General features: G+C 43.6%; 4 protein-coding genes across 8 annotated transcripts; all 4 read left to right on the top strand.

Annotated features, from left to right (window-relative positions):
- Positions 1 to 20,940: 20,940 nt before the first annotated feature.
- On the top strand, positions 20,941 to 134,300 carry plcb1l (phospholipase C beta 1-like). Of its 3 annotated transcripts, XM_030405813.1 has the most exons (34): positions 20,943 to 21,332; positions 26,018 to 26,095; positions 53,808 to 53,876; positions 83,591 to 83,731; positions 84,249 to 84,328; positions 86,690 to 86,743; positions 89,134 to 89,209; positions 91,031 to 91,131; positions 91,870 to 92,036; positions 97,506 to 97,652; positions 98,912 to 99,069; positions 101,918 to 102,000; positions 102,252 to 102,336; positions 106,082 to 106,256; positions 107,764 to 107,850; positions 108,278 to 108,348; positions 108,625 to 108,721; positions 108,939 to 109,023; positions 109,626 to 109,750; positions 109,967 to 110,121; positions 110,231 to 110,395; positions 111,125 to 111,224; positions 111,396 to 111,500; positions 111,618 to 111,733; positions 114,153 to 114,291; positions 114,758 to 114,811; positions 115,387 to 115,606; positions 116,388 to 116,556; positions 118,232 to 118,308; positions 118,409 to 118,498; positions 118,639 to 118,696; positions 118,927 to 119,013; positions 120,178 to 120,202; positions 132,057 to 134,300. In XM_030405813.1, exons 1-34 carry the CDS (start codon positions 21,234 to 21,236, stop codon positions 132,152 to 132,154), a joined length of 3,636 nt encoding a protein of 1,211 aa, XP_030261673.1. In that variant the 5' UTR covers positions 20,943 to 21,233; the 3' UTR covers positions 132,155 to 134,300. The 3 variants fall into 3 exon arrangements, 2 of the variants coding, with proteins under 2 accessions (XP_030261673.1, XP_030261672.1); XM_030405812.1 differs by lacking the exon at positions 120,178 to 120,202 and having other exon boundaries at positions 20,944 to 21,332; XR_003982468.1 differs by lacking the exons at positions 118,409 to 118,498; positions 118,639 to 118,696; positions 118,927 to 119,013; positions 120,178 to 120,202; positions 132,057 to 134,300 and having other exon boundaries at positions 20,941 to 21,332; positions 115,387 to 115,596.
- Positions 134,301 to 137,547: 3,247 nt separating this feature from the next.
- plcb4b (phospholipase C, beta 4b) lies at positions 137,548 to 204,271 on the top strand. Of its 3 annotated transcripts, XM_030404612.1 has the most exons (40): positions 137,549 to 138,057; positions 141,642 to 141,687; positions 153,907 to 153,973; positions 171,096 to 171,193; positions 177,019 to 177,099; positions 178,188 to 178,247; positions 181,084 to 181,227; positions 183,968 to 184,047; positions 184,178 to 184,231; positions 184,324 to 184,405; positions 185,012 to 185,112; positions 185,621 to 185,678; positions 186,561 to 186,669; positions 187,412 to 187,622; positions 187,789 to 187,882; positions 188,062 to 188,141; positions 188,241 to 188,325; positions 188,435 to 188,525; positions 188,643 to 188,753; positions 188,913 to 189,061; positions 189,812 to 189,907; positions 190,066 to 190,210; positions 190,339 to 190,423; positions 191,334 to 191,458; positions 192,345 to 192,396; positions 193,001 to 193,103; positions 193,383 to 193,547; positions 195,225 to 195,429; positions 196,400 to 196,488; positions 196,637 to 196,793; positions 196,879 to 196,928; positions 197,194 to 197,259; positions 197,758 to 197,873; positions 198,003 to 198,078; positions 198,182 to 198,357; positions 198,612 to 198,713; positions 198,819 to 198,876; positions 199,385 to 199,471; positions 200,143 to 200,179; positions 201,395 to 204,271. In XM_030404612.1, exons 4-40 carry the CDS (start codon positions 171,110 to 171,112, stop codon positions 201,469 to 201,471), a joined length of 3,741 nt encoding a protein of 1,246 aa, XP_030260472.1. In that variant the 5' UTR covers positions 137,549 to 138,057; positions 141,642 to 141,687; positions 153,907 to 153,973; positions 171,096 to 171,109; the 3' UTR covers positions 201,472 to 204,271. The 3 variants fall into 3 exon arrangements, with proteins under 3 accessions (XP_030260474.1, XP_030260472.1, XP_030260475.1); XM_030404614.1 differs by lacking the exon at positions 153,907 to 153,973 and having other exon boundaries at positions 137,548 to 138,057; XM_030404615.1 differs by lacking the exon at positions 200,143 to 200,179 and having other exon boundaries at positions 137,551 to 138,057.
- Positions 204,272 to 204,412: 141 nt separating this feature from the next.
- On the top strand, positions 204,413 to 207,558 carry LOC115573716 (uncharacterized). Its single transcript, XM_030404616.1, has one exon. It carries the CDS (start codon positions 205,430 to 205,432, stop codon positions 206,927 to 206,929), a length of 1,500 nt encoding a protein of 499 aa, XP_030260476.1. The 5' UTR covers positions 204,413 to 205,429; the 3' UTR covers positions 206,930 to 207,558.
- Positions 207,559 to 207,957: 399 nt separating this feature from the next.
- lamp5 (lysosomal associated membrane protein family member 5) lies at positions 207,958 to 214,495 on the top strand. The gene is made up of 6 exons (XM_030404617.1): positions 207,958 to 208,625; positions 209,216 to 209,394; positions 209,947 to 210,078; positions 210,488 to 210,584; positions 211,111 to 211,299; positions 213,305 to 214,495. The coding sequence occupies exons 1-6, from the start codon at positions 208,565 to 208,567 to the stop codon at positions 213,478 to 213,480; spliced, it is 834 nt and encodes a 277-aa protein (XP_030260477.1). The 5' UTR covers positions 207,958 to 208,564; the 3' UTR covers positions 213,481 to 214,495.
- The last annotated feature ends 801 nt before the right edge of the window (positions 214,496 to 215,296 follow it).

The raw sequence follows: 215,296 nt of genomic DNA, 5'->3' as shown, positions 1-215,296 counted from the left end.
AGCTATGGGGAGAGCTGCTGTATTTTTCACTGTGCAGTCAGAACAGCCAGGCCAGCTCTCTCATTCAGAAGCTGGCATATCGTCTCCTGAAAACGTGCTTACTCTCATAATGCGAGACAAGGAAATGAGGACAATGATTAAACAAAAGGTTCAGGGGTCTGAGATTAGTGTCAGTAAGTGTAGATGACTTAGCCTGAAAGAATGTAACCATATCGAGTAGTTTCTTTTCTGCACGGTTCTTCCTTGATATTTAAACGCGTCCCAGCGGCAGTGTGAGCGAGCAAAATCAAAGTAGTATTCCTCGTTCCTCACACATCTTTGACATTTCCCAGTGGAGCACGCAAAGTAAACAAAAGGCAAGAAATGAGCGTTTTCTGATCTCCCAATTCATCTTGGCTGCTGCCTTGTCATTGCACGCTGCGCTTTTTATATCCATACCGCAACCAGACGTGTGTGTGTGAGGGCTGGTTCTTTTCCGAAACACACTTTATAACATATGCATGACATACGAGATGTCAGCTGCAGACTTACTTAAACACCTCTGTTATGATGGCTATCTCACATCCGACAGTGATTTATCCGTGATTATTTGGCCTCTTATGTGTTTGGGGCAGGGGACGAGGAAAAGAGCGCTCGTTCGGTTTGTGCACGGATCATCGAGGAACACTGGGCCTCTTGTCAGTGTGTCGAATTTTACCCCAGAATGAAACATTATGTTTTTCTAACCTGGTTAAGTAATCACATTACCTAAGACTCCATAAAGTGGAACAAACAGTAGCATATAACCCTGACTTTGTTTTATGTGCGGTGAGTGACAGATTGGCTTTCATCAAAGAGGCAACCGAAGAAGTTATATAGTCATTTTGCTATGCTAAGAATACTAAATTGATCCTCATATGTAGAACATCTGGTGAAAAGCAATTTCCACCCAAGTGTTTTAGTATTTCCTCCTAATTAATTTCACATGTACATGACAAGAGTGGGCGGCCTCCCAGAACCCAGGCAACAAAAGCCAGCTTTGTTTCACCTTTAGAAAATTCATCTACGGTTGCCGGTTAAGAACTCGCTGCCGCTTTGACGCTTGAAATCAATTCTTAAAGCGGCATTTTTGGAGAGAAAAAAATGCATCTCGCGCCTCAGTGGCGTACGGGGCTAAAGGTTTACATTCATGGTGACTTGTGGATCGGGCGGCGCATGTCAGGCACAGTTGCGTGAAACAGGCGAAGACGAGAGAGAGAGAGCAGGCACAGAGCCTGAAGAAGAGTGAGTGAGAAGTAAGTACTAAGCCACCAATCCAAGCCATAATGAAGGAGTGTGTGTTAAAAATGTAGAGTATTAGAGGCAGTTTTTGGATCCGTGGATGAAATTCTTGAAGCTGCCTGTCTTGACTCAGAGCACCTTAAAGTAACAACTGTGTCAAAGTGGTTGACAGAAAGAAGAAATCCCCCTTAAAAAAAATTGCTTTTCAATTGATCTTCCAGGTTTGAACCGGCTTTACAAGCAGCGCTGCCAAATATAACAGCATTTCTTGGGTGACGATCTCGAGGTAGATCAAGTAGTAGTATATCATGAACATAAACGACTGTCTGAGCGACAGGCGTCTCGGCCTGTGAAGGTGATTCTGTGAGACACAACACTTCTTGTTATTACTTGTCCGCATGACAAGTCAAAAGAGCTCCTTGAACATCGGTGTCGACGGATGAAAAGTTGGCTTGATCAGATTAATCATTAAAGTGAGAGATACGAGCATACCGCAGCATTGTTTTTGACACCATCTCGATGCAGCTCAATCTGAGATGTCTGTTTGGATAGGGCGTCTGGGACCACCTGGATGAATCCAACTTTTGTTTGTCAAAACCGCACATCTCTCACCTGAAAGGTCTCGTCTTTACAGCGGGGTTCCCCCCCCTAGAGAGTCAGCGAGTCTGCTTTTCATCTACCCGAGCTCTTCATCTTGAGAGGGAGATGTGATGCATGGCTACAGAAGAAATAACTGTCCAGAGGTTGCTCGCGGAGGTCTTGTCTGTACATAGGCAGAACAAGAATGGGCGGTATTTACCCACACAGATGCAGAGGTGAGATACAAGCAGGTGTTTACAGGAATGTTTGAAGTTAAAGGGAGATGGTGTGTTGCGATTAGAGCCCTGAGTGAGTCGGACACTGTAGGTGTTTTCTGCTTACAAGAGACCTCATCCCTCCTTATCTTTTCATTTCTTCTTCCCATCTGCTATGTGTTTTGATAGCTAAGCTTGACTTTCAACTCAATTTCGCACCGGGGGAAGCATGACATATTGCCATTCCGGACGTATTCCTACTATTTCATACGACCGGTGACAACAGAATAGCCGCTGTTTGCCTCCCGGGCAAGAATCCATCACACTAACCTCTCGATTCCTTGCTGTGTTTCTGTTCGCGGGATAAAGAGTTCAAGGATTTCTATTGTTCCGTAAGATCGCTATTACCTCCACTGTTTGCGGAGTTCAGCTGCTGCACCCAAGCGCTGCGCCGGCCGCAGTGAAGAAGCCCTCCTTTCTATTGCAGCTTCAAAGCATTTTTCCCTGGGCGGCAGAGTTACAGGTTCTTTGTGGCATGGGTTATTTGTCAGAGGGTTTGGAGAGTGACTTGTTTCGCTCTGTTCTCTGAAAAAAAAAAAAAAAAAGGCCCGTGCGTGAGTGCTTGAGCAGTCTAAAGTTACAGCCATGAGCCCCAGTATTACAACCCGATGACTGACAGGAAAAATGGGGTGAGCTCTTTCGCTGGGCTCTAACAAAAACACCAATAAGAAGGAGAGGGAAACAACAGATTAGACTACTGATCTCAATCTGCTCTCCTTTGGTTATTGGGAAATAATAGCTCTGAAAAGGAAGTCATTTAAAAGGGCCTTTAATCAATTCCCCTTTGACGAGCAAGCGGCATGAAAGGCTTGAGCGAAAGGGAGAGCGTGCTTCTATAGCCTGAACGCTTCGGTGTGGGGGGAAGTACGGGAGAGATGGGCTCTAATTTGCGTGCTCATGGTGTCCAGGCATCTCCAAAGCATTCGATCACCACCACAGCAGGCCTTGATGCCATGTGTGAGTGCAAATGCTTCCAAGGCTCCCTGGTGGTAAAATCACATTGCCAAAATGACCACCAACTCTAAATGAAACACTACCCCCTTTTTAAAAGGTCCCATTCAAAACCCAGTGGTTTTTTTTTTTAAAAGGCGCATAAGGTAGCAATTTCCCTCAAATATGGCGTAGCCCAATAACTGTTGAAGTAACTGACACCACGTCAGGGCGAACGAGAGAATTTTTTTTTTTTTTTCACAATATGCGTGGAGGCATTAGCTAGATCTAAGAGAGTTAAAAAATGGTGGTAAGGAATGCTGTAATTGTAAGAGTTGCACGGAGCTACATTCTTGCCATCACTGTAATTCTTCACCTCTTCTTGTTTTATAGAGTAGAAAGGTCCGTGTACAGAGTGAGCACTTTGTTCATTCCAAAGCATGCACAAATCTGTTTTAAGTTCAAGGGAGGAGGAACCCTTTAATTTAAACCCTAAAAATGAAGTCATTCATTCCCCGCTAAACTGCTCTGTGACCCATAAGGTTAGGTAAACAAGTGTCCCTTGCATTACTGTCAAAAAAGACCCAGCCCCTCGCTCTGCCGTGATGTAAACTCCCACTATCCTGTTTTAGTTGAATGAGGAGAAACTTGAGGGATTGGCAAGAAAGGACGAAGACATTTATTCATGTGGGCTTTTTTTTTTTGGATGACAGAGGGAGGGAAAGTCGGTACCTGAGGCTGTTCTCAGGAAGGTGTCCTACAAGGAAAAACGTTGTCTTCTTCCAAAGCAGAAAACCGAGGGAAGGGAGGACAGGCCACAATGCGCAGAGCCCAGCAGGCCTGCTCAGATCTATTACCAGCTCCAGCTCCAGCATGGGCTGGAATGTGAGGAATCCTACTGGGCTGGGGTTCTAGTGCAGGGGTCCAAACCTCACACTCATTTTCCCTTCACTTTTTAGTATTGTATTTGGATAGGTGATTGTAATGCAGCACGAACTATTACCATGGAGCGATAGTTCTGGGGATGGCTGCAGACCCGAGTTGAGATATTAGTTGTACAAGAAACCTGCACTGAAACTTCCTGAATATTGTATTTTAATATGTATTTTAAAGATTAAATAAAGAGACAAAGCAGCTGTTTATTTAAAAAAAAAAAAAAAAGAGAGAGAGAGAGAAAAAAAAGTGAATGAACAGCAGCAGCTTTGGCATGACGAAGAATTCTACTCTGGATATCGCTAATGTGACACTAATTGCTTCTTAGCCTGTCAGTAGACAAGAGAGAGAAGAGACAGAAAGACAGAGGATGAGAGAAAAGAGGGAGAGAGAGTACCGGGTGCTGACTGAGGGCAGTAATGACTGCCAATGGAATGCCTATACCCATAATCCTCTCTGTCACCGCTGACAGATCCTCTTGACCTCTGAACTCCTGATGTAAGGAAGGGAAAAAAAGGAAGTCACAACTTAATAAAATTACCCGGTGGTTAGCGCCTGTTTCGGTGCGGCAGTTGTCGGCTGTTTACGTAGGTAGAAATGCGTCCGCGCGTCTCAATATTCAATCTGAGGAGCTGCGACGTAGAGTTGAACCATCTGCTGTTCTGGATATGCCCTTTGATTGTTGCTCTGCGCATGTGTGCACTCCCAACACGTTAGGTCAAAGGGCAAGACATTTGTGACAAAACCGGTGAGTGTGAACACGGAGATACCCGGAGGTGCCATATCACATATTCTAGCACTTTGAATCCAGATATTTCAGATAGCCATTTCTTCTCTGACACTGGCACCGCAGTGCTTTCCTGTGGTTTGCCTGCCAAATCACTCACACATTACACAAGTATCTGACAGTGTGTGTGTGTGTGTGTGTGTTTGTGTTTGTGTGTGTGTGTCGGAGGCACACTGCGATCTATATTTCAGCAGGCGGGCTCGGTCTGAAGACGTGGGCCAAAGCTGTCAAAAGTTTGTCATCGATTCTCTCTGCCTTGTCATCAGTCTTATCTGATCGCACTGTGCTTCTCGCTCCATGCTCTCCTCCCTCGTGGCTAATGCAAACACAGAATCCCTGTGCTCAGGAAATTCTAGGGAGGGCCTACAGAGGGCCTCTTAAACAATTTGCGGGTTTCTGCGTAGTAGATGTGTGAATATATATATATGTTCCCCGTGCTCTGCATACCAAGTTATAGTTATTTAATGTGATATAGAGCTGAAGGGATTGATTATTTTCATTGTTGATTAATCTGTAGGTTGTTTTCCCGATGTTTGGAGAGATGTTTGGTCTATAAATTGTTATAAATTGTTCGTAAAAATGTGCTTCCCAGAGACCAAGTCTGTCTCAAATGTTTCAAACCCAAAAATATTCTGTTTGTTGTCATAGAGGAGTGAAGAAACCAAAGAAAAACCCCTCACATTTGAGAAGCTGAAATCAGAGAATGGTGACTGAATAAATCCTTGCAGCTCTAAATCTATTAAAACATTTGTTATGCAGCAGAATGGCTCCCACAGTAACATATTAGAAGTTTTTTTATTACTTCACTATGCCCTTATATATATATGCCCTATCAAATGTGCAAAAAGCATAATGAATGTTAATCAAACAAGATTAAATGTGGCTTTTGTCGATCTATAAAAACTTGGAAACTTTGTAGTTTGTCTACAAGAGAGACAAACTTGATAAACTGAATCATAGTCAAACAGACCGACTTGGCTACATTAATACACTGAAATTACATTAACACACACAACACAAAGTGGTTTTTCTTGTGCTGAATGTAAAATTTATATTATTATGTTCCTCCTCCTCTCCTTCTTACTGATGACTGATGATGATATTCTTACAGTTAATAGTTGCAGCTCTTTCGTGATTTCATGCAATCTTGGTCATTTTAAAAATGTAACTTGAACAGAAACAGAAATATGTCATCTCATGTCAGAATATATACATATGCTGCATTACATCACCTGTTTATTGATCCATATAGTTTTGACGAGCAACAAGTCTAGCCACTCTTTATATTACATGTACTGTACTAATAATATAGCTTCACATTCTTCTTCTACACGTTTGACACTCGGTAGCATTCCTCTGCCAAGTGACCGAGGTGAGATATAACCCCCTTTTTCTTCTTTATCCTGTAAACTCTGCAGCAGAGCAGCAACAGCTCCCATCTGCTCTCCTGTAACAGTTTGCTTGCAGGCTTACAGTATTACACTCACACTGCGTGCATTTATTTATGAAGCCTTTATCATTCTTTTATGTCCATCCTACAGATCATACGTGACTATAGGATGTGCACGGTTCTGTGTGTAAGCGTGTCATCATCATGTTTCTGCTCCTACTCTCTTCCTCCTCCTGAGTCTGCTGCACTGACAATTCGTTTGACAAACATGCAATCACCGTAGTTACAGACAGCCCCTTTAGTTAGGGTAGAGCTCAGTGTGAATTATGGTCGAGATGGAAACCTTTGAATTATGGGTAAGCTCTGAAGTGCCTCTTGTCCAGGGAAAGAAGAAGAGGAGGAGGAGGAGGAGGAGGAGGAGGAGGAGGGATCTTTACAGACTTGCGCCACAGAAGAGTGCTGACAGAGGCCTGGCCCGGCAAACTGCAGCAGAACCAGAACAACAAGAGGCTAACCCAAACACGGACCAGCAGAACCGGAGAAAACCCAGCCTGGGCAGGGTCAGACGGTGCATCTTACCGCGGACACAGTGAAGGAGGTTGACGGCGCGTAACCTCTCGCCAGTCGATCCGCCATTTGCTCAAGCCAGCTCTGCGAACACACGCTTGGAAAACAGCATTGCCGGCATTCCTGCCTAATTGTACATTTGTCCTCTTTCAAAGGGAAGAAGTGTTAGGCCAGTTACAAAGAATCTTGGGATAGGGCGATAGGGCCAGCATCCGTCCCTAGCCTCCTGAGGGCTATTTAAAGGTACAGTAGGCTGTATTTTCCGCCGCACAGTGAGGCACCCACCCTTCCGCCTGGCTCCATATTGGAACCAGATGCTGCTGGATGCGAGGCCCCACTAATTTAAGTGGACAGGGCAGATGGAAGCGACTCGCCCTGCATGCATACCACCCCCTGTTGGCTTTCATGTGATGAAAAATCTCTGCAGTATGGCGGGGGAGGTCCACTCGGTGAAACACACATGCACTACACACACACACACACACACACACACACACATTGATACAGCATGAACACACATTGACGGACGCACACGCTCTTTTTCTTTCAGTAACTGTACACAACCACAGAGACACAGAATCATAGCAACAAAACACACACACGCATGCACTCTGGAAGATACGCTGGGACTTTTTCAGAGAAAAGGGGATTATACGCTGTGAAATAGCAGAGTAATCCCGGAAATAATTCTGATGAAACTGAGCTCCTTACAAACGTCTATTGACAAAAATACAGTCTGTGTCATAATCGAAAGCACAGAGATACATTTTCCTAGATTTGATAAATATAGAATTCATGTAAAAAAACAAAAACAAACAAAACAATATCTGCACACTGCTGGCAAAGTTTTGACAGTCCCTGAAAATATGTGATATTGCTGCTGGCACCGCACTTCTTGTTTGGCAGCTTCCTCCGTGAAATTTATATTAAATTTCTTTCAAAAGCTGACCAGGTCCAGAAAATTTGGGGCTAGCCTCAATAGAAAAACACCACCCACTAACTTACTTATTTCTCTTTCTTGTTTATACTCCAAACATTCAGCAAGTGCCGCAGCCTCCTCTCTCAGCCGTGTGTTCTGCTGAATTAGAGTTAGAGGAGAAGGACTAAAGCCCTGTCAGAGAAAACGCTCATCACCTGGTGGGAAGACACTGATGCGATGCTAAGCCTGCAACCCTATCCCGTCATAAATTACAACAGCACCTAGCAACCGTAAGAACTATTGTATCGTCCCTCGGCATGTGCATCCACATTTGTGTGTGTGTGTGTGTGCATGTGGCGTGAGTACATGCGTATACGTACGTGTATGTCTGCATAAGAAATAGCCCTCCATAGTGTGTCCTTTGTCTGCCGAGGTGACAGGTAATTGAGTCAAAGAGGATGGAGGAATTATGGCTGGGAAGCAATTTGAAACGTTGCAAGGCTTTAGAGCCAAACCCTCACTGGTGGTTAATTGCTGTGTGACACAGACGCATGCAGCCCTTTTGCTGCGTGAAAGGAAAAATGTAGTGCTTTTAAAAAAACAAAAAAAAACAAATACGACATAGAAATCCTCAAATCTTTTTCGTTAACATGAATAGTTTACACAAGAATAGTTTATCTGGTTTACTCTCTTGTAAAGATAGGTACACTTTTTGATTCTCCCTGCTCTTTTCTGTCATATATGACCGGGAATAAACATGGCATATGCATTTAGGTGACCAATAAACAAAGTTCCTCAGTTCTGACAGCCGCTTGCACACACCCATTGTCTCGTCCCTCGGGATCATCTGGTGAATGTACACTAACTGCGAAGAGAAAACTTGCAGATTGGACAGGAAATTTCCTCTTTGATAGCGCGTGTTTGTTTAGCTGGACTCGGTTGACCTGTGTTGACCTGTCTCCTCAAGCTCTGCGGTCCGCAGCCAGAGCCCTGCCTTGCACCCACAGCCATCCAGCAACAAAACAGCATTTACTACGCTGCTTTATAACCCACGAAACGAAAGCATATAACAAATGTCTGTTTATCGCATGGATCGATTTTCAGGGCTAAAAGAGGGCTTGGTTGCTCTGACTTCAGGGTAAGTGATTATACAGTATCTCCTCAAGTGCTCTTCAATCAGTGCTATACTTGAAGTTGATCTCCTTGTAATTCATCTATTTTTGGTGAGTAGTATGACTAAGTTTTGTCAGAAGATGGGGCAAAACTCGTCAGAAAGTGGAAAATACATCAGAGTAACGTGTTACAGCTGTCTCGGTCTTGCTGATCTTGGCTCTCTTGAGTTTCTTGGCCATTGCTTGACCTTCAGGGCATTTTGATTTTTTTTTGACAACTCCGTTCAGTGCATGTTACATAAACATGTGTTGGGAATCCCCGCTCCAGGTGTACAGTAAATACGCCTATTCTGTGTGGAATTACGTGTGATTATGCGAAAACAGGATTCCTGCCCGAGCCCAACGCTGAGAAAATTAAGAAGGTGACTCATTCAGAATTTAATGTGCTGTGGCTGCCGAATCCCCGTGTTGAGGATAAGGGCACATTTTGATCCAAGAAATCCGAGCACGGCGACGGCACACACACGCAGGCACACACACACATACATGCATTAAGGAACACACACAAACACAGAGGGGTTAAGGGGTTGCTTTGTTATCATGGAGGTGCCCTGTGGCCGTGATTAAGCGTTGTTTTCACTATCCCCCTGGTGTCCTAAAGCTTAGCTAGATGTCACAGCTATGGCAGGAATGCTCGAGCAGAGAGGCCAAGAAGGGGTCACAGCTAGGATGTAAACATCAACATTTTCTTTCTTGAAAGGATTTAGGCCCACTTGAAGGGAAAAAAGCTCCACCACAGCACACAGCCTGATCCCTAACGCCACACCTGGCCTTAGGCACAGACCTATGACCAGCTTACCTCCACCTAATCCTCCATTTAAAACCATTTGTGGGGCGCAAGACTGACCTAAGATCAGCATCTTAGTGCGGCCTAGGCTTAGTCAGCACCGGGTTGTCGCAGCGTGTAGGGATTGGAAGAAGGGCTTTAGCTCCAGATCGCTATCAGAGCAGACAGGAGTTTTACGCCCTCTCTGGAACTGTGCCATAGCGGGCCGTGCACAATAGACCCTTTGTGCGTCGCCTGATTGGCAGATCTACTCATAACAAACACGCTAAATGGTAAAGTCACAGTGGGAGGCGCAGGGGTCTGATAAATCCTGGTTTTCATTTAGACACAATGATGCCTTTTGCTTTGTCTCAAGATGACAGTTGTTAAAGGACAATTGGCCAGTGTGTAGCTTAAAATTGATTTGGGGGATGCCATACAGGCGAGCTGCGACTCTGAAAACAATAAATGGCTGAAGAGACATAAAACATGTTTCTCTCCGTTTTATTTCCCTCCGGAAGAGAGCCCACTTCTCTCTTCCAGCTGTCCGTACATGGTTTGAATTAGCCCCTCCGTCTCCCCAGAGGATGAGCTGTAATGATGCAAATTTAGGGCCCTTCTGACAAGACCTTGACACCTGATATGTTGGTCAACTCCCCGTTCCATGTTGGCCTTACCAAATCCATAAATATTGAGTCCACAGGGACGGGTGTAAAGAAAAGAAACAAAGAAAGACAGATTGGGTTAAATAGCCGGACTGAGTTGTGTTGCAGTGTTACAGATCTGCAGCCCCATCTACTGTTGCGCCAGACAATAGGAGCAAAAGATGCCCAGAGGCACAGATGTCTGGGCTGAGTCTGTCTCTTAACCAAAGAAATACCCAGCTGCGCGGGAAGTGGTCAAAGGGAATGGCAATCGATTTTGGCCAGACATTTTCTGACTTGTTTGTCATGTGTTGTTATTGTTCGGAGCTGCGCCGTAAAAACTCGATTCCAGTAGCTGCGTCTCTCTTTCTGTTTCTCCCTCATTTTTCTCAGTCTCTCCCTCAAACATGTGACCGTGGTTATGCTAACACAGCATGGGATGTGAACCATTTTTAGGCTGCGGCCACAACCGTGGCATCTGCAGCCCTTCCACCCGGCCTCATCTGGAAGTTGCAAAATCTGGACCCGTGTGGCGGATGGACATATTTAAGTAAATATTAAGAAAAGCAGGAGTTTTGTTTGCAAACCAAACGTCTGATATTTCGTGGCAACTTCAGTCGAGTGTGTATTTAGTTTCCTCTTCGCTCGCAAGCGCAATTATATAAATAAAACAACACCGTGACAGCTGCTACCATGCAGACACCCTCACGCCTGACAGAGCGGCTGCCCTACGAACGAAAAAACCCCAAACATTACTCATTACTCGTATCTGCATCGGCGTAAACTGCGCAATTACTAGTATTTGTCAGCCGTTTTTAAGTGGCTGCGTTGTCCTGCTCTGATCATTCTGACACGCGGGTAATGAGTTCTTTCTGACAGAGTGAAACTGGCCCAGCTGCGGCTCTGCAGGTGAATGATGTCTCCTACTTCCTGGCTGTGAAAGGGCTCTGTGTGGTCCAAGTTTCTTTACATCATACCAAAAGGTGCACGCATCGGGGGGACCTGTCATCCGTGTTGCCATTTGATATTCAAGAATACTTAGTTGATTGTTGACATTACCAACTGACCTTTTTTTAGTTTTTAGTAGTGTGCGTGTGCGTGTGTGTGTGTGTGTGTGGCTGCGTGTTTAAAAGTGTGTGTGTAAGGCTTCTGTAGAGGTGTATAGTATCCACAGCTGTGAGGTAACTGCGCCCATAATCTGTCTCACCAGAACTGTGTAACCTGAGTTAGAGTGAGGTTAAGGGTCAGTTATTGAACTTGAATTACACTGGGAGAGGCCTCCCCCCCCCCCCCCCCCCCCCCCGGCCCCTCACCACCCCTCTCAGCCACCCTGTGGGGTTTGTTTGTTTTCTCTCCCAGTCTCTCCCAGAGCTTACCCAGTCCTCTGTAATGAGTATTTAATACACACCCTCAGACATGTTTACACTGCATGTAACAGCGCTGGCCGTGTGATCTTGCAACACACTCAGACATGTGTGTCAAAGTATACGCTTGTGCATGTGTGTGTATGTATACATGCATGCATGCGTGTTCCCTTTCATTCCGACTCCCACCCTCTATTTTCCTCATTTCTGAAGTCTTTAGCCTGAGGGGAAGAACACCTGCCAGTTTTTTTTTTTTTTTCCCTCTTCAATCTCAGATAAGACAATAGAAGTAGTGGAGGTGTTTGGTTACACACGGCGAGGAATGAGACATATTAAAGCCTCCGCTGTCTCGCCCACAAGGTCGCTGCAACTCTCCAGGTGTGAATAATGTCAAAAAAAAACACATTTTTGTGTCAGCGGAGTCAGGCCGGGGAGCAAAAGAGACTTCAGCGTTATGCTTTAAACTCATAATTTGACCTGAACCACAGGCCCCGGGCCCCCTCTGCAAGCTGTTAAGTTTTTAACATATCGTTTTTCACTGCACATGTTCCGTGTTATGCTAGTTACCAGGAATTTGGATTGAATGGACAATGAAGTTCCTGAACCTTGAGAGAAGGATTATTCTTAATCGCAAGCAGAGGACAGCCACCAGGGAAAACGTAAAAGTTATGCCACAGCACTCTCTGTTGGTGAGCGCGATGCACTGTCCCATTAGGGATCCTTGGAAGTCCCAGCATGGCTTTGGTCTTTTTATAGGCAAGAAACCACATCCCTGGTGTCTTTGAAGAGCTCGTATTCACTAAGTAGTAGTTAGGCCTGCCAGTACTTACTCACTATTTTATAAGTATGAGTGGTAGAGGAACTCTTTGAACTGAACCCATTTAGAATCCCAAGGCTGATGGTTTCATAATACAGAAGTAAATAGACTATAGTCACATAATTAGCAGGGATGCCCATGAATTACTGTTGAGGGTTTTCCCTTGCACAGGTGGATAATGATCACAGGATTTAATGACTGACCCTGCAGTTTCGTGCTTTAAGTTGATTTTTTTGCACACCTTCACACCTGGCTATAAACACACATCAGAATTCTTATTGTGACACACACACACACATACGCTGTCCAATTAATTATCAGAGGGAATTTTTTTTTTTTACACTGAGCCGTGCTGAAGTCGGGTCTTTAAAACCACATCAAGAGCACACAGGAAAGAATTATATTCTGCCCGTAAAATCTTCAATTATAGGCCAATTATAACCACATAAGTGTGATTTGAGCGGTGTCCAGGATTATAGAATAGGAGGCTGCCACGTTAGACACTTCACAAGGTTCATACGAGAATGGGCAACATTTTTTATGTCTAAACTTCATGATTGCACTTCAATATTGTGTGTCTTTGATACATTTAAATAAGGAATAATAAACTAATGTAATGTTATAGATTAAGTTAGCACTTCATTGATCCAGGCGGAAATTCACAAGCTACCCAGCACGTGAATGAAGAAGTTAAACCACCTTTACCAACTACTTTTATGTGATGCACATGTTAATGAAGCCGTAATATTATTTCTACTAACTGATACTTTATTCTAAAATTAAGTACAAGATGTGTAAACTTCTCCCAGCTCTGCCCTTGACTTATTCCTTCACAGATTTGTGTTGATTAAAAAGGAGATGTGTGAGTATGTGTGTGTGTTTTGACAGACTTCTTTCCAGTTTCCTTTCTGATCTTTGAATTTAACTATTAAGCTTTGAAAAAGTAAAGATTCATAGGCTCCATCCAGTGTTTGTGCGATGACATGTATTTAAAGAAATGCGACCGCCTCTCTCCAGACGGTCCTGTACTGAGCTCCAGGTCTCTGCTGTTTTCATAATGGAAGTGATCGGCAGCAGCTCAAGTGATGCAGAAAGATAAGAGGAGGAGAGAAAGAGATCATTGTTAGCTGGATGAATGATCTCTGGATTACGAAATAATGAATATAATATGCATAAAGATAAGCTTTAATTATTAGATTAGTGATAACATATAGCTGAACAGGATTATCTTGTGTAGAAGTTAATTTTTAATTCAAGTCAGAAGCTCTTACTCGTGTTTTTAATTCACAGCAAACAGTCGTAGCTCAGGTGACGAAGAGAGATAAGAAAAATACATTAAATAGATAAAGAAAATAAAAGGTTAGTAATATGAATAACTCAGTATGCAGCTAGTTTAAACAATATTTTAGGTCACTTTCTCAACAAATCACAAGCTCACGCTCACCTTCTTCGTCCACAGTGAACAGCTGTGGTGGTGGAGAGAGCGATAAATAGTGGTTGGTAAGACGGACAAATATTTGAATTACTAAATTAATAATACAAGAAGACAATTGATTTGTCACAGGGATGATATGAGGTCCTCTGTTCTGACTAACTGTTACCTTGTTGGGGAGTGTGGGAATGAATGCTAAACCAGCAAATCAGCTGACACGACAGGGCTTTTAACGAGGTGCTTTATAATCTGTCTCCTTTATCAGAATCTTTACAGTTTTAAGACTTTTATTCCCCGATCTGATAATGTGCCAACATATTAGTGAGTGTGTTTCCTCGGGGTGTCCTCGCCGGTTAATCTTTTCACACCTACTCCTGTCTTCATTCCTTATTTTCAGACTCTCTCGTGGAGTTGAGGCATGAAACGCTGATTTCTTTGTCTGCAGCAGAAGACTCAGCAGGTACCGCAGTGTCAACATGCGAAAACTAGCTGCCTTCCTTTCCTTTCTTTTCCATTTGCCAACCTACCAACTGCAGCCCAAGTGATTTGCAAAATTGCGTCTTCGTAATCAAACATTCTGACATTTCCACTCAGTTTTTTTAGGTTTGCATTTAAAACATGCGCAAAAGGAACTGAAAGGAAATGTGAGTTTGGTTGTTTGTGTCGAAAGTGCAATTATAGGAAGCGTGAAGAAGTGAAGTGCTGGCGTCATGCTGATGTTTTGGATGCCAAAAGTGGAGGACAAACTTAAATACATTTTGATTTGGCTCGCCAGAAGTCTCTAGAGGAAGAAAACGATTTATGCTGTTTTATTTTTTGTCAGGGAAAATTGCTTTTTAAATCTGTATCATCCATAATAACAATATTTCACAATCTTAGCACAGCAGGCAGAGTGACTGTCAAGGTTTAATTGTAGCCCACAACAGATAAACCAAACAGGCGAAAGCGCATTTGCGTTTTTTTGTGTTTTAAGCTGCCACTGCAGAAGAGAGGGTGTTTCATTGGTTGCAGTGTGCAGTCACACCACTAGATGCCACTAAATCCTACTTACTGGACCGTTAGTAAAAAAAAAAAAGTTGGAGACCCCTGTTTGAGATCGTTATCAGGCACCGAACTTCCTGTTTCTTCTGAAGTATCTTATTAACTCCTACAAGAGCGAGTTTACATTAAAATTATGCATAAAATTGTAATGTATATTTAAAATCTTAGCAAAACTGAGAAACACGACAACAGTCTGTGTTTGAGCTCAACTGAGGTCAAAACTGAGAGAGGAGAAACCTTTTTTGTTTTTTATAACATGTTCATACCTGTGGCACCACCCTCAGGCCAAACAAAGAATCACAATGTTTTTCATTAACTTCCATCCTTCTGACATTTATTGTGAGTAATGAACATTACATCCTCCATCCTTTTGTTTGTCTTTCAATCTATAATGATGCTGAAATTGTTTTATTTCACAAAACTGTTAACTGTTGAAATAAACAAATGAGCATAATCAACCTTCTGAATGATAAATCATATCTACAGAAGGTATTAATGCATTAAATGTCTACATTTCCTGTCAGCCTTGACTTCATGTACTGTAGACCGCTGTGAAAACAAATGGTATCACAGGTTGCACTGGCAGGGGAGATCCAGAAGATGCTGCTCATGTATTGGCTTTGTGGTTGGTTGGTGCTGTTTGGGTTCATTGAGAGGACAATGCAGGCATCAACTTAAACAGACCCTTTGCCTTTCCCAGAGGCTTTGTTTATATATTCATATACTGTAGTCCTCAATGTCAAATCGCACAGGTCTTATTCTAAAACAATTGCATTTTAAAATCATCAAAGGGATTTGACCGTGTGGTTGATAACGGAGAAATGTGTGTCATATCCTGTCAGACCCAGACAGCTCATTGGGAAACAACAGTTTATTGTTCTCACAGTGAGCTGTGCCAACATCTGAATTTAGGGAGAAATGATCCTCATTTGAGCCACTAATGTTAATAATGGTTAGTTAGTTTAAACTTGAATATAGCTCAGACTATTTCTTAAACAGACATCTGTCCAAACTTGGTTTTATATAAATGTATACCCCGTAAACATCCACCCTGCCTCGGCATCTTGAGCTGAATGACAGAAGTAAAAATGAACACAGTTAATTTGCTGGCTGAACGTGCAGCTTCAGAGAGATCTTGAGTTAATATTGATAATGAAAGCTCCAGCAGGCAGTCATTTGAGAACACCTGTTCCTCATCTTGTGCACGTAGAAACACCGACACGCTGCTGCACTGCTGTTCGTTCTCTCTTGTCGCTGCATATGAAGCAAATCACCCGTCTCACCTCCTCACCAGTACCAGTTTAAAAGGGCCCGTTCATGGAGAGTGTGTTCTGCAACCTTAACTGGTCGACGGTCAGGATCAAGGTCAGCGAAGCATGCTTGGATATTCAGCGTGCGGATGACAACGCCGCTGACCTCAAACTAATCTTGAATGCTACACAGCCTTCGGATCTTGTCTGGAATACAAAAAAGCTCATCAGCAAGTAGTCGGCCGACCGGTGACGCTTCCTCCCATAAAAGTGGATGTTATCAATTTTGAACATGAGGATCACGCTTTTGGCTTGGCTATCTTTTCTCATGCAGAAATACATTCAGAGATCTGAGCTCCATCATCATTTGCCGTCATCTGGAAGCGGTGCAGTTTTCACTAAATTACTGTGAGATATTTTAAGTATTCATGAAAGCTATCTCAGCTGTGACAATATAGCACCAGCCTGGCAGCCCACCACATCTGTCTGTGATCATCTCTGAGGGGAAACCTCTGCATATCAGATAGATGAGGGCGGGAGCGTCCCTGATATATGGTGCTCAATAAAAACTGACATTGTGAGGACCCATCAATCTCCAGGTCCTGTCTTATAGGGATACCCAACGTCAAATTCTAGTTTTAATAACTTTAACACAGCAGTTTTACATTATAAGCCATTTAAAAAAAAACTACCAACATTTGGATTTTGATCGGCATGGATGGAAACATTTCATCCGAGTAGACACGCTAATTTTTGCCCCTTTTCCAGCACCGTGATGGCTATTTATGCACCGGACATTGGTGGGTAAATAGCCAGGAAAAAGTAATTGTTTTAACAGTCTGTGGGGACAATGTGAGTCATCCGGTTGGTGTTGAGTTTAAAGCCAAGAAAAAGATCTTAAAAAGTTAACCAACCTAAGCCGCCATGCTGCTTTCTTCTGTTCCCTGTTCTCCGGCACATACATGACGTCAAAGGAGCCACACCAGAAAAAAAAAGAAAAAAAGATTCAAATTTGGTGTTAAAATGATTCATGTCTAAAGGACATATCGAATCGCATAATAAATTGTTGTGCATAAATGTACAATCAATAAATATAAATGTCTCCCTATAATAATGATTTATAAATGGCTGACTACAGCATGTGCATTTGTGACAAGTTGCCCCATTACTGGGTAAGTTGTCAGAGTATATTTCTCAACTAATAATAAGATGTACATGCGTTATTTGCAGTTAAAAGTCTGATTTATTTCGACAGATGTTCTGAATGCCAGGGCTCTATCAGCGTCAGTGCATGAAAAAAAAGAGGAGCCCGTGACTGTGAATAAATGAGCACATAATGAATAAACTCATAGTCTTCTGTGGGTGAGAAAGATTGATCAGTCTGTGCAGACCAAACACAGTCTTACTGGAAAAACAAGTGTAGATAAATAGCATATTACAGAAAGCAGCTCTGATTGAAAAACCAAATAACGCACCAAACTGACGAGCTCAGTCGAGGTTACACTTTGTCACTGACAGAGGCTGCGTAACCTAATCAGAGTCATCGGCGAAGATACAGTGCTGACACAAATAAACTGTGACCCCTGCGGGACAAGCATCAATTCCCCAAATTGTTGCACTGATTATTACTTTGCATGTTGTCTTTTGTGACGATTTGGCCTGAAAGCATCGAGACATCCTTCCCCGGAATGACATGTGTTCTATTTCTAGCTATAAGACGGGCTAGATTTAGTGTAGAACTTTGGTTCATGTATCAAAACAAACCTTTTCTCTCCTTATTATACTCCTATATTCTGTCAGTTTTAAAGGAGCTTTTCTGTCGGAAATGAAATAAATCTCTAGCTTTCTGTACTCGTCCTCTTCCAGGCGACAAATAGTAGCTCCAAAAGATGAGAGCGGTCCTCCCTCCCCTGTCTAGGCTACTGCCGTCCAAGAACATCGTAAACCATAAATTATGACGTGTGTGTGTGTGTGTGTGTGTGTTGCTTTTGGTCTCCTAACAGAGGCGCATTCTGCTTATTGATTAAATGCCTTCTTAAATCTAATCTCCGCCTCGAATCGTCCTGACGCTTCACTGATTGCATTTTCTGTGGCGGCTTCCACATTTTATTCATTTCAACAAAAAAAAAAAAAAGGGGGGGGAGGAAAGAAAACACTCCGGCGCAGTCGGATGAATTCATTTGAAAAGCGCAGTGTGCGTCTGAATGAAGGTGTTGGGAAAGTGCTTTCATACACTGACAATCCAATTATATCTCCTTACTGTGGTGCCTTTTGTCTTTCATGCGAGATAGCTGTGTCTGATTTTGGAGTTAGTTGGAACCTCAAGGCTGATACGAAGACGGATGACGGATACCGAAGTCTGAGGCTTTAGGGATAACAATGAGTCAGTGGCGGTATAAAAACATTTGTGTCTCCACATTAGTATGAGATTATTCAGTGGTTCTTGCTTGAATAACTTCCTCTACTTTTGAAATTTGACTCATCAGAAAATATTTTCTTTTAACGCGAAGGCTGATTTATTTTTTTCTTCCTCCCATGCCTTTGTATCTTTCCTCTCTCTCTCTCTCTCTCTTTATTCTCACTCCCATGTAATCCCTCTCTCACTCTCCAGAGCTGTCACCCAACTATGACTCTATTCAGGGCCTGGTCCCCAAACTGTCACTGTTAATCAATCATTAATGACAGGAGGCAAAACTCAAACAAACTGCTATTACAACTGACATGAAAAGTGCCAGTCAGACTTTGACAGCTTTGACTAGTTTGACATGTGTGACGGTCAGCGCCGGCCAGTGACTGACCACAAAGAGCCGCAGAGGGAAAACTGCTTCGAGGACTCTGAACAGTCTGGAGTCCCTTTTTTTGGCAGTGGCAGAAAATAAACAGTGTGGGTTGTACAAAGCCCAGAGGGACGCTATGTTTTATTTAATAAGAAAGTTGAATTCCAAAAAAAAAGTCCTGAAGGCGATGACACACTCTTGACTCACAGAACTTTGAGGAAGTTTAGTCATGAAGAAGTAAAGAAGGCCCACAGCCACGTGTGGGCACTGAGATGGAAATCATTGTCCATTCTGGCTGATGGGTGACGACTGATTTCTCAAATTAAAGATGCACCTGTTACCCTCCATACAATTCTGAATATAATAGAACTAATTTGCCTTCCAAATGAGATGAGTCTACCTCAACATAGTGCCAAGATCTCAGTCAGGATTGAATAGATAACAAGGTTGTGTTTGCAACGTCTTTATTTTCAATTTGTACGCCCTTCATGATTACCTAAAACATTTCAAAGCCACTTGGGAACACCAGTTGAAGAATACAATTCGGGTGGGCAACATATTAAAGGGCATCTCCACCAACTTTGTCTCTCCCCGCAAGGATGCACCTAGCTAAGAACAGCGGGGAGTAAAAAAGGCGCTATCTGCGGTTCTACTGTAGAGATTTTGATTGTTTGTTCTTGAACTGTCCAACAGTGTTATCGGCTTGTAATGCTAGACCAGCGGACTGTTTTTCAAAACCTTGCGCCTAGATTACCCACAATGCAAATTAGCCACTGACTGAAACCACTGGAGGCAATTTATCAGATCACATGCAGCTTCCTCTGGAGCCACATAAGGCTTTATATTTCCTTTTTCACATATGCGGTAGCACACCCCGAGACCTGTAAACACACCTGTGTAAAATTGGTGGAGTTACACTTAAAATCACTTAAAATCAAATCGAGTCTGCTGCTGTACTAACGCACCCTTTGGATTACGACTGACCATTCATGCCTCCTGCCACACATCTGATCTGTGCCATCACTTAAGGCTGCTGTCACTCCCGAACCCCCAGAAGAGCGCCAGGGTCTTGGCAGCCAGTTTTCCTAGTGGCCAAACTGTGTAATTACAACATCACGCGTTGCTCTAGCAAAGCTCCTTTATTTTTCTACTTTTTTACATCGTGAAAGAAATGGCTGTAAAACAGGGGATACATTTTCTTTTAGGCATCAAAACCCCAATAAAATAATTTGTTTTTACTGTCATATTTTGAGCTTAATACAGTATTGATTGAATAATATGGATGCGGTATTATCTCATTTAATCTATATTTAAATCAGTTAGTTTGCCAGCTCGGTGGGTGGAAGTGTCTAGTGCACACGCTCTCTGGGTGACTCAGCTGGTCACTCCCCACTCCCTCCTGGGCTACGCCAAGTGCCTTCCAGCGGGGAGTGACGATGTTATGGCTGAGGAGCAAAAATATAAAATGTTTTACTTGTTCTGCATTCACATGATAATCCATTCCATGTGAGCCGACTGAGTGAAATCCCCTTATATGATTCTAATTATTAGTTTTTGACTAAAAGCCGCCAATGTCTAAAGATTTTTAGTCTTAAAAATATCTGAATCACCCCCACGATCTCAACACACGGCTCTTTAGGCTTGTGGTCTGCTGCACACAAAGGGAAAAACATGATGAGATATGTGTGCATGTCACAATTTAGACTTCAGGGTAGCATTTTTAGATTTTCCAATAACAACCCCCGAGCGCAAAATTATATTGTTCAGCTCGCAAAGGAGAAAAACATTACCTTTTTGCAGAATGCATAAATAATAATTTCCCAAACCTGCAATGAAGGAAACGTCACTGTAGCGCACATGCACCTGCTCTGAATGTATCATCGCTCCAAAGTTTGTCACTCCCTTAATGCCGCCATAGTGGCTCGGACGCACGGCGGCGCTAGATCACTGTTATCGATCCTGTCCCTGCATCGACTCGTCCAATATGAAACCAGACTGCAACTCATTCAACACCCCCCCCTTTCTCTCTCTCTCTCTCTCTCTGTCTCTCTCTCCCCCTGTCTTCGCTTTTAGCTGCATGTCTTTCGCTCAGTCAGTCAGCCAGTTGTTAGTGGCCCCGGTCCGCTGCGCCTGCGTCCGCCTTCCACAGCTCTCCAAAGCCGAGACGCGCCACCGCCGCCGTCAGTGCGGGCATGACATACTGGCAGCAGTAGTGGGGCTTCCGTCAGCCTGCTTTTAAGCAGATTACAAGAAGGAGCGGACGAGAAAATAAAGAGAGTGAAGTGACTCATTTCTGCCGCTGCCGTGCGTCGAGAAGAGTACATGAGTCAATGGCAGGGGCACAGCCTGGAGTTCATGCGCTGCAGCTCAAGCCGGTGTCCGTCCCCGAGAGCCTGAGAAAGGGCAACAAATTTATGAAATGGGATGATGTAAGTAACGGCTTGAGAGACCTGCTGTGAATCTTCTGTATTTAATTTTTTTTTTTTTTTTTCTTTTCCCACCGGCTGGATGATTTCTGCACGCTTTGTTTGCATGCATGCACCAGTAGGTTGGCATTACACAATCTTTAGGTTTCTAATGCAACAGTAGCCCCTGGATGTAATTGTCAGTGGTGGAGAGCAGCTGGCTGCATATGTCTGGGTTAATGCTATGAAGAAATGTAGCAGCTATATATACGTGTGTGTGTGTGTGTGTGTGTGTGTGTATCGACATGTGCTTTGTTTACATTCCCCAATTTAGTGTGTGTCCGTGCGCAGCGGCTGGCAGCTCCCGTGTGAGAGCACTGCTCATTAAATCAAAGTAAACATTTGAATAAAGCTCGCCCCTCCCCCTAAACTGCAAAGCTTTGTTTATTTATTTATTGATTGATTGATTTACTTATTTATTATCAATTAACTACAGTTAATTGGCGTATCGGGTTCCTCCAGGGTCACCAGCAGGATGGAGCTGAATAACGATTTTGCGTTTTTTTTTAATTTATTTATTTGCTTGTTTTGTGATCATCCGTGTCAGGCTATAGTGAATTGACCTTGATTAAAATTGATCGCATGCTGCTGTGAAAACATAACAGTAGTAGCCTTTTTTTTTTTCTTTTTTTTTTTTAAAAACAGGCTGCTATGGCGCACTGCACCTCCCCACAAACAGCAAATCAACACAGAGAGAGAGAGAGAGAGACCGTAAAGCTGTTGCATTTAAAATTGACTCTCAACTGAGTGACCTTATTTAACTTAACGGGTTATTTTCATCTCCTGTGCCGTCACCATGGGCTCTGTCTGTCTTCTGAGAGGGACTTTCTCTGCTGTTTGTTTCAACACCTCTCTTTCCGCAGCCCGCCTCATTTGAATAACTGCACGCACGCCTCTGGTTTTCTCCAAACGTTTTATTGTGTGAGCATTTGGATATGAGCGCAGTCATGATTACTTTCATCCAGGGAAAATGGGGTTTCTCTTCCCCCCCCGGGACGCCTGTCTGAAAGTGTTGACAGAGGAAGAACTGGAATCTGATTAAAGGCGCAATATGTAGAAACAAAGAATAGAAAGAAACAAACTCTCTCCGGCGTCATGACTGAATAAACTGGCTGATCTTAAAGGACGACACAGTTTCATGCTGTTTTACTTTATATTCGGCGGACCCTGCCACCTTTCAAGCTCCTAGCCTTATTTTCCTCCGAGAACAGCTTGTTTATCCGGTTGTGGAATAGATGAATATGTCCTAGTTTGTATTATTACCTCATTAATATTGTAAACCTCTCCAAAACTACACAGTGCCCCTTTTTAAGATCACATTTTATGTAAATCGTATATAAGCAGAGGCTCTAAACTGAACTCTTATGCCAGTTTTATATAAGTGACATTTTAGAAAAAAAAAAAACACCCGTCACAGGCACACTGTGAATTCATGGTGTTCGCTGTGCTCAGGTGATTCAAGCACAGCACAGATGGCATCGGCGGCTGATGGTTATGAGAGTGTGAATATGGTCACTGCAGATGGCACGGAGGAAATTATGCACCCTTGCAGACCCGCCGCTCTGTCAATCATCAATCTCGCGCTTGAATAAGAGAGCTCTGACTGTTTCCTTGGCTAGTTATTACTAATGAGCACTCGCCCCCTCCAGCTCTCCGGCTGGTATGTTGTGAGAGGGGGCAGTGCGAGGTCTGTTTCCCCTAACAGCCGTGTTTGTGTACTGTAGTTTGTACATGTGGGCCTTTCTCCAGAAACCGAATGCCCGCCAGGCCTTTCCTGTGAAAACACACACCCTGGACACGCTGACGTACGGCCAGATACTTTCTCTGTTTCGTTTCCCGTGCACTCCTTCCTTCCTCTTTCCTCTCCGTATCATATCACGGCGCAGAGAGATAGTCAAGGGATTGTCCTGGACTCCGCTCTCATCGACACCGATTTGAATGCATACGAGCAGACGGGATTTGGTCTCGCTGCCGAACATTCGGTGCAGACGAGAAAACGTGTAAAGTCGTGTTTACTGTGTAGGGATGCTGTATGAGCGGCAGCCAAGAGGTTTCTGGAGCAGACGGTCTGAAGTGGTTGAAAAGAAGCGCAGAGCACATCAGCACACCGCGCGCTCGGCGGTTGACTGTTAGAAAAAGAATAGAATAGCAGTCCGAAAAAACCTCTCGAAATGTTTGTAAAAATCCTCCAAAGTCCCAGACCTCCTCTGCACAGACGAGCACACGCACACCTTTCTACTTTTGTTGCAGGCAAGCGACTCCTGTACTGGCTCATGAACAAATGCATTTTCTTGGTTTAAAACGTTGCGTGGGTTGTGTCATTCTTCATCAGTCGGTTCAAATGGCACATTCAGCACCCGGGAGGTCTCATGATGCCGCTTTCTGTTAATAAAGTGGAGGATAGGCAAGCGTCCAAAGCCTCCAGGAAAGTGACCCTCCGTCTTAAAGATCACTGACGGCGATTGGCACGGTATGAAATATGTGAAAGATGATGCCGTATCCTTGTAAACAGATTTTTTTATATACTTGCGCTTGTATCGGGCCCTTTCGGTGCGGTGTATGCTGAATAAGATATTATCAGGGTCCACAGGGAGGCTGGAATCCCTTAAAAGTAGTTGAATATGTCATTAGCATACAGAACAGTAAAATGCCCCCCCCCCCCCCCGGTAATAGCTCATGGTACAAACTCCTCACAAAAGAAAATGGCAACTTCTCCTGCCTGAGATCTGTTCCCTCGGGGTGTTTGCACTATCGCGAGTCAGTCACTAATCTCGTCTTAATTTGGCAAAAAGCAGGTCGTGCCGCCTGATGTCCTCCCTGCAAATAGTCAAATGACAATAAAAAGCATAAGCAGTAGCACTCAGAGAATCTCTGAGCTCTAATCCACGACGTCGTACTGTAAGTACTTATGTTTTTCGAAAAAGTGCCAGACCCAGGAGGAAATCTTCGCTAAGAGTCCATAATGGCTTAATGTGTTTGTAGTGGTGGCCGCGGAGAGTGCGGACATTAAGGAAGACGCTGGTGAAAATGACTGCTCTCACATCATTAGGCAGATCCAAACTGCTCCCAAGCCACCAATCTTTCTTTCTTTCTTTCTTTCTTTCTTTCTTTCTTTCTTTTTGACTCATCTTATTGGCGACACAATCAGCTTCCTGTCGAGTGATTCATCCAGACCACTTATCCTTTTCAAGTATCAAGTTTTCGAGGGGGCTAACTGATGTCTTTGTGGAGGGCGAGAAAGAGATATTAATATTAAAACAACTAAATTGGAGGAATTGGATTGCGGATTGTAACTTGAGTGGAGATCAGAGATACGGGGCTGCAGTTGGTACGAGATGATATATCCAAGCATGAGGCTTTTATCCTGCCCGCGGGCTGTAACTCCTGTGTGCGTGCATGGGTGTGTGTGTGTGTGTGTGTTTATACTGCATGCATTCGTTGGTATGAGCTGCGTCTTTTGTCATTCAATCAAGCCTGCACAGATTGTGCAATCATGTGTGCAAAACCCAAACGATTCCTCTAGTGTCCCTGATAGATTTCATGGGAATGGTGGGTTGCCATAGCAAAGGTTACTATTGCGAATGCTTCTGATGTGACATCGAACGAATCGGCCGCTTACTTCCCGCTCACCTCCCTTTTCTCCGTCTTTCTCTTTCCGTCTGTCTTTTCAATTTCTCTTCGGGGGTTCATGAAGGGCAGGATCTCAGTATTGGTTTCTAATGGAGCAGGTGGGCCAGGTTCCATAAACTGTGATTGTCTTTTTTTTTTTTAAGACGGTGTGAAATGATTTCAGAGAGCAAGCTACCCACGTCTCCCCTCAGACTCCTCCGCCACCCTTTCATGACACCCCATACTGGAAGTCACACAGGGTCGCGCTCAAATATGACAGGCGTGCAGCAGATGCAGACCATTAGCTCGGCCTCCCACTGCAGTGATAGGGACATCATTAGAAGCCTCGCGAAGACACTTTGAAGATTTTCTTGCTCCGCGCAGCAAACGCGGTTTCCATCTCTCTGATCTCGCAGCCACGGCTGATTGAGGAGGACAATATGCTACTGTTCGGCTCAACCACGGCCACTGTGGACACAAAGCAAAGGCTCTTTCTTTTTATAGAAGCATCCAATAATATCTGCCGTTGCCATGTATGCCTCAGGGTCAAACTATGTGTGTCTGTGCGAGTGTGTGTGTGTGTGTGTGTGTGTGTGTGTGTGTGTGCGAGGCTCGGAGCCGTCTGTATGTGGGAACTGTGGGAAAGCATTTGTCTGTTACACGAGGGGGGGGGGGGGGGAAATGAAAACATCAGCTGTGAATCAAACGTGCAGTCATCTCAAATACACACGCCAGGCTGCTTGGTCATTTGTGGTGATGCCAGTTCACGGTGGGGAAAGTACCCTAGAAGGAAAGGATTGTGCGCACGCTCACGACACAAACAGCACTTTTAATGTCATTTCGGATTCCGGCATGCATGCATGTATTACAAAAACTGGGCTTTGATCCCGAGAAATGAATTAATTGGTTTTTCCCAGAGCAAATTGTGCCGTACACACAGAAGCACGCACTGGTGTAAGTACACAGACTCAGACGGGGATACGCAGGCGTAAGCAGACACACATTGACTCCAGATGTCTTTTTGTTCTGTTTCCCTCCAGGATTCTACCACTGTGACCCCGGTGACTCTGACAGTCGATCCCAAAGGTTACTTCCTGTACTGGACCGACCAGAACAAGGTGAGTTACCGCATACAAACTCAGCTGCTTTAGTGGCAGGAAGCCTTCAAAGCCTGTACTTGGAAAAAGCTCATCTGAAACTCTGATTGCTGTCCTAACCTTTTAATTCTTAGGATACAAAATTAAATACAAACCAGGTAGCCCAATTTTTAAAGCTTATTGAGCAGCACGACACCACGCAGCGGTTTATACTCCTTTGAGCCCATCACATTAGTAGTAATCCATCCCAGTTTTGAATTGTGAACAACAAATTAGCACAATGATATGAGGAAGAGGACACACGCTGTTCCATCCGGACGGCGTGCTTAGACATACGGCATTTGATTGTCCAACGCGGCGCATTAGCGTATAGTTTGCATTGTACTCTCGTAAAAGTGTCTGCGTATTTCCCCCGGACCCCTATTGTGCTCCTGATGTGCTAATGCAGTAGTCTCATTGGAACAAATGAGGAAGCATTATCTTTCCCGCAGTGCCGTCGTCGGGCTGAATGCTCTTAGTGAATCGGGAAGGAAGTAGAACCACATCGGCGTCAATCAACAGCACCGATGACTGTCTGCGTCCTCGGTGTCCACGGTGAAAGTGAAAAAGGCCTGTTTTTCTCGTTTTGACCGGCGTGAATCCGAGCAGCAGAAAATGGAGCATCAACCGGGTGTGCATCTGTAGACACAGTTAACAAAATTGGAACGGGGTCTTTGTGTTTACAAGCTTCATACAGTTTAATCTTGCATCACAATGCGGGCCGTCTGTCGGAGAATTGATTTCTGTTATATTTGTATTGCGTCGCTACGGTATGGTACAGCGCTCCAGGCGTATAAAACACTGATATATTACCGCTGCACAGGTATCATTTGTCCACACATTTCACAGACAGTTGCTTGAAGCTATCCAACTTCATCATGTAAGTGTATGAGCCAGTACTCATTACCATCGCAGAGTTTCACCATTATAATGCCGCGGTGATGTTAGCTGTCGTAATCATCATAACACACCAGTGATTTTTAATGAAGGACCAGAGGCTCTGTGGGGAGTTGGACATTTCCTCAAATGTCCGATCTTTGTTTTGCTGTTTCTGAGTTTGACATGTTTTCAGATGTTTTGCATTGCAGCTAACATTCTGGCAAACCACTGATACGTTCACATTTGTACCTGTCACATGCTACACACCAGGGGTTACAAGCCGGAAAGGTGCAAAGGCAGTCGAGACGGTGTGCATTCGTAAATGTTACACCACTGGATATTTTTATGGCGACCTCACGGCGATTTCCAGCTGCGTTAGCGGTGACAAAACTGGGTGGTTTTACCCAGACCAAGGGACATCACCAGCCTGTTTATGGTAGCCAAAGCAGGTATTTCAAGCCAAAACATGATATCTCCCAAACCCTAAGCAGGTGTATATTTGTGCCTAAACCTAACCAGATCATAAGCACAGCCTTGTCACAATATAAGGTAGAAAGTTGCAACAATTGCCTTATAATTAGCTTGTCAGAGTCAGAATTATAGTTATTGCCAAGTCGGTTTTCACATAGGAGAATTGCCGGTCTTTTCACATACAGCCAAATATGAGAAATCTATAAAAAAAGATTTTAAAAAAATACTTCAAGTCAATTATGATAACAATCAAGAAACAGAGTGTACAAGATATGTTATTTAGATGAGATTGTCTACGTGTCATCGGTGGACGTGCCCACTGACACATCTCTCTGTTGTGATCTCAGTAGCACACCAGGGAGCCAGATTCTGAATTAAGCCGGTGAAAGAGCAGTGCTGGAAAAAAGAGTCCGAAATCTGAACTGCTGCACCTGCAGTGCTTAACCTGACACCTGTGAGAATATTCCATAGTGCATTGTGCTGTTGTCCTCCTCCCCAGTTATGGCGAAGACTTTCATAACAACCTGGAACAAGGTTGTGAAATTAAGAGTCTAGATGCTATCAGAGTCACTAACCTTGTCGAGCATGTGACTTCGTCTCAAGCTAACCTTGAAAGTATGTACATAATTTACAGAGCCTGATGCTGTTTGGTGAAGTTGTTGTTTGCCTTTTTTTTTTGCTTTTGTGCCCACAGCTTCAGTGAAAGTCAGCCCGTCTAGCGCCTCTATCCGTTAAAATCCAATCCAACTCGAAACAGCTCGACGGGCGTAATGTGTTCCTGTTCTATTTGTGGTGTACAACTGTATCAGCAAAGGCAGTCGGAGGTAGACTAATTAATAGCTGCCATTGATTTTATGTTTGCCTAGATGAGGGTATTTCACTGCAGCCATAGCAGAGCACGGACAGGAGTGCTGACCGAGACTTTACCTCTGTGCACACACCTCGATACACACACACAAGTGCACGTACAGGCTCATTTAGTAGCGTACCGCCACTTCTGTTCGGTAAGAGAGACAGAGATTATGCTGGCAACCTGCTGCAAATTAATACACTCTTTGTGTGGAAAGAGGAGATGTAGAGTTCTACTGAACAATCAATGAGATGAGAGACGGACGGACAGTAAAAAAACAGAGAACCACCTCTAGTGTCTGTCTGGCTCGTGTGTGTGTGTGGAAAGGTGTATGTCTGTGGTCAGCGGTAACAACCGCCGAGTGTGATTCACCAGTAAGAGAATTGAGAGAGGCTCTCTGGCATCAATTCGTCATTATTTCCTGCCTTTGTCGTGAGGCGAGGATTTTGAATGATGAGACCGTTGTGCGCGTGTGTGTGTTTACGTGTGTGGGTGTCTGCTCTGTCTCTCTGCATTGAGAGCAGTCCCGCCGCACACATAATAACTCAGACTGATACCGAGCACTGCCCGGACGAAACTCTATTAGGGCATGAAAAGACCGGCACCCACCGTATTCCTCCTCAGCGCCGCTGTCAACACAGATGTGTGTTCGCACGTGTTTATAAAGATGTCTTGTGTCATGTGCACATCTGTTCGCCAGATCCAATTTAAACATGCCACGATGCCGTGTCCAGTTGTTATGTGCGTTTGCGAGAGACTCGGCCTGGTGGCCTGCAGAGTAAAAGCATTCCTCAGATTCTTCAGGAGCGCAGCAGAACTGTACCGCGTGTGCCCACTGCGCTCACTTTCAAACACACATCGTCACTGGTGAATACAGTTTTTTTTTTACTATTTACTGGTGGCCTTGACTCACTTTTAACAGCACAGAAGACTAATTTTATCTTCGAGGAGTTTTTCCTCCAAGTATATTCAATAAATAGCCTAGATTTTTCGTAAAAATGACTTACTGGCTCTGTTGAATACCATTTTGAGGCTATTTAACGTGTGTCAGAGTTCTTTCGGCTTTGCTTTAAAAATCAAAAAAGGACTTTCAGCTCGGCAACCAATAAATTGTGCATTATGTTTGTTTTTTTTCTGTCTTTTCCTTCGGCGTCTTTTGTAGGTTCTTGTGTACGTAAAAGATCTTGAAAGTTAAAAAGGTCAAAGTCCGCATCAACAGAAGCTCCTCTCTCCCACAGAAAACACTGCTCCTGAACGCCACATCAGTAGTCCCGCCTTTAAGTCTGTAACTTTATGACATTGCACGACGTCACCATGTCACACAGTCGCACAATTAATGCCAAGCGGCTAGTTTGGCACGCAAGTGTAGATTTAGCAAAGCTGCTCTGTTGTTGTTAGCGGTGCTGGCTCAGGCACGTGTGAGCTGACCAATCAGAGCAGACTGGGTATGAGGAAGCAGGGGCCTTAAAGAGGACAGGAGGAGGGGGAGTACGGTGCTGCAGCGTGAGAAAACTGAACTTAAGGATGTAAACATATTCTAGTAGTAACCCACAAAAAAATTATGAGCCTAAAAATGAGCATGTCTCCTTTAAAATGAAGAGCCAAGCTGAAGACTTGACTTCATTCACTTGCGATGTGCAAATCAGTGACTTTGTATACAGTTTATTGGCGAGTGTGAGCGAGGCGCTGGGACGAAGAGCGATATGAAGGACATTTCTGTTAATCCTGAGGTTTGGCTTGTCGATCCAGTCATGAGTTCTTCTTCTGGATTTGGGCCATGTTTTAAGCTCATCAAGCCGGAGTTAAGTTTTGACAGCAGCAAAAAGTCAATGTCAGCTCTGTTTAGGCCTGATGTTTCTTCACCTCCTCTTTAAAGTTGGCCTTTTAGTTGATGACTCAAGACCCATGGATTCCCCTCGTTTAATCTTGATGACTTTGCTTCAGTCACGGTTAGTTTTTTTCTGATAATACGGCCTCAACTTCAATAAGATAGTATTCCGTGGAAGAGCTTTAATAAGATACTTTTATTGATTCGCGATCGAGCCTGTCGGGGTCATCGAGGGGACTTAACAACCGCGGCGGTTCATGAGACGAGCTGAGACGCCAAGGATCCAGAGATAAACTTAATTAGATTTTTTTTTTTCACTTCCCTCCTCCTTCCACAGCTGGATGCTTGCCAAAACAGGAGTTTGAACAATACCACTCTTGTCGAAGGTTGTTAGTATGTTTTGATATAGTCGAAAGGCGTCGCACAATCTCTCCTCTTTCTTTCTTTTTCCTCGTTGGACAGACGCAGATGCGAACTGCGATACGAGCGCCGTGTCCAGTTCTGCGCGTTGCTGTGTTTTTAAACAGGCAGCTGATATGTAAACTCCTGCACTCATAAATCTTCCGTGTTTGTATGTGTTTGGTTCAGAGTCCATTTGGCCGGCTTGTGTTTTTTTTTTTTTTTCTGTCTCCACGAGCTCCGTCTCCTTCACCTTGAGAGACCCGCTGTTTTGAATACACACGTAAACACGCATTAAGACACAATGCGCACTTTCGCGTGCGGAGAAAAAGGATCTCACAACAGCAGTGATAGCGCTGGTAAAACAGAAGCCAGCGTAAATAAATGCCACCTTATGCTAACATATTACCGTCCCGCAATACATAAACAGCTGTCTCAGAAATGATGTCGGAGGAAAGCGCCGCACCTCTCAGGTCTATCACTGTGAGTCAGCGAAAGTTAGTCACACATTTCCATCAGCCATGAAATAACACCTCTCTGGTGTTTGTAAAGCGTACAGGTGAGGTGCTTTCCCTTGGGAGGAAAAGTACACACAGGTATGAGAAATTTGAATACATGGATAGGTTCCTTGTTGAGAGCTTTGAAATAACAGACGAGACGATATGAACATTTCTTGGCGTGTTAGTCCCGGCCAAAATGATTGCGATGATTCACAGTATTATTCCGATGAAGAACAAACAAAAACAAGCTGAAAACTCTTCAAACTCTTGCCTTTTATTGCACCACAGATAGGACACACATCTTTCTTTTCTGAATATCCTTTTAAGAGGAAAACAATCTAACAATCCTAGATAATGCGATCACACTGTCCCCTAAACAGTCATGGGTCGACGCTTAATTTTCCCGTGACAACAAGGTAATTTTATTCGTTTTCTCTGTTTCTCCTTTTCAAGTTATTTATGGGTTGTTTTCCGGCGATAACGAGATCATTTAGCTTGCGATCTGGAGAAAACATGCTCTGTTTGAGGTAACGATATAAATGAATCCATTATCACAAGAAAACAAACGATTGTTCCCTCTTATTCCTCAAAGCGTGATGTTTGTTAGATCAGCGTGCATACACGGCATCTTAACAAGTGCAGCAACTGATTTGAGCCGAAAATGTCAGATTACCATCGTTAATAGCAAAGAATAATTAAAAGTTAACTTGGTTTGCTTTGAAACTCCCGAACCCATCACACAGAGCAGTGTGTATGTAATGGTCCACTCTAATCTTAACCTTAACAAGTCATCTCATGATAGTGATAAAGTACACCAAGTTTGTTTTCTCAAGATTGCAAGAAAATTATCTTGTTTTCCAGGATAATTGATGATCTACTTGTTATATTGAAATAACATGTTCCACCCATGACCGTTTAGGGCTTCCCCCAGATTAACCCTCTGCATAAATAAAGAAAAATAAATGGTTTGAAGCCCATTTCCCTGTACTTCTTTACGCTGAAATCCACAGTATTTTACTTCACTTCCCTTGGTGAGGCCAAGGTGACATGTTTACCCTCGTGGCAATTCAAAATAAATCACAAAGTCAATATAGAACGATACTTTAATGAGCCAGAATCACGATTATACTGATAGTGGATTTATCACCCTAATCCACTGACCTTAAAATGGGGAAAATCATAGCTTTTGTTAAAAGAAGATAGATAATTTCCAACAATTTTGAAATCATTTTTCTATCAAAATGTTATTTTTCCACAGACAATCTATAAATTAAAGCATCTATAATGACAGTTTGATCTCCTACTCACTAAGATTTATCTCAGAAACGAGGAAATAGGAAATAAAAGGGAAGAAATCAACACCAGTGTGTCTCTTAGTTACCGTGGCGTTACTCAACATTTCCACCCGACACCACGGTCGACTGCTTTACATACGACAGAAAGCGGCGCCGTGGTTCGACCCAGCTCATTTGAGTGTGCACGTCATGCTCCGAGTAACTACATGCATGAACACACCTAACTCAACACACACACTGTTACATGTGTGGGCAACATTCCTGCAATGTCTAATCAGGAACAGGTGCTCCTGTGGCAGGTTAAAAATAATTTATGCTCCTGTTGGTCGAGGCTGCTCTCAGTGGGAGGAGCCACCGAACACTGCGAGGTGGACTGACTCAGGCAAATTAACAGCCTTTTTGGTTTAGTTGCCATGCGACAGCACACACCTTGGAAATGTCACATTCTCTCTCAGCCCCCGCTCATATTCTGGAGAATGTTGCCGCTTTGAAACTGATATCATTGTTTCCCCGTGTGTGAGTGCGAGCGAGCGAGTGTGTGTGTGTGTGTGTGTTTTCTCCTGAGCAGACTGGTTATAACAAAAGGTTAAATACATTCTCTCAGGAGATTTATGTTTCAGCAGCGTGCCAATTTCAGGACATTCACTGGACAAGCCCTCAGCATATGGCAGTGAATGATGTTCAGAGGTGAAAGGCAGTTCACCCCGGGCCAAAACCAGACTCGCGTTGTTGGCAGCTGGTGTGTGTGGGACCTTTTCTGAATGAGGCTCGAAACTGACCTAATCCAGAGCATGAGTAAGGCTGTTTTGGGTTCATGTTAAACCCAATACACACTCGATGCTTCGAACACAAACACACACCCTCCTCCCTCCGTCATAGCGGAGTTCACACGTCTGTTTCCCCCCAACGCAGCAATTTTCTGTGATTACCAAGGGCCGCTGCTCCTCCACCTCCGTCAGCGCTACGTGGTGGTGAGAGACGAGGCATAAATCTGCAGCCAATCTACTGAAAGTGAATTGTGACCTCTGCCAAGTTATAGCCTGGCACACAGAGGCTCTATTTCATCCGGACCGGTGCTGAGAGAAACAGACAGAGGAGGGGGAGAACAAGGGGAAGATGATGATGATGATGATGATGATGATCGCGGCGAAGAAAATTATTTATTTCATGTCCTCTTTGTTAGCCGTGGAATGGTATTAGTTCATTTACATAATGAGTAACTGTCACGCCACATTAGCATTTTTGGTGACATAATTTCATCCGACATTTCATTTTGATTGGTTTTTTCAGAGACGAGACCGTCGCCGATGTGAAATTGCCGCAGCATTGTTCAAAATAGCCGGCCGTGCTTCCAAACCACCCAACATGCGTGGCTTCACAATAATGATGGATATGCAAAATGTGTTATAAAAAAATCCATGAAAAGGCAGAGCTTGCGACTCTCTTTTTTCTGATTTTAATGCATAGCATTACAACAGCGGATGTTATATTTCATTACGTGTGCGGTTCATCTTTTGTCGCTCTTCCTTCTCTACAAACTGTCGAGCCCTTCAGTCAGCTGTTCTCCTCATTATGCCTTTACATTGTTGAATATCTATTAGACCGTTTTACCACGATTTAGCTGCTCCCCAGTGAGACACTACCTTTGTCAAGCATGCTTTTAAACAAGAACTGACAGTGCAGTATTGAATCCAGAACATCGGATTGTGTATCAGATTGCCTGAGTTTCAAAAGGAAGTTGTCAAAGTTGTTTTTTTCTTTTTACAGATGTATAGTTTCAGAGCTGCAGCTAACAGATGATCCGGTCAAGATCTGTGCTGCAGCCAAATAAACTGACAAAGTCTTGTAGCTTTACAGATCCGCCTTTGCAGCTGTCATGTTGCATCAACATGAAAGACTAAATTTAGGTCACATACTTTGTTTCCACTGCATGGTGGTTGTTTACTGTACCTGGTACCTGCTGCTTTATAGGTGTAACCTTGGTGGAGATTCCGAGCGAGCTGAGTGAAGTGGAAACACTGCAGACCACTGATCTGACTTGACCACTTCTGCGGCGTAGACATCCGGCACGCTGACCACCATTTTTCTATTCACTCGTCGCAGATTTTAAAAAATGGCCGCCCATAAAACCATGCTGACAAAGCAGCAACGCACAAAGTGCAGACGTTCCTCTGTTTGGCTGCCATTAAAAGGAAAAGATATCCCTCATTGTTCCTGTTAGTTTATGCTGAGTTGAAGGCAGCTTTACCGGACATCAGCTGTAACGATCAGCTGAGGTTCGCTTGCTTACATTTAAGGTAGTTATCCGTAGTTAGCTAGCATCTGAACATCGCTAAGCTTGCTGAAAGATTGAACCAAGTGACTAACGTAGCTAGCACTAGCACGTTGTTTGTCATTTTGTCAGATAAATGACCTGTACTGTAACCAACCTGTCACGCCAGTTGAAATTTCCAGTGTGTGTCATGAAGCAGACATCAATACTTTCACAAGAAAAAATGCAAATTAATAATAACAGATGCCCTATTCGCTGCACTGGTCTCTCAAATAACCACATCCAGGTTCTTTTTTTTAATGTTCTGCAAACTCTGTGCTTCTTTTCCACCTGAAATCTTTCCACTGAGGGTGAAATTGCTCAGATAAGGTGTTCAGACAGTCCCATTACCTTCAGCCGCCCAGAGAGAGTTAGGCTGTGCAATCAACACCGAATTGCTTCAGTGAAAGGTCACGGCAGGGTTATTGATATCGCCCATAGATGCCGCTGAACTGAATTTTTATAGATGTTATATATTGGTTTTCAGGAGCTGAACAAAAAATGCTGTCACTGTTGTCACTGCAACACTAAAATATTATGACATTTAATCCAGCCACTCCATGACATTTTATTCGGGAACGGCATGTTCCCCGACAACGACATGTGAAGCAAGGATAACTTAAAGTCTTACGGTTTTTATTGGGTGACATGAACGGCCTGGCTCCGAGCGCGCAGCCTAAAATGTAAACTGCTGACCCGTCTGCAGAACGGCAACGTAGAAAAACTTTGCCCCTAAGAGAGAATCGCTCTTTATCTGAGCTGAGAGTCAAAAGGTGTTGAAAAAAAAAAAAAGAAAAGCGGTAAAAGAAGGAAAGCGTTGCCAAACTCTTTTGGATTAGGAGTCCCTCGGTGACTTCACGCGGCTTTGTTTGCGCTTGAGTTAGCCCTGTTTTCCACTTTGAATTCTGATTAGGACTCCTTTTCCACTGCGCTGTGCTGGTTCACAGGCAGACAAATACGAGCTCAAGCAGGCGAGCACATAACACAGAGGAGGAGGAGGAGGAGGAGGAGGAGGAGGAGGAGGAGGAGGGACATGGTTCTGTTCATTTCCTCTCCTGAACGACCGGAGTCCGCTCACAAAACATGGAGCCACAGATCCGGAAAGAGGGGCTTTTTTGTCCGTTTAGAGCCCTCTGGCTGATTGAAGGCTTCGCTGGTGCCAAAACTGTTCAGTGTGAATCTCGGCGCCTCTGCCCGAGCCTGCCAGGGTAACGGAGGCGACTTTAGGGATGGCAGCAGCTCTGACTGGCCAGCTCAGGCACCCTGGATTCAAGTGATAAGCTTAATCAATCACACGGCTTATAGATAATGTTGATGATGTAGCAGCAGCGGCAGAAGAAGGATAACAGTTACGGCCCGCAGTCAGGAATAACATCAGCTGGACAAAAAGCAACAGGGACCGCGCAGAAGTAATGAAATCCTGTGCAATAACCCTGCAATAACTACTTCCTTCGCAACACTGCGTTAAGATGGTGCTGATTTTGCGTCAGAGCTCATCGCACAAGACATTTCTCTTATTTTATCCAGTTTCTCTGGTTTTGCTCTTTCAGTGTCGCAACCAACGCCTCTAAACTAAATGCTGACTTTGATCGCTGAGAGTGACGTTTATAGGATAACGCCGGTGTAATTTTACTGCTCTCTTATCACCGTTATTATCTGCACATGAAGAGTAAGCCTGCTCTTGAAGCTACAGCTTGTCTGGTCTCCCTGCATGTGCACATTACCTGCTGTACCAGAGGTCAGAGACCTGTTGTTCTCTTCATTGTTAAAAAAAAAACAACAATAGCGACATCAATATTTCCTGGTTTTAAAAGGTTGTATTACAGTAAAGTGATGTCTTTTTCTGAACTTCCTGTTATATGACTTGTCTTTACTCACTTTGTCCTTAAATTCACATTACTGATGATTATTTATCAAATGTCTTATTGTGTTAATACTTCATCAAAGTGCCAATACTCATCCTTAAAATACTATAACAATAGCATTATCAAGGTATTTCAAAAGTATTGTAATGTGTGATTTTAGCCGCCTGGTCTGAGCATTTACGAAGGATTTTAGAGGAAATATTGCGATAGGCCTCCGGTCCTGATCTGATATGACTCACGGGTAAGATAATATATTAAAGTTTTAATCATGTTACATTTTTCTTCGCATTCGCCGACTTCCTTCCTTCTCTGACTCATCATCTGATGTTTCCGAGCAACTGAAACACACCCTTACCTTGACTACAATTAATGATTACTCTGGCTTTGAACGTTCAGTGTTTAAAAAATTTGGGCATAGCAAAAAATGTAACAAAAAAGGTTATTTTTAGACATTTTAATGTGGAAATGTTTCATGTTAATGTCCAACAGCCTGTAAACTTGCACAAAATGTACGTGAATCTCAAAATTCAAGCTTCATTTTGGCACATTCTGATGGTTTCTTGTGTTGTTACTGTGACTGAAGGAATTATTGGAGTAATTCATCATGCAGTAGATCTGAAGTTTGTAGTAGTCGTAGATGATGTAATGACTTTTGAATAACAAAACATGTCCTGTTAAATACTCACTGCGAGGCTAAGTGCTTCCTGTACAGTGTGACTTGCTGCCAACAGACAACAGCTCATATTTGCCCAATCAAGGGTTCTCTGTCCAACTGGCTGTTTAAAAATATGACAGCAGAGTGAAGAGGATGATTAAGCTTCTCGTCGTCTCGTGGGTCCAGGTATTTATAACATTCATGCCGGCCTATTTCCGGGGCTGCTTATTCAGAAATCTCTATTATGTCTCGATCGCTTTCATCTGACACGGTTCACACAGAACGCAGTCGGCGTCGGGCGCTCGGTGTTTTGTGCGACGGTAAGGGGTTGCACGCAGTCACGGGATTGAGAAAAAAAGCAAGAGCGGCGGAGGGAGCGCAGACTTACCTTGGATGAGGATGACTCAAATAATTACGCCGCCTTTTCTCTTGAGCCGCCTTGTTCCATTCACATGAACACTGTCAAAAGAAAAGAAAAAAAAACCCCTCTCTTCTTTCAAGCGCAAAAAATGCGAGGATGTCTGTCAAAGAAAGAGCCCTAATGAAATTTTGATGTGAGGCACTGAGATGTATGGTTAACAGCGATGGCGGTAAATTGACTTTTATCTGTGCTCAGTAGACTGCTGTCAGCTAAAAGGTCTGCTTTCCATCTCCTTGTTTATGTTCATTTCTGTCTCCGTCAACGGCCGTACTTCTGTCTGTCTTGGTGCACTCTGTCATCACCGCCATTGGACATGCTGATTACCTCTTCATTATTGCGAAGAGTTCATATATTGGTTTCGGTGTTATGATAAGAGGCGGGGCTCTAAGTGTAACCCCTATTTCACACTGGTTAATTTTCTTTCTTGATGGAATTTCTGCATTTTAATATTTACAGCTGCTGTTAAAACATTTACCAAATTAAGAAGGGATCTCTGTCTGCATGTATTCATGTCTGTCCTACATTTTTTCTCAACAACTGTTCATCCACTTGACATCAAGCTTGGAGGGGGGGGGGTGTATTGCTGAGGACACAAAGAAAGGCAGTCCGAACGCTTTAGGTCGTTATTTAAACCCTCGACACTCAGACGATGTGGGTGCTGACAATAGCATAGAAGACTTCAGCTAATTTTGGCGGATCTCAGGGCTTCCGGAGACTTACACCGGATAATCTGTGGCTCAGGGGTAGAGCCTGTGTGTTGTTTTCTGAAGGTCGTCGGTTCGATTCCCCTAGTTTGCATGTCGAAGTGTCCTTGGGCAAAATATTAAACCCCAAATCTGCTCCTGAGCTGCTGGTCGCACCGCCATCAGTGGATAAATGTATGTATGTATTACTCTAAGCGTCTACTAAACGCACGATAATATAAAATGTACAGATTCATTTTCGTAAAAGAAAATCATTTTACTTCAGTTGTTACGGCGACGGCTGCTTTCCCCATTTTACCATCCACTTGGGGGTGAGTAGATAATTACTGAATTTTCACTTTCGGCCGAACTTATCCTTTGATAGCTAATCTTTTCCAGCTCCCGCCAGATTGTTTTTGTCATTTTCTGATGCTGCATGCAACAAAAGACACTAAAATATTCATACATTCCTTACACTTAGTTAGACTATTCTCCATGGCAACTGCGCGCAACTTGATCACAGGCGGTTGATAAGCGGAACCAAACGTGAACCTCGAACATTTTAACCTTTAGCATGAAATGTCAGAAATAAGGCTCTGTGGCTTACAGGCCCCCGGGCACGCCGCTTTTTTTGCTCGAGTGTGGAGTTGTCAGTCTGACATAGTCCATGATTTGAATAGATTTAAATGTGCAGCGGAGGCCGGGCTGCTGTTGTAGCTGTCAGTTAGATATTTGCATGGCAGCGACAGAACGGAGCTGTTGGTTGAGCTCTGCATCACAACACAGCTGAATCAGTCAGTGTCAGCTTGTTTATGCTTGTTTTTCTCCCCCTCAGCACCGGTCTGGCAGTGCCACCAAGCTGAACCAGTAAAGGGCTGCATGCATGCAGGCAAAAAAAATCACGTCCGATTAAGACCAACCACTGTGACCGTTCAGTTCTTCAGTACCTTATACCGGGTGCGCATGAACTACCAAATGACACCAGCGTTTGTATTCTTCTGACCACATTTGTCTGAATGACTGCGCTCAACGGCCGAGCCAAAAGTCTGACGTCATAGAGAGGGAGAAGATGCAGTGAATTACACAAATGGGTGCCGAAGCACAAAACTTTTGGACCGATTCTCCTAGAGGACTTCATGCAATCATTTTAATTTTGATTTTGGTTCAAAATCTGTTTTTGTCTGCCCCTGTTATGTCTCTATATGTATTTCTAATTGTCGATACTGTCACGGTTAAACAAAAAGGGACTCAAACGCAAGACACACAGGCTAAAAAAAAACAAAGTCCAAACTCAAACAACACAAAATCCAAATGTCGAAATGTAAGAAACACACAGGTAGGCAGGAACTCGAGGTACACAGAAGACACCCAGTACTGTCTTTTTACTTTAGAGTTGCACTTACCTGCTGGAAAATGTAGATTAACCTAACTCACTACCTACCACTGCACAGGAGCACATATATACTACTTACCTTTATGTCACTCTTGAACAAGAAAGAGATCATTTGTCTAAAAATCGGTCTAAAATTTGATTGATTTAAATGATCTGTAGGCACCCTGTGATAAAACAAAAAAAATTGTGCCATTGTGAATGATTTTGCCTGACCCACTCATGCGTTTCTTAATCAGATGATGGTCGGTCATCGACTGCTCTGGTGACTGCCAATAAAATGTGTAGATCAGTGGAGAGCGGTGGATTGTATGTCGCCATGAAATGACCTGACATTTTGATCATGCTGGGGGGGGGTCAGAAATCAGAGGTTACCGTCGGTCGCTCTGGTCCACAGATCCCTGTTAACTGTTTCTCAGGGGAAGACAGAGTGCAGTTATCACGGGTCAGACGGGATTAATTTGATCTCTCCGTCATCGATTTGCTCTATTAGTTTTAATTACGCCGAATCGATTACAGTAGCGAATTTATCGCGCAGACATTTAAACACCCATGCTTCAAGTAAACTGACATTTAGAATTTGTGAGGGCTGCGTTATTTTATGAGTCAACCGGTGCGCGGAGAGACAGGCCGCGACTCTCTCCTTCTCGTTTCTTCTGCCGTTCCCTTCCATCCACTTCAAACGCTTTCTAACCCAGCCCAGTTGCCATGACAATCCAATCCATGCAGCTTGTTTTCTGATGCTGCAAAGTACTCAAAAAACCCCCCTGCTGCTGTTATTTGACTGCCATCGCTGTACCAAGCCAGGTGGCTGCTTTCCTCAGGGAGCCCTTTCAAATAAAGGCATTCAGCCAACAGACTTTGAAGTCCCACTGTAGACGAGCTCTCAATAAGAGAACACTCTTCCTTCCTGTTTCATCCCGGGCTTTGACGAGGGGAAGCTTAGAGGGAGCGCAACCTCCTCGTGTTTGGTTTGTTGTGCTGCAGAAAAAGGAGGGGGGAAAAAAACGACTGTAACTTGTAATCCTCAGTCCAGCCCCGTCCCCTCCCACCAAATCAAAATGTGCCACAGAGTTTTAGGTTGCCAGATTTGAGGGGATAAAATGAAATGTTGGAATTGTGTGACCAAACGGCATCGCTGAAAGCTTCGGCTCATTCTCAATAGCGGGTTTTTAAAGACAAGAAGAGATACGCAACTTCACACCGATGGGTAAGTTCGGTTTTTACAGTTCAGCTCACTTACTTTAACTGACTATTAACTGGTAGAAAATCAGGCGAAGAGAGAATTACCCAAACTCCACGTAGAAAGGAAGATATTTATAACCCAGGAACTTCATGCTTAATGAAACAGTCCTAAAGGCTTAGCTACACCGCTGCCCCTCGATTCAATAATCAATCGTTTAAACACAGGAGACGGTATTATGCTACCAGTCCCACTGAAACTCTCATAACACTTTCTATTTCTACTCCACTGCAGTACACATTAACATTTTAAATGCAGGACTTTTTACTTTGTGGTATCAGTACTTATGCTTAAGTAAATGATCTGTACACCTCCTCCACCACTGCTCAGTGCTCCCTGTTTGATTCTTACTTTACTCTTCTAAGTGCTGTATCGTAGGCAACTGGACTCGTTTCAGTTTCTTGAAGACGTTTCTCCTCTCGTCCAAGAGGCTTCTTCGCTTCTAATTAACCGGAGGGGAGTTGCAGGCTTGTAAACTCTGCGTGGGAGTGTCCTCGCGGAGTCGTTCAGAGAGGTCCAGAGTCGTTAGGGCCACTCGTGGGTCGTTGACCCAACCGGCCTTCGTGTGAGTTGATAAAACTAGATGAGCCCAGGTGTGAATTGCCGTTAAGCTGTCTTGGGAGGGAACTCAGCACTGCATTGTAGTTGGGTGATGAGTAATGTCGTAGGCCTCCTCCTCCAGTTAGTTAGAACTGAAGAAGCCTGAAACGCGTCCAGTTGGCTGCGATACAGCTGGATGACTGAGAATTGTCGTGAACATCTTGCTTTACTACTTTTATCTGATCACGGTTAAACAAACTCAGCAAGATGAAAGAGGACTTCGTGAGAGTTCGTGCAGTTTGATTCAAAGGCTTAAAAGTGAGAGAATACACCTCTCTTTTGTCAAACAGTTTGGCTTCTCCTTCATTTCTGGCTCTCTAATCTTCGACTGTCATGCGCGGGTCAGAAGTTCAACCAGTCATGAAGCTCTCTCATTCTGTTTTTCTCTCCTCTTTTCATCTACGTCGTCGCTGAGAACTGAAGGATGAGAACCGAAATTAAAAGAATATTGAAGTCAGAGTCGCGCGTCTTCAATTATTCCTCTCTTTTCTCCTCTGAGGAACGTCGCAAAATCCACGAAAGGCACAAAGTTAGCTTTGATGGCAAATCCGCCGATCATTCTTTTTGTTATTTAAGAGTGCGAGCACAAAGCGCTTCCGCTCTTTCATGTCAACACTGGCAACAATTGCTATTTTTCATCTTCGCGGTGGGGTAGGCTGATGTTAAAAGTTAAAGAAAACATCCTGTTAGCAAGTCATTAACAGACAACACAAAGGAGCAGAATATTACATCGAGAAACAGCCATGAAACACTCTGAATAGAGGGGCGATTAACTAAAAGCACTCGCTCCTTTTCTGCTCTTCAAAGTGAGAGAAAACAGAACGTTAAGATCTCAAAGTAAAAAGCGCACAAATGCACCGAGTTTGACAGACCTCCAGGCGATCAAGCGTTATCAAGACGCTTTGCTTTCGTCATGCTGCATTCTTGCCAAATACAGGAAATATAGAACATTTTATCAGTGTGTAGATTGTCGAGCAGTCAACAAGATTATCGGTTTCCTGTTCAGGAATGCAGAAAGAGACTTCAAGTGGCCCGCTAGTATCGCAGACGCTAATGAGGAAACCACATGACAGGCTTCTTAAAGCGTCCATTTCTTTTCTTTTTTTTTTTTTGTCTCACATCATGCTTATTCACTCTCATAACACTGCACACAAGCACTCTGCATTAATTTATTAGCCCAGTTAATATATAAAGAGCCATCATTTGTCTTTTCCTCCCCCCCCCCCTCCCCCCACTCTCTTCCTCTTTTTTCCCCCTTTGCCTCTCTAATGTTTCAAGCTAGGTTTTTTTTTGTTCTCCATATTCACTGAAAGCCCTCGATAAATTTTGTTTAATTTCATTTTGCTGGAGGAATCAGGGCAGTGGATGGCTCACACTCAAGTCCCATTTGCTAATAAGGCAATTACAGGCATTTTTGCTTTCCAATAATTTCCAGCGCTTCCTGCACATAAACCAATGACCAATTGCTCAGAAGAGGGTTTTAACTTCATTTCAAAGAGACAGATGTAGAGTGGTCAATGGGACAGATAATCACAGAGACCAAAGAGTACTTTTTTTTCTTTTTTTTTCCCGTAGACTGGCGTTGTTAATCATTTACAAGCCTGTTAGGAAGGGCTGCATATCTTGTGTTCACTCTCAGAAACCCCAACTTACACTTGCCTTGTATTCAGACTGGCTCTCTCGGACCGACTCTGTCTTATTGATTGCTTTGATACGGACTAATCGTGATAAATAAATTAGATCTGATGCTTCAGAGCCATGTAATTCCCACCGGTGAGGGGTTTCTGGGTTTTCATGCCACCCTGCTGCTTTTTCGTTTTAAGTTGAATTCCTTTGTACTGTTGCAGTTATCTGGCTGCAACAGTACAAAGGGACTCATTTCGGCCTTAATTGTGGATTAGTAACATCTCCACATAGACGCATGTACAAACTGAGGAAGAGATTTAAAAGAAACCTTTTCAAAAACCAAATATAGTGCAAGAAATTACATTCGTCACCACAGAGGGAACTCCATTTTGAGCCACGACCTTCTTCGAGAGACTCTGTAAATGCTTTACTGGGCCATTTTGTCTACCGAGGCAGCATTTTACATTGCAGACACGACCCGTCACCCCAATGTTTTTTTTTTTTAACTGCTAAATAATGCTTTTTCTGCCAAGCAATCACTTTGTCGTCCATCCCCCCCGAATTTCCCTCCGACGCCCCTCGTCCTCTCCCTGTTCCATTTCCGCTCCAGCAACTAAGTGTGTCACAAATGTGGGTCAGCCGCCTTTCTTTCCCCAACTAAAGTCAATTCAATTTGGTGGAATGATAAGAAGGCATCACATTTAAACTGCTTGGAGGTGCTCTGGGGCAAGTCAAGAAGCGCGGCAGGCTGCAATACTTAAAATCTCAGCTCCTCTCCGAGAGCCTTCCTCGAGAGAGTTTCACGACGAGGAACAACACCAATCGCCCATTAGAGGAGAGAAGGAGGGGGACATGGAGAATTAGTTTCATCGGTACATTAGCAGACGAGTCGAAGTGAGAGCGAAGGTGAAACCTTTCACACTGGTTTTCCCCGCCGGCTCATTACGCTCTCCCGATGCTCGTGTTGTCTTTGCATCTGTATCAAACACATCTACGACCTGCCAACATACAACACACAGATTTTAAAAAGAGAATAAGAAGTCATTTGTCTTCTGATTGGATTGTGAGAAGAGCCTGACAGATACATTGGCATGACTGATAGACTAATTCTCTGGCTGATTTATGTGTTTTCTTCTCGACGCGATGCCGCCGTCGCTGAGGTGGAACAGCTGATCTGAATGCAGTTTGACTGACAGCGGAAGCAGAGACGTTGGTGTTGACCAGTTGGCAGCTCTCTCGTCTGAGCCCGCGCTAATGCGAAAGTTATCACGTCGCGACGGGCGAGACGACTTGTGTGAAAGCAATCGTCAGATCGCAGGTGGAACTTGTTAAATGCCTTCGTTCTTCTTGTTTGGGGAGGATGTAATTACAGCCGAGCCTTTTCTTTTTTAAATTTATTTGATAGGGACAACGCATATTAACATGCTGGTACGCTGAACGCGGGAAAAAACACAAGGAGAGAACAGGATCCGGGAACAGAAAACTACCGCAGTGAAACTCAAAGAAGAGAGACAGAGAGAGAGAGAGAGAGAGAAAACACAGATTTAAAGACACTATGGAAGGAAGGGACAGGTGAAACTAATAGAGCAATCAGAAAATGCGGCAAGACAGGAAGTCTGAACCAGAACAAGACACATGAGGATAACAGGAAGCAACTTGAGTAAATTCCCAAACAATGACAAGCAGGTGACAATATACCAAATAGCAATCTACAGTTACAATACACATGAGTACAAAAAAAACACATGATACTGTGAATGCCTTTGTTTGCCTGTCAACCAGTTAAAGATGAAAAACTGTGATCGTGTCATTTGTGACTGGTGGTTTATTAGTTTGTAAGAACTCAGCCGTGTGTTCGCAGGCTGAACCGCCTTTAGCAGATCTTTCTAGATGATACGACTGAGTTTGCATCGCGTCTCAGGTTGTCCACGACTTCTCCCACATTTCTTCTGGAAAAGCTGGTTAAAATGAAGTCCTTTACATACATTTTGAAGGCTTACGAGTAGGATGAGTTGTGGCCAGGGTTAGTCTAGACTAACTGGGGTTCATCATGATGTGTTGGTAAGAGCGTGTGGTATCTGTGGTGTGTGGTGATCAAGAAGCCGCAGTACAGAAATGTTAAAGATAATTAGTATCTCATTTACAAGCAGTGTTACATCACACATTTGATTGTTTTTAGTTTCCTCTCCCTCAGCCTCCCTTCACTGTATTCACTGTTTACTTGCACTGCTCCAGTTAGAGACAGTGCTGTGTGGAAGGAGAAGGAAGCACAACCAGAGAGTGTTTAAAGAAGGATCTTGGAAGGAGAAGAGATGCAGACACAGAGAGAGAGAGAGGGAGAGACAGAGAGCTTTGCCTGCAGAAAGAAAAGTGAAAAACGCATTTCTCTTCGCCGACCGCTTTGTCCTGACTTCAAAGAGCCCCACGGATTGCACTTAGGAGGTGTCCAAATGAGGTGATGTGAAAGATGAGAGCCAGCGCTGCGCTGTATCTGCCACTGGCAGTGATTCTCAAAGGACTTCAGTGGAGAGCACACACACAGGCGCGCTGATCACTTGCAGCCTATAGACTTCAATGCGGAGAAATGTTTGAATGTACCTTTCGGCCGCTGCTCCAATGCCGAGAATTCAATTTGTATTATAACGTGCAGAGACACGGTGAGTTGAGGAAGAATGGAGGGATATTTTCACACAGAGACCCGGAGGAAACAGTATTTTTTTTTTTTTATATAATCGAATGAAAACAGTATTTGACATTGAAAAGTTGCGTGTGTGTTTGTGTGTATGCACTCCAGTGTGCGTTTGCGTCACGTCTGGCCTTTTAATTGCTTTCATTCATCCTTTTGTGGGGATTTTACGCTTTTGTGCGAGTGTTTATTCTTTGCTGCGTGCGTGCAAGTGTGTGTCGCTCGCAGCAGGCCTCTGAAGGGGATCTCAGATGTTCCACTGTTGCAGATAATAGCCGTCCATGGCGTGCCTGGAGGGAGCCACGCAGATAGAGGAGCAGATTTAAATGGTTTGGAGAAGCGAGGGTGGGAGAAGATGGAGACAGGAATGGGGGGGGGTTGGTTTTGCGTGTGTGTGCTGGTGGGGGATCAGACCAGACGAGATGTGAACCGTCATCCATCGACACGAGAGCTGCTGTCAAGAAGACAGAGGGAGGGAGCGAGGATGAGGAGGAGGAAGGGAGGGAGGGAGGGAGGGAGGCACATATCCAGGGAGAGGATAGGTGAGACGCGTGAGACGGAGAGGCGCATGTCCAAGACAAGACGGACAAGAGGGGACAGAGCTAGCGAGGGAAGGAGGAGGAAGGGGGGAGCGAGAGAATCCGGCCAGAAGCGTAACAAAGACGGAGTGAGAGAGAACAACAGAGGATGATGGACAGATGAGGGAAGCAGCTCTGCTTTCTCTGTCATCCCACTCAGTTCTGCTATCTATCAGAGAGGAGTACACTCCCTCCAGTATCCCTCACTGCACTCCATCCGTCACTGTGCCAGCGAGCCTGTGTGTGTGTGTGTGTGTGTGTGTGTTTGCACGTGTGTGTCCGGGCTTTGATTGGTCTAGCACGCCCTGAGGAATATGGCGACCGGCGTGAGCCAAAGAGCCGGTCATCACATCATCACTCAGTCCTTCAGTGTTTATAATGACTGAGCACAGCAGACGCTGCAGATTGATGATAGGAGAGGAGTTGGAGTTTCTGCCTATGGAAGTGTGTTTATGAGTGTGTGTGTGTGTGTGTGTGTGTGTGTGTCACCTGGTGTGTGTGAAAGCAAGAATGTGAGCGCTGATGTATAGAACAAAGCTTCCTGCGGCCTTTATCTCAGCAGCGGTTGTTTTGCGGAGCGTGTCGGCGGCTGATAGCCGCTATCACCCTCAGCCACGGTCCTCCTCGCTCGGCCTCAGTGGGTTTTCTACTCCCTTCACTCCTTCCTTGCCCCCTTTCCTACTTTTTCCCCCCTCACTCCCTCCGACCTTTAATCCCTGCGTCCTCTCTCCGTCTGTCTGACCATAAACTCAAACTGTCACTTATTTACAGCTCAACTCACGTTTTTATGACTTAAGTATACCCGATGCACTATAGCCTCATTCAACCCTCCGGAATAATAACGAGCGTTTAGTGGAATCAGTGCAGCCGTAATATAAATCTTATCATATTTCGAGGCATGCCCGTTGAATAAACTCATCCTGATTCTGAGCTGACGGAATAATTAAATTCCCTTAAGGTGTATAAAAAAAAATAATAATAATCCTACATTCCGTAAGAGGATCCGTCCACAATCTCTCCAGCTTGTTTACACACAATCCTCCCCTGCATTACATTACGTGCTATAGAATCTGAGGAGGTCTGCAGCTGCATTTCAAAAACCAACATTGAGTCAGTGGAAACTTGGCTCAGCAGCCCATGTTGTAATTGGTGTTTAAGAGGATTGAAATGGCAACCCACGACCGATACGATTTTACAGTAAAGCACATGGGACATGACTTGCAGGTTGCAACAGGGGAAGGTATATATATTTAGTGATGTTTATTGGCAGTGAACGAGTTATTAAGGGACCAACGCAGCAGCTATTTACAGTATTAAGCGCACGGAGTGGCGGGCTGCAGACAGATCATGCTGCGCAGTAAAGATGAGAAATGGGAATTGTCTTTGGTGATTAGATCCTATCGTGACGTCGTCGTATTTTAAGGGGGTAATGGAGCCGTGCGTGGTTTATGAAAAATTACACGTGAAGGTTTCGCCGCTCGAGCAGGTTTAAAATCCATTTTTACCGATCTGCGGTCTGCCTTCGTACCACCAGTAGCCATTGAGGAAAAAAATCCACAACGGCGGTGAGGCGGATGCTCTTTCAATTCATTTCATTCACATCGCGAAGAGAAAATATCCTTTGTTGGTCACTTTTGACAGAGCATTGATTTGTCTGGAGATTATATTTCATTTTTTTTTTTCTATGCTGCAGAGAATGACGGGGGAGAGCTGGAGACGTGGAACAGGGTGGATGGATGAGAAAAACAGAGTGAATTAGCTGCTCAGTTTAAATAGGCCCTCAGGCAGCCTCGTGGCAATGCCAGACTCCAATTTGGCTCAAGGCTTTTTGTCGCATGCCGTACCTCATGTCTCTCCCACTTTTGCCGTCACTCTACGCTTTTTTTCTCTGCCTAATAAAGCATTTAATCGATGGAGATGACTTGAAACCTAATGGGGCCGCCTCCGAGTTTTTAGGAAACCACAGTGCGAGGTCTGCACGCATGTACAACATGCCCACAAAGTCATTTTCCTCCCACATACAAGCTTTCTCCTCTTTTGTCTGACTGTCAGCATCTCTCTCTCTCTCTCTCTCCTCAGTCATCCACTTCAGGTGAGGAGGTTTGTGACTTTATCACAGTGGGGCTGTTACAGTCGCTCTATAGGAGCCCAAGAGTGGCGCAGCAGAGTGGATGTGACACTCCAGCGACTTCAAGCACAGCTCTCCAAGCAGCATTTTCGTCCGTAACAGTACATGTTCCCTGGCGGCAGAGTGGCGCTTGAAAGGCCACTTACAGGGACAGGAACAGCAGCTGCGTGGCTTTAGTGCGTTTTGTTCAACATAAGTATTGCCCGGTTGTTAGTCAGCGGAACACGTCCACGCCCAGACGGCCCCGACCCGGACTCAGTGGGCCTTTTTAAAAACACTTGTTCGTTGAGAAAGCAGCAGTCTAATTTGTTGCGCAACACTTTCTTGCATCACATAAAACCCCAAATTTCTCATCTATTTCATCTTTTTTTTACCTCTTTTGCATTCTGAGTTATGCAGAGTTCAAAGAGTCCTGGGATACATATTAGTCCTTTTTAGGTCAATGGGTTAGAGGCCTTTTGACACGTTATACCAGTATAGTCTGCGTGTGCATAGCCTGTCAGGACTCCTTAGTCCTTCTGCAGCTCTGCAAACAGCTCATCTCCAACAGTATTCTAGCCTCCGTGCTTTGTGGAGGAAAAATCATTTGCAGCAGAATTAATGGGGCCTCCTTTTTGTGAGGAATTTATAGGAAATCAGATTTTTTTTTTTTTGCACCCTCGCAGCCTAAAACAACTTGATGCTTTTGCACGTTATCGACTCAAGACTAGCATGTCATCAGTTAAATACGCTTTCATGTGAGTAGACGTGTTGTAATGGAGATGCAAAGTCAACCTGAGTCAAGCTGATATAGTTAATCTTTATGGGAAAGCCACTGTGAACAAACCATGACGTGAAGGGTTGTTGATGAAAAATCACACGATGGAATTTACGATTAAATGCTTGTTATCGGATTAATGCGACACAATAATCCAATAACAAGCATTTGTTGGAAATTGGAAGTGTTCATACTGTATCTGCAAACCACGGATAAACGTGTCGTTTCTTGAGGTTCCGTTTTTTATTTTGTCTCGTGACAGCGCTCTGCTCATGCTCCGGGTAATTTTAGGCACAAAATCCACTTGGTTGGGGTTAAGAAAAGATCACATTGTGGCTGGAAAAAACACGTTTTGATGCAATAAACAGGCTGGAGATGTCTCATGGTTTTGTGAGAATATAGTAAAATGCACTCTCAAACTGTGTCCACTGGCTTGACAACCTTCTAACATAGCTGAAACTGTGATTGTGTCACGATATTTTGCAGAAATGTGGCCTGTGACATGTGCGAAGATGAACACATCCGCGGTTTCCAAGAGCGTCAACTGCCAACATTTTGTCCTGGCGACCGCGCTGATTAATGATCAGTTTCATCTATTTTGTTTAGCTTTTCATTATTCCGAAAAAATAACACTGTTGTACTGCTGGACGTCGCTATTGTTGTCATGATGGAGCGCTGCTTAAAATTCCGTCCTTCACAAATGAAGGCGTGAATGTGCCGGCCCCCGTTCAACAGACAAAAACGGTCCCGTCTCAAACGTCTCCCCCTCGTTCATCGGCCCTGTGCGTATTCACCTCTCCCCTCCCTCCTTCCCCCCCTTCTCCTTCTCGGTTGCTCAGCAGAGGCCCTGAGTCCTGCGGTGTGCACATCCATTTTGAAGCCAGAGGTTGTCAAGTGCGCTCCCGGTAAATGAGCAAGCTAACCTGTGGCTTTCAGTCTCCCCACTTGCACTTATCCTTTTGCTCCATCCCTCCCGCCCATTCCGTGTTTCCTTAACATCCTCTCGCCTTTTCTCTCACCCCCTCCCCCGCGTGTACCACTAAAGCTGCGAAACATTGTTGCTTCAAAGGGCAACAGAACACTATGTTAGGAAAACCATCCAACCTGCCCAGATTCTGCAGAGAACCCCATTGTAGATACTCTGTAATTTATTCAAAGCACATTGTAACTGATGTTTTTTTCCCCGCTTAGCCTCAAGTCAATTTGTATATCACATTTCATAAGCTGGTAAACGCAGTGTTCTTCAGAATTGATATATACAGAGCGCCTGAAGCACGATGCACATTTGACAACAAAATGACTCACGGATCATTGATGAATTTCGCCTGCAAAGTTTCGTGCAAACACCACCAACCTAACTAGCTGCTTTGGAAAAGGAATGGCTTTAATTTAAGGAGGAAGGCAGCGTGTTGCAGATGTCGCATGAACGGCGACAAGACGGCAGAGACACAGACAAACAGAAAACACAGCCCGGGGCCAGCGCATGTTAAGCATGTTCATTAATATCTGTAGTTTCTCTCCTGCTGGCCCTGCTTGCTTCCTGGACGTGCCGTGGGTCTCAATGGGCTCAGGATGGCTGTGCGCTGCTATGATGCACACAACGCCCTGAGAGAGGGAGGGGAAAATGAGAGAGAGAAAGAAAGAGCGAGGGTCAGCGTGGTGAATAAAGAGGGATGGCAGAAATGAAGAGATAAAGAACACGTGTCATAGGGAGATAAAAGAGAGAAGTTATGGCCGGACTGCTAGACAGAAAGAAAGCGCTTTGATTAACAAACTGTGCAGCGTCTGCAATTCTAAATCCAAGTCGATATTAATAAAACGTCACTGACATCAAGTCTTATTTACATCTGCACAACGAGCAAGCCCCCTGCACACAGCAAAAGGATGCTGACGCGGTTGTTAACGGCTACACGTGTAACGTCTGAGTCGCACACTGTTTTAGCGGCTTGTCACCCATGCAGGCAGTAAGCTTTACCTTTAATGAGCCGGCTCTGTAGGTTAACACTTAACCAGTGACTCTGGACCAGCTTAGAGCTGTGTTAACGGTGCAGGGCTAGAGGGCAGAAAAAAGTAGCCCATCACAGGGCTGCTTCCTGGAGCCCCGCTGTTCCACCAGGCCCCCATGCGGAGCTCCATCTCTCTAAAGAGACTTCAAAGTCAGGCATTTGCTGAGCCGATGTAGGCGTTAACCTTTGACTCACAGGCTCTCTCTGTGCAAACAGGGACAGACTAATTGATGCTACGCACTGCAGAAAGGGAATAACTTGTCCTTGCGGATTACCGCCATACAATAGAGTGCTTTAATTTCCGCCTCTTACATGGAGACAGACAGTGACTGTGCATGCACTGTAGCAGAGTGGCAACAATTCTTTAAGACCTATAGTGTCCAGTGGTTTGGATCCAGTGCGGTGGATTTGCTGTCGGGGCAAAGATTGAAAATAACATCCATAATTCTGCTTTCATTAGTGTATAATCGTCTGCAACTAATCCCGTTTTACACCGGAATTACCGCTTATATGCAGGTTCTTTAGACCGAGTAAACCCTCTACAAATAGGCAAATTGACTGCTTTCCCATTTCCCCCTGATGAGTTCATCTTTATGTTTTTTTTATTTTCTGGTGTGTCACATTCTTCATCACAGACGAGCTGGAAAAAACAGGTAACAGTAAAAAGCAGCAGATCAGATAGCTCAGCCGACTACATCCAGAAGACAATACACATTATCATGAATAACAATCTGAACCAGACACTTAATTTTCTCCAGGGTTGATAACAGAAGTTCGGGAGAAGTGAGACGTCTTGCAGCTGGAGCCGACCTAATATACATTTAGGATTAGATGACCTGACAGTTTAAGATTGTAATCGATCGATCTTCTTCATAGGTGATGTAGTCAGCTACTTTACGCATTTCTACCATGGCTTACATATTGTAAACAATGCAACATGAGTTATTGCTATTAGCATAGATGGTGAAGAGGTTGTACCAAAAAAGGTTGTTATTGTATTTCAAAATGTAGGAAAAAAACATTGCAGTTTCAATCATGATCACAATTAGATAGAACGTGATATTATATTTGTCCGCCCCTATATAACCCTATACTAGCATCATATTTAGTAATTAGACTACGAAATAATCTCCGGAGAACTCTAAGGTGGGTATGGATTTGTAGATAAGGGAAGACTGGCCGGGTGCAATTTTCCACAGACCTCATGGCCTTGAGATGGACAGATAGCGGCATTGTGGCTGGAGATTGAGTCAGGCCCCCGCCGGTCCTTGTCTCCCCAGATAATGCTGAGTGGACACACAGTTCACTCTGGTTAATTTTCCACCTCATGTCCTGGCTCCCTCTCAGGAAGATGGAGAGAGCGATAATCCGGACTGATAAAGGCATGTGGTGACTGAAGTAAGGCAGCAGGGGCCCTCTGTACAAAAGCATTCTGTGTGTATTCACCACTAACTGCATTTAAAGGACAATGGGCTTGCGAATAAGTATGAAACATTTAATCGATACGCCGGTGGAAGTATAGTTAGACAGAGGGACGAGTAGATGGGATGCACATCCGTGATGGATACAGTGCCAAGTTCATATGGTTGAAATCTGAAATTGAAATCTAGCGGGAAGGTTTCCATGTGCACATTTCTTCACGACGTCTATACTTTATCTTGAATCCCGTCCAGCGTTATCTCTGCATCACAGTAGCGGGATAAGAAAGGCCGGAGATGGAACAAGATGCTCTGACATGGCTTCCCACGCGGCCGTATCAATAATGAATCACCGGTGGAGCCGACGTTTCCGTCGACTTAACATGCTGTTACAGGGAGCCGTGCTTAACTTTTCTTTCGGTTTGAATCATAATGTTGACATTCATGGTGTTTTCACGGCTGTCTTCATTAGGGTGCCATGTTACATCTCGGTGCCAGTTGGATACCACTCACACAGCTGACTCAAGCCAAGCTGCGGCAGGCAGGACATGGTGTATGAGTGGAGTGTTTCGCATCCAAGGAGTGTTGTTTTCCCCTGCCAGCAGTGACTCCAGTGGTGTGTGTGCTGCAGCCGAGGATCCGCCATGAAACACAATCTACACCCTTTTTTATGGCGTGTCACACCAGACCGGTGTCAGATTTTATTAGAAAATCCTCCAAAAACCTATTTCGAGTGTATGTGCTTGTAAAATGCTAATTTACAGAGGAACACGGGACGCGGGAAGTTCACACGTTTGTTCTAATTTGTGAAAGACACTTCAATGACGCTCGTTAAGGTTGCATCTATCGGCAATGAGTGACTCCCACTTGGCATCCAGTATCGAGGCTAATGCGCGTCGGATGGTCAAACACAAACACACCAGGCCTTCAGTCAGAGGTGGCACGTCTGGATGCGGGAAAGGGTCCCTGAAATGTTTTGCCGTCAATCCCGAACAGCACCCTTGGGCACAGAATGTCTTTGTGTCCGAAACTGACTTTGAAGCCTTTGAATTAGCGCTTGTTTTGACATTGACACTGATTTAGCTTTGCTTTTTCTTGTCTACAGGATACAGACCTTCTGGATATAGCGTACATAAAAGACGCAAGAAATGGAAAGTGCACCAAAACCCCAAAGGTAAGCCCACAATTCAATGATTTAAATTTACTTGCCCAGCCCGTGAGCTTGGATATACATTTAAAAAGACATTCATTTAGATGCCTTAGCCTGTTTTTTTGTCGGTTTTTATATTCGGCATTGAATCATGAACAACAGTCTGAGTATTGTTCTTGATTTTGTCTGTTGAGGCTCTGGAGACACGATGAACAATGTACTGAAAGGACAGAGGAGGGCATTTTTTTTTGGCGATGATATGATTTGTCAGTGTTTATTTTTGCACAGAAACAAAAGTCATGAGTGGGTGTGAGCCCAGCCATGAATCAGACACTGTCTGCATCCTTCCAGCCAAGAACTCTGTTATTACGGACAGGATTAAAATCGTTTCAGGTGGTTGTAATGATAGGCATTAACCTGCAAGATTTGTACTAATGGACATGGGTGTAGTTGTTCGTATGGGAGGCGTAATTCCCTCTTACAGGACATTCAGAACATCATGTTTTTAGTTATTTTAGTTAACTAGAATGCATCAGAAAGGGAACAGTTGAAAGCAGCGATGAAGCAAGTGATACTGTTACACTGGTTAATGTTGGTCAATGAGTGTCTCTTTCAAACTAAACGTTGACTGAACGATGATCGAGCGCTGCCTGAACAGAACTATTTACACGTCACCCTCAAGACGTCAATAAGTTCTCACTCCCAGATCGTCAAATCCTGCAAACTTAAGTTTCAAGCTGCGACGCTCTACCTTCCCATTTAGCGTCAGTCTTTTACATGTGAAGACAAACACAGCATGACACAGAATGGTGTATTGTCTCGTCCTCGCCACGACTGCACTAGAGGGACGCTCCAATAATTGACACTAGAGGGTTACCTGCAGCGTCAGATTCTGAATTGCAGGGCCATCGACCAGGTTGCGTGTCACATCATCGAGCTGAAAAACTGGGAGAAAAAGCAGTGTGTCATGTTTCCATCGCTGCCACTTAGAGCTGAAGCTGATTCGACCGGGGAATGAATGTCAATTTTACCCTTGAAGACAACTGAAGACAAAAGCCAGATGTTAGTGGGTGTTAAGGTTTTTTTTTTTTGTCGAGCATGAAAGCGATATAAGTATGCGACTGTATCAATGTGTGTTCACAACTCATCGTGTAATGTTTGGGCAGCGACGTGACGGCAGAAGCGAGAAAGTGCAGAATCAAATGATCCTCCACGTCGACAAACATGATTGGAATTCAAACCCTCACAGTCGCAGTGCATGGATGATTTCCCAGGAAGGCGAGCAGGTCCGGGGTATCCAAATTGCATTTTCACAGCTAATTAAAATGCTGTTGATTGTGAACGACGAGAGAGGAATTTGCACACACATCCTTCAGTCTGGCACGCCGCAACTGTCGAGAATTTGGCTCAAAACTCAGTTGTCGGAGTTAAATTCCCATTCCCCGAGCAATGAGTGGAGCGGCAACCCCTCTGTTCTTACCCACTTTCTCACTATAATCCCCATATTATGACTCGATTTCATACATCTCTTGGATCCACTCCGTCTCGTGATGAGCTGCTGTTACAGAGCAGCGGCAGCCTCCATCCGTTTGACTCGGTGCAGCAGGGGAGGCGAGTGGGGGTCGCGCACCGCTGCTCCGTCTGGGGAGTGAGTAATGACGGAATGAGCACAACAATAACACTGAGGAGGGTTCATGCATTTCTAAACAGCTAAGAGAGTGATGTCGACCAGGGAGGAGACACGACCACGTGACAGGTAAGATGGTCGAAGCATTGGAAATCCATTACTCGGAGATGGAGCGGTGATGCACCCTGGGCTCTGTAATGGGAGCACCGGTCAGACACAGTGTCTGAAGAGCTGATGAGATGAGGAGAGGAAGGGAGGGAAGAGGAGAGAGAGGAAGGGTGGGAGTGATGAAGAATGTTGGGGAGAGAGGGGAGAAGGAAAAGCAACCGGTGAGGGGGGGAGTATTTTTTTATGTAAGGTCGGCTAAAGGGGAAGGGCGGAAGGACACGGAGATGATGTGAGGTCAGAGGAAGATGTCAAGGCGAGAAGCACAGATCACAACCAGGCAGCGGTTTCTAAAAGTGGACAGCACTTTTCACGGTGCGCTTCTCAAGCATTCCTCCTTCACACTTCTTGAGGATCGTGTCAGAATGGTGGATCAATGTGCTGTTAACCTCATCATGAGAGAGAAGACTTGTTTTCCTTCCAGTCCGACAGAAACGCCCGAAGATGATGGCATTGCTTTTGCAGAACACAAAGTTATGGTTTAGATAAGTGAAGAAATCTGACATTAGTGGGTACTTGTGAGATTCTTATTCATGTTAAGTGCGATTAGTTTTGTGTAGTTTTGGGGAAGTGGTTTTAATCAGGAGACAAAGATTTTCACTGACAGATTTTTTTTAATGCCAAAACAAACAACTAAACTCTCTTCATTTTCATGGCTGAGAAAAATAAAATGACCTTAAAGGAAAACATAATTTTACGCTGTTTCACTCTGCACCCAGCTTCAACTACGGTACCTAGTGCCCCTTTAATTGCTGCGATCAATTTTCAAGCTTAGATGTCAAATATTGGTTCGTAAAAGAAGGGATGTGCTGCTGTCCTTTGTTATTAAAGATAGTAAATGAAGCTTTGTTGGTTTTTGAGCTGTTGATTGATCAAAAGAAGCAATTTGAAGACACTTTGAGCTCTAGAGACGAAACAATTAATCGATTCATCTATGACGGAAAATAATCGTTAATTTCATACCTGGACTAACTACCATACAAGCATCAAGCTCAGATATACACCATACTGACTGTCACAGCAAAGTAACATTTAGAATAGATTCGAATAAATTATTGAAACCAATACCAATCAATACATTCCATCAGATCTCTCTGTCCTGTGGTTGCGTCTAAGTACATGAGAGGGTAAGAGGAAGAGGAAACTGAATCGACAGAAGAGTTCCTTTATCTCCTATCAACATTCGTTCGTCACACTCTTGTTTTTTATTGTCTTGTTGTTGCTGCTGTTGATTTTATATTTATACGCTCTCTGCTCTTTAAAGCTTGTGCCGCTCCTTCTGCTCTCACTCAAGAGCTCCCTGAGCAGCGTTCATTCATTCATGCAAATTGCAGGAAACCGGCACACTTAACCGACAAGACGAGAGATGTTGGACTCGGGCGACATGTCTGTAAAAAGCTTCAGAAGTGCTTTCGATGTGCGACTCAACGAAGAGTACCGCGTCTCAGCCCAATATTGTCAAACCTAGATACAAACATTCTCGACAGACTGGCTCGAAAAATGGGCTCCAGATGGTGAAGGGTGGTTTCTCTTCGCTTTTTGGTCGTTTCGAGCTCTTCTTCCTGCTTCAGTTGTGTTACTTCATATTGTTTTTGAGCAGCATCTGTCGGAGCGTCGTTAAGATTTGTAGCACGCCGCTGTGATCTTGGGCTCGTCTGCCCTAGGTGAACTTGTGTCACCCGGGCCCCCGGGCTCCACGCACTCGGTTGTGAATCATACATTTTCACTGTGGAGACACACACGCAAACAAAACAGGAACACATCCGATCGAGAGGAGCGCTCGCTATCGTTTGTACATCGCGTACCCTTACAACACGATGCCCACACGGGAGCACAAACAACCTTGCCGCCGTGGAGGATAACAAAGCACGACAAAGGCAATGTCCTTTGTTCCTCCGCGCTCAGGATGATGATGATAATTAGCATGTGTCTACCCCATCATCATTCAGACTGATTAGATTGGCCGCTTGTCAGAATGACAAGAGGCAACCTTTTGTTTGACGGGTGGCTCCAGAAATAAATCACACACCCTTGGGTCTGTTGAGCAAAGCACAGCGCTAATAATCAATCCGCTTGATATACTCGCAAATAGCTAGTGGGTTACCCATATTCAACACGGAGAGAACAGAGAGCCGAAGCTCCCAAAAGCATTTTTCTAAATTTAGATTGAAATACTTTTAACACGCTTCTATGGTTACCAAGGTTCAAACTGCTGTGGCAATAAAAATTGGAGTCTTTCATTTTGGCAGCGGCATCAACAAACTCCATCACAAGAAGAGAACATGGATTTTTTTTTTGTTTTGTTTTTGTTGTCTGTGGTTGTGTTTTTATTTTTTCGAACAGCGGCATTTTTATCATCCTCGCGGTCTCGTAGCAAGTAGTTTGTAATTTTATTTTAGAGGCAACTTTTGTTATGTTTGTAGAAAGCAATCAATAAATCAAAGTCTCTGGCAAAAACAAAACAAAGAGGCGTGTGTAGCTCTCGCAGGCTTGTAAGCCCATCCAATCTTTTATTTTATGAAATAATTGAACGGCCTGTCTGCCTTCACACCGCCTGCCCACACACACGTCTTCCACAAAGTTAGACGGATATATTGCCAAAGCTATCAGCGAGCTAGTGGCACGAGAATGGTGCTGAAAGTGCTGCAGAAATGTCCAAATACTAACATGCTAACTTAATAGCATGGGAGTGAGGTAGCTGGATATGGTTAGCGATGACAAAGATGATCTGCACTCACAGTACGCAGCCTCTGATTCGAAGAACGAGCTGCTGCGGCAACGACAGATTCATTTGGTCGCTGATTGGCAGCTGACGTCACAGCGACTTTGGAGGGAGACCTGAAGGGAAGCGGTGGAATTTTATTTTAAGTTTGATACGCTCAAAATTTAGCTTGCTTCTGCTGGTTTCCCAAATATAACAAATCCCAGCTTTAAATATGACAGGAATAATTAACAGACTCTCATCAGGTCTCACAAAAACGTCTTCATCTGCGGAGAGACACGTAGGGAAGATTACTCATTCGAGAGCCGCCTGACATTTCACGGAAATTGGCCTTCCATTGCTATCGGTAGCCAATGTAATACCGCCTTTTATTTATTGGAGCCTATTCCAGTTAGATGAGATGTAGTGCGTATGCATTTATTCATACCTTCTATGCAGTATGGTAAAAAAAAAAAAAAAAATGGAGATTGTAGATAAATCAACCCAGACGACTGAGTCTACACTGACACCAACTCATTTTCCTTTGAATATGTTTATTGTTTTACACGCGTTAAGGCCCCCGGTCAGACCCCGCTGTTCCAAACCACCCATTTATTTCGTCTCTTTATTAAATCAGCAGATTAGCTTGTTCCTGCACAGCATGTTCTCTCTCCGCGGCACCAGCCAAACAGCCAAAGCCGACCACATCTGCGACCCCTTGTGTGCACTTCACCTCGCAACTCACTTTCCACGTGTCTGTGTTCGGATGCTCCTCCTTTCGGCCTCCTTCCGCTCTGCGAGGGGCATGTTGTCAGGACGTCCCTCTGCTTTCTGGAAGCGCTCTGTCTCAATTGTTCTTTTGTAGCAATACTGGCAAGAGGAAAATGTAATCAGCCTCTCACCGTGCTCCTTACTGTAGGTGACTGACGGACAGAGTTACATGCTTTTTCTGTGCGTCTCTTTGACGACTGAGCTGTGTAATTCAGTCTTGTAATATACATTTTTAAAAACGGGAAACCTTAAAGATTCAGTGTTTTTTTTTATATGGTTCCATTTTTAATATGGAGGTAAGACATCAAGTGGAGAGGCTGCTATGCTGCAGGGGGCCAGAATGTGCAGACAGTTGTCTGATATTTCGGATATCCTTATCTTACCCCAGCGTGAGTCCGCCATGTGCTCTGTGTTTACTTTGCTGTGTACATGTGAAACAAGACACGAGGATCATGTAGCTTATCCATCTGTACATGCATGATCAGACAGAGGCACCGCTGACTGACTCTCATATCGTAACACACAGGCAGAGGAGTTATGCTCACCATAGCATTTTTATTTTGGTTGCAGTCTGGAATATGAATATCTGTTGAGGACGTCCTGTTGGGCGTAAAGGAAACACTGACATTTTTCTGACATTATATTGACAACAAATAATTGATAAATTGGTGAAAATATTTCGACAGATTGGTCAGCAATGAAAATAATGGGTAGTTTCAGCCCTGGACCAATTTGGTTTCTGGAGTGTCATCAAAGAGGAGAGTCTACAAAGATCTGGACCGTCTGGACTGATGCAGCCACTGTTATCAGCAGAGAAACACATGGAAATTACTGGAAAACGACCATAATCATGCTGCTACGGTGTGCAGTTAAAATATCAAAAGAATGATGGTGCTAATTTTAAAAGACGGACGGTTTATTCTAGTCACTGTAAATCAACTCAACGCTTCATTTTAAAAAAAATAAGGAAGCAGGTTCCTTTGCTGCTTTATGTTCTCCAGTCCATGTTGACTTTATAGTGAATAAATAAAGTAATAATCGGACTGAGGTCGGCGGCAGAATCAAGGCTTGGATGTTCATTTCCTCCTGGGCTATTTGCTCCTTCAGACTTTTATTGTGAGGCGAGAGGAAGTGGCCGCGAGCTCCGTTACAGTCCGAGCTCACAGAAGAGAGGGCTGCTGCTAAATACAGAGCAGCTTGTGTGTCCCCAGCAGTGTAACAGGATCCGGGAGAGGCCAGCAGGCCATTATCACCACCGCTCTGTCTGGCCAACAAAGTCGGCTAAAGCTCCATCTCCCTCAGCAGTTAGTGCTAAACAGCTCCTCCGAGTACTCAGCAGGCTACTGTGGGCTTTAGATCTGCCCTCGTTCAATGCATATTCAAAGCGGCTGTGTTATGGTTGTGTTTGAGGCAGTGATTACATAGTTAAAAGGGTGAATCATAAAACAGGCGTACAGCAGCGATGTTCCTGGCATTTATTTTTGGGAAATGGCAGAGCAGCACACAACCAAACTTCTTTTTTATTCTAACCAAAATTCGGAGCCAGATCCCGAGTCGAACGTTGTTTGATGCCATAACACTAAACTAAAGCCGACATCAAAAGAAAATGAGCCACCGCAGAAGTGAGGAATGCTGTTTTCTGAGGGCGCTTCGAGGGTCCCCGGGCCCTCGCTGTGGCGGTGTTTATTTCCATCGTCGGTGCAGTCTGGTGCGTATCGATGAAGGCCGGGGTCACAGTGTGTGCTCCAGCCGCAACAATCACAGCCCTTCAGATCTATCGACGTGCGAGCGGGCAAGGCCTTTTGTGTGACCCTGGGCTCAGCCACAAGCACACTCCCCGCATGACAAGATGAATAGCTGTGAAAGGAATGGAAACAGGAGGTAACACGAGTTCACTGACAGTGTGAGGCTGGAATATACACTGTAGTCTCGTTATTAGTGCCGGCACGTGAGTTTAAATTAAAATCTCACCCTAAATACATCATCTATAAACATCTATGATGAGTATTCTGGTGCATCCGACTGCTTGTGCTGTCGGTGGCATATTGTACATTGTGATGCCCGACATTTATAGCCGTCAAAGTACATCTGAGCTGTGTGTGAGCTTATGTAGAGTCATTTTCGGTGATGTATTGACGCATTCATGAGCTTGACGTGTAGACGTAACAACTTAGCATATGCCAGCAGCGTCCCAGAGAGACTTAATTGCGATTCAAACCCCGCGCTCACCTGCCGCTCAGCGACACATTACCCCCCCTGTAGTCAAAGAGAAAAAATAGTTGATCCCCGCTTACAGGCTGACATGCAGGGATCAGTGCTAACCTATGAGATTTACGATAGTCAGATGGATGTTGGCAGCGCGCCGGGCTCTCACTGATGAGGCTGTAGATTAGTGTCGTGGCACTGTGTTGAAAAAGTGGACTCGAGGCCGTTAGTGTTTTTGCAGCGTATTAATGAACTAATCCTTAAGAATGGCAATTGCACAAATGAGCACTGATGGTTTGAGAGATGAGCAGCTTAATGTAAAGGGAGACTTTAGGAGGACAATCAATTATAATGAGTCCCTCTGAAGGCAGTTGTAAGAGAGACAGAGAGAGGGAATGAGTGTGAGGAGTAGAGAGATTGAAGGCATCATGTTTTGATTTTGCACCAGGAGTACGAAGCTGCGAAGGTTCAAGTATACAACACAATGTCGGATACTTGCTGTCCACACTGAAGCCATTTAAATTTGCATTCATTTGCCTCTCAGCTGTGTGCTGGAGTGTCGTACAGTTGTGTTTAAATGAGACACAAAATAGACAACAGAAGGGAGAGACTGTGTGTTTTTCCGACCAGAAACTTCCCACCAGCTGGCACCTTATTTAGAGTTTTGCAGTAAAAGGAGATGGTATTGCGCAAATTGCTTCCAGAAAGGCAAATAGAAAAACACATCTGCAAACTGGAAATCACATTAACAAATGTGAAAACACAACAACAAGGAGATCACAACGGCAAAACATAAAACCACAACCGCAAAGCAGAAAACAAGACGACGTTAACTTAACAAAAAGCAAATGGGACCTTTCCTTCCTATTAAGAATACGGACTGTGCATCTGTCCGATCAGCAACACTTCTTGCAGGTACATCGTGTACCTGCGCAGTGAAATCAAGCTGATTATGCAAGCTGACTTTTGCTCGCGCTGCTGGAAGTTAGGACACTGTGTGAAGCAAAAATGCCAGAGATTCTCTGGTTCTAGCATCTTTTTGTTGTCTTGGTTTTATATCATAACTGAATCCTTTATGGTTTAAAAGTGCTAAATCTATCTACAGATGAATAATTACTAATCACAAATTCATGTCTTTGATTTAACCACCAATTGTTCTTACTTTGGTAGTTAATGCTCCTTTGTTTTTCTTATATGATCCTTTATTGATGGCCATTTTTGCTGCTTTTTCCAAAATACATTAAAATGCAATAAATTAGGACCCATCTGATCAAAAATAATCCAAATACAAACCTGTCTGGACACTGATGCCAGCTCTCCGTGCTTTACAGCACACCGGAGCAAATGATTATTTTCATCATGAAGCAATTAAGTAATCTGCCAGTTTTTACTTAATCAGTTGTTTGTGGTATAATATGATATGGGGCTGCAGATCATGTGCTTCTTCAAAGGAAAGTTTCCACTGAGTTAATGTAATATAATGTAATCAAATCAGTTTAATAGTTTTCCAGAGTCTTGTGAGACTTCAAATGTTTTATCCGACCAACAGCAACAGAGCCGGTCACAGAGTTAGCTATTAGAGACGACTAACAAAAATTACTAGTCTTTACATTTGATAATCAAGAATCAATAGCCGTGTTTATACTGGGCAGCAAGCCGCCCATCTGGCCATCCTTTTTGCGGTTAGGTCTGCGGATTTAGATAGAAGGCGGCAAATTGGGGGTCTGATTTGGTCCACCAATATGATGCCTTGGTGGGCACAGTTATTTCCACCTCCATTGCTATCTAAATCCGATCAATGTGCCGGCAATTGAGTGAGATGGGCGGAGGTGTCGATGACGCGCACTTCCCGGCTGTGGAGTTTTAAAACCAGGAAACAGCTGATCACAGCAGTCAGTCCATCACTTCATCCGCGGACGTCAAGATGAGCAACTGGAAAGCCGCTGAGATCCGGGAGGTGCTAGAGTCTCCTCAGTCTCTGTAGCTGTCTCCGTTGTCCGCTTGTTGTTGTGGCGGCAAGCTACGAACAGTCGCTACTTTCAAATTAAAAGCCCCCCGCTAAGAACCTACTTCTAAACTCCAATGGGGTGCAATGTAAAGCTCTTAATTTGAAGACAAATTCGACCTGATTCACTGTTCACGGCCAACTTCATGCTTCACGTCACATGTTTATATCTACCCCAGTGGCGGCCAAGTGGCGGCTTTTTGGAAAAGAAGTAATACTACACCTCCCTTTTAGAAAGACAAGGCAGCACATTGCAGCCTTTACCTTGCTGCAAATGTGTCACCTTTTCTATCTAAAAGGGGCTAATGAGTCCAGAGAAAGGACTTCAGCTGGTGCTACAACACATTTCATCCTGTTCACAAAAGTACTGAGGCTTTATAACAGAGCCATAGTAGTGGTTAGCAGCTGTTATTTTTTCAATTTCAAAGCGTAAAACACACGATATCAAGACCCTCTGAAAATGTCATGCTGAAAACGAATGTGACACTTTTATGCTTCCTTTCCTAGTGGAAGAATGAGGGAGCTGTGTCAGAATGCCTGTGGGGTGCAGTTGAATAGACCCATACAGCACAATTAATTGAATCACAGAAAAGGGGGCTGGGAGAGAATTGTTTGCGGTAAATGTGAATGAATATAAGTGTGGCTCGTCCTTCCTCACTCCCCAGCGGGCTCTGCTCAGAGACGTTTTAGCGCACGGAGGCATGAAACTGTCTGTCAGTTGACAGCGTCTGGAGAGAGAACTCCCACACACTCCCGTTTTAGACATGGTCCACGCGCACATACACACAGGCGCACACGCCACCGCACTCACGGCACTTGGCGCGGTATGGCGGTCACTGAAATAAACATGACATCACTCTGCCCGAGCTTGTATCGCTCCCTCTTCTTAGTCAGTCTGGCTCTCTCTATCAGACAGTCAATCCAGTCAATATGTCAATGCCAATATGTGAAAAAGAGATTGGATCGCCGATAGTATTGCTCCTCACTCCCGCTCTCATCAAGGGGATTGGCCGGGCGGCAAATGGCGGGTGATTAAAGTGAATAGGTATATGGACTCATTGATTTTCATAAAATAAATTGCAGCGCCGTTTGTCATCCGTCAGAGGCGAGCAATTGATCACCGTCACGCATCGATGCAACAGCAGCAGTCGGGGGGATGAGGAAGGGGCACGGTTAAGAAAACAAAGAAGAGAAAAGGTCAGCATAATGGACCCAGATGGATTTGGGTTTGATTCCTCAGTCAATTACTTAGGTGATCCCTGCACACAGATGAATTCCCCTCGGTTCTGAAGCTGGTCATCTCATTACCGCTGTCGGAGAAATCGAAGGTGGTGTTCGCTCGCTGTTCGGAGTGCCTCAAAAGCTGTCTCCGGTTCCTGGCTAACGTGAGACGGAGCTGCTGGACCAGGATGAACGATGAAAAAGGAATGACTGAATGAATGAACAGATGAAATAGAGACCGTAATGACGAACAGAGCGGCCTGTGTCGGCGCCGAGGGAGAGTTACCCAAGTGGGTCCAGAGATGACTATCTCGGCGAAAAAGGCCAGAAGGAGCACAATGGGGCACCTGTGCAGGTAAAGTTCCCACCTTGTGCAGAACCTCACTTGGAATGTCTCAAAGAAATCTACTCCTCTGTCATGAATTTGTGAAGAATCTTTCTTTTCTTTGTGTTGTTTTAGCTCGGCAATGCAGAAAACAGAGGAGAGAACGGGGGATATATGAGGTTTTGTTTGTTTGCTTCATGGATCAGCCCAAAAGAGATAAGAATCATTTTTCACCCTAAGCTCCACAAACAAGCTGCACCATCCAATAATGCGAGACATTCACAGTCTTGCATTTGTTTCCTCGGCCGTCCCTGTTATTGAATTTAGTTAAGTAAACTCTGTGTGCTGCACATTGTATCAAAGAAAATTCAAACAGAAGACCATTGGTTAGATGCAATCACAAAGTCTCATTAAATTACAAAGCTGTTCAGACGCACAGCAGCAGGAGAGGGAAACAAAAACAAAAGCCAAAAAAAAGGGCAGAACAAATAAATGGACTGAGCACAAGACGCAAAATGACCCAAAGCCATCTGAAACCTGACAAAACAAAATAATGTTTGTGTGCAAAAAAGATAGTTGCACTGACGGAGGTCTGATTTGGACGAATTCTAAGTCATGATTGTTGCAGCCAGTCGTTTGTCCTTAAAGGCAAAAGTATGCAAAAGTCATCAACGCGTAAACAAATGAACTGCTGGACTGTTGGCTCGTGACCCTTTTCTCAAGTCCACCGTGCTGGTGTCAGTCTATTCCTGTGGAACTTGGCACACGTCTCCAAGTCACTTGATGCCTGCAGTGAAATCAGCAGTGACATTTTGTTAACCCCGCAAAGGGTCGTCCCAGTGGAAGTGGAGCTGATCAAATAAGAAGCGGTCGAGGCGAGAACTCTCAGGCTGGAGAGCAGCGTTTTAGTCGCTGAGGAAGAATCGGTGTTCGCACAGACACCCATTTGTCTTTCATTTTACTTCTCACAGGCAGGGCAGGCCAATCCACACTTACAGTCTAGATAGATGGATGTATCCCCCATCCATCCGTTTTAGGTAACTACTTTAAAAATGTTTCCATTACGGTTTGCTAATATTTAATCATTACCTTTAAGTAACTGTTTCAGCTCAAAACCAGAATATCACCATGATAACCGCTAACTGTAGCTGCAAGTAGCTAGTTAGCTCAGTTAGCTGTGTAGCTAGCAATTTGGACTGCAAGTTAGTGTTTACACCGCTAGTACAGGAGTTTGGGACTCCTTTTCGGGCTTGTGTTAGCTGGCTAGCATGCTAAATTCCAATACCAAGACATCATAATGTCACCACTACAATGTATTTACATTCTGTTGATCATTTTAGTCATTATATATATATATTTTATGTTTTCTTATATACAAGTTCTTACATATTGCCCCTCTAAAGATCAGTATTTTGAATATTTATCAATTACTTATAATTACTCACTATTTCAACAGTTTCCGTTAGAGTAAGCTGAGCTACTCCACAAGCTTTCCATGTACCTTATGGTGATTGCAGATGTACCACCAGGGATACAGGAACCCTTGGCTGGTAATCACAGCTGTCAAGTTTAGTGACCATCATTCTTAAAGGTAACTCATTAAGCCTGCCTTGACAGGTGACTTCCTATACAATCAGTGGCTCATAGCCGTCCGACTATCGACTGATCTTGGTCTCCATTTAGCTGTTCTTCCATGCGGGACAATCAGTGTGCCAGTGTCAATATATTGAGCCAGTAGCTCCTTTTCAGCCATCAGGTAGGGATCTTAATGGTTATTTTGCATGCTGAGGTTTTGCTACATTTGGGAGACGGACCGTGCACCTCATTAGGTTTATGTCACAGGTGAGTCATTCGTTTGATATAGGCTCCCAGACTCTAAAATTAGATAGTAATTGGAGGTGAAAAAACATGCAATTAAAAGCCACTGACCGGTGGAGAGTGTTTCAGTTCCCCTCCCACCCACACCGCCTGCGGACGCATAAGTTAACATACACACATACCACACACCGATATCCAGCGCCCACCCTGCAGGTGAGTGTGAAACGTGAGGGGTGATGACCAGTCAGATAGGTCTGTTACCATGGAAACCATAAGGAGCGGAGGACGAACATGGAGCTAACAAGGCAAGAAGGGCTCCCTGACACACGGTAGCTCTCCGTTTGACAGGAGAGCGTAGGAACAATCACATCACCACTAATTAAGCCTCCTCTCATCTAGAAACATTCACACCTCTTCTGTTTCGCTTCTCTTATCATTCTATTTTGGCTGAAAAAGCATACAGCATGTCTCTCCGTCAGTCTTGGGAGTTTGTTTTAACTGCAGTAATTGGAGCAACATTTGCTGAGATCTGTTAGTTGTTCCAGACTTGCGATTTCTCGAAGTGATTGAGGGACAAGAGTAAAAAACAACTTTTTTCTGCTCGGATGAACACTTGATTTTATCTCATTATGTATCAAACTTCACCAAAGTCTATTGGCGGCATCTGCTCTTCAAACCCAGGAAACGTGACGCTTAAGGCTCACCACTCTGTGGTTCATAACTGGGAGATATGAATCTTCTCTGGCACAGCGTCAGAACCAATTTCATGTACATTTCTCTGGAAGATTTTCAAAATAATCTACCTTTTAAAAGTTTTTGAATGAAACCTTTCGTAACTTTAATCTACAACCATAATCTGCCTCACTTTGCTAACGATCACAAAGGCTAATGAAGCAGCACTAATGAAGCACTGTTAATGATCATTGATCATTTAAAACCGTAGATATCTCATTTTGGAAACAGACTGCGATTACATAGTTAAATAAACATCCAGACGAGCCTGCGGGCAGAAGAGAGTTTCTCCTCTTTCCTCTCTAATTTGTTCGGATTTAATTGGGGTGATCAATATCTCCTCCGAGTTTTCCACCATGCCGCTATCATTCATCTATGCACAACAGATATGTGGTGAGCAGATCGTGGAGGACGGATGGGAACTATGTTGATTGCCGCCTCGGTCACATTAGTCAGCTCCTTACACCATTAATCACACAGGTGAAACCGGTGGATGTAGCACACATTGGGGGTGCTTGTGTGATCGTTTTGTTGCTTTTTTATGTATAAATGCATGAGTTTGTTTGTCTGCGCCTATGTGTATTTAAGGGACCGCTCCAATGCCGAGACATAAAGAGACGGCTGACCTTTCTCACCCCCTCCGACAATCTCTTCCAAGCACACAAGCACGCCAAAGACTTAATTGGTTTTCGATAGTAAATCTCAGGAGGGGCGTTTGTAAAGAAAATGCCAGATCCTAAAGCTGCTGCTCCAGAGACCACAGAGCTTTCTTAAACTATTTCCTGTCCATTGGAATAAACCAAATGGAGACGGAAGACACATCCCCTTTTTTTTTCTCTCTCTCAGTTGTTTTTCTCCGTTGAATAATGATCCAAGTTTGGATCCGCCAAGTGTGATTTTTCTTGAATGATTTCGCTCCCTGTGCATTTTTGCCTTTCCACAGGAAGTTGTAGAACATTCGCTGCAGCCATTTGTTTGGCCCGAGAACGTCCCCCGTCATCCATTCTGGACACCACATGGTTTGGTGGCTGACAGACTGCAGGTTCAGTTTCGCAAGCGTAACACTTACCAGAGATGCTGACAACACTCTCTGGAAAAACATGTCAGATTCAAAAAGCATTGCTGCCTCGTGTGAAGATTTAAAATAAAAAGTGAGCTCTATTTCCCTTTTGTTATTCTTACTAACTTCATTACACCTTTGGCTACACTTCATTACCTTTCAAACAGTATCCTTTGTTTAACATCCACCGCTATAGAAGGCGGATCTTTCTATTAACGTCAAGGAAAAATGATTTAGAAATGTGTTCAGATAAAAGCATTCAGCATAAAAACAGGTGGAAGTATTCTAAACCCCCCGCGAAACATAATGTACAGCAATTATTGAAACATTTCTCCGAGCCAAGCTGTGCAACTCAAAGACCATTTCTGCCATGCTGCACAGTAGGAACTATTACTATCTAAAGCAACTGGCAGACATTCAGCTTGGGGAGAATATAATGAGTCTCCGCCAGTGAAGACGGTCATGTCTCTCTCTGCCGTTTGGTCCTGTGTACTGTATATTGATGACATTTCCCTCCAGGACATTCATCCATATGCACTCACACTATTGCGAGGCAGTTGTAATTATTGTCGGCCGACCATGATGACAGTTTTCATATGCACCACTTCGGGGGGGGGGGGGGGGGGGGAGAGCGCGGATGTCTGATTTGATTTGTCGTAAATGTTTTGGCTCGGCGCGGTTGGCTGACAATATTAGATCCGCACTAACTAAGCTCACAAATTGTTATTTTTGTCATGCTTCTACTAACATTATATTGTGAAGAGAGTGTGTGTGTGTGTGTGTACCCAAAGGGTTGATATGAATGTCAGTTGTCAAGTTTCTGGAGTGGATAAGCATGTTGACAAAGACACTGTTTATACCCTTCTAGCTTGTTTCCATAATTTGCTCTGTTTCCAATCCTGAAGCGCGGCCAAGAAACAAAGGCAGCAGACAGTGTCTCAAGTGAAAGCTGAGGGTTTTAATGTTTCTCTCTCTTTATGTCTCACACAGACAAAAAATCCCAACAATTCTAAGCAATGTAAGAAGTCAAAGGTCTCTCAGATAATCAGCTGTTTTTGATTGTCTGTCTTGTTTCTAGCTGGCAGTTTGTCCAGACAAGCCTCCCGGTCTGCCATTAGGAAACCGAGACCATCTAATTAAACCTGGAGGTGCCATAGGTGTCTCTGTTGTTGGGTACAGAACAAGCGTGCGCTGATAATCATCTTTTATCAGCGATCGGTCGCACAGAATCAAAGCCAATCAGATACGGAGGCTCGTTCCGCATTGGAGTGTTGATTTCGCCCATCATGCGTGTCATTAGCGCCGCGGCATCTTGAAATGGGGTGTCCCCAGATCACTGTCAACTCCAACACAGACCATAGGATTAGGTGGCCGTTTGAATATTGTTAAATAATCCAAGAGCTTGTTTAAACATTCAGTAATCCTTTGTTGGCAGATCAGTGGATCACACAGATGCCATACCAAATGGGGCGTTATGCGATGGTGGTAGGCGACTGCTTGGTCGGTGGCTGGCATGGCCTTGCCCGGCAGATGGTCTGGGGATGTCGGGACAGCAGGCTCTCTGTGTGACGGTGTAGCTAATGATGGCAAAAGGCTAAATGATGACTAGAGACGGAGGATAAATCACAATTATCACTGCACGATGCTTACCGAGGATCGTCAAATGTTTGCAGAGGGATTTCGAGGCCCAATTAGGGTTGTTTATGCACGTAATTATGTCGGCCAGTTACTTTTGCTCTCTCTGTGCGCAACAGTGGTATGTGAACTGGTTTGACAGCGTGGCACTAAACAACTGTGTCCTCAGACTTTCTTTTGTGAAGGCCTGATTGACCCAGCATACCGTGCTGTCTGAGGCGTGCAAAATAATGAGCTGTGATTTGAGGAACGTTCTGTTCCAGTCAAGATCCGCAGTGCTGTAGATTTAATGATGGATTTTTTTAGCCTCTGAGACTTATATTAATGGCAGGCCTGTCTCATAAGTGTAACTTTTATTTTGTGTAGAATAGAGTAGAATTTGAGTTCAAGTTTGAGCACTGAGATTCCTGTATTAATTCAAGGCGCATGTATTGCGCATATCCAATCTATCATATTCAATCAAAAATCATCTCCAATCAAGAAAATGCGCTCGACCATTAGCTTGTCGGTTGGTTCCAGTAGCTAGCGAGCTGATGTCATGGGGCAGAGGTGTGCTTTTGAATTGGAAATCACTTCCGAGGACAGTCCAAAGAATATGATTGAGGTCTGATTAACCATTTCTCCCTCTTCCTTTACCTACTGATTGAACAATAGGGGTGAATGATGCACAGGTGGAAGCCAACAGTCCACTGCCGCTCCATATCTCGCTACAGGCCCTGTATTTGCGAAGCCATCCAACTTTTGATTGGAGCCCTTTCTTTTCTTCATTCGAGAATCAAGATTCTTCTTCTATCTTCACTTCCATCCTTCAATTCACAGTTATTATATTTTGTTGTGTAGAGGTGATTAAACCTAATTATCAGACAGTGTAAAAACAAAAATTGCTCATGGCGCGGTGGGTAAAGTTTCCTGTTTCTGTACGTCATCGTATTTTTAGAGGCTGGTACATTTAAGAGTTGTAGGTCATTTACTGTATTATTGTTCAACCTGTGTGCGTCATTCATAGTAACACCAACAATTCAGGAAACAAGCCGTGTCTTTGGGATGAATAAAGCCAGGTCTCCATCAGCAGAAAGACGAAGCACAGCCCCTTCTCTTCAGCTTCACTATTACTTTATACAGCATGTCGACGACTTCTGATGCTACACAGCCCTCCCCCCGCTCCTCCCCCCCTTTAGTCCTGCAGGAATGTCCTCCAATAAACCTGATTGGTTCTGGTCGGAATTATTAAAGATGTCATTGGGGTTGGAATCTGCTTAGTGTCCTCTGTGCAGCGAGGAGCCCAGCATATTGGAGTGTTTTGTCAAGAAGGGAAAGGAAGGGGGGGTATAAGTAAAAGATGGCAAGAATGGAAACAGCTAGAGGGGGGAGGACATATGCTGCCTCCTTACAACAGCAGCGGTGGCAGAGCATCTCCTGCCCGAAGGCTGCACCATGCCAACGGGGACTTGTATAAATTATTTACTCTTGGACCCCGTTGTGGACATTTCCCCTGCGGGGCCTCCCTCCATGGGGCCTCTGGCTCTTGGAGGGCAGGAGCAGGGTGCCAGAGGGAGGAAATGTCCCTCTTTTTAGACACACAAGGCTGATTTTGAATATTGGGTTGGTTTAGATTTTGGGGCACAAATGATTTGGCGTAAGTTCTTATATCTTTGTATGCTGCTAGCTTGCAATGCGATCCCCTCCTGATGTCCTACCTCCACATGGAAGTAAGAGTTCATGAACACTTAGAGAATACAGCAGGTGGAAATTCCGTGTCGAGCTCAGGGATGCATGAAAAATGTGACTATTTCTGCTCCATCTGTTTGTGCACCACCTGGGTTTATTAGTCTTTGCGTAGGTGTGCGTGCATCTGTGCCCTCTTAGATGCCAGCGTGCATGCTACTGTTGCCTCCATGTGTGTTTGTACAGTATGTACCGGTTGCTGTTAGCAGCTTTCAGCATTTTCCCTTCATTTCTTCCAGTCTGCCAAAGTCTGCTAAATTAGAGCCTCTGTACGACTACAGGATAATTACTGTAGTTATGTACCTGCCAGGTTTCCTGTGCCCTGGAGCTGTTTTTAGTGCCACTGAAACATTGTGACTTGATGGACAGCTTGAGCAGAATGGGGTTCATCCACCTCAAACTGATGAGAGTGACTCAGAGAGAGTGGGTGGGAGTAATGACCAGAATACCTGGGGCACGCTGAGATGGAGGAAGTGCGTTTAAGTGGCAGAGAAAAAAAAAAAAATAGCTGTTTGAATAACAAACTTTGTGCAGGTTTTTGCTTTAGTACAATTTCATGATGAAGAAAATGGTGTCACATTGATTTTTACCTTTTACCTTAATCATTTTTACAGTCTTTCACTTCCAGCCTTAACTGAATTTCATTTATTGGGATTAAATGTGTCTTGTTTGCCAGTGAACAATGTCACACTCAAAACCCTTTTGCGAGCCAAATTTTTGACATTTGCCAGCTTTATCTTTGGCAGTTTATCATTTTCTTACATAACTTGCTGCGTGTTAGGTTTTGCTGCTTGTTCTAATGAGAAGTGCTGCGCTGGTGAGTCACAGCGGTTGATTATTTTTCTCCTGCTGGAGTTCATGCGGTGTATCTGAGGTCAGCTCCTTCCTGTCTGTGCCTCTGCCTTCCTGTCTGCCCAATGTGAGCTCAGCCAGCGAGGGGAAGAGGGCACGCCAGGTAGACTACTTCCACCTCATCAAACTTGCCCCTTGCCCCTCTCCGTCTCTCCATCTTCCCTTCCCAATGTTTCACACACAGCGTGAGTCGTCCTGTTGCCTCTTTTTTTCCCTTCTGTTTATTCTCTCACTCCTTCGTACTATCTCACCCTCAGACGCCGACCCGCTCTTGGATGCACGCACGTGTGCAAAGACGCAATTACGCGAACGCATGTAAAATTTACAACCTCATTCGGCTAGTGCATCCAGAGCGTGTGCCCTTGTAACAGATTATTATGCTGGTGACATTCTCAGGAATTGCGGTGCAAAGGAACTCTCTGTCACAGAGATGGGGCTGGTCTCCTCTGGATAATTATCCTTATGTCCTGCCCTCCAAGCTTTTATGCTCCCTCTTAATCCACACTGGCAGTCTGCTTCCCCCGCGGGTCTATTATTCCCTGTTTTACTCAGACATCTGCTCTGGTAGTCTGTTTTTTTGCGATTAATGGCGGTTTAATCGTGTATTCTCTGGTGTCTTGTCCAGGTGTTGGTGTGAGTTATAGTTGGGTTTCTGTGGACGTGCACGTCAAGACTCTAAAAATAATATTCTCCTGGAGGTTCGGTGCAAAACGTTTGTTTTCTTTATAGTTTCCATTTCTTCTACCTGTGTCTTCCACTTCAAATTAAAAGACAATGTTGGATACACCTGGAAGAGTTGGCCAACCAGCAAAATTTACAGAACACAGGGTTAAAACCTGACTGACATCACTCAAAAGAATAATATCTAGGTATGCTGTAATAAAATGTCTAAGAACAACCAGACTTTTGTTATATACTATATATTGTTGGGTAAATAAACTTACATTATGCAAAAATGTTCCCAACAATCTTCAAACCCAAGTTTACTAAAGCACATTTCACATCACCGGTCAGTAAAACTTCCAGGAGAGATTCAGAGATTGATAAAGGAAGTCGGCCAGCGAGACTAAACATAACATGAACAAAACCCTACGTCGAACATTTGTGCCTGAGTCACATCAGATAGATATTCATCCTCAATCATGACTGCTCAATGGTGTGTTCACCTCCAGCGAAGATCATTTTAACTTTGTGTCACGGGATCGTTTGTGTTTTTTGTGCTACTCTAGTTTTTATACCACCCAAACAGACACAATTTGAGGGTGTGTCTGCATTCCAGTCAACTCTGACTGAACTAAGCACTCACCAGAGACTCCAGTTCTCCCCCTTCCTTCTCGCCTCTTCTCTCCGTAACGTTACATTCATGAATTAAAGCACATTTCCCCTCCACATCCGGTCGACGGTCAACATTACAGAGCAGAAACACACATCGAGGTCACCTTCGCGAGTCGCTGCTGCACTCAGGTTGATAAACAGGAGTGAATTTACTGAGCCGTCCTCTTGCCCTCCTTATTTCTCATCCTACATTTATCCTTCTATTCAGCTCTTCGTTATGATGTTTATTGTTCAAAATCTCACAGTCTCATGTGTCTCTAAAGAACAAATGAGTTCTTAAGCGAAATAATTGGCTGTGTTTATCCAACAGGAACACATTGAAAGAACTGTTTGTATCCGTGAACAAACAATTACAAACTGTGGTTTGGAAGCGAGGAGACGCTCTCTGTGTCTCGTTCGCTTATTTAGAACTCAACAGTGGCAGTTTTCCCACCACTAATTTAGTTTTGTTTGCTATTAATATATGTGACTTTGAGATATCAGCACGGGAGGGAATGGCTGTCATGGGGAGGGGTCCAAAGAAAAGATAAAATAAGACTAGGGGAGGTATTTTTTTGTAGAAATAAAATATACGCTTCACCTCCCTCCCCAAAGCAATCATCTCTACGCCGTCTCCAAGTGTCATTTCTCATATGCTTTTCATGTTACCTTGATGCCACAGCAAAGCAGATTTCTCAGCAAGATTGTCCAATTTCCTTTTCGCATTTCTGGAGCATTATTCTCTTCAAAGCCCTGCGGCCATCATGTGCAGTCAATAGAGGTTATTTTCTTGTCTCTTTTCTTTTTTTTTTTTAAGAGGTCATGTTGACCGTACAATGAGAAACATTTGTTGAGCATGTCGGATTATCAGAGATTACTTGACGAAATAAGGAAGTGGTCTTGATCTCGATCCAGCAATTATTAAGCACTGTTATGTTGCTGTAATTGAATAGAGATATTTTCTTGTGGGAGGTGTCAAACACAAAAGCAGACACACTTATTCCGGATGAGGAGATGAGTTACTGAAAGAAATCGCAGTGAATGAAACGTCAGAAGCGGTGAAAACTCCTTTGTGGCCCGTTCTGTGTGACAGTGTCTGTCTGGTGACAGTTAAATCAGATGATTTAGTTATCGAGGGGGAACGCAGTCAGACGCTGTCAAAAATTCCCCGTGTTTCCAATGAAGACTCATTCTTCATAGGAAACTAAATGTGTTTCTTCTCACTGACACAGCAGCCTGAATGAGATGTCGGAGGTTTTTAAATGCGGGGTGGCGGAACTGAATTAGGAGTTTCTGCCATTTTCTGGCCTGGGCTGCAGTCACAGCTGTCAACATCTGTCAGACATCTGCAGTTGTATTCCACTTAAACACTGTGATAGAGTGCAGGTGGCTTTTGTCTTCCTTTCAAAAGTTCAGAATCTGTTCTTATAAGCTGTAGGTGGATGTCTTTGGTGATTTAAGCCGAACAATCTTTGCTCTCAGATTTATAATCAAACCAACTGCTTAGAATTCAAGATCTCGTCAGAAAAATGTTATGTATTATCGTCTTATCTTTGCATTGGAAATAAATGTGACAAAGGCAAATGGCACATTTATGCAAAACGTTGAAACATAACAGCGAGCGGCAGATATATATGTATATTATAATGGCCAGTTGTTCAGAATGGTTACTGCCCCAGGCGTGAAATTCAATAAATTGTTTTAGTTAGTATGCCGAGTGGAATTAAGGGTAGTGCTTTGAAATTGCAAAAGTTTCTGGGCCGATACATCAAACACACCTCATTTTGCGAATTTCGTTCATATACATTTTTCCCTGGAGTGGAGAGTCCAGCTGCCCTGCAGGCAAACTGAAACTCTGACCGAAGTCTTGCTGTGCTGCAGAATGAAGTCTGATCAGCAAGAGGAATTACTGCAATATGTTCTTGCAAGCTACGATTACATTGCTCGTGATAAAATTAGAAATAAGGTCGTTTTTTTAACTGCTCTTTCCACATTCCCTTAAAGTCTGTGATGCTCACTTCCACTGTGCGTCACGGGATGATTACCATCGGGTGTGAATGTTAGCCCACTTCCCCAAGAAATGGAAATGGGTGCCTGTCAGCACAAGTTATTGCTGATGTGCTGGCATTTTAGAAAATGGTGTGATATGCGCTCTCCGTCTCCCCTCTGTCCACCTCTCCGTCTTCTCGTTTCATGTCTCACCGCATCGGGGGTTAATGAAATGCCCCTATCGGAGAGCAAGTACGAGGGATTGTTAAGTTCATGCGAGCTTTCGGCCTCCTCCCACGCCTTTTTTTCTCAACCTGTGCTTCGATGCGTGAGCGGCGTCGACACATCACCGCTGACAACTGTAATGCTGCGGCGAGCTAATGATGATTTGAAGCGGTGCTCTAATCATGTTGTCTAATCCACTTCTTAACCGTTAAACCCTTTAATCAAACACGTGCAATTTAAAGGGAAAAAGGGAAATGATTTCTCTTTGCAGGGTTAATGTTCTCCTCTTGAAATAAATACACTTTACAGTACAGGCTACTCTGCACCCTCGAACTCACACTCTGTGCTTACTGAGGCTTCATTTATGGACAGTAGCCACGACAGCTGAATAACACGCAAGAAAGCCAGAAGGCCTCAACGAAAATAAATAGTATTGTATTAAATTAGCATCGTTTTAGAACCCTTGACCCGTAGCAAATCGGTTTCCTAGTTTTTAGAAGGTCCTTTTTGGCTTGTGATTGCAGGGGTAAACACACACGGTGCCAAATGTGTGCACACTTGGTTCCATACTGTGGTCAGTGATGCATCGCCTGACAGCTGACTGATGAAGCGCTGACCTTTTACTCCGGGCCTTGTGGGCAATTCTCCGCCTCGCGAAACTGTGGTGGTCGGCTTCCACTGACACTTGAGTGCTCCGATGAATTATGGCCATGTGGGAGAATAATAAAACCAAGCAGGGGCACACAGGCGAAGGGGATGCGAGCAGGATGCAGATGCAGCGGGCGTGGGGGGGATGGACGGCTCAGAATCAAAGACTCCCTCGTGATCCCTCTCTGTGATTCCCTCGCACCTTCCGTCTCATCCTTCCCCTGTTCTCATTTACGTTCTTTCATCGCGTGCGGTTGTTTGTGAGGGGGTCTATCCGTAACTTATCCTCACCATGCACTGTGCTGGTGGCTGAGTCTCGCCACAAGCAAGAGAAAATTAGTGAGGCAGTTTCCAAGCTTTAGGAAGTTTAAAATATGTAACTGCAGGGATGTAATGGGAGCAGACAGCTCTCCCATCCGTGTATGAAAGGCTGCTGCTATTGAGGCTGAATCAAACAGGCCGTTTGATCAGCAGAAAGGCTTTAAAGCTGAACTACATAGTGTCCCCCCTGTAGCACTAATGCTCCATACTGTAGTTTCCCACTGTGAGAGTGTAAAGTGTGATTTCTTTTCTCTCTGGAATTAAAGTCTTTAATTTGTATCTCTCTTTGTGTGTGTGTGTGCACATATGTGTCTTTGGAAACAGGGTGAGGGTTTAGCAGCAGAAGTATTTAAATTGTCAAAAGTGTTGCGTGTGCAGAACGTCACATGCAAGTAAACGTAAGTGTGAGAATAGACGAGAGCATCCCTCACCTCCACAATCAGCACATACCTGCGTGTCTGTGTCCGTGCCTGCGTGGACGATCACTGTGGTAATTTCCGGGAAACAGCTTTCGGCTCGATGAGAAGGACGGGGCTCCTTCTTCTAACGCGATCAATGTTTCAGCGCTTTCTGTCTGTGTAAGTTATGATGCAGCTAATGTTTTAAACATGCTCTGCAGATGCGGCGTGACCCTCTTGAATAAATGACTGCATCGCCAGGAGAGGGAAGAAGCCGTCTTTAGGATTAGCTCTGCTGCAGGTGAAACGCTCCGTAGACTCTCATGCTGGCAGAAAAACATCAAAGCAAATAGACGCGCTTCGACGGACCCTTCGCACGACAGCAGGGGGACATACAGGTAATAGACTTAAAGGGAAATTTCACACCAAAATGAGAGTCCATCTAGATTGTTTAAGTTTGAGTTGCAGAGTTTTGGAGATACTGTCCACAGGGACGTCTGCCTTCCCTTGAATTTAATAGTACTGGATGGCACTCGGCCTCTGGAGCTCAAGGTGCCAAAAAAAAAATACATCAGAAAAACTCAAGAGCAGTGTCTTTTCACAGAAATCATGACCTGTGTACTCAGCATAATCCACAGACCTCGACTCCCCAGTGTAATTTCTTTCTCCTGAATCACTGTGTAGAAAGAAGCATCCATCTGCTCATGGATGAGAGGCTCATACTCGTGACTGTGCACAATGTAAACATTAATGGCGTCCTCATCACTTAGTTAGCTAGCCTCTCGCACATGAGTAGACGAAGAGGTTCTTTCTCTGTGCGATGACACATCTACTCCCTCACATGGGTGCGTGTAAACAACAAAAAAACGCGTCTGCACAGTGTCTCTGTGGCAGAATGAGCGCATCCTCCCCAGCTTGATATCCCATAATTTTCTTCCAAAGGCCCGAGGCATTTTTCTGCCGCCCCACCAGCAGCATCGTGCCGCTCTGTTAGTTAACAAGGCTATCCAGCAGCAGGAGGATTGGTGCCCTGCTCCTAACCTGCACTTCTGCTCCGCAGTGTCACAGCTCCATACGTTAAAACTCGCTCCTCTGAATACTGACATTTAAGCCTGGTAACTTTCACTCCTCCCGCTCGTGTGAGGTTATATTTATCCCTACCTGCGGTTCTCTGGGGTCGAGAGGATCGAAAGTTGGGTGTTTTGTTAGATGGAGGGATTAGGAATTCATGAGGCCTGTGTGAAAGTGTGAGGTCAGTAGAGGTAACACACAGCAGACGATGATAATATCTGACTGCATACACCGACTCTCAAATTCCACATGATATAAACCATGTAATATTTAAGATTTGTGTCCAGAAACTCTGAAAATAATCTCCTAAACTCTGCGTTTTTTAAACATCCTTTCGTGTTTTTTTCCCAGGCGCAGACGCTTTAAAAAATGTAGTGTGAACTGCAACAAACTGCACAACCTGGCAGGGTCACCCAAAGTGCACGTCGAAACCAAAATTGGAGTCGCTGTGCTGTGAACTGTGTGTCTGTGTGCGAGTTGGTGCGTTACACAGAAAGAAAAAGGTACCTTTGAAGGAACTATAACATCAATTTGTACACCAGCAGCGCCTTTCTTGAACGAGGCACTGTTCACTTATTAAAGCGGCTATCCATGACACTTAATCAATTATTTCAACCGCCCCAGCATAGTCTTTTTATGGGAAACACTTCATAAAGATATTGAAATATTGCCACTGCTGCTTGTCAACAATGCAAATGAGATGAAGCAACATCTGTTCTGCTTCTTTTTTAAGGTGGATCTTAAAACATCTGGCATCGTAGCAGCCTGTGAAGTGTTGAGTGGCATTTGTGTAGGTAGTCGGTCATCATCTATCATTCATACTGACATTTGCTTTGATCTAGTGTCCCCTGATCTGGTGTGCACATGTGGCCATGTGTGCATTCGCACGTGTGTGTCCTGATTTGTTTCCTACCTGAGCACGGTGTAATTCATGCCTGCTCTCAAGTGGATGTGTGTGCTTAGCCGTGAGAGTCTAGACAGGTGCCGTGCTTCAGGTTTAATGACCTGAGGTGTGGCTGACTTCCCTTTGCCAATCTGAATCCTTTCCCCGGTGCGCAGCAGAGTGTGACACAGTTTGAGTGCATGGCTGGTGACAAGGTAGGGGCCTCGTGACAAACTAATACAGGAAGGGTAAGTCTGTTTATTTCCTCAGGCCGCAGCTCCACCTGAATGCTAAGCGACTGAGAAAAGTTCCCGTGCCGGCACGCTGCGGCCGCTAACATGCAGCTGCGTATGCCTGAATGAACACATGCAAACATGAGCATGGACACACGGATACATGACACACATCGACACGCAGGCGATGTGTGAACAGAAGGTATTCACATCAGAGAGCAGTGAGTGTTTTCTACAGAAGCTCTCTTTGTATTTAGGTGGCTTGTATGGATACAGATGTTGGGCCTTACCGGGTATGCGATCCAGTTCAAGCTAGTCTCATTCGCAGACATCCTTCCTTATTCTCTGACTCTCTCCTGGAAGTTACAGTGATGGGCTACCAGATGAAACGCACCATTACCTTGACAAAAAAAAAAAATCTGGATGGGTTTAAACACTGTTGGAAACATTTGGGAGGAAATAAACAACTCAGCAAAAATATGTAACACATGTCTAGTTGTTTTTAAACATTTCAAATATGTAACCTACTAAAATAACAGATTCTGATGACACCGCTCTGTAACCACAAACATTTTGATCAGTAATTGTGTTGTTTTTTGTTTTATTTCATTACGTTACACTGTTAAATCTAACTAGTACACCTCAGTAGTAGTTGCAGAGCACAATACCATCATTAAACCTCCCATCAACCCGGATCCCAACCAGCCCCCACCCTCGGCTGGTTTGGCTCTAAATCTCCCATCTTCATGGTAACTGGGACCTCCGGCATCCCTCCAGTGGCTCCCACAATGCACCAGCACAAATTACATTTACTCACATGGCTGAGCCCAACCCCTCTCCTCTCCCATTCTTCTCTTTTCATAGCTTTACTTCTCTATCCCTACCCTCCTCCTCCTCCTCCTCCTCTTCCTCCTCCTCCTCCTCCCGTCCGGCAGGGCTCGCCTCCCTGACATCAGTCCGTTTCTCTTTTGCTCCGTCTTTTCCCGACATAACTGCTGACGCCTCCTCCAGCTGATATGATGTGAGCGCCTGCAGCTCGGCTCCGCGCCGACTGTTTACAAAGAGATGAGCTGTGTGTTCAGCTAATGGCTACAAGTAGCATCAAAACAGTATCAAATTGTATTGACGTCCAAGCGCTGTAATGTATGAAATATGCTTCTTACTGTCGTCTCGTCTGTTCTCAGAAGCCTTTCATCTTCGCCGCTCTGCCAAAGCGCCCGCCTCAAAAAAGGGCGCTCGGGCTCAGTGTGTTTTAGCAAATTGAGAGTGGCTTTTTATGGTTTGATTGATGGGGCCGGCGTTGTTCGGAATACATAACTTGGACAGTGATGGATTCGCATTCAAATCAGCTCTTTACGTCCAATTGATTGGTGGTCGAGCCCCGGATCGTGTCACTCTGACCTGCTGAGTGGGAGTCATCTGCTAATCACACTACATTGGAAACGAGTTATTTCTCAGTACAGTTAATTATATATATGTAACTCCTTCTTCTACCCTGGATATTATATTTTTTTCCACACAAAAGCTGAGAATGCTCATGTGAGAGGCAGGCAGACGGGCGGGCTGTCACAGCGGGCAGATTCCACAATGGAGAAAACGCGCTGCCTCAGAAAAACTTGCGGCGCGATAATAACGGGCGCCACTAAGCCACACAATTTGATTTGGGGGTGTGAGGGACGTGTAGAGGACATTTATCAGCGTGACACAGGACACAATGCTCTTTGTTTGATTGGTTAAATTAGTGGGAGCTCATTTGCTTTCACTGCAAAATCCTTTACAGGGCTTTTTTTGTTGTGTTAATTAAGCTGGAGCAACCATTCTGTATGCGGCTTGCGCTTTGGGCCTCAAAGGAGAGAAAAAGATCATTGTTATTCCCGTCTTGCGTCTCAGAAACACTGTAGTTTGTTTTTATACAAGATTTGAACCGAAGATGAGCGGCCTAAATGTATATTTGCTTAAATTGGTTCGGTTTAGTTTTCCTCCGACAGTGAATACAAATCCTCATGAGTTCTTACTTTCTGTGTGAACTGAACGGTTGCCAGCGCCCGATGTTTTGATGACAACGGACTCATGTAACTTAATTCCTTCTCATGAATTTGCAGTATTTGCGTGAAAGCATTTATTAAAAATCCCTCAGTATAAAACAGTATACTCGCTCCTCTGCTCTGCTAAGAAAATCCACTGAGGGGTTTTTTAATGAAACATTTTGCCCTGTGAAGTTATGCGTCCTCACGAGGTGCTGCAGCGCGCCGGCTGCTTTTCTTCGTACCATCTTACACGGTTAAGCTGAAAATGTGATGAGACGGGAGGATGTTCTCTGAACTGAACACAAGCTGGAAAGAAAGGTCTGAAAAGCATTAAGCTTTTAGGAGTTGGAGAGTCGTCGGCAGGTCATTGGTGGTAAATAAGAATTATGAATATGCTGCAGATATTTCGAAGTCTTTTGTGCTTTGCAACAGTAAAAGTCTACATAGTGGACTAGTGAGTTAACCAGTGTCATGCTTTTGATGTCAGTTCAATGCCCCTTAAATGGCTTTACACTTTAAAATGTCTCCTATAATAGCGCCGCTAAACCCAACTTGTTCGCTGCTTTTGGAGCTTGTAATACCAAATCTGCAAGTCACACTGGGATCCCGCAGGGGCTGAAGCGCCTCACCTCGCCGCTCACGCCCCGACCCAAGACAGCTGACCTCTCATTAATCACACAAATCGGCCATCAGGCGCAGCGCAAGCAGAAATGTCTCTCACTTCCTCAACAGAGCAAAAGCATCCCTTGGCTTTTTCCACGGCTGTTTCATGTCATTTGCCTTTTTCACGGATGAAGTCGTTGTTATGGTTTGCTGTGTTTTGAATGCGGGTCATGCTGAACTGTAGCCCGCTGTTGTAAAGGTGTGGTGTTTACAGTGTGTATGCAGCTGGGGTTACAAGCTGGCAGAGGACGAGTAGAAGGCGACATGCACACCACTTGCTCTGCCTTGCTTTTTGCGGGGCAGGGAATCAAGTACCCTGAAAAAAAAATCCTGTTCTAAAGATAAAAAATCAATTCCTGCATTGATTTATTAAAAACAAAGCTGACATTTCTGTCGAGTAAGTGACACGGCGCTTAAATAAAGCCCATAATTGCATGATGGCCCACAGCTGTGTTGGAGGTATGTCCAGTGTTGGGAGGACAGGCCCACCAGAAACAACAGAAAAAAACCAACAAATTGCTCTTAGAAATGCAAACAAACACAGACCAGATGCCCTCCATTTCTGCACATTAAACATCCCCTGACCACATCTGAGTGTACTGGTACTGAGAGGGCTCGAATTTCGAGAAATGTGAGGAACATTGGATTATTCAGTTAGAGAGTTTGAGCCTTTCAGAATGCCGGGGCGTGTCAGTGCCAGATACAACATGCACATTTTCTCTTTCTTCTTCTGTTTTAACTTGTTTTTGTGTTTTTTTTGGATGGGCCTGTCTGTTTTTAAGTATTTTGTAAGAGTGTACTTGAATGGATTCAAAGTTGTAGCACCGAATGGGGCAGTAACATGCTGTGCACTAGAAAAAAATGCTTCCCTTATTTACTGATATTAGAAGGATTACAGATGTTATATGGTGTGACAGTTGTGAGCTGCTGCATTTAGACTACAACACTGTGGACTATCATGCAATTATAAGCGCTGCGTCACTTTATGATTGGTTAGTCTTATGAACACGACTTTTTAATTAATCAATGCAGTCATAATTAGTGTATGCGTGAGCTGATTTTTTGACTTGATGACTTTGATTGTTTGGTGATGAGATTTTTTTTCTCTCTCTCTCTCTCGTCAGGAAGCAAAGCTGCGGGAGCTACTGGATGTCAGCACCCTGGCGGGGAAGATGGAGAACAGGATGCTGACGGTGGTGAGCGGCCCTGACATGGTCAACATCACCTACCTGAACTTCATGGCCTTCCAGGAGGAGACGGCGAAGGTGAGCGTTGATTACTTTGTGTGAAGATGCAACGAGCGGCTGTCCAACGCTTTAACTCCTCAGTCAGTGTTTTAATTGAGGTGTTCCATTCATATCTGTGAGGTCAGTGTTCATGAAAGGATGGAAAGGCGGAAAAAAGAAATAAAAGGCAAAAAAGAAAATCGTTTATTTGTCAAGATCGCAGAAGTGAAAGCTAGAAAGAGCCGTTTGATCTCATGACACACAGGTTAATTACAGTGATGAAAAGGCTGCGCAACAATAACGTGATCAGTATCTCAATTCCCTTTTCTTTCTTTTTCTTGTTGCCGATAAATAGACGCATTTATTCTCCGTCCAGTTATCATGAAAGCAGTGTTCCTCGATATGTGTAAGGTCAGGCAACAGTGTGTCTTCTGAATACAAATGGACCTGACCGTTACCCCCACACGTATGAAGTCGTGTCAACATTTATTACAAACACATGGCGCCGAACTGCACCTGACTCTGTGTGTGCGTGCTTGTTTTTAATTTCCTGCAGGAATGGGCGGAAGAGCTGTTCAAGCTGGCGTCGAACCTCTTGGTACAGAACATGTCCAGAGAAGACTGCCTTGAGAAAGCGTACGTACACACACACACACACACACACACATACACACAAGCAGCACACAGACAAAAAAATGTAAATCCACCAACCCGGAGATAAATATGAAAATCAAGTCTGGCAGGAAACAAAAAATGTCAGTCATCAGAGGCATCGCGTCGGGTGCAAACTGAATTTTACATAAACAGAAACAGGAGGAAAAAGCAAATGAGGCGACTTCTCTTGAAAGAGGATTCAATGCCAAACAAGTGCAACGAGGGGTTTACTTACAAATGAGGCGACAACTCATTTGCAACATGCACATAACTGCGCTGAGTAATGCGATAAACTACTGGGAGACATCGGCATGCGTACACCGGGGTGAATATTAGCTGTACTCTACTTCCAAACACACATAATCAGGAGGTACGGAGTTGCTTTTCACAGCTCCACGAGGCAGCCTGAGGGTCTGAGCTTATAAAGGTCACTTCACCCAGCGTGGATGGAGAGAAAAACCAGGGCAGGAAGGGAAAAGGGAGGATAAATTAAACAGCTGGAAATATGTATCAGATCATGAACCTGACTCTGCGTGGCCTATCTGCCTCTGGGTGCTCGCAAGGCATGCGTGTTCGTGTGCGTACGGCGCTGCACTGGTGACATTATGGCGGACCAGTGTCTGCTTAAAGGGGTCGTGGGGTTTGCTGACCTGAACCAGTTAAAGAGGTCGCTGTTTTGTTCCAGCCTATTACATGAATCATCCCTGGGCCTCATCAATACATCAGGCTTCTGTGTCCGGTAAAAGAGTTTTTACCATCAATCGGCCCTCGCAGCACGTCTGATCCTGTGTAATAACTGTGTCTAACAGCTCGCGGCACCACGTTCCCATTGATCCGAATGGAGCCCACACACTGATCTATGGATCGCCACTGATTTATGTGTGCGGCGGCCGGGGGTGAGGCGAGCTCATGCAGAGCGAGCCTAAATATGAATCTGCCCCATTGTATCGAGAGACTACGCCGGGGCTCGGCTTGGTGACAACTCCCAGCTGTCTGATGTTTATCAGTGAGCAGAAGCCATTATCTCGCACCCCTGAGGAGGCTAATTGACTTATGAGACAATAAAAGTGGCCATCGACCACACGGTACACAGAGCGTTGAACACAATTGAACAGAGCAGGGTTCGCACTCACGCTGGTCGGGCGCAGTGGCAGTTGTTGTGCACCGCTCGGTGACAAATAAGTCGATTTCTCTGTCATACTTGCTTCGTGATGGCCGTCTGCGTGTGGTTAATCCTCGTCGCTTTAGACTGTGATGTATATATTTTCGTGAGCGCAGAAGGGCAGCAACGGGAAACAAAACAGAACCCAGCGTGTCCTCAAACGGCTGCTCGATACAATATGTTCTTTTCAGATCGGCGCTGCAGAGCCGAGGCCACTCCCCACATTATGTTTCCTTTGCGCGCCAGTCATTCGAGATAGAAGGGCTTGTTTTACAATGTGATGACCTGTGATTATGCTGAAAGCTGCGAATTTACCAGGTGTTGCTTTGCATTTCATCCCGTGCCAGGAAAAAAGTAAGTGAGTGGATGCGCAGGAATAAGTAGGCAAAATGGAAAACCGACCTCCTCGCTTCACCAGAGAGGGAGGGCGGAGGCAGACAGAGAAAGAGAAAGTGAAAGAGAAAAGGAAACAGATGTATCTGTTTTCCCCGCACTCGTCTTAATGAATAATACAGGCAGGTGTAAGGCAGACGAGGGCATCAAGAAACACCTAGCCGTCCCCTCCTTCTCTCCTTTTCGACCTTCTGTAGCTCCAGTGACGTCAGCTGTTGTCAACTAGCTCACTACACATTCTCTTCTTTATTAGAGACAAAAAAAAAACAACACCTCAGACAAAACCCAGTCTGGCCCCCCTTAACTATTACAGTCATTGGTGACTTTGCCCGTGGCGGCCGGCTTGCCCTACGAAGTGGACACCGTAATGGATATTAATTATTAGCCAGCAGCCACTTAAAGCCCAGCCTTGTAATGATGGCTCCTGTTGCAGCGGAGCTATTTATAGCCCAGGCTGCGCTGCCTGTGCTGCTGCTGCTGCATGGCCCTGTGCTGCCAATGCAAGTCTTCCAGGGATTAGCCACGACTCAAACCTGCTATTCAAACACAGCCAAATATTCACGGTGTGCTCAGAGACTTCTACACATGCAGTCGATGCTGTGAGACGCTAGTGCGTATTTCACCACACTCGCTCATGGACATACGTTGAATTTGGTACTCTCATATGTACATCAAGCAGATGCGCACACACACACACACACACACACACACACACAATTCAAATTCAAGTCAACCAAACAAGAACTGCATTACGTGTTGTGTAAGGTGTTGTGCTCTGTCCAATGCAGATACACTCGGCTGAAGCTGCAGCTCAACCCTGAGGGGCGAATCCCTGTCAAGAAGTAAGTCTCTCTGACTCACTCATCTCTCCCTCGCCACCCCTCTGCTCTTTTGATCAGCTTCCTCTGCCTTCTCCCCGTTACTCTGAGCATGTATGCGCTTCAGCGAGCGCACATGCTTTGAGTACACACGCGTGCATTTCTTAGCGTGCGCTCCTTCCTCCCGTCTGTCGCCACAACACTCCCTTACACCTTGACACGACTCGAGCTCTGCGGTAAAATGAGCTCAATTAATTCCACCACTGTCCTTTCCTCTGTCTGTAAAGAGCCCACCCTTATTTGTTTGTGAAAGAAATAGCATGTCCTGACCCAGCCCCATTCGTATCTGTCACAGTGTGTGATGTTTGTGAGAATATTCTTCTTTTTTTTTGTGTGAATTACAGTTACAATATCGCCCACCTGGGAGTTTGTCATCTGCTCAGTAAAAAAAAAAAACCTCTCTCTACTGCCATTAGTCAAGTTGAGCTTTGAGGCAGCCGCCGGTGAACTTCTGCGATAACCTCCCTCAGAGCCGCAGAGGAAAACAGTGGGTGTCAATGCAGAGAGGCAGAGAGACACTCCTTGCCGTTTAGGGAATTAACCTCCTAGCTGGGAGGACATGTCAGCTTGACTAATGTCAGCTTGACTCCGCTCTCCCGCGGAGCATACAGTATGCGCTCATGGATGTGCACGGGCATACCTCTGCATGTAATTAAACCAGGCGACGGCCTGCGGGAACAGAGCTAAACAGCCAGCGGCAGCTTTGACGACGCTGGAGTTCATGGCAGTAAATCTCAGTTATTGTCTATTTACACTGGAATAAAAACAGAGGACGGGAGCCCAACCACACACAGAGACTGTGTCACTCTGCACTCAAATAACTGATGAGGCGGGAAAGCAGAGAAAGTCATGTATCTGAGGCTAAAAATAAAAACTAAAAGCTTTGGAATATGTGAACTACGTGACACAAAGCTGAAAGGGATGTTTTTCTTAACTCATGAAAACATTTTGGCAGCGATGTGGACTGGAGTCATTGTGACTTCGAGTCGACTCATGTCACTGTTCTGATGTATTCCAGCTCGACTTCATTCTATAAAAAAGTTGTTTTTATGTGATGACGCATAAAGGGACTTAAACTCGGTGTTGTGACCCTGGTGTTGTTAAAAGATAAATGAACCTTGAGTCTTGACTTCACAGAAAAAAAAATGACCTGCAACTTCACTTGGACATGGAAGTTATAGATTCATAAAGTGACATGACTTGAGATATGATGACTTATGACTTTGTTCATTTTAACATTTCAGTTTTGTTTTTCATTTATTTCTTTAATCTGGCTGTCCGTCTCACTGTTTGAGAGTGAAGGGGAGATTTGTTTTTAGTTTAAGTACATTTATTTAAATCAAGGATTCTAACACATTTTCAATTAATTCCTCAACTGTCCTCGACCTCGTCGTTGCTCTTCATATAAACCAGATACTGTCGATGAGACTGCAGCATCTTGATGTGAGAGAGTCACTTGTAAATCGCCTTAAATACTGAGGATCATTGTTTATATACGCAAGAAAAAACTGCGCTGATTTGTGACCGGTGATGTGTGCAGCAGCAAGTCGCGCTAAGAAATGAAATGATAGCGATGATTATATAGATAATCACGGCAACGATAAAGATAATGATAACGGCGTCGGAAATGATAATGGTCGTTGTGATGGCGGTGAGAATGATAATGATGTTTGTGGTTGTTTCATCTTTATGAAGACTTCCAAACATTATCTCATTATTTATGCACAAACGGTCTTTACCATCTGGAGTTAGACGGTGTGATCAGCAGTGTGTTTCGTATGAAGGTTTTGTATATAAGCAGCGTTCATTAAGTTAAAACGAACGTGCTTTTTACAGCGTGTACACATGTTGAACCTTTCTAGATAGACAGTTTTTGTCCTTTTGCACATTTAAAGCAGTGAGGGTGGACAAAACAGTAGAAAACATCTCTATTATAAAATCTGTGCAGCCTGTAAAATATACAGCCTCCATGAATACAGACTTTATTTCATGGCTTTTTTTTTTTATTAGGGTTGATTAGTTTTAGCTTGCTGTACCATCTCTCTCTCTCTATTGTCCCCTAATCTGCATATATTACATTTTCATTTTTCATCTTGGCGATTTGTTTGTCTCATTTGCGTCTTTCAATCTGCAAGTTTGTTGTTACGTTCCTCTAAACTCCCTCTTCAGTTTCCGTTTCGTCGTTCTATCCTTTTCATCGTTTGCTGCTGCTACAGCAGAACTTTTCGATAAGTACGAACTGAAAGCGGTGATCAATTCTTCAAATCGAAGTGGGGGATCAAGAGTGAAATCGTCTCTGTCTGTGTGGCATTTTCAGGGATTACTCATAAGGGTGTGTTTTTGTGTCCCCGCAGTATCTTCAGGATGTTCTCGTCAGACAGGAAGCGAGTGGAGACGGCCCTGGAAAACTGTAACCTCCCTTCTGGCAGAGTGAGACACCAAAACACTGAAGCTTCCCTCTTTCTTCTGCCATGCTGTCTCCTCATGTCTCCCCCTCTGTCTCTGAACCTGCTGTCCCTTCTTCTCAGCTACTCTTTCTTATCTTCATCTCCGAGCTCTTTCTTCTTCTTCCTCTTCTTCTTCATCCATCCAATCTTCAGTCTGCCCTCTCACCATTCGGCTTGTCCTTTATTCTCCAGAAACGGCAGCTGATTGATGCTTTGCTCATTTGTGTGGAGTCGTATTTTCCGGATGTCTGCATGACTTCCCACTCAGAACTGATTTAGCCTTGGTTGTAATGAAACAAATAGACCCAGTGGGAGCAATAGAGATGACAAAAAAGCTGTTTTATCTTTACCTCTCTTCGGATATCTCTGGAGAGAAGCGGCCCCCTCATGCATTGAGGTGTAAACACTCCCCCCCAAAACACAGCAAACAAGTTCTGCACTCCAGCAGTGGCAAGCAATTTGCATGTAAGGAAGTGGGAAAAAGGGCTATTTAACGCAGCTCTGAACATATGCCGAAACATATGCACACACAGACACGGCGTATAGCAAACGCAGGCAGACACACACACACACACAGAACAAACTATACATAATTAGCACAGGGAGCAGGAGCGGGAGGTAAGAATGTGTTGCCGTTTGAAGGTCTGGTGGGATTTGCTGTTGTTCCAGCACGCAAGTAATTACAGCTAAACGATAGTGCTGTTAATCCCTCAAACACACACACACACTTCACACAAACACACACAAAAGCGCATTCACTACGCAGCTCCCGCAAACCAAGGTCTTCGGAATGAGTCACCGAGTTTTTTCGGCTGGGCTTGACCTGCATCCCCCTCCCTCGTGCATCCTGCCTCATCTTCTTTCCCCCCCCCCCCCTTGCTGTTTGGTTCTGCTCTGTTTCTCGCTGGCACGGTGCTGCTGCCTTCTGCTTGGCGCGCTGTGTCTTTATCAGACCTGTTTGGCTCTGATAGCTCTATAAGGAGCCCTCGTGGCCACGGCTCCTTTTTTTTTTTTTTTTTTTTGTTAAAGTCTTAGGTGCAAATTGCAGGCAGTCATCTTTTGTTAATGATTTCCTCGTGAAATGTATGCTTAGTGTAATCGCTTCCAGAGGGAGATTAGAAGTCGGGATCAGCTATAGAATAATGAGGGGCATGAAAGACGGTGTTGCTCATGGGCACATCGGCACAACTTTTTTCCCTCTTTCCGATTTTCTTGTGCAAAGTATTTTCTGGAGGTACAGGCCTGCTGTATGAGTCACAGGATGGAGTGTCATACGCTGCACAGATTACAAAGCACTTTATGACAGACTGATGACTTGAGGACTATACAGATTAATTGGACTTAGCTTGTGCACATAAACAGATAAAAGATGTGCAGGTATGATTATTTGCTTATCCAACTTAAAAAGTAGGAATCACACTGTGTTGAAGGCATCACCCACAGATCAGAGGCAGACTATATATGATTCGTAATGTAATGTATATATAATTCTGCACCGGTTTAAAACCCACCATAGACATTGCTTTGCACACTGGTTGTATTTTGAGAAGTTTTTCCCTTCTTGCAACAGCTCACAAGTATGAAAGAATCATAGCGGCTTCTCATTTGTTGTTTCACGGCTGATTTAGGATGATAAATCAAAATGTTCTTGCGTGCAAACTCTACATATATGTTGTGAAGTTCAAAAACAACTGATGATAACCTAAAGATGCTTCAGATCTTCCACAGTGTCCACCACCTGCTGCCCCAGGATTTGCACCTACAGTGAGTTTATATGTGACCGTGTTGCTGTTCTCTGCCGCAGAATGACTCCATCCCCCAGGAGGATTTCACTCCGGAGGTCTACAGCATGTTTCTGAGCAACATCTGCACCCGATCTGAGCTGGACCACATCTTCTCCGACGTGTAAGAAACCGTGTTTCCCTCCGTGTGTTTGCCTATCAGGAAGGAATCATCTTTTTCAAACCACACAACAACACAGTAATTCACAGTTTGGAAGAAATGTTGAAACAATGTGAGAGTTTTTTGTTTTTTTTCCCCCCCAGCCATCTGTTGCTCACTTCAGTCAGGCAGCTTGATAATGGCTGCCAACATCGGCTTTGTAGGTTCAAGACACCTGCTTTTTACCCATTAGGGTCGTCATAATCAGATAATTAGTACAGGAATGTGTGTGTAATGGTTGTGACTCCTCGATCCCGGCTGCGTGGCTCCTGCTGCTGCCGCCCGTCGGCCCCCCAGAGGAGCTCAGACCATCAGCCGAGGCAGCGCGGCAGCATGACCGAGGCCACACCAAGTCATAGATCTTAATCACAGTTAAGTGAGATGGCACGAGAGCCAGGAGGATATGGAGATGATAATTCAGCGGAACAGGCTTAGATATGAAAGGCGTTTTAATCAAATCTCGTAATTTACTCAACACAACATTTAATCCTCTGCTCCTTTGCGCTTCTGTTTCTCTCCCTCTCCACATCTCTTTGCCGGCGCTTTAATTACCGCTTCTCCTCCTCCTCCTCCTCCCCTTCAACATCTCCCCCTTTAGTTTTCATTTTCTCATATTTTCACTTTTGAATTCAGCTCTCGTGCCCACATCTCGCTTCGTAACCCCCCCCCCTCGGCTTGTTGTTTCTTCTCCTCTCTCCTCAGGGGGGCTAAGAGTCGTCCATACCTCACGGCGGAGCAGATGACGGAGTTCATTAACAATAAACAGCGAGACCCTCGCCTGAACGAGATACTCTACCCTCCTCTCAAACCAGAGCAGGTCCAGTTGCTGGTGGACAAATATGAACCCAATGCTTCGCTGGCACAGAAAGGTCAGTGGCTCAAATGTCTGCGAGGACAAGCGCCGGGTTCACCGTCCCGCTTTTATGTACGCGTAAACACACACGAGGAACATTCGAGCTTGACAGATGAGCTTTTCATACGTTAAACAAGATGCACAAAATGCAGACGAGCAGACGTGCAGTTTTGGGGGTTTGTTTGGAAAAACCTTGTGGAGACGACAAAAACACTTTAACAGAACTGACCCAGACGTACCCTGCCTGCAGCCCCCACCACCAGTACATTTGGCAGGGCTGTTGTCATGGCATTGCTCAGAAAGTGAGGGGACATGGTGGGGTGCCAAGGAGAGGAATGTTAGTAGTCTGTAAATAACACACACACACACACACACACACACACACAAGTTTCACCCACTCCAAACACTGCCAAGCTTAACGGATATTCCCTGCCATTTTATTTACAAGAATGGGATTACTGAGAAGAATCCCTGAGTGGAGAGCGAGAGAGAGGAAGTGAAAAAGACGGAGCGAGAGAAAAGGTTGCGTGCGTGTGTGTTTGTGCTTGAGGAGAGCTTGAACAAATAGCAAGTGGCAAGTTGACTGCAGCGGAGATCTTATGTGGTGGCTGTTCACACGAAAGCTGCTCTTTAATGAAAATTCGGGAAAAAAAAAACTCCTTTTCGCTTTTACCGGAGGGTTTATTACTCGTGGCTCTCTGTTTGTGTTTTTCCCCTCGTGTGTCACGTTATTCATCAAAAATGCGCTGGAAAAACATGGAACAGTAGAAAGCAGCAGATGGTTCACATCGTCAGGCAACATCCAGAAGACATTGAAACATGTTTTCAAAAAGTCTGAATAACATTCTGAATTGGACACGTCATTTTTTTCTGACGCTCATCACAGAGGTCTCTCTATTGAATTCAGCGCCGACTGAAGGATCTTCAAGCGCTGCTCTAACAGACGTGAATTTAAAAGTATTAGCCAACGTCCTTAACCCCAACACGCTGCGTGGCATCGCGCCTGAAGAGGGGAAGGATATAAGCGCGTCCACCTGGAAGCGCACACGTGTGAAAGTTAATAAACAGGCAGTTTTAGGCGGAGTCGGAGTAGCACGCCATAACTCAATAACAGCCAAGGTGGATGAGTGTAGGAGATCCAACACTCCTGGACGTGTTCAGCTTTCATGTGGTCTGAAGTGTCGGCGGACGCAGAGCTGCCAAAACGTCCCACTTCAGATATCAGCCACCGAGGTCGGGCATGTGCCAATTCAAATATCTCTGCTGGAAAGCGTTTGATACGAGGCTGCCAAAGTGGGTGACTTTCCTTATGTCATGTTCTGTTTAATCTCAGACTATTTTGATGACCTCATAAAAGAATGTTAGAGATACTTCACTCCATGTATAATTGAGTGGGTTACATCATAGGTGTGAATGTTCGCGGGCCACACGTTCCGAGCTTTCTGACACATAGCTTTAAGACACGGAACATCCTGAATCTGGCAAACATCACGGACATGACTCGACCGCGCACAGATGTCTCGGAGCTGGACGGCAACGTCGACGCTGCGCCTCAATTCGTGGCTGGTTAGCTGTATTTTTTGTGGTTTAGGTGTTAGCACAGGGTTAAAACTGCTATATTTGTTGTTATACAAAAGCATTTATTTGTTAGTGAGACAGATTTTACACACAATGAGTGTCTTTTCCAGTTTTTGGTATAATAATTTTCTTGGCCTCCCTCAACCGTGTCTCCTAACTTATTAATGTGATGTCCACTCACACTTTAATGCAGGAGAGAGATGTTGCAGCGGCGACTTAACTCTTTAACTAATCATTTTGTGTTTGCTGCAGCCTCTGATGTCTCACTGCTGCAGAATCCTTCATTTCCACATTGCGATGCATCTTAGAATCAAGTCATTTCCACACCTTGAGTGTATATTTACCCAGTGTCAGTTTATTTCCTTCTTCCTGGCCCAGAAAGCACCAAACACTGTGATAAAGGGCTGCAGTCAGGACCACTCCTACTGTAAATGTTGCTCTTATCTCTGGACCCGAGTTAAAGTCGACGATCTGTGTGGACTAATATTTAAACAAATCAGACTCGCTGATTACATGACACGTCTTCAGTTTCTCAAGCGGCAACAAAGAGGCGATCTTTAGATTTTAAATCTGCATACAGTTGTTTATCAAACACTTTTAAGTCTTAAAGATGTGTACTAAAGAAGTTAAGAGCGTGGGTGAATATATTTAAAAGTATTTTGAGAGGAACATTCGGTCTTCGGGCTGTTATTAAATAGAGAGCCTGTTTTAAAATTAAAAAATGCTAATCTATGGGGCCAGAAGCAGCTGTTTATCTGAAAACGTATTCAGTGTAACATTATTATGCCGATCACATTTGCAGGTTTATTGCTAATCACATTGAACTACATTGACCTCAACTGACTCGAGCGGAGCACGAGTGCCTCGTCAATAAACCCTCCTGAGCAGAGTGCCTTCTGCTTTTTCTCCCAAACGTGGAGCAAAATTAACGATAGGTGCCCAAATAATTCTCTAAACCGCGTTGTGACATCCCCGTTCGACCCCCTTGTGTTTGACTCTGATCACAGCGATGTGCTCGTGGTGTGTTGTGGTGGTTTCAGCCTGTCCCCGGCTCTCTGGAAGCGTGCCCTTCTCCGTCCCAGTGACAGATTTCCCCATGTGAAGTATTTATCTAGCCGGAGGAAGTGTTGCCATCTGCTCTGCAGAGGGGTCCAGAGCGCCGCATGCTACCTTCACACACACACACACACACTTTTTCCTCTCTCAAGGACACTCAGATGTGCACAGAGAAATCAACATTGGTTGGTTTTGTGCATGACAAGCGTGTGCTTTTACCGTAGCTTGCGCTGGAGAAAAGCATCATGTGGATGCGTGTACACAGCCAGTCTGCATAAATGCACCCGCTTTAATTGGAGACAGTGGATAGGTTGCCTCAGGTCCGCCTCAAAATAGCCTGTGTAATCTAGTTACTTTCATTTTCTTCTCTGCTTACTCTCTTTGTCGCACTCTCCCTTCCCTCTGCCTCCAGTGTGTCGTACCTCTCGTTCGTCTCTCCGGTGCTCTGTCATTGTCTTTGACTACTTCAGTCTGCGCTCGCTCAAACGGTCCCACATTGTTTGAATGCAGATGAATAAAATGCTAAATGAAACAAGACACTTGCAGTCTCTTACATCCAGAGTGGGTGGCGGCGTATCATCGCATATTCATCTTCTGTGATTGTAGAGAGGAAGCTCTTTGTCAGATTCAGCCGGTTTGTGTCCACCCTCGTCTCACAGGTTATCATTAAATTGAGAATACATTTACACTGCCATTTCCTCTCAGCTCAACAGAGTCCTTGAGTTCTTTTTTTTTTTTTTTTTTTTTTTTATAGCCTTTTATACTTTCATACTAGAGCTTCCTTTACTTTCTGATCCAACTTCGCCCCTTCAAGCGTCACCTTTTGAATAACACCTGTAGGCTCTCACTCAGGTGCACCTCTAATCCCAGCCATGTTAACACCGTTTCTCCCTGTTTGACCTTACAAATGTCTCGGGAACTGGGGAAACTCTGCGTCTGTGTCTGTGCGAGTGTGATCGGGCGCGGTGGTTAGGACCTCGCCTGGCACGGGGAGGTCCTGGCAGTCAGCGGGGAGTAAGACGCTGAGTGCGACTGGGCTCACATGTCACAGACAGCAGCCATCCTTAATTAGTCCAGCAACTCTGCAGAGGGCGGCACCGCATTAATTAGCATAAAGTGGCCGGAGGGACCTGCTGCACCCGTCGAGCTTGCATCATTTAGCATATTTAGCATAACCTGAAGTGAGTGTGTGTGGGTGTGTGTGTGTGTGTGTGTGTGTGTGGAGGAGGTAGTGAGCGTTATGGTTGTGCCTTGGGCGCTTGTTATGCTTTGTACAAAATTGAATCCATGCAGGTGAGGTGTGTGATGTGTATGGTAATGCGTATGGAGATTTTTAATCTCGTGTCTGGATGACTGGAGATGTGAGCTTTTTCTTCTTCCGCTGCTTATGACTTATTTATTATTCGGGATCTCGGGCACGTTCAGTGAAGACATGAGCTCGGCGATGACAGCTAAAAGGCAAAAGCTTGCCGCAAGTGACCTTGACAAACAATCAAAAACACGGATAGAACGACGTCGATGGCGGGTACGCTTTGGCGGATCCCTATGTGACGTATTAGATCTTATAAGATGGAAGAAAATCACTTGTGCGTCGTAGAATATGTGAGAACACAGGAGATTTTCCATGCGTTCATCCACCTAGACACCTTTAATATTTCTAATGAAGGCTAATCACTGACGGTACACACCCACAGTAGAATAGAAGAAAGCGAAACACTGAGGCTCAGGCTTTAAGGATTAACTACAAAGGCTTTCAGCAAACAGTGAATCAGGATTCTGGTTAAATTAAACTACTAATGTAATCTCAGTGCTATTTAGTGATTATGGACCTTTTTTGTCCTTCTACTGCTGGTTTGAAGACACCTGTGGTATAGTAAACACAGACGTACACTAACAAGGCTGTCATTAGTGATAAAAGGTTTTTTGATTGCAAAATGACTCACAGTTAGTGGGAATGATTATTTGCATAATTTTGCATGCATCACAATTTGGATTTTTACCCCCAAAACATTTTTTTAAATCACGATGATGTGACATTTGTTGGGTCTGCACAAACAAACACATTTTCAAACCGATTACCTAAAAATTACCAATCTGGCCTTTAAGTGGAGTTTTTTCATGTTCTCCCTGTGTGTCTGCGTTGATCCTCGCTTAGTACTTTGGCTTACTCCCACAATCCAAAAACATGCAAAAACCAGTTATCCAAAATGTTTTAACTAGCAGCTTATCCAGGGTGTACCTGGTCGTTGCCCAGTGACAGCTGGGATCAGCTCCAGCCCCCCGTGACCCTGAAAAGGAGAAGATGTTTCAGATGATGGATGGATGGATATCAGCCGGAGTAACTGCTGCTAACTGTAGCTCCTCATAGTTTGTTAGCTAATATAAGAACAGGAGTTTTGGACCGGGACAGGCAGGGGCTAGCTGGTTAGCATGTCTGCTAGTCAAACTGTCATTTCTGCACATTCTGTTGATATTGTCAGTTAATTTTCAATTAAAATTCTTACACACTGCAGCAAAGACTGTAGATAATCTTTAAAAACAGCAGGGCTACGTCGTTCCTAGAAGACACCAGTCAAACAAGAGTAAGTCTACATAGTGAGAATTTGTGGCAGCAGGAAGTATATGGTATCAATTCAAATTCAAATTGTATATAGATTTTAGTCAAAAAATGGGCTCTGTAGTAGAGGAACGACCTTTCAGGCTTCGGCTACAGAGACAACACATGTCATCGGATGAATTCATCATCGGTTTTAATCTTTTCATGGAAGTTTTGAGTGTGCAGGTTTCTGTCAGGACCAATAAAAAAAGGTTTACAATAATGACGGAGAATTTCTGTGTTGTGTTTGTGCAGGTCAGATCTCGGTGGAAGGCTTCGCCAGGTACCTGAACGGAGAAGAGAACAGCATCATCCCACCTGAGAAGCTGGACCAGAGTGAAGACATGACCTTTCCCCTCTCCCACTATTTCATCAACTCCTCACACAACACATACCTCACAGGTACGCACACACACATCGAGGCGGCGCGTCTCTCCTGTCTGTTTTGCTCCCACTCCGCTCGATTTGACTCCTGACTGATAGCACACGGGCATCCTTTCTTCTTTTACACATGACCAGATCACTCGTTCGTTTAGGAATATAATTATGGCTGCACCGCTGAACACAGCCCGGTTTATACCTCGCGGGTCGGTCAATCAAACGCGCCGGTGCATGCGAGGCCCCCTTTGCTGCTGTTACCTCTTCAAGAGGTTATCCAATCAAGTCGTGCCATGAGACTCTATTCATTGATATTCATGAGTTAAATATTTCTTTAGACTGGTAGTCACAGTAACTGGCTCCTGGCAGTGCACAAGCATGGCAGACACAATACAGAGGCCATTTTCTCTTCAGTGGTTATTAGAATTCATCTATTCAAATCTATTCTGGGGGGAACTGGAGAGCATTGAATCTTTCAAGTAGATCACATTTCTCCAGCGATGGGAAAAAAAAAAAAAAAAAGAAGGAATTTCTGTAATAGGCCAAACTCACGGCCTGCGAAATGAAGAAAATGAGAAAAACAAACAACAGGTCCTCGATTCGCTCCTCGTGGACGCTGGTTTTCTTTATGTGTTTTCGGAGTGACACACTGTGATATTGTTACTGGAAACAGAGTGGTGCTACAGCAGAAGCCAATTTATGTTTCACAACTTCACCCAAACGATCCGCACAAGATCATCAGACTGACAGCAGGTCGCAGCGAGTTCTCTCGTCTCGCGTCGATGTGTTCCCATCCTATCGATACGGGAGGAATTAATGCAGCGTTTTACGTAACGCAACACATGAATTCGCTCAGTGCAGACAGTGTTTGGTTTGGTCCACGAGATCAGAATAAGAAAGCAAAAAAAAAGAGTGTGAGGAATAATGAGAACTGGCATGAAAAGAAGGGAAGAAGTGAATGATTCCACCTGAAGTGAGAACACAGATCTGCCTCTCGCTTTGACACAGTTCCCACCGCGTTACGGGCAAAAAGCGTGCTGCTAATGTGAAGAGATAATTGCTTCGCTAATGGTGACAGGGCGATGACATTTGCCTGCTTCAGATAACGACAATTCTATTGTTTTCACCGCATGCTAGCAACTAATGCGGTTAATGAGCTCTCGAAACGTGGGAGGACACGCTTTCATAGGTTTTTTCGTGGCACTTTTGGGATCAACGTAACACTTACATGAAGTGGTGTTTGTTTGTTTGTGTGTGTGTGTGTGTGTGTGTGTTTGCTCCAGCCGGCCAGCTCGCGGGGAACTCCTCCGTCGAGATGTACAAGCAGGTTCTCCTGTCGGGGTGCCGCTGCATCGAACTGGACTGCTGGAAGGGTCGCACCACAGAAGAAGAGCCCGTCATCACTCACGGCTTCACCATGACGACTGAAATCTCTTTCAAGGTAACACAAGGAGAGCGGAGTGACAGGGATGTAGGCTGGGGGGTGCGGATGTGGGGAGGTGGTGGTGGTGGTGGTGGTGGTTGGGGAGTGTATTTTAATGGCTTTGTCTGCAGACACAAAGAGGGGGGTTCTGGGTAAACAGACCTCTCCGACAGATGATGTAATCCACATGTTGTACAGGCGATACACTCACTGCATCAAACAGTGATTGGTATTTGGGCAGGGCCAACACCCGACACGAGCCTGTGTATTAGCTACTGTGTGTTTACAGGCGGCGTATTATTTCCGGGCCTCGTCTTTACTCACAGTTAATTCTATTTTGTAAACATGATATTGAGATTATGCACACTTTAGGGTTACTGGCAGCCACCTATGTGAACATCTGCATCTTCAAACATATGCAGTCATGGAAAAGCTTGTTTCAGGCTCGATAAAATAAAAGCAAATTGAAAGAGAAAGGTCCGGTGTCTTAAATGCATTGAACTTCATTTTCATCTTTTGTTGCTGTAGGTGGTTAATCTCATGTATTGTTTGTAATCCTTAAAATCCCCCCTCTGGTTGCTTTGATGACACTGGTACATTACTCCTCGAGCAGCTAATATGTCACAAATGCAATAAAAGAACAAGTGACATATGTGTTTACAGTGCAGCCTAACAAAGTCAGCTTGTTTTAATAAAGAAGTCAGTCAGTATGATTGCAAACACAAATGAGTTCATGCTGCACACCGAACAGCAGCGCACAGCAAAGTAGCATTTTGTGTAATGTTTCACTAAAAAAGCCACCCGGAGTTTTGTTGTTAAGTGCTTTTAATGTGAAGCAGCGGTAGAAGATGCGGTTTCTTTTGCATTAGCAGTGTCTTAAAGTGTATTCACGCTCCTCAGGTGGCCTCTTATCCGGAGCTTTTAAGTCGTTCTTCCAACTTTTAATTTTTAACACAGACGCCTCAAGTGATTTTGTCCAAGACTTGTACATAACGTTTCCTTAAAGCACTAAAATATTGCTTTGTGCAGAAGCAAAAGCTTGTAAATAACTAATCTGGGTCAATCTGAGCAAAAAATGTATATGCAATACCTCAATTAATAAAAAGCCTAACATTTGCTTTTTGTCTGCCATGTTTCTGCTCAGTTGGCAAGTCTTGTACCAAAATCTTGTATCAGAAATAGAGTTTTAGTTTCATAAAGATTTTAAGGATTATAACTTGAATTATTTTATACAGCAGGGAATAAAACACACAGATGGGAAAACAGTCAGACGCAGAAGATAAAAGTAAGCGGAGGAAACAGCGAGTTGGATAAGAAGGGAAAATGGGAAACACGAAAAGTGGGGCATGCATGCGGCAGATGGCAAATCGTAAGAGACAGGGACACACTGAATGGCCTTAAACTGAAGCGCTAAGGGGCGCTTAATTGAAGTCTCTAAAGATGACAAGACAAAGGGGAAAAAAACACACATTTATTGGAAGAGAAGGGTGTGAAAGGACAGAATAGGTGTCAGGAGAGAGGGAGAGAAAAGAGAGAGGAGGGCCCACTGATTGATAGAGGAAATTTAGATCCAATGAGAGCAACAAAAGAAGTGGAACAAGCTTGATTGAATCAGCTGGAGAGCGAAACACAAAAAGAGAAGAGTCGTGAAAGAGAGGGCTGCAGATGGAGAGGGTTGAGTTACAGATAAAGATTTTTTATAGAAGGAGATGGGAGCAAATGGAAATGAAGGCATTAACGGAGCCGTCGCTCAGTCGTTAATGATGCTGTAATTTGCTCAGGCGGTCGGTGGTTAGAAATCTGATATCAGAAGTTGAGCTTTCATCGCTTGAGCTGAGCGGTGACACCACTTCCTGCCTCAGCTCTGTATGCATATCCACAATATGTGAGCACGTACGCATATACGTTTATATTACACTGTTAATGGGATCTGATACACAGCCGCATAATTCTCCCAGGATCCATAGACTCCATTCACTGAAATGCCATGCGGCCAGACAACATCTTGGAGTCAGAGCAGAGTGTAATTTATTTTTTTCTGCACTACTGAGACACTATCTTTCTGTCTTATCACTCTTGCTTTCTCCTGCGGTTATTGATTTCAACTGGTTCGGGCTTGTTCGCAGGCATTCTAGGGAAATGTAGACAATGTCATGTCACTGTGAAAGGATCCTGGCTGCTATATGAGCCGGAGCTGGTTTTGGAAATGCTTTATTGTCCCAGTGACAACAAATTATCACATAAAACCAACGCCGACTTTCATTGTTAGTCGTCCCCAGTTGTGTGTATTCAACATAATTAGGGCTGCAGCTAATAATTACTCCCATAATAAATCATTTAGGGTGTAACGTGTGAAATAAATGTGAAATAATGCTCATTATAATTTCCCAGGGCCCAAGGTGACGTCTTCAAATTGCTTCTTTTGTCCAACAAACAGTCTAAAACCCAAAGATATATACATGTTGCATATAAGAAACTGGAACCGGAGAATGCTTGAAATGTCAAATGTTTGTTTATATCCATAGCTAGTAACAAAAGTCGGCTATTAAAGGTGCAGTATGTAAGAATTAGGGTTTAAAACATTCAAAAACTAGCAACCGAATGTGGAGAAACAACGGTTTTCATGTTATTTCATAGACATCTATGTGTTGTGTTACAAGGATATCCACTGAAGTTAGCATGTTAGCCACATAGCACCTAGCCACATTCCTCCTGGTGATAAGTTGCCCCTAATTGTTTCAGTGTGACAGGTAGTCAATCCTTACAAACTGCACCTTTTACGTCTTTCAATCGGCAAATCTATTAATCGACTGCTGGTTGCAGCTCCGAACGTGATCGTTTATTCTTTTTCTCGCTGTGTTTTTAGGAGGTGATCGAGGCCATAGCGGAGTGTGCCTTCAAGACCTCGCCCTTCCCCATCATCCTGTCTTTTGAGAACCACGTGGACTCGTAAGCCATTTCAAATCGAGAGTGCAGAGCTCGCAGTCTGACTGTCGACCTTATCGATCAGTGCTCACGTCAATAGGCTCTACCAATCAGTCATGTTGAAAGCTCCCATTGGTAGTTGTGTCCTTCAGTGGCTCAGAGGGGGCGTTCCTAGGAAATAAAACATACATATTCAGTGTTTGATCGATGACAGAGGAAACGTTTACGATGTGTGTGTCTGTGTTTGTTTTTTTGGTGTGTGCGACCACTCCCAGACCGAAGCAGCAGGCTAAGATGGCAGAGTACTGCCGGTCAATATTTGGAGACGCATTACTGACAGAACCTCTGGAGAAATATCTTGTGAGTACATGAAACACACACACACACACACACACACATGCTCACACTCTCTTTGGCTCTCTCACTTTCCAATGCGCGCACACACACAGATTTGTATGACACGGCCTGCAGCGAGGGATTCAGCAGATATTATCACACAGATGAGTGCACCGTGAGGAGTGTCCTTGAACGCTGCTGCCCAGCACGCTGCCCATACAGATGTACATTCAGGAGGCAAAAAAAAGCCAAGACTTAGTGGAGTCAGAATAGATACTCTGTCTTTTGTGCACAGACACTACTATTCCTCTCTATTAATGTCACTTTTTGTTCGCCCTCCATCTGTCTCGGAAACAGCAACTTATCGACGCGCCCTCTCGCGCTTGGCAGGGAAGCGTTGTCGCTGTTTTCCTCTTCCTGTCTCTTCAGGCACGCTCTGAAAATGGCCTCTTCGTTCCAGTTTTTGGTCTCCTTTTTCGATCACAGACACCGAACATACGTACCTGTGGCCACTGAAGTGCCATGGAAGACAACTTTTAATGATTCCTCCCACAAGTCATTGTTCATTCCCCTGCATCACCTCCCTGTTATCACGGGGGGAGACGGCGAGCGACAGCCGTGTAAGATTAAACCGAAGTGTTTTACGCTGTAATCTAAACGCAGCTTTTCTTGGCAGCCCTTTATCTGTCTCTCCTCTGTTGCCATGGCTACCAGTCAAAAGCTTGCTTTGTCTCTTTGTGGCCAAACTCTGTGTTTTTCTTTTTTTCCCCCCAAGGCGTCTTTGTGTGTAATGACGCAGGCAAATGTCGACACTTGTCGCAGCAAACTCTCACGCACCTCTCGTGGTCCCACTGATGAAAAACATGGCCCGTGAACGATCCGGCACACATATGTACTTTAAACACGGCACTTACTCCTTGTGTGTTATTCACCAGGGATGTCTGGTCCCTGTTGGTGTAACACCACAGAGCAGCTCAAGTTCCCAGCAGCTTTCTGACTGGATTTGACATTGAAGTATTATCAGCCTTTTTTTCGAATGGAGTGGCAGAGGGAAGGAGAAGGAGAGAGATATGAGGAGACAGACACCAAGGGAGAAGTTAGAGGGAGAGAGGAAGAGAGGGAGAAAGAGCTGGTAAGGAATCAGATTTCTACCACTGAGCATGTAATAACTGGGAAAGGTGAGTGCAATGACAACCACTCCCCTCTGGCTCGGAGACAGCCGTGTATACAGCGCATCGAATGGGATATCGGCCCCGTCAGTCCATAGGGACAGGGCCAGATAGGCTAATATAGATAGATTGGTTCCAGCTGAGCCTAAGGTGAGAATAAAGAGGATTACAGTGTTCTCAGAAATATAAGCTCCTCTTGCCTCTCCACTCCATGGAAGTGTCATTCATGGTGAATAGGAGAGCTGGTTCCAATGTTTGTTTTCAGTTTTTTTCCCCCCCCCAAATTAAACTGTTAACAGTCTGCTCTGTAACAGAAATAGATAGCTTAAATGACTTTAAAATTGGATTCAACATGTCTTCATGTTTTTTTTATGGCTCTCATCATTGCCCTCATTATGCTGACGAAGGCTGTGCTGCCAAAACGTTTTCATTAAAACTACAGTTAAAAAATTGTCGAGAAATAAAGCATATTTTCTTGCAGTTTTTTTTTTTCTTAAATCTTGTTGAGGCTTAGTTTTTAAGCTGCGGACGGAGCAGAATTGGCGAAGCGAGATGTACTCGCAGGCGGGATTGAGAGTAATGTGGGCAGAAGAGCAAACATAAGCTGTTGGAGCTAGTGTGGCTAGCAGGCTAACAGCAACATCCCACCAAGTCAAGATGATACACCTTCAGTCGCAGGCTCATCGCTCTATCACCTCGCAGAATCCATCCAATATAAACAATACTTACAAAAGGAAAGGTCTATCCTCCTTTTCAAAAAGGGTTTGACAGTGGATAGTCACTCATTGGGCTGCTTTTACCTGTTTAAAGTTTAATAAAGGAAAACACAGAGTTGACCTCAGATCAGTTAAACGCACAGTACATAATTTCTGCCACTAGGGGTCTTTCAATCAAAGCAAAACAAAAGACATGCAGCGTTGGATTATGGGAGTTGCTGTCTTCATTGTTAAACAGCCACTATCGCCAATGAAAATCACAAAATAACATGACTCAGGCAGAAATAAGTTGTATTCCCACTTCTTTCACTCTCTTACACTCTTCCCTGAGTTATAACAGCACAGGTGACCAAATGAAACGCACCCTTACCTCGAATAATTACAGATATCTCTGGGTTTTGACATGGAAATATTCGGATAACATACGTACACAACTCAACATAATATATAACAAAGAGCATTTTCATGACATTGTAATGCAGAAATGTTGAGTATCTCATTATAAAAGTTATTATTTAAAAGTAAAAATCCTGCTTTGAAATTGTGCTTCTGTATAAGTTCAGACTTATTTATAGGAATCATTTTGCACAACAGACTCCTGTGAGCGTTAAAGCAACATTATGTAGAAATTGGCAGACATAAATATTTGTCAAACGTATTGAAGGAACCACATGATTAATGTTGGTCCAGTCGATTTTTGTAATGTCATGGCTTTGTGACGTTATCCTTTTAAATGTGTGCAGCGCTTTTTTTCTTCCCCCTAAACCGACCTAACAGTGACGGAAAACTGGAAAGAAATGAAAAAATGTAACTCAGTGTCGAAAATAATAAGTGAACAGCTTTTTATTTCCCAAAGGGGGGACATAAAAACCTCAGTCATCAGCGTAAGAGACCTGAACACTTCCCATTCAGCCCTGATCGGTCACATTCTGAGGTGAAGTGATGGTCCCGGAGTAACATTAATTATGATGTTCAACATCAGAATCACCAGAGAGAATAAACCTTGAGCTTTCTGTGCTTCCTCTTGTTCTGTTGTGCCCTCGTCTTACTCCCTTATTACAACCGAGAAGAACGAGGTTAGGTAATTTGGCAATAAAAGCTTAATTGAAACCGTCCAGGTAAACTGCTGTTTAATCAGTGCCGTGCTTCTGAGTGCAGTTGCCAGCGCCACATCGCCAATGTAGAGCTGGTGGTGGAACTGTTTGAGTGAAGCCAAGGCCAACAGGACATCTAATCTCATCATTTTATCCCTTCCCAACAATAACAACAGCAGGCAGGTGTAGATGGATGTGTGTGCTGTGGCAGCAAACACGGGAAACGCTGGCTGAGGTTTAGGTGTGTGTTTCCTCTCTGCTGAGAGAAGTCAAGTAAAAATAAGAACGTTTTAAAGTTTGGTTATTTTATAGCGGGTAGGATGTACGCTCCGTGGTAGTATGTGTGTGTGTACTCAACACCACTGCTGACTTTCTCAGTAATACATTATTAATATCCCTAAACACAGTCACCCAAAAGCAGTGTACCCCATAAATAAATCAGAGATCTGCCTACTTTCGGCCGACACCCTTGAGGAGAGGGCGAATGTTTTTTGTCTAACGCTCAGATTCCCCCCAGGAAGCTGATTTTGATGTTGAAAGTGTAAACTTTTGGGCTGTTACATCAACAGAGTTTTCTAACGCTCGGTGCCGATCACTAACAGGATCCACTCAGCCGAACCTTCTGTCTTACATGTTGAGAGGGATGCAAAAAAACAAATGTCTTTCTAAAACTGCCATGAAAAAACAAAAGCTTATTTATCTCCAAAGTGTCCTAATGGAGCAATTTTCCTGTGTCTTCTTTTTTTAATTTCACTTCTCCACGTTCACTTCTTTCCTCCCTCTCGTCCAGCTGGAGGCTGGCGTGCCACTGCCCAGCCCGATGGAGCTGATGGGGAAGATCCTGGTGAAGAACAAGAAGAAACACCACAAGACGGACGGCAGCACCAAGAAGAAGCTGTCGGAGCAGGTTTCCAACACCTACAGCGATTCTTCCAGTGTGTGTGAGCCGTCCTCCCCAAGTGCAGGTACACAGCGCACACACACACACACACACACACACCCACACACACCTTTCATCCTACAGACTGAACCATCGAGTCACACTGGAGCCACTGAGTTATGATGTTTCAGATGTTAAATGTAGCCAAACCGTCTGGGTCCATCTGCAACAAGGAGCCACGACTCTGTGCCGTCCAAGAAACCGAACCACTGGAGCAAAACAGCGCTGTTGTTTATCGTCCATCATTTTCATGGCCCTCTCCATCAGCTGGAGGGATTATTGGCTGTTGCATACTCTCCCTGTCAGACGCACACACCGCTCGTCACTGGGGCGTCTTAAACACCGGCCAGTAGTGGGATTCCGTGCGTTGTGTTGGGTGTGTGCATGTGTCTGTGTGTAGATTACACTGGTGAACTTTTATACATCTGGATTTATGGACTTTTATATTTTCACAGCTGCTCTCGGCTTTCGGTTTTCCCCAATCAGCCGTATATGCTTTAGGTTTGACCGCGCTTGATATGCGTCCTCTATATGTGCGTGTATGTTTTCCCTGTTTTTCTCTCGTTATTGTACATGTGTATGCATTCAGTATATCACCCGGCTGTAAATTGTGACAAACATTATGATCAATTTACGTATAGTTTTCTCCAGTAGCTCGGGGCAAGCGTCACTCTCACCCTGACACACACTGCCCCCTGGTGGGAGAAAATACGTGTTTGACGAGAACAGCCAACAATCATAGAGGCAATCCCTGATTAGTGAGGGGGTGGAGGTTTGGTTTTTGATGCCGGCATAATGAAGTTTGTCCCTCCACAAACAGATAAACAGTTGTTTTTTTTTTAAAGGAAACCAACTTTGTCTACTCATTAAGGCATGGTGAATAAATTAAATCGAAAATGTTGATTGTGTCATGTGTAGCCACATGTCTTTCACAGAAAAAAGAAAGTCTGCAGGGCTTCTCCAGCTTCTGTGTTGTGCCGGAAGCCGGTCATTAGTTTGTGTTAATGTACTCCATTTCTCAACTTAGCTACTCTTACTGCCGCTCTCTGTGTCTTGTCGCAGAGTCCCTCACGACTTGTAACCTACAGAGATGAGGAAGGTCTCATTTTTCACATCATGCTACCATCCGCTCACGTACGGCCAAAAAAAAAAGTGCTTGATAAATGTATACTGCACCCCTTTAACAACATACTATAGCAACACATTGTGGTGTTGTTTTGGGAGTCCTGAGTCTGCAGAGCTGTCAGTCAGACGAGTTCAACAAGCGGCAGTAATTTTAGGTGCTGCCTCTGTGTGGCCTGCAAGACAAACCTCAGGGCAAACAGAGATAACAGGGCAAACTCATCTTGCTGCTACATCTAAGCTTCATGTTTGCGAGCTCAGTCACACATGAAGGCATCCTGGAGAATAAAAGACGCTGCTTTTCACTGACACGTATTGTCTTATCTCACCTGGTTATTGACGGTAGTTTGACCTTGACCTCGTAGGAAGCAGGCCTGTCGCTGATGAGTTTGTTTTTCTTCCACACGCAGGTTCAACCAAAGAGGAGATGGCAGACTCCTCGCAGCCTTCCGAGGGTGCCGAGCTCAGCCTGAGACCGCAGGGCAGAAAGTCTATCGGTGAGTCATACATAGTGCATGACCTCAGATTCTGAGGGAAATCATTAGCAGCGCTCTCATCAGAAGCTGTAGGTCACCTCGACCATTACTCTGCTAAAATTAAGCTCCCCAGCCGGTGTGACCTCAGATTCAGTGGGAAATCTTTAGGAGATAGCTCATTATGTGAGCGCGGAGGATGGGTCAGCTCGACCAAAACAATGTTAAAATTAATTTCCCCGGTCCATAAGCTCTGTGGGTTTGGCTCTGTAAGTGTAAACCTCATTTGTGTCCCTGCTTTTAGATGTAATTGCGGCTACAGATCCTCGATAAATATCTGTTTAAAGGCTTTTAGCTTTCAAACCAGTCCTTGCCTGGAAATGTCAATTAAAATTGATTGAACTTTCATCATCATATCTAACTGTAACCGTATTTGTGACTCATGTTTCAGGCGAGGTGGAGGCAGAAAGTGAGGACGAAGACGACGATGATGACGACTGTAAAAAGGGCTCGATGGATGAGGTGTGTATCTTGCAAGTGACACAGTTCAAACAACAGAAATAATGAAGACTTACAGCTCAATATGCCGTTTGCCTGTCATGCACTGATGCTGCCCCCTAGTGTGCATGTGTGGTAATGCACTTTATTCGTACTCAGACTCTCAAAACTCCTGAACAACAAGGCTTTTGAGATTATTTTGGGCTCGTGAAGCTCTTGAAACAATCTGCTCATTGTTTTCAAGGGATGCAACAGAGCTTTTTTCAAGATATTTGCGTGTGTGTGTGTTTTCATGAACAGGGCACAGCAGGCAGTGAGGCGTTTGCCACGGAAGAAATGTCCAACCTGGTCATCTACATCCAGCCGGTCAAGTTTAACAGCTTCGAAGCCTCTAAAAGTACGTACAGGGTTCACAAGGGTGCTGCAAATCCTTTAAAACACTCTAATGTGGTTGTTTTGAAACTCCTTGAAAATGAGTTCTAATTTAAATGGAAACGTATAACATCATCTCCATATAGAAGAGCTATAAACATGTGTTTACGCAGCAGTGATGTCTTGAGTCAGTCCGGTCCACTGGATCACTGTGATCCAAATATCACCATATGTGCCCACAGAGATCAATCGCAGCTACCAGATGTCGTCCTTCGTGGAGACCAAAGCTTTGGAGCAGCTGACCAAGTGTCCTGTCGAGTTTGTGGAGTATCCTTCTCACTTTTACTGACGCATGTTTGCACTTAATGTGACTCACGGTGTTTCTTTTTCAGTACTTCGCTCGCTTGTCAAGATATCAGCGATGATTATATTATCCAACTGGTGATTGTATTGTCAGTAATTCTCCTTTTGAAGTTAGAGTACATTGAATAGTTGAACAGCCACTTCACTCAGAGTCGTGGTGTTTCCCAGCACTGTTATTCGGACGATAAACAGATCAAGGTCCCTCTTAAATCTAGTAACTTGTGCACTTTATATAACCTTCCTCTGCGGTATTAAATGTTAGAAGTCCCAAAACTTTCTCAAACTGTTCTAAAATCCCGGCTTGTGACTTAAAACGTCCAGGCCGTCATTAGCTTCTGTTAAATCTTCTCCCTAAAACCTTCTTTTGCAGGAAGGCATTCATGAATTCTTTAAATAAGCTTCTTCTGTCTCCTGTTCTTCATCGGTGCAGCTTTTACCCGCTGTTGTTTCTCTATTTTCCTTTTCCGTGAAGCACTTTGTAACTTTGTTGAGAAAAGTTACTGGTGTTGGTCATAACAAGACCGTCTGTACATGATCAGAAAAGATCCTCAACCAGCTCTGCTCAGGTACAACAAACTGCAGCTGAGCCGGATCTATCCGAAAGGTACCCGAGTGGATTCATCCAACTACAACCCTCAGCTCTTCTGGAACGCCGGCTGTCAGCTGGTGGCTCTCAACTTCCAAACCATTGGTGAGGGAGGATAGTGAAACACACACATTCTATCATATTTATTTTAACTTAGCTGTAATTTTGCTTTAATCAACTACAGATGTTAACTTAAGGAATAAATAAACTGATAAATGAAAATCTAAATGATAAGATGTGCATTTTAAAGTGTGTCTGTTTGCGTTCAGTGTTGTCAACTCATTTGAAATAAACTTTTCTTAATCCGTCCTCCCTCCACAGATTTGTCCATGCAGTTGAACCTGGGCATGTATGAGTACAACGGGAAATGTGGCTACAGACTCAAACCAGAGTTCATGAGGCGGCCGGACAAACACTTTGACCCTTTCACTGAGAGCACAGTGGACGGGATCGTCGCCAACACGCTGTCTGTGAAGGTGTGTTTTGGTATTTTTGTGTCTGTGAAGCTCATGTCTCCATCTCGCTCTCTGTGTTTTATCTTTTTTTTTTTTTACTATCTGTCTGGCTCTGCTTCCTTCCTTCCAGATCATCTCAGGCCAGTTCCTGTCAGATAAGAAAGTGGGCACGTACGTGGAGATCGACATGTTCGGCTTGCCGGTCGACACCAAGAGGAAAGCGTTCAAGACCAAGACGTCTCAGGGCAACGCCATCAACCCCGTCTGGGAGGAGGAGGCCATTGTGTTCAAGAAGGTCAGACTGTGGCTTCTGTGCCCGAACACAGTGGCATCATTTGTATTTGAACTCCTTCTTCTCCATCGATTTTAGCAGCAGCGTGTAGATACATAAAAGTAAAAATTGTCTGCGGTTCACTTTAGCTTTTATTACGCCTTTACACAGTGCAGAGAACAAATGAACAGTCAAATAATTTGTAATGGCTGAATGTCATAAAGCCTGAAATGAAAAGAGACCGTTTCAATAAAGTTTACGATCAATTTCACTTCATTTTGAGCCACATTTCTCAGTTGATTGCCCACAGTGTTGTAAAGATTCCCCAAAAGTCATACTTAACTTTTTACTTAACTTTTTTACTTACATTTATCAGCTTCAAAATCATGTTAATGGTTCAGTGTCTTGTAAAAGGGTGTAACTTCAGTGGGAGGGAAAGATCACATCGTTACACTCATGTTTACCTCAAGATACAAGTTTTAACACAACAGTTTTAACAGTGCCAACTTCCACAAAATGTTACTTTAAGATGTTGCTTTGCTGAAAGTGAAAGTCAGGGGATGGAGGAAGTAACTCGTCTTGGTTTTGCAAAAACAGTGAGAATTCACAGGCATTAATATGTCAACTACGCGTACAAAGTGACAGCTAAAAAGCTTTCGTGGAATATAAATATTAAACAGTTTCTGTAATAAGTTGCAGTAATGTGATGCCACTCTGATGTGATAACAAGTGCCTTTAATACATTTTCCTCAGGTTGTCCTGCCCACACTTGCTTCATTAAGGATAGCCGTGTATGAAGACGGAGGGAAGTTCATCGGGCACCGTATCATTCCTGTGTCAGCCATCCGTCCAGGTGAGAGCTCCCATCATCCATCGTTACTTCAAACAACTTCAAATCTGAGGATTAATTCACTTTTCTTTACAATACATCATCAGAAAGCATGAAAACATTAGGTTAATAGGAAAGGGGGCAGTGTCAATGTTTCTAAACTGATGGACCCTCGATCTGACTCTCACCCTGCAGGCTATCACTACATCAGTCTAAGGAACGAGAAGAACCAGGCCCTGACTTTGCCTGCTCTGTTTGTGTACGTAGAAGTAAAGGACTACGTCCCGGACACGTTTGCAGGTAAGTTGCATGTGAACATATTCAAAAAGTCAAACGTTTTCAGCCAGGAAACACTGCAGATTCAGAGACGTGCTCCTGTTACAAAAAGGCTGCTCTGTTTTTCTGCCTCCTCCTCAGACGTCATCGAAGCCTTGTCAAATCCCATCCGATATGTCAACCTGATGGAGCAGAGAGCCAATCAGCTGGCTGCTCTCACTTTGGAGGAGGGAGGAGAGGAGGAGGGCGACAAAGAGGTGTGTGTGTGTGTGTGTGTGTGTGTGTGTGTGTGTGTGCCCTTCTCTCCATCATGTTTGTGTTTATTTGTGGAAAGCTAATCAGTTTCTAATTTAGACGAGTGGTCCCTCAACCAGCTGGCCGTTCTCGTCAGCATCAGGAAGCAAGCGGTTCCCAAATTCAAAACATACGCTACCGAGAATGAGAAGCTGCAGGGAGACTTTCCAAAAAATCTATTAAGATGCAATTTAGAAATAAGCAGCATGAGGAGGTTTTTTTTTTTGTGTGTGTTTCCAAAAAGTAGTTTCAAACACACAGCCGTCTCACAGCACTGTTATAATGAGAGGAGTGATTATGAGCCACGGCTTGAGTCCGGCACAGACGTCAACACCGTTTGTTTTGGCCACTTTTCATTCTGAGTCACTCCATGATAAACCGCACTGCACCTCACAGCTGTAGCAGTGTTGCTGCTGTATTTTATCAAGGCTCTTCCAGCTTCCACCTGCAGGCTCTGATTATAGGTTTCCTCTGGGAGGGGGGGAGGGCTGTCATTGTGACTCGGTGAACTTCCATTCTGCTGTGCTTTAAGGTGTATGCTTGACGAGAGTGAGTTTTATATGCTAGATTTGAATTATTCAACGCTGATCCCCACCACGCACGCATGAAGTCATATGTGAAATGCTGTAACGTGTGGCTGACATGGTTTGTGTTTTAAAAGAAAGTACATATTTAATCAAAAGCCTTAAAATATGGCTGTTGCTACTTCTCCCTCACTAAATATTCCAAAATATATGAATATGTAAAATATTTTTTGAGTTTCTACTTTGGTGTCTGAAGGCATTTGGCAGATTGCTTTAAGGTGTATTACCGCCACCTTCTGGATCAGGGGGTTAAATTTCACAACTTAATGTCATAGAAACAGGCGGTAGAATGACACTCCCACACCGGCACTGTTCAGACCCGGTGTCACCATCTGTCCTGAGTGATCGGATCACAACCGGACAGCTCCAAATACAGGTGTGACCGCCCTCGAGATGCACTGAGGATGCATTTGAGATCCAGTCACTAGGACAACACATTGAACTTGGAATGGCAAAATCCCAGACTCCCTTGTTTTTAAGTGCTGCTACATGAGGAGAAACCTAACAAACTATGTCTATGACGCATTCTTAATCTACGGTGCCTTCTTGTAAATCGGATCACAACAGGTAGCTCAGAATGCATGTCAGGAAGCATTTTATGCCAGGTGTGATTTGACGGTCTAAAAGCTGTCCACGGATGGTAAAACCAAACCTGAACAGCCTCGCTGTCTCGCAACCCTGCCGCTTATCGCCACAGTGGCTGATTTGCAAAACACTTGTTTACAAAAACTCCACTCTAACTCTGTTCCAGGCACCGAACATCTCCTCAAACTACTTTCACATTGAGAGCATATTGACTAAACGACAGACGAACATGAAATACACAAAACCACAATATGATAAGCCAACTGAATTTAAAGTAGAGTTAGCAGTGATCTTAAATTTGCTTCAGTTTGAGCGAAAATATAAATGCCAAGCAGCTCATACTGTTTTAACAAGTCGTGGCAGCTTAAGAGGATGTGACTGTCTGCGTCTCACGCTAATGGGCCATCAACATCACAATAATAGCAGGAGAATGGTAACCTCATAAGTGGTGCATGCGGGGGAAAACAGCAGCATGTAGTCACATTAAATGCACTAAAGTACGGTGAGCCAAAGATTATTGAAGACATAATACATCAGGGAACTGACAGAGCATGATATCTGAGGAGAGACGTGGAAGAAATGTGAGGTGCGAGGCGAGGCAGGACGCAGGGTTATCTGGGGTCGTGAGAAGAAGGGACTGGAAAGAAACGTTGTCCCCGAGGGGCTTCTTTTATCTGATTTGCCAGCTGATACGACTGCCCTCGAGGATGGCCGACGGGGGAGCTGCTTCATGCTGTGACCATGGCAACAGTCGCCAAAAGCGGTAGAGCAGAGAAAGGCAGAGGACAGTGCGGGGAGACGAATGCTTGAAGGAGGGAGAGATCTGGATACTGTGACTAGAGTCGAGATTATTTAAAATTACATTAACATTTCAGAGATAAGAGAGACTCAGCGGAGCCGAAGGGGAAATTAAGATCTGCTGGATCAGGAAAGGGATGTTGAGAGTGGGCTACCAAAGCTATGTCTACAAACTATCATGCAGGACTCAGGTACAACAAGAGAAAACAGATACCGCCACTGCAGAATCGAATAAATCCTTTGTGAACGTGTTTTTTATTTAGGTTTTGGAGGTGAGGTGGGGAAGAAAAGCTTGTGTACAACTCTTTTGCTGCAAATGTGATTAGCTGAAAGTAGTAGTCAGTAGTTAGCGCTGCATTTACAAATGTGTTGAGTTGATTTGTCCAAATGTTGAATCTTTGATGTGATTTGACAGGTGGAGGCAGGAAGTGATGCCCCCTCAGAATCTAAGGTGGACCAGAGGGTCACGCTGCCCGCAGAGAACGGACTGAGCCACACGCCCATCATCGCCCCGAAACCCCCGTCACTGGTCGGCCACCAGCCACAGTCTGCAGGTACTGAACAGACGACCAGCAGCACAGTTTCACTCGTGAAATGTCAGTTCAAGTCCATCGTAAACACACTGAAAGTTTGGTGTTACTTATTATGTTCAAGCATCACACTCACTTCAGGTAATGTTTAACTTTAAGGGTATTTTTAAACATTGAAATTGCTCAGTATGACATAGGCCTTCATTCTTAGATGTAAAAATGCAATGTAGTTTGTCTAAAACTGTTTTTATGTGTTGCTATTAATCATCTGTTATCTTATAGTAGACATCAAATATTTAAATCGTCCTCCAAGATTTTATTGATAATAACTGAAATATATGTTTCCCTGTATCAACAAGGTTTATCTATATCAAAGAAACACGTGGACGCACTTATTTTGCAGTAAATCAGTAAATAGCGTCAAGATATTTTTTATTGATTTGTACAGTTAATCTGCAGTTTAACATGTGAACTTGTCTTTGGTGACCAGGATCATTGAAACCATCAGTGAAGACTGAGGACATCATTCAGAGCGTCCTCACTGGTGAGATTTAGATTTTCTTCATGAACACTCGCTTTTCACTAATGTGCTCATCAAATAAACATCTGGACAGACCGACTTTGGTGGTCTTGTGTCAAGAATATCGAGTAATCTGCCTTTTTAATCAATTTACTTTGTGTATGCATTAATAGTTGATGACATGTTATTGATTTTAAATATGCAGGATGTTTAGACTTTATAATTAAGAGTTTTTACAGCTTTAATGACTTATAAATTGGTATAATGTCATTGAATTATTAATTTGCACATTTTTACCAAATATTTACAAAGTTTTTCTGTAGGAGGACCTTTTAGGTTACAGATTTTAACAGTTAATAAAAGTCATATAAAGTGAGATCTACAGTATGTGTTGTATTTATAGTGCTTATGACATTCTCTAGATATAATGTGACAGTTGTGTTGTTTTGTAATGATTACTCATAGAGTTTGGAAATATGGCTTGAAATAATGTGGGAATGTTTTCAGGCTGTATCGCTACACCCAGTATACATCTCAATGTTTTTTTAAATCTTGCCCTCGCTCACCTGTGTTTACCTTGTCCTCCATCCTCACTTTAGAGTTAGAGGCTCAGACGCTGGAGGAGCTGAAACAACAGAAAGGTTTTGTCCGCGAGCAGAGAAAGCAGTACAAGGAGATGAAGGAGCTGGTCCGGAAACACCACCGCAAGACCAGCGAGCTGATCAAGGAGCACACGGCTCGCGTGTCCGAGCTGCAGAGCCAGCATCAGCGGCGGCGCTCCGCCCTGCAGAAGAGCCACAAACGAGACGGTAAGAAAAGGTAGGTAGCCCTCGTCTTCTCCACTTCAAATGTCCCATCAGTTCTCCTCCTACCCATTAAATCGATCCTTATTGCTCCATCGATTGTCAAAGGGAACCCAACAAAAACACATAGAGAATTGTTGTATATGTGTCTCTTTGTCAATCTGCTGAACTTATCCAACTTAGATCATTGAAAGTCATTCTGGGAAATGAAGCAAATTGCTGTTTGAAGCAATAATGTTTCAGGCAACTTCAGGGAAAGTGAATTCCATAGAATTTAAATTTTACTACACTACATCACAAGGACACAAACAGGCATATATAAACAGGGTGGACGATTTTAATTCCCTCCTACGCTCTCTACATATTCTTCTGTCTTCCATTGTGCTCATTGAAATATCTAAACTAAAATTCCACTGTTTTGTATCATATTGCTCCAAAACAAACACTATAGCGCAGACAGAATAGAAAGGCACCATGTGTAGAATAAGAATTAGTGGATAAGGCTTCCTCCAAGCCTCAGGGATCCTTTCAGGGCCCTCAGGAGTCCATCACACGCTGAAGAATCAGAACTCAGCAAAGATTACAGTCCTCTCAGCCAAGTGTGGACCACAGAGGAGCACAGATAGCACAATTCCACCAAGTTACTTCAAGGTGCAAGACAAGAGGTCGAAATAACTTCAAACTTTAAGATCAAGTGTTTTATTTAAAGAGTGAGGACCACTGTGCTCAAAGAAAGAAAGAGGTGTCTCATTTTGCGGATGTTCCCTTTGTGTGTGTGTGTGTGTCTCTTTCTGCAGTCGGTCCGAACACTCTCTGTCGGCCCTGGACCAGGAGCTGTGTGAGCTGGATCAGGAGAGCAGCCAGAGGCTCGCAGAGCTGAAGGAACAGCAGCAGCAACAGCTCCTCACACTGCGCCAGGAGCAGTACTACAGCGAAAAGTACCAGAAACGAGAACACATCAAGCAGGTGCTCACAAACACACACAGCGAACGCATACATGTTGACGTGAGGGCAGACTGGTTGGCTTGAAACGTGGATCGTAAACAAATCTGTCTTGTAATTTCTGTTTTCACTTCGCTTTCAAGAGCCAGCATGTGAACGGTTTTGTCGTTAACACCCGATTTCCACGTCATCATTCGCTGGAACTGCTGACAAAAGAGAGCAGATGTTCTCTAACGTATTACTCAAAGGTTCGCATCTGAGACAGAGCATAACAAAATAATTTAAGTTTATATTTGCGAGGTGCACTTGAACACATCATGATGGCACACCTTTGCCATATGAAGAAGATTTCACACTTCAAGACGTGCACCTGAATGCACCGTGAAGTCCCTCTGAGTGTGTCAAACTCCAACAATAGAGGAGAGACCTGAACATTTGGATCTGGGCCGACACCGTTTCTGACTCAGATATATTCTTTGAACTACATTAATTGTCGAGGCTGTACGCTAGAGAAAACTAGGCACATTGTGTTTCTGCAATTTAGGAATTTAGGAATGAAAATGCATGAACTCAGCAGTAACAACATAACACACTCTCTACTCACTCTCTACTCTCTCTCTAGCAGTTAGCTCACCAGCAAAACAATTATAGGATTGCTGTAAATGATCCTCAGCTACACTGTGTCAGTGTCACTAACAATGTGCTGATCACTAAGACATTTAATGAAAAATAGAAATCATAAAGTTGATAATGTGTTGAAGCCTGGTTTGTGCTGCGTCCAGATTGAATTGGCGTTGGCGAGTCCAGACTCTCAGAAGCTCTGAGTGTTGAAAAAAAAACCACTTGCATGAGCTTATATAACTCTTTTGCATTTTGTAGTGAAATTGCCTAATGATTGGCAAATGTGTAGGTATGGATATTTTTAGCAGAAACCACGCTGTTTCCCCTAAGGTCCATGAAGTATTTTGTAATTATTGCTCGGTACATGCTGCACATATATGGATGACGGACTTAAAGTTTTAGTTCTCATGTAGATCAGATTTCCCATCACCTCTCTACATCTGTGTGTCTATGTATGGTCACAGGACTTGTGCCGTCATTACAGTGAGCTCTCTTTGAGTGCCTGATTGATTACTGTGTAAAAACGTTCATTAAGTCATTTCCTTGCATGCACATTCTCTGAATATACAGTACGAGTTGGGGCAGTCAGTGTTCCCACACAAACATACATGTAGAAACATACGTAATACAAATAAACACACACTGGATGTAGCAGTCACACGGCCTGCCCTGACTTGTGTTGGACTGGATAAAGCGCTGACTGTCTCCCGTTGTCCCGAAGCTCAGCAACGCTAACACAGACTAATCTTATGAGACAAGTGAATAAGCGAACGCTGCTATAAACTCACCAGGTAGAATATTACATCACTGTGCTGCCTGCGCACGTGTTCTGTCGCACGGTGCGGAAAAATAAATGACTTCTGCTCCAGTACGCCTGCACAGCTGAGGTGTCAGAGAGGTTCAGTCAGGCAAAAGAAAGCCAGCATAATGGCGACTGTGTTTGTCCTCTGCTCCGAATGTTGTTTAATTATGAACAAAATCTCAACGAGTTAGACTGAGAGGATGAAAGATTTAAAGCAGATGTTTCCTGTCTCGGTCACTTCGCCCCTGAACTCTCTCTTTGTGTGTCACTCTCTAGCTGGTGGAGAAGCTGACCACCATCGCAGAGGAGTGCCAGAGCGCTCAGCTCAAAAAGCTCAGAGACATCTGTGAGAAGTAAGACTGTGCTCAGCATACAGCGTTTTACACACACACTCAACAAACACAGAAGGTTCCTGTGTTTTCATCCTCACTATCTCCATCTCACGATCTGTAGGGAGAAGAAGGATATCAAGAAGAAAATGGACAAGAAACGGCAAGAGAAGATCAACGAGGCCAAATCTAAAGACAAGAATGTGACAGAAGAGTGAGTTTCTGTGTTTAAACATTAATAACTAACAGTAAACAGTAGACGTGACGTGTTACAGTTGTGTGACCACTAGATGTCGCTAAATACTAGAGATTTAGCTCTGCTCGGATTGACTGTGGATAAAATTCTCCCCACAGAGAGAAGCTGGAGATCAACAGATCGTTTGTCAACGAGGTGGTGCAGTACATCAAACGGGTGAGAGAGTGCATGACTGTGGAGAGTGTGTAGTCACTAATGATCATCACCAAATCAAATGCAAAAAAAAAAAAAACAGGTTCAAATGATTAAATTTCTTTAAACATCATTCAGATTTGCATGAATTCACTGCTACCTGCACTAGTAAACATTTATGGGTGCAGCATTAATATCGATGACATGCTCAGAGCTCAGAGTATCTGTGTTTGTGTGTGTGTGTGTGTGTGCAGCTGGAAGACGCGCAGAGTAAAAGACACGAGAGACTCCTGGAGAAGCACAAGGACATCCGCCAGCAAATCCTGGATGAAAGGCCGAAGGTAAGACAAGAAGATTTAGGAAAAATGATAAACTCAGATGTGAAGAATTCTCGATTTGTGATCTGTTTGTTGATACTGTACACGCACAGATATTTTCATTGTTTCCGTTACATGCTTAGCATCGCACTGACATGGTCTGCTGCATGGCAGACTTGAAATTCTGGAAAAGAAAGTCTAATCAGAAGAGGAAGATCTTAACTGACTGATTTTGTTTTCTTCACTAAACTAAATAAACAAACTCTCTTCTCTTTCCTGAATAAACAGACAGACCTTAAATAGTGTTTTGGGGACATGTTTATTCAGTTATGGAAGTTTAATGCCTCATTAACCTTGTAAATATGAAAAATGGATTGGATGGTTTGGATTTCTTCTCCCAAACTGCTTAGTGCCCCTTTAAGACCTTTGTTTGGTTTTAAGGGAGAAAATATGTAGATTTTACACAATTCTTGAGTCAATATTTTGCTCTCTACATCACAGATGATTAATAAGCTGAAAACTGAAACATAGCTGCGGGTTAAATGTAAACAGATTTCCTTGAACTAAACTATATCTCTAATTGGACACTAGATGTTCTTGTACAGTGGGAAAACACCAGTTGAAATGCACTCCAAAATAAGAAAAACAAGATATGTCTGGCTTATTAGAAGTTAAGAGTATGTCAATGGAACAAGCAAAAGAAAATGTCTGTCTTGTATGAGGTGTAGTGAGACAGTTTGAATCGATATTAGACAAATATACTTGGTAAGATCTGGAGTTTCTGCAGTGACACCACTGGGGGGCAACCTGGTCCAGGTTTAGTGAGCTGCTGCTCTGATACTCTTGTGAAAAACTGTAAGATGACCTCTTCATAACACCATTTTTGGGTTTTTTTTTTCCACCTGCTGATATGTAAATATGTTGCCTTGGCTTTGAAAACCAATACCTGCAGCATAAACAATGTCACCAAGGAAGAGTAGTTTGGATTTGTAGTAATGATAACTATCAAACCGCCTTGCAGCACAGAGCTCCTTTGCTGCTGTTGTTATTTTGCTTCCTGGAGTCAGAACATCATCCCATCATTCCACTCCTATCATTGCTACATACACATGTTTTTTTTTAGCATGACAGCTTCTTTCTGTATGAGTTGCACACCTCCCAACCTTTTCATTGTGACTGTCATTGTAGGACGATTGTGCCGCTGAAGAGCATGGTAAGACCATCGTTTGCATCCCAGCACTCAGTATTAACACAGCACCAGCGTGGCCGCATTAATATGCAAGCTTTTACACACTCGGGCCGCTGACTGGCAACAAGTGAATGTGCATTGAATCTGTAATAGCTGAGACCTGCTGAGCATTACTACAACGCCGAATGCTGTATGATTTATTGCAAATTTGTTGTGGATTCTTCTGCAGAGAACGACAAATACCGTGCGGGTGTATTACTGTATTGTTAGGTGTAGTCCGCGTAACACGGCAGCATATGAGGGGCAGCAGATTGGCCTGTGTGTGGCGAGATCGCAGCTCAGTTGGAGCGCTCAGATTTAATCCCACGTGTCATCCTTGAGCAAATTCCTTTAAACCAGCCAGTGAAAGAAAGAGCTATCTATAAGGTTTATTAAATCAACTCCATAAGATAATAAAGCATGAATGTACCAGCACTACAGTAACACGCGGTATTGCTTAAGGATCTAGAAGTACTATAGCTGTCTCATACATTTGTAATAAGGAATCTTTTTTAGAGCCTGATCGATGATCGACATCACAAATATATCAATAATAGATCATATATGACGTCTTCTGTGTGTTGATATGAAAACGTATTTATTTTCAAGATTACAATGCTTAAAGCTGCAATATGTAAGAACTCTTCATCTGTCAAAATCCTACTCAAAACAACTCATCACATATCACTAACACACCGCTAAAGTAACAGCTAACCGCTGCTAACTATAACTCTCATCAGCTAGTTAGCTCAGTTAGCCGTCCAGCTAGCAGTCCAGACTGGGAGCCTCAGAGCAACGCAGGAGGGCTGGTATTTTTTCCTCTAGTGTGGTAGCTTTGGACTGGGACAGGCTGGGGCTAGCTGGTTAGCACGCTAACTACAGTAGATTATTATTATATTATTATTTTTGAATGTTTTCAGCGAAAATTCTTGCATATTTCACCTTTTAAAAGATCCTTTGCTCATCGCTAAACCGTAAAATATCCTGTGTACTTATCTTCGTCACAATTGTTTGACGTGTGAATGTCGGCCGGTATATCAGTATTGCGTTTTGAACTCTCTGACATCATATCAGCCTCCAAAATCGAGTATCGGTCTGGTTATAATCCTGGTTATAGCCACGATCATATCACAAATATAGTGTTATGTTGTACAAGTAAATCCACTTAACACAAAGGCAGTAACAGTCTATTTCTCTCGCTACAATTTTTCTCCTCCCTTTCTTTCTTTGACAAGATATTTTAATCTCGTCAAAACAGACGAGATTAATGCAGCACAGACCATATAACAGCACGCTGCCGGCATAATCAAGATTACCCTGCGGGCCTCAGAGGCACTCTGGTGTGAGCGTGTTTTCCTCTCGTCGTCAATAAAAAGAGCACAGTGTACGTTTACCATATCTCACGAGGTACTGTTTTTTTAAAGACAGGCATAAATCAGACGGCTGCATAGCCACCCACGCTCATAGTGACAGCTCCTTGTACCTTTGAAACAACCTGTATCCAGTGTAGGAGGGTGCAGTATAGATATCCACCCCGACGCCTCACGTACAGCAGGTCTGTCGCATCCTCGCTCGTAACTGCAGTACGGAGAAATGAAGAAGTGACAGTGAAATGCTGCTGATGGTCGTCTGCTTGTCATGTGAATCCATCAGGTTATCGAACTGCTTCTAATCCAGTCCTGTGGTGCTCCTCCATTTTTTAATAGCTGTTTGAGCATTCTTGTCGATAACGCCAGAATTACAATGATTTCATAAGCCAGTAATTACTCAATATGAGCTGTACGAAACAGGATCATCAGGGTCTAATTAACATTAAATTAAGATGGTTTTCTCTGATGAGAGAAAGACGCGCTGCTGTTTCCTTTCGCTGATCACTTCTTCACGTCTTCCAATCAGATCTCATCCTGTCAGCAATCATCGTTTCCCCCACGAAATCCCAACTGATTATCCGTCAGCTGACCCCGCTGTCGCAATCACTTCACTAAATCGACATCCGGACAGCGGCAAATTTGATTCGCCCGAGGAAGGCCATTACGTAGTAATCAACCATCTCAGCGATATCTGTTCCAATGCAAAAAAAAACAAAAAAAACAGTCATCTGTATGCAAATTATGCGAGGAGATGTTAGAGGACACAACTCTGGAGACAGCTAACGGAGAATGCCTGCCAGCCCTGCGTATGTTTGTTAAAAGATGCAGGACGCTACCCTCCAATGTTTGGAGTCTTCTGCTGTCTTCTCGTCCCTACAGCTGAATGTTTGAGTTTCGCTGTGTAGAAAGACGTAGACGTGTGCTTTTAAACTCACTGCTCGGAGAAAACAAACAATGTAAAAACCACAAGCTGTCAAATACATTCAAGAAAGACGGCGAACGGGCTGTAATCAGCAGCCGCCTCGGGGTGTCTGTCTTTGTCAATAGTTCATCCTCTAAAGCAACAGAGGCCATGACCGTCCCTACCAGCCTCCGTCAGCGCTGTTTTTTTAATCTTTTATTGTGACAGGTTTTTGGCTGCCCTGATTTCACGTTTCACTTCTTTTGTGCTCCGTGTGACCTCGTCAGGTAGCCGTCCCCGGATGGCCTTTTCTTTTAAAAGCATCCGAAGAGGGTTTATGTAAGCCACGAGCGCCCGGACTTTAAACTGAACGTTAATGATCCCTCACAGGCCGAGGGCAAGCACCGGGTGTATTAGTAACATTTTATAATAACCATCATTAACTTTAGTTCATAACTATTTCACTGTTGCAACTGATGTATATCGTAGTTTGTAAGTGGTCAATACATAATGGGTTGTTCTATTAAATTAAATGGATGAAATGTTTAATAAACCATTTATTAACAGTGAAATAACTGTTAATTAACCGCAATTCTACCATTTGTTAATGACGGCCATTACGAAGCTGTGACCATAAGTTCATCAGTATCATAACCAAGTATTTAATCATCTAATCAATATGAGTCTGGTCACACTTCCCGGTCAGTTCAGTCAATATAGCCTTAGAGATCGAGCCCAGTTCTGTACATAGATGCTTTGTACATCACCGCACTCCCCAAGCAGCATCGACACGGCGGGTACATACGGCCGTGTGAAGTCTATTTCCATCCAGCTCGTTTCTAATAGCATGTGGAACTGTCCTTGAGCAAAACACTGAACCCAAAAACTGCTCCCAATGAGCAGATCATTGACCTCGCATGGCGGCTCGTATCTGTGTGTGTGTGTGTGTGTGTGTGTGTGTGTGTGTTTGAGCGAGTGATGAATATGAAGCATTGTGACGAACTTGTCTCCCCCTCCCCATTAAAGCGCTTTCTGAATGCAGTTCATTCACCAAGGTTAAAAGTGGCTGTATCCGAGGCAGAAGGGGGATATTGTTGAATTCGCTGGAAGGAAACACTTGACTACGATTGAGTCCTTGGACGAATGTAAACAACAACAGGCCGACACATAAACATAGAGAGCGTAAGGACTGAAGGACAGGAAGTGGATGGCTCCAAAGGGGGCTAATGGATGAGGGCGTAAAATAACCAGGGCAGGGCCAATATAAAAATACTTCTGTTGTGTGTGTGTGTTTGGTGTGTGTGTGTGTGTGTGTGTGTATGTGTGTGTGTGTTAGTCTTTATGAATCAGGGAGAGGAAGATACAACATACTTTCTCTCTCATGCAGTTCTGACCCAGTTTCTCCTTTGGGCTCAGAGCTGCCACTAATGGACAGCTATAACTATCCCTGGTTAGGACCCCGAGAGCTGAGCAGCCTGCTACAACGGAAGCTGAGTGTGAGTGTGAGTGTGTGTGCGTATGTGTGTACATGCATGTGATATATCAACCTAAATACTGATGCCGTATCTCTGCTATGCAACTAACAGCTTCATTCCCAAACTATTTGGAGACGAAGGGATGTGAAATGTGAGCGGTGTGGTTGTCTAAGCTTTGACTTCAACCGTCGGAAGTCTGAGCTTGTGATAGCGGGAGGATCACGTAATACATCGATCGGGAAGGTGTGAGGGAAAAAGAGAGACGTGGCGAGGTTTGTCGTCACTCGCAGCGTGTGCGCTCAGGTGTCGCTGTCCTGCTAACGATCCAATCAGAAAGCCCCCCAGGAGTCAGCAGTGGGATGGCGAACGCCACCCTATATCCCGGCATGTCGCTTCTTTTCATCTGCCACCTGGTCACATTGCCATATGTTCGCCTTTAATTATTCACACCGCGTGTTGATTGTGATGATATTTTTATCGATTGTCAAAGCGCATTCCTCCTCTGAGATGTAAAATTTGAGACGACAAGAACTAGCGTTTGCTTTTTCACCAGAATTTGACCTGAGCTGAATGTCCTGACTACTCAGAGTGAGTGAGTTGAATGAGATTAGTGGAAAAAAAAAAGCTTTTGCTTGATTCATAGAGAGGCTGTTCCGAAACAAATTTCTTTGGTCAAGGATTTTTTGTCTCTGTGTAGCTTTGGCTTTAAGCTCTGTACATCCAACCTGCTCATACGGAGTCAGATTTTAAACCAAAATCAACAGACAAGATGGACGTCAAGGAAAAGAATTTTCTAGCTCAGCCTCCCAAAAGATTTTATGATTGGACTACACCAAAGATTTACTATGCCATGTTGTAATTCCTTCCCCTCACACACACCTTGTTTGGCTGTGAAATAGAGTATGAAGGAGTGATATGGCAATATGTTTCACAACAGCGTGCGTTGGTGTATGTGCGAGTGGTGTGAATGTGCATAACGTCGTGGTTGATTCTTAGTTAGATGAAAAAAATGTGACGGTGTCTCCCCACTGCGAGCCTTGAACCATCACACACACACACACACACACGCACACACACACACGTTCGTTCCACAAACAGGAGTCCTGTGCGGTCGTCATGGAAACTCGGGTCCCCCTCCTCTCTCCACACCCTCCCCACCTCTCATATCCTCCTCTACCCTTCATGACTCTCCGCAATCTGTTAATTTGGAACTGAGCACTTGTGACGCAATCCCAGGAACGGCTACTGGAGGTGGAGGAGAGGAGCAGGAGGGTGGGAGGGATGAAGAGAGGGTGAAGCAAACAGGTTGGAGGAGACGCGGAGGTCTGGGGATGAAGAGAGGAGGAGGCCACTCTCTCTCTCTCTCTCTGACGCCGTCTCTCCCTCTCACTGGTTGATGTAGGGGTGGCCACTATGTTCCCTCATCACAGACTTTGATCTGCATCATCTCTGCCTGCCGGGTTTGCATCAATAATGCACTTATGCCGATACACACACACTCACACACACACACACACCCACACATGCGCGCACACACACACACACACACACACAGTACCCACAGGGCACACAGAGACAGTGAGGTAAAATCCATTGTGTGTGTGCGAGAGCGCGCGTACATGTTGCACGCTTGGTTACTCTTCTGCTCTATTATGCTAGCTGCTATTTCAGATCAGTGCACGAGTGTTCATTATGTATGCCCACATGTGCTAATGAAGCTCTCCAGGGTTATGCTCTGTCTAAGGATATGCTCTGTCTACACTCCTCTGGAGAGGGTCCTCTCTATAGAGTGGCTTTGAGGTTTTCCGGCTACGGCAGAAAGCACCTTTTTTTTTATAAGTGGTGGGAACAGCACAGAGACTGTGGCACCTGATTATGTGAGGCAAAGAGAGCAGATAGAAGTGGAAAAAACGTCTGTTTTCCACGCCATTACAGCTGCTCCGAATCGAAGAACGTGTGGCTGAATGTGAAAAGTGTTACAGTACAGTATGGTAGCCGGTACACTTTGGGCAACATATGCCGTGTTTGTTAGGATTTTAAGCACACGCAAAGCATAAACGTAAAATAGTGAAGCAGACTTTCAGTCTATCCAAGTTTTAAAGGATAAGATCAGCTAAGAAGGAAAACTCAGTTATTATCTACTCATCTGATGGAAAGTCGGGAGAAGTTTTGTCGTTCACAAAACATTTCTGGAGCCTCACAGCAAAATGTTGCAAACACTCTCCTCAACAACTCAACTAGTTGCGTTACAGCTGTAGGGTGTAATAGGGGAATATATGTTTTTAAATCTAAATGTTTGCTTTGTTCAGTAGAATTAAAGAGAGGGACTTTTAAAATGTTAACATTGTCAAGCAGCCAGGTTTAAAGCCTGCACTGAGCAACATTTATATATTTATAGTAGATCAAATGACTACGTGGGATGTGAAAGAGGTCACACACTTGTGCTACTCTACGCCGTATCCTTCAGCTCATTTTATTGTTTTTGTGGCCGACACCTTTACAGTTTTGGTTCACACTCATATCAGCCTAGTTTCCAGTCGGCCCCGGCAGGTGTTGTGTGAGAAAAATCCCTTTTAAACCCTCTGTATGCTCCCTGCTCTGCACCAAATGGCAGAGACACAAATTAAAAAAATGAGCCGGTGATCACGGCGGAGCATTTCGCCGCTAAAGAATCGGATATTTCACTCAGGAGGTGATTGAACTCGAAACGGTACAAAAATGAGAGTGCATATTGGAATTAAATTCAACACGCTTGCCAGGAACATGACTCGGAGTGAATACTGATATTGTTCAGTGTGTGTGTGCAGGCTGCTGTTTGCCACGTCAACCTATAAGGTGATAATAAATCCAGAAATGCAGTAAAAAAAAAAAAAACAACCTAGCGGAAATGATGCTAGTTACCACACATCATTTAACAGTGAAGCGCAAAATGTTTAAAAACGCTACCTGTAGCATCTTTTAGTTAGCGTCCAGCGAGCACATTTCACAGCTAACCTTCCCGTTTTGAACCGATCCTTTTAAGGGGAAACACTCGTTACCGTACATGCATGGCAGAGGTATGCAGGAGGGTGTTTTTGAAATTCCTGGACCTGAAGACGGGAATCCAAGAAAAACTACTGCAAAGCAACAGATGATTTATTCGATAGGAGTCAAGAGAGGGCACACACACACACACACACACACACACACACACACACAACACAAACAAAAAGGAGAATGCAGCTTCTCGAGCGCGGTGGCCGTTTCTTCCTCTCTCTCTCTTCATTCCTCCTCTTGTTCCTTCTCCTTCGTTGGGCTGCCGCAGTTCATTTTCATACTTACGACCAATACAGTGGAAAGAATGTAAATGAAGGAATGGCGCTGTCTGTCCGCGCTGCTTCTGCTCTCTCTCTCTCTTCCACACAGACACACACACAAACTTACATGCGTTGCTCGGCGAAGCTTTCCCCCCTTTTTCCTTCAGAAAGCCTGCAGTGCTGACAGGGTGGTGACCCCGTCTCATATCTTGGACATGGGTTCTTTGGTTTCGCCTAATTGGGCTGTGTTTGGATATGCGGTGTTTCTCAAGGTCGCGACACACACCTATACAACCGCGCAGTCTTTGGCTCTGCCTCGCCGGCACATACTTCCCTCACACCTCCCGATCGGGGCCGCACGACGAGGCGCAGCTGACACAGCCGCGCGCTGTAGATGCGGAGCGGTGTGTTGCCGGTCGGAGGCTTCTCCGCGGTGCTGCGGCAGGCGTTATGTCACGGCTCAAAGCAAAGAATTAATTTGGCTCTTCGGAGGCCTTCTCCGCTTCCCTTGATAGCTCCTCAAAATGAGGACAGCTGGTGAAGAAGGTCACTGAGTGCTGTATTTTAAGAAAGGCAGAAATGTGCGTGTGCGTGCGTGCGTGTGGTTTGTTGACAGATGACAGGTCTTCAGAGATGAGAGACAGATTTAAAAGCTGGCTGGATAACTGCTGCTCTTGGTTGGTGTCCAGACGGGAACTGGACCGCACACACATGAATACTGTAAAGATGCAACACGCACAGGAGAAGCACACACAGGCAAAAGTTGCTTTTCGAACTTTTATTTGTCTTGGTTGTTTTGTGTTTTTTCAACCAGAGCTGATGTGATTTTAAAGCATCACAGCCGACCTGATTGCGGTTCGAAATTTCAAGAAAATTTACAAAAACGTGACTCCACCAGTTCCAGGAAGCCCGAGGACTAAGTTTCACTGATGCCTTCGCTCTATTATTTCCTGTCCTCTCATCTCTCCACCGCCAAACTGATAAGATGTCAGATGGAAGCTGGCGATCACAAAGCCACAGATCAGGGAAAGCTCTCAAAAGATTGCGGCCCTAGCTGTCTGCTCTCAAATCCATCCATCTCCCTGTCGTTCCTTCAGATTTTCTCATATCTCAGACTGTCCCCTCGGTGAAGACAAAGTGCTGTCGTCATCGCTCGGCACCAAAAAACTCCAACAGACAGCCGCTGGTGTTCACTCCTGAGCTGTTGATTACACGCAGAGGACACGCGGGCACACGCGCGCAGATAGACACGTGCGCAAGTCTTTTCTGAGAAGCTGCCTGAGATTCCTCTGCCCCCTGCTCCCACCTCCTTCACATGTGCCAGGGTGCCATCAGATGGGAGAGAGATGACAGCTTTAATCAGAGGGTGTTTGTGCCTCAGCAGGCAGGGTAAAGACAGGCTGCTGCACGCACACACACACATGCACAACCACACACACACGCGGCGTGCAGACTGTCCCACCCCTAAGTAGGTCATGCGCAGTGCAGAGCAGGGAAAGAGAGAGAGACTGAGAGCTGTGGTGCATCTTTAGCCATCTGGTTATGATGTGCTGGATGTCCGCTCTGTGAGACCCACCGAGAGGGTGAGAGAGAAGGAAAGAAAGGAAGAGGAGGAAGAGGGGGAGAGAGGGAGAGAAAGAGAGAAGGTGACCTTCTCTGGATGCTGTGCGTGGTGGGGGCTCTGCTGTACCACGCACAACATGAGACAGACACAAGTCAAGAGCTCCTTCACTTCCAACAAAGACAGACAGCGTCAAGTGCAGCAGCTTTTAGTGTTGTCTGGCCTGAGTGAGTCTGATCCTTTCTCGTGTTTGAATTTTTAGGAGCACACGCTTTCAATTTCACAACGTAGTGAAAGTTTCATACTGAGGTTTTGATTCAAAGATTGGAACAAGCGTTAAATACAGGTGGCAAAATGGAAAAAGAACCTGAATTGCAATGGAGATATGTATTCACTAGGCTTTGACATGACACCACTTGACCTTTAGTCTCATAGAAACTAGACATGTCCTAAAGACATAATAGGAAACATTTCCAAATGATGATGTGTAAAAACAACTCGCTCTTTCTTCTATATAAGTAAATTATTTGCATACTTCCACTATCCAAAATGTTTCCAATGATGTTCAAAAACGCTCAAACAGTAACCTAAGCTGTGAAGTGGAGGAATGCTAACGTTAGCTTATAGGTCGTCAAATATGTTGTTCTATCTTGAAATCTGACCCCCGACGTTCCGTCAGATTCACGCTGTTATCGTCATCAGCTGGCGATCAATCGGAAAAGCGATGAAATGACAATTTGTCTCAAAGCATTCTGGCTTCCCACGTTGAGTCTGATATCTGAGGAAAACGGCCGCCTTGTGAAAAAGACTTTGGTGGTCGTTTAACAATGAAAGCAAAAAACTCCCATAATCCCACACTGCTGACATCTTTTGATTTGTTTTGATTGAGGGACCCCAGCTGGCAGAAATGACATACTGTGTGTTTAAGTAGGAGAACTACTACTTTTACTAACAGTGCGGTGTGATACTAACACAGTACTTTTTCAGTGCCGTAGTTTTACGGACATGTTTTCAACCAGTATTTTAAGAAAATATGCCAAACTAATTAAATGATAAGTAAACAAGCCTATGAATCTCAGTGCCACACTGGGATACTTGACATTTTCAACACTCAGCACGTTTCAATTAGAACTCAAAAGCTGTCGAGGTGTGATACCCAGCTCGTACTCATGCGTGATCTAACCTCCGTCTAATTTCCTGCGTAGCGATGCATCAAAGTGCTGCGAAGGCAAGTACTCCGTAACAATCAGGGTTTCTCATTTTGCTGTGCAGTGCTCTCAAATTAAATGGATGTGCCATCTCATGAAGTGAAGTGGGGAGGGCAGAGCGTGGCAGTCCTTGACCTTCATTCCGTCTCCTCTCCTCTGCCCTCGCTCCCTTCTTGAACGTGCTCGTGATTATTTCTCGAAAGGGCTTCTCGTGGGCCAGCTGTGATTTTCATGGCCGACCGTGTTAATTGGAGGCGAGACGTAGATGGATTCGTCCAGGAGAATCCAGCTTTGTGTTCCGAAGCTTTGTCTGTCTGAAGTGTGTATTCGTCTCAAACTTTATGCTGGTGAATAGCATCAATGTTGACCTTGGATTTCGCCGAGTGAGTCCTTAATGATGATTTTTTTTTCGTTAAGTTTTGAGCAAGAAGTTGGGTGACAGTCTGAAGTAGGCCTGTATTCGATTAGCAAAGGCCTCTCAGACAAAATATTGATCCTGGATAAATTGCTCTCAGAACTGGCAGGTATTTTCGATCTCTCATAACGCTGACGTGACTGTATCGAGCTGCGAGACTCTGACACCATTCATCTTAGCAGCTTTTCTTTTAATTACTGCTCTCCCGTGGGATCCGGGCGGGTAGTTAAACAGAGAAATCAGCATTACAGCAATTATTGGCTCACAATGAAATGAATACAATCTTGTCATCTGTAATCATTGGGGGCGTCTATGCCTGGGAGAAAACAGCTTCTCCTTTCTATTTCTCCGTGAGGGGAGGGGTGGATGTGTCGCACTGACTGAGTTACCTATTCAGCGCTAACGTGAGCCTCTGTAGAGCAGAGTTCCTGTGAAATAATCTTTCGATAACAGTCATGTGGGGGGGAAAGCAAGTGCAAAATACTGCCTTTAAAGCTGTTGCAATCAATATTTTGACTGTGAAAAAAGTTGCTCAAAGTGAAGAACCAACAGAGATTTATCATGCGTCACGTGCGTCTTTTAGCCTTGTTTTGGTGATAGGCAACAACAAAAACAACTGTCACCGTCACTGTTCTCATCGGCAAACTCATTCACTCACTCATACGCTACCCATCTAGCATCAAACAGCAAACAGGCGCAGTTAGAGTCAGTTAAAGTTTATGCAAATAAGAGAAACTGGTTGTTCAACTTTCAAATCCGTGTGCCGTTTTAAAGCCTTGATGTGCACCGCAAAGGTCAACTGACAGTGCTTTACATACAGTCCTACGCATCCAGCACCTGAGTGCTTCTAAGCTCTAAAAGTTAAGTGATAGTTAAGAGTCTTGCTCAGGGGAACATCGGCAGTGCTGTGGCTCGTGAAACCGGGGAAAGGATTACTTATTTGGTTTCGCCAACCTATTTAAGATGAATGAAACATTAGCTGTGTGACAATATAGACGCAATCCGCCAAATTCTTTTTTTACTAGGGCTGCAACTATTGAGTATTTTCATCATTGATTAATCTGCCAATTATCTTCACATTGAATCCATTTTTCAAAAAGAAGAAGAAAGAAATGCTCGTCATATTTCCCCAGAGCCATGTGTGATGTCTTCAAATTGCTTCCTTTGTCCAACCAGCAGTTTAAATCCCAGTCCATCAAAAGAAGCAGCACATTGATAACTTTGAGAATCAAGAACCTTGAACCAGCAAGTGTTTGACATTTTTGCTTTATGAATGACTGAAACGATTGATCACTTATCAAAACAGCTGGCAATTGCTTTTTATTAAATAGTGCAATTCTGAAGAAAGGATTGTTGTTTGTTCGTCAAATTCCGCTCTCTGGGTTGGTTCTCAGGTCAAAGCCACCAGCGTTGGTATTTGGCGACTTGGCGATGAAACAAACAACTATCTCTCCCATTGCTTGCTGCAGCTTTCAATCGACTAATCGATTTAATGTCTAATCATGCAGCTCATTGTTAACATCATCAACGTGTAACAGAGATTTAATGATACAGTCGTATATCTGCTCCTCATGTTGGAATTCTTGGCTGATGTGCATTTTCTTCCTCTGCAGCTACAGAGCGATCTGGACCAGGAGTACCAGGACAAGTTTCGGCGGCTTCCCGTGGAGATCCAAGAGTTTGTTCAGGACAGCAGCAAGGCCAAGCTTAGCGACGACGGAGTCCACGGAAACCTCGTCTCCTCCTCGACAACGGAAAAGCTGAACCACAAGGCGTCGCAGTCAGAGGACGACACGGAGGAGGGCTCGTCGGAACGGGTCTACGATACGCCCCTTTAGAGATTTAACCTCGGCGCTTCTTTGCTTCACACTGGGACACTGATTGGTGGATGAGTTTGTGACCACAGATCTAGGATGAGACTGCCCCAACTTTGCTCCTAATTTTAACCAATGGGAGGATTAGATCAAATCTGAGCCTGAATTGGTGAGTAGAGGTCCTCTCTGCTTAGAGTGCAGTCTTGTCTGGAAAAAAAAAAAACAAAAAAAAAAAAAAGTTTCATGTAAATAATGACTTTTTGTGTATTTATATGTTCCCTTTATGTTGTCGTCTCTTTCGGTACGGCCACAGGATGTGTAACGAGGCACTAACTACTTGCAGGAAATAACTTACTTGAACTATTGCACAGAGAGAGTAGTTTCTTTTTATTGTTTTTTTATGATCATGATGTTGACGGTCGTGGTGGTCAAGTGAGGTGTGTGGTGCCAAGGTGTTGAATTCACTGACAGTGGACATTGTCATTTAAGTGGAATCAACTCGTACTGTAAAGAAAACCACTGCATATTCAGCCGTTGAAGCTTCCATCTTTATACGATTTAGACTCACCCTTACGTATTTGCACTGAAGGCTCACGATGTAACTCTTTTACTTTAACCCAGAGGCACTGGTGGCTTGCTGGTTCTTCGATTTTGTTCTCACAGAACTAAGCCTATGTGTTGCTGCTACTTTTGTTTTAAAACCCGTCATATTTTTTTTTTTAACCATTATTCGGTTTGTATGATATTTGGCATGGTAATATTATGCAGTGCTCTGTCATTCTTTCTTTTTCTTTTTTTTTTTTTGACTTTTTAACAAGTTTGCATTGTTTGTGGGCAAATTCTGCCGAGAGAGGAAGTGAAGGGAAAGTGTGTTGTACAGTATCTGCATGTATTTGAACAACTGTAAATGTTACAGTAGCTCTGTAGCAGAGATGTTTATTAAATGTAAATCTATTTTCTCTGAAACATTTAAACTAAACCTGCAAAACGGCGTCGACCCGGCGCGGCTCGACTACGTCGCTGTGGCGCAAGCTGAGCGAGACTAAAACGAGTAACAACACACCCCTTTTTTTCCAACGGCCAGCTTAAGCTAACAGGTCAAACATCGTATTCTTTACCTTTGTTAAAGGAAAACAGTCAAACCAGGATATTCAAACAGAAGAAGAGGATCCTGCTGTAGTTTTATAGAAGTGGCCTTCCTCTGAACTGGTTCACTGCGTACCTACAGTTCCCCAAGTACACCGAGCAGATGCCACAGGATATACATCAACCCACTGGCATTATTCTCAATATTCACCCACAACTGGTAGATTAAAGTGGGGAAACAGTTCAGTGAAACAGACCCCAGGCGCCCAGTTTAAACATTAACATGATCTAATGAATAACTGGACCATTTTCTCTCAAACTGTGCCCATTTGGTCACCATAGAGGAAGTGTTTTTTGACTTCCTCTCTGTCCAGTGCCATTTTAGCTCAACGGGTCATTTGATATCAAATCATGTTTCAGCGGAAAAAAAATAAATAAACGAGTTGAAAGTGAAGGATTACCTGACATGTAAGTACAAACTACTTTTTAAAAAAAAAAGACGATATTGATGTGAGAGTCCTGTGCCTTTGAATAGGTTTGCCTTGTTTGATGTTGAATGTGTGAAATTGCATCATTGTTTAAAAAAAAAAATTGCCATTATATTATATTCTATGAAGCTGTCTGATATTGAATAGGCCGTGTGCACTTTTTAAGTACAGTACCACTACTGAGTAATGCTTGTGATGAGCAGTATTTGACATGTGTCTCATGAGAAATGCGAGACATCCTTCCTTTTTATTTTTCATTTTTGTCTTGAACCACTTTATTTACGCCCCCTCCCTCCCTCCTCCTCCTCCTCCTCCTCCTCCTCATCAACTTACGTGTATGCACTCTGGAAATGTAAATGTATGTATGACCTAAAGGATAAAACATGAAGTTGATAAAAAAAAAAGAAATATATAGTGTAAAGGGAAATTTGCCTGTAATTAAAATAAATGTGGCTATTATTGTACATTGCCGGCGTGGAGTTGTGTGTCTTTTCATTTGATATCGATAGTGTGTGTTGTGTCGTGTTCATTGTCGCATCTCAAACTTCAATGTCTGTGTACGTGATGTGTTTAAGAATTACCGCTGTTCATACATTTACACATTTATTGCCTGTACTTTCTTGGCGTTTCCATCTCCCTCTTGTGTCGTCTCATCATTTATTTATTTTTTTTTTACCCGGTCCTTAATTGCAGGTTGTGTTTATTATGTCTGCCTTCAAATGTGTCACATGTCATCATCTCGTCACGCTTATTATTTTACCCGATATAGAGACTTTAATGACGGTCTTTGTGACACAGCAAAGGCTGATGATAATGGTGTCGAAAGATGCGATAGAGAGGGAGATGTGAGACGATGATTCAATCCCCGGCTTCGGAGAGTGTGTTTGGCAGCATGTGTGGGGCAAGTGGGCACGTATGTACTCTTATGTATGTAGGTGAGTGTGTATGTATGGTATGTCTGTCACATTCTGGGGCGGAGGGGGAAAGCCTTGGTGACCTACTTCCTATCATCTCCTAGGTAACAGTATCTTTGAAATAACCCCTAAGAGGAACATGAATTCGAGCACTTCCGTGGCAGGATAACTCATCAGCAGCTGAAAACGGAGAAGCACAGAAATTACACAGACTTGTGACTTTGTCCGAGTGAGAATATACAGTATGTGCGTGTATCTGTCGGTGGGTGTGTTTGTATCACACCTCCTGTTGCCTTAAAGTCAAATTAATCCCTTTAATTAGGCGCCGGACTGTGTGAACGTGGTGCACAGAATGTCTGCGGCGACTTTTTTTTTTTTTTTCCTTTGAGCGTGACCAGTGATAACACATTTTTAATCTTCAGCACATTTTCCCAAACAAAGCCCGCTGCCTCATTGTGTGAGTGCTGGTGGCGTGTGTGTGTGTGTGTGTGTTGTTTTCTGTGTAAAAGTGTGTGTGTGTGTCCTTGCAGCTTGTGTCCATGTGCTTCAGAGTGTGATTTTTTAAAGCTGTGAGGTGCTGCTGCTGCTGCTGCTGCTGGTGGTGTGTGTATGTGGGACAGCGTGTATGCGTGTGTGTGTGTGTGTGTGTGTGTGTGTGTGTGTTTTCCAGACTACATAAACACTGTGTCCTTCTCAGTCTCAGCTCCTCAGCAGAATCCCAACAGGCAACAGGAGATAAGACAAGCCCGGTCGCCCATAACAACCACCGTGACCATTCAGAGGCCTCCATGCATACCGGCAACTCGGAAGTGAGCTAATTAACCTCGAGTTCAGGACGGAAGGAGGGCGGCTTTTTAATAAGATTCTCTGGGTTATATAAACAGTGACGCCCTTCCAAACTCCCAGGAATATTATCACCCTGCGCCTGTCCATCTGCTGCGGGTATGGGGATGGGGAGGAGGTGTCCTGTAACTGGGCTTTAATGAGGCACACCAGGACGGCAGCAGAGGAGAGGACCACAGGGTGCTGCTCGGAAAAGGTACAGTAAGCACACACATGCACATGCACAGATGGACACATGGAGACACATGAACAGACATGCTGGAGCGCGAGTAGAAAGAGTCTTCACTGACTACATCCAGTCCTCGGCCTTTAATCTAATCCTAGCCCTCTCCACTTGGGCCTTAAATATATAATGTAAATCTCATCTGGTCTTAATCCTAAACCCAAGACATAACTTTAAAGTAATGCCAACGTTTAACCTCAGCACCTTGATCTACTCTCAATCCAAGTCTGATTGTAATTCTAACATCATTCGTAAGACCGTGACCTAAAACCTTAAAATGTCCTCTCCAGAGGGATGAGGAAGAGGTCCACATCTGTTTTGGACTATTTCTGTCTCTGTTCTCTACTGTTACAGCAGGTTTGGTCTACCTTGTATTCTGTGGCAGGAAAGGGGAAGCAGAAATCTCATAATGCTCTAATTCACATTTAAAGGGTCATTCCACTGTTGTTTTCACATCAGTTTAGCCGTCATTGGAGGTACAACTCACTGTGTGAAAACAGCTGTATCATTTCTTGAACGGCTCCAGAGGAACTGTCCTTAATCTGAGCAAATAGCCTTGATGATGTCATGAGGGGTTACTTTGCCCCGATGATGTCATCAGGGTTATTTTAAGTTGGTGTCAGAGACTGAAAATTGTGTTTCAAACTACAGACAGTGAGTTTGAAAAACGCTGGCTTTGACGTGGCAGTGAGGCTGTGTTAAATCACTAATGAGTTGCATTATGGGAATTGTAGGAGCCTCTGTTTTCAATATAAGAAACTTAGTATCACTAAGATTTTGCCAAGTCTGCCGCATGTACTTTTACTATTTTTTAAAATATAGTTTTTTGTCCCCTAACTTTATAGACAAGCAGTACTAAACTGTTGGAACAGCCCTTTAAAGGGTAACTCCACCCATTTCATTTTTTTATTTTGTGTTTTGTGGAGTACTCACTGAATACGTGGTAGTAAAAAGGCTTTTGTTGCTCCAGAGGAAGCTGCATGTAATTGAAGTTGTAATGCTAAGTTGCATTGTGGGTAATGTAGGCGCCAGGTTTTCAATTAAAGAGGCGATATCTCTGGATCTTCTGTAATGATTTTAATAATTTCTTTTCAAATTGTCCATATTAAATCAAACAACGTTACAGGTGTGCAATGATAGACCAGAGGACTGCATTTCAAACCTCGGCGCCTGCATTACCCACAAGGCAACTTAGCGACTGAGTGACATCACTGAGTAGTTTATCAGATATCACGCAGCTTCCTCTGGAGACAAAAAACGCTTTATACTGCTTATTTATACAGTTCTTTCCAAGACCTAACACAGGAGTTATCCTTTAGTAGGGCCGCTTTTCATTCCACTACAGCTCCCCAAAGACCAGTCATCCCATTTTACAGGCACTTATATTTAATGTGTCCATCCTGGCAGAGAAAACACACACACACACACACACACACACACACACACAAAATGAACTTAATCCATTATAACTGACTTCATTTGAATTCATCGTCACATAATTCAGTTTATGAATTAAAAACTGACTTATACATATATATAAAAAAAAAAGAGAAAGTCCTCTTTAATATGACTAATATCACATGGAGTGAGGAGATTGAAAGAAATGACACAGAGAGTGTTGAACTCACTGCTGAGGTGTGAGTCACACACACACACACACACACACACGCACGCGCGCCGTAGCCTCTGAATGAAAAACAGCAGTGGCCTCACAAAGGGAGGAGGGGGCGGCGGTGTTTGTCTGTACCAACGCATGGAGGCTACAGTAGTCAGCTGTTGAGAGGAGCAGGGAGGAGCTGGATGTGGATCTGCTGGATGACTCACTCCGTCACACACACTCATTCACTCGCCGGGCGCACACTCTCCTTGGCGCACGCGCGCCGACGCACACTCTCGGGCACGCGCAGGCACGTTTGCGAGGGAGAGGAGGGGAGGGGAGGGGGCGCGCGCTGGCTGTGCCGAGGAGGAGAGGGGTTCCTCGTCGAAGGCGCATCAGGGCCGTTCATTCTCCACTGGAGGGCGAGTGGTACAAGAGCACCGGGACGCTCAGTGACACGGAGCAGACAGTCGGAGGGAGAAGGGATAGAGAAGCAGCAGCAGCGGCGGCGGCGGCGGCTGGAAGACACAGACGGACAGAGACAGAGAGACAGAGAGAGAAAACCTCCGACCCCGGACCCTGCAGAGCATCTTTTCTTTCCGCCGTTGGATTAAAAACCCGCCCCGACCTGCTCCAGCACCGAGATCACGTAAGAAAACAAAAAACACATTCTAACGTCTCTCATAGCCGCTAACGGTCACTACCAGGAGTTAACCGTTAACGGCTGCTCCGCTCAACGCATGCTACCCTGTGTTGCATTCACTGGCTGCTGTTCTGAGACAGGACCCTCCATTTAAAAAAAAAAAAAAAAAAAACTCCCATCACGCTAGCTCTCAGACGCTCACTGTTTAAATCCTCTCGCTGCTCGCATCCACTCGGACATCATCACACATCCTCCTCCGTGTCTCTGCCCGCACTCTGTCCCCTCTGTCACACACAGCTGGAGACACTATAGCCTCTGCTAGCTAGCTAACCAGTCGCATTAAATACGGACCCTTTATTAAAAAAATAAAACAATTTAATATCGTGTTTATCGTCGCTTTGCTCGCCGCGGTGGCTTCTCTCCCAGGTATATATATGTGGATACAGGAGAGAGCAGCCGCGGTTTGAAAACTTGATGAAATGCGGGGGTTATTGGTGTTTCCAACGGCTGGGAGGCTAGCCAGCGGAGCTAGCTGTAGCGGGACAGATAAGAAGGCAGCCGGCCGATGACAGGCACACTGCACAACTGCACAGTGGCCATAAAAGTCAGCAGACAAACATAGCATGGCTTCTTCCACTTCCCATGTTTAAACAGATATGTGTTTCCCTGCACGGTCATATTTACATCCCATTGTCCAGCCACTATAATGTTAATATAATCTTTAAATTAATCTGTTGAACTGGTGCATTCAAAGACTGCTGCTGCTGCTGCTGCTAGTCTGGATGAGGGGAGCTGCAGCTGCCATGCATGCATCCATCCCAGGCAGCAAGGTGTCCTCTCTCTGTCAGGACGGCCAGAAAGTACCAGGTTCTGTTCAGAAAACGACTTCTTTGGGTCTGTCTTCAATGTCATATCAGCGTTTAACCAATGAGAAGCAAGATTTTATAGCTAAATCAGATTCTTGTGTTGAATTTATCAGTTTTTATGTAAATATTTGGTCGGTTATCGGTGCTTACAGTCCACTTGGATTAGGTGAATGTGTGGAAAAGATTGTGAACATTAGATTTCAGTGTTGATACCTTGACATTGTCTCTAGGTTATATCAATGTCAGTGTGCTTGTCTGGAACTTCCCGTAATTTCTATGAAGGGGAAGGTGGATCTAAAGTGTCTCGATGCCAGTACAATGACAGCATCGCTGGATTTGACATAGAGTCAGACAGCCGGTTTCCTATTTTCCAAACCTGTTTTATCACACACACCCAGAAGGTAGAGAGTGTTATTTGTTCAGGAATAACCTGTGGGTAAGTCCGTAAGGCTTATTTGCAGTGCAAACAGCCCGTAATGTTTTATCTTTTTCAAGGTTTGTCTTGTCTCGACAGCCTTTAAAAATTAATTGATGAGCAGGTGTAGATGGCTTCTTAACAAACTTGTTGCATCAGTTATTCCACCTGTTCACACCGACTTGCGGCATCCACTTCTTGCAGAAGGACCCTCCTCTTGTAAAAATGCGGCACAGGTGTATTACAGTTTATTCGAAGTGTTTTTTGTCCGCTGTATCTCCTCTCAGCAGGGCTTTTTCGGTCAGGGACGACAAAGTGTGCCGGTGCCTATTATTGTGAAATTGCAAAAGGTTCTCCCCTGCCTTTCTGTCTAAAGTGTGTCCTCTGCTGCCCGGGAAAGATAACTATTATGTAAAGAAAAACAAATTCTGCTGTGGCGTATTGACACTGCCGCCTGAACGTTTCAGTGGTGATTACAGAGGCAAACATTACCCTCCCTCACAGAATAACAATCCCGGACCGTGGAGCATTTTGATGAATAGAGGTGCACTAAGAAGCTTAAAGGCTAACTCAGGGTGTGCAGGTGTTTTATTCTTTTCTCTTTTTTTTTTTGGACAACATGACATTCTGAGTGTTACATCTTTGGTGCACTCAGTGGTCATTGCCTTTGATAGGAATATTTGGTTCTCTGTGTGTATTTTTTAATAGCATGGCTGCATCACTTTAAAGGTGATCCAGATGCTTACCAATGCAATGTCATGATTATAATCCTCTAGTATTGGTTTTAATGATTGGACAGATGACTGCAATTTTTGCTTCAGATATGAACCTAAAACAACCATTCTTAGATTCCAAATGCAATTTAATTTGAGTCTCGCTGATATATTATAAAATTCTCTGTATAATTTGAAGACAGTCTGGCTAATTTTGATCCTCATTTAGCGCTAAGAAATTACATATTGTCCTTAATCTTGCCAGTTTCACCAAACCGGCACTTCCAGGTACACAGCGGCCCTGGTTGCGGTTTAGCTCTAAACTGTGTGAGATCATCCGAGCGTGTCCAGCCTGAAAAGTACAGCATGTGTGTGTGCTCTTTGCAGTGCAGGCAGCGGGGTTGCGATTTAATTTACTGTTCAGAATTGGGTGTTCTGAAGCTACATTGCAGTATTTTTTCAATATCTTTGTGCATTTATCCAGTCAGGATAACAATATCTTTTCTTTGAGTCACAGAGAGGCTCGCAACGGAGCTGGCTCTCAACACTCTTATGAAAAGAAAGCATATTTTGGAGAAGCAGGAAAGTAAAACAACGTCTCAAAGTCCTTCCACACCAGAGCGTAGGATTTATTACAGTTTCAAGCAGTTTTACAGAAGTGACTGCAGTGCAGCCATAGATTAGGTTGATGAGGCTGTGAACTGTGCCTGACGCACACATCGCCCACTGTTATCTTTTGGGACGCTTGTATTTCTATGGCAAGCTAGAATGTAGCTGTAGGGTTTGGTCCAAGTCAATGAAGTGAGAAAATCTCTTTTTCTCTGTTTGTGTGTTTTCACAGCGGCGCGCTTGCCAGCATCATATTGAATTGCTCAAAGGTTAGAGGTTTTTACTCTGGTGGGACTTAAGTTGGAATCAATCCCTGTGCCTGCCAGTTTACTGTACATCACGGCTGCTTGTTTTTCTTTGTCGAAAAAGGCTGGCAATCTACCTCACTCGTTTCCTCTCGCTATTTATTTTGTGCTGCTTCTTCTTATAATTACGTGGGTCTGGTCTTGATTAGCTTGGCTGTCTCCTGCTCCATCCCTGTGATTTGATAGGGCTATCAGTTTTTTATCGCAGCTCAGTTTTCGTCTCACAGCAGCGGTTGACAGAGCTGTCAGTCAACCCTCCTGGATGTTTTAAGGCCCTCACAAAGAGACCTATGTAAGTATTGTAGTGCAGACAGACAAACAGACGGATTGATATGCCGACAGACAAGAAGCCTGGCACTCCAACTGACAGGCCTTGTGTTGTGGTAGTGTGTTGAAAGCATGTTGGATCACAGCCCCAGCATGTCTGCCTTTTATTGTTCAAGTCTGACAAGCTAAGGCTGTTGTGAAGCCGTTTGTCGATATTGTGATTTGCTTGATGTTATCCTTGGCAGGGGAGTAGCGGGATGTGGTATGTGCTTACCTCTCAGTGCGGTTCGTCTCAGCTGCCCTTCCTACTTTATAGCCGGGTTTTCGACCTCAGCCAAATAAGTCCAGATTCAGGCCTCTGTGATTTATTAAATTTTCTCCTCTTCTTACCGTATGTCCTTTTTTGTCTCTGCAGGCCAAGACATGAGCTTCTCCCGCTGAACGTTATTGATGCTGAACTGGTGAGTTTTGGCCAGTGGTCACTGCTGCAATGCACAATTCTTGTCATTTATGTTTCAGTCCCAGCTAGGTTTTGTCTAACAACAGCCCTGCCGGCTAATACCATCTGGTAGCAATTGATGAAAGGGCTCTGTTCCCAGAATTTAGTACAACCTCTTCAATATTAGTTTCTCCTTTCCAGAGCAACCAGTTCATAATTGCATATTAATAGCTTAGTGTGCATTAAGTCAATTGAATTATGTGTTTGCATAATGTACAGTGTATGAAACATATGGCCTCGTCCTGCCTGTAGGCCTACCTGACAAGTTATATAATCTGTCGTTGGTTAATCTAACATGCTTCTGATTGTATTAAAAACAACAAGCACCATGAGCCTGCAATATTTAGCGCAGATATCCATCTGGCTATTATTTAGAGTTTTTGCTCCTCCGTTGTTGAGATCTCATTAGAGAATACAGATGCTTTTTCCTTCAGAGTGTTCAACATCGCAAACAAGTTGCATCAAGAGCTGGAAACGACTGACATTTTATTGTATTTGTACTGAATGATGGAAGCGAGAAGCCTAATTCCTTACCGTATCTTTCATACGTGACTGATGTGCAGCGCTCGCTGATCCACAGTCAGACATCACTCATTGATAAGCAGGTTGCGTGGCTGCTGCTGCTGCTGCTGCTGCTGTTGCTGCTACTGTGTGCTCCCTCATGCCAAGCTACAAACTGTAATGGGGGGTGAGAGGTGATTGCTCTCCATAATATGTTCTGTATTAATGATTTAATCTGTATTAATAATGTGGTGCGTAGCATGACGGCCGTCTGGCTGGGCTGTAATTCATTTTCAGAGGATTTAAGTTTTATTTTTATAGATGAGAGAGGTATACATTTTCATCATCCCTAAATGATATTGCTTCATTTTGAGATGACAAATGTAGATGAATAGGACATTACCAGTAAAATACTGTTGGGATCGAGCCATTGTTTTTTCAGAACACAGAAGATGATGACATTTGTTTTTGAAAGGGTAACACAAAGCTGTTTAATAAGTTGAATCCTACAAGTGGCCAACTTGACATTTTTACAATTGAAAGAATGGTGATGCATTTATTTTTTATGAAAGGAAAAGCATTTATACTCTGGCAAAAATGAGGTATATAAAGAGACTTTAATGGAAGATGCTGTTTGCACCCCATGTGTCTGTAGCCAACAATGCTATCTTCACCTGAGCAGGGGAGCCTTGTGGCCATTGAAATGTGGTTTCAAAAACTAAAATGCTCTTCTTAGCTGCAGCAGTCATGCATCAGCATTATCTGCACCAGCAGCGGAGTCAGCTTACCTATATCAACTCCTGTTGCAAATGTTAGCATGGATCCAGCTCACTGAAGCGTTGTCCTACCCTCAGCTGCATTTTCAGCCCTTGACATTCATTGAAAATATGGATGTGACAGACAGTCACTCGAGGCTGCATCCGGGCAGAGGAGGTGTTGCTTTAAAAGAGCTGCATCTTTAAATGTAATCATGAAGTGGGAAGAAAAATGGCCCCTCAAATCAAAAGACCAAAACAGCTTCATCTAAATGTGCTGAAACAGCTTGGTTTGTAGCTTTATTACACATTTAAATGTCTAAATGTTCTTCAGCTGCACTACCTAAGCTTGGTTTGTGTAGTAGAAGAACATAATCTTTATAGCATCAGGTATAACTAACAGAGTCACTCATGTTGAGCGCTCACCAAGCAAACCTTTTAAGATACTACATGAAACACGTTATCATCACGGATCATCCACGGGCCTGTGACACTGCAAAAGGGCTCAGCGAATTGTAGCATAGCCCTCTGGTCTGCTCCCTGCGTTGATAAACTCCACTCCATCATTCCCAGCTTCAAATGCAACACTACCAATCAAAAACCCAGCCCCAACTCTCACTGGTCCAGATGTTGTAGATTGATATGCAAGCACAGTGTCTGCTGCTTAAAGAAAGAGAGAGATCAATGATGAGAGCGCGTGTCTTCACTACAAGGGTAAGTGTGGCTGGAGGGTGTATATAATGACAGGGGTATTCTCTGCAGACTCTGAGCCAGCAGAAGAGAGGGAGGGAGCAGCTTCCTCTCACACCAACTGATGGGAGCTGCCGTCATCAAGTCAATATTTACTCTTCCTTAACAAAAAATTGGCAGGGTTAGCTTAGCTGATTCAGTAGCAGGCAGCGGGAGCATCCTGGTTTGTGTGAAAGAGGCTTCAAAGAGTAAAAACAACACTTCAGTGATAATAATTGTAGCTCGGCTACACCCGTACCTCTAAAAATACATTGGAACCAACTAGGAGAGCTATTACCCAGCCCCACTCTCTTTGTTTCTTCCCTCCTTCCACCCCCCGCCTCTCCTTTTAAATGCACACGAACTGGCGGTGTGCACATTCACTTTACCCATGGCTCAATCCACTATGGGGATACATGTGAACGCAATTTGCACTTCCAATTAAACTGTCGACCTTCGCTCCAGAATGCAAAACTTGATTTTGCACCATCCTCTCCTGGATAGCTATTATTACCCAGCCAGCCCAATAATAGAGAGAATAGGGCTTTACAATACACTGACGAGGATCATTGAAGTCAGCAAAAATAATTAGTACTTTCATCACGCTGTCAATATAAGCGGGTGGGAATTAAGAAACCTTTAGGAACATGTATCTATCAGTTGATTGTAATCTGTTGGTTCATGTACTGATTTATCTGTTTGACTAACAGAGACCAATCCTCTGAGGTTTGGTATCACTGGTGATCAAGATTTGGTCTGGTCTCTTTAGAAAAACTCATCCTTTGATGACCAGGTTGGGTTAAAGGCTTCGTTTGGCAGTCTGTGTGTGTTTCAGAGGGGGACTTATTCACATTAAGATACAGAGAGCAGTTTAAGAGAATAAGTAGAGATGCTTAAAAACATAGCAGAATACATTTGGCTAGGGTTAGCCTAAAGCCTGCCGCCACATGACTCGCTCACCAGATCAGATGACTAGATAAACAGCAGGAATGTTGCTTCTTCCTCTTTCTTTTTTACAGCGCTGCTCTTGTCTGGCTGGGGGAAAAAAGAGAGAACTGTGTGTGTGTCTGTGTGTGTGTGTGCGCTCGCCAGCCCAGAAGTGCATCTTTAATAAGCCCACTACTGTACGGGATGACAAGTCCAAGCAATTATGTAACATTTAGCAGCTGAGCTTATCACTTATCCTGCTCAGCTAAGTTGAAATGCAGAACATAGAGCACGGCACAATTGTCTCTTTTTTTTATTATTGACCTGCATAATCTAATGGCTGCAAGGGAATGTCTGGTTTTATGCAGATATCCCCGAGTGGAACAGCATGTAGTATTTAAATACTTAATATTGGCCTATTTATGTCTTTATTTGTTTTATGTATTGAAAGTCAAAGGAAACGTTTAATGGTATTTTTGCGGTGTGTTTTTATGAGTTTGCAGCTCATACAATAAAAACAATAAACTTCCTGAACTCGAGGACCGAAGGAAACAAACAATTTTTAGGCTGAGTGTAAACACACAAATATCACAGACAAACAGTTCCCTCACATGGATATCCGACCAGTGCCAGATATTTGTCAAAGGGCGTCTGCAATTTTTCATCAAGCACTTCTCGCATGTCATTTAAACAAACTTCAGGGCTTAGCACATGAATCCATTAGATGGCTATCATAACAAACCGTAGAAGTAATGTAAAGTTTAGAAAAGTGTCACAATCAAAGCATATCATAAGAGGAGTGTTGTAAATCTTACTTTAGCAACTGACATCTTGTTTCCCTAAACGACACAATTATACCACACGAGGAAGAAAAGGAATACATCACATATTATATACAATATACAGTGTTTCTAAACTGCACTTACTAAGCCCAGAAGCTTCATCACACTTTGTCTCAATGCCCCTTTAGTCGTCTCATAGAAAGCAGTGAAGTTATCTTACTTGTCTTAAAATCTGCTCAGTCATTTTGTTTATACAGCCCCCACTGAAGGAGATCAGTTATACAAGCTGCCAGATTTGAATCAGCAGTGGATGGTAAGAACATTTTTATGACTGGATTTGTTGTAGTGCAACACAACGAAAGATATTGTTGTAGTTATTTAAAAAAAATAGGTCTAGAAATTCTGAAATCCTTTCAGACATGCACATCACCTCACCTCATGACGACAGTCTTGCAAAGTCGAGCCTCGGATCAGAGCTTCATTTATAAAACTGTTTGTAGGACTCACCTCAAAACATTGTATACGGAAACACAGAAAGTGCACAAAAATATTCTGATCATGACACTGATTATGCGCACGCATATCCTACACCTGTTTCTGTTTTTAAATCACAGTTGACAAGAAATGTGCTATACCTTACAACCTTCATGTAATGTCCACAGATGCCTATAAATAGTTAAACACCCCGTATTATCATTCATTCGTTCTGAGTGAATTAAGATGATCATAGCATGCAGAGAAAAAGACAAAAGATATTTCACACATTATCAAAGCTTTGTGGTTGAGACAAGAAAAAAGATGCTTGATGGACACAATGTGGACATTGCAAATGCAATAAAGGCGTTGAGTCACAGCATGTGGCCAATGCAGTCAGGGCTGCTAGCTCTGATATTAAAGTGGTTTGTTCTAAATCTGGATGCATAACCTCACACATAATGTTTGTTCCAAGCTACTGGGAAATGAGGACAAGCAGCCCCCCCACCCCTTGTTGAAAAACTGGCAGGAATTAGCAGGGAATCCCTCCTGAGAGGAGCCGTGGTGGAGGAGGACACAGATGTGCAAGATGTGCACCGGATGACCCAAGCAGCCTATGTAATGAGTATTCCCTTGCTGAGAGTGAATCATACACATTCAAGTTATGTTTAAATATTTATTTACACTAACAAATGGGATATTTTCTAAAATTTGTAGTTGCTCTGTGTCGGGCAGCGGACAAATTCATTACGGTTTCTTTGATTTCTACAATAGACAATAAAAGCACATTTTTTACCAGTTCAATGCTTTTAATGTTAAAGCAATAATATTCTGTTTGCATAAGAAGTAAGGCACAGCAGTGGTTTGGTGATAGAAGAGTGACAGTCTGTGAACAGTGAGGCTTATATCGATGACATAGATTACATACATGCCTCGTTTCCTGTGAAAGCCCTTGTGCATAGGTCGGCAGTTTGAATCGAGCACAGGAAATTGTGCAATTGTGTTCACAACAATTAAAACCACCATGCTGCATAGGGAGGTATTTGCAAAATGCAGTTGAATAGCTATCACTGATAAAAATGACGAATCACGAATTGTTTCAATCCAAGAGAGTCACGAACTAACGGAGAGAACAGAGAAGGGTTCGCTTTTCTTATATCATTAGTCCATCTCACTGCTGTTCTCTCACACACACTCCCTCTCATATACCAGATGTTTGCAGATGCTTCATCTATACAGTGCTCCGTGTCATTCAGGCGCAAATTATGCTGTATAATAGCTCTCAGTATTAGCTGAGGTTGAATGGTTTCCTATCATTGGTCATAAAGAACGTGTCCCTGTGAGTGGCCCGGCACCCTGGACTCCATCGCTGCTAATGTAATCCACTAATTAGCTGGTCGAAGGGGAGAAGTGCTCTCCCACCCAGTGTGTGTGATGTGTGTGTGTGCACGGAGAGACCCAGACCTAATTTTGTCCTTGTTAAAGACCGCCGTCCATCATTCTCCAAGGGAAAAGGAGTGTTGCTCGCTCTGTGCTCTCTATGAGTCACTAAGTAGAAAAACTCTCCCTCTCACCTTTTCTCTTTGCCTGGATTTCTACTCTCTCTGGCTGCCTCTCTCCCTTTGGCCCTCAGGGAACTGGCTCCTGACAGCATCACAGAGAACAGGAAAAATTGAAACGTCAAAGTGTATGTGAGATGTTTTGGTGCGTGTGCATCGCTCCCTTTGTCTTACCGCCTTCCTCTCCTCCACCATCGTTCCCTGCTTCTCTCAGGACGCCTCTCCTTTTGTCTTTACCTCCCATTTCAATTTCCACCAACGTTCTAATGAAATTGTGGTTTTCAAGTCGTTCTAGCCATTGCTGGTCTTCTGGATTGCACATAATGTAGATATTTGGTAGATATTTAAAAGCATATTCATATCATTTTGCACAAAGCACATTTCCCATGGTAAGAATCAGACAGTTAATATTATTACCATCATGAAATACAATAACAAAACCCCCCAGTTGGAATAATGTTCCAGTGATTTTTGGCAGAAACTAAAATGCTAAATGTTTCATAATTTTAAGACCTTCTCTAAATGTGAGAGTTCACTTCAGATAATAGGACCAGCTGCAGATTATGCAATATGTGTCCAAAAGTAGTGGCCCGCAGTATATTTATTTGTTTATTTCAGCCAAACAAACAACACATTTCATGGAAACCAAGCTGATAACCCGGGCCACGAAGAAGCAAATTTCAGGACGGATAAAGACTCATGCAATACTGTGACAGGCTGTTTTAAAGTCTTATGTAGAAGTTTTACCATTTAAAAAACATTTTGGGGTAATCGTCTTTATCACTTGCAGAAAGTCTGAAGATGGGATTGATACCATTAGGAATTCACATATGTAAATAAGTCTCAGCTGGCAACATTACCGTGATGACATGATGAAAATAAATGATGAGGGCTTAATGATATGCAAAACATACAAATCAGAGCTTCTTTACACACAGTGCTTAATTTATAATTGAATGTCCTAGTGGGACAAAGTATCTGAACAGCACGGATCTACACTGACTTTCACATTGGTTGCACTGGTGCACCTTATTTTTCATTTAGGTGCACCAGCACATATAAAAATATATGAATATATCGCTTCACTTCCTCTTGTGGTACCATTATCATTGGCAACAGATATGCAGACTTTTAAAAATTGATTTACACAGACTGAAAAGTTTAAAAGGAGGCATAGTTGTATCCTTCTGTTAAACTATTAAACTCCAGAACTGTTCTGCTTTCTGGCGGATTAGCCTTTTGCCAGTTAATAGTTATTTTTACATTGCAGCGATGGCACATATAGACGTGTACAAGTTGCAGTTGGTGCCTATGATAAAGAGGCACGAAGCCAAAACTCTGTGAAACTGGCACCACAATGTAGGGAATAAATACATCAGTGAAATAGAAGTTGTGATGTATCGTTAGATGATTGTCTTACACTGTATCGTTTATGGCAGGATTGCTGTATTGGGATACTATCATTTGAATCGAATTGTATCAGTTTGATTACCACCCCTGTTGGATATTGTACTTGGCCATATTGCGATTTTGGTTGTTGGTAAGCTTAAAAGATGGTAGTAGGCAGATTTTGTTCTTCGTACAGAGCCAGACTAGTTGTTTCTCCGTTTCCACTCTTTATGTCAAGTTACGGTAACTGGCAGCTGGTGGTAGCTTGATTTTTACAGAACAGACACAAGAGGGGTCTCAATATTCTTATCTAACTCAAAGTCAACCTACAGTGATGATGATTTACTTAGTTGTACTATACTAATGCAATATCCAATTTTGTTGAGACAGTTCAATCAATCTTTAGTGTTTCTTTAAAATGGAGATGCAGTGTTTTAGTGAACCTCCCTATTTTTAGGTCTCACTTCTTCATTACTTTCCAGTCTGGTGACCCCACAATACTTTACTTTAACTCTCTCAGAAACCCCAGCCGCCCTATGGGACACAGCTGCTTGATAAACAGGGGGCGGGTTTTTCTCAGAGTGCTCTTCCGTCAAGAGGGTTGGTGTTGTTTGATGTCCCCCTCACGGGCGACTCTCGAAAGAGCCATATAGAAAAGGAAAGACAGCTGACACCAGGGACGACATGAGAGTTATCCTCTCAATACCCTGACAGGTGCTGTCCATGGCAGCTAAGTAGCCAACAGTGAGTCCCACAGAGAGCTGCGTGCCAGGCGATGGGCTGGGTCGATGCCCTGAGGCGGAGACATATGCTTTCAGCTCTTGATCCACCCGGTCATTCTCTTCACACCTAAACTAACTTAGAACAGACATTTTGGTGTCCGTCACTCTTCTAGTCACTAGTTATTTACTTTTATATGACTGTATTCTAGGCGTTACAAGTACAAGTCACTTTTGTTCTATAACCACAGTTTTCCTGTATGTGTCTGTAAAGGTGTGCGTTATTTATAGCTCAGGCTATTCCAGGTTACATGGATAATGTCACTTCCCCTGCCATATCCCATTTTGTGATACCTGTGGGAGTGTGTGTGTGTGTGTGTGTGTGTGTGTGTGTGTGTGTGTGTGGCTGGCTGTGTTAACAGTGCTGTCCTTTTAATCAGCACCCCTGTGTGGTTCCCCTGTAGAGCTGTCGCTGGTTGAGTGATGATGATGGTGGAGCTGCCACTGTTTACACGGTTTAAATCCTCTTGCAGGCAGGGGTGAGATTACCAGCCTCTTACCTGTTGCCCTAATCAAAGGAATTACTACCGCACCGCTGTATGTTACTCAGAATAGCACCTTCTAAAAATACGCACATTCTCTTGACACACACACACAAACACACACACACACACACACACACACACACACACAGGGTAGAAGGAGAGAGTCTATGTTGGATATTGTCTTCTCTATCACTGGATAATTCTGGTAGTAGTGGTGTTTGATGGGAGTTTCCGTGGTAGCCTTTTTGTGCTCAAGTAGAGTTCTTCTGTCTTTGTTGTTGAAATAGATGTATAGCACATAGTATGGCTCATCTCAAAAACCAATAGTGGTCTTATTTCGAAGCTACTACTTAATAATGGTTGCCAGGCGAAAGGCTATGGCCAAAACATTGTTGCTTTTAATAAAACTTTAGCCATGTCTAATAATCAGAGGAGTAGCCCAATCAGAATAGAAACACATCATGTAACTGCCTAAACCGGAATGAATTTTCAATCAGATCGAGAGGGGTGGTGTGTACCTTTCATAATCGGTTCATTAGGGAAATATCAGCGCCTAATCTGCTGATCTGAGTGCTTTGTCTGATCGTTTTTCTCTCTGATTGGAGAGCATCCACACAGGCGTGTTCAAATCACGTGTTCCCTCTTATTTTATGATCATAGCGGCTGCTTTCAGCTATTTTAAACACATCTATGCATGCAGTTATATTTAATCTGGTAGCTGTCATTATACACTTGCCATGGGAAACGGAGTGAAACTTTCAGCTTTGCCAAACTCTTTCTCTGTATGATTTTGATGTGTAGAAGTACACAGAACCTATATTAACATGAAATACCAACTGATCCTGTCAGAGTTTAAAATAATCAGATACACAGATTGTTTCTGCTGCGGGAGAATCACTGCAGATAACTTGATTCATATTTTGTCATTGAAGAGGCATTTCACCCACCTGCAACCCGCTATTAATCAGAATCATATTTTTTATGACCCATCCTCCCTGATCCATGAACTGAGTCCCCAGTACACACAGAGTGATTTGCAGCAGGGCTCCTCCTCCTCTTCAGTTAAATATCTGTGTATTTTCATGTATGCAAACAGTGTTGATGGGACAGATGATTGTGAAATAACAGGGCAGAAGGTCCAGCAGCTGAGGACCACATCTCTGTCCCTCAGCAAAGACAAGTGCCACTGTTTAATATGAAGGCTCTAGGACCTGGCACACTGAGCTCCTAAAGGGCGAACAACTATCTTGATAAACAATTAATAATTTCAGTCACTTTTCAGGAAAGAAAAGTCAAACACTTGCTGGTTCCAGCTCCTTAAATGTGAAGATTTGCTGCACTTCTTTGTGATTTATTTATGTAAATGAAGAGTCTTTGGGTTTTAGACTGTTGGTTGGACAAAAGAAGCAATTTGGAGACATCAATTTGGACACTTAGTAATGAAATTTTGATAATGAAAATAATCATTTGTCAGAGCGTGCTACTAGCCAGCTACTAGTATTTATATGTATGTACTTATAGTTTATTTTCTGATGAGTTTATTTTATACTCACAAACAGGATGTGTGCATCCGTCGTCTATCTGTATGTCTATCTTTCTGTTATCTATTTACGGTAGCTGTCCATCTGTCCCTCTGGATCCTGCTGCTGTTTTCTCACCAAAATGCTCACAGGAACATAAAAACTGCTCTCTGCATACATGACATGGTTTCCCTTTTTTGGTGCAGAGCGCACCCACTGATCCTCTCCCCTGGCTGAAGAGGCCTGTGAACAGCTTTCGGCCAGCGAGGCCACTTGACATGTAGAATATTTGATCCACATAAGCTGTCACTGTGGGAGAGGCTCATACACATGAGGAGAGAGAAAGAGAGATAGATGGATGAGGCCGATGACTCCCAAGACAGAGTGTAAGGGGCAGCGTCAATATTGAGTGGATCAATGGCAAATTACTCCTTGACGAAATATCGATCTCCTAAAGTCAGTTCCTGATTAGTAATTGATTTTTTTTTTTGTTTAATTCCCTAATTAGGTAAATCATTTTCTGTTATTATCATTAATATGAAGCTGCCCTTCATATTAATGATTCACAGTAGCTTCGAGGCACTGTTTGCTCATTTTACTCCACTGTCAAATGATTACACACTGCATCCATTTATCCCCCAAAGAGAGCCTGACAAGCATGCAGTGGACCAAACACTGTGTCACATAAGAATGGAAGTGGATGCTACTGTGTATGTTTTTAGCTTCTAGAAAATATAATGGCTTTTAATGAAACAGTATACAATCATTGTTGTTGTTGGATTATTAGCAGTGATACAATTGTGCTGACTACAATCTAAATAAGATGGTATTCTAACCAAGCTTAGACGGGTCAGATATAGAGCCCGATTGATAATTAAGAATGCCTTTGAGTTCAGTGAAGTGTTAGAATTTCATTTTAGTACTTAGCTGTTGTAATATATTCTTATGTTAAAGGTGATATGTCCTTGGTACTGCTTTGGTCCACATTTTGGAAAGAAGGAAAATGCACTGAAACCATTTTGGCCTCAGGAAATTGCTATTCGGTAAATGGGCAAAAAGCTGAATATCGACAGTCGTTTCCATGATAACATCTAGCATAGATGCTCAGAAACTGGATAGCTGTATTTGTTAAAAATGCCTTAAAAAATTGGCTAGTCAGCTGTTATCATGTCCAAAATGCTTTTGTAAACATCAGAAAACGCAAACCAGCTTTCAAGGGGCAAACAGCAACCGACTTAATTAGTGTTAGTGTTGATTTATTCGTTAAATTTCGAACGATAGTGATATATAACCAATAACATAAAGATTGCACTGATACATTATTAGTAATATATGTATATTGTGCATCCCTAAGACATGAAGAAAGTTAAATGTAGGACATTGAGCCAAAAAGATGTATTGTATGATGAGCCTCAAGAAACGGATCAACTGGGCCGGTCACAGGATATTTTTTCCTCATCTTATAAAATCAACATTGATAAACTTGGATAATCTATCTAAAGCTTGGATAGTCGTTGAATTCCATCCTGCAGAGAGATTGTATAAAGAAGCAATTACCACCCAAATTCCTGTTCTGCACTGGGTGAAGCGAGATGGAGCTGTGATGATGAGGTGAGGAGAGACACAAGCCATTTCCCTGCTAAGCACAGGAAATGTTGAGGAATTTATCTTGTCCTCGCTGAGGACATAAGGATAGGAGATGGCTTGCCAAGTGGAGGATTATCCTCCGTTCCATCTATAGTTCTGTCCCTGTTTCGCTCCGTCTCTCTGTCTGTCGCTTTGACCCAATCTGTAGTTTACATTTACATTTCAGGCTATTTAATAGATTGTCTTATCCTCTGTGTCATACCTACCACTCAATGGCTACAGCAGAGCAGATGCGGAGGTGGTGCCGTTTGTCTAATTTGCCAGCTCATTTTTCGCTGCTCTCTCTGACGGAGGCAGCCTTTCTTAAGGGAAGCAGTTTCCTATTAAAAGTTTATTAAGCAGACGCCAGAGGAATGATTGAAATTCTGCACAAGCCAGTTAGGATGAAGAGCCTGATTACACCCCAGTGTGTGTTGTGCGTGCGAGTGCTTGTGTAGGGACATGCTTGTTTGTGTGTCAGTGTCTCCCCTGAAGGCATCACGAGCATCTGTAATATTACTGTAAGTGTACAAGATGAGGCTGAATAATGGAGTCCTAAGATATCTGTATATTACACCTCTCTAATTTATTTTTTGTCTTTCTTGTTTGTTCCTCACCCCACCCTCTCCTCTTTTCTCCACTGATTTCTTTTTAGAGTGGTCCAGTGCTGTCCTCCAGTGTTTCCCCTCCCCTCAGTTTTCTGTCCCTCTGTCCGTCACCTGGTAAGTACACTCTGATTCAACTCCCACATATACAACGCAGAGGCTTCCAGTGATATTTAGTCCTTTATGTAACCATCGGCTTACTGCCTGGCCTGAACCGCAAATTGATGTCACTGTTAAGAAACAGAGCATAATTTCCTCTTTAGGTACATGTGAAGACATTCAGTGAAGTCAGCAGGGTTACCCTCTTTGTAAATATATGGTAGATTAAGGTCAAGTATTTTAACTGTTTCAATTGGTAAAAATAGAAACAACTGCATCTCAACCATAGGTAATATTTCATGTATTTGCTCTGACCCTACCTTAATAAATCTGGATGGGTATGGACAAAGGCGTCACTTTGTGTTAAAAAGTGGGACATAAGGGCTCTGATGAAAAATGTCCTTTAATTGGTACTTATAATATGTGATTTTAGGCAATGTCATGGAGGATTGTGTGAAGTCAGAGAAGATGAATTTGGGGAAAACTTGCATAATGGTACATCAAAGAGGCTACCCAGAGCAGACAATATGAAAACAACATCATGCATACTTTTAAAGGTTAGAAAAACAAATCCTTCTTAAGAGTTCATGAATCAAGTTCAGCCAGCCACTCTCTCATGAGATTCATGTATAACATTCTGATTTCACAGTCTGTGCCTCACATCTGTTATTTAATGAACAACTTGAAGGGCACTCAGTAGAGTGCACACCTCTGCCAATGCCTAACAGTCCCCTTTTGTAGTCACGCATGGATACCAGCCATCTAAATATGCCAGTTTTTTTTTTTTATCAAGATCCATGTATTACTCTCTGGGAAAATTTCACAAGACCCTATCTCCCAATGTGAAAGAAAGTGAAAAAAATTCTGGATCCCTGGCTTTATCTGGAGTCACACCAAAACTTAATGGGGTGTATCCTGGGCCGAGACAGTAGTTTTTTTGTAATCCTGCTGACAAATCACGGGTGAAATCCTCCTTTGCGGTGGTAATGACAGTTTGACTGCACATGTTGCATGCTGTTTCTTAGCACTGTCCCCGTCGCCCTTGTAGCATCCCCTCACCTGTTGCATGTCAATTCACTTCAGTTTAAAATGTTGAACAGACGAGCATTCGTGACTGGAAGTTATCTTCTGTATTCAAAGTGCAGAGAAGAGCTACATTTTTACATGTTAAGGTGAGCTAGCTCTAATGTGTAATTCCCAGTTATCTCTTATCGCCAATTACAGTGCTTGTTTACTAGAACCAAGGGACTTGGTGGATCTGTTTTTATGGCAGTGTGTGTGTACGTGTGTGCCCAGAGCTTTTAATGACGGGGGTAGATGCTCTCTGTTTAGATATGTGTATTCTCTGGTAAGGCCCGAGGGGGTGGTTGGGCTGGGTGAGCTAGTGTGTCCCTCAGCCTCTATAAATACACACCGGGATCCCATTCAGAGGCAGAAATGCGCCTGTTTGTGTGTGTGCGTGGTGTATGTGTGTGCGCGTCTTCGTGACGCCGCTGCAGTCAAACGAGCCAGAGGCTATTACTGCCCAGTAGGGTTGCTATGGAGACCAGTGGTGTCAGAGAGGAGCAACATCTGTGGGGTGTTTGTCAAGGCAGGTTTTCCTCTTTCTGTTTTTGTCTTCTCTCTTCTCCTCTGCCAGTGCAGTAGTCAAAAAATCACCGCCTGGGATAATACTGATGTTGACTGAAGTTCTAGAGCCTGATGAAAAATCTCCAGTCTCTCGGCATTAGTGCTTTCAAACATTGGTAAACATGGCACTTGAATGTGGAGCTGATTTAAAAGCTGGCGATGGTTGAGCTGCCTGTGCTCAATCATGCTCACAGTAGGCCCTCAGGCTGTGTCAGTCAGCAGGGGACTCGGGGACTCTTTTCACTGGGCTTACGCCAGTGGAAAGCACACATTCTGGGGAAGCATTTAACCCCTGCCCCCTTTCTGCTCCCTTTCTCCACAGCTCCCCTCTCTATATGGACATGTTCTATTTCTACAGTTCCTTTCTACTGGCTGCCTTATTGGCAGCTCAGCAGGGCACAAATTCTCTTTTAATAGGTACTTATTTGGGCAATAGGAGAAATCCCATATTTTTGAGAAACCCCTACTCCCTCCCCCCTGTACTCCTGCTGCTGAGTTGTCTCAAACGCTCATGCCTCTATTTATCACTCATTTTCTCCTTCTTTATTGCTGGGTTATCCCTCATTCGTGCCACCCACTGAAATGGACAGGTGGAACGCTGCATCTTGGGTCAGCATTTCGGATTGGGACAATGCTATCCCAGAATGGAGTTTGTATCACTGAGTATCCATTACTTTGAAACATTTTAATCCCCTTGAGGTGCTGTCACAGGTAGTCTATGGTGACAGTTTGCAGCAGCCTGCACAAACGGTGAGCTTAAAGTTGATTGAGTTTATCTGAGGAAAATTGAATCCTTTTCAAATGAAATCCGGAGGCTTCTCAAACACTTCACATAGGTCAACCAGAATATGTTGTGTGTGTGTGTGTGCGTGTGTGTGTGTGTGTGTGTATGTCTATGTGTATCCTCAGTATTTTTGACCATGTTTGGGCAAACCTGGACCTTGAAGAGCCCTCAGCAGGGTATGTGTAGTTGGGCAAACCGAACCTTCGACCTCCTAATCTGGTCTAAATGAGACCGTCACACATGCAGCACAGTGCGGCGCAGCACAGTGTGATGTAACATAGTAATCTTGGGATAATTTATGTATTTTTACTCTGCAGGCATCCCTCTGCAAAGGCCAGTTATCTAACGTCCATGCCCAAATTAAAAGTCTCTTGCAGGTTGCCCTGCACCTTCCTCCACCACCTCTAAGTGAAACATCAATCCATTTATGCCAAGATTAGATTTAGCCCAGAGTTAGGTTCATGTTGTGTCCTCACACGACTTCAGGAATATTATAACAGGGATCTTAGTTAGCCAAAAGTACACCTTCAATATTAACTGACTCCTCCTGACATCCTCACTCTGGTGGTGATGGTTGTGCTTGATTTTTTTAGACAGCAGTAGAGTTGTTGCGGTGGATTGTGCCCCTGTGGTCACACTGACCACTTTGGCCATCGCAGGGGCAGGTTCTCTGGGCTTGTAGGTAAAGCAAACAGACCGGGACACTTTGGATACACTCCGGCACTGAAGAGCTTCTCTGGAGGCTGAGTGACACTGAGAGAAGCAGTGAAGACCAGGACAGAGGTTGAAGGGTTCGATGTGTTTGCTGGCAGGGCTGCAGCTTGTAGGCCGCTGTATCAGACCACAAGAAAAGCAAATAATTACCTCAGTGATCACCAGTATTTTGCGAGTTACCAGTTTTTACAGGTGGGACACAGCTTGTCTTGTGAGAATTGTGGTGGGATCCATTGTTACACCTCTGAAGCACTCTTCTGTTGCCAGTCACATTGATATGGTGCAGCCAAGCTACACACCACTGTTCATGCATCATTCGTAGCATGCTCCATTTATAAAGGGCTATGATAGGCATATTCACTATGTGCTTTCATGTTGCCATGCATATAATGCATATACATGAAGCTATTGCACATTTTATTCAAAACTATTTTTGAATTGCTATTAATGACATGGTATCAACGATACATATTACTATTGTTTTATTGCCTAAGCTACTCCATATAAAAAGAGTTGAAGCTGAATCTAATCTTTGTGTTCAAAGAAAATTTGAATTGCCACTTTCTGAGCAAGAGTGAAACAAAAGAAAAATAAGTTGAGTGACTGATTGAGATTGAGTTTGTAGTTCCCTTTGTCAGATAGAAACTGTTGGGCCTTTACACAGGCTGCCCACAACTTTACTGTTAAGTCACTTAGACTCCTCTGTGCTTTTTTAAAAAAATGTTCTCTATTTTCCCCCCATGCTATGTCCACACACTGTTTAAAATCAACTGCATGGACATTTAAGTCTTTCTAATACCAGTGTTCCGGTGTGACGTTTCTATTATTAACCAGACACGGATACCATCTCCTCACCATCACCTCATGAAAAATGGCCTTTTCCATATTCCATTTGGAGGCTTCAGTTACACATATTCATCACTGTGCAAAGACTGAGCATTTCTAGCTGTATTTTAGCCTCTTACCCATACAAAGCTGCTTAAACCTTTATTTTAATAGGGATTCCCCGAGTGATGTTCAAGATTTTCCTGCTTTGTTGATACAGTTTGTTCTCTGCCTTAAGCTTTAGTCCGGTATTGTTCCGCTCTCTTGTAATTTCTGTGTCCTAATTAACCTCATTTTCCTTGTGCATCCGTTTTACTAACAAATAAAAGTAGTTGTGATACAGATAGAGCATCTGTTTACAGTTGACAGAGGAGGTTTCTCCCAGAGAGCTGTGTCCTATGCAGTCGCTAATGCGTTAGCCTGGCCCCTGACTTGATTACGTCCAGGGAACTCCCTGACTAAGTGCCTTTTTAAACATTCACAAACACACACACACATGCGCGCGCACACAGTCAAACATGCAGCGCTCTAAATACCTCTGATTAAGATTGCTGATAACCAGGGGACAGCCCTTACCCCCTCTCTCAGCTCCTTCCCTCCCTCGCTCGTTCCCTCTGACAGGCCTCAGTGTTCCCTCAGTGAGGGTAGTCATTTGCCCTCAGGTCAGCAGACTCCCTCTGACACATGCACACACACACGCACATATGCGCACACACACACACACACACACACACACACACACACACACACACATACACACACATTAATAACCCCTTTTTGGCAGAGGCTTTAGGTCATAATTTATGAGGTGGATGCTCCGTCCATTAGGCCATGTGTTAAATTCTTTGTGTAACTCAATTTGGCAGAGGCTGCATGTGGATGACTATATATAGAACTCTTTGAGAATGTGGATGTGTGTGTCCCAGTATGGGAACTAATTTACATCCTCTGCTGTTCAGTAGGGATGAACCACGGAAACTGACCCGACAAAGGTCCTGTGTTTGAACATGTGGGAGATCTGCTGTATTTGAATGTGGGAACGTCTCATTCCTGTTGACATCCAGGCATGTATTATGTATAATATTTGCACGTGTGTGGTTCAGTAAGTGCGTGTGTGTGCACATATGTTCTGGCCGACCACAGTTCAGTCAGCGTTCGTGATTGAAAGACAGCCAGTTTCCATCCCAGGCTCAAGTTAATTATGTAACCCAGGACCGAGGAGCATGAGCGAGCAGGGTGATCCTCAACTATAAAAGGCAAAGAAGAGGATAGAAGAGGGTCATTTGGCTTGGAAAAAGTCATTTTCCTTTCAACAGCATAATACTTTCTCATCCAAAGTCCTAGAGAAACAAATGGTGATTACAGAGTTGTATACATATTACCCAAGACAAGTATATAGCAGCCAACAGACATAAGCATTTGTTTCTTGCTTATTTCTATTAACTGGCAATTACTTCATATCTCTCTCCAAAAATTCTGCATCGTGGAAGCATTTTTTTTCATTAATGCGCAATCAGATAGTTGCTTGACAAGTCAACCTCAGAGACAAAAGTGTTAAGGCTTATGTGACCTGTTATACACAGCAAAAAGGGGGGCTCTAGAATTCTTAATAGGAGAAAGTTGGTTCATCAACATTATCACTACCAAAATGTATGTTGCAGAATTTGTACTTTAGGAGCCAGAGTAGGTAGAGCTGAAACAAGCTGGCATCTGTTACATAGACACTAAACAATCCTTAATCCTTGATTTTCCCCATAATCTATTAAGTAAGGCTGTAGACTGATTGTTTACCTCAAGCTGTGTGCCTTGCTCAGGGGTATTAATATAGCCAAGCCTATAAGTTCTTTATTCAGTCTCTCTGTGACTGAAATGAGTCCTATTTCACAGGCCTAAAGATGAAGCCCAATCCTCCGAGCGCACTTTAACTTACTTTCTTGAATCACATATGTCCGTGCATTCCTTGTTCTGTGGACTAAAATAAAAAGGCATACAAAAATAGATTTTTGTCTTGTCATGTCATTAAAGGCTACATTATAGAAGGTATAGCTCTGTTGTGTTTCAAATGACTGAGCCTACAATTAAAGATATTTATTCCTATCTCATAATATATCAAACTTTGATCCTATGTATGCTGCTCATCACTGTGTCCAAGGCTAATGGTTTATTTAAAAAGATCTCAAGCTGGTGGTTGTAATAAGTTAACAGGAGGCAGTTTGGGTCCTATTTATGAAGGAAGCAAAACTGTTGCTTTTTTATTTTTAAACCTCCTTTTTCATACACAGTTTGGTTATTGAATGTACAATCTTTCCACCACAGCCCTGCTTCAGCCTTCTCTGTTACCGACAACCTAATGTTTCCCCATCATGCCAAGTTCCACTCTGAATTCACTTATTTTCATTGTGAACTTTAAAACGGTTGGCAGGCAACGTGGCACCCTATCGTGCGCCGTAAGGCGTTGCTGCTGCAGGAATCCTCTGAATAATAATGGCATGCAGTCCTGTTAGAGACTCTCTGGGCAGAGAAGGGTTAAAAAAAATCAAGTGTACACACGCGAGTTGACACAAACAGGCGTGGACAAAGACAAACGAGGAGACACATGGACAGACATACGCTAGGAAACACACACAAAGTCACACACAGCTTGAGGGGCCATAGAAACCTCAGTTGACACCTCAGTGAGCAAAGTGGAGCCCAAATGTGGATCAATTGAAACGAGCGAAAAGGGAATTTCAGTAGTGATTAGTGGTTGGTCTCGCCATTCAGCTTTTCCACTGACTCTCCTGCTCATTGTTTCCTCAGTCCCGCAGCTCTTCCTCTCAAATTGTTCAGAAAGTGTTCCCTGCGTGCCAGGATTTATGTAGTAACGTGTTGCCCACAAGTTGGCATGCTGTATCAGGCTTGAGCTGAATTGAGGAGACGTGAAAGCAAGTGAAATCAGACATCTGACACAGATCATGCACACAGGATCTCCATCCTTGTTGAGGTAAGTACATGTTTGCTTAGCGATCACTGCCCCCTCTTACACCGCCCTGCTGTTTAACGACTAAATGAAATGTAAAAACAGAAGCAGGCCATTGTAACATCGATTTCACTGCCATATGTGCTGCTTGTTTAGCGAACAGAGGTCTTCTTAGAGTTATAAAAACACTGTATGCCTTGCTAAGGGCTCTCATTTAATTAAAGACTACTTTCATGCAGTGCAAACAGCAGTATTTTTATGGTATTGCTCTGTGTGTCACGGCATGAGCTGTGTGTGACAGATGTGTGCAGCATGTGCTGTATGGGCAAACATGAACCCTTCTGCTAACTGGATTCGGTCTGATAGGGATAGAGCTAATCTAATTCAATAATTGGTAATGCAGTTAAACAAACCTGCCACCACCGCGATGTTGTAGTCTGTCGGAGACCTTCAATCGATGTCCCTTGAGAAGGGCAACCTGTTGCAGTTTGCTTCCAGGATATTGTACTTGTTCGTGTCTTCTGTTTTTTTGTTCTGTGTGTCCTGGTTGGTGGTTGTCTTGCCGGAGGTCATAACATAGATGCTTAACTAAACCAGTTGGCCTGAGGTGTGTGTTTTTTTTTTTCCATCTTGCCTCGAGTGCAAATACTGGATACAGTCTACAATATCATAGCTACAATACAAATGTAAACACAGTGCAATACAACATTGTTACTGAAGTGTCACCTCAGCACGAACATCTTACTGTAGTGTGCCCTCTGCATGAGATTGCTCCCTCTGGCCTCTGGGTTTCTCATAGTTTCCTCCCCTTTGCTCTCATCCCTGCCTCCCCCCCCCTGCTGATCCCACTCAGCGCTGTGTCCCTGCAGGTGTGTGTACTCCATGTGAACGCTCTAGGGGCTCGCCTTCTCTCGGCGGGAACTTGTGCAAACACACTAGCAAATATGACATGTTGGTATTTTTCAGACTTTCAAATGAGCGCCGTCTTTGGTACATTGTGCAAATGTGTTGAGGTGAGACAGACGAAACAGGCTCTGTGGATACCTTTGTTAAATAATGTGTAGCACATAACACCAGGCTGCTGTAGAATAACCATCCAGAAATCTGCACACATCAGATTGGTGATGTATAACTGTGTCCTGCTTTATGCATGACATCCACAGACAAACATGCAGTCCATTTAAAAATCCTGAGACAATTAATGTTTCACTCCCCTTTTTATTTTCATGCTCTTTCCAATTCACACCCTTTCTGCTTCTTTCTCTCCTCTAAAGAACAACAGCAGTAGGGAGCAGCAAGATTCATCATAGCTTTCTTTCCAAATTGTCTACAAAAGTACTGGTTAATTTTTAATTCTAAAGACGCAATTTGAATGGCAATATGATGTGATGCAGCAGATTGATATTATATTCATGACTCATGAAGCTCGTAATAGTCAGAGAATTATTCTGGAAATTGTTTGTTTATGTCGTCCTTTTAAACATCTTCAACTATTGTTCAGTCACAGTTTGTTAGCAATAAAGTTTAAAGGTTAATGTCATCTTACAACACCAATGTTGTGGAATGAAACTGAGTTTTAAATGTCTTTTTTCTACATAAGAAAGAAAAACTATTTTAAGAGGATGAGTTTAGGAGTCTCACAGCCGGGAAGCCAGGAAAGAAGCTGCTCAGTAGCCGGGCGATTTGGCAGCGGATACTTCTGTATCTTTTTCCAGATGGCAGCAGGGTGAACAGACTGTGGCTGGGGTGGGTGTTGCCTTTTTTGTATCCTTTGGGCTCTGTGCAGACATCTCACTTCACTGATATCACTGATGATCTGTAGATGGGTGCCAATGATGTTCAGGGCGGTTTTAACCACCCGCTGTAGAGCCTTCCTGTCCTGGGCCATGCACAAACCATGCCTGTTTGTGATTTTTTTTCCAGGCAGGATGCCCTCTATTGCTCCTCTGTAAAAGATGCCAAGAATTTGTTTTAGGGAATTTAGGCCTCTCAAGTTCTCTTAAGAAGTAGAGTTTTTCCTGTGCTTTTTAATGGAGTGGTGATGTGCGATGACCTCTCCCACCTCAGCAGCTCATACAGCTCATGATGCTGGTGTCATCCAAATACTCCACTATAGAGTTCAAAGTCAAATTGAATATTGAATTTACGTATCTTAATTAATCCATGTCAATAGGTTAGACCGGCCACCCTGGATGCATTAGACGTCAAAAATATATCCGAGAACGACCTGTAAACAGTCATATCCGCATCATACCAGCATGTCACTACAGTTTTAATGTCCGTGTCTGTTCACAGACATGAAAATACACCGAACAGGTGTGGGGCAATTTCTTTCTTTCACTTTCACTTTCACTTTTTCTCCCTCTCTCTCTCCCTCTCTTTCCCCCTCCTGCTTTCTCTTTCTCGGGTACAGGAAAATCAAGTCATCATATTTGCTCATAATTATTAAATCATTCTTCATATAAACAGATGGAACAGGAGCCACGCTGCAGCAGCAAGCAGACTCTGTGAACACATGCGAGTGAGCAGCAGCAGCAGCAGCTCCTCAGCAACGCCGTCGCCACGCAGTACAGATATCAAGTGTGTCCAGCCTGTCACAATACACTTTCACTAAAGCTTACAACGGTCTGCACAAAGTATTATGTTACAGATTAATGTGTTGAAAAATGAACAGGTGGCCTAAAACAGGCAAACAAATGAATGGCATGCCATTTTCCACTTAAGTGAGCATTTGCCAGCCAAAGGAATTGTACAAACAAGTGCAACTATCAAACAGATGAAGGTTCATATGTCAGAAGAAAGTTGCTCTGAGTGGCAGTGGATTTGTTTTGGGTAGCAGAGAGTCGTTGTAGGTGAGTTGGTAGTGTGTCCTAGGTTGGCTTCAGCCTCAAGGGCTGCTCTGACCCTAATAGTGAGAGGGAAGGATTAACGGTATTGCTGAAGAAGAGGCACATTAAGAAACAGTGTAGTCGACCACAAAGGAAATGTTCTCTTTCTGTGCCTTCCAGCAGGCATGCAGGCAGGGATACGCATGTAATGAAGAGCATAATGCTTTTAGTATCTTCAGCCACATCTCCGTTTTGTTACACTTAACGAACAGAAGCACTTGTGTCTAGACACATATGTCATAGTCATTAGTTAGTATGTTGATGAAGGTTCTCAGTCACACAGGTCATGGTAATTCTCAGCGCTCAGTTCAGAACTGAAGAAGCCTCTTGGAGGAGTCCAGTTGCCTACGATATAGCACTTAGAATCATTAGTTGGTAGTTTGGGGCATTCTGTTTGAAGAATGAGAGGAGGTGTGTCACGTGCCTTCACCGCTTATAGCAGCAAGATAAGCAAATATCCTAGACAAACAGATAAAGTAACACGATGACAGAATATGTGCAGTTAAGATTAGCGAGACGGATACAGCCTCAAGACAAAAATGTTATTGTACTGTATGTGTGCAGTGAAGCAGACTTTTAAATAGACCAAGACACTAGTGTTACAGCAGGTTTGTCTACCACACATACATGTCTCTTCTAAAACTGAACCAGCAGTTTTGGCGGAGTAGCAGCATTGAAATGTATGCTGAGTATGTAGACAAAGCTTAGCCGGTGTTTAAACAAAGCTAGATCTCATGACACTCTGAAAGTTCCTAGAAACTGAGAGATGAGATAATAGTATAATCAGGCAGTATGCAAATGTATCAGAATACTAAATGTAGTGATGCTAAGGAAGGAGCCCTTTTTTTCCAGTAACAGTTATTTGTATGGAATCATTCATTTCACTGCAGAATTTCACGCAAGCCATGAATTTACCATTTGATAATACAAAAAAGAGAACATAAGTTTGGACTATGGTTGCATTTGTCTTTCACAAGATTAGGGGATTAAGTCGAAGGCCCGATATGCTCTTTTTCATGTATTCATAGATTTCTTTGGGTGTCAACTAGAAAATATTTTATGTTCAAATGCTTTACTGTTTCTCATACTAAGCGCTGCTGCGGCGCCTTTATTCACACCCTGTCTGCACGCTCTGTTGTAGGGCCTGTCGGAGGGTATAACCACGCTGATCAGTCGTAGAACAGAGTAGGCGGCAGCTGTCTGTGAAGCAGCAGGTTTCTTTCAGCTTTAAGTAGTTTTTTGTTAAACTTTCAAGGGTTTGTTTGAAACACCACAGGGCTGGTGCTTTGCTTTTAGCTTAGCTGTGGTTTACAATTGAAGACGGCCTTAAACCTGTGTCGTCTAGGTCGGAGTCAAATGCATTGTCCTCAGCAGCTACAGTTTAAACAGCACCTGTAGTTAAGTCTGAATCCAGTTGTGGAATCACCTAAACTCCTGTAGAGCTCACTGAATTTGAGGTCGATCTGCTGCAGACGTGGTTTAAAGAAGGTCATACAATTCAGTATCAGGACTAACAGAGCCTTGTTCACTTACTTTAGCTGATTGGATCTCTTCTCAGATCTGTGTGGTTATATACACAATGCTCTTGATTGACATGTGGACTGGGTCAAAAGACTCCTTTATGTTGTTCTATGTCGCAAAGGTCCACCCACACAGAACCTGAAAAGAGGTCTAATGAGCCAGGCTAACTGAAAATATCTGTGCGTGAGTGTTTGCAGAAGGCTTTTAAACCCATCTCCTTTCTTCTAATCACATCCTCTTCATTACTGAAGTAGCTTTACAATCTGATAGCAATAAGAGATGCTACCTTTCACCTGGTCTCACCTGCTCATTAATGTCATGGAGACAGCATATGGGGGCAGTCATTTGGTTAACCAGAAACCATTTACTTTTAGAGAGGACAAACACATCCTCTCTGGGTAAATAGTAACACAGATATCTGAAAACTGTGATCTTTTACTTCCTACTTCAAGTCAATACACACCACTAAATCATCTTTAACTACATTAATCCTAGCCATGGACAGAAAAAAAAAACATGCAAAGAATAATAGATATTTAGGGTTTCAAACTAGCAAGGTAGTATTTATGTTGCAGTGGTGCGTTCTGTTTTAATAATGTTTTGATTCGCAAACTGACAGATGCTGGCTGTGGTCTGGAATAATGGGTGGCAAAACAGAATGATGCATGTTTGTTTATCTGAAGACTTTCCAATGCAAGGCACTTCTGGGAAAACTACCTTTTTTCACAACCACAGTTGGATGAGAAGTCAATATTTAGTTAAATGTCTCGGCTTACTACAGTGTTCCAAGGGATGTAGAGTGTAGTGGAGCAAAACGCAGAAATGAAATGAGAAGAAACGTCTGACCAACTCTGTCAGCACACCGAACGCCTCTGAAGGTGTGTTAAGTGCTTCACTGTAAAAATAGTTTGCTTTGCCTTTAATTGCCTTGGGTTTTCTCTTGCTCTGTTGTATGATACTTCAACCGCCCGAAACCAGTGCTAAGACTGTAAATTTAGGATTTTTTAGAGAGTAAGGCCATACATGGTCAAACCAAGAACACCTGGGTAATCACTGTCAAGTTGCATTATGAACACCATCATATATGTAACATCAGTCTTTATGCTCTAACTCCAACCAGCTGCTCCTGGTAAAAGTCTGACACTGGGCAATGAAACAATGTTTTTCCTCCGTCTGCGGCTGCAAAAGAAGAAAATGATGTTGCACTGGAATCTAAATGCCTTGAATACTTTTCGTAAGGCATTTTTTTCAGTTCGGCTGGAATTCTTTGCCTAATAGACATGATTTACAGTATTATACAAACAGTATAATGTTCCTGCTATGATCCTAATTAAGACCACGTTCCAGGTCAGAGAAAATCAGTAATGAACAATGTTGTTGTATTCGTCTATTATTATATAACCATACATTTTATTGTAGTATTACTGTTGGGGCTGTATCAAGTAGCCCATAAATCTTGAGCAAGTACACATCTGCTTTATTTGAAAGTGAAACTCCAGTGAACCTCTTGGGAATCCAGATCATTCTGAGATATTGCAGAGATGAAGCACTTTTATAAACGTTTGGAGATTCCCCATAACTAAATATCTTTTAGTGGGATTACCCAAACCGTCACTCAGATGGGTTAGAAGGGGTCAAATTTTAAGTGAAAGCACGATGACTGTAACACGAAAAACATCAGGTGCTGTGATATCAAGTGAGGCATGAAAGCAAGCCTGACTAAAGACGCCTGTGTTTTCGATCTCATTTTTCACTCGCTTGAACAGAGCTACAAAAAGTGTTATTTTTAATGTTGGAGACCTTTTTAATGCATAAACCACAACAGGTATTACGTAGAGGCGGTTCTCCTGGTCATGTTTCCAGTCGCGTCAGATGTGCCTCACTGTGTGTTGTTCACTTCTGTCCATCTGAGCCTGTCCCCAGTCAACCCTTCCACCACTGGCTGACTGATGTAGCTGTAGCCTAATTTTAGTTTATGAGGTGTGGGACCGCTGGGTGTTACCCTAGCTGCCATTTTAGATGAGGAGGCTGGGAACAGTCTGCCTCACGGGGCTCCTATCTGTCGTAATTATCTCATTGTCAGGGGTTGGACAAGGGGCTCGGACCTCACTCGCTTCCTTCAGCTTCCCTCGGCTCCTCACGTGCGCGCTCACACATCCAAAAGCAAGGAGGCCCGATGTGGGCGCTGCCTTGGCCTTACAGAACCTCGGCATGCCGCGCTGCTATTGGACGGATCTCATCCCGCTGAGGAAAATGTTATCTAATGCATACTGTTGAGAGTGGCAAGATCTAGGCTAACATCAGACAGGACCGCACAACCCAATTAGTCCAAATTAGATATGTGATTTGTCCTATCTGAATCGTTTTGGATCCGATTTAGGAAAATACAGCATTTCTTACCGCTTTGGTTTAGTGTTATTAAGCAGTCTAGACTGGGTGCAGCCTATTTACACCCGCCGTCTCTCTTTGGGTTGTGTTGTTGGAGCCCTGCTCGGCCTCAGTTCTTAATCTCCATAGGAAATGTGCATCTGTGTTTTCAGTCCCTTGACAGGGTGTGTATGTCTGAGTTATGGTCCCCTGGTAGGACGCCGCAGATGGTGGAGGGCTGTGTTTGATGAGGTTTCGTACATCGCTTGAAGTATTGACCTGGACTGGCTGCTGTGTCTCCTGTAGCTTAGTAGCTGTGAAATATAGCAGAATACACTTTCAGGTCAGGATCCAAAAATAAGCTAAGCAACTTCATGTACGCTGATTGTGAAATTCTGGGCAAGTGCCTGCACAAAATTGATATGACAAAACAGATAAATATTGGCCATTGCTGTTGATGAATGTCATCTTATTTGCCGGCAAATATCGGCCGACACCAGTGTTCAGTTGATATATTGCTGCATCTCTAGAGAAAATAAAAGTAGTAAGTAGTTCTAATTTTCTGCTGGGTCCACCCTCTGTGTCAAGACTAATTGTATCTTTTAATGAACCTGCACATGGGGTGAGATTAGCCCTTATTAGCTGCTGTATAATTGCACAGCCTTCGTGAATCGTTCTGTGTTTTCATAAGGACAGCCTACAGACATCTCAAAAGCCTTTATTCATCTGCATTTGTCATGCCGGGGGTGGACTGTAAGCCCACCCAGCTAGTAGTTTTTTTGTATCCTCTGTTGATGTTGTCTCTGATCTGTGTTCCCCACATCAGAAGCAGACATCCCCCCTACCCCGCCGCTGTACTCACCACCCTGTCCCCCGGCCTTTCCAGCCAGCTCCTGTCACACACAGCTGTTTCACTCGTCCATCTCTCCTGCCTACCACTGTTCTGTTTTATCTCTACGCTCCTTACGTCTCTCACCTCCTCGTACGTCTCACTGCTTTTTTTTCTCTCCGCTCCCTCAGATCTGTCTCTCTCTGCCTGTTCATTTTCCCTGTTGCTTTATTTTTCTCCTCCTCACACTTACTTTCTGTCTGTATTTCTCCTTCTCTCTCTATCAGCCATCCTCTTTGTCATCTCAACCATCAATGTCCAGTTTCCCTCGTGTTTATTCCTGGGAGGAAATGAGCGGTTTCTGCATGAAATGTGGAACTTCAATCTCTCTGCAAAACCTGAGTAATGGCAGGGTGCTCGCTCACACAGATGGACACACACACACACACACACACACACACACACACACACACACACATGCACACACACACGCAGAGGCAGACATTTTCACCAATAAAACTAGTGGTGAAGACATTAACCTTCAGCACACCTATTTTTAGAGACTAAATCACAGCCTTGATGATAGGAAAGTACATGATTGTTGTGATTATATGTTTTATGGGATTTTCTCTATATTAGACAACATGTATGCTGTATGTCTGTAATTATTATGATGAAGGAGACTTGGCACTGTAGACTGAAACACACAAAATCGAATCACACCGCAGAGTATTCCCATCATGACTTAATACCGGCCGAGCTCTAAGACTATACATAGTGTGTCACGTTCTCAGTTTTGCCTGACACATTTGAGGCTGACGTAGGGAGAGCCTATATTTGGTGGTGTCATCAACAATATTACAGTTTCCTGTCAGGGCTCCCCCCCTCCCCTCCCTGAGATGGATATCTTGCGTGATGCTACACGTGCAGGTGCGTCACGTGAATCAGGCCTGGCTCGCTTTTTGTGTTGGAAGAGGAGAACAGTGCACATCCAGACTGTTTAAGGCCAAGTCAGAGATAAAAGTAGACTTAGTGGAAAATTCCGCCCTCAGATACTTTTACCGTCAGATACGCTCAACCTGTGTTCCACTGGCCCACCCAGGGGTTGTCCTGTGATGATTTAGTGCACGTTACTGCAACCTGTCTTGCAAATTTATACCTCAGAACTTCTACCGTACATATTACCATTGCAAGGCTCTGCATTTTGGCAGGGTAGGGCTTGTATTCCTTCAAACATGAACTCAATGGCAGCCCAACAAATCCAGCAATGCCTGTCTTTTTGGTGAAAACATTGCACTGAAATACTGGTAGTCTGAAAAAGGCACACATTTAAAATGGCTTGTGCTTGAGATGCAAGATATTTATTAAACCTTCTGCTGTTGCGCTGCCTGTAATCGCATAATCAGGTGATTTAGGAGCCAAGAAAAATTTGATTGTATGACTGCAGTGATTGATTCTGTTTCTACTCTCTAGCCCCTTTATCTTGTCACTTAGTGGCTAATGGCTAAGTAATAAATGATAAAAATGTTTATACAGTATGTCAGAGTAAGAAACTTAGTTCATTATTATATTGCAAGTATGGAAATCTACTGCTAAAAGCCAGACTCGGACTAAAGCTTCATTTATTCTTCTGCTTTGAATCAGTGCTGGCTCTGCATAGATAAATCCCTGCAGACCCTGCGGTCTGTGTGGTAGCATCATGTTCTCTAGCATCTACTCTCTTGTTTAGCAGCGGTGCTAATACAGGGTATTGTGTCCTATAGTTTTCCCAGTAAAGACACCATCCTGGTCGGCTATTTAAGTCCCTCCTGACCAGCCGGTTGCTGCTACCCTTGGGTTACTCACCTTCCGGAGTCGCTCTTCGCTGCTGGACTGCCCCTCCACGAGCAGCCGTTCAGTGTGTTCAGTGTGTACGGCAATCCTACCTGTGCACACCCAGCCTGTCCACTCTGCATGGCTCACCCTCACCCTCCATCTGAACACTTTGTATAAGCCCTTATTTATATTAATATATCACCTATACCTGCTCAATAATAAAAAAAAACATGTTGAAAACTCACTTTTGGCAGTATGGGTCCTCTGTTGAGGTCTGGAGTCCTTATCTTGTCTTCCCTCCCTGTTGTTGTCAAGCAAACATTAATACAGTGGATCTCATTGAGCACCCACATTGAACTTGAGTGCAGTGACCCTGTGTTCATAAGTATTCATTCTTCTCAGTGGAAACAAGAATAATTGTTTATTATTTGCAGACTTTCCATGTTTTGGGCCAATGGCTGACATATGAGAGCTTGATAACATCATTGCTCTCTCCTTGTATGCCAACATCCTAGTTTTGCTCAAAAATAACCCAATTTTCCTGCATGTCAGGTCTATTTACTGGTAAATTAATTTGACATGTAGTTATACCACTTCTCAGCAGAGGATATTTTTGGATGAGCCCCCGGAGGGCCAGGTACAGTAGCTGTGCTCAGTGAATTCAGCATCTTTTTGTGACTACAGGAAAGAGAAGAAATATTGTGTTGTTTTATGTTGCATGAGTTGTGTCCTTGAGACCTCCACGGGCCTTTGCTCCTGGCTGTTATAGATTTTGTGCTAAGACTTTCTCTCTGTCTTTTTCCCCTCAGGTTTGTGAGCAGCCATGACGAAGTCCTACGAATTTAACTGGCAGAAGCACCTGCCAGAGTTCATGCAGGAAGGCGCCTCCTTCGACAGGTTTGATGAGGTAAAAATGACGCATGCTTTCTTGGCAGTTTCCATAAAGCGTGATAAATAAATAAATAAAAATAGAATCGCTGCAAATGTAAAAATAAACAGCCCCTTAACCTGTTTATGACAGCTTCATGATCCATCATGACATTCTCTGATGAAGTTAACATTTAAGTTTAATATCCTCAATGAGCAAATAAAGGTTTAGCCTGTGATGCAAGCTGTACGAGTTTGTCAATAACCTTGTTGATACTGACATAGGTTATTTGCCCTGTCCCATTATCATCTTTCAACCTTAATGACCATTCCCGGGTCAGTCATTAGTGTGCTCTCGCTCTCTCTAACACACACACACACACACACACACACACACACACACACACACACACACACACACACACAACATAGCAGAGGCGTCTCCTTTATAACCTAACACGTCATTGTGGTAATCAGAGCTCTGGCTGTAGGCAGGCCACATCGATCAGCCCCATTAAGAAGCTTCGGCATGGCGACTACTTGTCTGCAACGCATCCACCAAGAGTGTGTAAACGTGTTCGAGTCAAGTTAGTTTTTATTTAGACAGCCTGGCATCATGAATCTGCCTCAAGGGGCTTCTTTGTTTTTACATAGACCATTAATAATATTCCTCACTGGTCTATTGATTTATGATAAGTGGAAGTAGAGTTGGGTAGTATGGTTGAAGTCAGTAGAAAATATGGAATAACACGGTTCTGGAGATCAAGATGTGGTAGAAATCCTGAGACTCTATCAGAGATCCTGAGGTGCTCACAGTGCCACTGATCGGTTCTGTTTGAATATTTATTACCAGTGTCACAATATTAAGACTGGTTCTATGTGCATCAGGATGTAAAATACAGTTACTAAGTGCTTTACAGAAGACAAAACACTACAACAAAATATTAAATTATTTGTCACTTATAGCCACGAGACTGTATTTCCTGTCCATCCAATGTTAATATAATTAAAAACTGACACAATTATTTACCAATAAGATTAGTGTCACCAAATATTTATCTTGCTTTGTGTGCATCTATGTATCTCTATGACCCTTTGTAAGTCTTCCTGTCTTTTTGCCCACGTTTCCTCTGACTAACTTAATCAGGACACTTAGCTAGGACATTTGCCGAGCAAAGGCAAAGTGTGTCACACACACGCGCATGCACACACACACACATACACGCGCACACACCCTTTGCACACATTAGGAAATCCCCTCAGTCCTCTCCATTTATGTGGGCATCAGCGGGGGGAGGAGGATCCCTCTTAGGCAAGGGAAGAAAACTTGAAAGCGCGTAGGGAAAAGCATCATCAGAATCCACAGCCATGTCAAAGTGAGCCATGAAACTGGGCCGGCATGCTACTGAAGAAAGTCCTCAGTGTGTTGCTGCTGTGCATACAAGCCAGGCTCAGGCTGGACGGGGTTAGAACTGGCCTGAATCCTAATAAGGTCGACCTGTGTCAGTCACCTTAAAGGTTAGAATGTCAGCTGGAGTTTACCACTTTGCAACTGATGAGTCCTTACTCATATCATATTTTCTTTTAACTGAAGCGGAGGACTGCAACTAATGATTATTTTCATTATCAATTGATCGGCTAATTTTTTTCATGATTAATGCTCATCAAGAGGCCAAAGCGATGTTTTCAGTTTTCTGCTTTTGTCCACAATCATTCCAAAACCTGAAGACTCATTCATTTACTGTCACAAACAATCACATACGAAGAAAAGCAGGAAATCCTTGCATTGAAAATGTTGGAACCAGCAACTGTTTTTGCTTGAAAAATGACTTGAACAGTGACAAAAAGCTGCGGTAAATTCCCTCATTCAGTAACAAAGTGTGTCATTATTGTGAACATGGTGTAGTCATATCTGCCACTCCAAAATACTATCTTTCATTCTCTGTGTCTGTATGCGAGTAAGTGAATAGTTACTCTGTTGCCTGGTGAATACAAAGCCTCCAGGGGACATCTGCTTCGATTGAAATGACGTACACTGAGTCCCCCTCAGACATATACACGCACACACACGCACACATGCACACACACACACACACACACACACACACACACACGGGTACAAAAATATACCAAAACAGCATGGATATTTTCCACAAAACATTGTACACTTGCCGAAGCCCCACTGAGTGACAGATGGTGGAGACGGGTCGTGTGCAGGTGTGTGTTTACATGTGCGTGTTCCTACATATTTGTCAGTGCAATACAATGCTTTAAAGGGTAATTGTGTCTTATTTAAAAATGTAATAAGATATTTTGACTATATATTTTCATAGTAAGATTTTTTATATTTTTCATTGTGTTCTTGTGTCTTTCTAGTTTTGTCTGTACATCACTTGTTATCTGACTCATTGTACTGTTGTCTGTCATGACCTTCTGCTTAACTGGAGGATGCTTTAAATGCTCTATAGATTTCCAATAATTCATCAGTTTTTGTCTTGGGAGTGAGATGTTTTAGATGAGTTTCCCCTCTCTGACAAGTACAGAGGCAGGAAGGTCAGCAGTTAATGAGATCCTAAGTCATCATTCATGCAAACAGCCAAAGGGCTTCCTCTGTGTGTGTGTGTGTGTGTGCGTGTGTGCGTGCGTGTGTGTGTGTGTGTGCGTGTGTGTGTGTGTGTCTCATTCATTGTCTCACTGATTGGAAATCAATCACTTAAGATCTGACTAATGTTTGGTTTCCATGGAGAGTGTACAGCCTCATATTGACAGACGGTTGTGGAGGCTGATAAAAAGAGGTCGCAATCGTGAGACCCTGAAACAAGAAAAAACACTCGTTTCTGTCGCTTGCTTGACTACTCATTCTAATTTTATAACCCCTACTCGGGATCAGTAATGAGTTCATAATAGTGGTTTGTTGGATTAGACTGATGGGAAAATACCAAAAAAAATCACCTTTCCATCCATGAAATAGACTTAACTGGAGAATATAGCTGTACCTGCTTGCTGTTCACATAAAAATTAGAAAATGGTAATACTTTGAAGTTGACTGAGAGGCAGCATAAGCCTATTATACATGCAGTGTGTGGGCATAAAAAAGAAATGTAGTATTGAAGGCATATCAGACGTGGCTAAAATAAGAAAATAAGTGGAAGAGAAGGTGAGGGTAATTACTTTGCATTTTTGCATTATCTGTCATTATCTATGGTGCTTTATTCTGTAAGTCTTTCACTGCTGAGCACCAGGCAGTCAGAGGAGACAGACAATGCATTCCAATACCCATGCTACCATACTATTTAGTATTCCAGAAAAAGATTTAGCAAGTCCCAATACATAATATGTCAAGTGCATTTTGCCAAAAATACCAAGATGTCATTCTGCATCTGGTCGCATTTTTGCAGTGTGCCAGCCAGCATGCTTCTCTGGCTCTTCTGACCCACAATCTGCTGCACAACAGAAGATACGCCACATCGACTGAGCGGGCGAGAGAGCACAGACAGATGACGGCTCATTCAAGCTGCATTTCAGAGCGCATACCTTTTTCTTTCTATTTGATATTTCCCATTATGGACTGTAACAGATGTATGAGCACAAACAAGCACAATGTTATGATGAAGCATATTGTCTCAATCTTGGGCATCCTGCGTGCAGCAATATGTACTTTTTTGGACAGCTGCAGTGCTTACTCTCATTGTACAGTATATATTGGTTTTTGCTCCAGCTCAGGTGAATTAGTCTACAAATTTATTTGAATGAAAGTGTTGTTATTAATGAGGTATGAAATTTTTATATAAATGAGAGGTTTTCTAAGTGGAAGTTATTGAAAACAACCATTATTTGGTTCTATAATAGAAGTAAAAGTAAAAAGTAGGCAACCTTGAACGCAGCTCGAGAGGCCAGACTCTTGATGTATCATGAGAAATGGATACAGTTTTGGAGGCAGAGACCTGTTCATTCCTGTGAAAGCTGCTCAGTGGTGCGTAAAGACAAAAACGTTTGACTTCACAGGTATAAAATGTGATGTACAACTGGTTTAGCCCCCAGCTAACTTGAATTGGGATAAAATAATTGACTCCTCTGCACCTTCCATGTGTTCTTGGATTGAATTGATTAAATTCTTATTTTACAAGTCATTTTGTGGAGAATGTCATGCTCAAAATGATTTATCAACCACTCTCCAACCACTTATTTTACAATATTAGTCATGGGAAAAGTCTTTTTGGCCCCTGTGCATCACGTGACGTTGTAATTACACAGTTTGACCACAATGTCAAATTAACTTAAAAGTCCTGCGCTTGTCCTGGGGGCTTGGGCATGTCATGCAGCACTTCTTGTTTACATCACCCAGCAAACGGCTCATGTTGATCTCACTTGTTAAATGCTTGAGGGAATGTTTATGGATCAGTGTGTGTGTTTGTGTGAATTACGTGGTTTGGATATGAGAGAGTGTGTGTTACGTCACCTTGATGATTAGTCATGCGGATGGAAATGAGTTTCTGTGTATGTGTTAAAGTTACGTTAGATTAATAAAGTTAATGCAGACATGGTAACATAAATCTTTGACACATTAGATGCTAATTGTGTCAAAGATTGTTGTGAGGAAGGGGACAAACCATGATAAACACACACACACATGCAGAGCTGCACTGCCCCAGGCACTTTAGAAGGATTGTACACATGTTGATTGGGGGCTGGACTGCCATAACCAATGGTCTCCATCCATCCACATCCACCCAGAGATAGTTGGACCTTCAGCTAATTGTTCCTTTGATGGAGGAAGGACTGAGTGTTCCCATAAACCTTTTAACTTTACAAGCACAGGCCGTCTGATAGTGTAAGACTAGCCTGGTGGATGTCCTTAACAGTCAGGGCTCATTTGGGGCCATCGCTTTCATAGAGTCGGCTTCACTATGTGCAACTGAAACCTCTGTCAGTCCAAATGCAGATGAAAGAGAGTCACGCTTTTAACTGCTATTACAGCAGTCTTACTGTTTCCTAAATGGAAAAAGGATTGTTCAATTTGTTTTTACGGTTTTGGATGACACGATATATCCAAATGACGCTAGCTCTGTCCTATTTTGCATCGTGGAAGCAACATCCAGAAATAATACATTGTGTGTGTGTGTGTATGTAGGTGTGTGTGTGTGTTCCCTATTGTTTATATTAGAGTTGGAGTGACCCAGCGGCCATCTGCTATTCTATTTTTTCTCTCCTATGCTTTATCCTTCTCAGATGTGCGATTTGAGTGGGATGAAAAAAAAACACACACACACACTTTGTCATAGTCATTCATCAGCGCAATCACGGCTTCTAGCAGCTGACCGAAATTAAGTGAAAAAGGTTTGGGTAAGATAAGGGGCTAATGTTGGTAGATTTTCTGCTCCGACACCCCTGTTGAGCTGAATAGGGGTTGCTGCGTGTCACACCTGAACTGATATATGGAACATTAGCAGATGTGTGTGCAGTGGCATCACACTAGCACACAAGGTTGTCCCTCGTCGCTAATGCACAGCGGTGCTCCAGCCGGATGATGTTTGCGTTTAACAGTTCATGGCAGTCACATTTATCTCACTTTGTGTTTGCCTTAGTAATCGGTTTCTTCTCCTTTGCACGCGATATGTGTATGAGTGAACATACTGAATGCATTCGCCCATACTTAGTGTGTATGCTTTATGTGCATATGTGTGTGTCCTTAGGCCGACAGGTACATCTTAGAAAATGAATTAGAGCTACATCTGTTTGTCTGGTTGTGCAAGCCCCATGTGTGTTTAAGTGGTTGGCTTTTTTATGTCTTCCCATGTCAAAAAACACCATGTGATTGATGACATCTCTTCTCTTATTAAAACAAATATTTCTCCCCCTTTGCAGGACCCGTATATCTTTGAGCCCAACTGTCAGATGCAGGTGGACGAGTTCGGCTTTTACATCACCTGGAAGAGTGAGGGAAAGGTATGACCTCCACCTCTTCATTTTTCCCTATTTTTAGATGAGGGTTTTTATTTTGCAGTGTTTGCAGAAATACTATTTTTCGAACACAAACCTTCCTCAATCCCTGTAAACCTGTAACACTTTTAGAAGAGCATAGCTCAGTGCACAGAATCATCTTCGTGACACTGTAAACATGAATTAATGTTCCAAGTGAAATTAAGAACCCTTGTTCTTATTTAACGCAGCAGCCTGGGGCTGTTGTAGCAGGTGGAGTTTCTACACATCAAATAGTCTGTTACTATATACAAAAATTTCAGCAAAGTTTCATCATCATGAGAGAAGATGTGTACAATATTGGAGGGGAAAAACTGTAAGAACTGACAATCAAGAACCCCAAATAAAATTCTAGCAGATAATTACCTGCCTCTCATGGCAAAAATGGTAAGATAACCAATATTTTCACATTTTGAATTTTAAGTTCCTAACCTGTCGTTAATGCACGGGCTACAGTGTGGTGAGCAAAGATGAATGATTTCATATTCTTTAGCTATAATAAGATTTGGGGCTCTCTGAATCTTGATTGAGCTGATATATATTGTGGATCCCTATAAAGTTTAAAACCTTAAGAAATCTCTGCAAATGCAATTAAAGACACATATGGTTGATTTTAGTGTTGGACTAGCAACAAATCCCTGATTTTGACCTGTTGATTTTAGTTAATGCCAGTATTGTATTGTCTGCCTGCAGGACTGTCCGTTAAAAATTCCTGTTATATTGTGTGATGTTGTTGGAGGTTGGAGACTCTCCATTTGTCCCTGTCTTTTTAAATGAAACTCCAAAATTAAACCAATTGGTGTCATAAAAGCTAATCCGACAGCAATAAACAAAGGAGGAACTGTTATAGGTAGAAACTTGATTATGAGAAAGACGTGGTGTTTCTCATGACTCACGTTAATAACTGTCGTCAGAAGCACCGCAACCTCGTCAGAGATCACAAACAAAGTGTTCTCTCTTGTTTTCTTAGTCTTTTTCCTCGTTTCTCATTGTCTCTGTGTCCCTTTACTCCCTCTGCTTCCCTCTTCTCATCTTTCTGTGTATCGCTCCTGCAGGAAGGCCAGGTTCTCGAGTGTTCCCTCATCAACAGTATCCGTGTTGGTGCCGTCCCAAAGGTGAGGCCTTAGAAAAAGACAATTTCCTCACTCTCTGTTTCCACAACGTTCACGCTGTCTGCCCACCCCCGCAGCATTCAGTCTCTTACTCCCACAGAGACACTCCGGGTAGAATCTGATGAGACTGCCACGTCAGACACGTTACTCATGCTGTAATTAGCCAAGTCTATTCTATTGATCGACTGAGTGATCTGGGACTCTCAGTTGAGCTCTCACTGCTGAGCTTCTCTCTCACCTACCAGATTCACCAGGGGCACTTGCAGAACATAAACATGAAATATTTAACTCATCAATATTTATACAAGCCTGGCTGGGTGTAGCTGCAGGTTGTATCTGAAACTTTTGACTTTTAGCCCTGGTTCGTGGCTTATGACCCAGAGAGGAATAATGGCAAACTGTGCTTCCAGTCTTATTATGATGGGCTGTCAGACAACGACTGGTTTTAAGGAGTTCACACTATGGGATCAAGAGCTAACAGGTATAAGATGTTCTGTCTCTGTCTCAAGGACTTTTCCTTATTCTGTAATAGATAACTGGGGACTCATTACTGAAATGTCCTTAATATAAAATCCTATCTTATCTAATTTGAGGGGGGAAGAGATTTTAGATTTTGGGTATTACAGAAACATTAAGTCTTATTAAAGGATAGGAATTCAGCTATTACAGTTTTGTCCTAGCTGAAGTATTCCCTCAGATAGGAATCCTAAGTTCGGATGGCACAGACCTTGTCCTAAATTCAAAATAACTGCCTCTAACTTGCCAGGTCATATAGCAATGACAGTGACGATGGGGAACAACATGAACACCAAAATATTCTGACTGGCAGGCTTATCAAAACCTGTCAAAACTTCTGGAGAAGTCAACGCTGAGGTTAACCTGTTGGGGAAGCAGGCCAGCAGCATAATTCTGTGTTTTCAGTGCAGCTTAGTTATTTATTTAGGTGATATGGAGCCAGATACACATAAACACAGAGCTGTATGGTTCCTCTGTATATTAAATATTAATTCATGCAGTTTAGCCATGACAGTGAGACATTATGTTGTAGTACCTGGCATCATGCAGACCGGATGAATTTTAAAAGATGTCATGACAATACCTGTGTGTGCGTCTAATTAGGCTGCAAACCTGTCAAACTGTTAAAAGTCAAAAGCCTGACAGGAGACACTGGTGTTTACTGTGTGAATAACCATGACTAGGTTATGTGTGTGTATTGTTGACAGCAGGACGTGGTCTGTTTGCTAGCTCCTGTGTGTGGACTGTGTGTACATGTGTACCGGCACGTACACAGCTCCTCCTGTTTGTTCAAAGAATCTATACCACTCTGTAAGAAGCAGACTAAGGACAAGTGATAGCAGGGCTTCTCCTCAGAGGCTAACGTGGTTATACAAGCCCTGAGAGCTGTTTCAGATAATCCAATGAGTGAGAATAGATGAATTGCATCAGAGGCTCACTGGCTGGGGTTTTTAAAATGGCCCAGCCTGTTGCCTGTTAGTGTTAATTGAGTCATATGAAAAAAAAAATGCATTACCGTCTTCCATAGTGACGGTGGTGTCACACTGTAATCTAAGAAGAAAAGATGAGAGGGAGAGGTCATGCTGTGTTTTTGATAGTGGGAGGATGTTTTCATGGATTTTCACTCGTGTCTGGTTGAACTGTGATGAGGGCCAATGATTATTCTGCAGAGAATAACCGGGTTTACTGCAGGTCTTTAAATCTCAGAAATGTCATATTCAATGTCTTCTAAAGTTCACATTGGTGTAATTAACAGAATCCTTTTTTTTTTTAAGCATCTAGTATCGTATTCATTTTGCCCTGAATTATATATTTCTAAAACACTATTACGAGTATGAGCCCAACACTTTTTAAGCATATGATGCTGCTTTTCTTATTTGTCAATAACTAAAATGAGATAATGTTATTAAAAGATTATTGATTGAAAGTAAGGGGGAATGAAGCAGAACCCATGACTTACTCACTTTTATTTTTCTCTGATCACTAACTTTATTAGCCGGTTATATCAAGCATGACCTGCATGCAAATTTGATTTAAGTTGTGATGAGTCATTTTGGGTACCCAAGACTTTAATTTTCTATTGAGATTTCTCTTATTTTGCTCAGTTATATACAGTTCCCTCATTATGCTGTTGCTTACATTTGTATATTGGTTGTTAATTTACTGACAAAGAAGCATCAACGACACTAAAGAACTACACAGGCACAGTGTTTACTAGCTTACAGAACTGTCTAGTTAACATCATATGTTCACATTTGAATTAATGGAGGTTATATAATGATACTCACTACTAGACCGAGATGTGAGCCTCATTGACAGCCATCTCTGCTAACCTTCTCTGACCTTCTTCAGTAAAGTGGTGTCTGAAGTGTTGCTTTTAATACTGTTGAACACATCCCAGTCTGGATTCAGTAGAAGTCTCGGAGCTGCTATGATTTCTTTTGATTTCATTAGTGTAGTTCCTCCAAGACAGCTATCCTTTGTATCCCTCTTCATCTGACATGGCGCCTTAAGTGTCCTATGCATCATACATACAGTATGTCATACTTCAGCCTCCTAAGGCTTTTTCCACAACAGCAATAAACATTTCAACACCCCTCTAAGCTCCTCTCACATTGTATTACCCTGTCACTGATCATTTACCGCAACAATACCGGAGTAGGCGAAAAAAAAACCTCCCTAGATTTTTTTTTCATTTCTTCTCACTCTCCAAATTTCAGACATTATTTGACATCTGGACAGCACACACCGATTGCTTTAGGATATTTCTCCGCCTGTTTCTGTCTTCATCCCTTTTTGTCTGTCTGCTTCTTGTCTCTCTCAGGACCCCAAGATCTTGTCATCATTCGAGGCCATCGGAAAGACAGAGGCAGACTTGGAGGGCTGCATCATCTGCATCTGCAGCGGCACAGACCTTGTCAACCTCAACTTCATGTTCATGGTGGCGGAGAACCCAGACACAGCAAGGGTAGATACATGGACGCACGTCTTTCCAAAGCTTGCCTCTACAGCACTTCTGACTGAGGATGTGAAATGTCACAATAATACAGATGAAGAGCAGACCTCGAAAATGAGTTTGATGTTTTGCCATATCCAAGTCAGTGCAGTTCTGTATACTTTAAAAACAATTTTTGTTTTTGTTGTTTCGAGGTCAGTCTCACGAAAATGTACACAGAGCAAGGTTGCAAAAATACTTTTACAGGCATCCCTTCTCTAGGTTTATTGGATCAAGATCAAATAACATTAGTATATTTATCACCCTAGTTGCTCAACACACTCATCTCTAAACATTTTCAGTTGTGTTCATAACCCTGTACATGACAGAGCAAAAGCAAATTGCCAGGTGAATGGTTCATATGCCAACTCCTACACAAGGCAGATCTGGCCTTGGTTCACTCTGATAAATTGACACATTTGGAATGACTCATTCCTCCCTGTCTCAACCAATCCCTATCTCTCTCTGTCCCTCCTGCACTTCTGCCTTTGCTGTTATTATTTTGATCCTTTTTGTCTACTCGCACTCTCCTCTCTCTCTGTTTTTTTTCTTCCCACTCATCGAGGAAAAAGCTCTGTGAAAAATCAGACTGCCTTATTGAGTAGAGAAACACCTCTGCACCTTTATCTTTATCGCTGTCTCTCTCCCTCTTCCTCACTCATCACTTCAGTTTTGTTTTGGGCTCAGACAGATGACCCTCCCTCCCTCTCCCTCCCTCTGTCTCCCTCTCTCTCTTTTAATCTGCACACATTATTATTGCTGACCCCTGCTGGCAAACCTCCAAATACTGAACACACCCTCTGTAGCCCAAAATACACAACTGTGTAGATTAGGTTTCAGTTTTCTGGAGCTGAATTGATCCAGATTTGAAGAATGACACTTTATAAGTGAACTGAAACGATGCAGTGTCAGTGGTGGCACACTGGAAATGTTTGGAAGGATTTAAGCCAGTGTTTGTTATTATTCAAAAGAAAAAGGTTAGCATTATTCTGTAGTTTTTATTTTCCACAAATCCTATAAAAAACAAATCAAATCATCTGGAGTTTGTCAGCCTCTTAAGTCTTTCAGACTTCCCTGCATTCTGCTTAAAACCCATTTGTCCCTATTAAAGACTTAAACTTTTTGAAATGAGTCACAAATGTGTATTTTCACTTATAAAACAAAGCTAAGTAATTTACTGCAACAGCTGGGTGCTGCAGTTTTGATAATACAGTACTCATTTGTTGGGGACTATTTTTAGCAGGAGATTAGTACACATTTGGCATGCTGGTAAGTATTTACAGCAGCAGGATGGTGTGTGTGTGTGTGTGTGTGTGTGTGTGTGTGTGTGGGTTTGACTCAAATAAGCTACAGGGACAGCAACAGTGTGGCTCATTTGAAGGTTTTTAATAGATATGACTACACAGCCAATAGTATTAAATTAATTCTTTATTTATTCTAATTCCAGCTCCTTAAATGTGAATATTTTTGTTGTGGACAAAACGAGACATTTGAGGGTCGTCGTCTTGGGCTTTGGGAAGCACTGATTGACATCTTTTACCATTTTCTGACATTTTACAGACCGAACAACTAATCTGTTAATCAAGAAAATAAACAACAACAATCTGTGGATACAAAACTTTTGAATATCAGCACCCTTTGACCTTGTGGCTAAGGTTAGGACGGCTGTCTTAGATCACAGGAAGCTTTACAGCAAAGAAAACCTGTGGAGACAAAAACAGTCAAAGTCCGCTATCTTCTGATCTATAAATCCAGTTTGGCCCAAAGGCTGAGCTGTAAATAGAAGCACAGGGCCAAAGTAGGAAAAGCGCTTTGATAATTTGAAGTGATTGTAAGTTTTCATAACCTCAGGGCTATCAATCCAGAATAAACACCATACAAGTATTTTTTTATATGAATTTATGTAGACATATGTCATCCACAATGTGTGTCTATGAGCGCTGTTAGTGAAAAGAGCCCAACGGCAGTGATGTAACACTACTAGAATGATTTAAAGTCACAGTACACCACCAGCCCTGATGAAAACATTGCAATACATTTGTCCCCAGAATTCAAGATAACAACCAGGTTCCAACGGGAGTGAACACACATGTGTCTTGTGCCAGCAGAGATCTGTTATTTGCCACCACAGTGTTGGTGTTGATGCATTTCCCATGAGGGGGTGTTTTTGTGGCGATGGGTGTTTATAAATGATGTTTGCGCTCCAGAGAGCTCGCTGCCACAGGGCCACCAATGATATTCATGGAACAGCCTTGAGCGGGAGGCCTGATGGCTCAAAACACAAACACACAAACATGCAGGTACTTGGCCTCCTCCCCCACAGTTTAAAACACATCTATTCTTGTTATTTCTCCCCTTCTCAAAATGAATCAAAAATGTTCAGTATATTATTGTTAGTATTATAGTTGCAAGGTCTTCTCTATTTGTTTACTTGCAGCAGCTCACTGTGTTTATCACTGTGCGTATGTTTTCACATCTGTGTGTCCCTGATTGTCCCGCCAACTCAATCACCTTTGTGTGTGTGTGTGTGTGTGTGTGTGTGAGAGAGAATTAAGAGGCAATTAATTTGCTGGAGTTTATTTCCCCTAAGACACTTGGCTTCTAAACTCAATGCACACCGGAGAAAACCCTCTCAGCTGCTTTGTACTGTAAACTGTATGTGGGCTTTGGTTTGGTCAGTGTGTCCTGAGTGTGTGTGCCTGCTTGTGTGCAGAAATGGATCGAGGGTTTGAGGTCGGTGATTCACAACTTCAAGGCCAACAATGTCTGTCCGATGACCTGCCTCAAGAAACAGTAAGTGCATGCCTTTATTACCCAGATTTAGTGCTCCAAAACAAATGTATGTCATATAACTCGGGTAAGATATCAGGCCTTTCTCCAATCTGTGCTCGTCTCTGTGTTTTTATTTCCTTCTCATGTTTAGTTGGATGAGAACGTGCTTCCTGACCAATGTGAATGGAAAGATTCCTGTTAGAGGGTAAGAGGAATCTGATGGGAAATGTAGTCACCCTAATGCCATCCCATTTCACTCCAGTTTGTCTCACCCAACCTTCTTTCTCTCTTTTATAGCATCACTCGAACATTTGCGTCAGGCAAGACAGAGAAGGGGATCTTCCAGTCTTTAAAGGATCTTGGCCTTCCCAGTGGAAAGGTCAGACAGCACTGTAGACTGTATTGGTCAGATGGATCATATGTGACACTTCAAAATGGAGGTCTAAAACCCTCTTGTTGAGTTTTCTGCTGGTTTTTGGTGAATGGTGACCTGAATGTGAGTGTCGTTAGCTTCCCTGAAAGTTAACAGCGCTCACCCACTGTGTTTTGGAGCACCCAGCTAATGTAACTGGCAATTCAGACGCAGCTCCTGGCACTTTTGGTGCCAGTTTATATGAATATTTGAAGGACTTTTATGAACAAATCAGTGCAGATTCCACCGTATAAAATCACTTTTTTATGCAGATTGTGCCCAGTGGGTGTGAAAAAACAAGTCTGAAAGTCTGCCAAATCAGCAACAATTCTGATACATAAAACTGAGTCGAAGCATTCGATAAGTTGTCGGAAATATCTGCGAGTGAATGATGATCACAAGAAATCATTAACAAAGTGTAACACCGTGAGCAAACTTCCAAACGACTTGCACTCGCATTCTTTTTAACAAGAAGCAATCTAGATTTACATTATGTTAGCTGTAAATGGTCCTGTGTGACCTTGCTCAATGCCACTCATGTTAACAAATGGCGTGTTTGTTTATCTTCCGCAGAATGACGAGATCGAACCCTCAGATTTTACATTTGACATTTTCTACGCGCTCACGCAGAAGATCTGCCCTCGCACAGACATAGAGGAACTCTTCAAGAAGATGTGAGTCACGTTTTCTTATTTCTTTTTATATATATATATATATATATATAAACCTGCCTGCCCCCTTCTTTGTGATTGTTTCCTTGTTTTTTAACCTAAAAAATGAATAATAGAAGATGATAAATCCTCCACTTAAACAACTTAACAGAACCCCTCTTGCTTTATATTACATCTGTGTTACCCTGTCCCTAAAATAGAACAATGATATCTACTGTTAAAATATTCCCCATGTGTGAACTACTGCATCTTGTTAGAAATAATCAGGACAAAATATTTCTGCGCCTGCTGCACTAACTATGTCTGGACAGCCTAACCTGCTTCCACAGTTCAGTATTAATTATGAGTGATGATTAACATGTTATTACTAAAAGTGTAACATTTAAGTATGATCCTCTTTTTTTTAAAGACTGCTTTCTAATTTTAACTGACTGTGTGAATGACTGTGAGGGTGTCTTTTTTTTAAGGAGCTTAACATTTTGTTTTTTTTTTCTAATTAATTCCTTTGCAGCAATGGGAACAAAACTGATTATTTAACTGTAGACCAGTTAGTCAGCTTTCTGAATGAAGTAAGCTCTTTATCATTCATTAACTTCTCTGTGTATTTTGCTTGCTCGTGCCCCCTCTCTGCGACTCCCCCCTCCTTACCCTCCCCCCCTTGTCGTCCTGCTCTGGGTAGAAGTTGCCCTCCGGCCCGGACTGCACTCGTTGAAACTCTTTTAATGAGGCGACCACAAATATTTCACTTCCAGTTCTGCCTGCGAGAGCAACTTCAACCGTCTCCCCTATTCTGCATTCCCGCCCTCATCCCATTCCCCGTGTTCTCCCCGCCGCGGCTTGCCTCCCCGTGTCTGATTGGTGTTGCCATGGCAACGGGAGGGTAGAGGTTTCCGTCCTGTCGCTTCCTGCTCGGCTCATCTTGCTTCCTGCTGTCTGTTTTCTGTGGCCGTGCTTCCCTGTGTGGCTGGATACCTGCTCGGTGCATGTGTGCTGCTCCATCACGCTTTGGTTAAATGAATTCCTGCCTGGCTTTGTGAGTGGTCAGGGGCGTTGCAATCATGGTTTGGTGCTGTTGTTTTGGTCGAGTAGAGCTGCTGTGATCTTCTCCAACACGTCCTTGCTTTTGAGCAAACGCCTAACCACCGCACCCATTAGTGTGGCTCACAGTTTTATGTGAACATCTTAGAACTTAATCTTGTTTGTCACATCCTGTTCACACCTGAGTGCTCTCTATTTAGGACCACGGTTACCAACCATTTGATTTAAGGAAATGACAGTTGTTGATCTGAGCACTGTTGGTACTTTGTCCCATGTTGCATTACATTGGTCCCTTTCCCGTGTGTCAGTGTAACATGTTTTTCGTACTAGATCCAGTTAGTAAGAAAATAAGTATACGTGTAGACAATGTGCGTAGATCAATATGTGTGTTTGTGTGTGTCTGTGCTCCTCAGAATCAGCGTGACCCTCGGTTGAATGAGATCCTCTTCCCGTTCTACGACCCCAAGAGAGCCATGCAGATCATCGAGAAATACGAGAGGGACGACGAGCTGAAGAAGAAAGGTAAAAGAGAGGAAGAGAGATATTTTAGGTTGCGCTGCCATCTGCCGGTGTAGCCATGGAACTACAGCATGTTACATGAGGTTACTGGCACTTTTCTCTGTCAACATACAGTCGTAATACTTGCATTTCTTTTCAGCCTGTCTCATTCCCCCTGTTCTTATCATCATGATGGATGAAAAGTTAACGGGTAGTGCTGCTTTTTTTGGTAGATCCGACCTAATAAAAAGCTACTTAACATCCTTTTCACAAAGTTGAATCGTCACTAAAACGGAGCCTTCCAACATCTGTTTTTCTATTGACTGGACTCAGCATATGTTGCCGTTCTAGACGCCTGGCAGGTGGACCAATCACATGCTTGAAATGTAATGTTATATGTGAGTTTCTTTAATAACTAATAAGCCTCCTGCAGCTGGTATCTCCTGTCTGGAACTAAACATTGTGAAAATGACTAAACGCAAGCAAAGCAGGGGATGAATCCATCCATCAAGTGTAAACATTTAAAAGCTGTTTGTCAGGAAATCTGATAAATATCTGCACTTGTCTTGTTTAAACTTTACTGAAATTCATGCATACAAATGATTCGATTGTGTCCTGGCAGGCTTATAAATCTTCTTTGAATATGAATTAATAAATGCCCTATTCCAGGAAGTCCATTGAAACCACCGCTCTATCAGTCTGCCATTATTTTGATATAATAAAGAAACATTGGTATTAAACTCAATCTTAATGACTTCTACCCTAGGTCACATGTCCAGTGATGGGTTCTGCCGGTACCTGATGTCAGACGAAAACGCTCCAGTTTTCTTGGACCGGCTGGAGCTGTACCAGGAAATGGACCAGCCGCTGGCCCACTACTTCATCAGCTCCTCCCACAACACTTACCTGACAGGGCGACAGTTTGGAGGGAAGTCTTCAGTAGAGATGTACCGCCAGGTGCTGCTGTCTGGGTGCAGGTATGTGAGTGTGTCATGGTCTGTTAGGATGGTGGATACATGTGGAGGTGTATACACTCATTATGCAAACACACAATACAGACGATATTTATGTAGCTAAGCTTAAGCTGTCCTCAATCCTACATGTAAAGTGTATTATAATGCTGTGTGCTGTCCCTCCTGTCAGATGTGTGGAGCTGGACTGCTGGGATGGAAAAGGGGAGGATCAGGAGCCCATCATCACTCATGGCAAGGCCATGTGCACAGACATCCTGTTCAAGGTGAGAGCATGCACACACAGCATGACAGTCCCGCTGTTGTCTGCAACAGCTGCCTTTTTACAGCTTATTTCATAGGGTATGTCTGCCCCCTTGTGTTGACAGTAGGATATTACATAAGTCCCAACTTCTTCCTTCTTCTCTTTTTCATACTTGTCTTTTTCTCACCTTTCTTCCAACAGGATGTTATTCAAGCCATCAAGGAGACAGCATTTGTCACATCAGAATACCCTGTTATTTTGTCGTTTGAAAACCATTGCAGGTATGTATAATCAAAAGTGGACGCATAATGATTTTGCTATTTTTTTTTTTTTAATACATACATGTAATTGATGCATTCTTTATATGTGTCTATCACCAGTAAACCACAGCAGTACAAGATGGCCAAGTATTGTGAGGAGATTTTTGGTGACTTCCTCCTTAAACAGCCTCTGGAAAACTTCCCGGTAAATCTCCTGATATCCTGATCTTCTGATTCACAATGTCTCTTGGAGTTTATTTCATTTGGATGACAGTCATCGATATCTAAACATGTAATCATCTCCTCTTTGGCAGATCGAGTCCGGGCGCCCCTTACCCTCGCCAAATGACCTCAAATGTAAAATCCTCATCAAAAACAAACGCTTGAAACCTGAAGTTGAGCAGAGTATGTACACAACTCAGCCTGTTGACTTAATACATCTCTGTTCATTACACTGTTTTATTTTTGCAATTAACGATATGTTTATATGTGTGTGTGTGTGTGTGTGTGTGTGTCATACAGAACAGTTTGAGGCCTTTAAGAAACACATGGAGGCAGGAGAGACCAACACCCCTGCCATCATTATGGGAGAGGAGAATGAAGAGGACACAGATAACAGTCAACTAAATGACAGTGAGTGGGTGTGTGTGTGAGTGTGAGTGTATACAGTAAATATATGGTGAGTTATAAAAGATGAGTTTTCCACAACATAATGCCAAATCAAGTATCTTTGAAAGCTGCAAAATCTGTGTTCCAGAATAAATGTCTGTGTTATTGTGTTTGTACCTGCAGGAGAGAAAGTGACTGAGGAGAAGGATTTGAATTCGGAAGCTCCCAGCAGCGTGTCAGAGGCGACCAGCGAGAAAGAGTCCAACAGTGTTTCCCAGACCAACGCGGTTAGCTCGAAAAAAGAGGAGGAACGCAGCAACAGTATCAAGAAGGTGGGTCGTCACTTTGAGGATTGTCTGGCCGCTGAAATATTGAAATTAACCATTAAACTGCCATGAATGATTAAAGCCTTACATTTAGACTTACGATACATCTCATTGGCCAGATTTAGAAATGGCTAAAGAACTTTAAGCATAGAGTTTCACCTAGCAATTATTTTCATTATTGATTCATTATTAAGTCAAGTTAAACATTGAATGAAACATTCATTCATAAAAAAATCACAGTTTAACAGAGCCTAAAGCGACATTTTCAACAGTCAAAAAACAAAGACTTTTGACATTTTTGCTTGAAAAATAGCTTTCTTTCAATCGACTAATCGTTGAACGTCGTAGGTTTGATGAATGCAGCATTGTTACAAAACATCTTCAGCTAATTCACTGAGTACATCTCTCTGCCTAACTGCCTCAAAATGTGGGTATTTTAAGGTGAAAAACTGTATTTTCTGTAAACTAGGAAGAACAACTCCTAAAGTGAAATAATGAATGTACTGTATGTACCTTTAGAATAAATAGATTTCTGATGCTACTGAAAGGCCTCGTTTGTGAAAAGTTCACAGTACTGACACAAAATAACACATGAAACAAAAACTAAAGCTATAGCTTTTCACCTTTTGAGATACACTTGTTCTCTTATTTTTGACATTTCAAATATATGGATCCTTATGATTCAATCATCATCATTTTAAAGCTGAGGTGCTGATTTGAATACTGAATGAGAACGTTTTGTCTGTCTGTTTCCAGGTGCCTGAAGATGAAGTGACAGAGATATCTGAAGCCACAGAAGCAACAGACGCCACAGACATCTCAGAAGCATCTGACCAAGACAATAACAAGAAGGCACGCACACAACCGCCACTACACTGCATCTCTCTCTGACTCACACACTTCTTAGTAAAAAGCCAAACATCATGTCTGGGTTAGTACATCGCTTCTGTCCTGTTGTAAGTGTGCATGAAACATAAGTACTTGTGTATCTTTGTTTCTGTCCTGCACAGGGTGTGGAGGAGGCAGAAGACTCTGAAGAGGCTCTGATAGCTCAGTACACCTACGTAGGAGCCACTACTAACATCCACCCATATCTCTCAGCCATGGTCAACTATGCACAGCCCGTCAAGTTCCAGAGTTTTGATGTGGCAGAAGGTGAGCTTTGACTACATGTTTTACAATTTTTTATTCATAAATGAATAAAAAATTGTAAAACTGTGAACCTTTAAGAGTCAGTCCCAAATGCTAGGAACACTTTACATTCCCTTCTTCCTGTCTTTCAGAAAGGAACATCCACCATAACATGTCGTCTTTTAACGAGTCCGTTGGTCTGGGCTATCTGAAGACCAACGCCATCGAGTTTGTCAAGTATCCTTTGAGCTCACAGCCTAATTTGTGCTAAGAAGACATGGAAACAAAAAATATAGCTAAGAAGAAGTGGTATAGTGCGGTATCTATTATATAATCACTCTGTGTCAGAAAAATCTTATCTTTTTTTAGGCTTATTTAAACATTAGTTGTGTTTTTGGCTACTTGAAAATATCCTTTCTCTTTTAGCTCTGTTCTTCTTAGCTAGTGTTCACTAGCTTGTCGCTAACTGCATGCTGAGCAGGTTTTTAGAGCTTTGTCACTGAAAACAGCTGCAGCTGAAAAAACAATGCTATGACAGTGATGAGATTAAAGTTGTGGACCAAACAGTTAAAACAATTATCTGAAACTTGTTATAAAGCTCCATTGCTTATCACTCAGGTGATAATTCTCTGTAGGGTATGAGCGACCCACTTCCCACTGTCACTTGTAACACTTTTATTGTAAAAATATCAATTAAAGCTGCCTGGATGTTTTATTATGATCAGCACTACTGAGATCTCCACTGTTCTTCACAGTGAACATGTTCCACACGTGGCTGAAAATATAACCCTTTTTTTAATCAACTCTGAGTTTAAACTTAATAGATTGAGGTCACCTAAATGGGAGCTGAATGGTGGGTCAGAGCTGATGTTTTTCATATTTGTTTCCACCCTGCTGTCGGAAAAGAACTGGAGGCCTCCAGAGGCCAGTGTGCCTTTGGACTGTGTGACTTGGCCTGATACACATATACACTTTGCCTCTCTCTATCTCCAGTGGGACTGCTTGACCCAAGCTGTTCACACTAAAAATAGTCCTGCAGTCTGTTTGACATACACGCGCACGAGCACTCCCATGCATACCCACACATGTGCCGCACACACATGCTCTCCCTCTTTTAAAAAAAATAAATTCCTGAGCGTCAGTGCAGCTACAACAAGCGTCAGATGAGCCGGATCTACCCCAAAGGGGGCCGGGTGGACTCCAGTAATTACATGCCTCAGATCTTCTGGAACGCAGGCTGCCAGATGGTCTCACTCAACTTCCAGACCCCAGGTACCACAGCACACGACACGGGACCTCTGACCTCACACATACCCATATCAAGCACTGCACTTACAGTTAATACGTATAAAAAGCACACATGCATACATAAATACAAGCACTCGGTTAACCTTCAGATGTGCAGTGAACGTCTGACCTCACATTCATCATAGTTTAAGTTTCTTCTGCGTGTGTTGTCTTGATGAACATGGACCCACTAATCAACAAACCCTCACTCACCCCAGTGTTGCACATGCAAACACCAAAATATACACATTGCAAGAACATGAAAGACATTTTGACGTAACAGAGATTCAGTCTTGGTTGAAATGTTAGTTTAAAGGGTCAGTTCATCAAATAAAAAGCACATTTTCTGTCTTATTGTTAGTGATACTTAGTAATGCTGATATATTTGATGTTGTGGGCCAAGGTTTTCAGATCTCCAATGCAATTGGATGAATTTTATTTTTCAAAGAGGGGACGAGACAAAAATAATTTCCCAGCCTTTGAAAGTGGTTTGCAGGTCATTTTGCAGCAGCAGGTTCTTCTACTACACTCAAACATTTCCGTAGCATACACTTCTATGTGGAGAGGGACGCCTGTTGTAAAACAGCTGCTGCCCCATGGCCACGGGCGAAAGGGGTCGGACCATATGGCCTGCTGGGAGCGAAGCATGTGCGAGGCTGGGGGGGGTGTCACACAAGAGGTGGAGCTTCTCTGATGGAGGGAGAAATGATTCGCGGGGAGAGAGAGATGTCAGGAAATGTAAAAAGCCTCTCTCCACATAAACAGATGCAAACTGAATAGTTAAATGTTAAAGAAATAATGTTTGTGAGTGATATGAACCTGATGTGTGTGTGTCTCAGTCCCTAAACACCTCTGTGATTGTCCCTCTTAGATTTGGCCATGCAGTTGAATCAGGGGAAGTTCGAGTACAACGGCTCCTGCGGGTGAGAACAGAGCTCACTCCTGTCCTCAGCTCATTCTCATCCCTCCCTTCCCTGCCCCTCTCCAAAGCTCATCAATTAATGCATGTCACATCTCATTAGTGTTTGCCAGCGGCGACCGGAGCTACTGTCTGCCCCGAGAGCCTCTGAGTGCTTTGGGGAAGCGAGCTCATCTTGCGCCGCCTCTGAGGCTCTCTGCAGTCATCTATCTCTTCCGCTCTCCATCGCTGTCTCCATCCCTCGGCTTTAATACTGTCCCTGAGGGCAGAGATTTTACTGCTAATGCTGGAAATCTCATATGTGGGAAGATCAGGGCTTTTGCAGACACCCATCATTACTAATGTCACTCTGTGGCACCCCCCGTTCACACACACACACTACCCACACAAAGCCTTCCTTCTTTCTTATTTTAGATCATCGTAAGAGTTTAATTGAAACTAAAAATGTCCTGAAAACATTATAGTGTTTTTAATATAACATATTAAAAATATTACATATTTTCAGAATTCATACATTAGATGTAAATGGTTTATTGATTATTGTTCAATAACTGTGTGTGTGTGTGTGTGTGTGTGTGTGTGTGTGTGTGTGTGTGTGTGTGTGTCAGGTACCTGCTGAAGCCCGACTTCATGCGGCGGTCAGACAGGATGTTTGACCCTTTCTCAGAGACGCCGGTGGACGGCGTCATCGCTGCAACCTGCAGTGTACAGGTCAGGTCATGTGACATTTACATCATGCTGTTAAATCCTATTTACAATATTTTAGCACAAAACTATTATTAAGTAAGGTGAATATACTCATTCATTTTAGACTTGGTTGTCACAACATGGTCTGTGTTACGCTGCTCCAGGCACTTTATTGATGCAGATGATGCTTGATTATACTTCATACCTGTTGCGTTGAGATCCAATCACAGTGAATAATGTGCTTCTTAAATATTAGCCGTGTGAGAAAAAATATTGACAATTATTTCCTCCTTTTTACAAAAGGTGTTCTCTGGACAGTTCCTGTCGGATAAGAAAATCGGCACGTACGTTGAAGTGGACATGTACGGACTGCCGACAGACACCATCCGGAAGGAGTTCCGCACACGTATGGTGATGAACAACGGACTGAACCCAGCCTACAACGAGGAGCCCTTCGTCTTCAGAAAGGTAGCGAGAGATAAGGGCGGGATAAAGGGTTGTTGGGGGAGGTGAGATGATGGTCACAGTGAGGTAGGAAGAAGAGTGAGGTCGGATGCTACCTGCATTGTGATGAAAGCTGTGATATTGGAACAGGTGAAGGAAGAGGAAAACAAGAGGACAGCCATAACGTGGGATGGAAGGAATTTTCTCAGTGGTGATGGAAGCCACTGGTTCTGTCCTTATGGCAGGGAAAGCGAGAGGGTAGGATGGAGGGAAGAGACAATCGTAAGATGGCAGTAAATGCAAGAGTAAAGAGAGTGGAAGGAAAGAACAAGTACCGTAATGACAATGAGACGGTAGTTAAAAGTATGGAAACTGTTCAACAAAGAGGAAATAAACTGAATAATGTGGGAGAGAGAGAAGAATGACGGTGGTCATTTGCAAAAACTATCACAAACCAAAACAGAGAGTGGGACAAGAGGGGGAGGAACAAGGCAGCGAGTTTGCCTGTGCTTTGTTAGCAGAGAGGAAGAAAAGGGCAGAAAGAAGAAAAGAACAAATAAACAATTAGTGATGGAGGAAGAGAATGAAGGGGAGAGATTGGTGATATAGAGGAAGAAAGGAAGAGGGAAGTGTGTGTAATAGTGCTGCTCTCAGCAGAATGAGGAGTCTCTCAGCCATGACTGTGACTCCAGCTTCCTAACACACACCATCAATCACAGCCTGCCGCAGTGCTGCTCTGCTCACACACACACACACACACACACACACACAGTGCTATCAAAGAGGGGCATCACAAGCAGAGCTGCTGGCAAGACTCGTTTCTCACATCTACACACACATACTCAAATGCACAAACAGACACAAATACCCTCAAACGCTGCCACACCTTTTGCATGCATGCATACACAGCACTGTCAAGATGACTCAGAGCACACAATACACACCAGCAGCACTCGCATACAGTAAATCAGCAAGGCATACGCGTGCACACACACACACACACACACACACACACACACACACACACACACACACACAAGCGGGTGCTTCCACCCATTCATCTCTAGTGAGTATTCTTCGGCCTTATCTCTTACCTTCCCCTTCGTCTAGGTATTAATCATCCCCCTCTCTCCGTTCACTTATCTCCAACACACACAAGGCCAGTTAAGACTCTCACTCTCTCCTTTTTCCAAGGTGTGCACACATAAGCTCATCCACAGACACACGTTACAAACACACACACATACATACGTAAATATAAATATATATACAAGATACATTCCCTGGATGCGTACTAGCTGTGGAGATGGCCTTGTCAGAAGGAAGATACGCTGTGTGTTGCTCTGCTATCATGCCTTTTTTCCTGTATCACACTGTGTCCGTCCCCTGATAGCGTCCCCTGCAGTTTCATCATTGACCTTCCTCCCTTAATGACGCTGTTTCTGCTTCTGCTGAAAAACCCCCCAAAAAAAACAGGATCATTGTACTGCAATGACTGCGAAAGAGTTTGTGATTTACGTCCACCAGAATGAGTTAAGCAGACTTCTCACAGTTGCAAAGGACCGATGCATATAACTTTTATTTTCACTTTTTGTCCTCACACCCCCTTTGCCTCCCCTGTTCCTCAACCCATCCCATTTTCCTTTTTTTCTGGCTCCTTCTCTCTCCCACCCTCCATTTCCCTTCATCCCTCCCTCCTAGGTGATCCTACCGGATCTGGCAGTGCTGCGCATTGCCGTGTACGACGACAACAACAAGCTGATTGGCCAACGCATCCTGCCTCTGGACGGCCTGCAGGCTGGCTACCGCCACATCTCGCTGAGGAACGAGGGCAACAAGCCCCAACCGTTGCCAACCATCTTCTGCCAAATCATCCTCAAGACCTACGTGCCGGACGGCTTCGGAGGTGAGGGGAACAGGAACACACACGCACACACACACACACACACACACACACACACACACACATATATGACAAAATACTTTTCTAATTATGGTATGTGCTTTGATGTCTAAATGCAGAATTACATGTTAGTTTCATACTGACATACTTTTTCTTACTGCTCAGTTTATGTGTAGCTGATAATAAAGTTGTTTCTGTAGCCTGCAGGGAGGAGAGAAAAAAGGAGGGCTCCCGCTCACTTACACTCCGCCTCGGGTTGGTTTGAACATTCAGAGTAATGGCATGGCGCAAATGATGATGACAGTCTGCAGTAATAGACAGTTTAAAAGAGGCAGAGGCATACAAATGAGCAGGACAATTGGAGACGTCATTAAATAAAGCCAAGGGGCTTCGCGCAGAGGAACCATTACTGTAACCATTAAGTTTGCTCTATAAGATCTGCTGCCAGAATCACTTCCCTACCAGACACACAGCACTGTACCAAAAGCTCAAAATAAAATCCTTTCCTGAGCAAACCGAGCCATTTTAACAAGAAGTAAGATCAGACCCCAGTCTGCAGTAGTAGACTTTGTCAGCATTAATATCCATGACATTACAATGGAAGTTTAAACTCACTAATTAAAAGTTAACAAATAACATTGAGCTAAAACAAAATTCAACCTAACAAAAAGGTTTAGGATAGTTAATAGGTGATTGAAACGTGTACATTTTAAATATGACATTATTTGTCTTGAATTCTGGTGCCAACAAGTGCAGAAACGCCATTTTCATCTGTGGTCAGCTGATCACGGATATCCGTTGTCAGCACAGTGAGGCAGTAGTTAATCATGCAGAAGGATAGTTTTTGTAATAGTTCTGTAGATCTGTGTGAGCAGAATGAGATTTAATCCAACTTCGTTTAATTCCTTTCTTACTGCCAAATAACATTTTGGTTTTCCTGTATGATACTAACAGAATGTTTTGTGTCTTTCAGCAATTGTGGATGCGCTGTCGGACCCAAAGAAGTTCTTGACAATTGCAGAAAAGAGAGCCGACCAGATGAAGGCGCTGGGGATTGACACGGTACACATGACAACAAACACACAAGCTTCCGTTTGAGTTTGAAGAATTGTTGAGCAGCGTTAACTCACACTGTACTCGGATATTTCTGCATTCATACAATAAAAAGCATCGTCCCTTTTCACCTTAATGAATCGTTTCCCTCTCGTAGAACGACATAGCGGACGTTCCCAGTGGAAGCTCAAAGAACGACAAGAAGGGAAAGGGCAAAGGAGACACCGTGAAGGCCAGTGTGACACCGCAGGCCAGCTCGGACATGGCTCAGACCTCCAATTCCGCCCAAAATAACACAGCAGAAACCAAGAAGGGTAAATACTGACTTAAAATATTCCCATTCAAGTACATTTACACAACATGGACACAGTTAAACCTCACTTTTCTCTGCTGTTTCAGATACTGCACTTGTGCCTAATGTCAGTATTGATGACTTAAAACAAATGAAGGTTAGTAACCTCCTTCCTTTCTCCAAGCTCACTAACAGCAGCTCAGTCTGTGAGACATATTCAATGTTGAACCCCAAGTACAATATGTTTTAATCATAAACATACCATGTAAAATATAGATAACTAAATAAAAATGATAATAATACATTTGTTCACTAGGCATGAATACTGCACCTTCCTATTATGGTGCCCCATCCTCAATGTTTTAAAGGCTTTTTAACATGACCTGCACAAATTAACCAAACACTATTCTCTCCTCCTGCAGACGTACCTTAAACTGATTAAGAAGCAGCAGAAGGAGCTCACCACTTTAAAGAAGAAACACTCAAAGGTGGGTGATTGTTTTAGTGCCGACGTGTCTGTTGCTAATGCAAAGAGCCTGCTGCTTATTCTGGGCAGTCATTGATGCTCAGAAGGGACAGAAACGCAGTGAAGGGGGGGCCTCTACCTTTCATGTGCCACTGACCACTGCTTCATTACTGTTACACCTACACAAAACACACACACACACAAAATCTGTTTCATAAGAAATTAGACTTGCTAAAGTTGCTTTTCCTTTGACCCGCTTACCATAGAAACCATGGAGGCTGCTGGCTCATTCACAGTGGCTGATTCATTATCACAGTATTCAGTCGTATTGCATAACATGTATAATAGTACCATCCAGACCCATCTGTTGAGTGAATACAGACTGCTGGCTCATTACTGGATGTAGACAACAACAACATATGAATGTTTTTAACATAATTATCATCCCAGTTATGTATCACAGCTGCATGTTTTGCTACGATTTCACAATTGGGCTTCATTTCCTTTTTTTTTTTTTTAGGATCAGAATACAATGCAGAAATCTCACTGCACCCAGGTGGACAAGATGGTGTCCCAGCATGATAAGGAGAAGATAAACCTGGAGAAACTACTAGAGAAAGCTATCAAGAAGCGAGGGTAAGTGGCATGAAGAAACCTCCTTGTTCAAGCTACATAATAATAGTAATAATTCAATGTCAAATAAAAAAAATATAATTCCAAGGACTTTCAGACAAACTTTTGGAATCAAACTAAATTTCCTCACAGGGAAAACAACTGCCAAGAACTCAAGAAGGAGACGGAGGATAAGATCCAAACACTGGGTGCTGATCACAAAGTCAAGGTAACACAAAACTTCTAACTGCACAACCTGCATCCTTTTCCACAAAGCTGTTAGACGTGAGGGTGACAAGTACCTCTGCTGTGTGCCTGTGACGTGTGTGTAGGTAAAGGACATCACGGCAGCGCACACTAAAGAGTGGTCAGAGCTGATCAGCAGTCACAGCAGCGAGGAGCAGGAGATGAAGGACAGCCACGTCACACAGCAGTGTGAACACCTCAAGAAACTCCTGGCTACCGTCCAGGAGCAGCAGACCATGCAGCTCAAACTCATCCACGAACGGTGAGAGGCGACGAAGAGTCATTATCGACTTATCTGCCAATTATTTGATTTTAAAATGTCAGAAATTTTGAAAAATGCCTGACACAATTGGCCAGAGCCCAAAGGGACTTCATCAGATTGCTTCTTCAGTCATGGACGTGGAAAGGCAGCGATAATAGATTAACCGACTTATTGTTGCAGCAGTTATGCACATACACACCCCCAGTCGCAGTTTCCTCACAGTACATGTGGCTCCTTGTTCTATAATTTTTTAGGCAGAGCAAAGAGATGCGTGCCAACCAGGCAAAGATGTCCATGGAAAACAGTAAAGCCATCAGCCAGGACAAGAGCATTAAAAACAAAGCAGAGAGGGAGAGGTGGGTCACACGTGTGCAGTGTATGTGTTTAATGTTAAATTGTTATGTTGTTACTGTTCTGGCCGTCTTGTAACACCACTGTCCTGCTCTGTTTCTGCTGTTTAGGAGAGTGCGAGAGTTAAACAGCAGCAACACCAAGAAGTTCCTGGATGAGAGGAAGAGGGTAGGATCCTTTACTCTCTCCCATTTTACACGTATCTGTTAATACCATTATATGTTTGGGTGTCCATTGCTGCTACAGGAGTTAATATAAGTATAAATAAGGTATAAATACAGCAAACATCCTTACTTTCTAAGATAAAGGTGTGTCACTCTTGTAAACAAAACATTTCCAGTGTGACAGAAAAGACCTCTAAATAAAATCCTTGTTGTTAAGAAAGCAAAACATGTTCGTGTGCTTAGTATCAAGACAAAAAACTGAACTTGACTTCTAAAATTGATGTTACGCAGTCAACTCTATGTGCCGCAAGCTGTCCTGTGGTGTACTGGTGCTTTCCGCTAACATGCGCAGAGATCAGTTGTACGAATACTACACACAGGAGAACAATACAGCAAATTCTACTATCAGTCATGTCTCGAGAGTTAAACTGATAGAGGTTGCTACTTATTTACCTTATTAAACAGTAAGTGAATGGTCATAATGTATCATTGTCATCCCTGTGTGTCTGCAGCTGGCCATGAAGCATCAGAAGGAGATGGAGCAGCTAGAGAAAAACCAGAGAGAACAGTTGGAGAAACTGGAGAAGTTCAATGAGCAGGTACAGCACTTAAAAAGAAAAGAAAATTGAACATTACAGCAAGAATATTCACTGCTAATATCATGATTAGAAGAAATGACTAAAGAAAACTGGCATGCGTGCCATCGAACTCGACATCAGCAGACTGTTGTTCTCTATATCAGGTGCAGAAATATCCGACTACAACATTTATTACACAAACGTCCTGCATAAAGCAGAAACACTTCTCAGTTTATGTTCCTCTGTGCTCCGCCAGCTTTTTAAGTGTAAATGAAACTCAAAGCTGGAGACTGGAGCAGTTCTCCGGCTGATTTGTTCCCCAGATAACGGCTGCAGTTTGTATCATTTGTGCTGTAAACTGTAATTAGTTTTGCAGGAAGTGTTCCACATTGCTGGCATCAGATTGCCTCGAGAGACTAAAGACAAACAGCAATGCTGGTCTCAAAGAATAAACACGAAGTCCATTATAAGAATCAAAGTCTCAGCTATCCTGTTGCACGTCTCTGCGTGCAGTAACAAACAGACTGTAACTTTGTTTCCTCACTCGACTGGACTGAATCCTCTCTGCGTGTACATGTCGCCCATCTGTCCATTTTATTTTTGACATCCTGCCACACTCAGTTACCTGTACATGTCTTACATGTATGCACATATTCATTTATTTTTAATATGATTTGCTTCTTCCGGCACAGCTTTTGAAATCACACCATGCAAACAAACAGGTTCAAGGTAGGTCATCTCCATCTCACTCAACTCTTACCTTTCACGCCACCTTTCTGTCAGTGATCACGGTTCCTTCCATCCCTTCTCCCTCCCACCTCTCAGCCGTGTTGCTCATTTATTTGTCGCAGCGTTTTTCTGCTGAGCCTGTTAAAATCTGCATTTTCCCTGCCAAGTAAATGACTGCTATAATGAGCAGTCTTGAGGTGAATCACCGCGGAGTAAAGCAGGGGAGACGCACACGACAGACCCCTCTCTGAATAGATTGCGAGATTAAAGAAAAGAAAAGAGAGTGATTCATTTTTCTTTGTACTGTGAAATCCCATTCCCACATTTGTAGTGTGCAGCTCTCGGGGTGTCAGCGGTGCCAAATAGCAGCTTGAGTCATTTATCACCATGACTCACCAGCTATTACTAAGCAAAAAACAGCCAGCTTCCAAACCTACCCCGCCGTGCTTTCACTCCAGCTCATAATCATTTGCTGTCATAGTATGTGACATTGTCCCACTGCAGACATTTTGTGGCAACCGCTACACGTCATTCCTACTGAGCATGTGGTTCGTGTTACCTGAGAGGAGATGCACTCGACACCGAGGGAGAAACGCATTTGTGCGTTATAACACGATCAGATGTGCTCATTTCTAAAATTGGTGACACAAAACAAAAAGGTGGATCCTCTGCAACCGTGTGACAGAAGAGTTCAGATCCTTTACTTTACTGAAAGCACCAATATTTACTAATACCATTTAGGGTTGTCAGTTGTTAAACCTGATCTCTAATCTTTGATTTCAGTGAGTTACTGGATGATTCGAACATTTATTGAAATTAAACTATGAGAGAACTTCAGGAGGGAAAAAACTCAGAAATCTAAAACTCTGACTTGGACTACACACTGTAAGAAGTCTTAAATAATGTGTTGTATTTTAAAAGCCAGTAATATTATCAGTTGTATAAAACCTTGATCTTATAAGTAACTAGTAACTAAAGCAGTCAAATAAACGTAGTGAGGTAGAAAGTGCAATACTTCCTTCTAAAATATAGTGGAGTAGATGTATAAAGTAGCCTACAATGAAAATACTCAAGTGTAAGTCACCAGATTTGTACTTACGTACAGCGCTCGAGTAAATGTACTTAGTTACTTCCCTTCACTGTACACATGTGCGTTCAGTGTGCTGTTGTGGTTGTGTGTCTTTGTGTTTGACTGTGTTTTCTGCCTCCTAACAGGCCAAGGACATGCAGCAGATGGTGAAGTTGGAGGAGGAGATGGACCGCAGACCTGCCACGGTGGTGTGAGCGACTGAGACCGAGACACAAGCACACACACACACACACACACATATATATACACACACACACACACACACAGGCAGGTGCAGAAAACACTCGGATAGCCCCTTCACGAGCTTGCCCACATCACTGTCTCTGTACTTTTGTCATGTTCACACACACAAACACACAGTAGCCCTCCCACACACTTTACCCCGCCCGCTAACTTCTTTACACCACTGAGCCACTGGCCCTTCTCTCGTTGATTGACAGGGAGTTCAACCACTCACGGAGGGAGGTAATGTTACCACGGAGACGAAGCAACAGAGTCAGACACACCCTTCCTCCACTGTATGTAGTTTTATACGGGCAACACAAGCTGCAGCTATTAGTGGACACACACATCTACACACACACACACAGCACATGCACAAACACCCACGGGAAGTGGATATCAATTCCCCCTTTTGACTTGTTCGGTTTGTTTCTTTCTTTTTTTTTTCTTTTTTTTTTTTTTTATCGGTACCAGATTAAACTCTCCAGAGACGGCGTAGAAGAGGGGGGAGGAGAATATGTGTAAGATTTAATGTCGATTCAGCACAAAATGAATAAACTTTGTGAAATACACTGTATGCTACACACCAGTCCTGTCCTGAGCACTTTGTATGTGATAGGCCATCATAACAAATGTGGAAAATGTAGCAGTGCACTACTGTAGGTTTTCTGTATTTCAGTAAGAATGTATTTAAAAAAAAAAAAAAGAAATCACTGTATGAAGGAGTGGCAACAACCTCCCTGTGTCAACTATCCAACAATGCAAGTTGTTTGACTTCACAAAGATGTTACTGACTTTTCTTCTTGTTCAGCCGTGTTACAGCCCACTTATTATCTCGCTGAGTCAGAAAACTATAAAGGGATCACGATGGACTCATGTTCACTTTGATATGATTAAATCACTGGGAAATAAAAGAGAGCTGCTGCTGCTTTAACTTGAAAATAACATTTATTTTCAAGTCAAAGTAAAGTTCAATGAATGATCGCAAGTTTACACCTGGAAAAACTCACATTTTACATTCCTAACGTTGGGCTCAAGATCATGTATACTATGCAAAAAATAAAGAAAGATAAACAACACATGATTGGTTCAAAGATTGAGATGTACAAAACACAGAAAATGATAAAAGAAACCAAAAGAAGTTTGGGTAAAATACATCAAAATAAAAATGATGCATTCCCTACAAACCAAGACAAAGACACGAGCAGTTATTTGAAACTAAGTGGCCACGTACCAATAGGTAAAAGGTTGAGCAGGGTTAAAATGTGTCTTTGCATTAAGGAGTTTTGTACTTTGTACTCTTGTGAAAATTGTGCCAAATTTTAATACAGCGGCAGCATTTTAATTCTGCTGTAACACTTCTGCTTTAATTGGCCAGCTCCGTCACTATCAGAGAGGAACTCCGGCAGACGCGAGTCGAAGCCACCTCGTCTCGTCAAGTTTGCCCGCTCATTAAGGCGCTGTTGAAGTGGAGTGCTCCCTTAATAGCTTCTTGACTGCAACCTCAGCTTGTAATCCTCATCATTCCCCCTTGCTGGCCCTTCGGTCAGACTGAATAATTACAGCAGATTTGTAACAAAGCCTGTGACATGGCTGCCACACGCATTATCCACACCGGAGGAGGGGGGATTTCAGACAAAGGACCCAAAACAAGTTTTCCTCTAAAACGTTACTGTCCACGAGCCCACAGAGGGGTCGAGGCAGCACTACTGAACACAGCTCCAGGTGACACTGCAGAGAAAGAAATGTGACTTGAAAAATACTATTATGAAGTAATCCTGTGGGTACTGTAGTATTTGTGCACACATGACCATGCCTGGCGTTCACACTGCACGGCACACCATGAAAAACAACGAGAACGGTAAAAAAATCAAATAATATGATATGAAAACACACAAAAACACGGGGATAAAAGCACCTCTAGATGTTTTGGCCTTTTTAAAAAAAACAATGTTTTCCTTTGTTTTATTCTGCTGTAACACACGTTAAAGGGTAGACGGGATGTTTTTTTTGTATATACTGGAATGTACGTAGTTTAATTTTACTTTTCTGACTAATTGTCCTCCTCTGTCACACAAGGGCTCAGGGGATTAGAGCGGGTCTGTTGGATGTCGGGGGTAAAAAAAAAAGACATTTATCAACCACTGGGGTTTTCTTTCTTGTTCGTTTTCTTTTTTCTGTTTTTCCAGTCTGCCCTTTACTGCACCACACGACACAGTATAAAGCTCTCACCACATATCTAGTGCAGAGATAAACGAGTTAAAAAAAAAAAAGTGCTTTTAAAATTTTATTCCATCGCTTTCAAAATGTGCCACTCAGTGTCTGTTAGGAAGTTTAAAATTATTTTATGAATGATAAAATGCCAAATTAAGGGGTTATTTATATGAAGATATATATAAATAAATAAATATATATATTATATATATTAGATATAATGTGTAGTTTAAGATTATTATGTTTGTTAGAGGCTTTTTTTGCACTAGTTGAATGTTTCTGTTGTGTGACTACATGTAACCTCGGGCTCTAGTTTGTCAAGGAGAAAAAAAAAAAAAGGCAGATTATTTTTGCAGAGCAACGTCACCGATTTGATTTCCTCAGTTTCTACTGTATCTCCTCTTTGTTTTCTATTTGAACTGTAGCTTGTCGACGAACCATTCTGTGCGTGTTTTTGTATTTATATTGTATTGTTGAACTTAAAGCAATGAAAATACTGTTGTTATCCAGCTCCTTTAATACTGTTTTATAGTATGTGTACCAATAAATCCAGGTGTAAAATGGGACAGAAGCATGTGGCTCATTTGTGTTTTTCTTAATCATGATCCTCTTCTTTGACTTCTGACTGATAGTGGATTTTTTGGGGGGCCAATATCAATATTGAGGAGAAAAAACATCGTCTATATGTCGACCAATATTCTTCTATAAATATTTGAATGTGGTTATCAAACACTTGCGATGGGGGCAGGATATCTTCCAGTTTAAGTTTATTGTCCAAAATGACAATGATAAAGTTTTCAGAAAGACATCTGATCGGTCAGGCTCAAGTATTTTGGCCAGTGTTCTGGGTTCAGCAGGAGTATTTATATAAAGTATTTAAAAAGCTTCATGTACCTTAAAGACAGAACACCAAAGTACCTGTTCTTCCTCTCACCTGGAGAGAGATTTATCAGTGTACGTATGTCAGAACTCATTTCTTTCTAATTTCTTCTAACTACAGTCCACCTGAGATGGATGCCATCAGTGTTTACCACGAGTAGATGCAGGTTTCCTTCTGCATGGTGACAAAATGTAGTTCAGTATAAAGAAGTTTGTTCATAGTAAAGTCTGTGGATTACCAAGAGAAACCAGATCATGATTTCTGAAAAGACGTCATATTTGAGAGACACACAGGATCTCTCTGCTCAACTCCCATCAAAACAATCCAGATGTTTAAACACTACAGGTAAGAGTGAAATGTGCATTTTTGATTTTGTGGTGAAATGCCCCTTTAACATTAAAACGTCCTTCTGAATGCTGACAGCAGCTCGAGCTCATCCTCCGGCTCAGATCTGACCTCAGGACAGCTCTCGCGGGGTCACGTTGTGTCTGCAGGCCACATGTATGGCTACCAGCGGGACTGCGCAGCGCGCGCGTGCACACGGCAGCCCCGCACTTTATCCCCTCACAATGGCCCCCGCGGTCTAATCACAGTCAACAAGTGCGGGATGAATCCATATCCATGATGCGGCTCCGGCGCTGCAGCTCTGAGTGTTTTTATAAGAGATGCATTTCCATCAGAAAGGACAACAAAGCGCTCATTATGCTTTTCGTTGCTTGGCAACTCGGCGGCTTCCCCCCTCACTATAAAACAGAGCGGATGGGTTTGTTTTGTCAGCATCCGAACCCGCTCCACGCTGCGGAGAGGATGACATGAGGATGAGTTTCTGACCCACTTCAGAGTCATGCTCAAGGCTCAGGGGAAGTCCAGCGGGCGAACCGGCACCAAGATCCTCCTGGAGGCGATGTCCAAGGATAAAGTCCACCTGGCCAGGTTCGTTCTGGACGCGCTGGATGGAGAAATCGTGGACTCGAGAACAGAGGGCGCACAGACCCCCCTCATCTCGTCGATCCTGCTGCCCGACAGCCACACTCGGTGTAAGTTTGTGGAGCTTCTGCTGCACAGAGGGGCCAACGTGAACTGTCAGGACGGCGACGGGCGCACGGCGCTCAGCTACGCCTGTGAGAGAGGCTACCTGGATGTGGTGAAGATCCTGGTCCAAAACGGCGCGGACCCGGAGATCGTGGACGTCTGGGGGAACACCGCGCTGATGTACGCCGCGGTGGAAGGTCACTCGCCTGTGGTTGAGTTTCTGGTGAGAGCTTTCAAGAGGCTGGGTCTGCAGATCCACCGGCAGAATAAAGTTGGCAACTCTGCGGTTGCGGTGGCGAAGTTTCTGGGCCACACAAAGTGCATCTGTGCGCTCACCAGCAACTCCAAGAAGGGCCGCGAGGCTGAGGGAGGCGCTCGGGGTGACGCGCAGCAGCGACTCCATCTGGGAGGCGGTGATGGAGGAGACGAGCTCGAGAGGGAAGTTGGACATTTAGTGAACAAACTCGAGTCGTGTCATCATGCAGATTGCCAACTGGTTCAAAGCTGCACCTGGAGACTGAGGCCGCGGATGAAGCCCAGTCGGCTGCCGTCGATGGGCTCCATAGAGGAGTTTGACAGAGAGAATGAAAGCTCCTCCTCACCTCCACAGGAGCTCGTCTTCTCCGGAGTCCTAACCCCTAAACCCCCTCCGCGGTTTCCCAACCATTCTCCAAACTCTACGCATCCTAAACCCGGGGAGAGGCTGAACCTCTCTGATGATCGCCTCCCGCCTCTTATCCAGAGCTGTGAGCCTCAGAAATCTATTCTCCCCTCACCCAGACCCAGCAGACCCAGCGCGCCCTCTGCCCTGGGGATCCTTCTGACTCCCATTCATGCCAGAAAAGGTGAAAACTACCCAGAGGCAGAAAAATCCAAAATCCCAGATATCGGTGTGCGCAGATTTCACGACAGCTACTATCAGAAAAGATGCAGCCTGCCGACCAGCGTCCTCAGCCCCGCGCCTCCGGAGCGCACGCTGGCGCCTTTGCGTAAAACCAAAACCGTGAAGAGGCGCGAAGCGTCTCCCTGCAAGGCTGAACCTCTTCAGGTCACAGCGCCAGCTGCAGCTGCTTCAACCACGACCTTCTCAGTGTTGAGCAACAAACTCTTGCGTCGATTTACCTCCCCGGAGTTTAAAAAGGACGTGAGGGAGTTGGGGGAGGATCCTCTGTCGGCTTCTGGGCAGATGCCGCGATCTGAAACTTTCCCTCTGGGCTTCAGACATCCGCAGGTGGGCAGTAAAGCCAGCATCGACAGCATCAGCTCTGTCAAGTGCGAGTTTGACTTCCAGTTCAAAAAGACGAACTTTTAAAAACTACAGTGCGTCATACGTAAAGAGAGTTAATGATTACCTGCGCATCTTAAAAACATCACGTTACTTGTAGACCGAGTTACACCAGAGATAATCTGTTAGACCCTTGTTACATTCCTCTCCAAAGTGTTTCTTCAGATTTGTAAATACTTTTTTTACTGCAGTGCGTCCAGCAGCCTCGACGTCTCGGAACCGCTCTGCAAAACTTTCTCCCATCTGACATCCGGACGTCATCAGCTGAAGGACAGAGGCAGTTAAAAACGACCATAAATCTTTCAACTATCTCCAAATAACCCCTCAAATCTGCAGAAATTAAAAAAAAAAAAACTGTGCGTAATCTACGTGCGTAAACGTCAGCACCTGCCCGGCTGGATGCAGCTCCACACTGAGACGCAGCGTCTAACTTTCGGTGTGTGTGGTTGCTCCTGTGTTCAGCTGCTTTTGCCACTCCTTTTGGGGGTGGGCGGGGGGGGGGTGCATGGAAGGTGAAAGGGGGGATGTGTGCAATCATTTATAACTGAATGAACACTCAGCATTTTCTTGTGTGTGCTACAGCCCCAGTCATTAAATCTCTGTGTCTGTCACTGAAACCTGCTAACAGTGAATAAAATCTCACTTTGTGAAATGAACGCGGTGTCCTGTGTTGGATGAGTGTGTGATCAGTTTGTCAGTTTGTCTTTGGGTGGTAATCCTGCCCGACATGTCATTGAACGCAACATTTACTCTGATCTTAAATGCCATTAGTTTGAGGGTGATTAGTCTCTAAATCACGATTTGGTTCCAGAGGCAGACTGACGCGTGACTCAACTTCTGAAACACTTCCTCATCAACCTCTGTCTACGTCACCCAGCAGGACATTTGTCTCCGTCACAAAATTCTCGATTAACCGAGTCACACACACAAAGAAGGGTTTCAAGTCTCCTCATAAGATGCAGCACAAACTCTCAGCTGCAACCTTGCAGAAGTGGAGTTTGGGAGAGGGAGGGCGGGAGGGGAAGGGAGAGAGAGGGAGGGAGGGAAGGAGGGAGGGAGGGGGTGTTGTCGGCAGTTTCCCTCCAGACATACATCATTTCAGCCCAACCTCCAGCTGCTGCCACAGGGATGGAGACTACAGCATTGCGGGAATAACACCGACTGCATGCCGAGTGCCTTTTCTCACTGAAGGGGCAGATTTCAGTTGACGGAGTTTCTCTCCTCTCAGCCAGGATCATTATTTGTGACGGTAATGACGCGCAGACGGGGCTCGGTCCTGCAGCTGTCACTGGGCTGAAACCTGTCAACCTTGCAGAGGGAGGTCGGTGTGGAGACAGACAGAACTCCTCGGAGCCGGCTGCTTCTGCACCGCACCGCAGACCGGATCTCACGTCCAACCTGGACACATCTTTTCTTTTTTTTTTTTCCTTCTTTTTGCTGCATTCGCGATGATCTGAGCGTGACTTCTGGGCGCTGAGTAGAGGCATCCCTCCTCTTTCTCTCTCTCTCGCTCTCTCTCTCTCTCTCCTCTTCCTCCCCTCTTTCTCTCCCGCCTCCCCTCTCTGCCTCTCTTTCTCTCCTTTCTTTCCGTGGGTTCAGCACAGGCTGCCCAGTCAGTTAGCCCCCTTTTTGTTTTTTCCAGCGCCGGGGAAGCTGATAACGATGGGACGAACCGGTTTCAGCACCACGGAGAGCGCCCGACTTCTGCTGCTCGGCGTGTTTGGTAAGCGTGTGTGTGTGTGTATGTGTGTGTGTGTCGTTTGTCGTGACTGCTCGCTGCAGTCTGTGTGTGTGTGTGCGTGCGCGTGTATCCGTGCGTGCATGCGCGTGCACCCTCTGCGCTTGTTCAGCTACGACAGATGTCTGGATGCGGCGTGTGTGTGTGTGTGTGTGTGTGTGTGTGTGTCTTCCCGCACCATCACCTGTGTCTCCTCCATGCGCGGATGTGAAAAGTCGTGCGGACGCGATCAGAGTTGCAGTTGGTCACTTTCTGACGTTGTTTAGACCGCAGCCAGTCGCGTGCTGTTGCTCCCCTGATACAGAAGATTTCAGGCTCCACCGTCTCAGCCTGGTTTTGACTTTGCCGTGAGGAAACAGAGGTGACGTGACGGCGATCTAAAACATGTGAGGGACCCTCCGCCAAACTCAAAAGGAGATCATTAAGCATCCATTTCTGCTGATTCTGCATGTTTCGGCAGACGTGTGATCGTGTGTGTGTGTGTGTGTGTGATCGTGTGTGTGATCGTGTGTGTGTGTGCCCCCCTGCCCCCCCCACCCCATCTGTTACCCCTTTATTTCCTCTTCCCTGATCAGGTGTGCTGGCGCTGTCCGTGGTGCTGGCGGAGCAGGAGGGGGAGAACCTGTCCGGTCTGTCCAACAACCCAGACAAAGCCATCTTCGCGGTCCGTGAAAACGGCACGACCTGTCTGATGGTGGAGTTCGCCGTGAAATTCCTCGTGCCATATGACGTGCTCGCTCTCAACGGGATAGACGTAAGGAATCCCCTCGTGTATCTCAACATATGTTGGAAAAAAAAACAAAGAAAAAAACACAACATGCAACACTTGGATACGAGCTGCATAGAATGCGGCTCCGTTTTGGAGACATTTTTCGGGGGGGTTGTGCGTAAAGGTGGTTGCAGCGCTACGAAAATGTTGTTTTACACGAAAAATATTCTTAATTCTACTCAGATGGACAATTTCAATCGTAATCAATAAAGAACATGTATTTTGAGAAGATCAGAATTGCGTGTGGGAGATGCTCTTCTGGTGTGTAGTCGTGCGTAAAATGCTGACGTCGCATTGAACCCTTCATCAAGAATCGAAAACGAGGAGAGAATTTTTCGATATCAAACTCTTTTTTAATCAATAAATGTACATTTCTTTGGTTGTATTTCTTGTAACAAGTCATTAAAATAATCTTGCATGCTTTCTGGATATATTTGTTACACGGTAAAGTCGTGCGTAAAAATGGATAGACGTGCAAAAAAGAATCCGTCTTTATGTGTCAATTTCTTTTCACGCGTTTGTTGGATCTTTTCGCAGCTGATCACCGAGCAGGCGTCGTTCACTCTGCCAAGGAATGCAGAAATCGAGGGCAAATGTGGGACCACGGAGTCCGAGATCCACATATCCTGGAAGAACAAAGCCTACACGCTCCGCATCTACTTCTCTAAGGTGGGCGAGAAAAAGCGCCATGGGACGCGGGAATCACGCACATACTGTATGATATCATCATGAATCATCTTCAGGGAATATGAAGCCGCCCACACAATTTACTGTCTCCTGGAATCTTCATCTGTGTTGAGCGACTTCACAAAATTTAAACCAGATTTTGGTTTTTTGTCCTTTGAATTAAAAGCAGTCACCAATCACGTAGCGGGATCGTGACATCACGTCATTAATGCACTGAATTAAGGGGAAAATATTTTTTACTTACTATTTTACTTAAAAGGAAATTACCTAAGTTTTTATGAGCATATTTTAATAAGGTACATATTTAGCTGTGTGTAGCGCCAACCAGCCTCCACTGTGCGCTGGAAAAGCCCTCTTTTGACGCATGTGTGTGTGTCTCTGCGTGTTGCAGGAGTTCCGTGAGAAGGACACCGAGGTGTGGAAGATCAGCAAGGTCCAGTTCGTCTACGACACCTCGGAGACATCGCATTTCATCAACGCGTACAACCGTGAGTCTCCCGCCGGCCGCGCCTGTGTTTGTGTACAGTAGCTCCACTCAGCACATCTCCACCCGTCATTCATCTCACGTTTGCGCTCAGCTAGAAGAATCAAAGAGTTGATTCATGCCTGGATTTATCATTTTGTCGCCCACTTGTAAAAAAAAAACACTCTCACTGACATTATGACAGATTTGAGAGAGAGCCGGGTGAGTTACAGCCGGAAGATGCGCCAATTAATATATAAATTGTTTTGTGAAGCAACACCAGTGCACTTAAAATAAACTTAAGAATAAAAAATACTTCTTTCAGATGTTTTGATAATTTTATCTGAACTTGAAGTACTTACATATGGAGTTTCTTTTATTTTGAAGGTCTCTGACCTCTTCAAAATCATCACATTCAGGAAACTGCGTGAATCTTTTCAATCAGGCACACACCCACGCATCTTAAACCTAATTACATCATCATGCCTCCATCCTTACATCGTGTTTTCATTCGTGACTCTCTCTCTCTCTCTCTCTTCCTGTCTCTCCAGCTGGGAAGCACACAGCCAGCACGCACCGCCTCTCGGCCCTGGTCACCCCCGCCGGGCGCTCCTTCGTGTGCCTGGCGCAGCAGACCCTCACCCTCATCTCCAGCGACCACCAGAAGGGCGTCACCGTGTCCATGTACGACATCCAGATCCAGCCCTTCGACATCGCCTCCGACTTCATGTTCAGTGAACGTAAGGAAAGCACTCCCTGCTCTCTAAAGCACATGATGAGAAAACACGGATGGAGATCATGATGAGGAACTCCTGGGGGGTGTTTTTAACTTTACATCTACCTCCCTCTCTCTGACTCACACACACACACACTTATACACACCTCTCTGGGGGGTTATTGCTGCAGTATGAGCTGCAGAGATGGAGAGAGGGTAACAAAGAGGAGGAGGTGGAGGTGCAAGAGAGATGCAAAGAGAGGAAGAGAGAGAGAGAGGAGAAGAAAGAGAAGAGGTGGGGGGTCATCAGGACTTTATGAGTGCGGTTATATCGTTGCCCTCGATGCAGCGTTTATAGACGCTGCTCGCTGCACCTGGGCGTCCTCTGGAGCCAATCACCTTGGAAGAATCATTGGCTCTGAGCTGCTGTAAACTAGGCTGTGCCACGCTCCGCTGCCTCCCTCCATAGTGTACATTAACTGCTGTCCACAGGGAGAAACACCTCCCCAACTTTAAAACACACACACACACACACACATACACTGCACTGTGCAGCCAGGCGTGGTTTAAGGCGTCCTCATTTCCCCCCTTTTACAGACAGGCAGTGTGTGAAAGACGTGTGTGCATGCTGACACGCCTTTAACTGAGAACAACAGAGGAGTGACTAACTGTTGAACTGCAAGAGAGAAGAAGCGTCTGTGGATAAAATGTGTCATTCAGTGAATAAAAGCCAAAGGAACAGTCACTGCACACAAACATCTGTCAGCCTGACTGAACCTGCACGGGTCCACGATGAGCAGACGTCACAAAAACTACTGTTGTTGGACGATTTAATGTCCAGGAAACAATTGTGATGAACAATATTGTCGTAGTTTTAAGCCCATTCTACGTCTCCAGTGTCATGAAAACATAACAGCATAATAACGCAGGTAAAATCTTTAAAAGAGCAACAAACTTTAATCATTAAGAGCACAAAGACATCGGAATGTGAATGTGAATAAAATATCAAAATATTCTACATAAATTAAACAAACCACACAACAAAACAAGAAATAAACGGACTCTCGGACTCCGTCAACAAAAGTTGCATGTTCACACAATGAGCCATGTTGAAGTCAGCAAACATGTTCAAGATCACGTACGTACATGGATTCATCAATAGCTTCTGTTCCTTCATCAATATTGTTATTTTCATGACAGCCAAGAAACTCTCGTGCATTTTTTTCTCCAACGAACCTTTGGAATCACAAAGAAAACTTCTACATGTAAACCACAAAACCTAATTAAGTCATTTAGCAGCTTCATTACATTACTGGAATTATTAAATTAAACTACAAACAATTCCTAAATGAATTAATAGTCTGACAACAGAAAATCAATCTGCACGATGAGGTAAAAAAAAAAAATCAAGTCGCAATCATTCTGACTGATGTTACATTTGTAATACGGTAAGTGGGGATGATTATTTTTGCATCTTAACTTTCATAAAGAAAACGATTAAAATCACGACGATGTGACGTTCGTCCCAAACAAACACGTTTTTCTTACAATCCAGGACGACTCTGCAGCGCTACAGTTCATCATGAAGTTTATCAAAAGACTGCGGCCTCTGCAATTTAGATATTGCACTTGGCCATATTGCAATTATGATAATATTTTGATTGTTCTGTCAGTTTTTAAGCATTAAATCCCAAAACATTCATGGGTTTTAGCTTCTCGGTTGTGAATACATGCTGGTTTCTTTCATCCCAAACATTGTTAAACACATTATATTTGGATATTAGACAAAACAATACATCTGGTGACATCACTCTCTGCTGTAGAGTTTCATTTTTCACTGTTTTAGACATTTTAGACTAAATATTTAAAAAATAAACCAACTGGCAGACCAACAATGATGATATATGATCATAGGATTAAGACACAGCTCCATTGAAAGGTATTAGAATCTCTATCTCAGGTGTTTTGGACTCTTGTCAGTCGTGTTCAGTCACCTCACCACACTGACTGTGTTCGTTTTATTCTCGCAGCCCACAAGTGCATCACCGACCAGCGGGAGCGCCTGGAGGAGACCCTCCCCCTCATCCTGGGCTTCATCCTGGCCCTCATCATCGTCATCACGCTCACCGTCTACCACTTCCACCTGAAGCTGACGGCGACCCAGCCCGTGCTCCCCAGAGATCGCTCCATGTACAAGAACATGTAGCCGTCGCCAGCAGCAGCGGCGGCAGCGGCGGCGGTGGCTCCCCTCAGCTCTCTCCAAAGCTAACCTGACAAAAGACTTGTCTCCTCGACGTCCCAGGCCTAACACCACAGAGGAAAAAAAGTGCCACATGATGGACTGAATCCACGACGGAGAAATGTGTGTCGCCTTGTTCCGTGGGCCCACCGGAAACCACTGGAAGCTAACGGGACAGCTTGGGGCCTAGCATGGATGTAGCTGGAGGGTAAATCCACCAAAAATCTAATTTACCCGGCTGCTGAATTGAATCTTAAACGACATAAATTCATAGTCAACATCACAGTGAATAAATCCGAAAGAAAATAAAAACAAACATTTATGCTTTAATCACCAACTTGGGGTTATATCACCTGTTTTTTGTTTTGTTTTTGTGGGATCTGGTTCTGGTCACTTCAGCCATTTTTAATCCAACTTCTCTTTGAAAGAAAATTATTAGCCCGAGCTTCTGCTGTCATTCGTCAACAGTTTGTCGTCTTTTCTCTATTCTCTCTCTCTCTCTCTGAAACTGCTGCTACATTATTTTCACTCCCTACCGTCGATTCTGTATCTGCTAATCTCTTTCTGGTCAGAGAATCCTCCCCTTTCTTTTTCTATTTCTTCTGTTTTTTGAATGCAGCCATAGTGTTTTCACAGTGGACAAGTCTTGTAAGTGTGTGCAGTGCAGTGGCATTCAGAGTTGCGGTGTTTTTTAGTTTTTGCTTTTGACAAAATCTTTTTCTCCACACTGATGTACGGAACATATCAAAAAAAAAAAAAAGAAGAAAAAAAAAGAAAGGAAGAGAGAAAAACTTCTGACGAAAAAATTCTGCACTGAATTGTGACGGATTTCTCAGAATGCCATACGAGAGCGTTTATGAAAAAAAAGAAATAGTGTGTATAATATTTTCAGAATCAAAGTCTATGCATAAACCTCTGCTGATGCAATTTTTTTGTGCAGTATTCTTCTGTTCATTGAAATAAATTGCTGGAATCATCTCTACGCACGTGTCCGCTCATTCCTACCGTCCGTCACGTCGCCGCATCGCGCCCTCTTTCAGCCTGTCAGACCTAATAAAAGTCTCCGTTTCCTTCCTATACGTCGGTGAAATCAAATCAAACGAGACTGTGAGAAAGAAAAAAAAAAAAGGTTGACTGATTCTCCTGTCAGAGGAGACACTGCAGGGATGGTAGGTATTGATTCTGTCGGCCTTCGACGGGAAACGCAATATGAACAAGTCTAATTGAAAACAAATAAGAGCGTTTGTGTCAGATACACCTATTTGTTTTCTGCGGCGTGGACGTCGTACATCATCCTCAGTCGCAGGACGTCAAAGTCGAAACCCTTTAATCCGCTTTCTCAGTCGCACCGGCCTCGTCACTGTTGGACATGATCTTGACAGAACTCTCTTCTTGTTTCCAAAGTCGACTATATATGTTGTCATGTTAAAAATCAGAACAAACTCAGATGAATCTTACCACATGTGCAACAACCAGAGCGCTGGGAGAGACTGGGGGTGGTTGTGATATTTTGGTTCGTACTCAGTGATCCTCTCCAGGCTGAATGTCACTACAAACATGCAGAGGTCTTTCCACAGTCTCATATTGTTTACAGGTTCAACGGTGCTAAGTGGAACGTCTGCGTCGTGTCTGAAGCTGTTATTAGTTTACGTTAGCGCACTCCATTTCTAAACTTGTGTTAGCTGCTGCTGCTCTCTGTTAGCGGAGCAAGAGAGGCACTGAGGGAAAGTATTGCCAGCGAAATTTACTTTAAGGATAACTTCACCTGAAATTCCTGGAAAGT

This window comes from Sparus aurata, chromosome 22, assembly GCF_900880675.1.
Source record: "Sparus aurata chromosome 22, fSpaAur1.1, whole genome shotgun sequence".
In the NCBI taxonomy this organism is placed as follows: domain Eukaryota; kingdom Metazoa; phylum Chordata; class Actinopteri; order Spariformes; family Sparidae; genus Sparus; species Sparus aurata.
Note: the sequence above shows the minus strand (reverse complement) of the source record. Positions and strands in the feature narration are given on the sequence as shown.

Coding starts and splice junctions, on each gene's coding strand:
- plcb1l (XM_030405812.1), top strand. CDS start 21,234: ATGGCAGGGGCACAGCCTGGAGTTCATGCGCTGCAGCTCAAGCCGGTG. Junction 83,732..84,248: donor TCCAGGAGGAGACGGCGAAG/GTGAGCGTTGAT, acceptor AATTTCCTGCAG/GAATGGGCGGAAGAGCTGTT. Junction 92,037..97,505: donor TGCTTCGCTGGCACAGAAAG/GTCAGTGGCTCA, acceptor GTGTTTGTGCAG/GTCAGATCTCGGTGGAAGGC.
- plcb4b (XM_030404614.1), top strand. CDS start 171,110: ATGACGAAGTCCTACGAATTTAACTGGCAGAAGCACCTGCCAGAGTTC. Junction 189,062..189,811: donor GCAGCAACAGTATCAAGAAG/GTGGGTCGTCAC, acceptor GTCTGTTTCCAG/GTGCCTGAAGATGAAGTGAC. Junction 196,794..196,878: donor CACAGCAGAAACCAAGAAGG/GTAAATACTGAC, acceptor CTGCTGTTTCAG/ATACTGCACTTGTGCCTAAT.
- LOC115573716 (XM_030404616.1), top strand. CDS start 205,430: ATGCTCAAGGCTCAGGGGAAGTCCAGCGGGCGAACCGGCACCAAGATC.
- lamp5 (XM_030404617.1), top strand. CDS start 208,565: ATGGGACGAACCGGTTTCAGCACCACGGAGAGCGCCCGACTTCTGCTG. Junction 208,626..209,215: donor TCTGCTGCTCGGCGTGTTTG/GTAAGCGTGTGT, acceptor TTCCCTGATCAG/GTGTGCTGGCGCTGTCCGTG. Junction 211,300..213,304: donor CGACTTCATGTTCAGTGAAC/GTAAGGAAAGCA, acceptor TTATTCTCGCAG/CCCACAAGTGCATCACCGAC.